A 242,825-nucleotide genomic window follows, 5' to 3' on the forward strand; every position below is an offset into this window, starting at 1 on the left:
CAGAAATCGCTGAAATGTCCGGGAAAATCCAGACGTACTGGCATCCCATGTTGGAAGTGTAGATTCTCCACAAAAGGCATTCAAAGCAATATACAATGGTGCCTGAAAGCAGAAAAACACTGTGGCGTAGGATGTTTTTGATTCAGTGCTATTCTGATGTCTCTTCAAATGTAACTGCTTTAGTTGTATCCTTTACAAATAAGGAAAACATAATGGAAAAGATACAGATTGATGTCTTGTTTTTAATATAATGCCACACAAAGAAAATAAAAAGTCAAAGTGCTGAAGTTCCACTGTTATCAAAAGAGGCTTTGGAACCAAAATGAGCACCGTTATATAAAATGCATCGCAGAACTGAATGTGTTTTCTTTTCACAGTTAGACTGAAAACCATATTTTCATTGCTAACCATCATGAATTCTAACAAGATTTATTAGCTTTACAAGCTTAGCAGTTTCCCACATCTTCATAATCCCATCAGCACTCTTTGGAAAAAGTCTGATGATTTCTAGAGCCGAGCTTTTCCTTGCCTAGTGGCTCTAAATGCATTGGATGGCAGCCCTATGGAAAAGGAGATTATGTATCTTTTAAAAAGAAAAATGCAACTCGTGTTTTTATTTTATTTATTTGAAATGCTTCTGGGCTGCCTTTACGAGTCAAAACAAGATGGCTTACAAATAAAGCATACTACTTCCACAAAACATTAATAAAAGCCAGCCATAAAAACAACAAATACATCCAGCACAACCAAGCACAACCAAAACCATCAGCAGAAGAATTAACTCTGCCATGACCTCGCCATGTGGCCCTCATCCAGCAACCATCTCTCAGCCTCAACCTGCCACCTGCAATAATATTGGCCTACCTGACTTTCCCAGGTGTCATAGGAAGTAGTGGGGAAGGCACTGGTGTCCACAGGTATCACATTGGTGACCCTTGACCTACTGTCGCATCTGGAGCTCAGCCTGAGGATGGGCCCTGTCCTGTTGTGCATTGCAGCTTCTTGGCCTGCATCAGAGCAGAAAGGGAGAGCTGGTTTAGCACAGTTGCTCAGAAGAGCATGAGCTTGCAACTGCAGCTTGCATCTTACAGCAGCCATGAGTTCCCTTGGCAGTCTTTAGTCAACTGCCATTCTCTGAGCCTTAGCCACTGTCAGTGGATTTATGTATAAGGATTTATGTATATATACATATGTATATATGTATAATGTATTTTTATTTATCCTATTTACTGATAGGAAGTGCCTACAGAGGGTGGCGAATACAGCACAAGATATTATGGGCTGTCCCGTGAATCCGCTGGATGAAATAGCGAAAGAACATTGCCTCAGGAGAGTGAGGAAAATTCCCAGGGATGATTCACACCCTGGTCGGCGCTTTCTTGATCTCCTGCCCTCGGGCAGAAGATATAGAAGCATGATTAGTCGCACCAACAGGGTAAAGAACAGCTTCTATCCGTGGGCTGTTAGGAGGCTGAATGAAAAGATAACAACAGGGCAACTGACTTTCAGGTTTGTGTGCGTGCGTCAGTAAACGAGGGGAATACGACTAAGAGAGCTGAGTGGGGGGTGCTGGTGTAATCTCACTGTATACAAGTTGTACAAGTGACAATAAAGTATTTCTATTTCAATTTCAAGCTAAACAAGCTATAGCTTAGGGCCCCACTCTCTTGGGGGGCCCCAAAAAATTAAAGGAAAAAAACACCTGGATGTACATTTCCAATATATAAGATAAAAAACAAACAAAATAAAATAAAAACCTACATACAGCAACAGTGTTTTGTGTTGTGTAGGCTCCTAGGATGTAAGTAATGGGCCCCGCCTGCTGGCCTGCTCCCTAAAATATCACTGTTTTTCTCATTTCTATATCAATTGCTTAGATAAAAGACGTATTTTGTTATGTGCAAATGGCTTTAGATACCTATTAGGTCCATAAATTACCATATAGCATATATTCAACACAAATATTAGTGACAATTTGTTGTTGACAAAGGACAGCTGGACATATAAAGGGCCCCATTACCTTCAGTAGCTGAGGGCCTCATCAAACCTAAATCTGGCCCTGGCCACTGTCCATACAACATGGCATAGTAATAGTGGCCTATTGCATTGGGTTTCTGAGATTGTTTCCATGAAGTGCCCTGAACTTGTCAAATGTACAATATAAGTGCTAAGTATCAAGGCAATGGGGAGGGGTGAATTATATTTGCAGTTAAAGCTCACTTTGCTGGAAGCAGAAGAATGGAGAATACGCAAAGAGACGAACTGTGACCATGTACAGGCCAGCAGTGGTGGTGATGAGAGGAGGAATGGAGGTAGGACTCGGAGTGAGCAAATCTTTCCTAAGCTCTTCACTTGCAAGCGCAAATGAAGTTCCTGAGGAAGGGAATAAAACCCTGAGCTCCTTCTTTCCCTTATCTGAGTCTGGGTTAAGGATAATGCTTGGCAATCTGCTTCCTTCTGTACAAGCAGCAAAAAGTGCACTGTTACGGAGTCTGGACATGTTCTAAATGCCACTGATGTGACCATTCGTGGTTATGCATTCCCTCGGAAAGGAAAGAATTTGCAACTTGCTGATGCCATCTTGTGGACAAGGAAAGAAGCCAACCAAGAAATTATGGGGGAAAGAGACCTAAAACCTCTGCTTTACATAGGAATAAAGTTCCAGGTGAACTTAATTTGGGACATTTCCAACCATGCTATTTTAAACACTGAAAAGCATTTTGGGAGAAGGATTTGCTCAAAAATATGCCCATATTCACCTAGGACAGAACTGCCCAGACTGGCTTAATCTGTCACCGGTGATTTCAGCATGATTAAGCCAAACCAGAAGGTAGATCATAGATCATAGAATCATAGAGTTGTGACCACAAGGCTCATCTAGTCCAGCCCCCTGTGATGCAGGAATCTCTCGTCCAATGTGGGGCTCAAATCCACAGCCCTGGCGGCAGATGGCTGAAGGTGATTGATTCAGGAAGCAGACCTTCCAAGCGTTCCTATTTTCCAAGGACGTCCCTGATTTAGAGAAGCCGCTCCAGTTTCTGATTTGATCCCGGAATTTCCCACTTTTCCTTAGGATGTCCCTATTTTCATTGGAGAAATGTTGGAGGGTATGGAGTTATCCAACTCCCGAACCATCTGGAGGCAATCTTGTACAGTGGTACCTCAGGTTACAAACGCTTCAGGTTACATACGCTTCAGGTTACAGACTCCACTAACCCAGAAATAGTACCTCGGGTTAAGAACTTTGCTTCAGGATGAGAACAGAAATCACACGTTGGTGGCAGCGGGAGGCCCCATTAGCTAAAGTGGTACCTCAGGTTAAGAACAGTTTCAGGTTAAGAACGGACCTCCAGAACAAATTAAGTTCTTAACCCGAGGTACAACTGTATAGAGTTTTCTTTAAAGTTTAGTGCCTTATTGTGTTTTTATATACATTCATACCTCGGTTTGGGAACAGCTTAGTTGTCCAACAAATCGGCTCCTGAACGCCAAAAACTGAAGTGCTCCGGTTTGCTAATGTTTTTCAGAAGCCGAACGTCCGACGCAGCTTCCGCTTGAGTGCAGGAAGCTCCTGCAGCCAATCGGAAGCCAAGCCTTGGTTATTTGAACATTTCGGGAGTCAAACAGACTCCCAGAACGAGCTAAGTTCAAGAACCAAGGTACCACTGTACAGTGGTACCTCGGGTTACATACGCTTCAGGTTACATATGCTTCAGGTTACACACTCCACTAAGCCAGAAATATCGCTTCAGGTTAAGAACTTTGCTTCAGGATAAGAACAGAAATCGGGCTCCGGCGGCGCAGCGGCAGCAGCAGGAGGCCCCATTAGCTAAAGTGGTGCTTCAGGTTAAGAACAGTTTCAGGTTAAGAACGGACCTCCGGAACGAATTAAGTACGTAACCAGAGGTACCACTGTATGTTGGAAGCTGCCCAGAGTGGTTGGGGCAACCCAGTAAATTGTGTGGGGTATAAATAGTAAAATCATCGTTATGGAATGGAATGTCCCTATTTTCATCAGAGGAACGTTGGAGGGTATGAGGAAGTGCCGTGGTAACTTCCAGTTGGCTTGGCTTTGCCCTTAGGGATGTTGTCATGCACCCCAATCTGGGGCTGGCTATGTGATATGGAGCCAAACTGTATGTTAGATTAAGCAAGTGATGAGTAAATACATCCTAGACTTTTGCTCCCCCCGCCCCATGGCTCAGATCCCCCCTCCTGTGGCTAATATATGCTCCAGCAGTGAAGCTTCTCCAAATTTGTCTTGCTTTTCTCTAATATTTTATACTCTTTTCTTTAAACAACAACAACAACAACATGGTGTAACAAGTGAAAGAAACAAGCAAACCTGCAATATTCAAACCAGAAGTAAAGCAGTCAATATATAATCCCACCCAAAGTATCAGGCCCTTACTGGCCCCACATCTGATGGCCGAACTGGCTAAGTGCAAAATGGAACAAGTGTTGCTCCTTTCATTCCTCCACCCCCTATGCTTTTTCTAGCTGCAGGTTTGATGGTCCTGAAGAAAAACTAGCTCTACCAAGATTTCTGACTAAATGCAATTCAATGCAGTGAAAGATACAAATTAAACCAAGATAAAACACCAGCTTGCAGCTTCGCTGAAGTTACAGCGTGGAGAAAAGATTCACAGGGAAGTTTCCCCCCCTCCCAGACCACCAGAGGTCACCCCAGAGGGGAGCCAAGTGCACTGTGGTGTTTTCCTTTTCTTTTTTCCTGATTAAAAATCCCACAAAAAACAATAAAGAGGGCAATTGTGTTTGCTGTGGCTACACACTACACATTTCATCTGAACATGCAAACACAAATTCCTAAACATGTATGCATGTACAGCAAGGCGTCGTGCTAGAGAATGGGCCCTCACCTCGCGCACACCAAACATTGTTGGGAATAATTGTCTGTCAGAAACCTCAGTGTGAAACAGTTGTGTGTCTTCGGAAGGCCTTGGGTGCTGTGACTAGGCCTCTCTATGTGGCCCACAAGACTTTCCCATCTCCTTCCCAAGCCATGTCTCACACTGGCCCTGATCCACACCATTTTGAGTATTTTTGTCTGGATGGAATATGTCATTGATGCGTGACAATGCCATTTTATTTGCCTGGGTGGATATGTACAGTGGTACCTTGGTACTCAAACGCCTTGGTTCCCAAATGCCAAAAACCCGGGAGTAAATGTTCCGGTTTCTGATTTCCGGAAGCCAAATGTCCGATGCGGTTGTCGGCTATCGTTTCTGGGGCGCCTGCACCAATCAGAAGCTGTGCCTTGGTTTTTGAACATTTTGGAAGTCAAACGGACTTCCAGAACAGATTAAGTTTGGCACTTTTGTTTTTGCTATTTATTTTGCATTTTTGTTTTTGAGGCTTTTTCGGTTAATTTGTTTTTTTGACTGTGTGAAACCCAGTTCAGCTACGGATTGATTGATTGTGTGACTGCGGAAATGGATAAAAGCCCCCCATCCAAACAATGACTAACATCAGTGCAGGTAAGAAAAATAATAATCATTTTAATTTTTATCATCTAAAATACTGTCTTATTTATTTTATAGTACACTACATTGATTATTGCTTTCATTTTATGGATCAATAGTCTCATTAGATAGTAAAATTCATGTTAAATTGCTGTTTTAGAGGTTGTTTTTAAAAGTCTGGAACGGATTAATCCGTTTTGCATTACTTTCTATGGGAAAGTGCGCCTTGGTTTTGGAACACTTTGGTTTTGGAACAGACTTCCTGAACGGATTAAGTTTGAGAACCAAGGTACCACTGTACGTATGCATATATCAATGTCTGGTTTTTGCATAGATGAAATATAGCCTACTATACATTAGGAAGTCACACCCGTTGTCCTCCTAATGCACAACCAACTACTGTATGTTTCTAATGGTGATGGGGCAGACTCTCCAAAGACAATCAGCACTAGCATTTTGTATGCCACCTTTCCATAGTTAAAACCATGCTCAAGGCAGCGTACAACATGAAAATATTAACATAATCGCAAACATAACAAAAGTAGCCATGAATGAATAAAACACATCAAAAAGTACACAACCAAACTCAATTTCTTACATAAATCTAAAAGATCTAAAAAATATAGATACAAAAATATTATATCAATAACAACAACACCTCCCAACAACAAAACCCCTAAACAATAGTTCAACTCAAGAGTCATAATAATAATAATACATTTTTATTTATACCCCGCCCTTCCCGGTTCAGAAAACCGGGCTCAGGGCGGCTAACAACAAATTTAAAACACTTAATTGATGCAACAAAAAAAGAGCATAAAATACAGTATAAAACATGAATAACAATAAATTCAGAATTCAAAAATCAATTTAGGGGGGAAATCCACCCAATAAACATTAGATGATCACCAGGGCTAGCTGGCTAAATTAGTCCTATTTGGACCAGCGAGGAGACCAGGGGAGAATTAGGGGAGAATCATAAGGCTCAGGCAAGTTTGTATGAGTGAAGGCAGTCTTTTCAGGCTGCCAGTCAGGCAACTAGCCAGCCAAGCCATTAAAAAACCTTTGCCCACCTGGTCCCCTACAGATGTTTGGGGCTGCATCTGCCAGCATGGCTTCAGGGTTAATACTAGCACTTTTTATCAGGCCCAGAAGCAAACAAGGAACCAGCACAGTTGAAATAGCAATGCCTCACTCTGCTCATAAACTCAAAGAGCGTTCAGCATTCTGACCACTGCATTCTGCACCAATTGCAGCCTCTGAAACCATCTTTAAAGGCTACTCCATGTATAGAGCGAATGGAGTACCCTATTGCTGTGCATGCGTTCCATATGCTGAGAAATTTGTTCCTCGTCCCATGCAGGCTACCTGGCCCAAGTATTCCCTCTAATTAAAAGAACCCTGGCATAATTGAGCATTTAGTTGAATGAGCAATTCACTTCTGAATAGCGCAAATATTTGGATACAAGTGTGTGGTCAGCAGACACTTCATTGATATCTCTGACAATGAAGGCCCCCGTGGGAACAAAATGGGTATAAAGGGGAGAGCAGCCATTTATGGGGAGGTGAGTCATTAAATAAAAAATGGCCACAAAGGGGATTTTTCTCCGCTCCTAATAAACAGATTATCTAGGCTGCCTTCTGAGCAAATGGGTCTGGCATGGAATCAGGATGGCCAATTTGGAATCCCAACTCATTAACCTCTTTTCCTGAAAGGTTAAATTGGAATAAGGATAAACTTGTTGCATTAGGAGAATAGAAGGATATTGTGGTGATCGCTGGTGGGGCTTATTCAGGTGGCTTTGATGCCAGGGGTTAGGAATGCTGCCCACACCTAGGGCATTATTTTGCCCATGTGGCTGACAGGGGCAAACATGCAAAACGGCTTAGGTTACATATGCCTGGCTTGCTGTACAGTATACAACCATTGTGTTATTTTTCTTGTGGGGAGAGACACCTTGGCCCAGAAAATGCCTGTGCTTCCAGTGTGGGATAATCTGCAGCCAAAATCACAAATGCATGATTGCTAGAGAGTCACAAGCAGGGGGATGTATGACGTCACATCCTGTAAACTTTTGTGGCAGGAGGGGGAACAATAGAAAACTTAATATTCTTTCTGTCACTGCACATGCTCTTTTTCTTTCCTACAATGGTATAGGTTGTCAGTGAGTTCTCCTCAAGGGAGTGTATACCACTATGAGCTGGAAAATGGACTTCTGTGATTTTTAAGGATTCTTGCCTGCCTGATTTTCATCACTGTAACTGTTGGATCCTGGCAAGTCTTTTCATGTGAGTAAACCTGTTTTAATCATGTATTTCTAGTGTTGCTATTGTATCCCACCTTAGATGGGGTCATGACCTAGTTATGTGTTCTGCCTTACTAGTTGAAGACCAGTGCCTTAGGGAGTGTGGCCGCCATTATTATTATTATTATTATTATTATTATTATTATTTGTAGTAGTAGTATTCTGAGCCGCTGTTTTGGCACAGTGCTTCCTGGCAGAATTTGGCTACGAAATACTACTGGTTTGGGGCATTTTCATACATGAGGTTTCAGTTGCTTTTGGTAACATCCCTTATGCCATGTTAAAGTCTAAGGTGGGTGTGGGGAGCTTTTGGCCCTCCAGATGTTGCTGAACTTCAAATCCCATCAGCCCCAGCAAGCATAGCCCTTGGGTAGGGATGGTGGGAGCTGTCGTTCAGCAACATCTGGAGGGTCAAAGGTTCTCCACGCTTCAGATAGATATTGCATTTCCTTGTAGATAAGCCTCGCACTTCATTTGCTACACATGTCTTTAATTTCCTCCACATTTTGATCAGCTCTTATGCTATCTGGGCTTCTACCTACGTGCTCCCCAAGGTCGTTTTACTTGCAAACTAATGGATGGGAAACGCCAGACTTTTTCATATCCTCTAGAAGGCTGTTTCTTTTCCTTTTGATATATATTGGCCAGCAGCAGGAGAGCAACGAATCATCCTAGATATTACTCACCTATTTTCTCACAGGTCTTTCCATGCCTGCTTTGCATTCCTTCCCAGGGTCACATTCCACTGCCGACAAATGTGCCATGTGATTCGGGTTAGAATCAGAAATGCAGTGTTTCCACCTTCACCCGCTGTTAAGGACTGCTGTGTGTGACGTTACCGTGGCACTCCTGAGATTCTTTTTGAAGGTTTTCTGTGACACGTGGAGGTGTCAATGTTGGCTGACCACAGGACTTTTCAAGGGGGAATTTTCTCTTGCAATCGACTCTTGAGTTCATCATTGGAGAGCCACAGGTGTAAATAATTTTGCCTTGAGTTTACGAAGTTAATGAACAGGATAAAGTTAGGTCCATTAATTTCAGCAGGTCTACTCTGAGTAAAACTTTCTGGAGCACTGCCCAAAATATTTATTTGTAATATTTCTAGTCTGCCTTTTTCATGAAAAATGTTTGAGACGGCTTATAATTACATATATCAGGGTTTTGTGTTTGAGCCCCACGTTGGGCAAAAACATTCCTGCATTGCAGGGGGTTGGAATAGATGATCCTTGAAGTCCCTTCCAACTCTACAATTCTTTGATTCTATGATATATAATAAAGCAACAATATGTTGCAGTATTGAGTGTTGTTGTTCAGTGTCCTCCAGAATATTCTGCCCCATTCGTCCTCTCACCCAGTTATTGCCCCCAGTCCTGTCAGTCAGTGTTCTGTAGCCACCAAGCATGCTCAGACCTCACAGGGGACTTAGGGACTTCGTCGAACTATTGTTGTTGTTTAGTCGTTTAGTCGTGTCCAACTCTTCGTGATCCCATGGACTAGAGCACGCCAGGCACTTCTGTCTTCCACTGCCTCTCACAGTTTGGTCAAACTCATGCTGGAAGCTTCGAGAACACTATCCAACCATCTCGTCCACTGTCTTCCCCTTCTTCTTGTGCCCTCCATCTTTCCCAACATCAGGGTCTTTTCCAGGGAGTCTTCTCTTCTCATGAGGTGGCCAAAGTATTGAAGTCTCAGCTTCAGGATGTGGCCTTCCAGTGAGCACTCAGGGCAGATTTCCTTAAGAAAACCATAGGGCTCCCCTAAGCCTGGTGAGTGGATTAGAACAAGGAGATATGGAGAACTGGTGCATTGGTGCCCTAGTATGAAGACCAGTCTCTTAGAGTAGCTGAGTAACTGTATGTATATAATGTTTTCAGGAACAATGGGAGTGTCTCCCCCTTCCCTATTTCCCATTGGTACTCCCTGTTCTTTAAATCTTATGAGAACCTGACCTGGTTGAGGGAGTTGGGTACATTTAACCTGGGAAAGAGGAGACTGAGAGGAGATATGATAGCCATCTTCAAATATCTAAAGGGCTGTCACATAGAAGATGGGGCAAGCTTGTTTTCTCCTGCTCCGGAGGGTAGGACCAGGACCAACAGATTCAAGTTACAAGAAAGGAGATTCCGACTAAACATCAGGAAGAACTTTCCGACAGTGTGAGCTGTTCAGCAGTGGAACAACTCCTTCAGAAGTTGGTGCATTGGGGTTTTAAGCAGAGGTTGGATAGCCGTGTGTCAAGAATGTTTTAGTTGAGATTCCTGCATCAGAGAAGGTTGGACGAGATGACTCTTGAAGTCCATTCTAACACTACAATTCTATGATTTGATGATACCATGATTCAAAGTTCTGATCCAGTACTCATAGCCTATGCTTCGTGTATGTTCCTTCCCCTGATGCTATATTTCAAAATTACTGCAATGTTTTGGTTTTCTTAAAATGCTACAACCCTCTGAACCCCAGCAAAAGTCTGGAAATCCAGTCCAAATGAACAATCAGATGACATAGTTAACTAACGCACTATCTATAAAGTCTAATGATTCAAATATAGGATACCAATCTAGCCAACTTTAAGCACTTTTAAAACCCCATTAATTCATCCAAAGCAATCAATGGGACTTAACAATGGCTGGATGCTGCCCAAACACAGTGCATCAGTCAAGCTGCTTGCTTTGTGCGCCAAAGGCTGAGCAAAGGCTGAAGTCGATAATGCGTTACACATTCAGTGCCGTAATTTGCTGGAAATAAATTTAATTGCAAATAATCTCTTAATACTGGGTGTACGTGTGTGATGGGATGGTACAATTTTTACTGTCGAGACGCAGAAGTCAGGCTATCAGTATATGTGTGAAAAAGGCTTAGGTAGCTCACCTCGTCCATCTTTCTTGCTGTTTATCTGGTTCTGATAGACAAATGCATTCCTGGCATCTTTGGCTGCTTTTTCTTTTTTAATCTGGATTTTAAGAATAACCTTCTGCCTGGGAGTCTTCCTTCCAGGAGTGGCATCAGTGACCAGACCCCGCTGGACCTGCCCTTCCTCTCCACCACTGAAAATTGCTTGCTTGTTAGTCCTCCTATGTCTTGGCATCCTAACTGGGACGGGGTGGGAGGTGGGGTTCCTTGTGAACAAACATTTTTGTGGACGTCACATGCCTGAAGATTTCCTTTTGTTGTGAGATGTTTCATATATATTTCTGTCAATACCCCTGAGGGACTTCCCAGTGTCATGGACATAACTTTTTTATAAGTAACAGCCTGGGTGTCAGGGTCTGTGCGGAGAAGGGCGACACTGAGGAGGAATGGTGGGAGCCTCCCCCCCCCCGATCCTGATCAGGATCCTGGATCTTTCCAGGAGCAGTGGGACGGTATAGATTTGGAACAGCGGTTCGCAGAGGGACATAGACAGAAGTTGGGAAGAACTGGGTGGTGAACAGCTAGGAGAAGAAGAACTGGGAGAGAGAGTGAACAGACTCAGTGTTGCTGGAAAGTATCCATCTGCTCAGCCCAAGGTCAAGGAGAGCAGATAAGGTGGCAGCACAGAAAGCATAGTGGTTGAGAGATCAGGTTGCAAGATGCGGAAGTGACGAGGGGGGACTAGGGAGGAAGTGGGTGGAACCCTTAATTGGGAGCCCCTTCATTCTGAGGAATGGATTATTTGTTCTCTCGCTGTGATCATTAAAATCTCTAACTGGTAAGAGACTCCTTTCTCTTTGTTCTGCGTATCTACTGCCAAGGGGGTGGGGTGGGGTGGGGAGAAAGCTGGGTCCCTGAAGCCTGACACTGGGGAAGGATTTTGTTTCAGAGCACCGCCTTGCATTCAGAAGGTCCTAGGTTAAGTCCCCAGCATCTCCAGGTAGGGATGGGGGAATTGGAAACCCAGGAGATCCAATTCTAGTCATTTTAGACAGTGCTGAACTGGATGGACCCAATGGTCTGACTAGGAATAAAGCAGTTTCCAACGACCCATCTCTTTTATCGACTCTATACTGCTCTGTTGGGACGCGGGTGGCGCTGTGGGTTAAACCACAGAGCCTAGGACTTGCTGATCAGAAGGTCGGCAGTTCGAATCCCCACGACGGGGTGAGCTCCCGTTGCTCGGTCCCTGCTCCTGCCAACCTAGCAGTTCGAAAGCACGTCAAAGTGCAAGTAGATAAATAGGTACCGCTCTGGCGGGAAGGTAAACGGCGTTTCCGTGCGCTGCTCTGGTTCGCCAGAAGCGGCTTAGTCATGCTGGCCACATGACCTGGAAGCTGTACGCCGGCTCCATCGGCCAATAAAGCGAGATGACCCCAGAGTCACGACTGGACCTAATGGTCAGGGGTCCCTTTACCTTTACTGCTCTGTTGCACTTGGAATGGTTTTACTCGTTTTAGAATTCCAATGGTTTTATCTGTTTTTATAATTTTCTACTATATGGTTGTAACCTGTCCTGGGATGGGACTGTGAAGGGTAGGCAAGAAACCTTATGAATGAGTGAAACCTTTGGAGGGCGTCAGGTAGTGGAAGTCTGGAGCCAAAGGCAAGAGCTGAACTAAAGGATGCCTCCTGGATTTTTGGGAGCCAAATATTTGGCAGTAACCTTGGGACAAAAAAGTCTCTGACAGTCTAAAAGCTAATCAGTTGCGGCAGAAATCTGCAAAGAGTTTTCACATGGCTTGGAAAGCAAAGGAGAAGAAGCCATTTTCTTTGTGAAATGCTTTCCATCTGTTGTTTGCTTTTTAAATAACCTAGATCTAATTCGCTGTGTGCAACATCAGCACTGCTTTCAAAAGGCAAATCACCAACACATGCTTCTCTCCATCACAACTTGGAACGCATACGGGTCGTGTCATGTGACACATGACAGTTTCAGTGCTTGGGAAAAGGTGGAACCTGTTTTCATCAGAGGGCAATGTAAGGTGACAGCACATGACCATTTGCCAAATTGTCCCTCATCATGGTAAGGATGGAACCTCTTGGTGAAACGATTATATTTGATACAAACAAACAAACAAACCCTTGAGGAAGCAAGAAAGTAGTAAATATTCCCTGCACCACTTGGTGGAACGTTATAACCAACTTACCAATACAGTGGTACCTCGGGTTAAGAACTTAATTCGTTCTGGAGGTCTGTTCTTAACCTGAAACTGTTCTTAACCTGAAGCACCACTTTAGCTAATGGGGCCTCCCGCTGCCACTGCGCCGCCGGAGCACGATTTCTGTTTCCTGAAGCAAAGTTCTTAACCCGAGGTACTATCTCTGGGTTAGCGGAGTCTGTAACCTGAAGCGTATGTAACCTGAAGCATATGTAATCCGAGGTACCACTGTAGTTTGACTATGTTGTCTACTAAATGTCTCTCTGAACAGGACAGGACAGGACAAACTCATTTCCCCTTCAAGGTTCACAAAACAAAAAGAAATTGGCTCAGTCCTGTGTATTGTTACTAAGTAAAAACATTGTTATTTTCAGTTGTGGGGGAGAATGACACGAGGCAGGTCCAGTTAACCAGATATACAACTCATAACAACAAAAGGAATTCTCGGAGTATCCCAGAACATCTGCTCTACAGGCCTTTGACTTACCACAATGAGCAATGCAATCTGCTGTATCGTCGACCACCATGCACTAAAACGAAACACTGCGTCTCCTGGGATTGTTGTTAGCAATGCTCATGCGCTGGGCTTTCCAAAATGAGGAGTCATTGGATTTGATGGAAGAGGTCTAGTAGCAGAATGGTCCACTCAGAACAAAAGGCTCTCAACGTGTAGAGCTGGTGGACAGAAACCAGCTACGCCGATAGACCCTTCTTATCAAAAGCAATTACTGAAGGAGGACAAAAACTGTGCCTGGGTGGTGGGCACAGGGACAAGTCAAACATTCTCAGTCCTGCAGTCACAACATTTCTAAGCACTGGCTGCTTCTCTTTGGATATCGCTAACCAAAATGTTTAAGGAGTCATGCGGCCCATCTTCCTCACTGGTAACTCTCCTGGTCTCCATTAGACAATGTTTTTTTAAAATAATGTCTTCATTAGAACCATGCTGTAGGAAGTCATCCAAGAGATCCTACAGTCCAGGATACAAGATAGCCAGATAAAGGTCCAGGTAAGACATTGTGCCCCCCCGCCCAGAGAGGCGGCAATCTACTTTAAGGTAAATCGTGCCTGTGGAGCTGCTAAGCTAAATACATTCCGATAGCTGTCCAATGGCAGGCCACCAGTATACATGTTTTGCTTTATGGGACTATATAAGCAGCAATGGTTATAGGAAGGCTTTTAATTTACGGCAGCTGGGGGGCACATTCAGCTTGCTGCGTCAGAAGCATGTCCTATGCTTTTCTTGAACTTTCTGGGACAGTGTTTTTCTTTGCAGTTCAGCTTAAAACTTGTAACATGCCCACCCTGTTATAGGCCTGATCCTATTTGATTAGTTTCCTTTACCTAGCTTTGTTTAAGTAAAGGCATAGTCTCCCTCCATCTCCATACCTGTGACTTGTCAACGGAAGGAATTCTCCTAGTCCCCATGTTCAACTCTGGGTTATATTTCAAAATAGCACCAAGTGACTTGCTTCACCGGCCCAAGGATTTCTGCACGTGTAATGGAACATTTCCCCCTCTCCTTCCTCGAAGCTTCCGCTTAAGCCATTGTAAAGGATCCCCAAATCTCTGAAGCAGATTTGGGGATGTCTTGGGGGACATGTGCGGGGAGGAAAGTTACATTGTGCAAGCAGAAATCCTGGTGATGTTACTACTATCTATGTCCTAACCTTTATGGCCAAAGTGAACACTTCCTGTCCCTCTTATGGCATCCTTTCAAATACAGTGGTAGCTCGGTTTTTGAACGTAATCCATTTCGGAAGACTGTTCGAGTTCCAAAACGTTTGAAAACCGAGGCGCAGAGGGCGGCCTGCAAATTTCATAGAGAAAATTGAGAAAAATAGCATATACACTCAGCAGAAGCCGTTCGACTTCTGAGGCGTATTCGAAAATGGAAGCCAGTGTGGTGTAGTGGTTAAGAGTGGTAGACTTGTAATCTGGTGAACCAAGTTCACGTCTCCGCTCCTCCACATGCAGCTGCTGGGTGACCTTGGGCCAGTCACATTTCTCTGAAGTCTCTCAGCCCCACTCACCTCACAGAGTGTTTGTTGTGGGGGAGGAAGGGAAAGGAGAATGTTAGCTGCTTTGATACTCCTTAGGGTAGTGATAAAGTGGGGTATCAAATCCAAACTCCTCCTCCTCCTCCTCCTCCTCCTCCTCCTCCTCCTCCTCCTCCTCTTCTTCTTCTGAGTTTATGGCATTCGAAAACCGAAACGTTTGTCAACGGAGACGTTCGAAAACCAAGGTACCATTGTATTACATAATTGCAACATGCCTGTCCTTATTTTTTCCTCTAGGCTTACAGACCCACTTCCCTTTGTTAACATAGCTGCTCTCCCATAAATCTTTCCTTATAGCTGTGGTTCCCAGAAGTGGAGAGGGGGAAGAGGAGAGAAATGCTCCATATTGGATTGATTTGCTTTAAAATATTTTTTATCCTGCTTTTCTTTCTGGAAGAATTAAATATGGTAAGAATCAGATTTGACATATACAAAGATCACTTTTCCTCTAAGACTACTATCCTTTAATGTAGCACTTCTAATGTGAGGAGGTCACTCTGGCCAACTGCTAAACGCATTACATTAGGTTCCCTCGACGGCGGGGGGCGGGGCGGGGGGAGCTCCATTTTAAGCTACACACACACAGAGCAAGCGCCTTTGAAGGAGAGCTCCCAGAGTCAACTGGCTTGCTCCTGAAGCAGAACTTTCTTCCAGAGAGGAAAATCAGTTTGGTTTCAAAATGGAGCAACCCCCCCCCCCCGCTTTGGCTTCACTTAGGTCTTGCCATTGGGAAACTCCCAAGTGCAGTTGATGCCAGTAGGGTTAACTTTTGCCCCACTTGCAAAATAATAATTGGGACTTCACTTTTAAGCTAATAATAATAATAATAATAATAATAATAATAATAATAATTATTATTATTATTATTTATTTATACCCTGCCCACCTGGCTGAGTTTCCCCAGCCACTCTGGGCGGCTCCCAATCGAGTGTTAAAAACAATACAGCATTAAATATTAAAAACTTCCCTAAACAGGGCTGCCTTCAGATGTCTTTTAAAAATAAGATAGCTGCTTATTTCCTTGACATCTGATGGGAGGGCATTCCACAGGGCGGGCGCCACTACCGAGAAGGCCCTCTGCCTGGTTCCCTGTAACCTCACTTCTCGCAATGAGGGAACTGCCAGAAGGCCCTCGGCGCTGGATCTCAGTGTCTGGGCAGAACGATGGGGGTGGTTTTTATGTGGCCATGTCTGCTTCTGCCCTACATGTATAAGTGCCCATGCAATGTAGTGGTTTAAGTGTTGGCCTAGGATCTGGGATACCATGCTTCAAATCCCCGCTCAGCCATGACGCTCATAGGGTGACCTCGGGCCAGTCACTGCCTCTCAGGGTCACTGTGAGCATGAGGATAAAATGGGATATAAATGTAATAATAAATAAATGCACACAAACATCTGGTGTGGAGCACGGAAGGGAACAGCCTCATCGGCCAAATTGGGAGCTGTGCCTGGACTAATTAGGCTGGAGGGCCCCCTCCCCCCACTCATTCAAACCAATGCTCCTCCCCTTGCAAATTTTCATCTTGGGTTTAGATCAACCCACCCTGAGCCCAGTCCTACTCATCCCAAGCCAAACTGGTGAATGATCATGCAATTGAGTGCAGATAGGTGTAAGCCATTGAGATTGCTATTACAGTGGTGCCCCGCAAGACGAATGCCTCGCAAGACGAAAAACTCGCTAGACGAAAGAGTTTTCTGTTTTTTGAGTCGTTCCGCAAGACGAATTTCCCTATGGGCTTGCTTCGCAAGACGAAACGTCTTGCGAGTTCTTGCGAGTTTGTTTCCTTTTTCTTAAAGCCGCTAAGCCGTTAAGCCGCTAAGCCGCTAATAGCCGTGCTTCGCAAGACGAAAAAACCGCAAGACGAAGAGGCTCGCGGAAGGGATTAATTTCGTCTTGCGAGGCACCACTGTATAGAGCTAATGCATCATTCAGCATTATGGAAGACAGGCGCGAGTGGAGAGAGAGCATCTGTTTTTCCAGGGACTTTTGATGGAGGTGCACCTCCCTGAGCTCTGCAAGCCGTAACACATTGTATTCTCCCCTGATGGAGCCTGAAACTTGCGGACCGGTCCACCCAGTTTGGGGCACTGGTGTGAACTTTGCATTTCCCCACAGAACCAACCGGTTATCTCCAAGAACCAAGACCACCCCTCGCTTTGTAAACCTGGCATTTCATCTATAGTATGGTTACCAGATTTTTTTCAATGAATCTGGGGACACATTATTATTATTATTATTATTATTATTATTATTATTATTAGCTGAGTAGCAACAGGGTGTCAGTAGTGGGGATGGTGAGGCAAAAGCCCCTGGGCCCAAGCACACATGCATATTGTATGAAGAAGAAGAAGAAGAGTTTGGATTTGATATCCCGCCTTTCACTCCCTTTAAGGAGTCTCAAAGTGGCTAACATTCTCCTTTCCCTTCCTCCCCCACAACAAACACTCTGTGAGGTGAGTGGGGCTGAGAGACTTCAAAGAAGTGTGATTAGCCCAAGGTCACCCAGCAGCTGCATGTGGAGGAGCGGAGACACGAACCCGGTTCCCCAGATTAGGAGACTACCGCTCTTAACCACTACACCACACTGGTATAAAGGTGCAAAGCCCTTCTTTTGCACCCTGTGAAACATAAATGTGCAGTTTTTTTTAAAAAACTGGGCAACAGCCCGCTGCCTGCCCATGACTCCCAAGCCTTCCCCAATCTCCTTCCCCCTTTGTTTTGATAGATCAGGGGAGGCTCGGGAGTCACGGGCGGGTGGCCGTTGCCCAGGAGGGGCCAGTCTGGTAGTGCAGTTGGCTCTGGCTGCCGTGGCGCCTGCCATTTTTCCTGCAACACAGCAGCAAGCAGTGAGCAGCTCCTGAAGCCAGCCAGAGCCAACTGCGCTAACAGGCTGGCTCTGGGCTGCTGAGGCTGCTGCTGCCACGTTTCCCAAGGACAGATTTGCAAATCTGGGGACATTCCAGGGACGGATTTTGTCCAGGGACAGATTTGCAAATCTGGGGACTGTCCCCGGGAACAGGGGATGCCTGGCAACCTTAAACTATAGAGCCCCACCTTGATCGAGGGAGCCTGGGTGCTGGCTTTCTGAAGCAGCCTTTCCTAAGCAGCTGTTCTCCAGATGTTGTTGGAGTCCAGCATGAGGGATGCTGGGTGCTGTGGTCTAGAAGGGCACCGACTTGGGGAGAGATGGTATGAGGTGCCCATCAACTGTGGTTTGTCACTGGCCACATCTACAAAAACGACATACTTTTGTATTTGCTTTACAGCCAAACTACACCTAACATAATTACGGCCTGAGGATTTCGTTCACACAGTTGAAGGATATCCCCCCTCTCCACTTTGTATAGTCAGCCAGTAAAAGCTGTAGCACCTGCTTGAGAAAAATAGCTTATATGTGTCAGCCTGTCACACTCACTGCCCTCCAGCAATGTGCAGTGTTTGTCTCTGCTGGCCTCTCTTCATAGACACCATTTCAAAAAGAAGTTGGAAAAGATACAAGGGAGTCAGTACCGAAATAAGAAAAAATATTCTTCTTTAATTGCAAATACATTGCATAATCACAGTCACTTTTTATACTCTCTAGTACTTCATATAATCATCATAAATAATTGTGTGTTGCATAGCTTTCTAAATGTGTACAAAGGGACAAAGCTCTGTGTCTTTTATTATTACAAAAAAGGGAGGAAAGTAATAAAATTATGGGTCACGTTGTTAACCTCCAGTTGCTTCCGCTCGTTTACTGTGAAATATGATCTCAAAGAGAGACCGGCCACAAATCTACTGAGAATGAGTTTGCCCCAGATCCACTCATTACTGTGAGGCATGCATGGGGAAAATTCCTGGTGAACTGTCTGCACAGTTACAGACAGTCTCGGACAGGGATTGCGTTGAGATCTCGAGGGATTACTCAAAGGTTATAGAATATTATTTCTTCCTTTCTTCTGTGTGTTTGTTCATGCCAGTTGGGAAATCTTTAGCAAAAACTTTTCAATGTCTGCATCTCGGCTAATTTTTGGTTACTGCTACCTACTGCAGAAGCATACACACCAAGGGGCTAAGCTGTCATATGTGCAGATCCTATGCACTTTTAGCTAAGAGCAAGTCCCCTTGAACTCAGTGGCTCTTGCTGCTATGTAAACATGCACAGGATCAAGCCGCCTTTCTACTGAAATCAATGGACCTACTTTTAATAATGATGCTTAATCAGCAATACATAGAATCTTTGGAATTGTGGCCATTTAAAAACACGTTCTAGGGAGCTGGTATTTTTTTTTCTGTAGACACATTAAGCCTTTAAAAAGCAAAAAGCAAAACTTAACCATCTTTTGACAACACAGAATATTCTCATTACACTAAGCGTTGTGAATGGTTTGATTATACTTTTCTTTTCGTAAAATAAGAGTGGGCGTGAGTCAGTCAAAGCCTGCACTTGGCTCACTCCCACTGAAAGCAATGGGACTTAAGGTCTGCTGGATCGTGCCCACACTGCCTCTTCTGGCTATTCTGCTTTCATACCTTAATTCTCCACTACCCCTTACTAAAAACCCAAGGAGCCAATCCAATTGGCCCATCGCACAGGCTTTTAAGAAAAAAAGCCATCAAGCGAACTGAACTAGATTCATGAGATTTTCTGAAGTACCACTACTGATGTGAAAGCCCTTGAGCATTGCAGCCCTCAAATCAGGACTTAGATTTAAGTAGGGGATATATTCAGTATATTCTTTTTCGACCATGGACCAGCCATAATCTCTTCCCCCGTCAGCACTAAATTGGCATTGCGTACAAGTTGCAGCCAGGGGAATATGGAACGAGAACTGACTACATGACTGTATTTTACCAAAGATACATGGATTAGAAGTCTGATTACAGGCAATTTTATATTGCACCTAAAATGGGGATCATTCAAGGTCATTGCCTCGTGGCTGGAAAGTACAATTTATGAACCATTGACACTTGGCCACTTTCCCGAACTTCACTGTTTTGCTAAGAAAAAGGAAACGTCATGCATTTGTAGCTACCTCTGACTGCAAATTATGCCACTGCACTTGGAATTACCAATGCGTTAGGATTTTTATTTTTTACTTTTTGCTCCAAAGCAGAATATATTATCTTGTCCATGTTTAGACAGTTCTGGGGCTAGTTCTTGGGCTAACAAATAATACAGCTGGATTGTGTTACTACCAGTAAACGTCTCTGTAAAAAAGGGAACTGAGAAACTTTGGACAATAAAACATATAAAACTTTATACATTATCAGTGCATTTTTAAAATATTGTACAACTCTTTTTAACAGTGCAGTCCACAAATCATTTAAGCCACAGAACTAGTACCTAAAGTAGCTTATAGGTCACTCGGCTGTAGAAAATTACCCTGGTGCACTTGAAGACCCTTGCCTACTTTTGAGCACTCATTGCAGATGTAAAATTTCCTCCTTTATGCTAATGTTAGGCCATTGCGTGAATGCAGAAAGTCCCATTCCTTGCCTTGCACACGCTGTATCCTTGGTGCAACGAGAGGAAGGGAGTGCCATGGTGAAGATGAGAAGGCAAACAATTATTTACAACTCCACGTTGTACATGTCCTCACCTTCAACTCCCACCAGCAGCATCAGGGAGTTGGGTGGCAAGGAAATGGAGGCCAACAGCACGGCATAATTATTTGGGAGTATCTCAACAGGTGGAGTACATCCAACTTGCTCCTTCAACTGAGCTCCTTTAAAACTGTCTACACTTTAAAGTCACAGATACAGCAGCTGCTCCCCTACTGGAAGACAAAGGAGAATGAAATGTGTTCTGAGATGTAGAAAAATTGAAGATATATAATCATGGTCAACCAGTATCCTGTCCAGCCTGCAAAAGAAAAAAGGAACAGGAGGAAGGCAGTGCAGGTGGATGTTCATAGCTATATCTGCACAATCTTTCCTCTAGATGTGAGCAGAGTATGATATGGGAATCCTGGGTGACAGCCAAATTCCTGATGCCCCTTGCTCTCGAGAGTCGAGTTACACTATAAGCAGACTCATGGGATGCATCTGTTATTAACAACCTAAGAGAGCAGCTGGATCAGAGCAAAGGTCTATTTAGAACAGCATTCCATTCCCAATAGTGGCTGACCAGATGCGTCTGGGATGCCCACAAGCAGGGCATGAATGTTATGGCGCTGTTCCACTTGTGTTCTGCACCAATAGCTATTCTGAAGCACACTCTTCCTCTGATATGGAAGGTAATATATAGCCATCATAAACCGCTGAGCTGTAGCACTTCAGGCAGAAACCAGAAGTTCAAACATTTGAACACTCCTTATCTTAGAAACAAACAACTCCATGCAGACAAAAGACAGCATGTTAAGGAAAAGAGTAGAAAGGATTGTTCCTTTCTAACACATACGTCTTCTACCTACAATCAGGTCTTGGTTTTTCGTATGCAGTTCTCCACCTGCACATTCCAACAATGGATAATTCTCACTGGGTGCTGATCACCTAGCTGGCTCTTAATTTGGTCCTGCCTGCAGTGCTATAGTAAGGGAAGACGGTAACTTCAGTGAATCGTGTACATGGGCCCATTTCCATGGGGCTAAACTGGAATATGTGTAAGTACGCTGGCTTAAATGACTTGTGGACCACTGCCCTGCAAAGTTTTACTATTTCCAGGTCACAAGCTCGTTTTAATGATTGCCTTCTCTATACGTTCGGGAGTCTTTTGACGCAGTCCTTTGTTTGTAATCTTCTCCGGATCCCAGATCCACTATGTCCTGATAGTTTGTAAATTCCTGAGGTAATGGAAACTCTTCAGTCGATGAATGAGTCCTGTGGCCAAACACCCGCTCTTGTAGCTCAGCGATGTCATTTCTGATGTCGGCCATCATTAGCAACAGGAAGTCAAAAGAACCCGGTGGCCCCTGGAAATATTACAGGGGTGACAATTAAGTTACTAGTCCCTCAGGTTCCTAATGACTTACAGTACATCACAGCACCAGTTTTGGATAGATTATCAAAACAGAGGCAAGGAAACTAATGAAAATTGAAGTCTGGAAAAACAATCTGTACTTGAATCTTTTCTGAATGCAAATTTCAAATAAGAAATGAGAAATGCTTCAGTGTGTAAGATTCTGTTACCCTCACTATTGTGGGCACAGAGTTGGCTTTGTATAGGAACTGAGAGTGTCTGATACGAGACGTTCATGTCTTCACCACTTATTTCATTAAAAGAAACGTCAACAATTGCTTAAAGGGAAGAGCACAGAAGGCACTTATTGGGACTGAAAAACAGACATGCTCACATCTTCATACTGCTAACCATTAAACAATGTCCTCAGTCTGGAGCCCCATGTGTGCTTCAGAGCAGTTCCAAAGCATAAATGAAGACTGTTCCAACTGATTGCAGTTGGAGGGACAAAGGGATACAGGTATGGGAGAGACTATTCCACCCATACAATTATCAGTAGCCCTGGAAGACAGGGGTCAGTTTTTCAGCGTTCCCATGCCCAGTGCATTTGTCTGGATGGGGCAATCTTGAGGTGCAGATTTTGGTCACTGTAGCTCTTAATATTAGTATATTTAACAGTGTTATAGGAAAAAGAAATGCATGAAGCAGCCCTTAATTTCATGCTGTTATGGGTGGTAACCAGCTAAACAGTTATGCTAGCACAAGCACTTTGGGATGTGCAATGGAACTTTGCCTTTCCTCTCCCTGTGAACCTCCTAAATTTGATCTGGGGGGGGGAGGGGGGTTGGGAGCAATCCCGCAACAGATTTAGAAACACATGGGGGGAGGGCTACACAGAGAGATGAGAGGGAGGGGAAGTTATGTTGTGTAGCTCAACGGCTTTATGCTAGTGCAACTGTTTAGTTGTTGTAACATAGAATTGTAGAGTTAGAGGGTCGTTTAGTCCAACCGGTAGTATGTAAATAAACATTTGGAATTGGATAAATAAATAACATTGCATTGCAACTGGATAGGATACTTACCGGTGCTCCTTTTTCTCCTGGTGCCCCTCTGTCACCCTGTAACAAACATCATTTTCATTGATTAAAATGGAACCATAACTTGGAGACCTATTCCATCCTTCAAAAGGAACCTGCATCAAAATGTCCCTTCGACTCTGTAGAGACCTCATCTCACTTTCACCATGCAAAATCACTTACTGTGTTATCCTATGCATGTCTACTCAAAAGCTGGTCTCATTGAATTCAGTGTGTATATATAGGCTAGTGTATAAAGGATGGTAGCATTAGAACAGATTGATTTAGGTGTCAATCAAGATGCATTTGTTTTCTCAAGCATATGAAACTGGTTGAGAAGTGGGTTGCTGCTAGATTGTAATGTAAAGGTAAAGGGACCCCTGACCATTAGGTCCAGTCGTGGCTGACTCTGGGGTTGTGGCGCTCATCTCGCTTTATTGGCCGAGGGAGCCGGCGTACAGCTTCCGGGTTATGTGGCTAGCATGACTAAGCCGCTTCTAGTGAACCAGAGCAGCGCACAGAAACGCCGTTTACCTTCCTGCCAGAGCGGTACCTATTTATCTACTTGCACTTTGACATGCTTTCAAACTGCTAGCTTGGCAGGAGCAGGGACCGAGCAACGGGAGCTCACCCCATCGCAGGGATTTGAACCGCCGACCTTCTGATCAGCAAGTCCTAGGCTCTGTGGTTTAACCCACAGCGCCACCCATGTCCCTGATTGTAATGTAGTTTTTTTCATATTTGATATTTCATTTATGATACTTATTTTAAATTGGTTTTCCCCCCAACCACCTCTACTATGGATTTGTATATTTTTAATATACTGTATTGCTATCTAACAACCTGCAAACCTTTGAGTTGAAGGCCAGAAAACAAATTCAATGAACAAAAGTCTAAATCATCGTTCAAACCACGCATTAAGTGATCTGAAAAGTTACACTTGAAGCAAAGGTTAAGCATTTGAACATCCTACTGAGTTAAATGGGACTTTCACTAGGTGTATTTCTGACTGAGTTCAGCAGGGCTCTCACACTACTAAGTGTGAAGCATTGATTTCATTTACCTTTTGTTACATATCAAAGTTAAGTATCATAGTTCTAATCACATTTTTTTTATCTGTTGTAAGTATTCAAATCAACAAACTGAACCAAGCTTTGATGATTATTCCAGAGCAGGGAAAAACTCTAAAACAACTTCACCCCAAAAGCCAAATCTATCTGTACTGGGAATAGTTCCAATCAAATTTACCATAAAGTAAATGAACAATAGATTCATTTATACCCTAGATGTAGGCTAAAAATGTTTCCAATTAATATAGCAGATGGACAATATTATGACAGCATAGAACCTTCAATTTCAAGACATATCTAAGGAGATATGGCCCTGATCTGTGATAAAAGATAAACTGCAATGCTCAATAGGATGGATTTGTGGCTCCATTACTGTATCAGGATTTGGGTCTGCAGATATCCTGAGCTTGGGAGATATCAGGGGTATCAGGTGGAGATTCAGTCTGTACATGACCATCACACTGGTTAGGCAGGAACAACAGGAAAACAATCTATATTAGCAGGCAGGCCATGTTGTATGCCCGATTCATACAGAAGCTCACTTGCAAGGCACTCTCACACTACTCAGCCACAAGGGGGCTCTGCTTGTTGTTTCTTGGGATAGGCCCAGCTTTACTGCTGCCTTCCTTCTGCCTTCCAATTAGTTGGGAACTGGGAGCAACATTTCATAAGACACATGCTAGAGGGGAAAGAATTGCTTGCTCACCTTTGCTCCATCTCTTCCTGGTGCTCCCGGAGGACCCTGAAAAACAAAACCGCAGTCCTTATGAACATGCAATAACCCAACCAATACGCTGCGTGCATTTATGGAACGGAGGTGCAATACTGACCACGGGGCCCCTTCTGCCCTGTTTAATATGGGACAGGTCTGGAGAGGGTCCCATAGGCCCCATTGCTCCTCTAGGGCCTGGCAGACCTGGAGGGCCAGGAGATCCAGGAAATCCAGGGCTCCCTTGCGGACCTGTGGCACCTGCAATAAAAGGGAGATAGTTAAGGCTGTCAGTGGGTTCATAGATGTGGCTGGTGAATGGGGGCTGAACAACAGGGAGAAGCAACACCCCTACTTTAGTTTGTGTCTCAATTGCTGGGAGACTAACCAGGAGCCCAGAGGTTTGCACCATCTGCCTTGTATCTTGGCCAAAATAAGATCAATTCAGCCCAAAGATTATGATACAATTACATAAATAAAACAAAACAACCACATGATTGATTGATTGATTGATTGATTGATTGCATTTTCTCCAAGGAGCTCAAGGAGGCTTATACGTTTCTCCCTGCTCCCCCATTTAATCCCCACAATAAGCCTGTGAGGTAGGCTAGGCTGGGAGAGAGTGACTGGCCCAAGGTCACGCACCAAGCTTCATGGCTGAGTGCGGATATGAACCCTGGCCTCCCAGATCCCAGTCTGACACTCTAACCACTCTACTACGCTGACTCTAATGATATTGCACTTTATTGCACGGTATTAATAGTAGTACTTTAATGCTGGTTCTGAATGTGTTTTTATTACTTTGTATTTCACAATGATGTTTTTAAAATGTCACAAGCTGCCTTGATTCCCAGCTTGCAAGGAAGGTGGGATAGAAATGCAATAAATGGAATAAATACTGTAGCTCTTTATGTCTCCTGCATATAAAGAGCACAAAGAGTGAGATCTGACAGGTTGAGCTTGGCAAGGAAAGTTGAGAAACCTTTCTCAATTCCCAGTCCAGAGATTCACTAATCACTAAACAAATATATAGCTTGGGAATGGAATATTTTCAGTTAGGAGAGGAGGTGTGGAAGAATCAAGCTTGCAGAACCTTGGACAGCTCCTGGGATGGGATAAACCAGATGGAACAAGGCATGCTTTGAGGCTCTAACTGTGTGTGTGTGTGTGTGTGTGTGTGTGTGTGTGTGTGTACGTATATACCGTGTGTGTGTGTGTGTGTGTTGATGGATGGTTGTTCCTACTCTAAGCTCCTTGTACGAATGGTAGTATACAAATATGATAAACATAAAAATTAGTTTAACTACTTTATTGCTTTACCTGGAGGACCCTGATCACCTGGCTGTCCAGGAGGACCTGGTATTAATGTATTGGATGCAAGTACTTTTTCTCCTGTGATTGGTTTGCTAAGGTCAGCAGCATTATTTGGCAACAAAGCAACCTGCAAGAAAGAAAGCACCACAAACCATTAGCTACACAGCATATTCAGTGACACCAAGTTGAGTTTTTGTTGCTTGGAAGACAGCACAAAATGAGATCCGCAGTTCATGACCCAGCTACTAATTCCATCAGTCTATCCTCTGAAAGAGCCATGGTGCTACACTTGGACTGGGAAGCCCACTGCTATTTGATGGATAACTCAAGGCACAATCCTAACCCCTGGCCATCAGGGGCTGGATGAAGTGGTGTTGCTGGCACTGCACCCACAGACTTGGAACTTGCACCTGTTGGAGAGGAAGGTCGAGGTCAGGAAAAATGCCCCTTTTCTGAGACAGTTCCTAGGCTGGAACAGAAAAGAGGCGCAGATCAGGTCCACTGGCATCATGTGATAGCAGCATGGTAGGCACAGGAGCCTCTCTGCCCCAAACCATTCTTCTTAAGAACTGTCTGTGGGCAGATACTGGTGTCAGCTCCTTCCTGCCACTTGGGAAGGTGTACTGGGCCACCTCTCTCTGACAGAGCTTCTCTGTTGGTGGTTGAGCTTCCTTCATGGCAGAGGTCAGTGGAGCCCAGCAGAGCTCTGGACATGGCGGATCAGGGGCTTAATTTGCACTGTCCCCTATTATCTCTCCACCACCTTATCTACCTCTCAGAGTTATTGTGAATGGGCAGCTTCAAGGAAGCAAAAAATACCCAAACATGAAGAAGTAGACAATAGTCTAGTTACAGGTTGGTCTGCCGTAGTCTAAACAAATACTTCATGCGTGTATCTGAAGAAGTGTGCTTGCACACGAAAGCTCATACCAATAACAAACTTAGTTGGTCTCTAAGGTGCTACTGGAAGGAATTTTTTTATTTTGTTTAGACAATAGTCTGGAATGAATAGCTTTACCTTTACCTACCCTGTGGCCAATGATCAAGGACGATGGGAATAACGAACAATATTTTGGATTAGACCAAACAGAGGTGCCAGAGACTGAACCTGGAATCTTCCGCATTCAAAGCACTGAGCTATGGTGTTTTCCCTTCCAAGGGCTCAGAATACTTACAGGATGAGAACATTTTCTCCCCCTGCTGAGTGTACACATATGCAATTTGAGTTTTATTGCCAACTCGTTTATTTATCTTGAACAGATAAGACAGGCACTTTCATAAAGGACACGTAGGGGCAACAGATGCCAACCTGCAAATTCAACGTGACCCTAAAGCTCATGCAATGTATGCTAAACCAGTCACTCACTCCTGTCTGCTCTCTCTTCACTATCTCAAGGTCAGAAGCATCTGCCCTGTGCTTTGATGATGAATATTATTATCTTAGCCAGACACGAGCATGCACTGATCTAATGTCTATTCCATTCCACTTTCTTGATTCAGGCTTGGAATCGCTCTTGAAAATGATCTCACTCCCAAGTCTCTCTTCATGCATGAATCTTTCTTCACAAGGAAACAGAATACCTCCCTACAATATTTTCAAAAGGGACAATAGTCACGGAAATGAGATCTAAGCCCCACCATGGCCTGTATTACATGTACTTTTGAAGAAGTTCCGTGTGGAAACCGTTGCTCAGTTGGCTTGGCGATGGATCGCCTGGGTCCAGGCTAACACTTATTTCTAATTAAATACATACTTACATGTATCTGCGCAAGCAACATGTGCAATGAGAGCTATTCCACACATGGGAATGCTTGCATGCCTGGATTGCTTGCTATTTATTTCTTTTGGCAAAGGGCTCTCCCTCTCTCTGACTAGTTTTGCAACTCTGTCGAGGGGGATGATAGGGAAGAAGGTTGTTTTCTGTTGTTTTTTTTAAAATGTATCTCTGAGGAATTATTTCCATTATATCTGCATAGAATCCCTGAGTGCTGCAGAGAATCCTGGGACACCATTTAGGGCAAGCATAGGCAAACTCGGCCCTCCAGATGTTTTGGGACTACAATTCCCATCATCCCTGACCACTGGTCCTGTTAGCTAGGGGTGATGGGAGTTGTAGTCCCAGAATATCTGGAGGGTCAAGTTTGCCTATGCCTGATTTAGGGCTTGCTTCACAGTGGCTATTCTCCAGGTGTATCGGGATTTCTTCCGATATAATGTGAGCTGAGAACAGGACCAAGCACTCCACACTGCAGGGAGAGATCAGTGATTACAGTGGTACCTCGCAAGACGAATGCCTCGCAAGACAAAAAACTCGCTAGACGAAAGGGTTTTTTGTTTTTTGAGCTGCTTCGCAAGACGATTTTCCCTATGGGCTTGCTTCGCAAGACGGAAACGTCTTGCAAGTTTGTTTCCTTTTTCTTAACACCGTTAATACAGTTGCGACTTGACTTCGAGGAGCAACTCATAGAACGCGGTGTGGTGGCCTTTTTTGAGGTTTTTAAAGACTTTGGTGATTTTTGAAGCTTTTCCAAAACTTTCCCGACACCGTGCTTCGCAAGACGAAAAAAATCGCAAGACGACAAAACTCGCGGAACGAATTAATTTCGTCTTGCGAGGCACCACTGTATAAGCAGGCTCTGTTCCAGGGAAATTTGCTTACCACTGCTGATATTCTATCCAACGAACTGCTAAAAAGGAGCTATTCTGGGCTCCTTTGGGAGGAAAGGTGGGATATAAATTTAGCAAATAAATGCATACATATACAGTAAGCTTCTGAGAACTCCAGGAGCGTCATGTCCATCAGGCAGCAGCTGAGCTCAAATATTTCACTATTATTTTGCAGCCCCATTTGCACTCCGCACACTCCATTCACTGCAAGCTCTTTCATATCTCCCCATACTGCTCCAAACCCAGTATTGTAGTGTCATTCTGGTGCATTTTATTGGGGGTAGGGAAATGGTGGTTTCTGGAACACCTAGAACACCCCAGAACATCTACTGCCACTCGAAAAGCCCCCAAAACCTATTAGGAATCCCACCCCGCTTGAAATCACTCCAAATTTCGGCTGCCTTTTGCCCCACCCTCCAAGATTCCAAGCCTAGAGTTGGAAGATTCACACTTCAAGCTTAGCCTCACATCATGCTATCAGATTCCTGATGATATTGGCCAGGGTGAGTTTCTCTTGCATAAGATAAAACACAATACGGTTCCCTTGCGGATTCTTCTTTTGAAGGTTTTACAGAATAAAATTGGCTTCATAGTCTTATATTAAAACAAAATAACAAAACCCTGGAAAAGGACTCTTTCTCTTCTGTCCTCTAGCTGAATAGCAAGATCCACGTCACCTGATATATTTTTCCAAACAATCCCATGCAAAACACACATGACAACCTTCACAAAACTCAAGTTTTCACATGTGTCTCAGTTATGTGTGATTTTTATTTTATTTTATAAAAAAGATAATTACCGTATTTTTTGCACCATAACACTCACTTTTTTCCTCCTAGAAAGTAAGGGGAAATGTCTGTGCGTGTTATGGAGGGAATGCCTACGGGTGGCATGCCTACGGATTTTCCTCCTCTAAAAACTATGTGCGTGTTATGGTCGGGTGCGTGTTATAGAGCGAAAAATACGGTACCTTGTGTTGGGAGAAAAATGATGGCGCGAAGCCAAGTGTAGATACCCCCCCCCCCAGCAATTTGACACATTATATAGCTTTGAAAGGAATAATTGCCCATAAAATAATCTAGCATCCATGCTCTTTCCTTTGAGGATTTAACCTCTCCTGCATCAGAAAATAGTGTGTGAAAAGTATTTACAGTTCAACTTCATTATGTGGGATTCTATTAATGTACCCCCAAAATATGGTGAATACAAAATGTGATTAAACCGACTCTTGTAAAACTGGCCACTCAACTGGAAGGGACCGAAAATCTGGTTCTAGGACTACTCATTGCCCTAAATTAAGATTATTCTTCTGAACTATCTTTTATGAAAACATCCCCATGTGACTGTGGTTTTTTTAAGCCTCCAAGGAACAAGATTGCACCGTTTCCCTAGAAGACAAATTCACTTGCTGAATTTCTATATCTGGGTTTATTGTTCTGCAGCAAGCCTATGAAATATCTTATTTAGAAACTTGATTCTGGCCAAGCCCATTATGTCTTTCTTCTCAACTCTTGTCAGTGGCGTAGCTTGCCGCTTGGGAGCCTGGTCCTATAGCCAGGGGCGGGGTGAGCCGGCTATGGGGGCAGGGGGCACTGTATGGATCCTATCCGCCGCCTCCCCCTCAGCTGTAGGGCGGCTGAGGGAGAGGCGGAGGGCAGCTGCAAGTCCCACGCTGCTGTTTTAGGCAGTGTGGAGCCTGCAAGCACCCAAGCCACCATGTCACTCCCAGGAGAGACGCATGGCTTGGGCACGCTGCAGACCCTGCGGTAAGTGCCGGCCCCCGTGGTGTGGCACCCAGTGCCAGCCACGTTTTATTACGTTTGTTGACTGAACTAAAAAATTCATAGAATCATAGAATCATAGAGCTGGAAGAGACCACAAGGGACATCGAGTCCAACCCCCTGCCAAGCAGGAAACACCATCAGAGCACTCCTGACATATGGTTGTCAAGCCTCTGCTTAAAGACCTCCAAAGAAGGAGACTCCACCACACTCCTTGGCAGCAAATTCCACTGTCGAACAGCTCTTACTGTCAGGAAGTTCTTCCTAATGTTTAGGTGGAATCTTCTTTCTTGTAGTTTGGATCCATTGCTCCGTGTCCGCTTCTCTGGAGCAGCAGAAAACAACCTTTCTCCCTCCTCTATGTGACATCCTTTTATATATTTGAACATGGCTATCATATCACCCCTTAACCTCCTCTTCTCCAGGCTAAACATGCCCAGCTCCCTTAGCCGTTCCTCATAAGGCATCGTTTCCAGGCCTTTGACCATTTTGGTCAAATTTCGTGAGTCCATTTAAAAAAATAAAAAATTAAACTCATATTTTTGTCATTTTGTCACACCCCCCCCGTGATGACACCCGGGCTGGACCACACACCCCGCCTCCGCCACTGACTCTTGTACCTTTTGTTTCAGTTGCAACACTGTCTGCTTGATTTGATAGAACTCTTTGCAAGAGGCACAGCAGGCCCCTGGTTTCACCACGTTATCAGCCTTCTCAGAAAACCCTGCAAAAAGGGGGAAAGAGTGAGAGAGAGAGCAAATATTCCAATGCATTTTTCCCCTCAAGAGGAAGAAAACAAAGCAGGGAAGAGAAATGCCAAAGAAAGCTGTGCTGGGGTGATGAGCTTTTGAAGTTTTCCTTCCTGGCCATTCCGTGAGAGGAAGAGGTGCCCTTGGTATTAACAACCTTTCCCAGTTGTGAATCACCATGAAAGGCTGCACAGATCCAGCCTAAGCTCGCTGCAAACAGTCTTAGCAGCAGCTGTTTCCAGTTAGCAGGTCTTAATGCCCTTTTGTAAAACTCTTTTTATATCTGGGGGGGGGGGAGTGTTTACCTCTCTACTTTTATCTGAGTCTTTACTGTACAGGACCCACAGTGATTTATAATCCCCCTTCAAGGGCCAATTTTTGTATGCTGTAAATTGTGCCAATATCTCATGCAGCGAGACCTTTTGCTTGCAATTTGCACAAAGCCGGCCTTTATCACCACTGATTATGTTTGCTGCGCAATGGGACGCTTAATGGCAGAAAGGGTCAGAGCCACAATCGCAGTAAAAAGTAACTCTGAAATATCTACTGGTACATTGCTGGAGCCATTGAAATGCAGAGAATAACAAGAGAACGCAAGAAGTATCAAAATAAGGTGCTCTTTACAGAGCTTTAAATCTTTAGGAAAGGTACAATATACTCAGTGCTTTTCTTCTTGAAAAAATGGTGCTGGTGCTGAGTACCCTTGAGTACCCCCAGAAAAAGCACTGAATGTACGTATTAATTCTTATTATCGGCACCAATCAGGTTGAGGCTAGAAGTAAATTGAGGCAAGGGTGGGAGGACTCCCTGCGTGACGGGCAGGAGTCAGATATAGTCGGGTCAGTTCCAATGCCTAAGCCAACACCACTTATATTCTGTAACCAATAAAGTTGTGGCCTAAGTTTGCCCAATAGCATTAACCTAATATCTGTCAAGGGACGCGGGTGGCGCTGTGGGTAAAACCTCAGCGCCTAGGACTTGCCGATCGTCAGGTCGGCGGTTCGAATCCCCGCGGTGGGGTGCGCTCCCGTTGCTCGGTCCCAGCGCCTGCCAACCTAGCAATTCGAAAGCACCCCCGGGTGCAAGTAGATAAATAGGGACCGCTTACTAGCGGGAAGGTAAACGGCATTTCCGTGTGCTGCGCTGGCTCGCCAGATGCAGCTTGTCACGCTGGCCATGTGACCCGGAAGTGTCTGCGGACAGCGCTGGCTCTCGGCCTATAGAGTGAGATGAGCGCACAACCCTAGAGTTGGACACGACTGGCCCGTACGGGCAGGGGTACCTTTACCTTTAATATCTGTCTCCTTGCGTCTTATTCATCAACGGGGTGGTGGTTTCGGGGTCTCGGACACGCAAGTATCAGCACCAATCAGGTTGAGGCTAGAGGTAAATTGGGGCAAGGGTGGGAGGGGCTCTCCTTTGTTGGAGGTATAGTCGTACCTTGGATCTCGGACACCTTGGCTCCCGAACGATCGAAACCTGGAAGTGAGTGTTCCGGTTTTCAAACATTCTTTTGGAAGCCGAATGTCCAAGTGGGCTTCTGCGGCTTCTGATCGGCTGCAGGAAGCCGTGCTTTGGTTTTGAAACGTTTTGGAAGTCAAACGGACTTACGGAATGGATTCTGTTCGATGTCCAAGGCACGACTGTATTTTAACAGAAGCGGGATAACCACCTGCCAGTGATGCTACATATTTGCATCCTGAACTGCTCAGCCTGGATAGCTCAGTTGGTTAAAGCATGGTGCTGATAACACCAAGGTTGCAGGTTTGATCCCCGTACGGGGCTGCTGCATATTCCTGCATTGCAGGGGGTTGGACTACATGATCCTCATGGTCCCTTCCAACTCTATGATTCTATGCAGGTCCTGCATTCAACAGGGATGATCTACAAGTTCTCCTCCCCACACCCACCTGATTCTATGAGGCTTTCTCAATAGTTCCCCCCCCCCAACAAGCCGCAAGTTCCACATCCACTGTGTGTTGTTTATAGAGGCTACATTTAAATCCCTTGCCAGGGTCTGAGGCCCAGAACTAACTTGCATCCCCCTGTGCTGCTTGCACAGAAGAAGTAATGACACGCAGGAGCTGCTGGAAATTTAAGGCACGGCAGCCTCTGACATTCACCAGAACCCTACAAAGGCATCAGTTAAGCCCCACAACTTGCACTGGCAGCAGCTGAGGTCATAACCCAAGGATGCGGTCTGCAAAAGGGTGAGAATCAGATAAAGGAGGGCAGAGGCCATCAAGCAGTTGTAGCTTCCTGGCCAGTAGCAAAATGTTTAGGGCTGTTTTCACTTGGTTCCCGGCAGCAAAGGCTAAAGCTTGCAATAGGTGACCTGGCGGATTGCAGGTATAGGGATCAGTTTATCTTCCACAACACATCCTTGGCAAAGGAGTTAAGAGTAAGGGAGAGGCACTTCATCTGCCAAGGGAGACTACTTGCAGCAACACCAGAGCAAGTCAAGTGGCAATTCCTTGAGGGAGAGGCCAGTGGCGTAGCGTGGGTTGTCAGCACCCGGGGCAAGGCAAGTAATTTGCGCCCCTTAACCCGTGGATTTGCGCCCCCTAACCCTAACCCCCAGATGTTGCGCCCGGTGCGGCCGGCCCCCCTGCACCCCCCACGCTACGCCACTGGGAGAGGCTTACTTCCTGTTCTTAGCAAGTAGGACACTGTAGCCAGCAAGAACATGGCCCAATGAATATTTGCTTCTTGTACTCATAGAAGTGTGGGAAGGATTCCTGCATTGCAAGGGGTTGGACTAGATGACCCTCAGGGTCCCTTCCAACTGGAAATTCTATGATTCTATGAAACCACTGAACCCAGTAAGAGTCACACAGTCACAGGAGAAGTGGAGCCTGACTCCCAGCCATGTAGGAAAGATGGGCAGGAACTAATGAGGGCCTAGTCATACAAAACCACATCTTTTTCACACCTGCTAAGCTCTTCCATCTCCTGCACGAGGACCGAACTTCAGCATACAACAGATATAATGCAAATGCAAACTCTGCTCCCCCAAAAAGTTGAATTGTTTTTCCAGGCAGAGGGGGGCTGAAATAAGTCAATGCTCCTATGCTTTCTTCCACAGTGTTGAGTACTGGAAGCTCTGTTTTAATAAAAACGAAAGCAGAGGTTCTCAAAGTTCTGTACCAAACTCTGCAGAAGAAGTGTGAAGGACTGAGAGGCTTCTGAATTATTTGCCACCTCAGTGACAGCGAAACCGGGCTCCCAGAATGCATTTCTCTTCCGCATATGAAGCTGATGTCACAGATAATATTCTTCCTTTGTGAAGAAGAAGAGTTTGGATTTGATATCCCACTTTATCACTACCTGAAGGAGTCTCAAAGTGGCTCCCTTCCTCCCCCACAACAAACACTCTGTGAGGTAAGTGGGGCTGAGAGACTTCAGAGAAGTGTGACTGGCCCAAGGTCACCCAGCAGCTGCATGTGGAGGAGCGGGGAAGCGAACCCGGTTCCCCAGATTACGAGACTACCGCTCTTAACCACTACACCACACTGGCTGAAGCTACCTAAGCGCCTGTGCGTGTGCTATCATTACTGAAAACGTGGTCCTTTCTTGTCTGAAGTTAGACAATAAGAAAATGAGCCCAGCAGCAGCAGCAGTTCCTAAGATAATACTGTTTGATGGGGCAGTACATTTGCTTGAAGTCCTCAGGTGGGATTCACCTAGCCAGCCCCATCAGCAGAACCCCTGCTCGAGGACATCCATTTTGTGCTCCCATACCCGCACAATGGGCCACTGAGGGGTCCTGAGAACCCCCAAAACAGCATGTGGTGGTGGGGGAGTGGGGAGACCTATTCAGCTGGCAAATGGAAACGCTTGAGCAGATGAAACAATGCAAAGAGCACAATGTTGAATTCTACCCATTGTTTCCATGTTGGGTGCCTGCATGTATTCCCCCCCACCCCACAAGGCTTATGTTATCATCTGTCTTGTATTATCTGCCATTGGTTTTCATTTGATTATGTGGCTACGCCATGCCCTCTCTACAATATGCAATAGGATCTTCATGTCACAAAGATGGTCCATGTCTTTGGTGCCCCTCCCCATATTCAAACCTGCAGCTCAAATTCACAGACGGCTAAGGGCAGCAGACAGCTTTCATCCCTCTGGCGCTGTAAAATAAACACACACTAATTCATTTTCTCCATCCTGTGTGTTATCTTTGGAGATTGGGTGAGATACTGGTGTTGTGTTGTTGTTTTTAATTTTAAAAAATCAGTATATTATTAACATTGTAAGAAAGGATTTATCAGATGATCTGCCTTGAAGACCTAAATTCCACTGCAATTTAAGCCAGCTATTTTGGAAAGGTTATTGCAATGCAAATGGTTTTTTGTAGGCTGGCAATGGTGCATGAACTTCTATCTGCCACAAGATGGCATTCCTAAGCAGATTGTTTCAAACAGTAGACTTAAGAGTCAGAGGGAGAAAATCCTGTTCTCATGTATGGTGGACTGGAATTATACCTGCTTAAAATATTTATTCTGCATAGCTGTTAAAGGCGCAGAAACTCTGTCACCTGGCCACTCGGTTTTGCAAAGCTGGATTAAAAAAGGAGGCTCAAGAAGAGTACTTTTGGGATCTTAGACATTCAAACATTATGGGAATCCTCTACCCCCAAAATGTCTGTAAAGAACTGATTGTCTGCTTTTTTGTGACTTGCTGGACAAGAACAAGGTTTAGCTAGTCTCGTTTTCTTACTGGGGAAGGGAAACCGAAGTCAGCCAAGAAAGGATCATGTTTTCAGTAATGATAGCTGACACACCAGGGGCATAAATAGCTTCAGCTGACTTCACAAGGCAGAATAGTTGAGCTTGTCTATGACTTCAGCTTCATATGCAGAAGAGCAATGCATTCTGGGAACTCAGCTTCACCAGGAATGGCTGAGAGCTATGTAGTCTGAGCTGGAACAACCAGCTCAGAACATAATAGCAAGAGCTCTGAATCAACTGATCTGGAGGCAAAAATATGCAATTTTAATAGCACCTCCTTCTGAGCACAGGTCTTTAGGCTTGGAGCTTTTCACTGATTTTATCAGTGCACAGTGGATCCCTTTGCGCCAGAATAATTTAAGAAACAGCAGTGTAATACCTTTCTCTCCTTTGGTGCATGTTTTCCCATCATCTTCACGTATGTATCCCTCGTTACATTCACACCGATAGCTGCCAAGGGTATTGACACAGATGTGGGGGCAGAGAGGCTCGCTGCTTGTGGCACACTCATCGATATCTGAAAGGGGATGGATGCCGCAGTGGGTTTTAAAAAAGGGAGGGAACTATCAGAAATAAAGGTTTCCTAAAACTGTTGCATTAAATGCACTCGATTAGTGAGGGACTACTGCTCAGTGGAACTATGTGTTGCATGCAACAGATTCCAAACTCTCAACCCCCATCATCTGCAGTTCAAAGGTTCAGACAGCAGGTGATGGGAAATACCTCTAAGTTGCTGGAGAGATAGTGACAGCCAGGTTAGACAAGAACCTGTGGCCCTCTAGATCAGGGATGGAGAACATATGGTCCTCCAGATCAATGCTGGACTCTGAACTTTCACCATCCCTCATCGTTGGCCATGGTGGTGGAGGCAGCATCTGAATTAATCTGAATTAACTATGTAAAGGTTTGGGAAGAAATAAAAAAAGACCTGCAAATTTGGAGTAGAATGCAATTGTCATTGCTGGGTAAAATTTCGGTCATAAAAATGAATATACTCCCAAAGATGCTATTCCTATTTCAGACTGTACCTATAGTTAATGACATCTGAAATTTTAAGGAATGGCAAAAAGATCTATCTAAGTTTATTTAGCATGGGAGAAAACCCAGGATAAAACATAAATTGTGATTTACACTAAAGAGAGAGGTGGTTTTGTCCTGCCTGACGTACAATTATATTTTGACGCATCATGTTTATGTTGGTTGAAAGAATGGATTTTACTAAAGAACAGATACCTATTGAACTTGGAAGGGCATGACTTAAAATTTGGGTGGCATGCGTCCCTGTGGTACGGGAAGGCCAAGATATATGAGAGTTTCTCAAACTACTTAATTAGGAAAAACCTGTATAGGGTATGAGAAAAATACAAAAACTTATTAGAAAGGAAAACACCAATGTGGCTGTCACCAACAGAAGCCCTTGCAAGGAAAAAATAATAATATACAGAAAAATTGGAGTACATATAGAGACTTGCTAACTGTCACTAGGGAGGAATATAAATTGAAATAGTATAGAGAGATAAAAGATCAAGTGACAGATCTTTACCATCACTTGAATGCAACATTTAAGTTAGTTTAAAAAATATGGATTTGCAGAACAAAATTCACAGTTTGAAAAGGAGTTATTGGGATCCAGGGTTAAAATAGACTCGCAAAAATGCCAAAATCAACAAAGGGCAATTGTTGAACATGCAAGGTAGCAGAGGGAACTCTTCATCACATGTGGTGGTCATGCAGCATAATTAAAAACTATTAGGAAATGACCAATAATGAACTTTTAAAAATGTTTTAAAAATCCTTTCCTAAAAATCCAGAAGATTTTTGTGGGGTTAATAAACAACAGAAATTACAAAAAAAAGGAGAGAATTTTGTTCCTATATGCGACAACTGCTGCATGTGTGTTATTAGCGCAAAAATGGAAAACAGATAAGGTATCAATAAAAGAAGAATGGTGCATTAAACTGTTAGCATATGAAGAGCTAACAGGAATGACCATTAGAATAAGGAATCAAAATGAGAAAAGATATAGGAGGACAGGATATTCTTTATTGAATATATGAAAAAGTGTGATAAGCAGACAATCAACCTAGCAGGATGGTAAGATTCTCAGCAGTGTAAGAAATAACTAGAGTTTATATAAGGAGTTGCGATAGACAGCATGAACCAAGAAAACGCGAGGAAAATAAGAGATAAAAGGAACAATGGAAGGAGAGGATGGGAAGTCGGTTAAGGAACGTTTTCTGGTTGTTGTTTTTGTTATTTCAAAATTGTTACTTTTTATTATTCCAGAGATTCTTTTCTTTTCACATTATTTTTGTTTACATTTTGAAATGTATCAGAAACACAAATGAAAAATGTATCAAAAAACAATAAACAATAATAATCTGAATTAACCAAATTTTGGAAGCACATTAATATCCATATGTTTGAATTTATGGCAAGTAGCCTTGAAGTAATTTCAGGTGCAGTCTTTTCCACCCACCTAAGCAATAGGGTTTCTCTCTGTTCTTGTGCCTTTCGCGGTCATACCGATAACCAGGGTAGCATGTGCATAAGACTCGCCCAAAGTTGTCTGTGCACTGTTGTTCACAAGGAGCTTCTGCGCAGACGTCATAATCTAACGAGAGAGAAATGTGCTTGTTATTAGCAGCTGTACAACACTGCAAAAGTAATTTGGGAAATTAGTGTTTGTCTTTCAGTTACCAATGTAGTTGTACTCCCGTTACTAATCAAGAAAACGTAGACCTCAAATTTTTATTTACACTGGATTGCTATGTGTGACAAAAGAACAGGCAAAGAAGCAGATACCTCTGGGGAAAAAATAAGATAAATGTAATTACACAATGTTGTTATTTTTCTTCCATCACCTTCAGGATATTTTTTTTTGGGGGGGGGGGGACTCTCAAGAAAATTCTCTGTGAATAAAAGTTGGTTAAAAGAAATATACTAAGCTAAGAACCATAGATGATTGTAACTGTTGGGCTGTGGAGAAGCTGCATACAGTTTAGTGAATGCACTGTACACCTCTACAATGCTATTTCCAGAACCAAATTTAGTGGATTACAGGATACAAGGACAACCACCTCCTGCCAAATAGAAGGGGAAGAAATGGAGGCAGTGAGAGATTTTACTTTCTTGGGCCCCATGATCACTGCAGTTGGTGACAGAAGTCACAAAATTAAAAGACGCCTGCTTCTTGGGAGAAAAGCAATGACAAACCTAGACGGCATCTTAAAAAGCAGAGAAATCACCTTGTCGACAAAGGTCTGTATAGTTAAAGCTATGGTTTCCCCAGTAGTGATGTATGGAAGTGAGAGCTGGACCATAAAGAAGGCTGATCGCCGAAGAATTGGTGGTTTTGAATTATGGTGCTGGAGGAGACTCTTGAGAGTCTCATGGACTGCAAGAAGATCAAACCTCTCCATTCTTAAGAAAATCAGCCCTGAGCGCTCATTGGAAGGACAGATCATGAAGCTGAGGCTCCGATACTTTGGCCACCTCATGAGAAGAGAAGACTCCCTGGAAAAGACCCCAATGTTGGGAAAGATTGAGGGCACAAGGAGAAGGAGACGACAGAGGACGAGATGGTTGGGCAGTGTTCTCGAAGCTACCAACATGACCAAGCTGCGGGAGGCAGTGGAAGACAGGAGTGCCTGGTGTGCTCTGGTCCATGGGGTCACGAAGAGTCGGACATGGCTAAACAACAACAAAGATGCAACTGGAGATAGGTAGGATCAGCTGAAAGAGGGGAGACACACTGTTGGAACAAAGGAAGGTGCTTTATAGCCTGCCAAACTAATGGTCCATCTGGCTCAATATTTTCTACATTGACTGGCAACAGCTCTTTGGGGTTTTGAGAGTAGATTTCAGGAGGCAGTGGCTCTCCAGGGTTCCATTGCCAGAGGCAGTCACAGATGAGCAGAGTGCTGTTGCATTCAGGTCCTGCTTTCGGTTGGCCACTGTGCGAACAGGATGCTGGACATGATGGGCCACCCCTTAACCATGCAGGGTTCCTGACTGAGGGCAGGATTCCAAGGCCATGGAAATTTGCTCTTCAGACCCACATGAAGGTCATGGGTGGAACTGATATGGGGGTGGTGTTGTGGGTGGTGCAGATACCAGTGAGGGGGTAGCCAGGTGGAGTGCATTCCCACTTGCCCCTTCAGGCATTCAAGAAGACCGCCTGAAGATGGTTAATGTTCTGCAAGTTTCCCTGCCTCAGCTCCAATTCACTGGCTGTTGCTAGTGGTGACAAGGAATCATAGGGCACAATCATGCTATGGTTTGTGTGATACCACAGGGCAGCTAGGAGGAGATATGGGGTTTCTGTGCTGCTTTCTATGGCCTCCACCATATATATTCAGCCATGGGGGGGTGTTTCTCCAAGGGAAGAGGGTCTTTGCATCCTCCTTTCATTGGGCTAGACTGGAAAAGTAATACACCAGCTTGCAGGCATTGGCAGCTGCATCCACCCATGACTGGCATTTCAAGTGTGACATTTCTCTCTCGCATGGAACTAATCTCCATTTAAGAGGGAGAGAACATGTAAACCATCACTCTGTGAACTACAGCACCAAATGTTTATTTTGCTTCATGCATTCAGAATCGACTTTGAGTCTTACAGTTCCAAGCTTACTGCAGTTGTGCTGACTGTGTATGATGCAACGGAGCTCCATCGCAGCTCAGGCTTCTCATTGCTAAATTGTTTAAGCACAACAACTTCTATCCCACCTATTTTTCAGAAGAAACTCAAGGTGATTTTTTAAAATAAAAAAAGGCAACAGTTATAAAATACAGAACAATTCAAAGTTTACATCGTAAATCAAAATATTAGCATAAAACCCAAGGCCACAGTAACAACGGCAAAACAGCTATCAGAATTAAAACTTCAGAATGTTAGAACAAAAGGAAATATTAAGCCTAAGGCCCCTTTAAGCAATGAACAGCCACGTCTCCACTAGCCGTCAAAAGCAGTGATGGGGTCTGATGCTGCATGTTTGCTAAAGTGTTGCATGCAGCAGGTGCCACTGTAGAAAAGGCCCTGCCCCTGGTGTGCCTTGTGGTGTTACGGAATCTGAAGAAGGAGTTTGGAGACAATCAGAGCATGCATACAGAAGAAGGTGGTCCTTGAGATAAACAGGTCCCAAGCCATTAAGGTTTCTAAAGGTTAACACCAGCACCATGAATTGAAGCTGGACACAATGTGCAGCCACGATGGACTCAAAATGCCTCTCAGTTGTCAGAATGCTCCTATGCCATTTGGAGCTCGATTTTGCAGAAAAAACGATTCCAAGTGTTTTCTCAGCATTGAGCCAAGATAGGTGAGTCACCAGTCACGTTTGCTCACCTGCTAAGATTTTTATTCATAGTTTGGTTTTGCCCCAGTGCATTATCAGCTCGGTGTCTGGCTGCCAAGATTTCTGGGACTCTGAGCTGCTAAAGCAGCACATCTGCCAATAATAAATCAACCTGATAAAACCAAGGTGAATCCCTTTTGTTGACTGCAAGAGGCAAAAGAGTGCGTTGAGTTGAGCACGTGCATCTGTCTTCGCAGCCTAATGTTCATAATGCTACAAGATCAGCCCTTGATTGCCAAAGCAGAGAGCACACAGCCCATAAAACACTACTGTTCCAAATAACACACAGTAAGTGTAAAACTTTAATAAATGATAAACCGCTGGCTGAGCTCATTTATGCAGTATTTTAAAAGGTGGTGCAAAATTAACACTCCTGTTCCTTTTAAAACCACATACTTGATTGTTTTAAAGCCCTGCCTTCTAAGGGCCTCCAAGGGGTGGGCCCAGGGGAGAGGTGAAGCACAGAGCCAGAGAAGAGAAGATGGCATTTGGGTGGCACATTATGTCTGCTGGAGGGGCTTATGTCTGCTGGAGCCAATTGTTGTGATGCACAAAAATATAAGGGTAAAACCCAGATACAAATCCATGCTTAGCCATCTTGGGCCAGTTACTAATTTGCCTCCCAGGGATGTTGTGAGAATAAAAAAGGGAGGTGAGATCCTTGGAGAGGATGGGCAGGGTAATATACAAACTGTCTTGCCAGAGTGGTGCATGCTCTGGTTATCTCTCGCTTGGACTACTGCAATGCGCTCTATGTGGGGCTACCTTTGAAGGTGACTCAGAAGCTGAAATTAATCCAGAATGCAGCAGCTAGACTGGGGACTGGGAGCGGCCGCTGAGACCATATAACACCAGTCCTGAAAGATCTTCATTGGCTCCCAGTATATTTCCGAGCACAATTCAAAGTGTTGGTGCTGACCTTTAAAGCCCTAAATGGCCATGGTCCTGTATACCTGAAGGAGCGTCTCCACCCCCATCGTTCTGCCCGGACACTGAGCCAAGTTACAGGGAACCAGGCAGAGGGCCTTCTTGGTAGTGGCGCCTGCCCTGTGGAACACCCTCCCAGCAGATGTCAAGGCAATAAACAACTATTTTACTTTTAAAAGACAACTGAAGGCGGCCCTCTTTAGGGAAGTTTTTAATGTCTGACGCTGTATTGTTTTTAATATTCAGTTGGAAGCACCCAGAGTGGCTGGGGAAACCCAGCCAGATGGGTGGGGTATAAATATGATGATGATGATGATGATGATGATGAAACAGTGAGGGTGTTTTTAAAAGCCAAGTTCTTTTTCGTCAAAGCAGTGCAGCTGCAAGGTACTGAACAACGGTTAGCAGAGACTGATCTGAGGCATGAGTAGGAAGCAGGTACTCAGACATGGCCATTGGGAGTGAGAGGGCACTGCCTCAGGCAGCAGAAGCCACCAAAAGTGACGTCCTACCTGCCTCACCACCTCCACCCCTGGCAGAGAAGCGGTGGTGGCAGTTTTGGGTAAGATCTTGTGCAGCATGCAATATCTCTCCCCAAACCAGAGAGGTCTGACCTGAAATCGGCTGTGATACTGGCAGGGAGGGCAGCACAGGCAATGGCAGGGCAAGGCGGCACTTCCTCTTGCACCTCAAGTGGCAAAAGGGGAAGCGCTGCCCCTGCCCTCAGGTGTCTGACCCCTCAGCCTCAGAGCAAAAAAAGGTGTGAAACAATCTTCTACTGGTTGGCCTACAGATTGCTGTTCTTCAGAGTGGACCCAGAGACTGCTGCCTTACTTCCACAAAGGCCTTTTATGCATCAGAATAATTGTCCGAGCTATCTAATGTCTGCAGTGTCACAATTTATATCTTCGTCAATGCCCTGCTTCTTATTGCTCCCAAATAAGCATTTCAGGAGCATAAATGCTACCTACCATCCATTCCCAGAAGAGATGGTTGAACTAAGAAACTGAAATGGTAAATTCGGGTTGGTTTATTCACATGACTTTGAAGGCCTATAATGTAGAGACTGTTATGAAGCAAAAGGAGACATCATGAAGCTCAGATACATCTAGTGCAGTGTTTCCCAACCTTGGGCCTCCAGCTGTTTTTGAACTACAATTCCCATCATCCCTGACCACTGGTCTTGCTAGCTGAGGATTATGGGAGTTGTAGTCCAAAAACAGCTGGAGGCCCAAGGTTGGGAAATGCTGATCTAGTGAATGTCTAAAATTATGGCGTTATAATGGTGACTGGGGACACGACAGCAGCCACTGGATGATTTTCCATAGCAGAGGTAGTCAGTGTGGTTGCCTTTGGATACTGTTGAACCCCAGCTCCCATCAGCCCCAGTCAACATGGTCAGTGGTGAGGGATGATGGGAGCTGTAGTCCCATCAAAGCCTGGAGGACACCTCATTGGTTATCCCTGGTCTATACTCATTAACCACCCAACCCAATGTATTGAGTTTGGTGAGACTTACTCCCAGGTAAGCATGTAGAGAAACAAATATTTGAGCCTATATTTATTAAAGTACAGAAAGACAGAACCACTGTAGTGATAAGTGTTGGAAAGTAATAATAATTTAAGAACGTACCTTCAGGAATGCATTGTCCAAGAACAAACTTATAACCCTTACAGCACTTTTTCCTAAAAAGACAAAAACAGACAAACTATCTATTAGATGGAATTAGTAAATTAAGATCCCAGTCCTATCCATGCTTATTTGAACCTAAGTTCTACTGAATTCAATGGCCTTTCCCCCAAGCAAGTAGGCATAGCTTATGACATTACCTGTATTACTTTCAGAAAGGCCAGTAATGCAAGCAACAGCTTCAGCTAAAGCTACTTCATTATTGTAATGTTGTGTTTTGTGTTGTGTTGTGTTGTCTTGTACTGTATAGTACAGTATTGCATTGTATTAAAACATTTATTCCCATTCCTCTGCATCAAGGCCTGAGGCAGCTTACGACAATATTATGTAAACTGTTTAGAGGTTTGGATGATTAAATCATATATTTGTTGTTATCGTTTAGTCGTTTAGTCATGTCTGACTCTTCGTGACTCCATGGACCAGAGCACGCCAGGCACTCCTGTCTTCCACTGCCTCCCACAGTTTGGTCAAACTCATGCTGGTAGCTTTGAGAACAACCATCTCGTCCTCTGTTGTCCCCTTCTCCTTGTGCCCTCCATCTTTCCCAACATCAGGATCTTTTCCAGGGATAAATCCTGTTAATTCCCCCCCAACAAAAAAAGCATAACCCTCAGAACAAAATACAAATGGGAGACATGGATGCAAACGCAGGTCTGAAACTACCACAGTAAAGTGAGAAAATGAGATGGTAGAATTCTGAAGTCATAAAATAGACTGTACTAGATTGACCGCAGAAGCAAATGAATGATTCCTGGAAGGGACAGGGCACTCCCATTCAAAACAACAACAGCAACAACCATCAGTGTGCCATAGGGAGAAATTATAGACCAGCCTGCTCACTGTTTATGCTACGTTTTCGCTAGTGCCAAATGTATTGCTCTGTTTTCCTTTGGACCCCATCAGCGAGGCTGAGAGGGGGGCATTGTTGTCTGGGTGGCCCAGGACCTCCATACACACAGCCCAGGCTTGCGCCCTGGGGAGGTCACTTTGCTGCTGGTAATGTGGCAGTTGGACCTCACCCCCAGAGGAACGCTCCATTGTCTCGTGAGACAGACAGATGCCAACAAAAAAAGTTTTGCAACTAAGATCCTTCTCCAGCTACTATTTGTACAGTCAGTGCTGGCTCCAGGGGTGAGGGGGCCATGGGCCAGGTGTCCTCTGTTCATGAAACCATCTTGTCTGTTAATGGGTCCTGGCAGGCTTACCATGCGGTGGGCAGGAGCAGTACTAGATGGCTGGGTTCTGCCACTATTTTAATTTCCCACAATGCCCCAGCTTGTTCACTCCTTTCTGGAAGTGAGAAACTAAAATGGTGGCCTCCAGAGGTACACCCTACGGCCCAGCACTGCTTGGAGTGGCATGTCAGAAATGAATAGGGAGCCCAAGGCAGCTGTCAGTTGTGAGTCCTAAGGCCATGGTATCTGCCGAAGCATGACGGCTGCTGAAGCCAACCTTGTGTACATGCATCTTTAGAAACAAGGTGCCTTAAACCTGCGCTCCACAGGAACGCCTGACTTGATAAAGGGTGTCTGAAAGCAGACTCGTGGGAAAACAAAAGTTCAGCTACTGAGACTTGCAAAAGTTAATGTTGTCGTAACGACGTTCATGATTTAAAGAGAGCAGAAAACAAGAGTTGACATTAATAACATATTTCAGTCTGCAGAGGGGTAGCATAACATGTGGTCCTGCTTATCTGGAAAGAGGTTCCTTTAGGTATGAGCAAGACTCAGAATTATCCTATGCTGCTTTGGTAGGGGAAGGGCTAAAGGTCAGCAGTAGGGCACATGATTAGCCAGCCAGTTCCCCATTCCATTTCCAACAGATATTCATCGTTCTGTGGCCAATGAGCATGTTCAGTCCTCTAATGGCTGTTGGTTTTTTTTGGGGGGGGGGGGAGCAGACACCCTGGTGCCTAATCCCAGCAGCATTAAAATTTTGCATTTCCCCATTGATTTCCATGGGAAGCTCTCACGTCTAGCTCTTGAGGACATTTTAAAATAACATCACAGCATGAACTATGAAATGACCAATCCGTACAATGAGATGGTTCTGTCTACCTGTTTTATACCCACATCTCTCTCTGTCCTTCTTCCTTTTCTGTTGACTCTTATTTCCCTTCCCTCCCAGTTTTCTGTTTCCCACCTCTTGACAGTTAGTCAGTATTCCATGGGCATGGAACACACTCACTTCTCATTAGAGTGTTTCTGTGGCCAACCCCTCCCCAGTTTTTGTTTTTGTTTTGTATTTCTGAAAAATCTGAAGTTGCCCCAAGTCTGCTGATACCTCCCACATATTTTAATTGTTGTCATTTTGGCTGCATGAGCAACAATGGGGGCAGAACCGACTATCCCAACAGATGCTTATGATTTTTTAAAATATATGTTTGTGTTCATTTATGAGAATGAGGGAAAAATAATAGGATGTACAAATCAATCAAAGGAAAAAAACATAATTGAAAATGGGACTGTGTGAAGCACAGAGATTTGAAGAAGGCAAAGTTAGAGATTTCTCTATGGGTGGTTACTTGAGTTTACAGGAGCTTTAAATAATAGGCAGCACAATCCTATGCAGGTCTGCTCAAAAGTAAGTCCCATTGAGTTTAATGGAGCATAATCCCAGATAAATTGGTAAATCTTAGGATGCAATGCTAGCCACACCTACTTTGGATTAAGCCCCATCAAGACCACTTTTGTTTGAACATGCATAGTATTTCACTGTTAATGCTTGATATTTCATAGCTCACTAACAGTTCTCTCATGGTGGCCCTTTAATGGATGCCTTAGTAGGTATAAATCTTGCTTTCCTATGCAAGAGGAGATTCTAAACGTAGTGGAAACCTTCATCTTGTATATGTAAACCAAAAGTAACCTTTTCAGTCCAGCTTCTTCTTAAATTACACTTTAAGCGAATGACCTAGCTTTCCCCCCCTTTCAAAGTGTGGTTTCCAGAACATCTTGCAGATGTGGTTAGAGAAATCAGATGTCAAACTAAGGACTGCGAGTTTACCTTCTGCCCCTTAAACCGCAAGTCTTAAGACAGAGAGCTATAAAATTATGCATGGTGTTGAGAAAGTGGATAGAGTGTTCCCCCCGCCCCAAACTCATAATACGAGAACTTGGAGCCATCTAGCAAAACTTATTGGCAGACGATTCAGGACAAGCCAAAAGAGAATCATTCTTCAGACTACAACATAGCTAATTTATGGGATTTTTCTGCTACGTGATGTGATGGCCACTAGCTTATAAAAAATTAAAACAGGATTAGAAAAATTCATAGAAGACAGACCTAAGAATCATTGGTCTGATCCAGCAGGGTGCATGACTCCCAACCTGAGTAGCAGCTTTGACTCTGACCTTGACAGTGGTGGACGTACATTTTGGGGGCCCTGAATCTGGAAATGCTATGGGGACCCCTTCAGAACCAGCAACAAGGTCTTGGTAACCACTGCTATCTTCTTCAATGGAGTTGTTCCATGACAGATCATCACACTTTTACAACATCTGTGCTACTGACTTTGGGACTGTTGAAATATATAGAACAAAAAAGTAATCAATCTGAGTCGTGCGACTCAAATTTGATCTACTAGACCCATTTTTTTTTTTAAAGCAACATGGACTAAAGTCAGTCAGTCTGGTTTATTGTGGTTTATTTAGCAAGCAGCCAAGCACACATAAAATAACAACAACAGGAATACTGCTACCAATAATGGTTAACATTTCTACTCCCCAACCCCTAGTGGACAAATCATTTCCTGTTCCCCTCTCAAGTTCTGTTACACAAATCTGTAAAACCTTCACAAGAAATTTAGATGTTTGAAAGGATATAGATCTCTCAACATCGGTCAGCAAAAAACAGGTCTTTGCAAGAGATGACCTTCCCTTCTGTGATCTTAGCAATGGGAGGATTTAAAGTCACTTCTGGGGCCCCTTCCTAGATTAGAGGCCCTGAAGCTTAAGCTCCATTAGTTTCATAGTAGACCTAGATGAAAAAGGGCTAAGCAGAGCAGAATAATCAGCAGGGAAAGAGGTGGACCAAGCAATGGTCCCTGGTGCTAAGCCTGAGGCAAAACATATCCAGCCCTCAATTCAGGTAGGTAGCTGTGTTGGTCTGATGCAGTCGAAATATATATATATATATATATATAGAGAGAGAGAGAGAGAGAGAGAGAGAGAGAGAGAGAGAGAGTGTCTAGTAGCACCTTAGAGACCAACTAAGTTTGTTCTTGGTCTAAGCTTTCGTGTGCATGCACACTTCTTCAGATACATTCACACAAAAGCTTATACCAAGAACAAACTTAGTTGGTCTCTAAGGTGCTACTGGACAGTTATATATATATATATATATATATATATATATATATATATATATATCCCTGCACAGGAATCCCCAGAGGCAACCACCACTGAGCACCTAAAGAGGCAACTGCTTCTTCATCTGGAGACCCCATGCTCCCCATTGCTGGATGACTGGTCCAGGCAATGAGCCAGGAAAGAGCGAAATGAGAGGAAGTAGAGCACGAGGCTTCAAGACAGAAGACTGGCCCTTGGAGCTCTCAAACGGAGATGAAAAGACCTGATTTCAGCTTGGTTGAAGCAAGCTGTCCATTTGGAGCTCACTCAGAGGTTCTGCAACTCCAGCCTGAATTGCCCCATCAGCTTCTATTCGAGGTCTGAGTAGATGACTTGGGTTCCTCATACATATCATCATGGCTTTTTAGAAATGTAAGTTCCCCTACTGAGCATTAAGGATGTGTTCATATAACCATTTTGGGTTGATTAGCAAAGGTAAGATTAGCAGATTAACTTCCCATAAATGCCATCCATTCCAGAAGGGGGCACACACACACACTTTTTTTTTGCTTGGTTTGAATGACGAGCCTTACAGGTAAGTACCTTCCGTAAAGATGCTTTTGCTTTCCCAGAATGCCCCTCTTCTGCTGTCTCTTCCACATTAACAGCAAGCCGAAGCCAACATAAATAGCACATGAGGCTTTAAGGCAATTTCCCACTAACTTCGTAAACCAACAATTCAGAGTTTCAGGCTTCCTCTAAAAGTCAGTGACGCAGGTGAACCTGCAAAGTGTCCAAAGGGCTACAAGCCTTGGCTGTAAGAACTGACCCTTTCAAATTAGCAACAGACTATCAAAACTATGTGAAAAGCAAAACTCTGGCCTACACGGTTTCAAAGATTAAGCTGAGCACAAATTCTTCTTAATGAATTTAGGATGTCTGGTGCTGTGGGGGATTGGAGGAAGTTTTGCCTTGTTTTGCAAACACTGGTCTTCATTAAACCTTCTTGTAAAATGCTGCTGTGAAGTTTTATCTTCAAGAAAAACAAAGGAAGGAGGAAGACCTTTCAAGGGTGCACCAAGAAGACTGTTTGCTTCCTCCATCCTGCCTACGGTAACATGTAGCAGGATATCTCTGAGGCGTTTTTCATTAGATTAGTATCTCACAAGCTAAACTAGGCTACTGCTATATGTGAACATCAGAAAGGTTCAGACAATAAGAAATATATATATATATCTCCCAGGATGTTGTTTGGGACTTGTGGAAGTCAGTTCTTAGTTCACCATGCTTCAACCAGTGTGATGTCTCAGCAGAGTATGTGGAGCCCCAGCAGACAAAACTGAGTTTAGCTGCTGGTGGCACTGTGGTCTAAACCACTGAGCCTCTTGGGCTTGCTGATCAGAAGGTTGGCGGTTCGAATCCCCATGACGGGGTGAGCTCCTGTTGCTCTGACCCAGCTCCTGCCAACCTAGCAATTCAAAAGCACACGAGTGCAAGTAGATAAATAGGTACTGCTGCAGTGGGAAAGTCAATGGCATTTCCGTGCGCTCTGGTTTCCATCACAGTGTTCCATTGCGCCACAAGCAGTTTAGTCATGCTAGCCACATGGATCGAGGCGGGTCGGGGCTGCTGATTCTTCTAGATCTGTCAGCAGCTTTCGACATGGTCAATCACGAACTCCTGGACCACCGCCTTGCCGACGTGGGGATCCAGGGCATAGTCCTTCAATGGCTGCGCTCGTTTCTCTCTGGTCGGGGACAGAGGGTGGCGCTTGGGGGGGAATTGTCTTTTTTTTTTTTTTAATGATATTTATTAAGAGTTTTAAAGTTACAGAAAAAACAGAGAAGAAAAAGAAAGAGAAAAAACAAAAGAAAAACAAACCACAATCCAGCAATACAAATTGATAAAAATCAAAATCAAAAAATAAGAACAAAGCACGTAACAGAACACAATCAAAAAACAAAAATAAGCCACAAAAATTTAAAAACAAATCCAATATTCTCATATCCTTGACTGTCATTACCTTCTTTCTTTGACCTCCTCACTCCTCCCTTTTTTTGTATCCTAGTTATTAATAGTCACAGCAAATCCTTTCCATTTTTCATAATATTCTGTCATTACATTACCTTAATCTATTTTAACCTTATCTTACTATAAAAGACCTTAAGACTTAAAACTTAGATCTTATTTATACCAATTTCTCATAACCATAACATATTCTTACATAATTCTTTTAACATTTTTGCTAAAGCCAAATAATTTCGTTCCAACATTTTTCTAACATTCATCAATTTTATAAAACAATCCTAATAAAAAACATTTTCTTCCAATCTTCATCCAGCGTCTCTTCCTTCTGGTCCCGGGTTTTGTCAGTCCTTTCTATCCCATCAATCTAGTTCATTAACCTGGTAATCCTATGTCCAAGGCCCTTAAATCTCTTCCATGTCCCTTCCGCAGCTCTTCTTCATATTTATACCTGTACTTTACTTTATCTCCTGCTCCTTTCACTCGTGGAAACTCCAACTTGGCAGTGTTTTTGACCCTTCTCGACAAATCAGCCCCCTTTCCATAGTCCACACTAGACTCCATGTGGTATTTAAAAACATGTTTCAAGATCCCTCCAGAATTAAGAGCCCCCACAACCCCAAACATCTCGCGGCCCACTGCCAGACTTGGAGAGTCAAAACATCCCTGCATAGGGGGGTCTATCCAACCCCCCATTTCCAAACCAAACAAAACTCTATCTCTCCAAGCCTGGCTTTTTCCAAGTTCATTTGTCAAATCCAACAACTCATGTTCCTGCTGGGCCACAGCTCCCTCCATCTCTGGCACCCGAGGTTCAACAACATCCTCTTCCCTCATCTGATCTGTCAGAGCACACTCCTGATTTAATTCCTGGGTGGACTCTATATAGTTACCCACTACCTGTCCGAAATTTCCAATCGCTGCAGTCATCAAGTCCGTCTTCTCATGTAGCTGTTCCAGTAGGGCACTGTGTAGAGTTTGGGTGTAATCTTCGATACCTCCCTCTCTATGGAGGCGCAGATTACAGCTATAACAAAGGCGGCATTTTTTCATCTCCGCCAAGCTAAGCAGTTGGCTCCTTATCTCTCTCGCCCTGACCTAGCCACTGTGATCCACGCGACGGTCACCTCCAGATTGGATTATTGTAACTCGCTCTACGTGGGGCTGCCCTTGAGACTGACCCAGAAACTCCAGCGGGTGCAGAATGCCGCGGCGAGACTCCTTATGGAGTCTTCGCTGCGAGATCATATTCATCCGGTACTATACCAGCTGCACTGGCTCCCGGTGGAGTACAGGATCAGGTTTAAGGTGCTGGTTTTAACCTTTAAAGCCCTATACGGCCTAGGACCCTTGTACCTACGGGACCGCCTCTCCTGGTATGTCCCACAGAGAAATTTACAGTCTGCAAATAAAAACATCCTGAAGATCCCAGGCCACAGAGAGGTTAGGCTGGCCTCAACTAGAGCCAGGGCTTTCTCGGCCGCGGCTCCAATCTGGTGGAATGCTCTGTCGCAAGAGACTAGGGCCCTGCGGGACCTGACATCTTTCCGCAGGGCCTGCAAGACAGAGCTGTTCCACCAGGCCTTTGGTCAGGGCGCAGCCTGACCCCCTCCTCTGGCAATCTGCACAGAATTTTGCTTAATGGTTGCCATCAATTTGATTTTAATTAATTTTATAATGAATGTTTTTAGAATGCTGGATTATTTTGATTGTTGTTAGCCGCCCTGAGCCCAGCTTCGGCTGGGGAGGGCGGGATATAAATAAAATTTATTATTATTATTATTATAACCCGGAAAGCTGTCTGTGGACAAACGCTGGTTCCATGGTCGCCTTTGACGGGATGGACTTAACTGTCCATGGGTCCTTTACCTTTACCTTAGCTGCACAACAGACATGATTTACACCATGGAAAATAATAATAATACTAAAATTTTATTTATATCCTGCCCTCCCCAGCTGAGCCCATATTTTGAACCTTTGAGGACTTTCTTGCCATTTCTAAATGCAGCAGGCACTACATCGTGCCTTGAATGTGTAAGAAGCTTGGATAGGTAATGTTTCCAATACACAGAAAACAGTGTGGCTAGCTTGAAATTAATCTGACATATGTGAAATTCTAAAATGCAAGGCCTGAAGTGACCCATGGCACTCTGCACGCCAGTTATGTTTCCCAGAAGCAATTTATCAAAATCGTTGACACCGAAGTGGATGATTAGCAGAGTTATTTTCCTGACAAAACCTATTGTCAGGCAAGAAGAACAAGGCTGACAGGCATTTTCTGAGCAAATTACACAACTATATTTTCATAACGGTTAGCAAACAGGCTGTCATTGATCTGACAAAACATCAAACACAATGCCTGTTATGTGGCTCTGAGCAACTGTGCCTTTTAAGTCCCTCAAAACCTCTTCATAAAGCTACAGTTTTTAGGTGTATTCCTAAGATGATGTTATAAATTGGGGGGCAGGCAAGGCCCCAAACCTCTAGATTCAGTAAAAGGTTAGAATTTGAGCAAAATCACAAATTCATGAGTTTAGCAGGGGCTGGAAATAACACCAGCTGGCTTCCTCATGAGACCATCTTGGTGATGGCTCACTTATGGGGTGGGCCGTTGAAGACACAAGAGACTGATAATGACCCACTTTGTTTGATAATGGTGAGGCAGTGGGCCCTGATAAAGGGAAAAAGCTGGTTGCTTTGCAATAGGCTTGGGAAACAAGAGGTTGTGATGCTGTAAGTGGAAGGGGCAGTTGCTGTTTTTCTGTAAGTGTTTCTGGCAAGAAGAAAGAAGAAGTGGAGAGGTGGTCATGCAGTTCAGAAGAAGCCAGTGGGGTGCTTTGTTTTGTTGTTGTTTTTTTTTGGGAGGGGGGAATGCCGGCACTCACAATGAAGTTGTTTCGGTAAGTGCCATACTTTGAGCATTTGAAAGGAAAAGGTGCCAGTACTGTGTACTCTTGAGTAACCCCAGAAAAAAGCACTGGAAGAAGTCATAGCACAGAGACACAGGCAGCATGGCTGGTTCCTCCACTTGTAAACCCAGGTCTACTGCTCCTAAGAGGGAAGCAAAGGACACTCTTGAGATGTAAGTGCTCTGAATTCTCTCTGTAGTGGATTCGGGTGTATATACCGGTATGTGTAAATTAAACCATATCTCTTAAAGACACTGCAGTCTCTGCTATGCCTAATTTCCAATGGAAACACAAACCCTGGGTGAGTGCCTGGAACCCCCTGGAATCTTGTCACTGCTTGGCAGAGATTGCGGGTGATGTGTAACATTATTTTAAATATGTACCCCAGAAATGTAAAATGTGAAAGTGATAGGTGCATGTCTGGAAACACATATATTGCACAGGTACACTTGTAAGGAAGTCCAGAACAGTCCCTAGTGGCCACTGGGCTGTGAGCCAACAAGTGAAAACATGCCTTGGCCATTTTGTTTGGATACCAGATTGCATCCAAAGCACTCTTCTTATATGGTTAAGTCAAAATATTGGAAGTGGAGAGAAGCCATTTGCAAATATAGCTAGTATTTCTTTTTCAGTGTTTTTTTGGGGGGTTGGGTATCGATAGCACAAATCTGTTTGACCGAAGGCATTATGACACCACCACATTTGCAATGTGAACCCTGATTGGGTGGATCAAGGAACAAGGAAGAACCTTAAGAAAAAGCAGAAGAGGTTGTGAATAGCACAAAAATGCAAAGATGGAAATTTTAGGCCACTCTTGAAAGCATAACTTTTGCCCCCAAAATTATGTTTAACTCTGCTTCTTATTTAATCATTTATGGGTCTACCCCTTAAAGAGCATATATCTATAACTGACAAGCAGTATAAATATATTTGTTCATATGGATTTTGAGATCTGGATGTAATACTTCTGATCTTGTATAATTTTAGGCATAGCACATTGAATTCAGAATAATCTCATAATTATTCAGTGAACTGCAGGTCACCGAAATGCTTATTTATCTGAACTCCACGCACAAAAATCCCACTGAGACATTTGCCTCCTTGCCAAAATCCTGTATGAACAAATAGTGACCATCTGTGTTTGCAAGTATGTCAAGTAACCAGTAGCTGGTGGGAGTTCAGCAATAATTCATACACTTATTTTTTAAAAAAACATTGCTGCTATTTGGTATGGCCTAATTGAATGCTGAGCCATTTTTTACTGGCTGTTTCTTGGGAGATATGTATCAAAGTTCTGAAATTAATGTCTGCTGTCAATCTATAGTCAACGGGCTGCATCCAGGTGTTCGTCCATTCATGGAAGGCACTTTGATCCAGTGGAGGCTTCCTTGAATGAAAGGAAGAGGTAGGTGACTTTTGCTTTTTCACCCATTTCCACTGCATCCCCGAAATTTCCTCCAGAAGGTTGAAGCGTGTGCCAGGACAGCAACAGAGACTGCAGGAGAAAGGGGGAATTTCTGAAAACCTCTTCTGTCCTCCTTCCATTCGCAAAAGCCTCTGATGGATGAAAAAACCTTCCATGGATGGAAGGACAGCATTAGAAAGAACTCAGTGTGTTATATTTCCACTATCATTCCCCACAGTGGTCTTCTGTTATATAGCCAGAGCTGAAACCGAAATACTTGGAGATTCACAATGCAGGGGGACAATGCAAATGTTCTTTCTACCACCATCCAATTCTCAATTAGTCTCCATGCCAGTTTTCTTTCCAAGCTCGTAAATCGACTGCCTGGCTGATGGCACATTGTCAGCTATTTGTCTAAACAAAGGTGAGCCAAAATCCAGTACTAATTACTGCACATCTGTCCAGACTCTCATGGAATTCTTAAACTTCCATGACTCTTCATTTGCGACTCCAGTTTCACAGAAAAAATGCATGCTAGATAGAAAGCCATAATTCCATTCCACTAATGAACAAAGTGCCAAAGGAGGAATTTGGAGCTCGTTAGTTGACTGCGGTTCTGTTGCTAGGTCAACCGAGTTAAACAGCAACAAGTCGCTGGTGGGTTTTTAGATTTATTAAATCTACTCTACTCCAGTTTAATGCAAAATCTTTCATCAGCAAGATCACAAACGTGCTGCACAAGCAACGGCTAATAAACTGCCTTTCAAACACTAATAAAAATCGAACCACACAACACGTAGACACACGTGAACACCTATTGTACACAGGAACACAGAAGAGAAGAGTGAGCCTGAGGAATGTATAAATGTACCAGGCAGAGTTGAAGCCTGGCAGTATCCCAAATAGATTCTAAACTTTTTGACAAAGTCAAACAGCATTATATAAATTATTGGGAAATTATTTAGTGTTTGCAATATTGAAAGATAGCATCACCCATGTACAAGGACAGCAACGAAGGGTCCCTGCCCCATTGGGGGACAACAGAGTCAGGGGAAATGAAGGAAGAGATCAAAAGGATAATAGTATGTTATTATTTCAGCTACATATATTTAGGCTTAGAGGTTGAAGCATTTTAGCAGCTTTTTAGAGGCTGAATCAACTGCAAGTTTGCCAGTAACATGCAGGAACAACCATGCACCCAAAGCAGGGAGGGCTTTGTGTGCACTCCATGCAGATCCTTAAGAGATTTTTTGAATAGTATGTACAGCATTTGCAGCCACTAGTCTAAATCATCTGAGCCTTGACAAATGCTGCTAAAATTTGGGTTGCCAACGACTTAATATCACACTCAGATACCTATGGGAAACCCAGAAGCAGGACCTGTGCACAACAGCAGCTGATTTTCAGAGGTGTACTACCTCTGATAAGTGGAGGTAGAACACAGCCTCTGTGACTAGCAGCCAATGAAAGCCCCACACCCTCTATGATCTTGCCTATTCCTCCTTTAAAGCAGTCCAAGATAGTAGGTACTGAAAACTTTCACAAAATACTGTGCTTTTGAGTGCTTGGAAAATGTGACATCCCACAGTAAAAGCAAAACTTTGATGGAATACATGAAATAGGTACAAAGCAAATCAAAAACAAATGTGAAATTATTATTTTTCTGCATGCGCACGCATCTCTGGGTTTTAATTTTTCTTTGCAAGAATTTCAGGGAATTCTCTTTTGCAACTGCTTCAACTCCAGGTGGCAATGGTGTAACCAAGATCCATGCTTATCTGAAACAAACGTTCAAATGACCCTGATCTAGTGTGGTTATGAATGAAGGAACTTGGCATTTCCCTGCAACGCGATGCTCTTTTTAAACCACAAGATGCCATTTAGAAACTACCTTCTCTCTCTCGAGACAGGCCAACAGACTCCCATGGACACTGTTTGCTTACTTACAGTCTGCTGAGGTTACGCTTCAGACCACAGTCTGAAAAATGTAAAAGAAAAAGGGGGGGTCATACTTTGCTTAATGTCTCCTTCAGTGACAGATGTCAGATTTATTATAGACTTTTGAACATTAACATCACTGGAGGGAGACGTTATTAAGACAGATCTGACAACTTAACTTTAGACACGCTAGTTATGACAATGAATTCAGAGTATAGTATCAAAAAAGGACAGACTAAAAAATGCATCGCTTTTCAAAAATTGTTTTAATTATTCAGATTGTTTCTAGAAATGCACTTGTTTTGTTGTTCTTGTTCACTTATGCCACACACATGCACCCTGCAAAATGTGAGAAACAAGAAAAAGGAAGGGGGAATAGAGTTGTACAGTGGTACCTCGGGTTAAGTACTTAATTCGTTCCGGAGGTCCGTACTTAACCTGAAACTGTTCTTAACCTGAAGCACCACTTTAGCTAATGGGGCCTCCTGCTGCTGCCGCGCTGCCGGAGCACAATTTCTGTTCTTATCCTGAAGCAAAGTTCTTAACCTGAAGCACTATTTCTGGGTTAGTGGAGTCTGTAACCTGAAGCATATGTAACCTGAGGTACCACTGTATAGTGTTTTTAACATGCCTCTCATTTACATTCCCTTGGTAACCCTTACAATAACCCTGTAAAGCTTGTCAGTCTGAAGGCACATGAGGCCACCAACTTGCTGAAGCTAAGGAAGTCTAGTGGCTTTGCTCAGTTCCTAGATGAGTGATCTCATGAGAACCACACTATTTCACCTTAGGTTCCACAATGGCTGTGGTCTGAACCACTGAGCCTCTTGGGCTTGCCAATCAGAAGTTCGGCAGTTTGAATCCCTGCGACGGGGTGAGCTCCCGTTGCTCTGTTCCAGCCCCAGCCAACCTAGCAGTTAGAAAGCACACCAGTGCAAGTAGATAAATAGGTACCATTGTGGCGAGACGGTAAACAGCCTTTCCATGCGCTCTGGTTTCCGTCACGGTGTTCTGTTGCACCAGAAGCGGTTTAGTCATACTGGCCACATGAACCAGAAAGCTGTCTGTGGACAAACGTCGGCTCCCTTGGCCTGAAAGCAAGTTGAGCACTGCGCCCCATCGTCGCCTTTGACTGAACTTGACCGCCCTTTCCTTTTTTTTTTTTTTTTTTTTTTTGCTGTCTGGGACTGATGGGAGTTGTCATCTAAAATGCTTTAGTGGAAGTTCCTCCATTGCAGGAGGTTGGACTAGATGACCCTCAGGATTCCTTCCAATTCTAAAATTCTACAAGTCTATGATGTCTGGAGGGCAAAGGCTAATATATGCCAATTACACAGGTCACTTTCTAGAGACCTCCTTTAAGTGGAACTGAAGGCTTTTTGCACAATCTCCAGGAGGAGTTAGAAGTGGAACTTGCAACAAAACTTTGCAGTAGGGAGGGCTCCTGTTCTGTGCTTTTAGGTATTCAACCATGCCTTTTTAGGTATTCCATTTCTCTTTCTCCCCACGTTTTCTGTCTTCCAGCAGTCAAAGTCAGCATTCCACGCTGACATTCTCTCCTCATTGGGATACTTCAGGAGGTTCCCCTCACCCACTTAGTGTTTTCTCTCTCTATTTTTTGTATCTTGAGGGCTCACCTGACCACACTGATACTTCTCTCGTGTGCGGATTGTATGCTAAGTGTCTGTACTCAGACAATTAACATTACCGCACAGTTTGGCTTTTTATTTCTTGGAACAACAGCTCATTGCGATACCGTAGAGCGAATTCTTGTGTGAAATGGTTGTGAGTTTTAAAAGCTGCTTGCTACGTGCTGCAGGAGACAGCCGTACTAAAAAGTAAATCAAAGTCTTACCGGGAGTGCAGATCACTTAAAAGTTCTCTGGATACTGACTATGCCACATCACCGCCATGCCAAAATAATTAAAGCACATCTGTTTGTTTTCATTTAATGATTTCCGTGTATAGTTTCACATAGGAATGACTATCAGTTAGTAAGCTGGTGGCAGGAAGGACAAGGAAGCAGCACTGCTGTCAGCTTCAGATTCTGCTAAGTATAAGGCAGGGCTTTCTAAAGTAAAAGCAGCAGCAGCAGAGCCTCCCTTGTTGTTTGGGTCAGTAAGCAAGCCTTACCTAGAAGCTATCACTTTCCCAATTGGTATTTCCTTGATAGTGTGGCTGGTTTTCCTCTCTTGAGTTTCTAGGTTCAGATCCCTGTGTTCCTTCAAAAATCTCACAGAAGACAGAAGATGTTATCTTTTCTCTTATCTGATCCTGCACCCATCTGATCCTGCACTCTTATCTCAGAGTGCAGGATCAGATGGGGATAAACTGCAGGACTGCAGATTCCAGCTGAACATTACGGACAGCAATGACCTTGAGCGCGAGGTGGTCTCCGTGTCCCTGGAGGTCTTCAAGCTGGGCAGCCTTCCACTGATGATGCTCTAGCTATGTATTTCCAGCATCAAGCAGGATGTTGGACCAGGTGAGCCGGAAGACATCTCCCAACTCCAAATCCTCCAAACAAGGCTTGCAGGCTGAGGTCTCTGTGTTATTTGTTGCTACTCACACCCATTTCCTCTGAAATGATTACAATAGAATTTATGTCTGCGCTAATATAATGACTAGGATTCTGCCATCTATTGTTGCTAGATTCTGCCTCTGCCCAGTATACCTGAAGGAGTGTCTCCACCCCCATTGTTCTGCCAAGACACTGAGGTCCAGCACTGAGGGCCTTCTGGCAGTTCCCTCACTGCAAGAAGCGAAATTACAGGGAACAAGGCTGAGGACCTTCTTGGTAGTGGTGCCCGCCCTGTGGAACGCCCTCCCATCAGATGTCAAGGAAATAAACAACTATATGACATTTAGAAGACATCTGAAGGCAGCCCTGTTTAGGGAAGTTTTTAATGACTGATGTTTTAATGTACCGTATTTTTCGCTCTATAAGACGCACCAGACCACAAGACGCACCTAGTTTTTGGAGGAGGAAAACAAGAAAAAAAATTCTGAATCTCAGAAGCCAGAACAGCAAGAGGGATTGCTGCGCAGTGAAAGCAGCAATCCCTCTTGCTGTTCTGGCTTCTGGGATAGCTGTGCAGCCTGCATTCGCTCCATAAGACGCACACACATTTCCCGTTACGCACCAGACCATAAGATGCACACACATTTCCCGTTACTGAGTCTTATAGAGCAAAAAATACGGTATTTTAAATTTTTTGTTGGAAGCCACCCAGAGTGGCTGGGGAAACCCGCCAGATGGGTGGGGTAGAAATAAATTATTATTATTATTATTATTATTATTATTATTATTATTGCTACCCTGGGTCTGGGACATGCAGAGTCTGGAGCACAGCAGGGGTTGCGATGTCATGATCTCTACTGATGTTCTGGTGCAGTCCAATGTGGAGAAACAAGCTATGAGACTATATGATTTTGAAAACCTAACTAGAACATACCAAACCAATGAGGTCTGGGTTAGAATAGTTTTCTTTTTTTTAAAAAAAGCAAAGAAACCAGAAACATTTGCTAACATCAACAGGAGTAATTTGGACTGACTTTTTAATGTGAGCTATTTAAGAGCTCCATAAAGGAAGTAAAGAAAACATTTCATGTGTGGCTACTAATATATAAGTGGAGAGATCCAGATGCTGTTCTCCCTTTATATGCCTGTTCCATTGTTTTAAGGAAGGGCATTATTAAAGCTGAACAATTCTGAAATTAAGTGCACCAGTTTAATAAGCTGGTTGAGAGGAGAAGGGAGAAAGGAAGGGGGGAAGAACAAGCAAGAGTGGTTTGAGTGAGCGAACGTTTCTTCTCCAGCCAAGCAAATGTTTATTACTCATGGGGATGATAGCAACATATGCTGCAGATAGAAAAGTCATTATGAACGTATTCCCCACCCCCCTATATCCCCCCCCTATGAACAGCTCCCAATACTGATAACATCTTAAAAATGATATTTTAGGAAGATAATATTAATGGAGAATTATGGAGTGTTACTACACTGCAATGACTGAGCCAAGGTTACATTTAGATGTGTTCAACCAGAGGTTGTTTGTTGCTAGGGATCCTGCTACACATGCTGGAAAGATGCTAAAGAGGAAAACATATTAATGGTTATCTTAAAAAAAAAAAAAAGTATAATATTTGAATTAAAAAGCAAACTCTTTTGATAATGCGATGAATGTTCCAACACATGCCTGAGATACTTGGGTGCCTTAGGTAGAAAATACAAACTGCAGCCTCTCTGACAATTAACGCAGGGCCCAATCCACCAGACGTTTTCTGGCACAAGGATCAATGGAATACATACAAGGTGTTCAAGACCCATAGAGACAAGAGAGGGAATGACTTGTAACTCCTTTCACTGCTATAAAAAGCTGTCTGTACTGAGCTTTTGAATCCTGTACAGTGATACCTCGGGTTACATACGCTTCAGGTTACAGACTCAGCTAACCCAGAAATAGTGCTTCAGGTTAAGAACTTTGCTTCAGGATGAGAACAAAAATCGTGCTCCGGCGGCACGGCAGCAGCAGGAGGCCCCATTAGCTAAAGTGGTGCTTCAGGTTAAGAACAGTTTCAGGTTAAGTACGGACCTCCGGAACGAATTAAGTACTTAACCCGAGGTACCACTGTACAGTCATACCTTGGGTTACAGCCGCTTCAGGTTGCGTTTTTTTCAGGTTACAGACGCGCTGAAACTCAGAAGTACCGGAATGGTTTACTTCTGGGTTTCGGCGGCTGCGCATGCGCGGAAGCGCCAAATCACAACCCATGCGTGCGCAGATGCGGCGCTGCGGGTTGCGAACGTGCATCCCACAAGGATCACGTTCGCTACTCGAGCGTCCACTGTACATGGAAGTTGAAAGCCTATGTACTGAACCACCTTTGCCACTTCATTGTAACAAGTGTTTTGTATGCATGCTGCCTTATCACAAGGCGGCTACTGTGGGATGTTTAAAGTCCAGCCAGAACAAAAAATTCATGTTTTGCTGGATAGGCACATGACAGGAGTTGAAGCCCACAGAGCTTTCCTGTAAACTTGCTAGAAAGAACTCAGTGAGGAACGCTCCCACCGTGCCCTGACTCATCTCAAAATAAAGCCATTCTGTGCCTATTGCTACCTGCAGCACAAACTGGCTTGTTGTGTGTGTTCGCCTCCATATGTTTACGTTTCCAGCAGTGTGGGTGAATCTGGCTGAAGACTGCGGTTGACTGGTGGTTAGGTATTTACCGTATTTTTTGGTGTATAAGACTAGTTCCCCCCCTAAAAAATAATGTCAAAATTTAGGGGGGTGTCTTATACTCTGGGCCATCTTCCCCCATTTTCTTAAATCTGAGTCCCCCAAAATAGGGGGTGTCTTATACATGGGGGCGTCTTACAGACGGAAAAATACGGTACATACAATTGTAGAGTTGGAAGGGACCCCCAGGGTCCAACCCTCTGCAATGCAATAATTGGAATAATAATTAAAGCCAGTGTGGTGTAGTGGTTAAGAGCGGTGGACTCGTAATCTGGTGAATCTAGTGAACCGGGTTCGCATCTCTGCTCCTCCACATGCAGCTGCTGGGTGACCTTGGGCTGGTCACACTTCTCTGAAGTCTCTCAGCCCCACTCACCTCACAGAGTGTTTGTTGTGGGAGAGGAAGGGAAAGGAGAACGTTAGCCGCTTTGAGACTCCTTAGGGTAGTGATAAAGCGGGATATCAAATCCAAACTCTTCTTAAATGCTAACAGGGTGTGGTTTTTTTGGATATGTTTCACCACCACCACCATCGAGAGTATCCAGTCTGTTGTTTACTGACCCTGTGGCTCCAGGACAAGGGAGTGGGAATCCATTCAAATAAAATAAATCCCAAGATTTGCTGTACTATTGGCATCTCTCGCTATAAAGGTTCCAGGAGTCAGGCAAGCAGAGCTGGGAGACCCATCACTTCCAGAAACCTTGGAAAGGATAGCCAGGCTGAGCAGACTGCGTTGGGCCAAGTGGACTCATAGGGTGATGTGACAAAAGGCTACTGAGCCTCTTTTGAAACAAGAAGAAGAAGAAGAAGAAGAGTTTGGATTTGATATCCTGCCTTTCACTCCCTTTAAGGAGTCTCAAAGCGGCTAACATTCCCTTTTCCCTTCCTCCCCCACAACAAACACTCTGTGAGGTGAGTGGGGCTGAGAGACTTCAGAGAAGTGTGACTGGCCCAAGGTCACCCAGCAGCTGCATGTGGAGGAGCGGGGAAGCGAACCCGGTTCCCCAGATTACGAGTCTACCGCTCTTAACCACTACACCACACTGGCTACACTTAAATGTGTAGCTTGCAATCATGCAGTCACAGAGCAGGATGATGTCCCGTTCAAGAACAAGCTTTTTAGGCTGTGTAGGGGGTCACACTGCGCTAGACAATAACTTCACTGTGTCTTACTTTAGTGGCTAAAATGTGCAATCTCACTCTCCACACACTGCGTCTCAAAAGAAATGCTAATGTCATTGCAAGGCTCAGGAGTCAAACTAATGTACTATAAAAGCACTGGGTGCCTATCTTCTGGCAGAGATGATTCAGCCAATTCCAAATACTCAGAAATCCTGAGTCAGTCCTCCTAAAAATATAACAAGACAACCACTTGGAAACAACAGGCCATTGTGTAATATATCAAGTATGTGTTAGATTCCTATAATTTCCTCCTCTGGCTTTGGGGCGGTCAAGGAAAGATTACACTGGGGCATTTTTGTTAAGCTTTATTTCACAACCAGAGACTCTTTTAAAAGGAAATTAAATAGGCATAATAGTTCCTGAGTGGCTAGAGCCAAACAGCTAAGACCGAAAGGTATTTACATTAGAGTGGCCACAAAACCATTGAGAGAATCTTACGCCAGGTTTGCCATTTGCCAAAACTGAAATTTCAACACCTGCTGTATTTTTGGTATCCTGCTCAAACTGTTCCAGAAAGCTAGCTGTTTATGTAACTGCATCAGCTAAGAAGTCACTGGCGTGTCAGGGCCCTATAAGGCTCAAACCAGTCACATGCTCTCAAAGACAGTAATCAGAAAAAAGTGCTTCTGAGCATATGCAAAAAGTTTATTCCATTCCCAGCAAGTAACACAGTTGTTCAAGTTACGACCACAACACATTTCTACTATTAACCTCAAACATGAATATATTACTAATTGTTTGCTCAAGCTGTTAACATGAACATGGTGCATATTAATTGATTTCAAACATTTCTGAGTCAGGCCATCGCTTCATCTGGTGTAGCACTGTCACACTGGCTTTAGTATCCCCATAATCTGCTACCTGATCTTTTTCACTGGATTGAGCCAGGACTGAACTGATGGCATTCTGCATACAAAACATGTACAGTGGTACCTTGGTTCTTGGTACTCAAACAACTTGGAACCCAAACACTGCAAACCCGGAAGTAAGTGTTCCGGTTGGCGAACTTTTTCGGAAGCCGAATGTGTTCGTTTTGAGTGTTACGCTTCCGTTTTGAGTGCCAAGCTTCCGTTTTGAATGTTGCACTGTCTGTTTTTGCTATTTATTTTGCGTGTTTGTGGCTTTTTTGTTTTGTTTTTGTGACTGTGTGGAACCCAGTTCAGCTACTGATTGATTGACTGTGTGACCGCAGTACAGTGGTACCTCGGGTTACATACGCTTCTGGTTACAGACTCCGCTAACCCAGAAATATTACCTCGGGTTAAGAACTTTGCTTCAGGATGAGAACAGAAATCGTGCTCTGGCGGCGTGGCGTCAGCGGGAGGCCCCCATTAGCTAAAGTGGTGCTTCAGGTTAAGAACGGACCTCCGGAACAAATTAAGTACCGTATTTTTCGCCCTATAGGACGCACCGGCCCATAGGACGCACCTAGTTTTTTTTGGGGGGGGGGGGAATAAAGAAAAAAAATTTATTCCCCCCCCCCAGCCGCGGCTTCAGCGCGCCCCGCGCTCCGGGCAGCAGGCTGCTATCCGCAGCCTAGGGAGCCCTGCGGGAACTCCCACGGGCTCCCCAGGCTTGCTGATAGCTTCCTGAAGCCTGGAGAGCGAGAGGGGTCAGTGCGCACCGACCCCTCTTGCTCTCCAAGCTTCAGCGAAAGCCTGCATTTGCCCCATAGGAAGCACACAGATTTCCCCTTCATTTTTGGAGGGGAAAAAGTGCGTCCTATAGGGCGAAAAATACGGTACTTAACCCGAGGTACCACTGTACATTGTTTATTGCTTTCATTTTATGGATCAATGGTCTCGTTAGATAGTAAAATTCATGTTAAATTACTGTTTTAGGGGTTGGTTTTAAAAGTCTGGAACGGATTAATCCATTTTGCATTACTTTCTATGGGAAAGTGCTCCTTGGTTTTGGAACGTTTTGGTTTTGGAACGGATTAAGTTTGAGGACCAAGGTACCACTGTATTCTACCTTGAAGCCAGATTGCAAGAAAATTAGCTCTTAACATGGGGAGGTTTAAGTGGCCCTTTAAAAAAACCCCTAAAACTTCTGATTCCACTCTTCTTTCTGGAAAGCTCATGAGCTGCTTCAATGGGGCTCTTGTGTGTGGTTTCTCTAGCCACCCACAATCCCAGACCAAGCCACAGCTTCTCTGTTGGCTGCACGACTTAACAAAAATCACGCATGTTTTAAAGGACGATTAATTCTCGGCTTGCAGATCCCTCTAAACACAAATCACAGTGACAGGATTTGGACCAGGGCTTATGCGCTTGCAGGGATGTGAAAGATATCTTGAACTTCAGCCGACACTAAAATTAGTGATTCTCAGTCACGAGTGTGGAAGGATTTGGACTCCCTGCATTTGGGAGGGATGCGTGTTTTGGTTTGGCTGGACAAGGCATTTTTGAAGGGTTTGACAATGTCAGAATTAAAACAACCAGACAATTTGTCCAAGAAAATAACTATATGAAGTGCTTGAGATTTTTTAGATATTATAGCCAGTGCACAATGTTCCTGAACATTCAAACAGATTAGATTTAAATTGAAAAGGAATGTTCCTGCAATTTTAAGAGACTCAAATTCAGTGGGTTGAAAGATATTTCAAATTGCAAGAAGGGAGTCTGAAGTATAATCTTGGTAATGGGCTACCAAGAGGCCTCAACGAAACCGCTTCAAAGCCTCAGTTAGCCTACTGTAAAATGGCAATAAAATATGCATTCTGAAGAAGCACAATTCCTAAAGTGCTGTATCACACTTTTCCCGCACCCCACCTCCCAAATGTACAGATCCAACTTATCTATACTGAAATCTTGTTTGCAAAGCTGCACTATTGCATTCTACTTACAAAGCGATGAAGAGGAAGAGTCAACACAATGAGTGTTGACTTGGGGATTTGTGAGAAACAACGTCCTGGGTCACTGCCATATTTGAGGCCAGAAAAGACCCCTCAGATTAGATTTACCGATTTCTCTCTTCCCTCAGGCTCTCTTTATTATTCTTTTTTTTTTACTTTTTACTTTTCCTGTAGTGTCTTGCATAGCTAACTTGGTTGTTCCTTCCTGGGCTGTTTGTTGAGCTGCAACAAATGGGTTATATTCAACATAGGATTTCTCATTGTGCAATAGAACTTTCTCCCCCTCTCATCCACCCGTGTGCCCTCTAAATTTGTTCAGGATTCTCCCCCCCCCCACCCCGGTGGAGCAGGTTTAGGAACCGTGCAGGTCACACATATGGGGGGGAGGCAGAAAGGGGAGACCACCCAGTTCCATGGGCAGAAATTACTGTGCCAGCACAATTATTTACTTGAATATCATCCAATATGTTTGCATGTGTGCTCATGCATGTGCCTATATGTATTTCAATCAAATCCTTCTGTGCCCTATTTGCTTATGCACCCTTTTCCCACAACAAATCTGAATATATATATATATATTCCTAATCATTACTTTTTCCTAAGTATTGGAAAAGTTGGATGTGGGGGTTTGAAGGTGAGGGGTAAAAATACTGGATTTAGTCAAGTTGATATAGTAGTACCTTGGGTTACAGGTGCCTCAGGTTACAGACACTTCAGGTTACAGACTCTGCTAACCCACAAATAGTACCTCGGGTTAAGAACTTTGCTTCAGGATGAGAACAGAAATTGTGCAGCAGTGGCGCGGTGGCAGCGGGAGGCCCCATTAGCTAAAGTGGTACCTCAGGTTAAGAACAGTTTCAGGTTAAGAACGGACCTCCAGAACGAATTAAGTTCTTAACCTGAGGTACCACTGTACTTACTGCCTTATAATGCAGCCACAACATTTCTGACAAGAATCTCTCAAAGCTAAATTTCAGAAATCTAAATTGGAAATATTTGGAACAAGTAAGACCCGCAATTGGAATGTTCCTGTTCTGGGTTCCAGTCCAGAATCTTTCATTCCATTTCCTCATCCCTCCTAATTTTCCACATACAGATCCCACAGCATTCTGCGGCCACTGACCATCCCCAGGTCTCACTGGAATGTTTTGGGGATTCCCCCCTCCCAAAAAGGCAATCCCTTCTGTCATTGGCATTTGCTTTTGGGGAAGGGAACCCCCCCCCCTTATGCAAATACTAGATTCAGTTGAAGGATCTTCCTCAGACCTGCAGCATGGAAGCGAAAGGAAGGGTTAAAATTCCTCTCCAATTGCCATTAATTATCAGCCATGGCTGATGCAGTTTGCATTTTAAAACAAAAAGCAAAAGGAAGTTCCTACATATTAGATGGAAAGATGTGTTTAGTGTCATGTCTAATCTGGCTTCAGCCTAAACTGTCTAAATAAAAGGGAGCTTCACAGAGGATGGGGATGGGATAAATAAAGATACCAGGCTGGATGGAGCTGGGGGGGGAAATTGGAGTGGCCTTCAACCTTCCACCCCACCCCCACCCAGCCCAAAATGAACCAAGAACAAGAATATGAAGCCCAAAAAAACAATGAGGGGCACATACATACTACAGTGGTACCTCGGGTTACAGACGCTTCAGGTTACAGGTGCTTCAGGTTACAGACTCCACTAACCCAGAAACAGTACCTCGGGTTAAGAACTTTGCTTCAGGATGAGAACAGAAATCATGTGGCGGCAGCAGGAGGCCCCATTAGCTACAGTGGTACCTCAGGTTAAGAACAGTTTCAGGTTAAGAACAGACCTCCAGAGCGAATTAAGTTCTTAACCCGAGGTACCGCTGTACTTGGAAGAGTAGCCAGATGATCTGTGACACAGATATACTTACTGTTGCTATTCCAGAGGTCACTGGGATCAAGATAGCATAAAGGACTTCCAACCTCTCGGAATGCATTTTATGAGATTCTGAAGGAGATCAAGTTTATGGAGCTGAACCCTTTTTCATTATATTTGGGCATATGGTCTCCTTTAAAGGAAGCTTTATGTAAGTCAGATTGCCCTTTCTTGTAAGACAGTGGGATATTATTCATTCAATGGTGTATTGTTCATTATTTGGCTTTGAGTGGATTGATCCATATGTTCAATGGTTTTTTTTAAGGGTTCCCACTGCCTACATATTATTAAGTAATTTCTGATGGCTGGTTTTATTTTTAAGCTTCAGCAAAGGAATGGTCTGACTGATACCTGCTGTATTTTTGTTTACCCATTTGAATTCTTCTCTCTGCTCACATCTAAACTACAAATGTGGTTTTGTATCAGTTTAATGGTCAGGGCTCCCCTGACTCAAGAATCCTGGGAACTACATTTTTGTGACAATTCTCCTTGCAAAATTGAACTTGCCGGGACTCTCTCTGGAGAATTAATGACCAGTTAAGCCAGTTGAAGCCTGACTCTTCCTCTTTCTGAGCTCTTGGTAGGGTGGCCATGTACCCTCCTTCTATTTGAAGGGCTGTCAGAAGATAAGCATATGTTTGACCAAGTCCTCAAAGGGCTGTCCTGTCTGTTTTAAAGATGAAGAATGATAAGAAGGAAGAGGGGGTGCCTTGAAATTGCTTGCTTAACCATAAATAAGGCAGGCATTCACTTATCTGTTTAAAATATTTATAAGCCACATTTCTATTAAAATACTCACAGTGGTAGACAACAATAAAAAAGCATCATGACATAATAATAACACAATTAAACCATTAGGTAGCTGTACCAGCATGAAGCAGTATAAAATATAAACGTGAGTAAAGCAGAAAACAGATCAATACAGCAGCTACCAATTACCCACAAAAGCCTTGAGGAGTAAAAAGCTCTTTATTTGTCATCTTATTTTTTTTCACGGGCGCTAATTGCTTGCAATCCTTTGCTTGCAAAGGAGCAAAAGCCCAGTTCTGTCTCTTGGAAGTGTTAGGCTTCATCAACAGGAAGCCCAGTGTCTAGTGATAACCTGGGTAAACTGGCATTTTCTTAAAGCACTGACACAGAACCCTACCTAATGTAGAAAATCCTCTGGCCCATTCTTACCACATTAGCGGCACTGTGCAGATTCTGACTGAAGAACAGAAGGGAAGCTGCAGCCCTCTAGAGATTGCTGGATTCCAGCTCCCATTAATCCCAGCCAGTCTTCGCAAATGGTCTGGGATGATGGGAGATGTAGTCCACATGCGACATGGGTAGGTCTAGGAGCAAAAAGTGGGTGCACAGTATGCTATAGTTCTACTGTGCAAAATTCAGAAGTTTCCATGCACACACATGCCTCCATTCTCCATTCAGGAAAGCAAGAGGCATTATTTGTAGACACATATGTGTGTTTTTGTATGCAATGTTTGGGAGGAAATAAGACGGTAAATAACAAATAACAAACTAAATATTGATGTATGTAATTTCTATTTCTTAATTATATTTAGTGGTAGTATGGCTGTATTGTTTTTTGTAACATAAAATCATTCAATAAAAATTATTTTTTTAAAAAGGAAAGAAGGCATTATTACAGATCAAATGCACATTCTAGCAAGAAGGCTAACAGACACACTGCACTGCTTCCTACCACTCTTGCACCTGCACGGACGTTATCAGCTTATGTTCACAGATTCAGGTGTGGATACTGGGACCCTGCAAATTTTTATTTCAAAACTCCTTTTCCAATGACCCACAAATAGGACCAAGCCAGAAGGGCACTGCTTCCTCTAGATATACAGTACTGAACCACAACTAGCCAGCTAGCATGGCCAATGGCCAAGGGTGGTGGGAGCTGAGGTCTGAAATATCTGGGCTGTAGTCCAAAATGTTTGGACAGGTTGGGAAAGGTTGCTCCAGGCAATCCTGTTTTATGGTGTAGCCCTATGCAATTTATTTGTGAAAGCCTCATCCATGAAATCAATGTCTGCATGCTTTCCACATTAAAATAGCCTGGGTCCTATTGCATGTTTTCCATCCATATGTTATACAAGTTTAAATTCGCTAAATTATGACATCTGAAATGTGCCAAACTTTCTTGCGTAACAAGGCAAGGAACTGCAAGGTATCGTCTAACGGGAGAATTTTGTTTACATGAATAGCTTACCATGTGTGTAAGTTATGGCAACCAAACTGTCTATTCTGGCCAAGACCATCAATATTTAGAATGGTGCTTTGTTTTTTTGGTTACTGCAGATCTCTTCTGAATTGCCTACCTATGTATAGAATGTAATTAGTAAACTTTAGCCAGGAAGGGACTGTTTTAATTGTTCAACATACTAAAGGAACTGTGGCAGTCACATTAATGATGGAAACCATCCCAATGTGGGTAAACAATGAAACCAGGTTATCAGTCAAATGCATTTTATGCCAATGCAGACAACAATATTCTGAACAAAATCAGTCTCTGATTATGCTCGAACAATTTCCATTATACCAGGAGGGTGGATAATAATGAAGAGTAAAGCACAAACATGCAGCCTAACAGGGGAGTCATTGTTTCAGATCCTTAAAGTACGGATTGTGTAGTCAACTGCTTCTGCAGCAAGAGGCAAATGAAGAAGGACAGCTAGTAATGGGCAATGTTGTATAAAATTAAACACTGTTTTTTAGTTAAGACCAACCCACTGAGTAGAAGGCATTTTAATAGGGCATGCAAGTGAAATTTTGCACCGTGAAAAAGTACATGAAGATAATTCTTCAATTAAAAGAAAATGCAGGGAGTATTCATTCCCTGTATATTCTTCGCTCCCAGCTAAACCCTAGGGAAATTCTAACCTTTTCATGCCAACTGTATCTCATAATCCCATGAAACTCTGTGCTAACAAATGCAATTTACTACGGCAAAATATCTATGAGCAAGAGCAGCAAAGCGTTTGAACAGTTTTAAGGCTACAAGGCCCATGGGTTGTTGCATCTGTAAACAAAAACAAATATACAGTGGTGCCTCGCAAGACGAAATTAATCCGTTCCGCGAGAGTCTTCGTCTAGCGGTTTTTTCGTCTTGCGAAGCAACCCTATTAGCGGCTTAACGGATTAGCGCTATTAGCGGTTTAGCGGCTATTAAAGGCTTAAAGGCTTAGCGGATTAGCTGCTAAAAGGCTATTAAAGGCTATTAAAGGCTTAGCGGATTAGATAAAGGGGGGGGGGGAAGCGAAAAAAAAATCTCAAGACTCGCAAGACATTTTCGTCTTGCGAAGCAAGCCCATAGGGAAATTCGTCCTGCAAAGCAACTCAAAAACGGAAAACCCTTTCGTCTAGCGGGTTTTCCGTCTTGCGAGGCATTCGTCTTGCGGGGCACCACTGTAATAAGCCAGGATGTACCATGGTTGGTCTGCATGTTGTACAAAAACTGACACAATTTGCTGGATTGCATTTTGAACAGATTCTAAAATATTCTTGGTTTTAACCTCCAAATACAGAAGTTGAATGTGATAAAGCCCTCAAAAAGACTTGGTATATATGGCTGTATAAATCTGAGCCAGTGAAATTTAAACACATTTTAAGACACATTTCAACCAGAAAGTTTCAGCAAGGAAGTGCTGGATTGTGTGCATAATTAATATGGTTTCTTTCTTTCTTTTTACTTGATTCCCCTCCCCCCCACCCCCACCTTTGCTGTATTTTTACCACCTTCACCCATTAAATCTCCTCCATACCCATAAGGGCTAGAAACTAATAAACAATAAAAGTTAAATTTCTCAGGAATCCAATCTGTGCTAATGAACTTTACAAAAAGCCCCAGGCAAGGAACTCCCCAGTATGGGATCATGCATACTCCCAGGTGGCCAAGTTTACAAAACTAGCAGTTGAAGGTGGCGAAGTGTTGTTTCTCAGTATGCTAGCCAAATATCACCTCCTTGATAGAATAATACAGTGTGTATATTTTCATTATTTGATCACACTCAAAGCCTTTACAAATCTTACAGATCACTCATTGCACTCAGCAAACACTGCATACCTCAAGTTAAATTTCCCAGAAAATGGCTGATTTTAGCTGTGTGTATATTGCAGCTAACTAGGAGGGAGGTATATATAAAAATATTTTTTTTATATTGGAGCTTTTTATCTTTTGATACACCACCTCTGTTTGGAATGCCGTTTTTGGAACATTTAAGTTACCTGCATGTTTCGTTAAATAAACATCACTGCCAAAATCCCTAGTACTGTATTCCTTACAACTAGATGCTGTGGTTAATTGCTTAGCGAACAGAATTATTGCTGCTGTTTATTTATATACCACTTTTGGGCTCAAAGGCCCCCAAAGCTATAAACAGCATATTAATTCAACAACAACAACAAATACTACACGATAGAACTACAAAAAAGATATAATAAAGCAAACATAAGAACAATACTTTGTAGTGGCCTACGTAACAAAGTTAACCATATTCCAGAAAGAGTTATACATAATAAACAAGAAATAATAAAAAATGTATTTGTTGCTGTTTGGGGGGGAAAAAGCATCAAAGCTATTTACAGCACCATAAAATACAAAACAGCTAAAATTAGTTAAAAACCAGATTAACAAGGAAAACGAAATGTGATCGCCGAATTCTAAAAAGTGGGCATACAATAATAGTATTAAAAGTACAAATGCTACCCCACACCAACATAAAATGAGCAGCACATCAAAGGCCAGAATCATAGCAAGGCATGAACCAAAAGGCATGAGATTAGCCATTTCAATACTGAAACATCTGCAGAAGGCAACATTTCAGAAAGCCAGCAGAGGTTTTTAACTAATGGCAAATTGTCATTTAAACAATCCCTTAGCTGGGGTTTCCCATCTCCACCACCTCCACTCTCTCTCTCCCCCCCCCCCACCTGACTACTGTCAACCTAACCATTCTCTAAAAAACTTGCTATACAATATTTCAGAATGGCTGACGTTCTATCGCCCTATGCTGGTCAGCACAGAATTTGATATGAGCATGGTACATGCTAGCAGCCAAAATGAACATTTTGGGGTTACCAGGGATTAGTCGCAAGCATCATCTTCAAGTCAGTGCAAGGATTTTAGCAATGCAGACCTCCACTGGTCTCTTGTCATTTCACACCAAGCTACATACTGAAATTCTGCACAGCAAAGAAACATTTGTTTTGTTTTTTAACCAAAAGACAAGATCCAATAAACAAAACAGCTGAAAACACTTTTTACAACCCTGCCTACAAAAAAAAATGTCCAGTGGCATAGATTTACAAACAGGTCTTTGTCATTGCATTCAGACAGCTACGGAAAAGGGCAGTAAAATGGTTGAGATCTCCCTCATTAAAACTGCGCAGTAAAATTTCATACTCAGCTCTTGTCCATGAAGAAATGTTTACAGTTTGCTGCCAAAAACCACAAAAGCCCCAAGATTCTCCCCCCACTTCATCTTAATTTTTATCCCCACAAGCCACTGATTAAGCTGTTAGCCCTCAAGACGTCTCCTTCTGAATAAACACTGAATAAACGAAACCTCAAATCACTGGCATTACGGATTCGAGAAAAGGGGCCAAAACGCTTATCAGAAAGTCATAATGATGGCAACCACACAAACTTGTAACTCCAAGTAAACTAATTTATTTTAACTCCGAGCACAGTAATTAAGAGTGCTGACAAGCAGCGTTGTACCATTTGCACTGCTACATTCCCCAGTGTTTATAGAGATACTCTGGGTAATCAGGCATTTTCTTAAAGCACTCACACAAAACCCTACCTAATGTAGAATCACCTCTGCGTCATGCTTACTCTGTTAGCTGCACTGGTGTGAAGAGCGGAAGGGAAGCTGTAGCCTTCCAGAGGTTGCTGGACTCCAGGTCCCATCAATCCCAGCCAGTATGGCAAATGGTCGGGGATGATGGGAGATGTAGTCCAGCATTGCAAGTGGCCACAGTCCGGGAACGGCTTTGACTGGCCGGCTAAACCAGGTGAGGGGATCTGATGGGTTTCAAGCTCTCAGTGAGTTAGGGACTTCCCCTGCATTCAAAGACAGGCTTCAATGGACTGAGCATTCACCACCCCGCAAAGCCCATTGCCCAGCCCTGCCTGGCTTGCTTTTATGAACCAGGATGGGCAAGGATCAAGGTGGCAGGTGGCTGCTTTCACTCGTCCAAGCAGCCTGTCCACATCCTCACCCTTGTTCTTACTGAATCGGATCATCTATCTAGCCCAGGGCTGCCTATTCTGCCTGGTAGCAGATCTTCAAGGGTTTAGGATGGGGCCTTTCCCAAACTCTCTTAACTAGAAATGTTGGTAATCGGACCTGGGGCCTCCTTCAAGAACAGCATGTGCCATAGCTATGCTTCTCAGATGTGTTAGGTAAGAGGGCGAAGTGAGGTACAGGAATCAATAATAATAATAATAATAATAATAATAATAAATTTTATTTATACCCCGCCCTTCCCAGCCAGAGCAGGGCAGCTAACACCAATAAAATCACAGTAAAAACATAATAGGGGGGAAAGGGGGGGGGGGAGAAGAAGGGGAAAAACCAATTTAAAATACAGGTTAAAATGCAATTTAAAATGGAGCCTCATTTTAAAGTAGCTGATAAATCAAGACCATAAGGGGAGGGAAACATAAGGGTCAGACCGAGTCCAAACCAAAGGCTAGGCGAACAGCTCTGTCTTGCAGGCCCTGTGGAAAGATGTCAAGTCCCGCAGGGCCCTAGTCTCTTGTGACAGAGCGTTCCACCATGTTGGGGCCAGTGCTGAAAAGGCCCTGGCCCTAGTTGAAACCAATCTAACCTCCTTGAGGCTCGGGACCTCCAAAGTGTTATTATTTGTGGACCTTATTAAGGTCCTCCGCGGGGCATACCAGGAGATTACAAGTAGGGGCAGACACAAGGGGAGATAGAGAAGTGGTCCTGAGACGCTGCATTCTGAGACAAGCTGCTCCGACTTAGGAAATGAAGTATGCTGCAGGAATTACATAAATGGTGTGTTTTGGCTTCCCAAGAATTACCAACCTCCAAGTTCTGATCAGAGATTCCTGTTGGCTGCCTCCAAGCATCCGACGTTCCTTCTTTTGATCATTATTCTAGAGGCATAGAAAGCAAGGAACTGGTTCCTAGCATCCAACAGTCCTGGCTCAACCCAAATTTTAGAGTCCAGCAAAAAGAATCCAGTAATAAATCCAGCAATAGGGTCCAGTAATAAAGAGATGGATGGATTGAAAGGGTCTAGCAAAACCATTTAGCCCAAGTCACACCACCGCACAGAGAAAAACGTGCAATTCAAGCCAATTTTTGTAATGCCCTCCATAAGCTCGCTTGCCAAAAGAAGGGAGTTCATGTTCAGTTACTCAAAAGCTCGAAATGCTGCTTTTAGAAGCAACATTAAGTAATAAAAACCCTCCCTGCTTTTCCTATCACATAGGAACAGCCATGGTGGAGGGCAATTATTGTTATGTACTGAAGTTCTCACCCTGGGCCAGCAGGGGGATACTGTAGATAGTTATGCAAATGCAGGATTGAAAGTGACATTCAGTGATTGGATAGTTTTAGAAAGTTGTTACAGTAACGTGGTACTGGAGCTCTATATAAGCAGGCTGACTGAGCACTTCAGTTCAGTTCTGTCGTGGCCTGTGAATAAACAAGAGCTGTTTGAAGAATTGCTGTGTCGTCTAATATGTTCACCCACAACCTAACAATTATATAACAAATTGGGGACCTCCCCTCCTTTGCCAAGAAAAATCATGGGGGAATGCAAACAAGAAGCATAACTGCATCAAACAATGTGAAACTAAACAAAGCAGCCTTGCTTGGGGATGGGGGATTTCCAATGTGTGGCACTTAAACCACAGAAACATTCATAACGAAACCCAACACCCGACAGGTAGTTGGAATCTCTTTCGCACAGCACTTTTCTAGTTTCAAGGTGGCATTTATTTTTTCTTTGGATTCTATTATTATTATTATTATTATTATTATTATTATTATTAATAATAATAATTGTTAGTCACTTTTCTCACTGAGTGACCCAAAGCAATTAAAAACAACCAAGAAACAACCTCCCCCTAAAAACACAGTTGTAAAATGCTGGTCTAACAGATCATAACTAAAGATTTTAGTATCTTTAGATCATTTAGATCTTTAGATCATTTAGGTGCACTTCAAAGTCCTCCAGAATTCCAGGCCCCAACTCACATACTAAGCTATGGCAAGGCAGGGCAAAAATGAGTAGCTTGTGTCATCAGCACAGCTGGATTGTGAAGAAGATGAGTTCCTGGGAATATGAGTAACCCTAGGTGTCCATTAATTCCAGTTGATGTTCATTGGGCGAGTGTGGTCCTTTCTCGGGTCAGAAATAACTAGATATAGGTATAGAAAGCCATATGTTGTTGTTGTTGTTTAGTCGTTTAGTCGTGTCCGACTCTTCGTGACCCCATGGACCAGAGCACGCCAGGCACTTCTGTCTTCCACTGTCTCCCGCAGTTTGGAAAGCCATATAATGAATGAAATGACTAAGGAATGAAAAGTTGGTCTGATGGACTAAGCCACCTGTAAATTCAGTTATGGTGCCATTTCCTGTAACTGCAGGTTAAGCAAAAGACGGTAGAACAGAGATACTTTTAGCTTTCACTCATTTAGTAATAAGGAGATGGAATAAAGAAACAAATAGCTGGTGTTTTCACTTGTTTATGAAAATCCTGGGGGAGGACACTGGCTTGTACGTATATAATTTGTTAGAAATAATCTGTTGTTTTCCTGTACATTTGTGCACCACCTGTTGGGAATGTAGTCCTGCAAGTTATAGAAGGTTTAGCTTGCCAGAGATGAGGCATAGTTTCAAAGGCAAGTATTATCTAGAATGGTCTGTGAATACTGGCACTCCTCCAGATCAGCTATTTTATGGAGCATCCATCCTTATTTGCAAACACAAAGTTTATGTGGACCTTAAGAGTATACCGAGCCTTTATTGAGCAATCTTTTTTTCAACTCATATAGTCTCAGAATATTGTTTTATGGTTTTTTGTGTGTGGTTTTATATTTGAGATACATGCCTTATTATAATTGCAACAATCAATAGTATTGTTGTTGTTGTTTTTAAAAAAACACTGAACATTCTTTCTGATTCGTCCGCAGTGCAGTTATACAACAATGAGTTTTCATTCTGAATTTACTCAAGATTTGCTTGCAGGGTGTTTGTACATCTTCCCATTAAATCATTCATTCATCTCACACATTTCAGTGCTTTTCCCAGTCGCTTTCCTAACCACAAATATCCATGCTTTAAAAAATAAAAAAGGGGATTGTTATGCTAGGGAGACAGATTGCTTTAATCCACTTCAATTGCGCAAACTTAATTTTCCAATATGTGCTCAAATCCCCGCCGCCTCGCAAAATAGTGACAGCATCCTGGAATGTATTTTGTCTCTCGTCTGTAATAAAAGACTGTGAAGAACCCTAGATACCAAGCCTAGTTTGATGCCCTGCCTTCAGTCATCATAGGAAACAGACTACTCACAGAAACTAATAAAGAAGTCTGCAGGAAGCTAAAGTGGTTAGGGCTGGGCAAGGGAGGGGGAAGAAGCTGTTTGTTCTCCATGAATTTACTTTGATCCCCATAAGAAATAAGTTGCATTTCCATTTTAACCCTTCTCCACTTTAGTTAGAATGAAAAAATAAATAAATGGGAAATTTTATTTTTCTGAATCTACGTGTTTGCTAAAAGATGAAAAGCGATTAAAGAATCATGGCTACAAAATGTTTCCTTGTTGAAGAGGAGCGAAATGTTTTACTGCCTAACCTTGCACCACTCTTGAGCTGCAAAGGGGGGGAAATCACATACTGAGTGTTCCACCATCCCGACAGTCCCCTGACTCTGGAAAGCTAGCATGCCAATGGCGAAAGTTCCAAGCCTAACCCAGGTCAGTTTTGGATGTGCAGAGCATTTTTATGTCGTGGTGGAGCCTTAAAGTTTGCGGATCCCCTTGTATTCAAGAACAACTGGACCATGTGACCAGGTTTGTTATGGCAGGGTAAGGAAGCACTTGGGCTTTTATCTCAAGTAGGGATGGGGAACCAGATGTTTCTGGGCTCCAAGTCCCATCAGCCTAGCAAGCATGATCAATGGCCAGGGATGATGGGAGCTGTAGTCTAGCAACTTTGGAAGGCATCACAATGGATACCCCAACTATAGCTTCTAGGGCGTGGCGTAGGATGGTAATGAAAGAGAGAGCGCTTCACTCCCTTCCCCTGAACTAGGAGGTAAAGGGACCCCTGACCATTAGGTCCAGTCGTGGCCAACTCTGGGGTTGCGGCGCTCATCTCGCTTTACTGGCTGAGGGAGCCGGCGTACAGCTTCTGGGTCATGTGGCCAGCATGACTAAGCTGCTTCTGGCGAACCAGACCAGCGCACGGAAACGCCGTTTATCTTCCCACCGGAGCAGTACCTATTTATCTACTTGCACTTTGACATGCTTTCGAACTGCTAGGTTGGCAGGAGCAGGGACCGAGCAACGGGAGCTCACCCCGTCACGGGGATTCGAACCGCCGACCTTCTGATCAGCAAGTCCTAGGCTCTATGGTTTAACCCACAGCGCCACCCTAGGAGGTAGGGAAAGGGGGCAAAAATTTAAGCCAGACACTTAGGTGCAAAGAAACAAGTTGACCAAACATCAGGACAAACTTTCTGACAGTAAGAGCTGTTCAAAAGTGAAATCGACTCCCACAGGAGGTGAGGGACTCACCTTCCTTGGAGGTTTTTACGCAGAGGTTGGGTGGCCATCTGTGATGGATACTTTAGCTGAGATGTCTGCATTGCAGGGGATTGGACGAGATGACCCTCAGGGTCCCTTCCTACCCTACAGTTCTCTGATTCTATGATACCCTGCGGGGAATGTTAACAGCAATGTTGTTCCTTCTCTGTAAGTGTGCAACTCCCTTTGCTAGTGCATCCTGCTGCAGAAACGAGAAGGGCTAGACAATGACTTGAGTGTTTTTGTTATTTTTAATATGGAATGAAAGCCAAAGCTAATAATGAAGCCTACAAGCATAGGTTTTTGTTTTGTAAATGGAAATCATGGTGTGTGAAGCTAAGAGCAAAGGAAGACCACAAGGCTATCTCCCTATCTGGACTTAAGATCATTATGGATAAATTGAGAAAGTCTGGAATTGGTTCAATTTCCAAATTAGCTTTTCACTATTTTTAGGGAGATGTGACTTACATCTTTCCACAGCAGCTTCGCAGCCACAGAGAGACAGAAGTCATCATAAAAGGCAGATGTCTGGGCATTAGACTACATAAAAATCTATTTTTATTAATCAGATCTATAGCACCTTTAATGGGCAATGTGCTTAAACTATATTTGTCCTACTAATGTCATAAAGGCCACTTATACAATCCGGGGGTGGGGGTGGCAGTTGGAGCCTGTCACGGCAACTCTACCACACATCAGAGCAATGCCATCTTGTTTGTGGCAGTTTGTTGCTCCCCCAGCTGCCACGGAGCGTTCGGGTTCCTGTCACACCCTTTTGAAATTTTGGCCAATTGACTGCAGCCTGGGAGGAGGGACTTCGAGAGTAGGCCTGAGTGCAGCAGTCTTCACTCAGGTCCACTCCCCACCCATATAAAGTGGCCAGTTGGGGGCTGAGAGGGATATACACCCAATGGGGATGCGGGTGGCGCTGTGGTCTGAACCACTGAGCCTCTTGGGCTTGCCGATCAGAAGGTTGGTGGTTCGAATCCTCATGACGGGCTGAGCTCCCATTGCTCTGTGCCAGGTCCTGCCAACCTAGCAGTTTGAAAGCACGCCAGTACAAGTAGATAAATAGGTACCAATGCAATGGGAAGGTAAACAGTGTTTCTGTGCGCTCTGGCTTCCGTCACGGTGTTCTGTTGCACCAGAAGTGGTTTAGTCATGCTGGCCACATGACCCGGAAAGCTGTCTGTGGACAAGCGCTGGCTCCCTCAGTCTGAAAGCAAGATGAGCGCCACAACCCCATAGTCGCCTTTGACTGGACGTAACTGTCCAGGGGTCCTTTACCTTTTTTTTTTACACCCAGTGCCTATGCCAAGGCTTCCTTTATCTGAAATTAATAAAGTTGTGGCCAATTGAATCCCAAAATTGTTGTGGTGTCCAGTTCTTCTTCCCTTAAAGACCTTGATCCCGGGGGTGAGAGCACTGTGACTGGGCATGCAAAAACCCCATTGGATGTTTCTCTTATTTCAGTTTACTTACTTATATCAGTTTATAATACTGTAAATAGTAATACCCACACATCAGTACTCTTGATCCCCATACATCAGTGATTCTCAAAGGAAGGATTTATTGCATCTAGCTTAGCCCTTGGTCGCTTTTTTCTAGAGGAGCCTTGAAAGTGACATATATATCAAATGGCCGTTGCAAATTTTGTGTGAAAATCCAAATGCAAAAGCCAACCACATCAATGGATACAAAAAATACACACAAAACAATAAAATCTTAAGAAATGTCTTGCCCTGTCTGGCACAAAGGGCTATTGTGAATTCTTTTGTCATTTCCTGTGGATTAACGCTGAAAATATCCCATCTGAATGATGTGAGTGTTACCATAAAGCACCAATGCTGCAGCAAGCAAAGGTTCTAGCAGCTCAGCCAGCTGCTTGTGGCTGGAAAGCCAGACAGGATGTTTGTGACTGTTGCCATGGGAACAAAGGGGCAGTCCATTCTGTACTGAGCACCGGATGTTAGCTCAGTGTGTGTGTGTCATATGACCCGTACTGGATGTACTTGGGAGGAGTTTTCTTCTTGCTGTTGTTGAGTGCAGACATGATTCTCTGTACTGATGTAAGAGGCAGAAATAAATGATGTAAGTAGTTTTCTGTCTGCTTCTTTCCCGTCCCTGGGGACACCAAAGGGGAGAGAGGAAGAACGGTGTGTTCCTCTCATACATCTGAGAAGAATCGCCGGACCTCGCCTGCTTATCAGCAGAGGTTGGGAGACGCGGGGAGGTCGACAGGAATATCTGCCGGTGCCTGCTTGTGGCACATTCCTCTGACCCAGGCAGAATTCCAACAGTGGCAGCCTTCGGATGGTTGCGATTCATCGGACATCTGCATGAGAGGCTGGTGGATTGTCCTCCTCTGCTCCAAGGGAGAAGAGAAAGCGTCTGAAAGCAGCCAGAGGCTCCACAGACAGCTGGTGGAAAGAAGAGGTGTTTTCCAGAGCAACAAAGTTCAAGGTATGCTGCATTTCGGGCTAAAAGTGTGAACGCAGGAAGATTAATTCCCTGGTTCACGGAGCTGCGTTTCAAAGAAAACAAAAGCTCCGGAGGAAGAGGCCTGCAGCTTGAAGGCTGAAGCCTGAAATTCCACAAATTTTTGTGGTAGATAAGATGTCCTACTGAAATGCATTGTTGCTAGGTAACGGAAAGTTGGAAAGTTACTGGCAAAGGGGCTGGACTCTGCGTGTAAGCCTGGGAAAGCGAAACAAAACCAGAGAATGTTTTGGCTACAAGGTTTACGAGCTCTTGGAAGGGACTTTTCGATAGCAGCCTGAGTTTAGCTGCCAGGTGCAAAGAGCGTAAACAATTTGCAGTTTCCTGCGTGAGAAAGAAAAAAACAACTGTTGGATTTTACAGTTTGTTTGACAGAGTGAGCTGGAGGCTTGGCTTCAAGATGGATGCCAAGAAAGGGGGAGGTTTGCCTTGCCCACCTCCCTTAACCGATGACAATTATTCATCTTGGTCTGTAAAGATGAAGGCCCTGCTGCAGAATCAGAGGCTTTTTGATGTAATTGAAAACCCCATCCCTGCAGCACCAACCAGAGGTTGGGAGTCACAGAATGTAAGGGCCAGGACTGCTATAATTCTGTGTGTCTCAGATGATCAGTTGGTGCATGTTCAGCATTTAGAAAATGCGAAAGAGGTATGGGACACGCTGCGTACAACGCATCAGAGAGATGCTGGTTCTTCAGCGTTGCTGTATTTTGAGAAATTGACCAATCTGAGACTTGCGCCTGATGGAGATGTTCAAGCGCACCTGACAGAAATGAAGTTTCTGCGTCAACAGATGGTGGAACGCAATTTCCGTCTTCAGGAGGAAGTGTTTTGCTTCATGATGATAAACAGCCTTAGCCGCACCTACAAGGTTGTTGCCAGTCAGCTTGGTTCCCTACCGGCCGCGCAGCTGACCGCGGAGAGAGTTTGTGCTGTGGTCCTGAATGAACACGACAGACTTGCTGCACTGGAAGAAAAAGACAGGGGGAGGGAAGAACAGAGTTCAAATCTCCCCACTGCTGATGCTACTGGAGAGCATGGAGTAGCATTGAGTGCTGTCCGATGCTACAATTGTGGACAGACTGGGCATCTACAGCGAAACTGTAAGAAGCTGCGCCAGTCAAGAGGAGCAAAGAGCAGCTCTACGAAGCCTCAGGCGTCAGGCAAAAGCCGTACCAAGTGCCAGGTGAAACCTGCAAAGGCTATGATGGCGAAAGGAACCACGCCAGATGTTGGGAACTCGTTCATAATTGACACGGGCGCCACGGTTCACATGTGCCCGCACAGAGGACTGTTTTCGACGTTGAAGAAGCAAAGCTTCACTGTGAAACAGGCCAACGGTCAGGAGTTGGAAGCGACTGGATTTGGGACTGTGTATCTTGAGAGTCTGATCTTGACTATAAGCGATGTTTACCTGGTTCCAGAACTGAGATTTAATCTGCTGAGCGTGTCGCAGATTGCAAAGAAAGGACTGAAACTGTCCTATGATGCTAAAAGCTGCAAGATCTACAAAGATGGAGAACTGTTTCTTACTGCCAAAGAGAAAGATGGACTGTATTTGTTGACTTTTGATCAAAGTGATTACATGAAATGTAATTCTTCTGTTTCTAACGAAATCTCTCTTGCAGGTGTGACCAGTGCGAGCACCAGGAAGCTCACCAAGAAGGTCGACAGAGCATTTCAGCGGGTGTATGCTGATGTGATTGGTCCTCTAGAACCATCTAGAGGCGGTGCACGATTTTACCTTTTGTGTGTGGATTGTTTCACTAATTATTCTTGGGTTTATATGATGGAGAAACCGCAAGAAACTTTAGAAAAGTTTCAGGAGTTTTGTGACAAGGTTAAAAATATGCATGATGCTAACATTGATTGTCTTTTCACAGATGAGAAGCAAATTTTTCTGTTACAGAAGTTTCAGAAGTTCCTGGATGGAAAAGGGATAGACCACAAAGTGGCTGTTTCGCAAGAAGCGTGGAACAGGGGGGTCTGTGTAAAAGTGAACAAAGAATTGCAAAAGGGAATGAATGCACAATTGCTGAGTTCACATTTGCCACATGAATATTGGGCCGAATCGCTAGCGTCCTATCTTCATGTGTGGTTGAGAAAGGTCTCAACAGAGTTGGGATGTTCTCCTTTTGAGAAGCTGTTCAATAGAAAACCTTCTGTTGCCTATTTTAAGGTTTTCGGGTCTCATGTGAGAACAGAAGCTCCAGGTGGTGTAAAGAATGCCAGAGGCATTTTTGTGGGTTATGAAAAGGGTCTCTACAGAGTAATTTTGTCTGAATCTGGTCAGGTGATTCTCACAAAGTTCCTAGAGAGTGCTCCAAAGCAAGAGCGGATAGTACAGACATTTCCCACAGGAAACGATTCTGATGATGATGATTTTTCTGATGTCACAGATTACAGTGGTACTGACGATGACAGTGATAGCTCAGAGAGTTCAGTTGTAACAGTCATTGAGAGGAAATCTCACACAATGGATAGACCTTCACAGGTGAAGGAAGAACCACTGATTGCTACTGGTTCTCAACAGAGTCCAAAGGTTGAACCAGTGAGCACAAAGGATCAGCAACTTTTACGTAGGTCTGAGAGAGTTACAAAGGGTGTACCACCAAAGAGGTACCCAAAAGAGTTTGCTAACTTAGCTGTTGCATGTGTTGCTATTGTTAACAACTCAAAGCAGGTTAAAGCAGTGTCTAAGTCAGAGACAAAGACACAACAGAGGGTAGCTAGCCAAGGTAATGCAGAAGCACTCATTCCTTGGAAGCCAGACAACCAGAGAGGTACATTGGTTAAACCAGTGGCGGGTAGTTCCAAGGGTGGAACTGAAACAACAGGGGAATGTTATAAATATAACAACTGTTTGTTTTCTTCTCTGGATGACGCTTTGCTCGCAGCACACATTGATACTTTAGGGGGAGTATGTTACCATAAAGCACCAATGCTGCAGCAAGCAAAGGTTCTAGCAGCTCAGCCAGCTGCTTGTGGCTGGAAAGCCAGACAGGATGTTTGTGACTGTTGCCATGGGAACAAAGGGGCAGTCCATTCTGTACTGAGCACCGGATGTTAGCTCAGTGTGTGTGTGTCATATGACCCGTACTGGATGTACTTGGGAGGAGTTTTCTTCTTGCTGTTGTTGAGTGCAGACATGATTCTCTGTACTGATGTAAGAGGCAGAAATAAATGATGTAAGTAGTTTTCTGTCTGCTTCTTTCCCGTCCCTGGGGACACCAAAGGGGAGAGAGGAAGAACGGTGTGTTCCTCTCATACATCTGAGAAGAATCGCCGGACCTCGCCTGCTTATCAGCAGAGGTTGGGAGACGCGGGGAGGTCGACAGGAATATCTGCCGGTGCCTGCTTGTGGCACATTCCTCTGACCCAGGCAGAATTCCAACAGTGAGGTGCTATCAACCACTGGGCTAGCCTCATCTGTTCTAAATAAAGAATTTTCTCTTGGCAGTAGAAACACTGTAAATGAAAGAAAAGAGCCATCCTCCTTTAAAATAAAAAAAATGAACCGATTGTGTTGGATAACGCTAACCACCGAGAGATCTCAGACCCCTAGGAGGCAAATCAGATGCCAAATGCACTCAGGAGCTTACAGGAGGTATTCAATAAGGAGGAAGGAAATGAAGAACAATTAAGATGGATGTTGGGAAGAACTTTCTAACTGCACGGTGCCTCACGGTGCCTTTTACCAGCTTTGGTTGGCTAAGGCAGCTATGGCCCTTCCTGGGTTGTGATAGCCTGGCCACAATCTGGTACCCTCCAAATTGGGTTTTTGCAGGGCACTCTGTGTGGGGATTCTCTTGAGGCAGACCCAGAAGCTGAAGCTGGTGCAAAAGGCAGTGGCTTAACTGCTTGAATAGTGGGAATCCCCCTAAACCCTAGGAATTAACAAATGCTAGGATCTGGGGTCCTTTGTGATATGAAGGGAGAATATAAGCCACAAGGGGTTGCCTTACCCAAACCAGTCTGGCTGGCTGAGGGAAGACCAGAGCTGTTAGCGTTATGGCAGACAGCCATCGAGGGTCGTCAACAACTCCTTGTCCCAGGTGTGACCAGAGACTGGAGATTTGGAAGGTTGCCAGGGTAACTGCTCTGGCAAGGGGCTTCTGGAAAGAAGAAAATGACAGATCCACTTTGGTGAGCATGAAGGAAGGACTGCCTGCAATGCTCTGGGCCATGTTGTAAAATCTGGACCCCCTCCATGTAATAATAATAATAATAATAATAATAATAATTATTATTATTATTATTATTATTATTATTATTATTATTTATACCTCGCCCTCCCCAGCCAAGGCCGGGCTCAGAGCGGCTTACAAGCAATAATAAAAACTAGTTAAATGATTACAACTTAAAAACAAAATTAAAAATACAACATTAAAATATTGAAACATTAAAATATTAAAATGTAGCCTCATTGCAGGAGGAGAAGGAAAAGAAAAAAGAAAGAGAGGGAGGGAATCAAATTGGCTCCAAGTCAAAGGCCAGGTGGAACAACTCTGTCTTACAGGCCCTGCGGAAAGAAATCAGATCCTGCAGGGCCCTGGTCTCATGAGGCAGAGCGTTCCACCAGACCGGAGCCAGAGTTGAAAAGGCCCTGGCTCTGGTTGAAGCTAATCTAACTTCCTTAGGGCCCGGGACCACTAGGGTGTTGCTATTTATGGACCTTGAGGCTCTCCGTGGGGCATACTGGGAGAGGCGGTCCCGTAGGTACGAGGGCTTTAAAGGTCAAAAGCAGCACCTTAAATCTGATCCTGTACTCCACTGGGAGCCAGTGCAGCTTGAAAAGCACTGGGTGAATATGCTCCCATGGCAGAGACCCCGTGAGGAGCCTCGCTGCAGCATTCTGCACCCGCTGGAGTTTCTGGGACAGTTTCAAGGACAGCCCCGCGTAGAGCGAATTACAGTAGTCAAGCCTGGAGATGACCGTCGCATGGATCACTGTGGCCAGGTCGGGGCGGGAAAGGTAAGGGACCAACTGCTTGATGCGGCGAAGGTGGAAAAATGTCGCCTTGGCTGTTGCTGTAACTTGCGCCTCCATGGAAAGGGAGGCGTCAAGGATTACACCCAAACTCTTAACGGAAGGCAATGGCACTAATTGGGCCCCCGCAAAAGAAGGGAGTTGGTCCCTCATCCCCATGCCATCCCGACCCTGCCATAGGACCTCTGTCTTCGAGGGATTTAGTTTCAATCGGCTCCCACGAAACCATCCAGCCACAGCTTCCAAGCATCTGGTCAGTGTGTTCGGGGCTGAGTCGGTGTGGCCATCCATCAGCAGATACAGCTGAGTGTCATCAGCATATTGGTGACAACCCAGCCCAAAGCTCCGGATAATCTGGGCAAGGGGGCGCATAAAGATGTTAAAAAGCATTGGGGAGAGGATTGCGCCCTGCGGCACTCCACACACCAAGGAGTGGCGCGATGACATTTCCCTCCCTAGTGCCACCCTCTGTCCCCGACCAGAGATAAAAGAGCACAGCCAGTTAGGGGCTATGCCCAGTATCCCCACGTCTGCGAGGCGGTGGTCCAGAAGATCATGATCGACCATGTCAAAGGCTGCTGACAAATCTAAAAGGATCACCAGTCTTGACCCGCCTCGATCCAGCTGTCTACGGAGATCATCTGTTAGGGCAACCAGAGCCGTCTCGGTCCCCAAACCAGGACGGAAACCGGACTGAAATGGATCTAAAGCCAATGTTTCCTCCAGAAACCTACCAAGCTGTTCAGCAACCGCTCTCTCAATTACCTTACCCAGATATGGAAGATTTGAAACTGGGCGGTAATTGCATAGGTCTAAGGGATCTAATGAAGTTTTCTTTAAGAGTGGACATACCACTGCTTCTTCCAGTTCCTCTGGGAATGTCCCCGTGTCAAGGGACAAATTGATAATTTCAACCAGGGGGGTCCGCGCAACATCTGGACACTCCCTAATCAGCCAAGACGGGCACGGATCAAGGAGGCAGGTGGTGGGCCTACCAACTTGGAGGAATCTATCCACATCAGCAGGGAGTATTCGATCGAAATGGTCCAACACTGGACCTCCAGTTCAGTCACTGTATCTAAATTGGCAGGGAGGTCACGGCGGAGCAACAGGACTTTCTCCACAAAAAAGCTCACGAATGCCTCACAGCTGTGGGTCGAATTTGTGCTTAAATTTGGTTGTCCTAAGGACGTTATTGATCTAATTATTCTAAAAAGTTGTGCCAGGTGAGAGCTAGCGGATGCAATGGAAGCTGCAAAGTAAGATTTCTTAGCAGCTTTCATAGCCATCTCATAGGCTTTCATAAGTGTCCTATAAGATGTAGGCGGAAGGTGTAAATAGGCGAATAAGCCCTATTTCTTAAAGCACGACAGCCTCCGTCATGTCTTCTGTTCTCCGAAGAGACACAGACCCTGTATAGTGGTACCTCAGGTTAAGTACTTAATTTGTTCTGGAGGTCCGTTCTTAACCTGAAACTGTTCTTAACCTGAAGCACCACTTCAGCTAATGGGGCCTCCTGCTGCTGCCGCACGGCCAGAGCATGATTTCTGTTCTCATCCTGAAGCAAAGTACTTAACCCGAGGTACTATTTCTGGGTTAGAGGAGTCTGTAACCTGAAGCGTATGTAACCTGAGGTACCACTGTACGTGTGCCTGTGAACCCATGCGCTCTGGCCACTGCTTGGCAGAGAGAGGGGGCAGGCGTCGGGCTTTTGTAACAATATTATGGCACTGCTTAAAAACTCGCACTGGTGGCCAATTAGCTACAAGGATATATTCAATGTGCTGGTGGTAGTACACCAAGACCTATTCAGTATGGGACCAGGATACCTTAAAAATGACCTCATCCTCTCTATATACCTGTTATTTTGCCTCTAAGCTCAGTGAAGCCCATGAAAAGCTTACAGAAGATCAGTAACAGCGCCACCCTCCATATCCCTTCACTTCCTCCAGGACAATAATTTCCTCCACCTCATTGTCCTGCTTCCACCCAAATTTCCTTCCTAGTTATTGGATTCATTCCAGTTTATCTTTACTCATATAATTATTCCATATTATTTATCTGCTCCAGCTGCTTAATTTCCTTCACCTAGTTTAGCTGTGGGAGGGAAGAGGAAGAAAGTCCTTTGTTAACTCACACACAATATAACAGATATCAAACATTTTCCCTATAGGGATCAGAGAAAGTTCTCAGGGGGCCCCTTCTTAGGCTTCTTTATTTTTAAGTCTAACCTGTGGTTCTTCAGATGCTGTTGGACTCCAACTCCCATCAGCCGAGCTGGCATGACTGAAGGTCAGGAATGATTGGTGCTGCAGACCCCACCAACATCTGGAGGGCACCAGGTTAGCCGTCTCTGCTGTAAACCAAACTTGAACTGAACAGAAGACACCTTCAGAAAAAGGATGGTCCTCTGACAGCCTTGAGAAGAAAGGAATGCTATCTATAGGATACATAGCTGCTTTATGGGAGCAGTGCCTTCCCACCAGCTTCCCACCTGCCCATATTTGTTCGGACTGAGGCTTCATATCTAGTTTTGCCCATCATTTCTGCCTTTAACAGCTTCCTGTATGCATGCGCCCATCTGCTGTCTTCATCTAGATCAGGGCTTCCCAAACTTGGGTCTCCAGCTGGTTTTGGACTACAATTCCCATCATTCCTTTACCACTGGTCCTGCTAGCTAGGGATGATGGGAGTTGCAGTTCAAAAACAGCTGGAGACCCAAGTTTGGGAAACTCTGATCTAGGCTTGCCACTCATCCGAAGTATCTCGAGACCAGTGTCCATTCCCTTCTGTGCTGTCTGGGACCTTGCTTCCTCTTACCTCCCCTGCCATGCGGTTGATTTCATCCCAGTCCTGCACCTTAGCGATGCCTTCTGTTTTGTGGGGGTGGCTCGTGATGGCTCTGCCACACTTTCCTTTGCTTTCACACTAGTTTTGATACCTGCTGTCACGAAGGTTAGAGGGCAACATCCCGAGCACCCATGACCCTTTCATCTGCAACAGCAGGCAGCATAGGAAATGTTCAAGTTGCTTGCGTGGCAGGAGCACAGCTGCATCGTGTCTTCAGGCAACGATAAAGCAGGAGTTGTGTTTTCATACCAGAATGTGTAAAGACCTCGTATCAGCAAGGACAAGAGAAAGTGAACTGCGAAAAAGCATATTCCTCCCCTGCATTCCTCTGAAATGCTGATTAATGAAATTTGCTGCCAGATATCTCCTCTTCACAACAACAACAACAACCTATCAGCAATGACAAATAATGTAAAGGCCAAACTGGAAATGTGTGAATGCTGTTCACATACATCAGCTCAGCAAAGAGTAAGATCAGGCCCGTAGACTGCAAGAGGAAGAGCAACAGAGGGTTTGTCCACGCTTCTGTTTCTTCCGAGCCTAGAAATCATGGGTCCCAGTGGTTTTCCACAATTCCCAGAGTGCCATGTGAAAAGGGAATGATTGCTAAACCATTCTGCAGAGCTACAATTGCTGAGTCTCTGCTGAGCTCTTAAAGGAAACTGGCAATTCTATTCTGCAGTTGAAAGATGCACGTGTAAATCCTCTCTCTGCTGAATGTACCGTATTTTTCGCTCTATAAGACACACTTTTTCCCTCCTAAAAAGTAAGGGGAAATGTGTGTGCGTCTTATGGAGTGAATGCAGGCTGCGCAGCTATCCCAGAAGCCAGAACAGCGAGAGGGATCGCTGCGAGCGCTCCCTCTTGCTGTTCTAGCTTCTGGCTTTGCCATGCGAAGCCTCTTCAGGGCATGGGGAGCCTTCATCCCGCTGCCCTGAAGAGGCTGCGCAGCTATCCCAGAAGCCAGAACAACGATCCTTCTCACTGTTCTGGCTTCTGGGATTCAGAATATTTTTTTTCTTGTTTTCCTCTTCCAAAAACTAGGTGCGCCTTATGGTCTGGTGCGTCTTATAGAGCGAAAAATACGGTAATAATAGTTCAGTGGTACAGCAGATGGTTTGCATACAGAAGGCTAATTCAAGGTTAATTCCTGGTCTGTCTTGCTAAAAAAAAAAGTAGAAGAGGTAACAGAATTTGGGGAGTCCTTTGCCTGAGGCCTCGGAAAACTGGGGCCAGTCAGAGCACATGGCCACACCATCCAAGGTGGATGTAAACTGCAGAACAAAAAAATCTGGAGGGCACTAGGTTGGGGAAGACTGGTACAGAATATCGGACCAATGGTCTGACTCAATCTAAGGCAGTTTCTATATTCATGTGACATGCTTCTTCAACATACAGCTACAGTTTAGCATATACCAAAATTCTGCACAAGTTCTATTAAAATAAATGATGACCAGACCAGAACTTTTTTTGAACTGCATTCTTGACCTCTGGAATCATTTAATATAATTTAACTTGCACGTGCTCATTGAATTGATGAGCTTTGTTTTATGGCAAGCCAATCAAGAAACAAAAAGAGAAGTTTCCCCCCAAATTCCCAAAGAGCATTAATCTAAACCTTAAAGCCCTACTACATTCCTCTCTATCTCTATTAAAAATAATTACCCAGTGGAATATACTCCAAATGAATGCATTCAGATTTTTTTCTGGAGGAAACCATGACCTTTTACACCCCCTAGGAAAACATTTTTATGCTTGCTTCCAAGAAGTAGGCAAGAAATCAGCACAGCCAATAGAAATACTGTTTGTTGTTTTTTCATTTCGCAACGCATGCTTTTGTAATGTGTCCATTCTAATTTCATGAAGGTCCATTCAGGTTAATCACCAGTCCTTGAGAGCAGATAGACTTAATTCATCATATATAAACTTACCTGCACATGTGTTAATGCTTATCTGACATTGTTAGCACAACTATTCCCGTAAGGACTACAGTACAGGATGCAGGCAAACCATTTAATACTTCATCTAGAGAGCCCATTCAGTAAACGGTACATCTTCCATTTTTCTCAATGGCCACAAATCATGCCTATATGCATCAGTAACAGACCTTTCCTACTGACAAGCATTTCCCTTGGGTAGGATAGCTCCATAAATGCAAAGTGGTATACTGTATTCACAATTCCAAGTGTTGGTGTTGACCTTTAAAGCCCTAAATGGCTTCAGCCCAGTATATCTGAAGGAGCGTCTCCACCCCCATCGTTCTGCCCGGACACTGAGGTCCAGCGCCGAGGGCCTTCTGGTGGTTCCCTCACTACAAGAAGCAAAGCTACAGGGAACCAGGCAGAGGACCTTTTCAGTAGTGGAGCCCGCCCTGTGGAATGCCCTCCCATCAGATGTCAAAGAGATAAACTACCTGACTTTTAGAAGACATCTGAAGGCAGCCCTGTTCAGAGAAGTTTTTAATGGGTGACATTTTAATGTATTTTTAATCTTTGTTGGAAGCTGCCCAGAGTGGCTGGGGAAGCCCAGCCAGATGGGCGGGGCACAAATATTATTATTATTATTATTATTATTATTATTATTATTATTAATCTCCTCCACCAAAGTCATTGAAGAAAACTCCTGATCCATGCATATATGTTTGCATCAACGCAAGAAACCACTGAATTAGTGTGTTTGCGGGAAAATCTGAACTTTCTCGTTCTTAACAATCTGTACAGTGGCAGTATTCATATAAGAATTGCAGTCTGCAAATACCACAATTATAAAACAGACATTGTAAATAATCTTTTACATGACGATTGTTGTTTGTTTCTACTAAGTGCTTTTCTTTTACAAAGAACATAGTAAATAAAAAGGACCCTGCCTTTCATTTATAACACATATTTTATTGTGTTGTTTCATGTATTTGCAAAATTTATATCCGCTAACTATAAACCCATGCACACATTAAATACTGTGAATCATTAAAAGGCATTTTAAAAGAGCTCAAAGCATTTACTTGCAAAACCAATGTGGAATATCTCTCTTTACCACATTTGAAGATATTTATCTTTACCACATTTGAAGAATTCCTAATGCAAAGTTTCTGCTTTGTGGAATGGTTTACTAACCCACATCCACCCTGCCAAATAATAACAGTTTTTTTAAAAAATAAATACATAAAAAAGTCTGCTTCCAAGGCAGATGTTCAAGGATAGACATATGTCTCAGTCATCATGAAATGGTTATTATAAGAAAAAATACTGCTCCAAAAGCTTTTCTCATAGGAAAGTATTGTTTTCAGTGGAATTACCTGAATAAAGAGTTGGCATTCAATAATAAATGCCAGATTTTTAGAAAAGCATTGGTACATAGTTATAGCAAATATGAAAGGCAAAAGAAGAAAAGAGTCGTGTCCACTTTGTTTAGAAAGCAGCTTTGTTTAGTAAGCAGTATTTACTTTAATAAATGTTTGTCTCTCACACTTCAAAAAAAATAATAATCTCGGTTTCCAGATTGCTTCACTTATTACTTAAAAATATGAAGCAAATGCAGCCGTTTCTCCAAGGCAGCAAAAAGAAAGTGCTTGGAACTATGTTGAACAGGCCTGGTTCACGTGACACTGTAAGACCAACTATGGCTTACCTGCCCCATGGAAACATAGAGGCTCCTGGAGACAAACTCTGGTCCTTTTTGTTCCCACTTCCCACTGAGGGAAGAGCTTAACCATACCCTCCAATGAGACACAGACCCAAACCAGGACACTGATCCGGGTCTGCACTCCCACATGAATCACGTGACCCTCATGGGGCCCCATGCGAGATTGCAGCCCTGAAAAAGCCCCTTTCCCCTTAGGTGTTTCCCCCCATACAGTTATTTGTACATGTGTGTACCCCAGGGCTCAGGGCCGGCCCACCCATGAGGCAAGGACCATGGAAGGTGACTGCCTTGGGTGGCAGTATCCAAAGGGGCAACAAATCCCAAGGTAGATCTTTATTTTCCCCTTTGTTCTTGATGTTCACTCACCCTTTCTTCCCTGGTGGGGAGTGAGGGGACGCCATTTCGTGGTTCGCCTCAGGTGCCAAAACGTATTGGGCCAGCCCTGTCAGGGTTATATCCAATATGCTGCTACTTGCCCCTTAGTGTACCAGTGGTGTAAGTTTGGCTATGTAAGCATAAGAACAGGACAACTCCAATACGTACTGGTATATAGATACTAAACCCTGTCAACCCTGCCCCTGAGTGTAATAAAACATAAGCTGCATGCCAGCAAGCCTATGGCATTTTTGTAAATGATCTACTGCTACATTAACATATCAGATTCATGACTCAATGCAGCCCAGCAACAGAAATATTACTATACCTGTCATAACTAGAATTGTTACTTGCAATGAAAGGGGTGACCTGAATATATATGGTTCACAATTTCCTGTTACTGCAAACCAACTTTGGCAATTCAGATCTCATTGCAATCTCACCGCTTCTTTTCTTGCAATTAATCACATACTGTCAGAGCTGCTTCCAGATCCTAGCTCACAGAGGATCACGCTAGCCAGCGATCATTAAATAAAAGTCTTTATTGAGTTACAGTTTCCATTCTCAAGCTGCTGCGTGCAACTCTACGTCTCATGGTTAGATCGGCGAAGCTCCATCTGAGTCTCCGCCCCTTGTACACCAACTTAATATCCTAGCCTTGCTCCACCTTTTCCGCCTGACTGTTCTTCTCTGGGTCCCTCTGCCCCCCGGGGTCTCTTCCTTCCGGGATTCCTCTGACGCTGACGCTGACCCCCCTGACTCTTCTCCCTCCTTTCGGCGGGCTTTAGGACCTGGCTCCCTTTCCGGGCTGCCTACTGCGCCACCTTCCTGTGCATTTGAACTTGGCACGCGCGCCCAACCTTCCACCTTCCGTCTGACCGTTTCTTCGCTCCCCGATGGAGGTGTGGCCACTCCTGACTCGTGCCCTCCCCCCTGTTGTGAGCTGCCAGCGCTTGATCCCTGGCGCCCTTCCTCTTCCCTGCTCTCTGGCGGTGACGCTGGTCCTGATTTCCAACTGCTCCCCTCTGAGTCCCCTCTGGCTCTATCTTCCTGGGGTGTCCCCCTAGGCTCCCCCCTTGCCCTGGCCACTGGTGCTCCTTTCTGTGAATCTTCTGATTCACTGGAAAGACTCGGAGATCTCGGGTCGTCGTCATCACTCATCTTTTCTTCTGCCTCCTCTCCCTCGCTCTCTGTTTCCTCCCTTGCCCTTGCCTCTGCTCCTGAACCCCTGACATCCATCCCCCCCTCGAAGCCCCCTCTTCCCCCCTCCCCTCCTTCCGGTGCGGGATCTGGGTGCTGCCGTGTCAGGGGGACGAATGTCGGATACAGTTCGCTTCCCGTGGCGGGCCGCCATCCGAAGTCTTCCGGTTCTTCCTCCCTGCTCTCGTTGACGACGGTCACCTCCGCTTCCATCTCTGTGCCGCCGTGCTCGAAACCCGGGTCGTCCCCGAAAACGTCCATGTCCGTCTCTCCTTCGTTGCCTTCAGGAGACGTTGCTCGTCCTGGACCCTCCAGCCACCTTCTGCGGAACTGCTCCTCTGGTCGATCATCCCACCAATACGAGGGTTCTGAAGCAGATCCCGAGGGTGACCCCTCTGGGGAACGGGCGTCTCGTGTCGGTTCCTCGTCCGAGTCGAACCCCCGGAACGTGCTGGCTGAAAGCGTGGGCGTGAAAAGCCAGTCGTCGAAAAAGTCTGCTGGCATTGGCCTATGTGGGAAGAGGGCATGAAACTCTTCTTTGAGCAGAGGTTCGTCTAAAGCGTAGCCCGGCACCCAGCTGTTGGCACTGGCCGGGGTGCCCTCCTTGGCGAGAAGGTATTCTACCCCCTCTTCCCCCCATCTGGAGTCCAAAATCTCCGTGACTTCGTTGATGCGCTCCTCCTGTGCCACTCCCCCTTGCCCGGTTCTCTCTCGGAGCGGACCCGGTGCCGTTCCTGGTTCCTGAAACCTGTGAGGTGCCTTGTAGGGAGTGAGCACCGATCTGTGGAACACCGGATGCATTCTGGAACCCTCCGGAAGAGCCAGCCTGAAAGCCACCGGGTTGACCTGTTCGTCGACTTGGTAGGGCCCCAGTTGTTTATGCCCTAGTTTCTTCTTCGCCAACGACCTGGCCGGCACTGCGTGGGCTGCTAACCAGACCCAGTCTCCCACATGGATCTCTTCGCCAACCCTTCTGTGTTTGTCCGCTTGTACCTTGTATGCGTGTTTAGCCAGCTCCAGGTGCCGCCGCAGCTGATCGTGGACCTCCTGCAACTCCGACGCGAACGCATCTGCTGTCTGCGGCTCCCCCTCCCCCATTCTTTCCAGTCCCGGGAAGGTTCTAGGGTGCCTCCCGTTGTTGGCGAAGAACGGCGTGACCCCCGTGGACACGTGCTTCGTGTTGTTGTAGGCGAACTCGGCGAGAGGCAGGTAATCCACCCACGTCGCAGGCTGTTGATTCGCATAACATCTCAGGTACTGCTGCATGATGGCATTGACCCGCTCCGCTTGCCCGTTGGTCTGCGGGTGTCTAGCCGACGCCAGGTTGATCTTGACGTTCAGGAAGCCCATCAGCCTCTGCCAGAAGTTTGAGATGAACTGTCGCCCTCGGTCGGACAGAATAGACCGCGGCAGACCGTGAACCTTGAACACGTGGTCTATGAACAGTTTGGCGGTTTGTTCCGCCGTGGCCACCTTCGCACACGGAATGAAATGTGCCATCTTGGAGAACAAATCCACCACCACCAGCACAGCCGTCTTGCCCCTCGAGCTGGGCAGATCCGTGACAAAGTCCAGGGCCACTCTCTCCCATGGCTCGAACGGAGTTTGCAGCGGTTCCAGCAGTCCGGCCGGCGGTCTGTGCACTGGTTTGGACCTCTGGCAGGTGTCACACCTCGCCACGTAGTCCGCGACTTCCCCTCTCATTCCGGGCCACCAGAAGTCTCTGGCTACTAATTCCACCGTCTTCTCCTTGCCAAAGTGCCCGGCAGTGGGCGCGTCGTGCAGCTGCTGCAGTACCTTGGCACGAAGTTCGTCTCCCGGCACGTAGATGGCCCCTTTACGGATGAGCAAACCATCTCGCAGCTGGAACTCGTCGGTCGCTGCCGTGCCCCTGTGCACCTCTGCCATCTTTGCTTGCGCGAAGGAGTCATCCTGCAACGCTCGTCGCACCGCATCCAGGTCAACTGTTGCCGCCGCGCACGCCCACACTGTCGGTGCGAAGATGTGCATGGCGGCCGCTGGCGTTGCCTCCTCCAGATACTGTGGCTTACGGGAGAGAGCATCCGCCATGATGTTGGTGTCCCCCGGGACATACTCTATTCGGAAGTCGAAATTCGCAAAGAACTCAGCCCAACGTATCTGCCTCTGGTTCAGGAACTGTGCCGTGCGCCAGTGCTCTAGATTCTTGTGGTCCGTGCAGACCTGCACCGTGTGCTTGGCACCGATCAGGAAGTGCCTCCACGCTTTGAACGCTGCATGAATGGCCAGCAACTCCCTGTCCCAGATGGTGTAGTTCTGTTCGGACTTGCTGAGCTTCCTTGAGTAAAACGCTCCCGGCCTCCAAACCCCCTGTGGGTCTTTCTGCAGCAGGACTGCTCCCACGGCTCTGTCCGAAGCGTCTGTCTCCACCCTCATCGGCCTGCTGGGGTTGACATGAAGCAGCTGCTCTTCCGACGCGAAGAGACGCTTGAGTGCCTGAAAGGACTGCTCCGCCTGCTCTGTCCAGATGAACTTCTTTTTCTTGGAGCTGAGCGTGTCCGTGATGGCCGCTGTCTGCATCGCAAAGCCTTTGATAAACTTGCGATAGAAGTTCGCGAAGCCGACAAACCGTTGGACCTCCTTCCGGTTGCGTGGGCTTTTCCAATCCAACACTGCTCGGACCTTGGCGCTGTCCATGGCGAGCCCTTTATCAGACAACTTGTAGCCCAGGAAATCCACCTCGGTCACGTCGAATTGGCACTTCTCCAGCTTGGCGTAAAGCCTATGTTGCTGTAGCCTGCTCAGCACTTCCTTGACGTGTCTGTCATGCTCCTGCTGCGATTCCGAAAAGATCAGGATGTCATCCAAGAAACAGACGCACGTCTTGTAGAGGAGCCCCGCCAACACGTGATGCATGAAAGCTTGAAAAACGTGGGAGCCATTTTGCAATCCAAAAGGCATAACTCTATATTCGTAGGTGCCCAGGGGCGTGAACATGGCTGTCTTCCACTCATCTCCCTCCCGCATGCGAATGAGGTTGTATGCCCCTCGCAGGTCCAACTTGGTGAACACTCTGCCCTTCCGTACCTTTGCGAGGAGGTCGTCGATTCGGGGCATGGGGAAGTCCGATGGCTTGGTCACACTGTTCAAGATGCGAAAGTCCACTACAAGTCTTTTTTGGGGCGTGTCCCGCTTCTTAACAAAGAATACCGGACTGCCCCCCGCTGCCTTGGACTCTCGGATGAAACCGCGCTCCAAATTATGATCTATGAACTCTTTGAGTTCCTGCAGTTCGTCCTCAGACATGGAATACAGCTTCCCTTTGGGTAGCGCCGCCCCCGGCAGCAGGTCAATTTTGCAGTCATATGGTCTGTGGGGGGGTAGCCTGTCTGCCTCCTTCTCGCAGAAAACCTCCAAAAATTCTGCGTACTTGTGGGGAACCGCTTGCAGCGTGCCTAGCTGCAGCTGTGACTCCTCTTCCCCTCCTTCCTGCCTGGGCACGATGCAGTGTTCAGCGCAAAAGGAAGAGCCGAAGGTCAGCTGCCTCTGGTACCAAGCCAGCGTCGGGCTGTGCTTGTCCAGCCAACTCATGCCCAATACAATGGGTGTGTCCGATAGTTGAGTGACATTGAAGCTGATGATTTCCCTGTGATTCCCAAGTCGCATCACCATTGGTGGCGTCTGCTTCACCACTTGCCCCCCTAGCAGCTCCCTGCCATCCACCGTGACAACCTGCAGGGGCAGCGTGGCAGGCAGCAACTGTATAGCGTGCCGGTCGACAAAGTCCTGCCCTATAAAGTCCGCATTGCTTCCGGAGTCAATGGTGATTGGCACGTCCATGGTGATTCCATTGGGCAGCTGGAGCGACGCGGTGAGCTTCACTACCGGTTTGGGCGGGAGGGGGTCCATGGGCTGTAAAATCTCTGGGGACTGCTTCACTGACACGTCTGGTTGGGCCCCAGTGCCTCTTCCTCCAACCAGACTCCTTCGTTTCCCTGCTGTGGTTGTCCTTGCTGCGTTGCTGCAGTTACCATTGCTGAGGCTGCAGTGTGCTTGTGGAGCCTCTGGGGACACTCTTTCGCCATATGCTGTGGATCATCGCAGATGTAACACTTCCTGTTCCCTCTAGGAGGCTTCGCTTTCACTGCTGCCGGTGCTAGGGCTCTGGCTGCTGACTGAGCCCTTGCACCTCCAACCTCCATAGGTTCCGCTCCTCCTCCTGGCGGAGGCGTGGATTGCGCACGCGCTGCTTCTCTGGGAAGGAAGGAGGAGCCCCTGGCTGGTTCGCGCCCTCCACGCCCTTCGTCCCTGCTCCACGGACGTCCTTCCAGCCGCACCCCCACCGCCAGCGCCCTCTGAACGATCTCCTGCGTGGTCCGGGGTCTCTCCCCCCTCGCAATTTCATCTTTAACCGAGCCGTGCAATCCCTCCCAAAACAGGTCTCTTACAGGAGCCGAATCTCTGTCCCATTCCAGGGCACTGACCAAAGCGAAAAAGCGGGCATGGTACTGCCTTACGCTGGCCCTCCCTTGCTTCAGTCCATGTATCTCCTGCCGAGCAAGATCCACGTCAATGCTTGATAAAAAGCACCCATCCATCGCTTTAATAAAGGCATCCGCATTTTGGAGCGCCGGATCATTATCTCTCCACAAATTGCGCAGCCATGCTTTAGCATCTCCATGCAAATGGGACATGATGAATCCCACCTTCTCTTGCTCATCTCTAAAGTCTTTGTTCAGCAGTTGCAGTGCACACATTACATCTGCTCTAAAGTTGGGGTACTGTTGCAAATTCGCATCGAAGTGAGAGACCAGACCGCCTGTTCGTCTCCCCAACCCAATCCCCTCCGGTTTGGGTGTCAGTTGCCCTTGCTTCGTAAGCACTTCCAACCTGACCTGGAGATCCCTGTAGGCGGCAGCTGCGTCCTCCTCTCTCTTCCTGGATGCAAGAGCCTCGGCATTCAGTCGTGTCACTGCTTCTCTGAGTTCCACTATCTGCTGTTCGGCCGTCATGTTGTCTGCCGTTCGTGAGCTCGCTAGTAGGCACCCGCTTTCTCTCCTCTCCGCGAGGACGTAGATGCCCACAATCTAGATGATGGAGCTTACTGTCAGAGCTGCTTCCAGATCCTAGCTCACAGAGGATCACGCTAGCCAGCGATCATTAAATAAAAGTCTTTATTGAGTTACAGTTTCCATTCTCAAGCTGCTGCGTGCAACTCTACGTCTCATGGTTAGATCGGCGAAGCTCCATCTGAGTCTCCGCCCCTTGTACACCAACTTAATATCCTAGCCTTGCTCCACCTTTTCCGCCTGACTGTTCTTCTCTGGGTCCCTCTGCCCCCCGGGGTCTCTTCCTTCCGGGATTCCTCTGACGCTGACCCCCCTGACTCTTCTCCCTCCTTTCGGCGGGCTTTAGGACCTGGCTCCCTTTCCGGGCTGCCTACTGCGCCACCTTCCTGTGCATTTGAACTTGGCACGCGCGCCCAACCTTCCACCTTCCGTCTGACCGTTTCTTCGCTCCCCGATGGAGGTGTGGCCACTCCTGACTCGTGCCCTCCCCCCTGTTGTGAGCTGCCAGCGCTTGATCCCTGGCGCCCTTCCTCTTCCCTGCTCTCTGGCGGTGACGCTGGTCCTGATTTCCAACTGCTCCCCTCTGAGTCCCCTCTGGCTCTATCTTCCTGGGGTGTCCCCCTAGGCTCCCCCCTTGCCCTGGCCACTGGTGCTCCTTTCTGTGAATCTTCTGATTCACTGGAAAGACTCGGAGATCTCGGGTCGTCGTCATCACTCATCTTTTCTTCTGCCTCCTCTCCCTCGCTCTCTGTTTCCTCCCTTGCCCTTGCCTCTGCTCCTGAACCCCTGACACATACGAACTGTGCATTCTTTCCAGTCCACGACAATGGCTTTCCCGAGGGCTGTTTGGACAATGGTTTCAAATGAGCCATTTCTCAAAAGGGCAATTAGTGCTAACAGGCACTATTCCCAAAGTCCTGGCCTCGAACGGTATCCAATGTGCTTTTCAAGAAATCTGAGAAATGTCAAAATATGTAACTTCCTGCATCATTTTTATCTTGCTTTGCTTCATCTGGTTAAAGACAACGTTGTTGCTGATTAATAGATTTAATGATAAATGAACCACTTCGTAGCAAAAGACCTAAGCATATTTAGCTGTGAAAGAGTGAGAGAGAGGAAGGAAAAAGAAAGTAAAGAAGATTCAGCTTAGGCTATGGTAAAATACACAGCAAAGAAACTTCTTAAGCCACCTGTGAAATCGTTGCCCTTGATAGGAACAATCAGCAACTTGAGCTTATGGCAGGAAACACGACCTTGATAGCAAAGAGGGTGTAAATGGAATAGTATTTAAAAATATTCAGCTATAGATGTTGAAGTGAAACCAAAGCTCCACCAATTAACAACATCTTATTCTTGAAATTTTGCTGCAGGTGGCTGCATAAGTCACCTGCAGCAAGCTCCACAACCCAACAGCTACATATGGTGGACCAGGTAGGACTCTCTAAAGCTCCAGGTTTTGCTGGCACAAGGACTGCCATGCACCATGATAGATGATTGGAAGCAAAAGGTTTGCACGCAAGTGATTGGCATGTACTCTTTCAGCACTCTTTCTGAGCCCCACCCCCACTTCCATTTAGACATCAGTGGCAGCAACAAGTATGGCAGCAAGTGCCCCAAGGATTCCAGTATTATTTCATGGTTTAGAGTATTTGATGAAAGACAAACAAAATGAATGAAGTAAAACAGGCTTCCCCAACCCCGGCCCTCCAGATGTTTTTGGCCTACAACTCCCATGATCCCTAGCTAGCAGGACCAGTGGTCAGGGATGATGGGAAGTGTAGTCACAAAAACATCTGGAGGGCCGAGGTTGAGGAAGCCTGAAGTAAAACAATTGATCAGGCTTCACCAAAATTAAAGGAAAACAGCCACATTTCTTATAGCTTTAAAAAACAGATGTTTTCAATGGCTGTCACTGGAAGTGACAGGTTGTCGCCATGGTAAGAAGCGAGAGAAGGGGAATTCCATATTATGGGGAAATGTATCGCATTTCTATGTCAATTATTGTTATTATTTCTAAATTTCCACTTATGTGGAAAATTAGCACGTGCAAATTTTGTGCGGACTGTATCGCCTTTTGGCTTCTGTTTTGGGGATGCATAGATCCCCATCAGCCGGAATTTAGATGCATCATGGACAAAGAAGAAAACGGAATGTGTGACACTGGGAATATAAGATGGCTGTAATATACCCAGGTTCAATGCATTTGCTCAAAAGTGCTAATGAAAATTGCACAGCTAAGTTACCTGCCACTTCAAAGAGCAATCTATTTCTTTGGACGCCTTCCCAAAATAAAATAGCTGTGCACCATAAAAAAGGCATTAGGCAACTGGGGCTTGAAGCCAGCTACTTTTGTGCTTTCTTTTTTGGTTTTATAGTAAAGCAGGAAAGCATATCTTTTATTACCTGCACTGGAGTGCATGCAGGTAAAAATGATTGACGAGTAATCACACAGTGGTTCAGTTTGCACCTTGGCTAAGCTGCCCCACCGCCACCCATCACCAACAGCCTTTGCTTCCTCCAGTGTTTCATGTTGTGCCTGAATGAATGAAAGCTCACTCAAGCTTCAAAGAACATCATCACTCTCTCTGTGTGTATGTGTTTTAAGGATGTGTCTGTTCAGCTCTGCCAGCGGTCTGCTGGGAATTTCTCACAAAAGCAGGCTTCCCCCTTGGAGGGGATTATGCACTGACTTTGAAGATGGTTTGCCAGCAATTATTCCCCTTAGGTCAAGACTTATTACAGTACTCTACAGCTGCTGACACAGTGTAGTATGTATATAAAGTAGAGGAGACTTCTTTTTGTTTTTTATCCAAAGGATCACAGGTAAACAACGCGGCTGACACCGCCTACTTTAATGCATGTTGCAAATATATGATTGTCATCCCAATGTTTTATGGGCAACGGTGGAGCCTCACCGACTTCAGCAAGCTGGACTGCCCAGAAGAACTGCACAATCTCATGCCAGTTTTCATGACCCCCCAAACCCGCCTTGCTTTCAGAGACTTAAAGTCTGTGCCAAGTCAGATTGCTTAGCAAAAAAGCTGGTTGCTGGGAACTGATTAGCAGGCTCCAGACTGAGGGCTGGGTCTGAGTAGAGTCAACAAGATAAAAAGCATAAACCTCTTGCTCTTACCCCTCCAGAAACTCTTCGTAGCCCTGCTTCTCCTTTACCTTTCTAGTCTAGTCTTAGCCAGCACAGACTAATTGCTCCCCTTTTTTTTTTACTTCTACCCATGATGGCTCCCTGACCTGATTGTGATTAAGGAATGCATCTGATGTGTTTGCCCAAGGGAAACTTGATATTTTTCATGCTCACACCACAACCCTTACAAAGCTGCCTTAGTTACAGGTATCTGAAGAAGTGTGCATGCACACGAAAGCTCATACCAATAACAAACTTAGTTGGTCTCTAAGGTGCTACTGGAAGGAATTTTTTTATTTTGTTTCGAAAGCTGCCTTAGGTCGTTCATCTCTAGCCCAGCACTGTCTGCCCTGATCAGCAGCACCTCTCAAGGGTCTATGGCAGAGGTCTTCCACATCACTTCTTGCCTAATGCTTTTAAGAGGAGCTGTGCCAGGGACAATCTTCAAGTAATGTATGTGTTCTACACCACTGGGCTATATATGGTCCCCTCCCTAAAAGTACAGTCTCCAGCCTCCTTGAATGGGCAGAATATCTGAGGAGCAGAGTCCTTACTCATCAGTTGTCTCTACGTGGGATGAACCCATCTATGCATGTACCTGATGAAGTAGACTGTAGTCCATAAAAGTTAAGTCATAATAAATTGGTTAGTCTTTAAGGTGCGACAAGACTGTTTATTGATTTTGTGCAAGATGACTCATCCTTTCCCTACACACACATACATACACACACACACACACACACACACACACACACAGCTGAAGTGAGCAGAGAAGCTCTGTTTGCTTGTGTGAGAACAATAAAAATGTTTTTGGGAACTGAATGAGCAGCAAAAACAGAACTCAGTTAAGAGCTGTTCCTGGAAGTTGGAAGCATTTTGGGAGCACAGGGATGTTTCTCTGGCTATATGAAGTGGAACAGCAAATTTGCTCCTTGCAAGAGTTCTGCTGCCTGTCTCCACTTATTCTCATTTAGTATATCCGTAAATATACCCAAAATATTACAAAACACCATACGTACCCAGCAATTTCTCCTTCCAGAGGAAACCAAACCTTGGTAACCACTGCCACTGGAATTTCTTGCTGCTTGTGGAAGTTGGGAATGTGAAAAAAGTATGCAAGTGATCTCTTATGTCTAATGCTTTTTAAAAATTACTGTATCAGCCAAAGAGTGGTTAAAGTGTTCCCAGAAGTAATTAAATCATATCAAGTGAACTTGTGAATATAACCATTGCTGTATTGGACAAATAATAACAGTGGGATTTGGCTGAAATGGTGCATTCCGTCCCTCTTAAATGCCAAAAATAGGAAGACGGTTCATTAAGGACCTCAGAGGAAAAGCACAATGGACCTAAACTGCTGTGAAAATTCAGCTAGCGTGGACATCATTCTCCCCCTTTCTAAGTCTTCTTAGCTATACTCTCTGCAACATGTACCTGGCTATTAGACAACAACTATTAAAACAGAAGTTATATGTTAGCTAAGGGACTAGGAAATAAACATTGGCTAGCCAATCATTTTCACATGAGCTCTGAAAAGCATAACATCCGTGGTCAAAAATAGTAACAGAAGACATATAAATCTTCCATGGGAAAGAGACTACTGGGGAGATTTTACCACCTGGAATATAAGCATTTGGTTTCCTAAAATACACACCGCCTGTCAATGGCAGCAGTGCCCATAGTGTGAAGGTGTCAAAACCAGCAGCAGCAGCTGCTAATCTCGTTTAGAGAGGAAGGGAATTCTGAATTTTCCCCAAAGCCTCTTTATGAAGCATATCAGGAAACAAGGCCCAGTGATTCAAGTCCCCCTCCTTCTGACATCTATGTGCCATTCATAATGCAGATTCTTTTGATGAGATGATAATGATCCTGCAGCCCAAAAGAAAGGATTTCCCTGAACATTTGTTTACTTTGTGATTTTTTTAAAAAATCCTGCCCTTCTGCAAATTTGCTCAGGGCAGCATACCATACCATAACACAAGACAACTCTTTAAGTATATAAAAGACAAGCAGCAGAATTAGATTTATTAGAACAGATAAAACCATAATCAAGACAACTTACATTCCACGCAAAAAGCAAAGAAAAATGATTTTGCTGCCATCGGAACAAAATTATTTTATTTTATCTGAGAGTCCTTCCTTAGGAGGGGATTCCACAGACAGGGGATGTACAGATGAAAACTTCCTGTCCCTAAGTCACCTTCTGCCTGTTTTCAGAGGGTGGAGCAGATTTCGTGTGAACAGTGCAGAGTTTGGGAGGCTCGTGTGTGTGTGTGTGTTGTGAACTGCCTTGTGATTTTCAGATGAAGGGCGGTATACAAATTTAACAAATAAAGATAAGTAATAAGCAATGGGTCCAACGGTTAAGAAGGCAGCAGAGGGGGCTCATCATCAACCTGGGAGGTAGCCCATCTAGAAGAAAAGAAAACAGTGATCCTAAATCTCTGCTGTTTTGAGGCTATACCCATTCATGAGAAAGGCTTCGGGAATAAACCCTGAGGAAAAATCTGTACCCGCTGCCTTGTGGGACATCTTTGGGAGAAGAAAAGGCTAAGGAGGAATGCCTACACAAATCTGGACTGGAGTCCCTAAGGCCGTTGGATGGGGTCTTGTAAAGGTACCATGGAGTGCAGACGACATAACTCTAGGGATCTAATCTACGGTACTAGCTATGTACTGGGGTACTTATACATTAGCAAAAAAGAGGAAGAAATAAGATACAGGTTTGCATAAAATGTGCATATACTCTACATATATGTATAGATGCATCTACAGTCATACGTCATGTTACGTTTGTTTCATGATACATTTTTTTAGGTTGCGTCCTGCAGTGACCCGGAAGTACCGGAAAGGGGTTCTCCCAGGTTTCGCCGCTCGTGCATGCGCAGAAGCGCTAAACTGCGCTTCGCGCATGCGCACACATGCCAAATCGCACCGTGCATCTGCGCAGATACGTGCTTCAGGCTGCGGGCTTTTCATGTTGCGAACGGGCCTCCAGAACAGATCCTGTTCACAACCAGAGGTACCACTGTATAAGTATAGATGCATATTTGGAAACAATTACTACAGTAAGAGTCAACTGTTACGCTAGGCAGCTCCTGTATGTGGAAAGGGGCGATATTGTCATTTGCCTCAGGTAGCAAAATATTTTGGGCCTGTCCTGATCCTCTGTAATGTACAGAACATGGCACATTAGGGTTAATTAATCTGTGGCCTGGTTGGAGTATGCATGCGGATTGCCTTCAGTTATGTTCAATATGCCTGCAAGGGTAAAAAAAAAAAAGCCCACAAGTGTCTAGCACTCTCTCTTCCAGGGGAAAGTTAAAAGGGGGGGGGGGCTCTAAAATATCACGTAGCTTAGGGAATTGGGGAGCTCAGAACAATATAAAGGACATTTTCCTAATTGGCTTCATTCGAGAATACCATGCATGCAGCTGACTGTGAGAAATCGCACTGGGGGTAGCTCCCCACAAAAAACACACACACCAGAAAAACCATGTATTATTGTAGTGCAAGTGCTGAACCAGAAGGATGGAAAGACGACAGAGTTGTTGTTAGTCTGTCATAAAACACAGAAGGAGAGAGACAGAGTCTTGAGGCACCTTAAAGACTAATAAATGCATTTGTGGTGTATGTTTGGGACACTCCTGAAAAATAATAAGAAAAAAGCTTATACAACAAATCAAACCTGTTAGAATTTATGGTGTCATAATTCTACCCACCGATGCAGAAGTGGGGAGGCTTTTTCAGAAATGCAAATCAGGCAAGGGGGGAGAGAAAGGGAACTGAGTGCCTTATACACAGCACCCAGGCACAGAGTTCCGAATTTAAGAAAAGAAAACATACTTACTCAAAGTAAGAGCTCCCACAGCTACCGCAACTCAAGACCCTTTTGTGCACATCTGACATTCTTTCATTATTGTGTATGGTGTTAATTTCACTGCCTTCGTCTGGTTGTGACGTGGCCAAGTTTCGGTTGTCATAACTCAAAATCTCTCCAAACTTTATTGTGGTTACCAGTCTCAACATTAACATAGTATTTGGCACGTACGCTTCTTGTGGCTTTTTTGGAATTGGTTTGTTTGCCTCAGAAAATGCTTGGTTGATAAAAGAAACGTCCTATAATATCTACTGTGACATGGGAGAGGGGGAAAGAATGAACAACAAGACCACTGTGGTGGCACTCTAGAGACCTCACCATCTAGGGAGGAGCCAGGGTATGTTAATCTCATCTGCAATGGATGGAACCTTAACAAGTTTGCATATAAAACTGCAATTGCTGATAGGAACATCCTATGATTCCATTCACCTTCACATGGATAGGGCAGGAGAGCCCAGGAGACATAAGAATTATAAGAAACCATGACAGCTAATAACTAACTAACTAACTAACTAACTAAATAAATAAATCATAGTAATGAAACATGATAAGGTGTTTGCAAACATGCTCTTTAATAAAGGTAAAAGACCCCTGGACAGTTAAGTCCAGTCAAAGGCGACTATGGGGTTGCAGCGCTCATCTCACTTTCAGGCCAAGGGAGCTGGTGTTTGTCCACAGACAGCTTTCCGGGTCATGTGGCCAGCATGACTAAACCGCTACTGGCGCAACAGAACACCGTGACAGAAACCAGAGCGCATGGAAACACCATTTACCTTCCTGCCCCAGCACTACCTATTTATCTACTTGCACCGGCGTGCTTTCGAACTACTAGGTTGGCAGGAGCTGGGACAGAGCAACCGGAGCTCACTCCGTTGCGGGGATTCGAACCGCCGACCTTCCAATTGGTTTAGACCACAGCGCCACCAGCATCTATTTAATACATGAAGGGTGACTAATGCAAATTGTTGATAATAAAGGTAAAGGTACATGACCCCTGGATGATTATAGATGCCAACGCCCTGGGGTCTTGGGTGCCTGGGCAGCCACGTAATTCCCCATGAAGGGGCCAGGCACCCACATATTTCAGTGCCAGGGCCATGCACGCTGCATGGCACCCATGGCCCCAGACACCCACGGTCGTGGGGCCACGTTGGCACTCCTGGTCCTGAATGTCAGTTTCACTGTAGATCTGTATTTGTTCCACCTCCAGGCTACACCCGCTCCCCAGTGTAGCCACATATTGAAAGTGGACTTCCTCTGCATTTTAAAGGGGCTCTATGCAGGCTTCATTATTGCGATGCCTCATGAAATCTGCCTTCTCATGAGATTTCAGCGCCTGAGTATCTTCTGAGACCAGCTGATCAGTTGCACACGTTTTATACCACATTCAACAAAGAGTCACCTTAAAGACTAACAGATTGATCACGAGATTAGCTTTTGGGGACCACAGTCGACTTCACCAAATGCATGAAGTGTTATTCCCAGTACACAGACTTGCAACTGATGATAAAACAAAAATGTATGCTATAATAAATTTGTTAGCCTTTATGATGCCACCAGACTCTGCTGTTTTGGCTGCAAAAGACTAACACTGCTACTCCTCTGGAAACTAAATCATAATGGTATTTGCCTGACTGCTGTCTTGACATTTGGCTGTTTACTAGGTTTAGCTGCCTTGCGTAGGTTAGATACTAACCGTACAATTCAAAGTACCTGAAGGCATAGTGCATTTATATGGCACTTTCCCCTAAGCCAGGCACCCCCAAACTCGGCCCTCCAGATGTTTTGGGACAACAACTCCCATCATCCCTAGCTAACAGGACCAATTGTAGTCCCAAAACATCTGGAGGGCCGAGTTTGGGGGTGCCTGTCCTAAGCACTCAATTTGCTTCGCTTCCATTATTTCAGTAGTTTTTACAAGTACCGTGTAAGTTAAAGAAAGGTAAAGGGACCCCTGACCATTAGGTCCAGTCGTGACTGACTCTGGGGTTGTGGCACTCATCTCACTTTATTGGCCGAGGGAGCTGGCATACAGCTTCCGGGTCATGTGGCCAGCATGACTAAGCTACTTCTGCCGAACCAGAGCAGTGCACGGAAATGCCGTTTACCTTCCCGCTGGAGCGGTTCCTATTTATCTACGGTACTTGCACTTTGATGTGCTTTCAAACTGCTAGGTTGGCAGGAGCAGGGACCGAGCAACGGGAGCTCACCCCGTCACGGGGATTCAAACCGCCGACCTTCTGATCGGCAAGCCCTAGGCTCTGTGGTTTAACCCACAGCGCTACCCGCGTCCCTACCCTGTAAGTTAGACCATTATTAATATTGTCAGCATATAAGATGAGGAGGAACAAGGCTGTCAAAGAGCTGCTTGCCTAAGACGACCCCATAAGTTCAAGGATCAGGTGAGGTTTGAACAAGGGGCACCCCAACTCATAGCTCTTTCTCTTAACCACGATACAGTTTCAGAACCTATGTTTTCAGAATCATGTTTTCCAGATGCGGCAATCAAATGCCAGAAGATGAGAAATGTGGTTTGCAAAGGTGTTTGTTTTTGATCTGAGTGCACAACCCCGATAGTGAGGCATAATGGCTGCTGAACATCTGAATGCTTTCCAGAACCTCAGGTTTCTTAGTATAGCATGAGAAGGCCAACTTCAGGCCCCTGGAGTTCTTCCTCCTGCTGCAAGAGGTCAGCACAAGAGGCCAATACAAACTTCATCACTCATCTGCTAGGTAAGCCCTAGTGACTGATCAGGGGAACCATATTGCTTCAAAGCAACATCGGTCAGTGAAGCTCACAAGTAGAGGAAGGAAATAAAAGCATTTGGCATCTTCAGAGAAGAATAAGATGATTTAAAGTAAGGTAACAATGCCCAGGAAAATAGGCAAGCTTGGGTGATCTAAGCAGAGGTGCACATAAATTTGAGGAGTCCCTCCAAGTTAATGACAGGTATAAGCCAATTGAAAGGGCCCAGTAGGTTTCAAATTGTTGCCATTGTCTGACAGCTTTTATCCTTTAGAGCCAAGCTAGAGAACAAAAGCCTATTTTTGGTAAATCAAAACCAGAAACAGCGGAGATTTTATGAGGGCTCTGACAAAATGTGGGATGGCAGGGTTCGGACATGGGGAAAGCTCCTGGTTTCTTGCCAAATTCTTACGCAAGCTGCATTTCCGAATGCTGTGCATATAAAACCCTGTTATGTTAAGAGGCATTTATTAATACGAGTTATTGCTTAGAAAGCCCATACACATACAAACAAGGCATAAGGCACATGCATTTAAAGTGCATCCAGCCCTTCCCAACTGCCGAATCCCAAAACTGAAAAGGTCAAAGATTCAGAAATGTACCAAATGGGGGCTGAAGGAGGGAGTACCCTTTTTTTGTGGCTTTCATACGGTGACAGCAAGGAAAATGCTTCTACAGCTTACTGCATGACCTGGCTTCAGAAAGCACGCACCTAAACTCCACATACTATTGATATCTAGAGCCTCTGCCACATGGTATTGCATTTGCCACGTTGTCTCTTACTAGGAAAATGGATACAGTGGTACCTCGGGTTACATACACTTCAGGTTACATACGCTTCAGGTTAGAGACTCCACTAACCCAGAAATATTACCTCAGGTTAAGAACTTTGCTTCAGGATGAGAACAGAAATTGTGCTCCAGCGGCGCGGCAGCAGCGGGAGGCCCCATTAGCTAAAGTGGTGCTTCAGGTTAAGAACAGTTTCAGGTTAAGAACGGACCTCCAGAACGAATTAAGTTCTTAACCCAAGGTACCACTGTAATTGACTTCCTGCCCAATGCAGGCATAGCATTGAACCTGCATTCAGCTTCATGTCTGAAAATCTAAACAAGGGTAAAGTGTCAACCAAAACCAAGAACATGGAGCCATGTTTGAAAGTGGGTATGCAGAATGCATCATGAATTAACTATACACCTATAACCAGCAAACCGCAGATAAGGTAATTACCCTGCTTCTGCAGCTGCAGGTAGGTTTCACAGGTTTCTTCCTTTACAAGAAGCCGGCTTTAAGCTTGACAAACTGAACCAGGGATGGGGAACCTATAGCTCTCCAAATGCACTGGACTTCCAGCTTTCATCATCTCTGGCCTTGGGCCATGCTAACTGGGGCTGATGGAAGCTGGAATCCAACAATATTTGGAGGTCCACAGATTCTCCATCCCTAAAGTACACCATGTATATTTGAGATACTAGGTAAAGGTAAAGGGACCTCTGACCATTAGGTCCATTCGTGACCGACTCTGGGGTTGCGACACTCATCTGGCTTTATTGGCTGAGGGAGCTGGCGTACAGTTTCCGGGTCATGTGGCCAGCATGACGAAACTGCTTCTGGTGAACCAGAGCAGTGCACGGAAACGCTGTTTACCTTCCCGCCGGAGCGGTACTTATTTATCTACTTGCACTTTGACATGCTTTCAAACTGCTAGGTGGGCAGGAGCTGGGACCGAGCAACGGGAGCTCACTCCGTCGTGGGGATTCAAACAGCCGACCTTCTGATCGGCAAGTCCTAGTCTCTGTGGTTTAACCCACAGCGCCACCCGCGTCCCATTTGAGATACTAATCAGGGTTAAAAACTTACCATGGTTAAGCATTGCTTCTGTATTGTTCTTGATCATAAAAGGAATGAATGATTGCTGACAGATTCGTTCTGACACATTTGTTAAAGGAGGTTAAGGAGAAGCATGAGACTAGCCCAAGGGCAGCCAGTGGGCTTCAGTATCCAAGTCCAAGAATCTATCAGCTGCAGCAGGATGGCTCCCCTGCAGTGCGACCTTGTTGTCATTCACTCGCTCAAGGAAAATTAAGAATTGGACAGTGGCCTAGTGATCAAGGTCCTTTAACAGTTGTGTATAAGTGGGAATTTTAGTAAATGTAGCTTATCTTACCCTTATGCTTTGAAGGTGCAAACATCTGCACAGTGCAGAAAGATTGTCAAATTTGGAGGAGAATTTGATAGTTTCGTACTTTGGTCTTTGGATAAGACTAAAGATACTAATTCAACGAAGGGATTTTTTTGGAAACTGCCATAATAGAGTCATAGTAATAGGAAGGGACCATGGGGCTTAAACCCATGACCCTGAAATTAAGAATTATTATTGTTGTTGTTGTTATTATTATTATTATTATTATTATTATTATTATTATTATTATTTCAGTCATAGACCAGTTCCAGCCCACATACAATATCAAGGAAGTCATAAAACACGATAGGGATACATTTGAATTTGCAATTAGGTATAACAGGGACAATACAGATATAGCAACAGTTAAAAATATATATAAATTAAAACTTAGTCACTAACATATAACCTAAAATTATCATTTAAGGCCTTAATCATTATGATAGCACAGCTTGTTCCCTAACCGCACAGAATTTGGCTACCTTTAACATGATCTCAGGATCCTTGTCCTCTACCGGGGATTTTAGACAATGAAGTCTGGATTCATTTGGAGATTTTTGCATAGCAGGGGTAATAAATACCGAGCGTATATCCCCGTAGAAACGGCAGCGTAACAAGGCATGAGAGACAGTTTCTACCTCCATCAAGCCACAGGGGCAGACTCATTCCGCGTATGGTTTACCCTCGAATCTGCCCTGCAATAAGGCAGATGGCAGCATGTTGAATCTAGCGAGGGTAAACGACTGTCTGAAATTAAGAGTCTCATGTTCCACCCACCAAGGAATGCAGACTAGTGCTTTAGCCTCCCAACAAGTATGGTAAGTGAGGCTGACTGATACTGATTTCCTCCAAATCCAGACTGTGAGCTTCATTCATAGTTGAGTGGGGATTTCAATATGGGTTTGCCACTTCCAAGCCTAGCACTCTAGCCATGAACATTATATTCACTCTCATTTGGTCAGCAGGATATATCTTTCTATTCTGCAACTCATTGGTGCTGTTTTGTATTCTTTAAACAACCTGGGCTTGTGTGTTTTTAAAGTGCGTATTCTAAATATGAATGAAAGCTGGCAATGCTTGCTAAAAAAATTGGGCTTCACTGTTTCTCCTGGCTGCTTGCTACCTGTCCACAACTATAGAAGTCAGCATAAGATTGCTGGGATTCCCACGCTTTACCTGAACCTATTAAGTTCAGCGGGGCTTATTTATAGTCAACACATACAGGATTGTACTATATATTACAGAAAAAAGATGCAGATTAAATTAAACAAAGTTAGAGAAGATATGCAAAGCTGTTTGATCAGCACATTTTATACAAGTTGCATGGTGCAGCTTTTTCGAAGCAAAATTTGGATCACTTGGACATGGAATTTTGTGTTTACAGTGGTACCTCTGGTTATGTACTTAATTCGTTCCGGAGGTCCGTTCTTAACCTGAAACTGTTCTTAACCTGAAGCACCACTTTAGCTAATGGGGCCTCCCGCTGCTGCCGCTGCACGATTCCTGTTCTCATCCTGAAGCAAAGTTCTTAACCCAAGGTACTATTTCTGGGTTAGCGGAGTCTGTAACCTGAAACGTATGTAACCAGAGGTACCACTGTATTTTGCAAACTGTCCTGGAAATGCAGTGAGCGGAACATAAAAGGGACAAAGCCTTGACTCCTATAAGCAGCAAGTTGGGATCATTATGTAGGCAAGGTTTTTTTTTCCTGTTTCCATTATTTCCCTTGCACAGTCAGATTCCATATAGACTTCTGGAATCTCTCTGTTCAGTAGTTTGCCAGCTGGTATTTTGACAGCTGTCACCTTGGCCAATAAAGCAAGGGCTGAAGCTAGGGTAATCACTGCAGGAGGTTTATACTGTAGAGATCTATTCTTCAACCTCAGTGTGGTAGAGACCACATGCGGTAGAACCACAAAAGTTATGGAGGAAAGAAGTTTAAAAGAAATGAAAGCTGATCCTAATTTTGAAGAGTTGCTTTGTACCTCCTCCCCCTACCAGCTTTTAATCCTCTGTGCCAGTATCCTATTGCCTAAGGTCTCCTGGGTGCAATCGTGCTGACTTTGTGAGGAGCTTCAGGAATGCAGTTCTTCAGAACACACTTCAGCATATGAATGCAAAGAGCGTTTCTTATTGCCTGGTGGCACCCTTGCTTTTCCAGTACCGAATGTCAGGTCTGGCCATTTATAAAGCAGGGAATTTGCTTGCTTATGACAGGTGCCAAGTCCTGTTATTCGGGCTTGCCGTGGAAGGCTATGGGTTTCTTCCTCTGGTATCAGATACTCCCCAACTCCAGAGTTATCCCTCATTTTGAATTATGGCGCTGGAGGAGACTCTTGAGAGTCCCATGGACTGCAAGAAGAACAAACCTATCCATTCTTAAGGAAATCAGCCCTGAGTTCTCACTGGAAGGACAGATCGTGAAGCTGAGGCTCCAATACTTTGGCCACCTCATGAGAAGAGAAGACTCCATGGAAAAGACCCTGATTTTGGGAAAGATGGAGGGCATAAGGAGAAGGGGACGACAGAGGATGAGATGGTTGGATAGGGTTCTAGAAGCTACCAGCATGAGTTTGACCAAAATGCGGGAGGCAGTGGAAGACCGGAGTGCCTGGTGTGCTCTGGTCCATGGGGTCACAAAGAGTCGGACACGACTAAACAACAACAACAAGTTCCTGATAGCTATATATACTTAGGAACATAAGGAAAACCCTGTTAAATCAGTCCTCTGATTAAAACCCCCGCTTAAAAACTTCCAAGGAAGGGGAGTCTATTCCACTGTTGAGCAGCTCTTACTGTCAGAAAGCGAGTCTCCCTGAACAATGCTTACAAACGTAATAAAAACTATTCCGAACTATGAATTAAAAAAACTATTTTCGTTGCAATTTCTGTCTGCCCTTAGTTTGACTTTTACTTGTTCAGAGCAAAATAAAACTTAATTCAAGAATAAATACTGGAAGATAAGGAGAAAATTGCACCATAAAATGACAGATTTATTTGTTTTTCCTGAAATGTGTAATCTATTGATATAGATCTTGGTCTAGATCTTGGACTGACTTTTTTTTTTAAAGTGAAGCCAAGCTTACTAGAATAACAAATAAAAGTGGGTGTAAAACAGATGACACAGTATACATTAGTTTATCCAATATTGTTAATCAACTCACAAAATGGTTTTCCACTGGGGAAGTCCATGTTTGAAATATGTTCTAATTTTTCAGAAGACCATTTCAAACATCTTTAAACAATTAAGACATGCAAACAGAACTTCCAAGATTTCCCTGTATCCCGAATGCTTAACCAGATTTTTCTTTTGCTTCTCGATACTGAGGTCGAAAGTAGAAGAACAAAACAATATATAACTTGAACTGCCCTTAATTTTTAATAAGCTGACTGATCCCTTTCTGCATAATCAATCAATCAATCAATCAATCTCTTCTAACTTAAAGTGCATACCATCAGATAATCAATATTTGTGCCTTTCTGAGGATAATGAAAGTAATATAATGTGCCACTTAATAACTTTAGGAAAAGGTAAGAAAAAGTGTGCCCTTCAATTTTACTTGTCAGTTTTACAAATCAATGTTGTGGCCTGCTAGGTGCTTAATAGTTTGCAGAGTTATCAAATCCCAAGCAAACACACACACAAGGTCATCAAGACCCAGGTATGCTACAATGTATGAGTAAATGTGGGATTTGGGAAGCCTATCCAGTATGTACCGTGTCAAACAACATACATTCTTACTACATATAGTGCTCTGAGTTCAAGCAAACGTACTCTAAATTTACATCAATATATCAATACTTTTTTTAAAAACAACCACCCCATACTCTACTTGAAGAGGTGCTTTCTTGAGGTGCTTTCTCACATGCTACAATTCCTTGCGTGCTTCACCCCCCCCAACTTTTAGAAAGTCGGACTATTGCTGTAATCTAATGTATGCTAGAAAAGACTGTTATGACATCCTATAACAAATTGCCTTCAAGTAAAGCAGTAAACATTCTTTACTCGTTTGTGATATGTACCATATGCTGGCCCAATCACACATTTTTTGTGGTCAGATAAGTATTTGCAAAAGTCATTCCCAACACCACGCAACAGAATAACAAGCAAAACTTTTACAGAGATAATGTATAGCATAGTGTCAGTGAACAGATAAATGTTAAGCTCTTATGGGCCAGTTTGATGGGCTGCTTCACTTGTTACTGAAATACTAGATACAAGGCTGTCTACCACATACATTCAGTGGTCCCCATAATAGGCAACAGGTCTTTTACTTAAGCTATGCACATGACATAGGGAGCCACAATTGGTCTGAGTCCTTGGGGTTTATATTCATAGCCATGGCTTAGCCAGGCTTGGGCAGAGGAAATTGAGACAGGGTTCGGTTCTTCCCTTCATTCTGCTGCTACACTACACTGAACTAAGCCATAGCATGGTTTAGAATGACATCTGAACCTGGGCAAATGGGCTTAGATCTCTTCATACTAGGCATGGGGTGTAATCAAGGTTTATGGCTTGTAGTTTGGTCCAAGAGAGCAAACCAATCAAGGAGGATCAAAATAGTTCTGATTTCTCTGTGAGTACCCATGCTCTCAAGTTTCTGTGTCTCCCCCTCCAAAAGGGGCACACTTTCTATTGCAAGCAACCTTCAAAAGCACATGAAGTTCGGATTCTAAATGTTTCAGAATTGGGGAAAAAATCATCAAAATAATTGGCATTAACAAAACAGTCAGCTGCAACAGTCAGCAAACTTGCAGCTAGCTTGCATTACGCATCAGCTTGCAGAAATGCTTTCTTTTTCCTCTAAAAGGTAATCAAAATAGAGGCAAGTGGCAGCTCTGGGACATTCCATTAAATGGGTGCTACAACAGAATAAGGGACACGGGTGGCACTGTGGGTTAAACCACAGAGCCTAGGACTTGCCGATCAGAAGGTCGGTGGTTCGAATCCCCGTGACGGGGTGAGCTCCCGTTGCTCGGTCCCTGCTCCTGCCAACCTAGCAGTTCGAAAGCACGTCAAAGTGCAAGTAGATAAATAGGTACCGCTCCGGCGGGAAGGTAAAGGGCGTTTCCGTGTGCTGTTCTGGTTCGCCAGAAACGGCTTAGTCATGCTGGCCACATGACCCGGAAGCTGTCTGCAGACAAACGCCGGCTCCCTTGGCCTATAGAGCGAGATGAGCGCGCAACCCCAGAGTCGGTCACGACTGGACCTAATGGTCAGGGGTCCCTTTACCTTTACAACAGAAAAAGCCATGAGTACCATAATATACATGTGAGTGCCTGGTAATTTCTTAAACATCTAATCTGCTGTCCCAGCTTAGATTTGCTTCATATAGGTGGACAGATCGACGAACCCTCCTTTGGGGCACTTTCATATTCACATTGCATTTTTAAGACATATCCAATGATGTGTGATGGGTGCACTTAAAAAAAAGTTATCTCTGCAAACACATGCATCATGCAGGTTCACTTTTGGGGCAGGGAAGGTTCAAGTTTGATATTTTTCAGTATATGAAATGCTAAATTCACGACAGTGTTTGATCCTACTGAGTAACAAGATAAAAATCAAGGATGGGGTGGTTGCAAAGGTCTTTTGTGACTGACACTGTATTTAAAAAAATACAGCATCATCCATAAATGTTTTACAGAGATGTTACTTGGATTATGAGAATAAGCATCATCTCAAAAAGTTTTGCTCTAGGCTTTCCTAACCAATGCACCCATCCCATCATTGGATTCGCCACAAACTCTACATCATCTGTTTAGATTTTATGCTCTGCTGGACATACTTGTTATGTTTTATCTCCCAGATAGCGGATCAGCAATAAAGGTTTGCTTTTGTGTCAGATTTTCTTCTTTAAAACTTTGAAGAGGTCTTATTGCAGCAGGAGTTTGGATTCTCACATGGCTTTAATTCTTCTTTTGAAGGAAAGGAGAGAATGCGAAGTGGAACGAGAAATATAGTAGGACGACTGCAAAGTGTGTGATGCCTAAGAACCTGGCCAGCACTTTAGAAGCTCTTAAGCAGGGTGCTGCTAAGGGAAACGTTTACTCTGGGCTCTGAAAACAGAAACCCAGGACCTCAAAAACAAATGCAACAATAATTAAAAGCATTAAATAAAACAACAACAACAACTCTATCAACAAAAAAAACTAATTAGGTTTGTAAAGGACAAATTAATGACCACATGACTTCCTGGAAAGCAAACTGTCACAAAGAAAAGGGATTTATTTAATCTTTTACAGTGAAATCCTTCATAACTCCAAGCCCTGGAATTAACGTTGTAAGCCTCCAAGCTCAAATTAAGCCTTCTAAGTGGACTTTAATTGCACTTTGAGAAGTGCCTATGATTACTTTTGCCACTATAAACAAGAGCCAAGAACTCCCTTTCAAATTGCCACTGAGGTGTGTTCCAAACTGAGGTTCCGCTCAATAAAAATCCCGCCTCGTGCTTCTTTTAATATCTTGTTCTCTTCAGAGCAGTAAAATGCAGGAGAGAATACAAAGGAGCCCAAATTTACAACTCAGGGGCAGCTTTGCAATTTGCATGAATTTGAATATCAAGTCATTGAAAATGAGTGATTTCCCCGCCCTTCATATTCATGGACTCCCCACCTTTTCCCCCCTTTAGTATTGATTGGGGAGGAAGTGTGTGTCTGAGTCTGAAGTGAGCTTAAAAGCTGAATCCTAACCATGTCCACTCAGAATCCAAGTCCTAGGGAATTCAACAGAGCTTACTATCACATAAGAGGAGTTAGCATTGCAGCCAAAGGAACACAGCTATGGAGGCCACACAAATGTACCAACTCCATCCCTCAACCAAAGGCCGTCTCAGTATATCTTTCCCCCTTGTGGTCTGTGACATCCTCCCCAAGTGGCTTAGAAATGCTTTCCAAATATCTAAACACAAAACTATGAATGGGTTGACCAGTTTGATTCTGGTCTCTCTCACTTTCACATATACTCACTCAGAAATTCATCCTGTTCCATTTCCACCTTACTCTGAGATTTGCTTTGAAAATGATGATAATAATAATAATCCACAGGGGAGGGTGTATTTATATTTATTCTGAGGTGCTTGTTTCTGAAGGAATTCTCTATTGAAAAGTGCATTTTAAATGTATTCCGGTTATTATTATTTTGTTATTATTTTTGGGAGCAACAGACCGCACTGAAATATTCAGGAAGCACGAAAGTCTGCGGAAAATTCAAGTTCTGATCTGCGCTTAAGTCAAGGAGGTGCAGATCAGGTGGCCTCAGAATTTGCAAAGATCGAACTAATCAAGGATGCCAACATACCACCCTCTAAAAATGGACATCCTAAGCGCCGCTATGTATCAGTGTGTAAATCAATTTAACTGAGAAAGATGCTACTTTAAAAAAAAAGTGACATGTCAAAGGGACAACAAATGGAGAAATTCCTTAAATATTCTGCAAAACTACTTTCAACTCACTTTTTTACCAGCTCTTTTGTCTTCTCTTCATTCTTTTCTTCTGCCCTGCCGCTTTTTAAAAGAAAATTGATACTGAAGATATTGTTTTTGTTTTATTGCTTGCCCTTCATCCTAAGGTCCTAGGGCGCATTACAATATTATATGAGAATATCTTGTAAGCTGTTTCTGTATATAGAAGGCTGGGAGGAAGGAAGAAATTAAATGCGGGTTGGACTTTCATCATGATTTTCCATTTCTTCTTCATCTTCTCTTAATCGTAATGCAAACTGTTCGAACCAAACAATAAAACTAAAACCAGGGGAAATGTTGATGCAAACAATGACTTTTCCAAGTTTTATAGAAAGCTAGCAGATTTTTTTGTTGCTGTTGTCAGCAGCAAAGATATCAAGGAGATGTCCATTAATAAAATAGGTGGGAGCATGAGACTCTTAACCTCAGGGTCATGGGTTTGAGTGTCACGTTGGGCACGATTCCTGGGGTTGGACTGGATGACCCTCATGGTCCCTCCCAACTCTACGCTTCCATGATTCCTTAAAAAAATAGCACCTTGGTCCAAGGTTGCTGTTCAGTTCATTCAAACAAGGACAATCTGGGTTACCCATTCTGCAGGAGTAGATTTTCAGACGGACACGTTAGGCTGTGGTGGGAAAGGGTGACAGAAAACGCCCATCACATGAGCATGAACAACTTCCAGAAGGGAAGTTAAGATCCAGGCCAATATGCTTTCATTTTTAGCGCAAATGGCAAAACATACGAACCATCTTGTTCCATTTTAGACTGAGCACAGCCTGCGCAGTACCAGACAGTTGGAATTTTTTTCCATAAAAGAAAACAAAAGATTAGATACAACCAATCACGCGGGTTTTGGGTTTTTTCCACACGTAATTAAATCTATCTTAGTTAATGTGCTCAGTTCTATAAAACACACAATTGAATGAAAACAAAAGCATACAATGGTTGGGAGAAGACCACATTTAATATTGTGTGTATATATATTTTGCTAGTCTCCTGAATGATATGCTGTCCTAAAGACTACCCAAGTAGACATTTGTGGTTTTCCTAGTTTGTGGGCAATTTTGTATAACACTTCAGATGCAAAGCCATAATGTGGGTATGGGGAATTATTTAACTACATGGGAGTCTAATTCTCTAAATTATTTTTAAGAGCCTGTCGAACCCTCGTCCCCAACCCAGCTCATACGCAAAATGCCAACCATGTGTTGTGGTCTACTGGCTGCAAAGGAATATTTTTCCTCTGCAGCCATGGCTTGAATTCAGGCCGTGACAGCAGCTGCAAAGGAAGAATTAGGAGCACACTCTAAGAGCACTCTCCTGATCCTTCCGTTCCAGATGTAGTGCCTGTTGAATTTAGCACCTTTTCCTGCTGTTACATGGGGACAGGAAAAAGTGCCAGATTCAAAAAATGCAGTATCCTTCCAGCGGTTGGAAAGTGATAATCAGAGTGTTCCTTTTCAGTTTGTCCGAATGGATTTACTAGTTTCACACCTTATGCCACATGACATCAAGTAATGGGCAGGTGGGCGTGGGTTGGACCAAACCATGCTGAGGGCCACATGGGGAGGCTCTGTTGAGTGGTCGATAATCCACCCTGTTTTAGCAGCCTGCCTAGGATTGCCAGAATGACTTCTGCTTTCTAAAACAGCATAAAATATTCAAGTATACTATTCCAATATCAGCACATTGTACAGGCTGCCTATACATTTCTGAGACCTGTTCAGGGTACTGGTTTTAACCTATTAAGCAGGTAGAGGAGACAACATTTTTCAGCAAGAAGGCCACTATGTCTCACAAACAACCTTCTGGGAGCCACATGGTCAGGGCTAGAGGCAACAGTGGATAGAGCAACAGATGTCACTCTTACCTTCACACAGTGATGATGATGATGATGATAATTTATTTATACCCCACCCATCTGGCCTGGATTCCCCAGCCACTCTGGGCGGCTCCCAACAGAATATTAAAAACATGATAAAACATCAAACATTAAAAACTTCCCTAAACAGGGCTGTCTTCAGATGTCTTCTAAAAGTCAAATAGTTGTTTATTTCCTTGACATTTGGTGGGAGGGTGTTCCACAAGGTGGGTGCCACTACTGAGATGGCCCACTGCCTGGTTCTCTATAACCTCACTTCTTGCAGTGAAGGAACTGCCAGAAGGCCCTCGGTGCTGGAATTCAGTGTTCGGACTGAACGGTGGGAGTGGAGTCACTCCTTTAGTTATATAGTAAGCCACATTCCAACCATGTGAAAGTCAGAGATTTCTACACACACCTCCATGCAGGCAAAATGCAACATCACAATTGAGGGATGTATTCCAGTTAGGTGTCATAGACTGGCTGGATGCAGAGGAGTTTGGGAGGCACCAGCTGGGGATCCCCCAAGGTTAGAAGACTGAGAACCAGGGAATTAGTGGTGGGACAACCATGAGTGGTCAGAAGGAGAAGAGGGAGACTGGGAGTTTGAGGTGTTGGAAGCTGAAGAGGTAAGAGGGTTGAGTGAGGAGGAAAAGGTCGGGGCAGAGAGCAATCCAGAACCAGAGGCAGAAGTGTAGGTTGGCGAGGAGGGGGCCAAGAGGAAGATGAGGCAGGCTGCTGAAGAAGTCGGGGGTCTCCTCCTGCTGCTGCGACCAGCTCCCCTCCTGCCTGGTCTCCCAGAACATGCAGAGAAATGAAGAGTGTGGAGCAAGGAGAGACAAGACAATGGAGCCTCAGGCTGCTGGGGAGAGAACCAGGGGAGGAGCCTTAGAGAGCCGTGGGAAGGTGGGAGCCTTCAGTCCTTGCAACTGCCTCAATGGGGCAAGACACTGTGATCACTAGGCTTGCGCTGTTTTGGTTTGTCCGAATAAAGAGTTAACTTCACTGACGCCAGTGTTCTTTGTTGCTGATCTACTCCTGACTCTGGCTCCTGACACTGCAGTACCAGGAGGAGACCACTTTTCTACTGAAGCTCTTCTTCTAAGCTGCCACCACCACCCATTTGCAGGGTTCAAGACTTAGGTTTCCCCATGCCAACATGTGTATGGAACCACATGAAGGAGAAAGCAGCTGTGTGAGGGTCTGCAGCAGAAAAAAGGTGATATGGAGGTTATATACCGCCTTCTCCTGCTGCTTCTCTGTTCCAAAATGCCCTCTCCTGAGCCAGCTTTTCCTTAACAGAAGTGGTCATCAGGCTCTGGAAGCAATGCCAGAGAAAACATTTTGAAGTACATAGCTCAAAACTCAGATTTCCCTACAGCACGACTGCATTCAGTGTCAAAAATTAGAGCATCTTCTGCCTCCCAAGAACAACAGAGAGAAGGCCAATGTTTCAGAATCTGAACATTCAGAGCGCTCCCTTGCAGGTGACAGGTCCACTTCCCAAAGAAAGGAGATGGTAATTTGCAAGCCAGGTTAGATACAAGTAAGACAAGATCAAAATACACCAGCAACCTGCTGTTGTCATTATCATGAGCAACAGTAACCAGGAACACCACTGTACAAAGTATTTAAGAATGCAATCCCCGCCATCTTCACAGTCGAAAGTAAATTATACAAACAGAATACAGAGAAGAAGAAAAAAACTGGAGGAGAAACCCAAAATCAAAAACTCGGTCAGGGAGGCTGGCTGAAATAAATGAGTCTTCCAAGAAACTATTTTTTAAATGAAGGAAGAGAACCAGTCCAATGATTACCAAGCTCTAATGAAATCCAAAGTTAATGAGCAACAGAGTAAAAGGCACAAAGAGAAGGAATAGTAGAGGAAATACAGAGTTCAAGAAGCAAAAAAGAATTGCGGAAATGTAAGAAGCAGAAGGATAGGCTGGTGGGTGGGCTTGAGAGAAAATGGGGAAATTAAAGGGGGGAAATAACACAGGAGCTAAAAAATTAACACACTTCCAAGTGAATAACATACACTTAAGCTGGATATGAAATGGAAGAGGTAACCATCATTTTTATATCTATATCTATATAGGGAAATCCCTATCCTCTACAATAAAATAAAACTTCAGGTCAAAAATTCAGAACTGGAAGATGCCTGAATCTCTGCTTTGGGGATTAGAGATGCGCTGTATAATAAAAAGGGTTTTAATGCTGCCTCTAGAGCTCAAGTGCCCACATAATAAAAACCACGACACACTACAGGTCAATGGCTGAAAAAATAATAAAGAATGAATTGCCTCGCTTCTGCTGCAAAAGACTAGGTTTCAGGAAGGAGGTAATTAACCAGGGATCTCAAGAAGATTGGCAAGTGCCTGGACCTTAACCAAATGAATTTTCAGGCTGCCTCCTTCTCCCATTGTGTCTGTGTGTGCGAAAAGAATTAAAAAGTCAAGGCAGTCTGGAGAGAAATAGAAAGGCTTTCACTGGAATAAATAGGCCTTGAGTCCAGCTACTAATGGAGCACCGAAGCATCCAAACAGAAAATATTTATTGCAATATGTATAATAATACTAGTATTATGTTGTAATATTGTTCATATGCACAGAGAACTGTCAGAAAGTACTAAGGACAGTTGTGAAACCCAGAAAGGAAACTTAAACAACTTAAAAAAGTGTGGTTCTTTTATTTTAGTAACTGCTTATGTTTGCAAAATGTAATTTTCCCAAAGGTCAAGCGAGGAAAACCAAGCGAACATTTTTTTTAAACAAAAAGTGGAGGAAGGTCCAAACTTCTCAACAACTTGTTTTTTCAACACAACTCTTATGCTTGTATGCATCCAGAAAGGACATTCGAGCCCCCTCATCTTTTAAAATCAGCTGGTGATATCATTCAATTACCCTCCTATCCAATTAGATAACAAGTTGATAGCGAAGATAATGTTTTCTGCCGTGACCCAGTTTACAAGGTACACTGCTTGCATGGTTTAAGAGCATGGATTAAGAGCACAATGCTGGATCAGACAAAATGTATATCTGCTAGTCCACCAACTGCCGGGAAGTTCTAGCCAAGCCCACAGAACATGAGGGCAATAATAGACCTCTCTTGCTATGGCTTCCAAGAAACTATTTGTCAAATTTCCCCCTTTAAAGCCACTTCAGTGACTTTTCATCTAGAACTGTTAAGACCCACATCCATTTGGTTTTCTGCTGGTAGAAACAGGCTCATCTGTGGTTTGGGATGATACTGAACTGCATTTAGGAAATCTTTTAATTTCAAGATTTCCCCAGTCCCAGCTAGAATTGGTGTAAAACACACACAGGTGAATATGCAGACACGGTGTCCACACACTTCTGTCCCTAGAAATCATGGTAATCAGCACAAAATGAATCTGAACCACTATTCAGGTGACTCAGATTTCTGATTTTTTGGAAATTCGGCCACTACCTAGGAAACAGACCCATTAATCTAGCACAGAATTGGCTACACTGAGTTGCAGTGGCTCTCCAGGTTTCAGACACGAGACCTTTGCAGCTCTGCCTGGAGGTGCCAGGGATTTTATTTCTTTGTGACCCAACCTTCACCCTAAGGTCCCACCCTAAGGATTGCACCCGATACCTTCTGAATGCAACACAGATGCTCTAACGATTGAGCTACAGCCCTTCCTCAACACAGAAGCTGCCATGTCAACGAAGATCATGGGAAATAGAGATGGTGCATGTACTTTTATAACCCCCCCCAAAAAAATCTTTTAAAAAAACAATAAAAAACACACACAACTAAGATCATTGGGTCCATCTGACTCAGTTTCAGATAGGGGGTTGCTCCCAGCCCTCCCTGGAGAGGTTCAGGATTGAACCTGGGACTTTTACATGCAAACCATGTGCTCTACCACAAAGTAAGACCTTCCTTCTGCTTAAGCCTCAGTTTCAGATGTGATTGTGATATACAGTGATCATGTCGTCTTCATACAGAAAAAACAGCTGCATGAAAATGGCCTCCACGTCACCTTTCCCTCCTAAAAATAAATCGAAACATGAGACATAGGCTTCTAAGAGAAGAACACGGGCTGCACAAAGTGCCCAGCGATGCGTGCCCACCTCCAATACAAATAAAATGTATTTATCCTGCCAAGATTTTCCTGGATAATTGTCTCAAGATTTGTCTGGCCTGTTACGTCCGAAGGAAAGTTTTATTTCAGGCCCAACACGTTTCAGAACAATATTTTCTCTGGGGCACATTTTGAAGAGCAATTATCATCAAGTGCTTAAACCACTATGGTAACTCCTGGAGCTAAAGTGGCTTATACACTCAATAAGAATCACTGTTCAAAGTGTGCCCTTGCGGAAGGCTTGCTCTGAAATGCACCAGAATGAAATAGATCTTCCTTCAAGCGCCTGGAGTTCCTTCATTAGGTATTGCTTCCCTGGTTGGTCAGTTTTTCTGTTGCGCCTGAGCCCACTTATATGTTCCTTTCTCCCTTCTGCTGTTGCTAGACCTTCAATCCTTGTTCTCCCTCACTCAAAGGAATGGCCGAAGCTATATTATTTAGCAGCTAGCTATCATTCTAGACTGGGAGTGGCGGCCAGGACCCAGTACATTTCTGAGCACAATTCAGAATGTTGGTGCTGACCTTTAAAGCCCTAAATGGCCTCGGTTCTGTATACCCGAAGGAGCTTCTCCACCCCCCATTGTTCAGCCTCGCCACTGAGGTCTACCTCTGAGGGCCTTCTGGTGGTTCCCTCACTACGAGAAGTGAAGTTACAGGGAACCAGGCAGAGGGCTTTCTCAGCAGTGGTGCCCTCCGTGTGGAACACCCTCCCATGTCAAGGAGATAAAGAACTACACAACAGTCAGAAGACATCTGAAGGCAGCCCTGTTTAGGGAAGTTTAAAATGTTTGACGTCTTATTATGTTGTTATATTTTGCTGGAAGCTACCCAGAATGGCTGGGGAAACCCAGCCAGATGGGCAGGGTATAAATAATTAAATATTATTATTATTATTTATTATTATTATTATTATTATTATCCGTGCTGGTTATCACTGGGTCCATATGTACTAGGCTTCTATAGGAACTGGGGGACACACTGGATCTTCCAGCCACTTGACAATTAAGTAAATGTAAAGGAATATGGGAGTGTGGCGCTGTGGTCTAAACCACAGAGCCTAGGGCTTGCCAATCAGAAGGTCAGCAGTTCAAATCCCCGCAACGGAGTGAGCTCCCGTTGCTCGGTCCCTGCTCCTGCCAACCTAGCAGTTCGAAAGCATGTCAAAGTGCAAGTAGATAAATAGGTACTGCTCTGGCAGGAAGGTAAACGGCGTTTCCGTGTGCTGCTCTGGTTTCACCAGAAGCAGCTTAGTCATGCTGGCCACATGACCTGGAAAAACTGTCTGCGGACAAACGTCGGCTCCCTCGGCCAGTAAAGTGAGATGAGCGCCACAATCCCAGAGTCATTCATGACTGGACTTAACTGTCAGGGGTCCTTTACCTTTACCTTTTTAAGCGAATATGGAGTTATTACAACCCAGAGCTATAGCAACTCTCAGATCCCTTTGTTATTAGGTAAAGCATCATTGTCAGCTGCTCTCAGGGCAGGAAATGTTAGGTAATAGTACAAAGGGACTGGCAAGGAAGACACTGGGATGTTAACTTTCATTTTCTTTCCTTACGTCTGCTGTTCTAATGGTGTGCCTTCTGAGAGCAGGGATTTGCCTTAGATAAAGATTCCTTTGCCTGGTTAGGCAAATTTGTCCCATTACTGCTTGGTATTATCTATACTGACCAGCAGTGGCTTTCCATGGTTAAGCTGAAGGCATCAAGGGTCAAGCCTGGAATTCTCTGCAAGCAAATCATAGGTTCTGTCACGGAGCTTTAGAAATACTGAGCTATCAATTGAATTGTCTGAAAGAGCACTATGCCCCTTCAACGCTCAAGTTAAGCAGGTCAACCGCCTGTCCATGCCTGGAAGGGAGACACCTGAGAATCCCACTTTAGGGATGGACAGATTGGTCCATTTCCAGTGCATGTCTATTCTCTCTTAAGTATGCTCTCCTGTTTCTGCATTAATCTGTATTATTGATTGACTGAATTTATAGCCCACCCTTCCTCTCATACTATGATACAAAAGTTTTTATCACAGTACATATTTTATCACAAAATAAGGTATATGAATACACAATTTAATGCAACACACACATTTCTAAATCTATTTTATCCTAAAATATGTTGCTTTATAAGTTTTGGTACAATTTTTTGATCCAAAAAAGGGTATTGCAAAAACCAAAGGATAACAATATTCCAATTAGTTTGAGAGGTGCAAATTAAATCAGCTTCCTTGAAAATATGGACCAATGAAGTTTTGCTCCATCTGCAGCTTGAATGCACTACTGTGATCTTTCAGGAGGAATGGAAGGATGTTTGTGGAGATGTGCACCTAAAACTGATCAAGTGAAGCTTCTCCCACAATTCAGATTAGTAGGGGGAGACTGCAGACATTACCCTAAGTTTTCCACCCATCATATGCTCAAAGGGAACTGCAGCCAATCAGAGCTCCCTAACAAGCATCTTGCAGCAAGCACATTTCCTGCATTCACACTTTCTATCTTTATATGTATACTTAAAGAACTCTACACGAAAATGCAATGCGTGAGATGACAGATCTAAAAGCACCCAAAACGAAAGCTTGTTGAAAAATAAGTCATTAACTGTTGAGTTACAAATTATTATCATTATCATTATTATGGCAGCTTACAAAATCAAAAATACAAAATAGAATAATTAAACCCAAGAAATCAGTAAAAACAAACCTTTTCCAGCAGACACATAATTAAACAATTTGTAATGATCCTCTTGCAAGTTACTTACATAAGCATAACTAAATGATGTTTAAAGTCCATCTTAATTTTGACATTTTTCAATACACACTTTGAAAGTGATGTTTAATCATGCACATTGTTTTAAAATCCCCTCCCACAACGATGTGCGTGACTTTCATACATTACCTATTAAAAAACCGGTCATCTGCTTTCCATTTGGCAATTGATTTTTTTTAATTTAAAGGGGATTTGATTTAATCATGCAAATGCTATTGTTAGGGTGTGGAACTATTGTATTTTTACATTAAGTGACTATCAAAAGCTTTTCTCATTATAAATATTACGATTACATCATAAACTCTTCCAGTCCCTGCATTCACTCAACAAAACTTTCCCCCTTGTCATAAAACGCAGGTGATTTAACCTCCACGGTACTGTTTATGTACTTATTTAACACAGCTATTCTAGTCTTCTTCTTTTTGTTCTCTATTGTATTATGAGGAGGCTGGAGGGCTACTCATGCTCAAAAAAGTGCACAAGGTTGCATAACTGGGACATGCAGTGGAACAGAACCATGCGTCTGTCCTTCTGACAATGGCCTTATTGTTGCTTACCTGGACAACTTGGGCAGGGCAGCAGTAGGGTCAGGGCTGCATGGATATACCAGCAGGAGAAACATTCTCTATCCACATTTAGGACCAGCATAGATCACCTCTATTGGATTTATTACCCAACTTTCTTTTGCAACACTGAGAATGTGATAACCTTGAACCTTTTGTCAAGTCACCAATCCCATGGTGTTCAAACTCAAGCTTCCTAGATGAAGGACAACACAGCACTCTCCATTATTATTTCATACCTCCTACTCTCAAGCATTCAAAGCAGGCTCAGAACTGAAGCCCTGGTGAAACTCATTCAAGTTAAGCACAAATCTGTGCCTTCATCAGGCCTAAGCAAGAGATTCCGCCACCTCTTCAGAGATTGCTTCTGCAAATAAGTTGGATTTTAGATACTGGATTTCTTGCCTGCCTTGACCCCAGTTGCTGCTGCATCATAAAGTCTATCCAGCAAAAGCTCTTGCCTACTCCTTATAGATAGGGATGTGGGTGGCACTGTGGGTTAAACCACAGAGCCTAGGACTTGCTGATCAGAAGGTCGGTGGTTCGAATCCCCGCAACAGGGTGAGCTCCCGTTGCTCAGCCCCTGCTCCTGCCAACCTAGCAGTTTGAAAGCACATCAAAAAAGTGCAAGTAGATAAATAAGTACCACTGCGGCAGGAAGGTAAACGGCATTTCCGTGCACTGCTCTGGTTCGCCAGAAGCGGCTTAGTCATGCTGGCCACATGACCTGGAAGCTGTACGCCGGCTCCCTCGGCCAATAAATGAGATGAGCGCCGCAACCCCAGAGTCGGTCGACTGGACCTAATGGTCAGGGGTCCCTTTACCTTTACCTTTTTACTCCTTATAGGAAGGTTCACACACTCTGCAGCAGAGTTCTTAAAAGCAAAAGGCTCTGTCTTGGAGACAGGGTGTGGCAGTCGAGTCAAATAAAAATCCACCAAAATTATTTCCATATCTTTTTTCTAATAACAATTAACCTTTATTTTAACCATACTTGAACGAACCAATTACCTAGAAGTAAGTTTCACTGCATTTAATGGGATTTAATACCAGGAAAGTGCGCATAGGGTTGCAACCTTTAAAAACGTTTGAAATATTGAAAAGTAATTTAGAAGGAAAAGGCACGTAATGATAAAACTCCACCCTACACATAGTGTTTTTTCTTCGACAGACCCATGGAACTAGAGCAAGCCTTACATCTGTATCATATTAAAGCACTTATTTATGGCTTATTTTAATCCATGCATTAGTTATGGGCATATGAGGTATTGCAACTGCACACACACACACACACACACACACACACAAACACACCCACCCCACCTCATAATGTGTTAGGTTTTGCATTTTGAACTCCGATGGGAGTTGATAGAGGCATGAAATGACTTGTTACTCTAGATTTACCTGATCTCAACACATCTAGGGGAGTCATATACTGTACTTATCTCCTAAGTTGCTTTATTTTAGATGTGCTTGCCTCAGAGGCTTCAAAGAGCAATATTTTTCCTGTTTGATATTTCCAGAAATGCTTGTTTTCGCTCAAATCAAAGCATAATTCTGTAGAATCAGCACCACACTGTAAAATATCCATACATTAAGATATTCTGCTGAGGCTCTTTAGATACCATTGTCAGAGCTACAGTATCTAACAATACGTCTCAGAAGAGGTACCCCAACTTTGGAATGCCTTCCCTACAGAGGATCATTTGCCACCCACATTGCAATCCTTTCTATGTCAGGCTATAATGTTTTGTCCACCTAACACTTTTAATTTATGTATTTTTTATCATTAAAGGTCTATCTTGGCTTTTTAAGTCAAGGGTGGCGCTGTGGGTAAAACCTCAGTGCCTAGGACTTGCTGATCGCATGGTCGGCGGTTCGAATCCCCGTGGCGGGGTGAGCTCCCATCGTTTGGTCCCAGCTCCTGCCCACCTAGCAGTTCGAAAGCACCCCTAAGTGCAAGTAGATAAATAGGTACCGCTTTATAGCGGGAAGGTAAACGGCGTTTCCGTGTGCTGCGCTGGTGCTGGCTCGCCAGCTGCAGCTTCGTCACGCTGGCCGCGTGACCCGGAAGTGTCTTCGGACGGCGCCGGCTCACGGCCTCTTGAGCGAGATGAGCACGCAGCCCTAGAGTCGGACACGACTGGCCCGTACGGGCAGGGGTACCTTTACCTATACCATACCAAGCCTTGCCCCCTATTTGCCCCATCCTCACACTTCTTCTGAAGACATGTGTATATCTCAACATGCGCATTTCTCAGTGTAATAAGCCATGTTATCTATGTCTAAGCTGGGCCAATAGCTTGAACCAATACAGAAACCTGCTTACAAAAGGTAGGGAAAGTTAGATGAGTGTGCATAGAGAATAATCTCTCTTTTCAGCCACTATTATTACACTTTCTAGCTCTTTAGCTTCACACATAATTTCAAAACTAGGAAACTCCATGGAACCATTAAAATATTAGCCTCCTATTTGTGGATTTGTTTTCCGGACATTTCACTAGCATTTCTAGCCTAAATCATTTGGTTGTGGTGGTAGAGAGATTTTTGCTTCGTGTCCATGCTGCCAGTTGGCAACCCAGGAGATCTGTTACAAGAACAAAGAAGATGAGAGCAGACTATGTTAATAGCATGAACATAATAACATTCCAAAGAATGCACAGGCCATCTGGATTTTAAATTTGCTTGAGTGCACAACCTCACAATGAACAAATGAGTTTAAAACATGAGTGAAGTGTAAAACAGACACTACCTTTCAAATGCAAGGGTGTGGAAATTTAGGACATTTATCAGGGGCAAGCGGATAACCAAAGGTAGGGAGAACACAACTATTTTGCCTTGGAGAGGGGTTCATTCATGGGTTCCTTGGAAGACAATCTCCAGTTTCTCTCTCTCTCTCTCTCTCTCTCTCTCTCTCTCTCTCTCTCTCTCACACACACACACACACACACACAGACTCTCTTTTTTGCTTTTGCTTTTTGAGGCTACTAGCTCCGCACACAAGTGCAATGGTCAAATCATGAAGAATTCTTGCAAGCTTGCTTTAGCGGAACACATTACGCAGTGCTGTAAAATGAAGCATGATCATTCCAGATTACTTCTGATGTGATGCAGAAAGATGATGGAGAAAATGCACTAGCTGAAAAATGCCTCTTCCTTCTTTCATACTTAGGATAACAGGGTTTCCATACTGTTAATAACTTCCAGAGGACTAGCTGGGCTAGCAAAAAAAAGAACAAAATCTTGTGCCACTTAAAGACTAGCAAATTAGCTGTTGTCATAAGCTTTCATTGACTCAGTTCCATGAAAGCTTATGTCATAATAAGTACAGTATGAGACGGTTGTCTTCAACTAATGTTTACACAGAGTAGACCCACTGAAATTAATGGCCCAGAGTTAGCCATTAATCTCAATGAGTCTGCCCCAGGTAAAACCTATCTTAGTCTTCAAGGTACTCCAATATGATGACAATGAAGATAAAGTGTTTTTGTATCTTTAACAGTTGTACAGAAGGGAGGGATTTTCAGCATATGACGTTTTTCTCACTTGCGCTTGCTACGTAATGATTAAAACTATAGGAACTATGCACTCCTTAACCCCTTTCAATAGTTTCTGGAAAGGGAAAACTCTTTTGCACAGCTCATCTGTGAAGAGGTACTTGAGCTACACCCATACTGGGAACATAAACATATCCCTTCAAACATGATGTGCAAATTCATCTTTTGCACACAATATCTGAAGTATAGGAAAGGACTAATTGCTCACATATGTAACCTTCTGCTGCCCCTCAACTACCACACAAGAGAGTTTCAGTCCTGTCTAAACACAATCTGGACAATCTAGATTGGATAATGTTTGGTTTGTTTGTTTGTTTATGCACTTTTACAACACACACACATATATGTATACACACACACACACACACACACACACACCATACAATATTCATCATTATCTCTTCTCCTCGGACTTCCCGGTCCATCTCTCCATGGCATTCTAGGCAGTCTTTTGTCAGCTGCATATTCTATTATTCCACCCATTTTCATCTCAAATCTTCCTTTATATAATGTTATCTGCTGCTCATATGTTCATTCCTACTTGTAGGTTAAACTGACTATTACATCCTCTGAGATGCTCTTCAAAATACTTCCACTCATCTCTTACTCGTGACTCATCCTCATTTCTTAGTTTCACGGTCATAGTTACTATTGTCTATTCTATGAGTTTATTCTGCCAAAATTCTTTTCATGGGTATCTCTTTTTCTTTCCATTTTTTTCACATACACCACTCCAGCTGCGGTGGTTGCATATAAAAAGAGATTGAGTGCCTTTTTGGGGATAGCATCACTTGTTAGCCCTAACAGAAATGCCTCAGATCTTTTGGAAAATGTGATCTTAAAGATCTTTTTTGTTAATTCTGTATGAACCATCTCCCAGAATTCCCTAGCATATTTACACGGCCACCACATATGGATCAGGGTTCCCTCTACCTTGTGGCACTTCCAGCATAGATTTGACCCCTTTCTGTACATTTTCGCCAGTTTGCTGGGTGTCAAGTACCACCGGTACATCATCTTTTGTACATCATCTTTTGTAAATTTTCCTTAATAAGGTAGCAGGCAGAGAAGTTCATAGTTATCCCCCATAGTTTTCCCCACGCTGACATTTCTATATTATGGATAATCTAAATAATATTCTACCTATCACCCCACTTTAGTTGTAAAGTGTAGAAGTTTATATGCATGTTTGCACACAAAACTATGATGTTTACTTATTTAAACATTCCATTGAATTCTCGGTTATATTTATATAGAAATATAGAAAGAAAAAGTAATAATACAGAAAACAAGCTAAATTAGAAATCGGTCACAGCTAGGAAGGGGAAATGGTGCAGTACTGCTCAGCAGTAATAACTGAAGTACACCCATTACAGAATATGTTCATCAGAGACTTATAAAGTAAGCATGAAAAAGAAAACATGCCACCTCCTATGTGTCTGTTAATCTATTAAGAGTTGAAAAGTAAATAACACATTGGGAAAGCCTCATAAAATACAAACATTGGCATATAATATTGGAATTGAATGTCTGTTTGCATCCACATTTGTGTATGAGATAAAGTCATACCATACTGCATATGGCCCCATAGATACCTTAGATTTGTGTGAACTATTTTAGAGAAGAGGAATTTGCCAGACATTCAGAGTACCAGTAATCTAAATCATTCAAGTTAAGCATTTCCCAAAATTTGGCAATTGAAGACTTGGCTGCTGTTAAGAAATGTGAAATACGTTCTTTATTTTGCAACTCTTGCTTTCAGCTTCCATTTATAAATTTTAAAGTGCTAAGTAAGGAGAAGAGGGAATACAGTATGCTTAGTTATTAAACAGATTTCAATAAACACTTTAGTCATCAAATCCCCAGCCTTTGGGACAATCCCACTACATGTGTTTATAGATGCCAACAAGGCACATACTCCACAAGTGTGTGGTTGATTAAAAAAATCAAAAACCTGCCGTGGAAGAAGGTACCAGCTATGAACAAAATTTCCTGAGTTTGAGCTGATGAAGATTTATACAGTGGTACCTCTGGTTACAGACGCTTCAGGTTACAGACTCCGCTAACCCAGAAATTGTACCTCGAGTTAAGAACTTTGCTTCAGGATGAGAACAGAAATCGCGTGGTGGCAGCGCAGCAGCAGCGGGAGGCCCCATTAGCTAAAGTGGTACCTCAGGTTAAGAACAGTTTCAGGTTATGAACAGATCTCCAGAACGAATTAAGTTCTTAACCTGAGGTACCACTGTAAAGGGATTTGCTTCATAGTCCATTCCATTGCTCTTCATTTAACAGGTATTCCAATGAAGTTCCCATCAATGACTTTGACTCTGAATCAAGCCAAAAGAGTGATTTAGTAACAGTTCATGTATTAAAGACAGGAATGCCCTCACAAATTTGTAATTCCTTCAATTGTTTGTTCAAAAAGGGTAAACTACCTAATGGCGAAAAACTATATTGCGGAAAGGGAGGGTTTGACTTGTAGCACTCCAAATTTTGGGATGGACTGGACACCCCTTTACACAAATAATATAAGAGTGTAGAAAATTAACAACCAATCATCAAATGCAATGGGGGATTTGGCCTTCTGAACCCTCACCCACAGTTTTTGTCTCCTTTCGTATTTTGAATAAAGCAAAATAGTCTGGATTTACTCAGACCGTTGTTTATTCTATTTATTTGGACTTGTGAGGAAAGAAAAAAGGAGATTTAATTTTCCATTAAGCAGCAAGATATTCCAAGATTACTCAATTCTGTTCACATTTTTCTGAGAGAGATAAAAACCAGATGTATCTATTGATTCAGCCTCAAATATTGTGCACTTACAAGCACAAAGGGCTCCCTCTCTTAAATTTCAGTTTCTTTGGTTTTAGGGCCCAGCCACAGAAGAAAATAAAACTTACAAAGCTATTTACAATGTATTAGTATTTCTGATTAGCATCCTGGGCTGAGACTGGCTGCGTACACACCACGCTTTGAAAAGCACATGTTTACACCACATGTCTCTGTGCAAAGGATTTCTGGGAGCTGCAGTTTACCCTCCCACAAGCACACCTACAGTTCTCAGCACGCTTAGGAAACTATGGCTCCAAGGATTCTTTGGAGGAAGTAATGTGTTTTATGTGTACAAAGCAGGGTCAGCACGCCCATGGGGTGGACTGGGGAACGCCGACTTGGGTAGCAGAACCCCAAGAGGCAGGGAGCTGGCGGAGGCAGTGGTGACCTCTAGCTAGATGTCACGAGATTTCAGCAAGAAACTGCAGCCGCTTCACAATGGCCACCATGCGACCCACATAAGGGAGGCTTCAGCAATGGGGCATCCCTGGAGTAGGGAGACCTGGGTTCATCTGTGGGGATAAAATGAGGGTAGCCATGAGCTCCTTGAAAGAAAATGCAAATAAACACTTACAGTGGTACCTCGGGTTAAGAACTTAATTTGTTCTGGAGGTCCGTTCTTAACCTGAAACTGTTCTTAACCTGAGGTACCACTTTAGCTAATGGGGCCTCCCGCTGCCGCCGCACCGCAGGAGCACGATTTCTGTTCTCATCCTGAAGCAAAGTTCTTAAGCCGAGGCACTATTTCTGGGTTAGCGGAGTTTGTAACCTGAAGCGACTGTAACCTGAGGTACCACTGTATTTTGTAAATTAGCTTTGCATTTTCTGGACAGGTAACTTGGGGATTGCAAAAGCACTGCATTCCTTGAAATACGGGGAGTTGTTAAAAGGCGCATGAATGGGGTCCTGCTGCCGAAGCTGCGACAGGCGTTATGCTCATAGAACCAAAGAGTTGGAAGGGACCATGAGGGTCATCTAGTCCAACCCCCTGCAACGCAGGAATCTTTTGCCCGACATGGGGCTCAAACCCATGATCCTGAGAATGAGTTCAACAGACTTGAGCTATCCACTAGCTGTCTGGATAGGAAGCTACTTGTGTAAGCTGCTCTGAACTTTTTGGAGAAAGTACAGGCTAAGCATGAAACAAACAATTGAAGCAGGCGTGTTATCTTCAAGCAGTCACGAACAACTCCAAAAGGTATGTATAATTCTTGCTTATTCAGCCATGATACGGAACAAATTGACCTCTGATTATAGAAGACAATGGGGGATTTGGCCCAATAGCTTTAATTAATTTACCTCCACAGAGCTTCTGTGTTAAAGGATATATATGTATTCTTTGCTGAGGGCAGCCAGAGGAATGCACTAGAGAATCCCCTCTTGCGAACTACCTCCTGCCAAATCCTTGCTGATATTTATTCTATCCCAGTCCCTGGGGTACGAGTTCTCAGATAAGACAAGGTTTCAATTTTTAAAAAAGTTAGAAAGGCAGAGCCAAGGCTATAATTGTGGGATGCTTCTATGGGAACGTACAGTTCTAACGTGCCCAAAAAACATGCATAAATTAAAAAGATCATTGTCTCATTAAGAGTATGAACGATGTTGATATATGGGAAATTTAAAAAAGATATGTATGTATGCTTTCAAACTGTGAAAGCACTGGAAATTCCTTTTAAAAGTAACGAAAAAGGAGGGATGTATTGGCGAGGAATGTTCAGTTTTAGACACATGCAAGATAGGAGAGATAAAAGTGCAATATTTCAGTGAAACATCTCTTCTTAAGGCATCACTCCCCCTGCAAAAGCAATTAAATATGCTGGAGTGCAATTCATGTTCACATTATTATTATTAATGACTAGCAGTATTAGAAATTGTAAATCACCCAAAAACCCAGACACTGCACAAAACGTAAGATGAGTCAAGCCTGATCAGCTTATAATGCAATGAAGGCAAACAAGTGCCATATATGAAATGGCTACTTCAGTTTAACTAGCCATTATTAACACACGGAAGGGGCTCATCATAGTGCCTTAAAAGCTTGCTGCATGGTGTCTGTAGCCATAAGCGGAGGCAGAGACATGTCACCTCGGATCACATGGTTAAGCCCAATCTTGCCCCTGCTCTGACTTCACAGCCAGTACAGAGGGGTGGAATGGATGGACTTGGAGCTATAGACAACTGCATAACCCCATAATTAGGAACTAGCCATTACAGCTTTAAGCTGCTATTGGGACACCATCAGTGATCTGAATCCACCTTGGAAGAACAATTGAAGTGAAGAGAAGAAAGGAATAGATACCACACATAAAAATCTACGCCAGGATTTTTTGTTGTTAAAATTGTTACCAAAATAAATATCCCCCTGGTGCCTCTTTGTCAACTGTATGGGCAGCTACTTCCTGTTTAGAAAGCAGACAAAAACGCGAATCATTGGATACCCTCACATGGTTTCAATAAACATGACAAACCTTGTTGTGAGGCACAAATGGGGAATGTAACAATACCCATGTGAATGATTTGTACACGGGTGCCTATGATGAATCTTCTTCAGGCGTTCAGTCTGGAAACTTGTGGGCTGGTGGATGGGGGTACACACGTTCACAGCATGAGACTCAATCTCAAGGTTGTTGCTTCAAGCCCCACGTTGTGTGAAGGATTCCTGCATTGAAGGGGGTTGGACTACATGACCCTTGTGGTCCTTTCCAATTCTACAAATCTGTGATACTGTGATTCTGCCAACTCTCATTGGGCATGCACCCTCCACTATCAGACTTTGTATGTTTTACATGAAGGGCTGAAGGGGGCTTTTGCCAGCAGCACTTACAGACTTCCTCACAATTTAGGAACTCAAGGGTTTCTAATCACCAGGACGCTTGTATCTATGGGACCGCCTCTCCTGGTATGCCCTGCAGAGGACCTTAAGGTCCATGAATAACCATAGTTTAGAGGTCCCGGGCCCTAAGGAAGTCTGGAAGACTATCCTCCACCAGGGCCAAGGCCTTCTCAGTGATGGCTCCGACCTGGTGGAATGCTCTGTCCCATGAGACTAGGGCCCCTCAGGATTTAACCTCCTTTCGCCAGGCCTGTAAGACAGAGCTATTCCGCCTGGCCTTTAATTTGAATTCAGCCTCATCTTTTATTTCCCTTCCCTCCCCCTCCCCTTTTATGAAGATCACCCGCTCTGAGACCCCACAGCTAATTCTCCCCTGGCCTCCTCGCTGGCCCAAGTAGGACCAATTCAGCCAGCTGGCCCTGGGGATTATCTAATGCTTGTTGTTGTTGTTTAGTCGTTTAGTCGTGTCCGACTCTTCGTGACCCCATGGACCAGAGCACGCCAGGCACTTCTGTCCTCCACTGCCTCCCGCAGTTTGATCAAACTCATGCTGGTAGCTTCAAGAACACTATCCAACCATCTCATTCTCTGCCGTCCCCTTCTCCTTGTGCCCTCCATCTTTCCCAACATCAGGGTCTTTTCCAGGGTGTCTTCTCTTCTCATGAGGTGGCCAAAGTATTGGAGCCTCAGCTTCACGATCTGTCCTTCCAGTGAGCACTCAGGGCTGATTTCCTGAAGAATGGAGAGGTTTGATCTTCTTGCAGTCCATGGGACTCTCAAGAGTCTCCTCCAGCACCATAATTCAAAAGCATCAATTCTTCGGCGATCAGCCTTCTTTATGGTCCAGCTCTCACTTCCATACATCACTACTGGGAAAACCATGGCTTTTACTATACGGACCTTTGTTGGCAAGGGGATGTCTCTGCTTTTTAAGATGTTGTCTAGGTTTGCCATCGCCTTTCTCCCAAGGAGCAGGCGTCTTTTAATTTCGTGACTGCTGTCACCATCTGCAGTGATCATGGAGCCCAAGAAAGTAAAATCTCTCACTGTCTCCATTTCTTCCCCTTCTATTTGCCAGGAGGTGATGGGCCCAGTGGCCATGATCTTGGTTTTTTTGATGTTGAGCTTCAGACCATATTTTGCGCTCTCCTCTTTCACCCTCATTAAAAGGTTCTTTAATTCCTCCTCACTTTCTGCCATCAAGGTTGTGTCATCTGCATATCTGAGGTTGTTGATATTTCTTCCGCCAATCTTAATTCCGGCTTGGGATTCATCCAGCCCAGCCGTTCGCATGATGAATTCTGCATATAAGTTAAATATGCAGGGAGACAATATACAGCCTTGCCGTACTCCTTTCCCAATTTTGAACCAATCAGTTGTTCCATATCCAGTTCTAACTGTAGCTTCTTGTCCCACATAGAGATTTCTCAGGAGACAGATGAGGTGATCAGGCACTCCCATTTCTTTAAGAACTTGCCATAGTTTGCTGTGGTCAACACAGTCAAAGGCTTTTGCATAGTCAATGAAGCAGAAGTAGATGTCTTTCTGGAACTCTCTAGCTTTCTCCATAATCCAGCGCATGTTTGCAATTTGGTCTCTGGTTCCTCTGCCTCTTCTAAATCCAGCTTGCACTTCTGGGAGTTCTCGGTCCACATACTGCTTGAGCCTTCCTTGTAGAATTTTAAGCATAACCTTGCTAGCATGTGAAATGAGTGCAATTGTGCGGTAGTTGGAGCATTCTTTGGCACTGCCTTTCTTTGGTATTGGGATGTAGACTGATCTTCTCCAATCCTCTGGCCACTGCTGAGTTTTCCAAACTTGCTGGCATATTGAGTGTAGCACCTTAACAGCATCATCTTTTAAAATTTTAAACAGTTCAGCTGGAATACCATCACTTCCACTGGCCTTGTTATTAGCAGTGCTTTCTAAGGCCCATTTGACTTCACTCTCCAGGATGTCTGGCTCAAGGTCAGCAACCACACTACCTGGGGTGTACGAGACATCCATATCTTTCTGGTATAATTCCTCTGTGTATTCTTGCCACCTCTTCTTGATGTCTTCTGCTTCTGTTAGGTCCTTACCACTTTTGTCCTTTATTATGGTAATCTTTGTACGAAATGTTCCTTTCATATTTCCGATTTTCTTGAACAGATCTCTGGTTCTTCCCATTCTGTTGTTTTCCTCTATTTCTTTGCATTGCTCGTTTAAGAAGGCCTTCTTGTCTCTCCTTGCTATTCTTTGGAAATCTGCATTCAATTTCCTGTATCTTTCACTATCTCCCTCGCATTTTGCTTGCCTTCTCTCCCCTGCTATTTGTAAGGCCTCGTTGGACAGCCACTTTGCTTTCTTGCATTTCTTTTTCATTGGGATGGTTTTAGTTGCTGCCTCCTGTATAATGTTGCGAGCCTCCAACCATAGTTCTTCAGGCACTCTGTCCAGCAAATCTAAATCCTTAAACCTGTTCCTCACTTCCACTGTGTATTCATAAGGGATTTGGTTTAGATTGTATCTTACCTGTCCAGTGGTTTTTCCTACTTTCTTCAGTTTAAGCTTGAATTTTGCTATAAGAAGCTGATGATCTGAACCACAGTCAGCTCCAGGTCTTGTTTTTGCTGACTGTATAGAGCTTCTCCATCTTTGGCTGCAGAGAATATAATCAATCTGATTTCGATGTTGCCCATCTGGTGATGTCCATGTGTAGAGTCGTCTCTTGTGTTGTTGGAAAAGCGTGTTTGTGATGACCAGCTTGTTCTCTTGACAGAACTCTATTAGCCTTTGCCCTGCTTCGTTTTGATCTCCAAGGCCAAACTTGCCAGTTGTTCCTTTTATCTCTTGATTCCCTACTTTAGCATTCCAATCCCCTATAATGAGAAGAACATCCTTCTTTGGTGTCACTTCTATAAGGTCTTGTAAGTCTTCATAGAATTGGTCAATTTCAGTTTCTTCAGCACCAGTAGTTGGTGCATAAACTTGGATTACTGTGATGTTAAAAGGTCTGCCTTGGATTCGTATCGAGATCATTCTATCATTTTTGAGATTGCATCCCAGTACAGCTTTCGCCACTCTTTTGTTGACTATGAGGGCCACTCCATTTCTTTTACGGGTTTCTTGCCCACAGTAGTAGATATGATAGTCATCCGAACTGAATTCGCCCATTCCCGTCCATTTTAGCTCACTGATGCCCAGGATGTCAATATTTATTCTTGCCATCTCATTTTTGACCACATCCAACTTACCCAGGTTCATGGTTCTTACATTCCAGGTTCCTATGCAATATTTTTCTTTACAGCATTGGACTTTCCTTTTGCTTCCATGCATATCCACAACTGAGCGTCCTTTCGGCTTTGGCCCAGCCGCTTCATCAGCTCTGGATCTACTTGTACTTGTCCTCCGCTCTTCCCCAGTAGCATGTTGGACACCTTCCGACCTGAGGGGCTCATCTTCCAGCGTCATAACTTTTATATGCCTGTTGTCTTTGTCCATGGAGTTTTCTTGGCAGGGATACTGGAGTGGCTTGCCGGTTCCTACTCCAGGTGGATCACGTTTGGTCAAAACTCTCCACTATGACCTGTTCATCTTGGGTGCCCTGCTTGGCATAGTTCATAGCTTCTCTGAGTTATTCAAGCCCCTTCGCCACGGCAAGGCAGTGATCCATGAAGGGGATCTAATGCTTATTTCCCCTAAATTGATTTTTGAATGTTATTGTTATTCATGTTTTTATACTGTATTTTATGCTGCTTTTATAATTAAGTGTTTTAAATTTGTTGTTAGCCGCCCTGAGCCTGGTTTTTGAACCGGAAAGGGCGGGGTATAAATAAATTTATTATTATTATTATTATTATTATTATTATTATTATTATTAACACATCCAGGCAAATGTGCTTATAAGCCCCCTTCAGATCATCATGCTAAAGAAATGAAGTCATAGACCTGCAGCGATTGAAGGCACCTTGAGGGTCATCTAGTCCAAACCCCTGCAATGTACCAAGACCCACAGCAATTCTCTCTCTCTTTTTTTAAAATGATGTTTATTGAGAATTTTAAAATTACCAAAAAAAAACAAAGAGAAAAAGAAGGAAAAAACAAGAAACAAATAGCAATTAAACAATACAAATCGATAAAAATCAAAACCAAAAAGCAAAAACAAAACACATAACACATCAAAATCAGAAAGCAAAAATAGGCCACAAAGATTTAAAAACAGATCCAATATTCCCAAATCCTTAACTGCCATTACCTTATTTCATTGACCTCCTCACACCTCCCTTTTTTTGTATTCTAGTTGTTGATTGTCACAGCAAATCCTTTCCATTTTTCATAATATTCTGTCATTAAATTACCTTAATCTATTTTAACTTTATCTTACCATAAAGAACCCTAAAACTTAAAACTTAAATCTTATTTATACCAATTTCTCATAACCATAGCATATTCTTACATAGTTCTTTTTAACATTTCTGCTAAAGCCAAATAATTTCGTTCCAACATTTTTCTAATACTCATTAATTTTAGAAAACATTCCTAAGTAGAATTTTTAAAAACTTTCTTCCAATCTTTATCCAACGTCTCTTCCTCCTGGTCTCGGGTTTTGTCAGTCCTTTCTATCTCATCCATCTAGTTCATTAACCTGGTAACCTTATGTCCGAGGCCCTTAAGTCTCTTCCATGTCCCTTCCGCAGATCTTCTTCATATTTATACCTGTACTTTACTTTGTCTTCTGCTCCTTTCACTCGTGGAGACTCCAGCTTGGCAATATTTTTGTCCCTTCTCGACAGATCAACCCCTTTTCCATAGTCCACACTGAACTCCATGTGGTATTTAAAAGCATGTTTCAAGGTCCCTCCAAAGTTGAGGACCCCCACAACTCCAAACTCCTCCCGGCCCAACGCCAGACTTGAAAAGTCAAAACATCCCTGCATAGGGGGGTCTATCCAGCCCCCCGCCTCCAAGCCAAACAAGACTCTATCTCTCCAAATCTGGCTTTTTCCAGGTTCATTCGTCAGGTCCAACAACTCATGTTCCTGCTGGGCCACAGTTCCCTCCATCTTTGCCTCCCGGGGTCCAGCCGCAACCTCCTCCCTCATCTGATCTGTCAGAGCACACTCCTGAATTGATTCCTGAGTGGGTTCTATATAGATACCCACTACCTGCCCAAAATTTCTGATCGCAACAGTCATCAAATCTGTCTTCTCATGTAACTGTTCCAATAAAGCACTTGTCTTGCAGAAAGCACGCACCAGAGCCTCCGAGTACATTGTTGTACAAGGTCAAAGTCTGATCCCACGATCTTAATCTGTTGCAGCTGCAAAGCTCCCCAGTTCAGATTTAATAACAGTTTCACAAGCTCCCTCTAGGGGAAGAACTTCTATTTGTATCCATCTCTCTCTTTTTTTTTTTAAACAGATCTAGCAACAAAGCAGATCTAACAACAAAGTTTCCTTTTTCAGATATTTTGTCAATATTTTTTTCCTTTTAACTGCGAAGGAGAACAATGGAATCACTATGTTTCTCTTCTTTTAACTGTCTGTCAAAAATGTTTGCTATAGTCAATGAACTCCGAAAACGTCTGTTCTGACACCCCGCTCCCAGGTTCAAGACGGTGGAAAATTGCTTTTCTTTACACACTCTTCTGCAGGTTTAAACAGTCCAGAAAAAATCTCCCCTCTTCTCCTGCTTCCAAAGGGGGTTAGTAGATTTAGATGATGAAAGTTGATCCTTTACAAACGATTTTCTAAACTCTAGCTTGCCATGTCTTTGCTTTAATCTTTCTACAAAAAGCGGAAGGCTGACTTCCTGTTTAGACCTTCCCGCTTCAGTGCCAAATTAAAGGGAATTTCTTAGTCCAATTTTCCGTTCTACTCATGGGTCGTTGTTTAGAGTCCAATTGTCCAAATTTATCCTACTCACGGATAGTTATTTTTGTAGCCAGATTGTCCCAGGAAAAAGGCAGCGCTCTCCGGCAACGGCTGTGCGGCTTCGCTCCACAGAAGAAGCAGTTGACTCTCAGCACCGCGCCGCTTGCCCCGCTTCGCTCCGGAGCCCGTAACTGGGTTCCTTTGCAAATTGGGGGGGCGCGAAAGGTGCCCACCGAGTCCCACGGTCACAGGCTTCACCCGCCTGTGATTTTTTAAAGGGTCCCCGCTTCGCCGTAGCGGAACAGACCCGATTTCCGTGGAGCCAGTCCCTCCGGATCAGAGGGAGTCTGCCATTACCGATGGCGCCACCCCGGAAGTCCGACCCACAGCAATTCTCAAGTGGTCCATGGAGAAAAAGGTTTGAGAACCACTGTTCTGGAGCTTAGATATGGAAACATCAACAGGACCAAACTGAAATAATATCAGGCATTCATCCCAAATCTTCATGAGAGTAAGGCAGGCTGAATGGTTCTGTTTACATTTAAAGAGGGATATCCAGAATACCATGCTTGAGAAGTCAATGAGTCATCAGAGAGGATAACCTCTATCCAGCCTGAGCAACTATTATTATTTGGAGACATAATACACGTCTGTCAAATATCCTAAATCTGACGGATCTTCCATCCTGAAGGTGCACCTATGCAAATTTATGAATTGTCCTGTTGACTTCAATGAGCTTTAGCTGTTCCATCTGGGCTGTGTGAGATTGCCTCACAACTGACTTGCAAACATATCTATGCATACCGCTTTTACCTGAAATACGCAGCTAGCAGCTGTAACTGAAATATTTTTGCAGATGCAAATGTGAAGGATTTCATAACCAGTGACCAAGAAAAAACAAAAATGGGAACATTGTTGTGCAATGCATGCTATTCAATCCCCCCCTCCCCTTTGCAACTTGCCTTTTCTTGTGTACGCTGCTATCTGTGAGTTTGAATAACAAGATAGCATCTAGCTCAGAAGTTAGACTGGGGAGGAAAACACTGTACCTGGTTTTCCAAGCAGTGGTTAAACACTGAACATTAACTCCACTATTTCAACAGCAGCCTGATCCAATGTAAGACTACTTTGAAGAAAGTCTCTCTGAATTCAGTGGGACTTGCTTCTGAATAAGTGTGCAGACAGTTGCAAACTAAGTCTGATAAAGTCCCCAGAATACAAATAATGGTTAACAAAGGGATTGTGTTTCCAGGTCCCCCCAGCCTGCTGCCAAGTGGAGATTCGAGGCGATACTGGGAGGGTTTTTGTAGATCGGAAAGACTTGGTGGGCTAGGTATAGACTGCAGCTGCCTATCCAGATGGAGAAGTCTGGATTTACTAAATGTGTGTCCTCTGAAAGGATGAATTAACCGGAGGTATAAAGGTTAATTCAATGAGGGAAAGTACCACTTAATAGTTCAGTCACTCTTTGGCTCAAGAAGAGCCAAAGAAAGTAAACCGCTAACTCCCAGTGGTTAGCAGAAAGAAACCTCAGTAAACTGAGCACTGATGACATGACTAAATCATTTTACTGATGACCACCAGAGATAATGCATTCAATGAAAAAAGATGAACCATAATATGCTGTTGGACCAGCCTCCCGATGGAATCAGCCTGAGATTATACATCTTCAAGAACCCACAGTAGATTGGATCAGTACATTGGTGACTGAGAATCTAGGCTTTCCAGAGCCAGCACTGATTAAAACAGTGCATTTGTCACAGATGTTTTGAGCTGTACATTGACATGCACAGTTGACTATAGACACAAGGACTCTTTTTCTTTGCTAAGAGCATTATGTTTTGAATCTTTGTGGCTACAGACACTTAGTTAGAGCCTTTGTTGTATTTTGTTACATACCGTTAATGTTGAACACCTCTCGTAATGCCAATATCTTACATAATTGTCCTTTCTTTGGCTCATATTGTTGGCTAATTTTTTTTTAAAACAGCAGTAACCTGAAGAAGAAGAAAGCAGTAATCTGAAGAAGTAGAGAATTTTGTGTTGTCAACAGGATCTTCTAGGGTCTCATGTGAGGGCCCCAGGTGCACCTGCTAGAATCTACGATGAATCCACATCTGTTTTCACTTACCTACCTGGCCCAAAATGCCTGACAATGACTGTATATAATATATCTTTTCTTCCTTTCCCAAGCAACTGACTGATAAATACAGCAGCTTTCAGCACATTACATGGGAAATCTGATTATACAGGTATCTGTATCTTCTCAGTTGGGGTATGCAATAGCTTCAGGGACCATTCTGATCAAGAATATGGCACTGGGGAATGGTTAAACGCTCTAAAGAAACTGGCTGCCCTCTGCAGCTGCATTTTGGTAAAAAGAAAAAGAAAAAGAAAAAGAAAAAGAAAAAGAAAAAGAAAAAGAAAAAGAAAAAGAAAGGATTCTGATTGTGCTCTTCCTGCACAAAATGCAGTTTGGCTCAAAAAGGAACTGATGAAGAAAAACCCTATCAACGAACCCTACTCCAGTCCCAACATTTAAAGTATCCCCTGATTGAAAATATGAAACTGTTGTTACGAAACGTCTTTTGAAATTATTAAGATAAGTCATTTGAATCTTCTGGATATGTCCACCACCTCATAAGGTCTTTATGGCATTATTTATAAACAGAGCAGAATTGCTGAGCATGCAACTACAGAGCTCAAGACATTCTGCAAAGCCAGAACGTTGGGTTGTTGTTTCCCCCCCTTTTCTTTACTCACAATCTGTCCAAAAGTAAAAATAGTTCAAAGACCTTAGCTATGATTTACTACATGATTTTTAAAAAATGCTAAAATAACTCTAAAGTCGTTGCTTGTGTTGATAGATTTGGACAAGACTGCTCCCTCTTAAGAGATCTGTGTCTCAGTAACAACAACAAAATAAAGCAGTCTTGAAAGATTAAATTCCAGCAGTCAACTTTTATATATCACTTTGTCTATATCACTTCATCCATACATCTCTATCCTCCTCATTGTGCTGCCCCCTCAAAAGATCTTGATTTGAGAGAAATATAGGGTATGAATGCATTAAATAAATAAATAAATCATCCCTCTCACACAAAGGCAAGGTTTCCACATCTATTCTGTCACCAATTACCTATTTGGCCTTCCCCACCCCCCAAAAAGAAAAAAATGACCATTCTCCTAACTCTTCACACTTGTGGTGCAATCCATAATTAGGGAAAAACAATTTCCCATTTGCCCACTGCTTGTCTCCACATCATACATCGTTAACATGTGGAGAGGAAGCATATGTCTGAAAACGTATAGTAAACACAAGCCCAACATCCTTAATGGTAATCGCTGCTCCCTGGCATGTGCTTATCACGCTTTCAGATACACATTCTTCCTCTCTCTGTTATGGTGGTTATTGCAGAGGCAATAAGTATAAATCTACAGTTTCTGTAACAAACAAGGTGGTCATCAGCCTCACCAGTTGATCTAGCACTGTCTATCATTAATAAGCAAATGATTCGTCAAAAGAGTGTTGTCTGGTTGGTTTCCTGGCATGCAGAACTTTAGGATAATTTATAAACACTCTGTATACAGTTTGTATTGCAAACTATCTTGCTGCTCTCTGTGTTTAGAATTTATGTAGTGCTAGAGACATAGAGCCAAAATTGATATGAAAGACATTTTAATTTTTTTTGCTTTGCTGTGTACATTAAGCTCACTACAGTGGTACCTCGGGTTATGAACTTAATTCGTTCTGGAGGTCCGTTCTTAACCTGAAACTGTTCTTAACCTGAGGTGCCACTTTAGCTAATGGGGCCTCCCGCTGCCACCGCACGATTTCTGTTCTCATCCTGAAGCAAAGTTCTTAACCCAAGGTACTATTTCTGGGTTAGCGGAGTCTGTAACCTGAAGCGTCTGTAACCCGAGGTACCACTGTATTGTCTCTGTTCACAGCTTTTTCAGAATCGCATTGCAATGAAAACTTGCAACACATGATTGACCAGATTTCACAGAGGTACAGAATAAATTAACATGCACATACCACAGAAACTAATAGTGCTACCATCCCCATTTACAACTGCAAACCCTGGTTAAGCGGGGAAGCCTTGAAGCAAACATTTGGATTTGATGAGCTTGATCTCTTCTCCTATATTATATTGTGGTAAGTGTCAACCTTCCATCAGCCCTTAGTGATTTGCCGGGAGATTTTATTTGACAGGTCAGGAGATAATGGTAGTCCTTTTTTGTTGTATAAGCATGCATATGTGTGTGTATAAATCTCAAACCTTCAGCTTGAAGAATAAGTTAGCTGTCTCTCAAATCTTCCTATCAATTCTGTAGTTGGCAGTTTTCAGATAACAATCCATTTTAAGGGCATTTAAGGGCATGGGTTCAAATGTGACCCTTGCCATGTTTCCCACCCTCAGAGAACCTCTGATAACATCTGCTTTGCATGACCCCAGCAGTCATCCAGCTTCTTATGTAAACTAGCAGGGACGAGGGCGGAATATTAAAATTATATAGCTATTTTCAGCCTTGTTATTCTATTTTGTGCAGCTTTGTCCAAGTTCATTAAGACAAGACTCAGAGACTGCACTGGGCCCTTCAGGTGTTTATTTTAATTAAATTCTTTTTGATACTGGATTTCCTCATACTGAACCTTGAAAAACACAAGGGTATTTACACTGCGGATCACTCGGTTCATTCCGTACGTGCTTCTAAGGGTCTATAAAGTGTCTAGAATGTGGGTGACTCATCGCTTTGTCCTTTCCATCTGATTCCAGGAAAACCGTTGATGTTCTCAATCGGTGCTTGGAGGTTACAAGGGATTTGATGAGCACTAATAAACTGAAGCTCAATCTAGACAACACTGAGATTGGGGCGTGGGGTCTGATCCAGAAACAGTACTGCAACTGGTTTGGCCTGGCATAGTCATATCGTTGATTTAAAAAATCAGCTTTGTTGCTTCTGAATACAGTGGTACCTCGAGTTACATACACTTCAGGTTACATACACTTCAGGTTACAGACTCCGCTAACCCAGAAATATTACCTCGGGTTAAGAACTTTGCTTCAGGATGAGAACAGAAATTGTGCTCCAACGGTGCAGCAGCAACAGGAGGCCCCATTAGCTAAAGTGGTGCTTCAGGTTAAGAACAGTTTCAGGTTAAGAACAGACCTCCGGAATGAATTAAGTACTTAACCCGAGGTACCACTGTACTCCTGAATCCGACATCTGGATGTCCACTGCTGCTTTTGCCCTGTTTCAGCTGATGTGTCAGCTATGTGCATTCCTCAAAAAGGCACAGTTGGCCATGATAATACATCCCTTAGTTGCATCCAGAATGGGTTACTTTAACATGTTCTACATGGCAATGACTTTGAGCAGTCTCTTAAGCTGGAAAGGATCCAACTTACATCTTTGCTATGGAATCTGCCATCCTTTTCTCTCTTGTTTCTTCCACTCCTGGACTCACCTGACACCTCCTTTCAATATCTGCAGCAAGAGTAACAAGGAGGAGGTGTCCCACAGTGGAAAACAAAGATTTTTGAATAGTCTGAGCTGCAACTAGTCTTTACAGATGATTACTTAAGTGTTGTTTTCTTGTGCAACAGAAGCCAAATGGCAAAGGCAAGACACCTTTTCCCCAATGCTTGTCCCTTCCAACTAGGTAGAAGTCTATAGTACAAGAAACTTATTCCCTCACTCCCACCCACTTCGGCTCAACCACAGATATTTTTTTTCTGGAAATTTTGCAGCAATGTACCATTTACATATTCCCACTGCGGAAATGGTTTGGACGGGTTTGCAATGTAAGAAAACATTTCAAAAATCTGACTTTGCGTCTCTGTGGATATGAAAAGTACACTCCAAAATCACAACAGCTATTTTTCTTTCCTACATGAGGAAGTAGTAGCTCAGTGATTTAGTACAACAGAGAATCAGTACAAACAAACAATGTTTGGTAACTCTTTAAGTGATCCGCTCAGAAGAAATTATGTGTGCATGCAAGTAATGGGATGTCTCCATTGCAAGCGAGAGAAGCTAAGACACTGCCAAATATTCTTGGGTGAAAAGTAGTATTTGGGGATCCCAAAATATTCTCAAAAGTCCATTCAAAGCTTACCTTTATATGCATGTTTGCTCAGTGTAAACATCCATTCCAGCAGATTCTTTTCAATACCATTGTTTTTCCTACTGGGCTTCTTCCCCAAAATGTAATAGTCACAAGCAGTTAGGCATCAAGTTGTGAGGAGAGCAAAAGAAGCCAAATCAGAGCAAGGGCAATGCACTACCCTCGCTCGGAGTGGACAGGTTGAAGACAGAACCTTGCCTGAACATGTGAGGATAGGGAAAAGAGTGAATCTACTGTATTAGAGCCATTAACACTGTTGCCTGCATGGTTGTCCACTACCCAGATAATTCAGGCACTTCTTTTCTTGTGACGCCACCTCCTCTGCCTAAAAGAGGGGGAAATGCTTTGCCTCTGATCACAGCCGTCTTCCATTTCCACCCTGAAGGAACTATAGATCTGTCCATTTAGTCATTAATGGGAATCTTTTGCAACCTGTGAAAAGGGCTCTGCAGTTAAGGAGTGTGTCGGTTTCTGGCTTAGTCCTTAACAGAAGCCATTACACTAAAACAGTCATTCCTTCATGGTTGGTTAGTACCCAGTCTTGGAGAGCAAGTTTTAAGCTTGCCATGCGCTGGTGCTATGGTTATGACACTGATCAACCATCTCCACCTAGAGATTGATATGAAAAATTGCACTCTATATTTTTCTACAACCTTCAATACAGTGGTACCTCGGGTTAAGTACTTAATTCGTTCCGGAGGTCCATTCTTAACCTGAAACTGTTCTTAACCTGAAGCACCACTTTAGCTAATGGGGCCTCCCGCTGCAGCCGCGCCGCCACTGCTTTTCTCATCCTGAAGCAAAGTTCTTAACCCGAGGTACTATTTCTGGGTGAGCAGAGTCCATAACCTGAAGCGTATGTAACCCGAAGAATATGCAACCCAAGGTACCACAGTACTTTAAGTTACAATGGTTAGTTGACACAACTGTTGGACATGACAATCACTTCACTCATTCTTGCAAGGAGGTCCCAGAGGATAACAAGAGGTAACTTAGATTTATGCAAGACACCATGATGCTCACTTTCCAGTTTAATTCATATCTGAGGCTACTCAAAGAGATCAAAGGTTGCAAAGATTCCTGCATTGCAGGGGTTGGGCTAGACGACCCTCGTGCTCCCTTCCAGCTCTACAATTCTTTGATTCTATGAATTCCAACTACCTGGAAGTCTGCAGCACAGGGAACATATCCTACCTCCCCTAAAGGCTTTCAGACTTGGTGATATTTCACTGTTTGGCCTTAGCTAAAACTTTGAATGTGAACTCAAATGAAGTCTAGAGAAAGCCCAAGCAGCCCTGGTCAGTAGGCCTCCAGATAATCTTATTCAAGGCAGTCCCAGCCCATTGGCGACCCCTCTGTTAATGGAAGTGAGAACGGAGGCTTTCGCCCATTTTTATTTCCTTTTAAAATGTTGATTTGGGTGGAAGAACAATGGAGCTCTTCTTATTTACTTAAGGAATTTTTAGCCTGAATTACAGAGATAGGTGTTGGAAAACCTGGAGAGAGAAAAAACTCTACTGGCAAGTTTACTGTTTGTGATGTACTTTTAAAAGGGGGGGGGGAGGAATCTGACAAACTGTTGATAACAAGAAGAGAGAATTGCCATAAACAGGTTGCAGGGATTTGAACCACCGAGCTTCCGATTGGCAAGCCCCAGGCTCAGTGGTTTAGACCACAGCGCTACCCACGTCCCAAACAGGTCAGCACCACTTCCCAAAATGATGTAGGATTTTCACGCACACACACACACACTTCAGCAAAATACTCCAACCTATTTGCTGCCTCCAGTGTGGTGTAACAGAGCTAGTGTGTGGTGTAGTGGTTAGAGCACTGGACTAAGGCCTGGGAGACCAGAATATGAATCCTCACATGGCCACTTGGCCATGACCAGGTGACCTTGGGCCAGTCTCTGCCTCACAGAGTGGGGATGAAGTGAGGAGGGGGCAGAACCATGTACGTTAACTTGAGCTCCTTGCGGGGGGGAAAGGCAGGATAGGAAGTAAATAAATGGGGTGGTGGATTCTGGATGTCAGCTTAAGCTCAGAACTATTTAAGTATGACATGTAAACAACAACCCTAGCTTCCTTGTTCATTAAAACCATTAAGGACAACATGAAAACCTCGTCCAACAACACAGCATTCAAAAGAGCCAATATTCATTATCGTGTCAGTTTTCATGTTTATATTAGATTTCTTCACCATATCTCTCACGTTGCCAAATTCATATCATCAGGGCAGAAAGCAAACGTATGCTTTCTCTGAGGGAAGATACGTGACCTATGGAGGTCAGGAAATATTATACACCAAAACAATCATGTTTATACATCTAACTAAAATTATACTGTATTTTCCAGTTGGTTGAGAAACAAAATAGACATGCACAGAATTACCACACGCAACAAACATCTGTTTGCGCTACAGTCAGACATATTGAGAGGATGGAGAACGGGAATTGGTCCAAGGACTAAGGCATTCAGTCTGGCTCCACTGAAGTCAAAATGAATTTGGGGTTTTTGTTCTGGAATGGAGGGGAGAATCTTTCATTTTGTCTTCAGACACCTGTTTAGGGCAACTTGTTCAGTATACATTTGATGGAGAGCACGTTATGCTTTGAACTCAAAGAAATGAGTGTCCTTTGGCATTTATCTTTAACCAGTGATTTAGTGGTTGGACCACCCAGTGATCCAAAATGCACTTTCAGATTATTCATGAGACCCCAATGAAAACAACAGAGAAAGATATGAATGTTTGTGTTGGTATTAGATAGTAGCAGTAGTGGTAGTGGTAGTAAATTTCTATCAAACCCTTCCTCCCAAAGTAGACCTGGGCAGCAAACAACAAAAACATTCAGGCAATACAATTAAAAACATCATATTTAAGAATATTTAAAATCAATTTGAAACATCTAAAAACTTCACATACCATCACAGCTAATAACTTCAATGTTGCCAGCAACAGAATGTTTGTGCCCCCAAATGCCTGGATAAACAAGAATGTTTCTAAAGTTAATAATGAAGGAAACAAGGGAGCATTCCATAAATGGGGAGCCACCACAGAGAAGGCCCTGACACAGGTCAATGCCAACAAGGCAGTAGCCAGATGCAGCAGCAGCACCACCACCAGGGTCTTCCCTGCTGATAGTTTGGCCTGAGGTGGTTGACACTGGGAGAGTAAATCATTAAGGTTCTTGGGTCTTAAGCCATTTGGGGCTTTGTATGTGAATGGCGCTGTGGGTTAAACCACAGAGCCTAGGACTTGCCGATCAGAAGGTCGGCGGTTTGAATCCCCGTGACGGGGTGAGCTCCCGTTGCTCGGTCCCTGCTCCTGCCAACCTAGCAGTTCGAAAGCACGTCAAAGTGCAAGTAGATAAATAGGTACCGCTCCAGCGGGAAGGTAAACAGCGTTTCCGTGTGCTGCTCTGGTTCGCCAGAAGCGGCTTAGTCATGCTGGCCACATGACCCGGAAGCTGTACGCCGGCTCCCTCGGCCAATAAAGTGAGATGAGTGCCGCAACCCCAGAGTCCGTCACGACTGAACCTAATGGTCAGGGGTCCCTTTACCTTTACCTTTTATGTGAATATTAACACACTGAATGGGCTTGGAGGCTTGCTGACAGCTAACACAGTGCTTTCAGGACCAGTGACACATGATCAGGCTGCCACAACCTAGGCAGCCACATTTGACATTAGCTGCAGACTCCCGGCCATCTACAAGGGTAGCCTCATGTACAGTGCATTATGGTAGTCCAGTCAGGATGTCACCAGATCAAAAACAACTGAGACTAGGCTACCTGAGTTTAGGAGCAGACATAGTTGGTGAACCAGCCTAAGCTGGACAGGCACAGAAGCCACTTGAGACGCCACCAACAGGGAAGAATCCAGTATTCCCAGACTACAAACCTGTTCCTTCAGGTGCAACCCTTCCCAAAACAGATCGTCCGCCTAGTTTCTGGACACAGAAACTGTCCACCCATAGCACCTCTGCCTTATCAGCTTTCATCCTCAGTTTTTTAGCCCCATCTTGCTATCCTGTCAAATTGTTTTAACTGATCTTAGTACTGTATTTTCACGTTGCTATAACCCACCCTAGGACTTTCACAACTGCAGGTAATACTATGCATATGGATTTGAATCCGCATTGCAAAACTCGCACACCCACCTTTGCAGATAAGTGTCCCAAACATGTTACGCAAACATATGGGAAGGTAGAAAGGAGTGAAAATAAAAGCGAAAGCTTTTCCCACATCCCTAAGCAAATTAATACCTTCTCCAAAGCAAACAGTGATAACTCTTCACTAAAACTCAAATCCTTCTGCGTTCTGGTGCAGCTTTACTCAATCAAGGGAATAGGGAAGAGCTGCCAAACCACAGCGTTGCTGGGTTTGGGCATGCTTCATATCTTTGGGATCTCTATATCAGTCAAGACATTGATATCAATGCTGTTTTTCAAGTGTTTGTTTGGGGACTTATAGCACAATCCAAACATGTGGTGTTCCACTGGATTATGGCTCCACATCAAATCCTCTCTGTCTTGATCTAATTGGTGTGGGGGGAGAGTTAGGCCACTGCCTAAATCCCCCTCCAACATGGAGCCAACCCTGAGAGTATCCATTGTGCCTAGAAACATAGCTGTCAATGTTTCCCCTTTTTAAAGGGAAATTCCCTTATTCCGAATAGGATTCCTCGCAAGAAAGGGGGAAAGTTGACAGCTATGGGCTATCAAACTCCTGGCTGCTGAACTCTGGCTCTTTTGCTCTGACCCAGTGTTAAGTTTCTTCTTTGTTGCTGGTGTGAACCTTGCTGCAACTGTGGCAAAGGCACTCTTTGCTCAGTGGCTCCATTATTTGACTTTCTCTCAGTCTATACCTTCAGCAGGGAGTGATTCGGTTCCCTTGTGTAGGTTCTGCATGTCATCTGTTTATTCACTTCTCCAGAATTTCTGTCTTGCATCTCTCGCTGCTTCTCTGACATCCCATCACAATTTGCCCTCAACTGAAGAGGCTCATAATCTCAAGCTAAACTCTACAGAGACCTTCCCCAAACTAGTGCTCTCCAGAAGCTTTGGACTGCATCACCCAGCACAATGGAGAAGGCTGCTCTGCAATATTCACTCCCTGCATGTTGTTTCTAAATAAGAGGGCTCCTCAGGCAGCAGTACTGATGGATAACAGATTGCTTTCTCCGCTCAGTAAATCTGCACAATTTTTAAGTCGTGTTACAAGCAGGCAACTACTTATTCCTCAGCAATTTGCTGTTTGATTTACAGTAAGTTGTTTTAATGCATTCTCCATCAAGGGCAATAATCTCTAAATTAAATGCTTCGTCAAATCACCGTGTAGGAAACAATGCTGCCATCTCTTCTCAAGCTACGGAAAGTAAACTTTATTTTCTTGCTAGGGAATTGTGGTGTCATCTGCTTAATGACTGGCCTAAATGGTGGAAATTACAGGGTCTTTAGTGGAATCTTAAAGCCATTAACATTCCACCGAGATATTAGTGGAGCCACAAGGCTCTGTTTTGAAAATTATTTCAGTGGGATGGAAAAGGCATGCATGCATGCTGTATCGCAAGAGAACTCCAAATCTATGCTGTAATTTGCAAATCTCCCCCCTTCTTGAGAGGTCAAGTATAGGTTTTTGTATCTTCCGTAGGACTGAATTTCTCTTCCAGCAGAAAATTCAAGGGAGAGTTTGAGTGGTATCTAGGATGAAAAATCAAGAGTTTGCTTCAAGAATTTCATTTATTTGGGGGCTGTTCACAACCATGAGGATCAAATAGCAATTTTGTTATTTCCTGCACTTTGCTGTCCAGCAGGAAGACATACTGGAAGAGTGGGAAGTTACCTGGTTGCGTAGGCAATGTGAGAATGCTTACCCGCCTTAACGCTGCAAGAAAGACAAGCTTCCCACACTGGTTAGGCAGCCAGAGTACTTCTTCTTGTCTCCCAACACTGTCCTGCAGAACACAGTGCTGGAAAGAACAAAATACACCTGAGTAGTGTTTTTATACTAGAATATATCATATATAATACAAGTGCTCATTTATTTATTTATTTATTTATTTATTTATTTATTTATTGTTTTCATTGATGGTAAAGGGGGGATGTGGAGTGGTGCAAGGAACAAAGTTCATTCCTCACCCCACTGCAAGCTGAGCCAAAAATTAAGGGTGTATGACTTCATGACCAGCAAAGTTAAAAAGTTTTGCTTTACCTCCACCCTAGATTTCCCCGTGCCAGGTTTGTCTCCTAGTTCCCTGAATGTATATTACCTACAAAGGCTAGGCTGCGTTATAAAGAACAGCTGTTGTTGCACTACCATAGGAAATCCTTGGAGTGGATCAGGCATCCATCTCCATTTCACTTGCTGCATCTGGAATTCCTCCTAGAACACCAGTTCATAGAATCATAGAATCATAGAGTTGGGACCCCTGAGAGTCATCTAGTCCAAGGTGCCACACCTCACCCCTCTCCTTTCAGAACATACCTGTTCTGTAAAGCCTTTGGCTCAACTCCTCATCCCTAATTAAAACAAAAAATCTAATTCTGTGCAGTTGTATTTGCTCCCTTGGGTTCCTTCTTACTCTTGTTTTGATGTGCACAAAAGGTTGCGGTGAAAGAAAAGATGTTACCATGAGGAGCACAGAAAGACATACAGTGGTACCTTGGGTTAAGTACTTAATTCGTTCCGGAGGTCCGTTCTTAACCTGAAACTGTTCTTAACCTGAAGCACCACTTTAGCTATTGGGGCTGCGATTTCTGTTCTCATCCTGAAGCAAAGTTCTTAACCTGAGGTAATATTTCTGGGTTAGCGGAGCCTGTAACCTGAAGTGTATGTAACCTGAAGTGTTTGTAACCCGAGGTACCACTGTACTGTAATTGGAGGGTTTCTGCATGCTACCAACAATGGTATTTGTATTTCTGGTACTTGTAAATCAAACCCTCTTCTGGATTCCAAGGTTTGCACATGTTCTATATCACTGAGACATAAAACAAAACAGAGTTTGTGCTTTATATGTGCAGTGTGGTAGCCGCTTATACATTGCCAAAAAGAGGGTGGTGGGAGACACAGAGATCACCCATCACCAAAAAAGAGGCCAAAGGGAGATAAGAGTAGTAGTTTCCAAGCACAATTCAAAGTATTGATGCTGACCTTTAAAGCCCTAAACGACCCCATCCCTGTATACCTGAAGTAGTATCTCCAATCCCATTGTCCAACCCAGACACTGAGGTCCACCTCTGAGGGCCTTCTAGTGATTCCCTCATTGCAAGAAGTGGAGTTACAGGGAACCAGGCAGAGGGCCTTCTCAGTAGTGGTGCCCACCCTGTGGAACACCCTTCCATCAGATGTCAAAGAGATAAACAACTATCTGACTTTTAGAATACATCTAAAGGCAACTCTGTTTCTGGAAGTTTTTAATGTTTAATGCTTTGCTGTGTTTTTATCATGATGGAAGCCACCAAGAGTAGTTGGAGCAACTCAGCTAGATGGGCAGGATATAAGTAATAAATGATGATGATTATGTTGATGCAAAACTGATACGAAGGTAGCTGTTGTTCTAGAATAATTTGTTGTAACCAAGACATTTATGTGATTAGTGCAAAATACAAAAATGTTGGTTATGTTTTAATGAAACATTGCTGGGTGGTGTTGTTGGGGGTTTTTTGAGAATGTTCTATGAAATCAAGAAAGAGAAGATGTTCTTGTGTTTTAGAATAATAAAGAGCTGCAACATTTCTGACTTTACTTCTGCCAAGATAGTGTCTTAGTGGCCTATAAACTAATGACTCTATCTTTGCATGCCAGTGACCTTTAAAATATATAAGGTCTGTGAACTTTGTAGATTGAAGATGATACTATATGTGCTTCTACGGTATCGCATGCACAATGGATGTTACTGGCAATGAACAACGGATATAATTTTGCCAATTTATTTGCAAGCTCAGCAGTTGGAATTCAACAGGGTAGCCCATCTGTCATACAGAATAGTGTACACAATACATCAATTTTTGGGGGGTTAATCCTCTCCCCCCCCACCACATGACACACACACACACACACACACACACACACCCCAACTGTACCAGTTTCTTAAATTATAAATTATCTGGGAAAGAACCACAGGTCAGGGAGTGCTGTTTACTACAGTCACTGGGGGAAGGACAAGGCATGACAGGTTCAAGTACTAGGAAAGCAGATTTAGATAGTACATGTTTCCTGATCGTCAAACAGTCAGAATGGTTGGCCATTGAATTGCTTCCCAGAAAAGCTGTGGAATCTCTTCCCTGGGAGACTTTTAGGCGAAATGTAAATAAATAATTTATAAATAATTTATTTTCCGTTTAAAGTTACTCCAAAGGGTTTTTTTTTAATATAAGATATTTTAATATGAGAGTGCTCCTTTTTTTCACAAGCAGCTGCACCATGTTTCTATCGTGACCTAATTCAGTCCTGGCTTTATTCTGTTATCCTGCAAATGAATTGCAAAGCTGACTAGGAGATGTGTTACTTGCATTATTATTTGACTGGCTTGTTTTTATTTTGCGTTCCATTTTCTGCTATGCTATCTGTATTGATGAAGGTAAAGGTAAAGGGACCCCTGACCATTAGGTCCAGTCATGGCCGACTCTGGGGTTGCGGCACTCATCTCGCTTTACTGGCTGAGGGAGCCGGCATACAGCTTCCGGGTCATGTGGCCAGCATGACTAAGCCGCTTCTGGAGAACCAGAGCAGCGCACAGAAACGCCGTTTACCTTCCCGCCCAAGCGGTACCTATTTATCTACTTGCACATTGACGTGCTTTCAAACTGCTAGGTTGGCAGGAGCTGGGACCAAACAACGGGAGCTCACCCTGTTGCGGGGATTCGAACCACTGACCTTCTGATCGGCAAGTCCTAGGCTCTGTGGTTTAACCCACAGCGCCACCTGCGTCCCCTGTATTGATGAAAGGCGGCTTATAAATATTAATTAACTGATAAGGGAAATTAGGGGATATTATTATTTAAGGGGAAATATACATTTTCATATAAGAAAGTAGGCTTTCTTTCCGCCTTCATTTCCAGAATGAGGTTTTTTTTAAAAATCTGGCATCTAGGCCGTAGGTTCCCCACTTAAGAGTTACATCTGTATAACTCACAGAACAAAATAAACTGGGGGAGCAGTTCAGCATATCCTTTAGGGGGGTTCCGGCAATTTGCAATGGTGTAGAAACTTCCGAGGACGAATGGCGACAAGAATGTTGCCCTTTGTGGTTCAGCAGCCCAGTTCCAGCTCTCTTGCAGCGACTTTCATCCTTTTGAAATGCATAGCACAGCAGTCTTTCAGTATATTGGACTTTGTGAGCAACTGCATTCCACAGAAGGTTTTTTTCCCCCCTTTTCCTTTTTTTACAGGAGACTTTACACAACTGTACTTTTCAGTTAGCGCCCCAATTAGCGCCTGACAAAAGCACAAGTGTATTTCTGCTGAATAAACGGTCTTACCTTGATGTTATCGGGCTGAATGTTTCCTTCTCATATTTGGAATCAAAGGTCTGAAATACTGTATCCCCCTACCGGCAAATGTTTTAATAATTAAGATAAGGACTCAGGCAATTTCCTGTATCTGAACAAATATTAAATCCTGTTTTCAAAGATGCTGCAGATATTGTGGATTTCAGTGGCAGGGCAGAGGCCTTGTATGGAAAAGGTCACAGGCTGGGAAAGGAATGAAACACAAGAGACTTTCCGCATACAGTACTGGACTTTGTAAGAAACTGCGTTCAACAGATGTATACATATACTGTACTTAACACAGCTCTGTTCTGGAAAGCAAGTGGAAGCAATTTCTTTCTGCCATTAGTGTGCTATGCGCAGATACACACAACAGAAGCCTACCCATTTACTTTCAAGTTGACGGAGGGAGTCTTTTCCCATATTACTGAACCAATGGAAAACTTTTTAAAAATCAATTTCTTTTCACCAGATAAAATACTGTAGAAGAAAACCAGTCTCCAGGCTTAGGCAATACTGTTGCTTCCAATTATTCTGAAACTGTAGAAACTTATGCCAAGTGCTTCACATAAGGTTTCTAAGTAATCTTACAACCACATCATGTAAGTATTACTATCAAGTAGGTCATTACTGCAGACAAGGGCTGAGATTGAAACCAGGGTAATCCCAATTCACATTCTTGGTTACTAAATTATGCCAACTCTCAACTCTAGCTCTTAATTATTCCATACCTCCTAACAAAAAGCTCAACTCTTCCTTTATATTACAGTGGTACCTTGATTTACGAACTTAATCCATTCAGAAGTCCGTTCTTAAACCAAAGCGTTCTTAAACCAAGGCGTGCTTTCCCATAGCAGCAGGGGACTCAATTGACAAATGGAACACACTCAACAGGAAGAAACATATTCTGATTCAAGGCAAAGTTCACAAACCAAAACACCTACTTCCAGGTTTGCAGCATTCTTAATCCAAGTTGTTCATAAACTAAGCTGTTTTTAAACCAAGGTACTACTGTACTTCCATCTAGGGCCCTTGATTTGGTGTGAGGAGGCTGGTCTGGATATTAAGAGGGGGTGTGAATTAGCCCTGATGTCATGATCAGGCCATTATCTGGTGAAGTTTGGTCTAGCAGAACCAGTCTCCCCCTTTAGGATGGAACACCCCCGGAGATTTATGGAATCAAAGGGATTCCTGATCATTTTGGAGTATGCTTTTATACTTAAGTAGACTTTCCAATGCAAATAAAGGTTCAGTCACTGCCACTGGAAGTTAGGTCTCCCAACTTTTGATAAATGATGCCACAGCATTCCTTGTTGTTGAGCGAATTAGTAAGGGAGGGAAAAGGAGTTATGTACTGAAATTCATATCTTAACAAATGAAGAATCTCAACCATCAGATCAGAAAGAGCTAAGCACAGCTATATCATCCGCTTTAACTAGAAACACACTGCTCCTGTTAAAGAACCGCAGTAGAACTAGCTGAAGGAACCTTGCTGTTGCACTTGGACCCATAACAAGATTGTATCATGTCTTGCTTTTGCTGTTGCCTTTGGAAAACAAAAAGGGATCTTTTATTTTCACATCAGTTGCCAAAATGTATTACTACAAAAGTTTTGCCTGTTATTACTATATCATATGTCAGCATATAACCACAGGGTTTGGCTGGAAAATACTTTCCTATTTAAAACAAAATTAATATTGAGTATTAATAAATGTTTTTCAATGAAGCAACACATCCATCATTAGCCATCTCTACATCATACTGCTGCCAGCATAGTGCAATATTTTATTCTGAACACTGAGAAACAGCATGCACGACATAACTACGTGAAAAGCCAGGCTCTGTTTGTTTGCCTCCTTTATTCTTAAATCAGTATTAAGTGCCGGCTCACCCATGAGGCAGGAGGAGGCACCTGCCGCAGGTGGCACCCCCGCAAAGGACTACACACCCATTCCACTGTCCAGCTTTGCCACGGGTCTCCATAGTCTCTAAGGGCAGAAAGGGAACAGCAACAAACCTCTGCAGAACACCAAGTCAACTAGAGGGGAGGTGGTCATCTCTCCACCCCTCCCAGCAGTGTGGCGGGGCTTTGTACCAGATTCTCCCTTCAGGAGAAACCCCATCACTGAGCAGGGGTGGAGGAGATGTGCAAAGGAAGGGAGAAGCTGGTGCAAAGCCCCACCACCAGGTAGAAGCAGGGATGCAGAAAGCATCTCACCCTGCCTACCGTCCCAGTGGAGAAGACTCCGAAAGGGTTTCCTTACGGAATTTGCTGTGGGATGTGATACATAAGTAGAAGTCAAGTACAACATTCCTTGTTTTCCTAGAGTGGACATGCAAGGGGATGTTTGGGCCAGCCAGTTGAAAACCTCCTGTTTCCTCCTGTGCTGGGACATACTTCCTCTTGCATGTGACTAGAGGTGGGTGTGACCTTACCTGTGCAGGTAACCAAAGCACAAGGCATGCAGCCATCTTTCTCTTTTTGACTTCCTCTCTTTGATGGACCAGCAGCTTTTTTAGCTAGAGATGATCAGCCTACAGAAGACAAAGGGACTATCTCCATATAGGATAGACTCACGTGTATATATATATCTGTAACTAAGTTTGCCTTCAGGGATCCAACTGTGAATTGATGATGTGAGTAAACTACTTTTATATATCTTAAATAAGATTGTGGTGTGTTTATGCTTTTAAGAGGGAAATAAAGGGATCTTACCAGGAATCTATATCGAGAAGCTTAATCAAGCTTGCAACCAGCTACCTGCTGTGCATTTAAAGGGGAGTGTTAAAACTCTGCTAAGTTATAGAACTTGCTAGCATAAGTTAGGAAGGATATTAATAAACAATATATCCTCTCCTGCCTCCCCGAACATTCCCACATTTGCCTCCCCCATTGTAGGGGTGGTAGCAAGGCATTTTGCCTGAAGTGCCCAAATGCCCCAGGCTATCCCTGAGAAAGGCAACTCTGCTCATATGCAATATGGCATTAAACTGCAGGTTCGAATTGCGTCTGCTTCCAAGTCCCATATTTACAGAGGGAATGGCCTTCTCATGGAAACGCAAATGAGCTGCTTTATGATAAAACTGGGGCTGACTGTCTCACATGTCTCTCCACCCCACCCCCAGCCGCCATGGGAACAAATAAGCAGGTCACAAGAAGTCAAAGCAATATATCCCACATCTTATCATTACCACAGGAGGGAAACACTTGCGTAAAAAGGAGCAGGGAATTATCAGCCAAAGGCTAAATATTTTATATTTAGAGGACTCTGTGCACATTTGCAACGAACAAGTTTAAGAACAAATCAAAACTTTGTAATACAAAACTGTAGAGATAAAATAAGTCTCCAACAATATCCAGCTTCTGTATTTAGGAAAGCTTGTTTGAACAAAATGTCCTGCCTGATTAAGTTTTAACCGAGTCTTCTTCTTACAAACTGCAAGACCCTGGATTCAGAAAGGATGACTCAGAACTTTTTTCAGAGAGTTTAGCATTTGAGAGAGAATGCCTTCTCTACCCCTCATATCATACATTCCACCTGTCCCCAGTATGAATTTTGGCAAAATTAATTCATTGTGGTTAAGCTTGGTGAAGTTTTGCGAATGATTTTGAAAAATTGTTCATTTATTACTTGTTTTTGTTCGCCAAGATTTGTTAGAGCTGTCACTTCTTCCCCTGACTCTGATGATCAAGACTACAATCCTATACCCACTTACCTGACAGTAAACCTCACTGAATTTCATGGAATAACTTCTGAATGTACATGTTTAAAGGTAAAGGTAAAGGGACCCCTGACCATTAGGTCCAGTCGTGACTGACTCTGGGGTTGCGGCGTTCATCTTGCTTTATTGGCCGAGGGAGCCAGCATACAGCTTCTGGGTCATGACTAAGCCGCTTCTGGCGAACCAGAGCAGCGCACGGAAACGCCATTTACCTTCCCGCTGGAGTGGTACCTATTTATCTACTTGCACTTTGACATGCTTTCGAACTGCTAGGTTGGCAGGAGCAGGGACCGAGCAACAGGAGCTCACCCCGTTGCAGGGATTTGAACCGCTGACCTTCTGATCAGCAAGTCCTAGGCTCTGTGGTTTAACCCACAGCGCCACCCACGTCCCTGCACATGCTTAGGATTGCATTATAAATATCTGATGGCGGGGGGGGGAGGGATTTCATCTTTCAACTGCAAATGCATATGTACAGTACATTAGCTTCATGTAATGCACTTTTATTGTTGGTGTTGCTTTTAAAAATGTGTTTATCACCTTGGGACTAATGTAGATTGCAATAGATACATGTCTTAATAAATACAGAGCAGCCTGTTATATCACACCCAGCAGCTCATACAAAGAACTGCTGCCCCCAAGGATTGCTACCATAAAGTTTCTGCCCAGCACTGTTACACATTCTTGTAGATGTTTGTAATTTGTATGTCAGGTTCATGCCTTGATGCAGACCAGAATTCCAGAATCCTCCAACCTAAGCCTAGATTGGTCCACCACAGGATTTAGAGACAATTCTGGAAGGGAAAACGCCAGTATGTCTGCAACTGAGAAGAAGGAAAATACCCTGAAATGAACATCTTCCTTTAATAACCATAGTCTCAGTCCAGCTTCTTATTTCTAGGAGTCTCAGGTCTCTGAACTCCACAGCAAAATCTGCTGTATTCATTTACTCTTTGCAATATAGCCAGACCTCTGCTGATTTAAAGGTCAGCGTTGCTTGTTGTCTGCATTACAAATATATTAGGGAAAAAATATAATTTTTGTCCTACAATAGGGATGTTACAACTGTATCCCTGGTTTTCATCTGTGATACAACTGGGGGATACACTGCCATATTTTGCTAGGCCAGAACTCATGGATAGATATACCAGGGTTGATCTTGCTATGGGATACTATGAATTGGTCGCTTAAAGTGCCATTCATCAGGGGGAATTGAATTGTTGTTTGTTTATTTACCAACCACTCAAAGGCAGCATTCACATGGTAAACTAGGGATTGGCAACATGACACCTGTGGATTTACATGGGATCCCTCCCCTTCTCATGTCTGATGAATTGTAGCCAAAAGAATAGGTTGCGGTCTCTACTTGGTTGTGGGCTGGGGGGTGCACAGGACAGTTTCGTTGGTTTGCAAATGTGCCCACGGACTCAAAGACTTCAATGACCCCAGCAGTAAACCAAAATTTATGGTTTACTATGAATATGGAGATTAGGATGATTTCAATTTAATTCCCATCCTTCACCATAAGGTCCCAATGATTTAAAAAAAACAAGCACACTAATATTAACAATTTCAAATCATTTGCGCATATATATATATTTGTGTGTGGGTGGGTGTGTATATATATATATATATATATATATATATATATATATATATATGGTATGTATGTATGTATGTATATCAGGTGTGAAAGAGGTATGTCTTCAGCATATGATGGAAACCGCATAATGAAAATGCCAGACACAACTCTGTGGGGAGGGAATTCCACAACTTAAGGGCTGCCGGAGAGAATTCCCTCTCCAATCCCCCATAATTGCTGAGAGAGATGGAAGTACCAAGAGGACCCCCCTCTGCTTATCTTAAAACCCGAGAGGGTCTGTAGAGAAGGAGGTGGTCTTTCAGATATTGAGGTCCAAGTCATTTAGGGCTTTGCACTTTAATATGAACGTCTTGAATTGGGTGTCCTGTTCCTGCTCATGAAGCACACATGCACTTTCTCATGCATAAAGAAGCCAACAAACAAAAGGTGCAAACTCAGCAACAAGACCAGAGTAGGAATTAATCCAGACAGCCTTAGACACCACAGACGCAGCAAGGAACAAACCTACTCAAGAGAGGCATTTCAAGGTTCCCTAACCGCGGCTCAGAAACAAGGTCAGGGGTGAGGATTCTGTGTTCAGGAGCAGAGACTGCACAAGATCATGAAGTTTTTCCCCAGCAACTGGCTCCACCTACCCACCATGTTTTTAAAGAGAGGTAGGGACAGTCCAGCTACTTGCATGTATACCTGTCTTGCTGAAAATTCCTGGCCTGGCCTGCTGCTGCCTCTTGATACGTACCTCAGAAAGGCAACCTTGGCTTTCCTCCACCCCTGACAGCTCAGTCCATGCTGTGGAGCTCCCCTGCCCCTCCATCTAGCAGAGAAGTGGCCTCCCTGGCTGTGATAGCCTGGGATTCAGACTCGGATGCTGAACCTGAGGGATCCCAGCCTGCACAGGATTCCCTGCCTCCAGAACCAGCTGAGCTGGGGCTGGGGCATGAGCCTGAAGGGTCCTCACCTGTGCTGGATCCTCAGGTGCAGGCATCAGCTGAGTCTGCTCTGGCTCCTGAGGTGATGGAGGACCCATTGCCTGCAGGTGCTCCACTCTCAGCCCTGTCAGAGGAAGAGGAGGCTGCCTCTGGGTCCGGTAACCCTCCAGCCTCTCCTGAGCTGCAGAGGCTCAGGGCAGAGAGGAGGAGGGAACTAAGTTCCCGCAGGAGGAGTGCTCACCTCCAGGCCAGGAGAGGCAAGTCACCAGAGGATCGGGGCTGCTCTATGCCTCGGGTCAGATAAAAGCCAGCCAGCCCCAGTCCCAGGTTGCGGGAGCAACATTGTTGTTTGCTAGTTCCTGCCTGAGCTCCTGACCCGCCCTGGCTCCCTGCTTGCAAGCCTGTTCCTGACATCACCCGATTCCCTGCCCTGCACCCAGCTTCAGCTACTACGGACTGCCTCCACGTTGCACCTTTGACCACGGACCGGACTTGGACTTCGCCTCTTGGGTAACCCATGGGACCAGCACACTGGCATTGGGTGGCCATGTCTCCTCACCCTGAGCCAATGAAGGCAAGGGGGCTACGAAACGTCCAAAGGGAGAGACTCAGCGGAAGGGCCTGGCTCCAAGTCAGAAGCTTGAGCAGAAGAGCTCTGGTGCACATGGCCTCTTCCTCCCACTGTACTGCTCATCAAAGTCCTCAGGGGAAGCTATGAGATGGTCCCAGAAACTGGCAACTCATTCCTCCCACACCACGAGCAACACAAACCACAATCCCTGATTTAGCTTTATGTCCAAACTGGGGTTCATGATTTGTTACTGCTGACACAGAAGATATTTGGGATGCCAAGAACAAACTTTGGCTTCATGTCACGGTTTGTATGGAGAGAAATAAAGCACAATCCTCAGTTCAGCAGTAACACTAAGCTGGGAATCATGGTTTGTTGCTCCTGCAGGGAGAGGAGTTAAAGTAGGAGCCCATCTGAACCATTCATTGTAAACATGGTAAGAATCCTTTACAACTAGCGAGGGGGATCAAGGAACAGCAAAGACACGTTTTTACTAATTTGGTAGCAACCTACCAAATTATTTTTCTGGTGGCGCTCTTTCGAGAACTTCAGCTATGAAAAGCTTAATGTTACCATGAAACTGTAATATTACATTCCCTACACACAATACAGAGCACAGACTAAAATGTCAAAAGTAGCAGTAGCCGCAGCAGCAGTAAAGATATATGTCTTACGCAGATACCCGTAGCAAAAGCTCATCTTGCATGCATGTGGCTAAAAGACTTGTTGTTTACACACTACTTTATTTACTTAAGAACAAGTAGACCGCTTAAATATGTAGCACGAGGTAGATATGTATTCCATAAAAAGGTACTGCCAAAAAGCTTAACTATAATTTAACAGATGTTCTTAGGTACTCTTGTGAAAATAAAAGGCAGCCTTTCAATAACAAAATGCAAACTAAAGCAAACCAGAACGCGAACTCAACTTACTTCAAGTTCTCTGGAAACATGCAGGGAGTCAGACTTCACCATTTACTCACAAATGTGCAAAGAGTCAACCACTAATTTTGACAGTTATTTTAATTTTTTTTAAAACCCTTCAAAAACTACCATAGCACATGTTGTCTTGATCAAATTCAGATCACAACACAAGCCAAGGATTTTGCTTCATGGCCTTGGAAGAGATACACTGCATCGTCCTTGGCTCTTTATCTGTAAAGCATTGACAGAAATGAATTATTTCACAGGGTCCCTGTGAGGTAGGTAGAATGCCACCCACCTCTATGGATAGGGATTGTGATGATGTGGAAAGGCCCCATGTCATATTGTACAATAAGCCAAAATGAGACAATACAGAGCAATACTTTCAGATGTAATCACTCTGAAATTTCCTTGCACATGGTGATTTTTGGCTGCTATCCACAAACCACTAGAGCCAACAGAATGACTTAGCCCCAGCGAAATGTAGGTAGCTCGAACACAGACATGCAGGATCAAAATGGTTTCTAAGTTGTGCTTTGGTGAATATCATCATGAACAGTTTACTATCCAGTTTGTCAGCAATGTAAGCCTATTCATACCTCATCCAAGGGTTTCTTCCACAGCTATAAAAAGTATGGGTGTCATACCCTAGATAGATAGATAGATAGATAGATAGATAGATAGATAGAGATAGATAGATAGATAGATAGATAGATAGATAGATAGATAGATAGACAGATGAAGGTCTTCTGGCCAAAGCAACGTGGGAGGCAGCAGTTGCAAGTTACCAGTCTCTGCAGCCACAGCAGGCACTGTGATTCTCCAGTGGTTTGACTTCACCCCCGAAAGCACACTCCATTGTCTCGCAAGACAGACGGATGCCAACAATAATAAGTAGCACTGTTGTGTACTAGTGTTGAGGCTCTTTGCACTAGCACTTGTGCGTTTTCACAGAACGGTCTTAAATCAGTCTATAGTCCAAATGTAATACTTCCTTCATTGATTTCTCTCCCACATTAATAACATGAATTCACACATAGTATATAAATAACGTGAGAGAGACTTTTAAATATGTTTTTGTGCCGTTGACTCAGAGCTAATCCCACTGGAGCGATCACTATGATTCAAAGTACCTCTCATGCATTAAAAGCTTTATCTTTAGGGAAAGTGGATCAGATTACGCAGAGGAGGTTAGTAATAAGATATCTTGCTTGGTTTTTATTTAGGAAAGCAGGTCCTCATCATCTGACCCTTTGCATTAATCTTTAGCACTTGAAAATCTAGTTCATTATCATTCTGGTCATCCTTTGCAAAACTTGTTACAAAAAAATCTTTCCCGCTTCCCTCGTTAACACAAGCTTTTCCAAATCTAGAGAAAATAAATCAAAATAAGATGTTCATTATTCTGCAAGCAGTTGCTAAAATTTGGCAAGTGCTATATATAATGCAGTACCAATGAAGAAAAGATCTGTCCTTACACTGCTAGGATGCTTCCCAGGAAAACATTGGCTACTTGTACACTACGGCCCTTAGGACTGTCAAGGCATTGCTTTTCCACAATCAGACATAAGGGAAATTAAAATGGTGATTTGATACATAATGCTTGCTATATGTTCTATTTCCCAGGAATGCCCTTCTCTAGGGTCAAGAATCCTTCTAAGTCTTATTCAGTAAAGGTCCCCGCAATGTTGTTTAGTGGTTTCCTCCTTGCAGCTTCTGTCCCTTTTATTACTTTAATAATTAATTGCTCTTTTCTTTACTTCCATGTTTTCTTTCATAGTGAAGTGGTGCTGTTTCACTATAACAGAAAGAAAAGGAAAAATAATGACAGGAAAACCATCATTAACACACACACCCCTGAGGTACTGAAGCCGACTAATTAAATTAAGGAACAACTTATCACTAACCCCACAGCAATAAATAGGAAGCAATAAAAAGGGCAGAATGTGTCAGAAGGACATTTTTTAATCAAAAGCACCATAGCACATAAAAGCCTTAATACTTTGCGCATCATATTGGATGGGAACTGCAACTGAATTTTACAAAAATGGTTGCCACTGACAGTTTGTGATGCACTCCCAGAGCCTAGGAGTGAAGATCTGCTTGCCTTCTGGGCAGAACACAAGAGACACAATTACCCATCCCAGTTAACTCTGTCGTTGTTGTTTTTAAAAATGTTTATCCAATGCCATTTTCACTGACCTCATTTATCCTTCAACACCCCACAGGGAACAAGAACTATTAGTACTTAGATAAACTGCTGCAAACCACTCTGAGCCTGTTGATAGCATTGACAAAATTTTGCCACTGGGTTTTAATGATTCTGAGTGAGATTTATTATCTGTTTTATTTTGATAGCTGGCTTTTGCTAATTAACCATGGTGGTGCTTTATGTAAGCCATTTTGAGATAATTTTACTAATGAAGTTCACTATAAAGTTTAATGGGGGCAGCCTGATGAGACAATATGCCCTGAAAACTCTGCATTGGCTGCCAGTGAACTACCAAGCCCAATTAAAGTTGATGGTACTTGCATAAAAAACCCTAATCACCTTGGGACCCAAGTAACTGGAACAATTCGCCCAATATCAATCATTTCAGGCCATATGATCAGCAGGATACGTTATGTTGGTGGTGCTACCTGTCACTGCTGCTCAGTTGGCATTGACCCATGACGGGGCCTTCTCTGTAGTGGCTCCATCCCTGGTCAGCTGTGTCTGCCCCCCACATTGTTGAACATAAGGAGCAATTGGGAGGGGGAAAGTTTCCTGGCTACTCAGGTATCTGATGGCTGAAAGACACTGCTGTCTGCAACCTTGAAATTAGGTATGAGGGTATGTGATTGTTTTTAAAGAGTTTTTACATGTTTGTAGATGTTTTTAAATACGCTTTTATTTTATCTGTAATTGTATTGTTTTAACATTTTGATGTTTGCTGCTCTGGGCTCCTTTGGGATGAAGGGCAGGGTAGAAATTTAAACAGAAATTTAATTCAGCTCTGAATATCATTTTTACATCAGTTTGTGGGTTTTTAAAAAGAAGTCTTTAGTATGCACATTTTTGCAAGGAATATCCCCTAATATATTGCTTTTTAGTGTGCATTTCTCCCTAATACATGCATTTATGTAGATACTATCTGGCTGGAGAACTGCAATGCAAAATTCAGAGAGGTGCTTGTTTTGAAAGATAGCTGTGTTTTGGCTCACATATTGTTTCAGCAAGTGCAAATTGGATAGGTTCACATTAAAATAGAAACTAAAGCAATTTCCCCCCACATAACTAACCCTACAGCAGAAGAACATATGGAGCTGTAATTTCATTTTGCCACACAGATCCAGCTTTCTCTAAACACTGAATATCAACAGAGGCCAAAGGACTTAGCTTGGGGAAAATGACAGACCCTTTCCAATGTTAATCACTGCTGTCTGCCTGGATTTAGTTAACAATTTTTATAAACAGCATGCAACCATTAAACCAGTCATACGTCTTCTCAGATGGCCTGCAGCAAATGTTTACATGTATAATGCAATCAGCTGCTCTTCAGGCACACGCTGCGTCTCAAAGAAACACATTATGCTCGAGCTTTAGCACCAAGAGTACACCACTTTTGACAGCCACATAACACGAGCCACAATCAGGATGTTTCTCACAATCCTTCTAGGGTCATTTCAGCATAAGAGACTCCACCAGACACACACGGCACTGCACTGTTGACAAGGCACCATCACCATCACAGCACAAATGTGGCAAAAGTTTCACGCGCAGCCAGTGCAGCAAACAAGGAATTGCAATTTTTTAAAAAGATGCTACAGGATCATGATTTCTGTTTATCTCCTATGTGGAAATCCTTTAAGCTTCTGACCACATCCCAATCAAATACAGATTCAGATATATACACTTTCTGACAATGATTCAACTGCATAACAAATACATCTAAACTCTCTCAACACTTACTGAACATTAACTTGTTTTACCTGGTCCCCAAAGCCCACCCATTATATAATAAATAAGTGATTTTCCTTTTCCATTCTTCTCTTAATTAGTGACCTTTCTTGGTTATGCAGAGCTTTTTCTTTTCATGGATTCCCCCCCCCCCCCCAATTTCATTGCAAAATAAAGTTTCATGTTAAGCAAAATTTGTCATCCTTATTTTACCATGTATAATTTTGTCAGTGGAAGCTTCTTCCAAATAAACACACATAGGATTGTGCTGCACAGATGCAAAAGTACTAAAACACGGAGTGGACTCCTCACTGTCATTTCATAAAGCATGTCATAAAGGCAGAGGTAGCTAACCTGTAGCTCTCCAAATTTTGCTTGTCACAGCGCTGTCAGGCAAGGGATATCCAGAGGGAGGAATTGACTCTTCATTGTCAAAAGTACACTTACACATTAGGAAAAGGCATGTGCATCAGTTCATCTACTCTCAGATACTCCTAGATGGGCACCTAATGAGGCAGTTGCCACAACAGAAAGGCCCCACCCCTGACCTTGGCTTAGGTATCTCCCCCACCTGAGCTGCCCATAAGCAGGTGAAGACTACACCTGTGTATAGCCTTCTGCTCCTCCGCTTCAGCCCTCTTTTGGACCAGGGAGACAGCGGAGCAGGAGAAGTGGGGGCAGGAGGAGGAGGTGTGCAAGCCCTTGAGTCTCCACCAACCTGACCTCTCTCTCCCTCCTCCCGCACCTGTTCTTCACCCTCCAATCCTGCAGCTTGTCATGCCTCTGACTCTCGTCTCCTGGCTGTTATAGGCTCCCCCAGTTCATTGACCCCTTCTTCCAAGTGGGTCTCCAACCCACCTTCTCCCAGTTCCCACTCATCAGTATCCAGCCACCACTCCTCAGTGTCCAGCCAGTCCCTGGCCTTGCTGGACTACAACTCCCATCTTCCCCAACCAACAGCGTCAATGTTACACAAATATGGATTTTGTAGTTCAGCAACATCTGGAGGGTCCACAGGCTCCACAACCCTGTAATAATGGGACTTGTGGATAAATCATTAGCCTGCATTGCTATGTGTTTTCACTCCTTAACGCTTTTGCTTTTTATTATTAAAATGTGTTATTAAAATTATTAAAATATATTTAGAATTATTAAAATGTGTCAATGTTCCAAGGCACTGGAAATCTAACAGCACCCCTGCCAAATAAATTGAAGTAGCCTTTCCCACAAGAAAGCAAGACGGCCCAACCAGAGAAGTCGCTTATAAACTATGCATTCATTGTCACGCAGTTCATTAAATCTTCTTGCATGTTGAACTTCAGATCTGCACAGTTCTCTACAAACCAGTATGGTCATGACGCCTCTAGTTTCTGAGTCAGGGAGGGCCACATGCATCAGCCAAACAAGTGCAGGTGGCAGGTAAGTTACAGAATTTTACATGCATATGCACTAAGCGCCATAAACTACTGCACCATATATGATATATATTTCTCCAATACTAAAAGGCAAGATCGTTTATCTTGCAGTCGCTCAGGGCACATTCAGTTTTTCCACACAGTGAATGTAATGCACTCCCAAATTATATTCAGCATTGTAACTGCTTCGCTTCTGTAACATTTGCCTAGGCATTGCTGTAGACAGTGTAGAGGTTTCTCTGTGTTTTGCGCCAAAGGCTGAGAAAGAAAGTACGGTAATGGTTAGCCCGTATCTCTTTGCACTGACTGAGTAGTGACAGAGCATTTGAAAAGGCTATTCTGCCAACCCATTTCTGCCCAGGAAGGAAGAAGTAATTCCTTTCTATCCCAGGGGAAAAAACCGTAAACTACTACAGCTGGTTTTTCAGTGTCAAATCACGGCAGGTCATCAGAGCAATAAACCAGCACTAACCTTTAATGATGAACATACTCTAAAACTGTTGTCCTCAGCACATCTACATCTATCTTGCACACTTAACAGGGTAAACCAAAATTTGCTGAGAGCTGCAGAAAATCTTGATTCCTTAGTTACGCATATTATACGCATTTGCAAACACATCGTTATTGCATTCAGAGTTTACATTTTAGGTGCGCACTAAAAAAAAATTAAAATGCGTGAAGAGCTTTCAGAGAAATAAGTTCATGGAAATCAGCAAGACTTGCAGCCAGATCCTAATCATGTCTAGACAGAAATAAATCACAATGATTTCAATGGGGCTTGCATCCTGGTGAATATTCTTAGGAGTGCAACCTTCCTTTCAAATAAGTTTGTTTAGGTCCGCAGTACAAGCCATCACTATTTCTTAGAGATACCAAAGGGTTCCTGTATCAGCAATGGCACTGGGGTTGTGTAAACACTCAGGGTGAAATCCCAGAGGCATTTTCTACTGCAAGAACACCATTTCAGTACCAGAGCACAGAAACTTCAATAGGGCAGCTAGCAAGATTCAACAAACTCCAAAGACCTAATCTTGCTTATATTTAAGGATAAAGGGTAAAAAAAAGAAAGAAGGGAGCGTACAGCAACATGCTTTGATTCTTTATATCAGCATTCTCAAAACAGGACAAACAGCCGCCCTCCTTATTTAATCTTAGAAAGGGGATGTATACCTTTAGTATGCATGCTTACTTCACAAACCCATTTAATTATTTACTTAATGTGTTACTCTGTAGCACCCGGATTTTTGGTGTTCCTGTTGTAACCAGAAATAATAAATAATGTGGTTTGAAAACCAGGGGAAGAGGAGAGCAGTCTCCCTGCCCATCTTTACAGAAACTTTCCCCCTATGCATGTGAAGGCATTACAAATTGTTGTCTATGGTTGCATGCTCAAATACATGTGGTCAGATGCTCACTGCACACCACTGAAGACCGGCCTTCCTGCCTATGCACACAAGCACCATTTAAAGTATTGCAAACAAGCTTGTTAGCATTGTATGCCTGCACTTGCAGAATCAAAAAAGGCACCACTGCAGCATCACAGTAAATGTATGCAGGAATTTAAGCCATAAATAACAACCCCCTTATATAAGATTGCCTGGTATATTGTTTGTTACTGAGCTTATACTAGGTCCAATTATTAATTTCTAAGCAGAGTAGTTCTGGGATATACTCCAGATTTGAAGCAGTAAACACTGGCTTAAAGTGTGGAAACTTGTGTATGTAAACACGCACCAGACAAATGCCAGGGATCCAGAGGCAATCAAGGTCTTCCTTGACACTCAACTCTTCCAAGTGTCCCCCCCCCCCAATGTAATTGCAAAGGCTCCCTTCACATTTTATAATACAGCTGGAAGTCTCAGGGTGCAAAGAGAGCCCTGCCCTGAGATGCTATCTCACATAGAGAGAGAAAGAGCGGCCAACCCACAAGGAAGGGAGATGTACAGAAGCATCAATAGCTGAGGAAACAGAACTTGCTGGCAGCTCAGGGGTAGGGAACTGGATCCACCTGGCAGGACAGATTCCTAAACACGCACACATACCCTGTGGCCCCACTTTGACAAGCCAGCAGAACAATGCACCTGTCAACCACATGATGTCCTTATGGTGTCAGGTGATAGACACCTGGCAAACAATGGGAGGGGGGGTCTCAGACCAGGGTACCAGACCAGGGTTTGGCACCCCAGGCGTCTGCCAAGGCCCACAGCCCAGAAGGGCCTCCTGTCAACACTTGAGTCCCATCAAGTTCTGCTGCTGCTGCTACTTCTTCCTGTTGCTATCTGTTCACCTGCGTGTTCTCTCTCCCTCTGTGTGTGTGTGTGTGTGTGTGCACCTTTCCCTTTCTCTGGGCAGTGGTGTAGGAAGGCAAATGACACTCTGCACATGCTCAGGGGTGTGCTTTTAAACACCATGGTCTCCCAGGTGCCTCTGTTCACAAGGCATCTTGTGAAGATCTATCTTTTTGCCCAGGCTTTCCCTAACCCAGAAGATCGAACGCTGCTATTTCTGATCCCCCATTCTTCTCTGTTTTACTGTTTTTATTTTACTGTTTTATTTATTTTTAGTGTTATCCTTGCATACCGCTTGACACTTCCCTTCTTTTGTTAATACTAAGTGATCATATTAATATATTGATTTCAGCAGGAATATATTAATTTCATGCCCGACCTCAGCAGGCATTTTAACTGAATTCTGGTTGTGTAGTTTAACCTTTAACCTCATTGTACTATTGATTTCCTTGCACAACACACACAGAGACGCCTGTGATTAAGTGGTCTACAAATAAAACAATAAAAATAAATGCTTTTTAATGAAGATATAAATAAAACAAGGGATAGTCCCAAGCCTCTGGTACTCAGACACGTGGTGGAAGAAGAAGCACGGTTCCTGTGTGATACATAGATTAGGGTTGCCAGATTTCAAAATGTGAAAACCCAGACACATAAGTTGAGCTTTTTCTTTGGCAATGTTGCTGAGTTTTTCGGGGGGGGGGGGAATTTGAAGTTTCTGAGCTACTTTTAAGGAAATTTGCCCCCCAAAATCAACACTTCCAACATGGGTTGCCATCTGCCTGGGTTTCCCCGGACATTTTTACCAATTTGCAGACATGTTTCCCAGTATTTCCGACGGACAAATCCCAGAAATGTCCAGGAATTCCCATTATATCTATATTAGGGATGCCATAAGTCCGGACATTACTGGGATTTCAAAGGCGGAATTGACATGGGGTGGGGATTTCTGAAAGGTGGTGCTTTGTCCTGGATCTTAGGCGAGTCAATCGAAAAAGTCTTTAGCATTTGTGTAAAAAAAACCACCTCAATAACTTTGGGGCGTTTCCTCAAAAAAGCTCAATAATTTCGGTGGTTTCCTTGAAAACCAGCGGTGTCCTGGTTTTTACTTTTTGAAATATGGCAACTCTAACAGATAGATATATTATATAGATAATATTATGCACACACACACACACAAATGAGAAGTATGGTGCCTGAAAAATCAGAACTATTAGATTAAACAAGTTCCGTTTTAAATACTGAAACACTAAATAAGATGGATAACAATGTGTAATAGAAAAAGCAGCAGACAATTGGGTTAAAGGTGTGTGAAAGAAAGTAATAGAAGTGGAAAGAAATTGCAATTGAGTAGATTGGAAGTCTAACACAAAGGTGGGGTGAGGGGTGGTGGATGGTGATGGGAAAACTATCTGTGGGATTGAGTGTGGGTATGTATGAACATTTTTAAGGATTGTATGAAATGTATGTTTGTATATTCGTAACATTGTGTGTATTAATGCTGAATTATTTTAATAATAAAAACTTAAATAAACAAAAAGAGAAGTATGGTGCCTGTGTGAGATATATATGTGTGTGAGAGAGAGGATATATTGGGGGGGGGGTCCTTCAACTAGCCTCTGCCCTCGAACCCCCCACTCCGCTTTTCTCCTCAGCGCCTCAGGAACCCCCCGCGCAAACGCGCGCGCAGCCCCCTCGCTCCGCCCTCGCGGCGTTGCGGCAGAAGGCGAGCGGGCGACCGGCGGCGCGGACTGACCTGAAGCAGGTGGCGAGCTCCCCGCTGGGCTTCAGGCACGGGTACTTGGTGGTGGCCACTTTGCTCTCGGAGCAGACCTCCCTGCGAGGGGGAGAAAGAGAGAGACCGTGCTTTAAACCGTCGCCTGAGAGACGTCCAAAGTCCAATTCCCTTCACGTCTCCTCCGGGGGCAGCTCCGGCTTGCTTGGCCGTCGCGGAGGCGCACGAGCCCCGGAGCCGCGGCGCGGGAAAAAAGGCAAGCTGAGGAGACGGGCCCTTCCCTCACACCCCGCGCCGCCGCCGCCCTGGCCCTCCAAGCCGCCGTCCCACCCACCTGTCGCTCTCCTCGGGCTCCTCGCGGTAGGTCCACGCATGCCCGAGCGCCGCCAGCAGCAGCAGCCCCAGCAGCAGCAGCCAGAGGCGCAGCACGCTGGGCGACGTCGGCGGCGGCCACAGCGCCAGCAGCAGAAGGCGCCGGGCACCTCCGCCGCCGCCGCCGCCCTGCAGCACCATCGGGCGGCCTCGCGGCTCCCCTGCGCAGCGCCCGACCTCTCCGGCTGCGTGGCGCGCTCGAGGGCGCGCGGAGAGAGAGAGAGAGAGGAGAGAGAGGGAGGGAGGGAGGGAGGCGGAGGCGAGCGGTGCCCCCTGCGGCGGGAGCGAGTCAGCGGGGCCGGCGGCGTGACCAGCGGGAGGAGGGAAGAGACAGGCAATGGACGGCGCTTGGCTAGGCGAGGAGGAGAGAAAAGAGGGATGGGGGGAGAGGGCGACCAGATGCTTCCGAGAGGCGATCTTGGGTTGCTTTGCCCGCCGAGGAAGCGGAGAAGGGGGGAAGCGGGAGAGCCAGATGTCGCCGAGGGTGGCGACCCCAGGAAGTGTTGGGGGAGATCGGCTTTTTCCCCGAAGCTCGTGGGGCAGGAGAGAGGAGGAGGAGGGGGTAGAGGACAGAGAAAAGGGTCGCCAGCTGGTGCACGGAGAAGCTGCCTGTCGGACGGGGGGCTGGGGTGTTGCCTTCCCAAAGCGACGCGAGAGGGAGGATTCCGGTGTTACGAGGTTCCCCTCCACACACACACACACAGTTCACCAGGAGATAAGAGGGATGGAGATCTGGAGGTGGAGGGGTGGCCCGCTGTTGCGCAGGGATCTGGGGAAGTTGGCTCTGGGGCAGCAGCAAGGGAGAAGCAGCTTCTCTGGCTGGGAGGGGGGCGGAGACAAGGAGCCAGGCTCCTCGAAGATTAAGGATGAAAAGGAAGGATAGTCAGAGGTACAGCAGAGGAGCAGATCCAAAAGTTGTGGGGCAGAGCTTGGTTTCTGTCTAGCCAAGAGATTTTGAGGGGGGGAGAGAGAGATGTAGGGAGAGCATGTGCGCAAAGGGAGGAGGAGTATCCAGCTATGGCAGGATGTGGGACAGGGGTTTTTGTGTGTTTTTTACAGCTACTACCCAACCTGCTGGTCAGGGATAGTCTGACATAACCATCTTTCCAGGAAGGAGCGGGAGGGGTTTTCCAAAGAAGGCCAGGCAGGAGGACTCAAAGAACCTGGAGGTGGATAGAAGAGAGAGCCAGCTATAACAGGAGGAGCATGTTCCAAGGCAGCCGGAAAATTTAAGCCAAGCATTTTGGAAAGGCGGGTGGGGTTGGGGGACTAAGGCTAGATCAGTAACTGTAGAGTCAGGAATGGCCAGGAGGCTTTGAATGGAGGAAGGTTGGGGGTGGGAGCCAGAGGTTGCAGATGGGCAAGTGAAAAGAACCATCCAGGGGTCAGGAGGATTGGGAGCGGGGGTGAACAGGAGAAATAGAAGTTGCGGAACTAACTTGCGTGAGTTAGCAATTGCAAATGGGAAGAGGCTTTGTGAGCAGATGGGGAGGTGCAAGAGGCCCGGTTGGTTGTGCAGTTAAATAATGTTACACCCCACCTCACAGTGTGAGGTTCCAGGTGCGCTTACACAAGGTCCGTGTTTCCTTTTGGAAATGAGGCACAGTGGGGACTGTGGTGTCTTTAGGATATATGGCTTATTTACACATATGTTATACAACCTGAGCCTACGATGGAGGCGTTCCCAACATTGCACTCCAAGAGCGTCTTGCTTCTCCCAAAGGTACAGCCTAGGATCCAAGCAGACATCAACATTGTCCTTGTCTCTCTCTCCAGCCTGCTGGTTTACTTCTACATTACATCACTCCTGCTGTAAACTCTTCTAAATCACATCGCCTCTGACTTTATCTGTGAAGTGAAAGGGGCTCTGCCTGTTTGCCAACTCTCACCGAGTTATGGCTCATTACCCCAGGCCATCACCTCATTGGAAGTTAGCCTTTCAGCTTGTTGATTCCAGGGGATTAGCATTGTCCAGCACACAGCACAAAAAGGGTCTAGCTTAATGCACATAAGCCTGGGACCCAGACTTAACACCTAGCCTTAATTAAATTCAGACTCCATCTAGATGCAGAAATCTAGGGTGTCTAGCACCCACAAACTTGTAAAAGCAAGTTTAGTCTCTAGACTTAATGGTCTGTACAGGGAACTCCCATCTTGAGAGTGTGTTTTATTTCACATACTTCAAGGATGTTGAGCCAGCTCTGCTCCATTTTGGGGCTGTTTAGTGGGACTCTGGACTTCTGCCCAAAAGCCCTGCCCCGGGGGCACTGCCAGACATGGATTCAATATCTGCCTGGTTCATGAAATCAAGGAGAAAACAGTTGTCGCATTCGAGTCTCCCAACTTATTTCCCTGCAAGGATCTTAATCCCCATGAAGTTGGGAGCTGGAAATATCTCTTCTTTCATGTTGTTTTTCATCCTCAAGGATTCCAAATATATTTTTTTAAAAAACACATTTCTCTTAATCTGTTTCTCTGATCACTGACTTTGCAATCCTGCTTATACAGGGAAAGATATTTAGCAGAGCCAGCCATTCCAAGAACTAATGCTGGTAGTTTGTATGATGGAGTCCAGAGTCAACCTTTTCTTTCCATTTCTGCCCAGTACTCATCAGAACTGAGTTAGACATCATAACACCTTAGCAGCTACAAAGTATATAGTGAAAAATTGAATGTTTGGAATTCTCATTTGATCATTAAATAAAGACTAGCTCAGAAATAGAGCATGTGCTTTTCATCCAAAAGGTCCCTGGTAAGAACCTTGGCATTTCCACTGCAAAAAAAAAAGATGCCAAACAGTAGAGGTGGATTAGGGAAAAGTTTCTGCCTAAGGATTTGGGCAGCTGCTGCCAGACAGAGTTTGTTGTACTGGGCAAGGTGGATCAATATTTTGTTGTACTGGGCAAGGTGGATCAATATTTTGCCTCAGTATAAAGTAGTTTTGCCTGTTTATACCTAACTAGGTTTTATTCTTTTTCTCCTCTGCAATGTACAGTGGTACCTCTGGTTAAGAACTTAATTCGTTCTGGAGGTCTGTTCTTAACCTGAAACTGTTCTTAACCTGAGGTACCACTTTAGCTAATGGGGCCTCCCGCTGCCACCACGCGATTTCTGTTCTCATCCTGAAGCAAAGTTCTTAAACTGAGGTACTATTTCTGGGTTAGCAGAGTCTGTAACCTGAAGCGTCTGTAACCCGAGGTACCACTGTATATTAAAAAAACCCTAATGGCAGCAGCTGCATTAGGTATACTTAGAAACAAGAGTTGGTATGGATTTTCTGCTACGTTCCACCTTCATTCCTTACTTTATGCATCTGTACAACCTCTGTGTTAAACACTAGCCTCTTTACCTCTCCCATCATGCTTCAAGTGGACTGCCTGACATGGGCATCACTAGGATATTTCTTAGGGTGGGGGGCAGAGCTTTTGTTGAGTGGGGAAGAACTGACGTGATTGGTCAGTTAGTTAAGTCTTTCTATTGTTTCACTTCATCTGGGGGAGGGCAGCTCCCCCCCACCCCTCCTTGGCTACCCCCATGCTGCCTGATTTATTTTTTTTACACTAAGAAGCTCCTAAAGGAGGTAGAGAGTCTTTTCCGTAGCAGAACTGAGCTCACCATCTTTTCACACAAAAATCCACTCCTGGTTTTTCCCCTGTGCTTTCTTAAACTCAGCAGCCTGAATTATAAGGGGTATTACTAAACAATTGGGAGACAAAATCCTTGTTGATCTACTGCAAATAAGTCAGAGATCTGCTTTCTACCCACCACTGGACTATGTATGGCACAAGCTTGCCTGAACATCTAACCAGTTGGTCCTCGAGGATCAATTCCAATATAACAAGGATGGGAGACCTGTGGTTTTCCAGATGTTGTCAGTCTGTAACTCCCATCATCCTTGACCACTGATGGGAGGGGGTCCAACAACATCTGGAGGGCCACAGTTTCTCCATCCCTGCCCTGTAGAAACCCTGTCCTTAAGCGTCTGTGGTCTTCAGCCTGAGCAGTGTGTTTCTGGTGTGGCGATTCTGCTAGTACTATTGCTGCCCTTTTCGAAGAGTCTGCCATTGTGTGGGAGGGGGAGTTTGCACAATGTTCCCTCCTGACTGGATGACCACAGGCAACCCTGCTGCATTTGGGGTTAAGGGGCAGAGCTTCTAGGTCAGAAGATGTTGCTCCCAGGCAGGCTTTTATCTCCAAACACCTTTTAACAAAGGGAATTAAAGCAGGATGTTGAACCTAGAAGTCTCTTGCTTCTCTGCCGTATACCCCCAGCACAATTTCTCAGGAAGGGCGTCTCAAGCCAGGAGTGATATTTCGGAGTGTATAAACATCCTATATTTAAAACGTTCTATTTATCTATCTGTTAACAGCATTTATATACCACCTTTCTGCCAGGACATTCAAGGCAAAGCTTAAAGAAATTAAAGACAGCAGTGTTGCCTGGCAACCTCTTCGACCGAGTTTGGTGGATATGATCATGCCTACTATCCATACCCTGGGACATGGGTGGTGCTGTGGTCTAAACCACTGAGCCTAGGGCTTGCCGATCAGAAGGTTGGCGGTTCGAATCCCTGCAACAGGGTGAGCTCCCGTTGCTCGGTCCCTGCTCCTGCCAACCTAGCAGTTTGAAAGCACGTCAAAGTGCAAGTAGATAAATAGGTATTTATCGTCCGCGACTGGACTTAACAGTCTGGGGTCCCTTTATCTTTACCATCCATGCCCTACAATGCAAACACACTGATTGGACACACGTTTGTGTTTATATAAGGGTGGGGTCCTATACAGTTGTAAGTGCACAGGACTCTTCCATGCAAACAGGAACCCTGATTGGTCAAGGTTTCCACCCAAATGTAGAAGCCCTGTATTGTCATAGTGCTGTCAGGCAAGGAATGTCCAGAGTGAAGAATGAACTTTTATTGTCAGAGGTACATTTACAAGTTAGGAAAATGCATGCCCGTGAGTCCTACATCTCTCAGGTACTCCTAGGTGTGCACCCAATGAGGAAGTGGCTGAAACAGAGAGACCCAAACCCCTTCACCTCTGCTTATGTATCTCCCCCACCTGAACTACATGCAAGCAAGCGAAGACTATGCCTGCATGTAACCACCTGCTCCTCTCTCTTCAGTCCTAGCCTGGTCCTGGGAGTCCATAGAGCAGGGAAGGTGGGGGCAGGAGGACGAGGTGTAGAAGCCCTGGACTCTACACCAGCCTGACCTATCTCTGTCTCCTCCTGCACCTGTTCTGCTGCACTCTCCAATCCTGCAGCTTCTGCCTCTGATTCTTGTCTACCAGCTGTTACAGGTTCTTCCAGTTCACTGATTTTTGGTTGCTTTTCATTTTTAAAATCTTGTATTAATTTCTGCAGCCGATAAGGGTGTTATCTTTTATGACTTGAATATTTGCTGATTAGAGGGAAAAGTGTGCAGGTTTCTTAACTACATGGAACTCTTTCTGACAGAAGAATAATTCAGTGCTAACTTGAAAGCAACAATAATATCAATAATCATTATCATAATAATACAGTGTAATTTCTCAGCCAGCCATTCTGTTTGCTTTTGTTTAATTAACAAAGGTCCTAATGTCTGCAAATGCTCTGTTTAATTAAACACTCAAGGAGTCACCTTGGCTCCAGATGGATTATTAGAAGTAATCCTCAGAGTTGCAATATTTTTGCCTTAATCATAATCCTTTCTTCAGCAACAACCCCAACCAAGTTTCATGATTTGATACAATGCAGTGGATTCCCCCCCCCCTTTTTTTGCCATTGGTAATCATATTACCAGCTAACGCAGAAAAGATGTGGCTCTGATCTTGTTTTATCTCCTTTGTAATGAACGAACAGCCAAATCCATTAAGAGAACAGGGGCTACATCCTAAAAAGAACCACGATGCAGTCAAGGAAATATTAGAAGTTATGTTGCCCCAGGCAGAAATAATCTGGCACAAGTTTTCCTTAAGTAAATTCAGAGTGTTTTCTGCTGTGAGGATGCTCTCCATTGAACTAAGGCAGCCTTAACTTTGACTTGAACAACCAAGCAGAAATAGAATGGGGGAAAGCTGAAAAAGAAATCTGGGAGCATTTTTAGATACGAGCCAAAGAATTCAGCAGGGCATGTCAGCAATTCTCCCCGGAATTGTTTAAACAGAAATTGAACACACTTCGGCTGGCTTGTGTGTTTTCCTTCGTAATGGGTGTGTTTGTGTGTGTTGTGCCGCATGCCACAATTGTAAACTATTCTGTATGCAGAAACATTTATTTATTTTAACTTGGCAGTGCAGGCTGTTCTTTGTGTTAATTTTAATACGCCAAATGGCTTTCGCAATCATCTTTGCTTACGTGCGCAAATGAATCGTCCACGTTACTAAGACGTATGACTGGCCCGGAACTCATCCTGTATGATAAGCGTGGCAAACGTTCATTCTCTGAGTGTGGATCGTTACACTGCCAAAACAGCATCACTCATTCACAAAAGGGAGGTAGCGGCAGATTCAGGGAAACTCCACAATTTACAGAAGTACTAAAAATATATATGTTTGGGGGGGTGGAAAAGGGGTATTTCTCAAACAGCGTAATGAGATACTCAATGGGTATGGAATGCTAACTGTTAAGAGGGAGGGAGGGAGAGGAAATGGAAAACCAGAGGTGGTGGATAGGATAATGGGATTGAGGATCCCAGCCAGCTGGCTGGCACCCTGAACAGGAGCACTTCATACTGCAACCTTTTGTTGCAAGACCCGCTTGTCTATGACTTCTAGCTGCAGTAACTGAACGGAATATCCGTCTTCAAAGACTCTGTACTTATAAGTGCCAGAACAAATAGTCAGGGATGACCGTCCTTGCTTCTGAGGAAGCTGACGGGCTGCTGCTGGGAACAAAATGCTGAACTAGATGCATCAAGGGAACTCATTTGTTCCTGTGACATTCATATATGAAGGAAAGTGCAGGATGTGTCCTAGTGGCTGGAATTCTGCATTGCACTATGACAAACGTTCTATTTGCACACACATTTCAGCTTGCCAGACAAAATCATAGACCCACAGAATTATAGAGTTGGAAGGGACCCTGAGGATCATCTAGTCAAACCCCCTGCAATGCGGGAATATGCAGCTGCCCCATATGGGGATTGAACCTGCAATCCTGGTACAGTGGTACCTTGGTTCTCAAACTTAATCCGTTCCGGAAGCCTGTTCCAAAACCAAAGCGTTCCAAAACCAAGGCGCGCTTTCCCATAGAAAGCCATGCAAAATGGATTAATCTGTTCCAGACTTTTAAAAACAACCCCTAAAACAGCAATTTAACATGAATTTTACTATCTAGCAAGACCATTGATCCATAAAATGAAAGCAATAATCAATGTACTGTACTATAAAATAAATAAAATAGTATTGTAGATCAGGCATGTCCAACTTCAAGTAGGCTGCTTTCCTGGAGGGGGCAGGGATGGGCGGCAGGGGTGAACTGTTTGTTTGCTCAGTCTGCTGTCAAGGTGCTAAATGTTGGTGGGTAGCATTAGAACTCTGCTCATTTTTTAAATTTAAAGATCAGGCAGCTTTCAGGCCACAAAATGACCCCCCCCCCTCCATTTTTGGTGTTTTCTCCTCAAGGGGAAAGGACAGGCTTAGGGTGTCTTCCTATATACATAAAGTTGCAAGGCTGCTGTTTCAAAAAAACAAACAAACCCCAAAACAAAACACTACTTTCTGGGCTAGGTGGTAAAAGTATTAACACTGGCTTTGTTGCCTGATATTTATATATCGCCTTTCAGTGCTATCTGTGTTCCTAAAGAGGTTCAGATTAAATACGTTCTGCCCTTAAACAGTGCCCAAATTACCCATGCCTGAGCCCGCCACTACTCTCTGCCTCATGTTACAACTGCCTTTGAATGGGGAGTACCTGGTGTGCTCTTCCATTCCCCCTTTTTTAAATTCAGAAGCACAGATACTCTCCTGAAAGGGCTTTAATTCTGAACTGCCTTTGTATAGTAAAGAACAGCATTCTTAATACCACCCTGCCTCTAAAGAGAGTCTCAGCTACTGAAAGGAAAGGCATGTGAGACAACTCTCCCCGTTTCACACATAATTACAGCTCGCATCTTGGATTACCACCAAAAACAAAGATCCGTTGATTAAAAATGCCCCTTTGAAAAAAGGGGAAAGCTGCTGACTAAGGAGAAAATGTCAAGGAGGATTTCTGTACAAAAGCAATCTAGAAGACATAAAGCATTATTTCCCCATGAGCATCTATGGTGGATGGTGGTTTGGAAGACCCAGTTCTTACCCAGTGCAAAACAACTGCAGATAGAGTGAACTGTATGGCACTAGATAAGACTTTTATTTACATAGGAATCCTGTTTCGTTACAAGAAGTTCTGAGCTGAAGAACATGAGAGCCTTCAAAGTGTCCTGCTGCCTATCAGTCACCCTGAAAGGATCAGAGCTGTTCGTGCTTCATCACTCTTGACCTCTTTGATGAGGCTCAGGTCATCCTTCTAAGCGTGGGAGAAGGAAGATAAACAGTCCCTGGGGGCTGTATAAACTTCTTATTCCTCCGTGCACACTTTCCAAGCACAACCCAGAAACAAATACCTGGGCTTTCCCCCTCCCTCCACCAACTGCACCTACAGTGCTTAGACTAGGGGTAGGCAAACTAAGGCCCGGGGGCCGGATCCAGCCCAATCACCTTCTAAATCCGCCCGCGGACGATCCGGGAATCAGCATGTTTTTATATGAGTAGAATGTGCCCTTTTATCTAAAATGCATCTCTGGGTTATTTGTGGGGCATAGGAATTTGTTCATTCCCCCCCCCCCAAAAAAATATAGTCCGGCCCCCCACAAGGTCTGAGGGACAGTGGACCGGCCCCCTGCTGAAAATGTTTGCTGACCCCTGGCTTAGACCCTAACCTAAAACATCAAATATCCCACATAATCCATCCCTTGCCAGACCTTCCTTCCCCTCTGGTCATTTAGGGTGTTTCCCTCCTGCTCTCCTGAGAGCAGTGGCGTAGCGTGGGGGTGCAGGGGGGGCCGGCCGCACCGGGCGCAACATCTGGGGGTTAGGGTTAGGGGACGCAAATCCACGGGTTAGGGGGCGCAAATTACTTGCCTTGCCCCGGGTGCTGACAACCCACGCTATGCCACTGCCTGAGAGCCGTTGTTCATTGAAAAAGCGGAGGGCCAGTACAGTTGTAGAGAGAAACACAAATGAAGACAGGCAGCTCCCCATTTACGCGGGGGTTACGTTCTGAGGCATCGCGAGTTTCAGTGAAATCGCATGTAATGGGAACACCATTGAAAAAAATGGTTGTTGTTGTTTAGTCGTTTAGTCGTGTCTGACTCTTTGTGACCCCATGGACCAGAGCACGCCAGGCACTCGTGTCTTCCACTGCCTCCTGCAGTTTGGTCAAACTCATGCTGGTAGCTTCGCGAACATTATCCAACCATCTCGTCCTCTGTCATCCCCTTCTCCTTGTGCCCTCCATCTTTCCCAACATCAGGGTCTTTTCCAGGGAGTCTTCTCTTCTCATGAGGTGGCCAAAGTATTGGGGCCTCAGCTTCATGATCCGTCCTTCCAGTGAGAACTCAGGGCTGAATTCCTTAAGAATGGAGAGGTTTGATCTTCTTGCAGTCCATGGGACTCTCAAGAGTCTCCTCCAGCACCATAATTCAAAAGCACCAAGTCTTCGGCGATCAGCCTTCTTGATGGTCCAGGTGTCACTTCCATACATCACTACTAGAAAAACCATCGCTTTGACTATACGGACCTTTGTTGGCAAGGTGATGTCTCTACTTTTTAAGATGCTGTCATTTTAAGATGGTAGACACCACAGACTTCCTTGCTCAAACTCCAGCTCTCCAAAGGTGCAAGGGCTCCTGGGATTGCAATTGCAAAGGCCCGGGGGGTTGCTAGGAGCTGTTTTCATGCCATTTTTGCACTTTTTAAGGGTCGTTTTTGCCCCTTTGCGTGCCAAATCCGGGTTCATGGTGATCCATGTGTGTGTGCATGTTTTGAACATGTGTACATGGGGAGTTGCCTGTATACAGTTGAGGAAAAGTTGCTTCGGCAAATTGATCTGACAAAGCAGTTAAACACTATAGCCTTGAAAGGAAGAAACTCATCTCTTTAAAAAAGAAAAGAAAACAGTCAAAAAAATCAGAAAAAGATGGAGGGTAGCAGCTACCTCTGGCATCAGATTCTGCCTGCCTTTAAGGGTGGCAGAGTGGAAAGAGGACAATCTACTCCATGGAGCAGAATCCACTGGAATGTTCTCCCGCTTCATTATGATTAATTTTAATTGCAAAAGGCTCAGTAATGTTTTTTTTCACCTTTCCTCCCTTCCAACAAGGCCTTGTGCAGGAGAACCTCCGGGTGGATTTATTCAGCTCTGCGTTAGCTGATGTGGAAAGACTGTCATTCTGATTTTTTGACCAAGGGACTAAAATATATTGAGCTAGTGCTGTTCTGATGTTGGTCTTTTTATCTGCTCACTGTGAGGTTAATCCTTCTGAAGCGAAGCGCAGCCTTAATGGTGTGCCTGTAGGACTGCAGTCTGTCAAAACAAACAGGAGCAAACCATTCTCTTCTTTTTCATACTTTGACTTGGTTACTGGCCTGGGTTCTCTGCAGTGAATTACTGAGGTTAAGAACACTTAAGAATAGTGGTTTGGATGATGATTGGGGGGCTTGGAAACTGAGTGAGACCAACTTTATTATTATTATTGTTTTTTTAAAAAAAGATTAAACATGTTCTGTTCCAAGAAGCACTGAAGACTTCAGAGTTTATTGAACTTAAGTCAGGAAACATTCAGAGATGGGAGAGATGATTTTCTAGATTAGACAATGAACCACATCTTTGAAAATCCATTTTTACCCCCTCTTTCTTTCTTTTTTATTTTAAAATGTATTATCTGATCTTTTGTAAAATACTATATAGCAGGGTGGCTTACAACACATAAAGTACAATAAAACCAGTCTATAAAGCACAATTTAAAACACCAGTAAAACATCAGTACATATTGGTTGGTTTAAAGGGGGGCGGGGACATATTGTGAAGGCTGGTCCAAATAGTGCGATTTTCGAAAGACAACAGAAGAGGGCCAGGAGGGTTGGGTTACTGCCAAATCACTACTGGCAGGGAGTTCCACAGGTTATGAGCTGCCACACTCAAGAATTAGTCCCTAGTAAAGGCCAACTGAACCTCAGGGAAGTGGGTTGCCACCAGAAGTGCCCCATCAAAGGATCTCAGGGATCAAGGTAGAACACAAGGGACTGAGTGGTCCTTATGTTACTTTGGCCGAAGTTCTTTGTGAATTAGGACAAAAACTTTGATCCTGACTCAATAGCAAATTGGAAAGCAGAACAGCTCTCCCAGCAACAGAGTAGCATGTAGCTAGTAATGCACTCCTGCGAGCAGTCTGGCCACAGCAGTAATTGCAGCAGCTTCTGGACCAGATGCGAGGGAAGCCCAACATAAACTGTGTTCCAGCAATCGGGTCTTGGGGTTGCCAATGCATGGACCACTGTCATTAGGCTCTCCCAGTCCAGAATGGTCATACCAGCCAGAGCTGGTGGAAAGCACTCCTGGCCGCAGAGATCCCTTGAGCATCAACCTCTGGCTAGTTCACCAGCCCCTTTCGGAGAGAAATGACTCTGCCCCTGTAATCCCTTGCTCTGCTAACCGAACCAACCCTCCCTGGCTTGATTTTACCAACCATGCAATGTGAATAAAGAACAGTCTTTCGTCCAAAAGCCTGTACATCATTAAAGCTTCAAACCCTCTTCAAACCTGCATTGAAAGTGCACCAGACTCGCGATACTCTTTTCAGTATCCCCAGAACTTTGGCAGAATCAGAAGGCAGATTGGTGGCTGCTGAGCAAGTACAATTCTCTTTATCTCAATTCAAGGTTATTTTTTATTTTTATTTTTATTTTGCTTAGGGTCACCAGCCAAGCTTAGCCCAGGGCATTGCCCTGTTGTTGTTGTTGAGTTGTTTAGTCATGTCCAACTCTTTGTGATCGCATGGACCAGAGCGTGCCAGGCACTCCTGTCTTCCACTGCCTCCCGCAGTTTGGTCAAACTCATGTTAGTAGCTTCGGGAACACTGTCCAACCATCTCGTCCTCTGTCGTCCCCTTCTCCTTGTGCCCTCCATCTTTCCCAACATCAGGGTCTTTTCCAGGGAGTCTTCTCTTCTCATGAGGTGGCCAAAGTATTGGAGCCTCAGCTTCAGGATCTGTCCTTCCAGGGAGCACTCGGGGCTGATTTCCTTAAGAATGGATAGCTTTGATCTTCTTGCAGTCCATGGGACTCTCAAGAGTCTCCTCCAGCACCAGAATGTATCAAATTGTATAGTAATCACAAGACTGAATGCCTGACCTACTGAAAGCGCTCGTTCCATACATAGCTAATCCTGCAGGATGGGAAAAGAGAACTGATACCAGTTTCATTTGGCAGCAGTGCAGAGAGGCAATGGGTGTGAAAGCTTCTTTGGAATTTGCACTGCCTGCCCACATGCTTGCCCCTTTTGCCCTTGCACTGCCTTCTTAACCCAGACATTTGTAATTAAACAGATATTTTCAAAAGCACCAAGATGCTCTCTCTTCCAAAGGAAAAGGATAGTGGAGCGGTGTGGAGGTCACCTTGACCTCCCTGTTCCTTGGGGAAAGGAGAGCATGCAACACAATGCAAGCACAATCTACCCAGAGTTTAATTCTTTAAAGGGGCTTTTCTCATTTAAATCAATGGGCATAAAAGTCCTTAATTTTGTCTGGCTCGTGCCCTGCATTAATGGTGCAAAAACCATTTGCGAAAACAGTCTCAACGGAGTAGGGTAGGAAAGCTGCCGAACATACACAGAGTGCCAATTATTCAGCAATAAATAAGCACAACCCACTCTCACGTAACTAACTTCATGGACACAAATATCTAGAGATTCGATCCTGTGCACACTTGGAAATTAACCACCCCAAACAAAATGGGATTTCTGTGTCAACTTACACGATGGTGTGCTCCACCTCAGTGAATATAGCTGCTATAGATCATCCTTATATAATATATCTCTTTGTACAATATACCACTTTGATGCCCTGGGCTCCTGCAGGAGGAAGGTTGGGGTATAAATTGAATAAATAGCTTTATTGCACTCTCCTATTTTCTCTCGTTCTCTTTTACCCTATTATACACATTTGAATAATGTGTTCCATATGCTTCCAATCTGGTTTTCTTAATGCTGGCCGTTACCTGCAATGAATTGATTTGAATAAATAATAATAAGTTCAACACTGCTCATTTGTCCATTATACATGCATACTGAAGTGCTACTCTTCTAAAAGCTTCTTAAAAACAAAAAACCGGAAAAATCCCTCCCTTTTACCATTCAATAATGCCTGTGGCTGTCCTGCATCTGCTCTGCCTTGTGATTTTACAGGAAACCACTTCATCTTTCCTCCCCCGCGTCCCTGGCCCCACTTGTGAATGCATTACACAGCTTAAGTAAGCTACAAAGCCAATAAATACTTTTGTGACACCCCGAGGACTAACAAGTTTATTACGGTGTAGGCTGTCGTGGACTGAGGTCCACAAAAGCTTGGGCCACAATCAATTTGTTAGTCTTTTTAAGTTGCTGCAAGACTCATGTTTTTCACTGCAAGAGACAGCTGGCTCTCTGGGCGCTGCTACAAGAGCAAGCAGCAAGTCATCACTCCTCAGTCCCTTCGGGTTGCCTGTCACTCTGGCAGGGCATCTTTGTCAGGTGTACAAGAGGCATTCAGCAGGTGCCACCATCCCTGGCAGGGAAGTACTGTACAGCTAAGCTTCAGCTGTTGCAGTTCTGCCAGTAGAATCTACAGGATCACCGCCAAGACAAACTAAGCAGAACAAACTGGCAACGCAGTTTGTCCCTTTTACCAGTCCTCTCTCCTCTTTGCATCTTAAATGGCAACGACCACAAAAGCCTGGGGGGCATTCTAATACCAAACGTGACCTTTCCCTCCCTGTTTTCCCAGGCTCACACAACTTGGACTTGAGCATTCACGCATTTCTGGGAAGAGTGCATCTGAGGCTGTTGGATACCTATTGAATAGCTATTTTGTACTATTAAGAAATCTGGCAAGTATTAACCACCAGCCTTGTTGTGGTTGCCAAACGCTGTTCCTTCCGCAGTGGTGCCACGCATAAGCTTGAGCTGTCCTCCCCACCCCCCAAAAAATTATGCTTGTAAACCAAAAGAAGCATAAATCACTTAATTCAAATCAATGAATGAAGATCTAAGAACAAAGGGAAATCCTCAAATCATTGGGCTTGGTACGGTCATTGATTCTCCCTAGTATTTCACAGCTGAGAACAGAATCATAAAGTTGTAGATCTGGAAGGGACCATCTATTTCAACCTCCTGCCCACAGCATGCAGGTGGGCTCGAACCATCAACCTTCTGGTTTACAGCCAGATGCACTGACCCATGGCACCAGCAGGGACACTTATTCGTGTTTAGTACTACTGTAATCTCATGAGCAAGACATAAAGGCATTGGTCAACCCTCTCTTATTTTTTCTTGGTATTGGTTACTCAGAACATGCAGGATTTATTTCACCATTTGCCCGGATAGACCTATCCTTTCTTTACAATGTTCTTGAAATGTCACCATCACCACCACTGTCTAGAACTTCATTCCACAGTTCCCATTTATCAGTCATCCAATAACAAAAGGTTTCTGGGCGACGTGCAAAACAAAACAATATCACAGTCCCAAGAAAACAAGAATCAGTGTAGCAGCAAATGAAACAACCGCAAAAGCAAAGCAACGGTTCCAAGGGAGAAAACTGGAAAGTAAAGTATCACAGAAACAATCAACAAATATGGAAAGCCAATGGAATCGATTCCAGAGAGCGAAAACAACCCTGTTTAAGCCACAGCATAATGAAACAATAAAATAAAAATTGATTAAGCCTGTGGAATTATTTATTGGGTTGGTTGGGTTTGTTTCTGTACATTTTTTTAATTTGACATTTAAATAGATTTTGTCTCAAAGTCACTTTAAGACATTGTATCAAGCGATGAAAAAATGTGCTGAATAATAATATACAGTATATATATTTTAAAATTACATTTATGTCCCATCTTTAATCCAAGGAGCTGAAACTGGCATACACACTTCTCCCTCTCTCTGCTTAATCTTAACAACAATACTGTGAGTTAAGTTAAACTAAGATGGCGAGTGGTCCAATGTCAATCCGTAGGCTTCATGACTGAAGGAGGATTTGAACCCTGGTCGCCCAGGTCCTAGTCCAACACTCTAACCACCACACCACACTGTGGCATGTAGTAAAGCAAACTGGGAGCATAGCAGAAGCAGACCTCATGCCCACCCTACGCATGCTTGCTTATTTATTTATTATTAAATTTAGTTCCTTCCCTTCCTCTCAAATGAGTCCACAACAGCAAGTTCTCCAGACTTCCTACATGCACACACACTGCGTACACCTGTGCTTTTCAGGTGCAATTAAAAACCCTGCAGAAGTTACTATTGGGCTTCATTTTTACCAAACAACAGAGGAAACCCTCAAATAAAACCTAATGGTGCATGTCTTGGCACAACTGTGCAGTTGGCCTCAACTGCCTTGACTTGCTCACTCCCATTTCAAAGCAACGTTTCCAAGTGTTTTCCTGGAAAACATTCATTGTCAGGGCAGAAGCTATTTATAATCTGACAAACCATGTTTCTGGACGAATGACATCAAAAGTGGCCGATTGCCATGGGAGCAAACAGGTTTCTGAACACACATCGCAAAGACCATACAAAAGGAACGTTGTGCTTGACAAATCGTCCATTTCCGTATGGAAAGGCCCAAGTAAACCCACACAATGGCTTGCAGGCAGGCTGATGGGAGGCACAAGAAACAGCTGCAGAGATATTTGCACGTAGACCCTCTGTGGGAGCCCTATGTTCTTGTCTGCCTCAGTGGCCTCAGAGGTCTGGCACTCCTCATCAACCCCAAGGTACTCAGCTCCTGTTTACCTGTTGCGTGACTCATCTCATCACACCACCTCATTGAACCAGCGTTGTATAATGATTTGTTGGCAGCTAAAAAAGCCAATGCAATTCTGGGCTGCATCAATAGGAGTATAGCATCTAGATCAAGGGAAGTAATAGTGCCACTGTATTCTGCTCTGGTCAGACCTCACCTGGAGTACTGTGTCCAGTTCTGGGCACCACAGTTCAAGAAGGACACTGACAAACTGGAACGTGTCCAGAGGAGGGCAACCAAAATGGTCAAAGGCCTGGAAACGATGCCTTATGAGGAACGGCTAAGGGAGCTGGGCATGTTTAGCCTGGAGAAGAGGAGGTTAAGGGGTGATATGATAGCCATGTTCAAATATATAAAAGGATGTCACATAGAGGAGGGAGAAAGGTTGTTTTCTGCTGCTCCAGAGAAGCAGACACGGAGCAATGGATCCAAACTACAAGAAAGAAGATTCCACCTAAACATTAGGAAGAACTTCCTGACAGTAAGAGCTGTTCGACAGTGGAATTTGCTGCCAAGGAGTGTGGTGGAGCCTCCTTCTTTGGAGGTCTTTAAGCAGAGGCTTGACAACCATATGTCAGGAGTGCTCTGATGGTGTTTCCTGCTTGGCAGGGGGTTGGACTCAATGGCCCTTGTGGTCTCTTCCAACTCTATGATTCTATGATTTGTCTCGAGAGACAATGGAGTGCACCTCCAGGAGCGAAGTCAAACCGCTGGAGAATCACAGCACCTGCTGTGGCTGCAGAGACCGGTAATTCATAACCTCTGCTTCCTGTATTGTTTCTGCTGCGTTAGTAGCGCCAAAGCGACCTTGCTGGGGTGCAAGCCTGGGCTGTGTGTATGTAGGACTTCCAGAACACGCAGAGAAATGAAGAGGGTGTAGCAGGAGGGTGAGATTCCCTGGTTTCTTCAGCAGCCTGCCTCCACTCTGCCTCTTTACCCTCTGCTGCTTCTGCCTTTGATTCTGGACTGCTCTCTGCCACATACTCTTCCTGCTCACAAAACCCTGCTATCTCTTCAGCTTCCAACACCTCCTCCTCCCACTCATTGTCGTCCTCCACCAATCCCTTGGCTCTGAGCCTTCTTCTTCTGGGGGTTCCTTTGTAGGTTCTCCAGCTGGTGCCTCCCACTCCTCCTGTGCATCCAGCCAGTCCATGATATTAGGAGTAAATTGGCTTTCTGAAATTAATGTGTAATCGTTACATTCCATTTGTCTGTTAATGGGGTGTGCATGTCAATGCAATGAGGTAGGTCAGGCTGCGATGACAGTAAGTTGCACAAAGCCACCCATGGAGCTTTGTGGCTGAGCCACTGAGTGACTGAATCTTGAGATAGACTCCAGGATCAGAGGTCTAAAATATTTGTCTGATAAATATATGATGGAGGGGGTCCTCCTCCAAGAACCAGTTGTACAGAACTGTTTTTTATTTCCTCTACTTCTGAGTTCACTCAGTGATGGATATTTCTATAGTAACAAACAGCTGTTGTCTTCTAAATAAAAAGGGGAAACCAATTAAGCTGATGTGCAGCTCCTGGCTTCAGTTCCCTTCTTACTACAGAGGCACAGTTGTCTTTTGTGGCACGCCTAAGCAATGAAGGGCAGAGGAAGGAAGCAGGTGACGCTGTGGTCTAAACCACTGAGCCTCTTGGGCTTGCCGATCAGAAGGTCGGCGGTTCGAATCCCTGTGATGGAGTGAATTCCCGTTGCTCTGTCCCAGGTCCTGCCAACCTAGCAGTTCAAAGGCACGCAAGTGCAAGTAGATAAATAGGTACTGCTGTGGCAGGAAGGTAAACGGCGTTTCCGTGTGCTCTGGCTTTGTCACAGTGTCCTGTTGTGCTAGAAGCGGTTTAGTCATGCTGGCCACATGACCCAGAAAGCTGTCTGTGAACAAACGCTGGCTCCCTTGGCCTGAAAGTGAGATGAGCGCCGCAACCAGTGCCAGATTTACGTATAAGCTAAACAAGCTATAGCTTAGGGCCCCCCCAAATATTAAAGGAAAAAAAACCTGGATGTACGGTACCTTTACAAAATATAAGATAAAAAACTAATAAAATAAAACCTACACACAGCAACAGTGTTTTGTGTTGTGTAGGCTCCTATTTGTTATGTGCAAATGGCTTTAGATACCTATTAGGTCCATAAATCACCATATAGCATATTTGTTGTTTAGTTTTATTCTTCTTCTTCTTCTTCTTCTTCTTCTTATTATTATTATTATTATTATTATTTCCACCTTAATCAATGGAATTACAGTGGTACCTTGGTTCTCAAATGCCTTTGTACTCAAATGCCTTGGTTCCCAAACACTGAAAACCCAGAAATAAGTGTTCTGGTTTTCAAACATTTTTCGGAAGCCGAACGTCCAATAGGCCTGCAACAAGCCGCACCTTGGTTTTCAAACATTTTGGAATGGATTAAGTTTGAGAACCAAGGTACCACTGTATTTGGCACTTTTGTTTTTGCTATCTATTTTGCGTTTTTGTTTTTGAGGCTTTTTCAGTTAATTTGTTTTTGTGACTACAAATACTGTCTTATTTATTTTATAGTACGGTACATTGATTACTGCTTTCATTCTATGGATCAATGGTTTCGTTAGATAGAAAAAAATCATGTTAAATTGCTGTTTTAGGGGTTGTTTTTAAAAGTCTGGAATGGATTAATCCGTTTTGCATTATTTTCTATGGGAAAGCGCATCTTGGTTTTGGAACGCTTTGGTTTTGGAACAGATTAAGTTTGAGAACCAAGGTGCCACTGTATGCCATATTGGCAAAACAGCCAGATCTGCTGCTCCTGTGGATCCTGCCGCCTGAAGCAGTCACTTCACCTTTCTTCATGGGTGGGCTGGCCCTGCTTAGATGAGCACTGAATTATATGACACTCACACCCCAGCAACACACATTCCCTGAAGGCTGTGCCTTACCTGAACAGCTCTAAGATGGATGGATTTGGGGGGACTTTTTTTTTCTAAAATATGTTTTGCAGTAGGAAGTGAGAGCTGTATGGAAGTGAGAGCTGGACCATAAAGAAGGCTGATCGCCGAAGAATTGATGCTTTTGAATTATGGTGCTGGAGGAGACTCTTGAGAGTCCCATGGACTGCAAGAAGATCAAACCTGTCAGGGAACTGCCATTGGAAGGAAGGGAGGTGAAAGGGCTCACACAGGTTGAGAGAGACTCAGCAGCTGAAGAGGGAACCAGTAGGGGGAGAGGAGCTGAGCTGAGGGAAAGTGAGCTGGAGGGATGGCTCAGAGACACTTCCAGCGAAAACAGTGGGGAGGCTTCAGGACCTCCTGTAGGGACACCCACTCCTCGCCGGAAACTGTCACGCAGAGAGTCCAGAAGACGTGTTTCCGTTAAGGAGCTTTTATGTTGGAAGCGATTCCGAAAGCAACCACTGTCGGAATCTGCTAGTGACTAGAGGAGCCATGTCTGAGGGGCTCCGTCACAGACAGAGGTTTGTGGACTTGAACAAACTCTGAGGGGATACGATTTTACGCACAAGCAGCTCATCATCCCATCACAGCATTCCGACAGTCTTTGAAAGCAGCTTGTGCAGGAGAAGGCATCATGAGCAACCCAGCCGGAACCGGAGAAGCAGGAGCTGGAGCGGGTCCAAGCCTGGAAGAAAGGTACCGGGTGTTGGAGGTCCAGCTAGCGCTGCAGACGGCGAGGCTTGAGGAGAGGAGGGCTCAGGATGCAGACAAAAAGGGGAAAGCCACCCAGCTCGCCAGAAAGGTACCAGGATTGGTGCAGAAGTTTGGGGGGGAGCCCAAAGACTATCATGGCTTTCGGACAGAGATGCAATATGCCCTCAATCTGCAGTTTGATGAATTCCCTGACGAGGAATCACGAGTGGCTTTCGTGATTGGGCATCTTGAAAAGGGGGCGAGAGACTGGGTTAGACCCCTGATGGCAGCGAATAGTGACGTCCTAAAGGACACGATGAAGTTCTTTCGCGCCATGGATCTGATGTTTTCCAGCGATATTGAACAGGGAGTGGTGCGCAGACAGTTAATGGCTTGCAAACAGGGGAGCCGATCTGTCCGTGAGTACTGGACTGAGTTCACCATGTTGATCCATAAATTGGGGTGGGATCTATCGGCGGAACCCATTCAAATGCTCTTTGAAGAAGGGCTTTCTTCGGCTGTGAAAGACGAACTTTCCCGGGCGCCCAGGGTGGAGTCTATGGACCAGCTGACCAAATCAGCGCTGACCATAGGAGCGCGCCAGGAGGCGAGAGCATTGGAGAGGCGGGAAGGGAAGGGGGAACGTTGGAAGGAGTTCCGCATTCCAGACATTCCAGAGCCAACTTTCCCGCCGGCAGAGCTGATGGAAATCGGAACAGCGCGCGCGCGCGCAGTTTCAAAGCCCAGTGAGGGGGGAAAGAAGGAGGGAAAAGGCGCCCGGAAATGCTATCTCTGCCAACAGCCAGGTCACTTTGCCAGAGTCTGCCCCCAGAGGAAGGAATGGCAAGGGATGGTAGGAGCTGTGGAGGGAAAAGAGGAAGAAATACCGGAGCAAGTAAAAGCCAACGCCTGGCTGCCACCGTCGGGGCACAGCAGCCAGGCCAAAGAGCAGTGAAAGTGCCCACGCCAGAACCTCCTAAACCCGCCCTAGTGATAGAAGTGGCGCTAGAGCTGCCAAACGGACACCCTCTAAAGATAAAGGCGCTGTTGGACTCAGGCAGCTCCTGCAATTTCATGAGCAAAGAGTTTGCAGCTGAACACCAGATACAGACGATCCCTTTAAGCAACCCCCTGCAGGTGACCACGATCGATGGCAGGGAGCTGTTGGGAGGAGAAGTCAGCTTGCAGACCGTCCCAATGATAATGAAGGTGGCAAGGCACACCGAACTGATAGCGTTTAATGTGGCCACCTTGGGAGGAGCTCCCATTATATTGGGGATGAGCTGGCTAGCGTTACATGATCCGCTGGTGGGCTGGCATCAGAGAGTGGTTTCTTTTGGTTCAGCACATTGCTTAGAACACTGCAAAGAGGGAAAGGGTTTGGCAGGGGCCCAAGCCACCCTAGCAGGGACTGAAGTAACGGAGAACGTGAAGGTACCACGACAATACGCAGATCTCCGCGACGTCTTCAGCGAAAGGGAAGCTGACCAACTACCCCCGCATAGACCCTTTGACTGTCAAATCAATTTACTCCCTGGGGCACAGCTCCCTGTAGGCAAGCTGTACGCCATGTCAGACAGAGAGATGCAGGAGCTAAGAGAGTTCATTGACAAGAACCTGAAGAGAGGGTTCATCAGAGAGTCCAGGGCGGTGGGGGGCAGCCCAGTGTTTTTTGTGGATAAAAAAAACACGAACAAGCCGAGGCTGGTGTGTGACTTCAGGGCCTTAAATGCAGTGTCAGAACCAGTGGCCTTCCCTATGCCCAGGATTGACGACATTTTGACAAGGGTGCGGAAGGGAAAGATTTTCACAAAGCTGGACCTAAGGGGGGTGTACAACCTGATACGAATAAGGAAGGGGGATGAATGGAAAACCACCATGTTCACCCCTTTAGGGGCATTTGAATATTTAGTTATGCCCTTCGGCCTACAAGCAGGCTCCGCATGCTTTCAATCGTTTATGAACCACGTCCTGGGGCCTTTGCTTTACAAGAATTGTGTGGCCTTCTTAGACGACGTGTTGGTGTATTCTGAGAATGAGGAGCAGCATGTGAGAGACGTCAGAGAAGTGTTGAGCAGGCTGCAAGCCAACCAGCTGTGGGTGAAACTGGAGAAGTGTCAGTTTCATACCAAGGAGGTGGAATTCCTGGGGTATCGCCTGTCAGACAAGGGATTGGCCATGGATCCCGGCAAGGTCCAGGCGGTGCTGGAATGGAAGACACCCAAAACAAGGAAGGATGTGCAGAGGTTCCTAGGATTTGGGAACTTCTATCGTAAGTTCATCCAAAACTTTGCCCACCTGACGGCGCCCATTACGGACTGTCTCAGCAGTAAGAAGAAGTTCGTTTGGACTGAGGAGGCGGAGCGAGCATTTGAGGAACTAAAAAGGGCCTTCGCCTCGGAACAACAACTCCTGCATGTGGATTTACAAAAACCGATGAGAGTGGAAACTGACGCATCAGACAGAGCGATTGGGGCGGTGCTTCTGCAGCCAGGGAAGGAGGAGTCAGAGTGGAGACCGTGTGCCTTTTTTTCGCGAAAACTGAACAAATCCGAGAGGAACTACACGGTGTATGACCGAGAACTACTAGCCATTCATGAGGCGTTCCGGAGATGGAGGCACCTGCTGATTGGCGCACAACATAAGGTGCAAGTGTGCACTGACCACAAGAACCTAGAGTATTGGAGGACGGCACGAGTGCTCAACCAACGGCAAGTGAGATGGGCCCAGGAGTTCTCCAAATTTAACTTTGAGATTTGTTACATGCCAGGCCCAGAGAACATTAGGGCGGACGCTCTCTCACGCAAACCTGAATATTTGGAGGGGAAGGGAGCACCCGAAGAGAGACATGTCATTCCAGAGGACCGCTGGGTGTGTGGGGCGGCATTGGTGGGACAAAGAGAACTGGTAGAGGAAACAGAGAATGATGAATACGCCCAGAATAAGCTCAGAGGTCTTAGGGGTGAGGGAGAGGAACCAGGGGGTTTTGAGGAAAGAAATGGAGCTTTGTATTACAAAGGGGCACTGTATATCCCTGAAGGAGACTTAAGGGGGAGGGTACTCAAGCAGTTGCACGACAGCCCCACGGCGGGGCATTTTGGACAACACAAAACCATGTGGTTGGTCACCAGGGAATTTTGGTGGCCTAAGGTGAGGGAAGATGTACGGGAGTATGTAAGAGGGTGCGAGCAATGCCAGCGAGCCAAAGGGGAGAGGCGGGCGCCGGCGGGGCTATTAGAACCCTTACCAACCCCAGAACGACCTTGGGAGGCAGTGTCGATAGATTTTATGACTGATCTGCCGAAGTCCAAGGGGAAAACAGCCATCATGGTGGTGGTAGACCTACTAACAAAGATGTGCCACTTTGTAGCCTGCTCGCATGCAGTCACGGCGGAAGAGACAGCGAAGTTATTGGTAGAACACATTTTTAGGTTGCACGGGGTGCCATTGAGGGTGGTCTCAGACCGAGGAAAACAATTTACTTCCAGGTTCTGGAGGAAGCTCATGAGCTTACTGCAGGTGGAGGTCAACTTTTCGACTGCCCGGCACCCTGAAACCAACGGGCAGGCGGAAAGAGCAAACGGGGTCCTCCAGCAATACCTGAGGTGTTATGTCAATGACAGAGAGAATGACTGGGTAGAAAAGTTGGCGCTGGCGGAATTTGCCTACAACAATGCCGAGAATGTGTCCACAGGGATGAGCCCCTTCTTGGCTAATTATGGGTGTCATCCCAGGGCTTTCCCAGGGGGAGAAGGGGAGAGATGGAGCGTCCCGGCAGCCGAGCATTTTGTAGAAGAAATGGAAGCAATCCATCGTCAGCTCCAACTCAACTTAGAAAGGGCGAAGGAAGAATACAAGAGGCAGGCAGACAAGAACCGAAGGGAAGGTGAAACCATAAGGGTGGGAGATAGGGTGTGGCTGTCAACCCAAGGGTTGCCGTTCAAAGGAGGTTGTAAGAAATTAAGACCCAGGAGATTGGGTCCCTTTGAGGTCATTCAACAGGTCAACCCAGTGGCTTTCAGGCTCCGGTTACCCAACCACATGAAACTGCACCCAGTATTTCACAGGTCGTTACTGTCACCGTATGAGGGGGGACGAGAAGGGATGGCCACTCGGGGACCGGTCATAGAAGAAAGAGAATGCAGCAGCCATGTGGCAGAAATCCTCGACGCCAGGTGGAAGGGGGATCAGGTGGAGTATTTGGTAGCGTGGGAAGGAGAACCGGAGTCAGAAAACACTTGGGTAATGGCAGAAGATATCAATGACGAGGTATTGATAGAAACGTTCCATCAAAGGTTCCCAAGGAAACCTCAGCCTGTGGAGAGGTTCCGGAGGGAATACTTTGGGACCACCGATGAGGAGGAGGAGTTGGAAGGATTCCCGGACTCGGAAGGGGAAGGGGAGATGGACTCTGAGGAGGAGGAGTACTTCGAGACCAGGAACCGCAACAGGTGGAGAGAAGTGTTCGAGACATCGGAAGATGAAGGAAGTTCATTCTGGGGTTTTGCCTACTCACCGCCCGTAGAGGAGGGGGCGAGAGGGGGTGAAGGGGGCCCTGGAGGGGAGGTGGATGTCAGGGAACTGCCATTGGAAGGAAGGGAGGTGAAAGGGCTCACACAGGTTGAGAGAGACTCAGCAGCTGAAGAGGGAACCAGTAGGGGGAGAGGAGCTGAGCTGAGGGAAAGTGAGCTGGAGGGATGGCTCAGAGACACTTCCAGCGAAAACAGTGGGGAGGCTTCAGGACCTCCTGTAGGGACACCCACTCCTCGCCGGAAACTGTCACGCAGAGAGTCCAGAAGACGTGTTTCCGTTAAGGAGCTTTTATGTTGGAAGCGATTCCGAAAGCAACCACTGTCGGAATCTGCTAGTGACTAGAGGAGCCATGTCTGAGGGGCTCCGTCACAGACAGAGGTTTGTGGACTTGAACAAACTCTGAGGGGATACGATTTTACGCACAAGCAGCTCATCATCCCATCACAAAACCTATCCATTCTGAAGGAAATCAGCCCTGAGTGCTCCCTGGAAGGACAGATCCTGAAGCTGAGACTCCAATACTTTGGCCACCTCATGAGAAGACTCCCTGGAAAAGACCCTGATGTTGGGAAAGATGGAGGGCACAAGGAGAAGGGGACGACAGAGGACGAGATGGTTGGATGGTGTTCTCGAAGCTACAAACATGAGTCTGACCAAACTGCGGGAGGCAGTGGAAGACAGGAGGGCCTGGCGTGCTCTGGTCCCTGGGGTCACGAAAAGTCGGACACGACTAAACAACAACAACCTGCTTTGAGCTTCTGCTCAATAACTAACAGTGAGATCTAAGTAGAAAAGAATGCTAAATAATAAAACATTTTTGACCATCAAGGGAATCCCAGCTTGGTGGTTCTATCAACAAAGGTGAAATTACAACAAAATCTCTTTCTGACAGGATTACTATAATCCCACCCATTCTATTTGCATCTTCCTTCACTTTATAGTGCATGTGCAGCTCTTGTGTAATAGTTTCAATAAGCTGAGTAGCTGGCAAGGTAATATGTCCAGTCTATTCTGCTGTGATCCCAGCTGACTGGGCAATTGACTGGAAGAGATTTCCAAAAAGTTGCCAAAGGGAAGCAACAACTTGCCTCTGATTAGGGAAGTCCATCAAAAATTTAGTGTGAATTTCTCTCCTAAAGTGTACATTTTCTAAATTCTTGTCTAATATACACACGTTTGCAATGCAATTGTGCCTGATATATGGCAGTTTTGCACATTACTTTCACCAGCACATCCATTGTAACGCACACTTTACACACATATATGTACATTTGTATATATTACTTGGCTGGAGAAAAATTCATGGATTGCGAATTTCGAAAGAGATCTATGGTTTGCTTTGATTTTGTTTTGTAAAGAATGAATGAGAGAAGTTCACATTTTATTGTGAACTAAATCAAATTTATCCCCCTTCTTTACTCCTGTTGAGCAAACCACTGGCAAAACTCCCACTTGGAATTTGACCAGAGTGAATTTACACTTTTGTTACTCTTTGCTTGACAGGTTGTCTGAAAACCAATGAGGTACTTCTAGATGTGTGGAAAGATAACGTGTTTCGGATGACCTGAGGGCTCTGCATTTGTTGCATAACTAAAGACTCTACTTTTATGAAACGCATTTATGTCAGTTGGTCACATTTCCTGTGATTTTTTTTTTTTTTAAAGTTAGGTGGCAAAATGCTCACATAGTCATGCTATGGTTATATAAAACTATTAACCCTCCTTATAAGGCATGGGACGCTTTTTCACCCTCTACAGTTGCTTGCACAGCTATTTGGATGGGAGAAACCTAAGTGGTTTTAAAAAAAAGCTTTTTGTGGGTCTTCTGGTTTAGGAGCATGAGAATCCATATACAATGTAAAATAAACTATTTTTGTTTGTTGCAAAGGTCAGATCAGCTCCAAATGTTATGCAATGTTGCGCATAGGGCTGTTCCAATATTTGTCCACAAATATTTCTAAGTTTTCTGGAAAGGTGCTTTCTCAGAAGAGCTAAAATGCTCACTGCATACTTTTACTTTTTAAAAAGCCTTGCACAGTTTGGACCTCCCCTGAGCTAGCACTTGTTTTACCTAGCCATCTCCCTTGCTTGAGTGATCTCAGCCAATCAGGGATCCTGTAACAAATGCAATATCTGGTTATGTCAAAAAACCAAATCTGCTTGCCTACAAGGAACATTTCTGGGTCAGATCAGGAAGCATCGCCCTTATTCTTCATGGGTGTCAAGGATCACGTCATCCACAACGTTTCTTAAAAATAACACAAACCAAGGATTATTGTTTTTAATGTTACAAATAATATTGCAAATCAGTGCATCCACTAGGATGGTGTTTCACACTGGCCCACAGAGCAAAACACATTAGACACTGCTGCAAGTAAGGATGTAATTCCATGATGATGTACTTGTGCAGCAGTGAAGGATTGCACCATTCAAATCCACAAAGCCTGCAAACACCAAAATTGCTCCCTCCGTGGCTTCTCGCTCAAACTCAAACTCTCCAACTCCTCCCTGCGTCATGCCAGCCGCGTTGTTGTTGCTGGGGATCTGCCCTTGTTGGACAGTCCCAGCCAATCAGAACTCCGTGTGGGTCTGGCCACGGGAGATTTAACTGTGGCATGGCTGGTCAGCACCCTCTCTTTCACCCCATCACCGGATCACCCACCCCACCTGCCCTCTTTTCATGCTTTGCTCTGATATGACCTTGCTATGGACAATTGTCAGCCACCATATTGTTGTGGCAGGGTAGGAATTTCCTCACTTGGCAAATTGGCACCGGCCATTTGGTTTTCGCCTACCTAGTAGCAATCGTCACAACTTTTGTGAGGTTAGGCATTGGGTAAGCCTTTGTTTGCATGGAGGGGAGGTTGAGGCCTTCGCTTGCCCCTCCTCAGTAAGGGTATCCTGTTAAAGGGATCAGGGGTGTGAATCCTGTCTGAAGCCTGGACGTGGGCTAGGGCCATGTCACAGCCCCTATGGAGACCCTTTGGGGTGCCCCTATTTGATGTAGGTCATAGGGTGCCCCTATTGGTGGTTTACCCTTCAGTGGACTCCCTGCAGGCAGGCAGGAGTCAAGATATAGCCTGGCTTTACCCAATGCCTAAGCCAAAGCACTCACATCTGTAACCAATAAAGTTGTGGCGTATTTGAACCATTGAACCAAAATACTTCACGTCCGTGTGCTTTATTGTTGTCCTGGGAACTTTGTGGCTCAGGTGCCTTGGCACGCAAGGGCTCCTGGGATTACACTTGCAAAAGCTCATGGGATTGCTAGGTGCTGTTTTTGTGCTGCTTTTCCCCTTTCTGCTCTCTTTCAGGGGTATCTGAAGAAGTGTTCATGCACACGAAAGCTTATACCCAGAACAAACTTAGTTGGTCTCTTAGGTGCTACTGGACAAAGTGTTTTGTGTTGTGTAGGCTCCTATGATGTAAGTAATGGGCCCTGCCTGCTGGCCTGCTCCCCAAAATATCACTGGTTTGCTCTTTTCTATATATAGTGTGCCTACATTCTGCATGTGTAAATGGCTTTAGATACCTATTAGGTCCATAAATTACCATATAGTATATCTTCAACAGAAAAAACAGCGACACAGGGATGCGGGTGGCACTGTGGTCTAAACCACAGAGCCTAGGTCTTGATGATCGGAAGGTTGGCGGTTCGAATCCCCGCGACGGGGTGAGCTCCCGTTGTTCGGTCCCAGCTCCTGCCAACCTAGCAGTTTGAAAGCATGTCAAATGCAAGTAGATAAATAGGTACCACTGTGGTGGGAAGGTAAATGGCGTTTCTGTGTGCTGCTCTGCTTCGCCAGAAGCAGCTTAGTCATGCTGGCCACATGACCCGGAAGCTGTCTGCGGACAAACGCCGGCTCCCTCAGCCAGTAAAGCGAGATGAGCGCCGCAATCACAGAGTCGTCCGTGACTGGACTTAACGGTCAGGGGTCCCTTTACATTCTGCATGTGTAAATGGCTTTAGATACCTATTAGGTCCATAAATTACCATATAGCATATCTTCAACAGAAAAAACAGGGACAATTTGTTGTTGACAAAGGACAGCTGGACATATAAAGGGCCCCATTACCTTCAGTAGCTTAGGCCTCATGAAACCCAAATCTGCCCTTACATGCATGGAATAGTCATTGCTGGTAAGCAACTCTCTTGAGAAGAAAACCAGGAAACCTCTTTCTACGGGGTTAGACCCTTTGGTCTACTGTATCTAACTCAGCATTGTCTCCAAAACTTCGCAGTGGGAGCACACTGAATGTGGACTAAGGTCTTCCTTCACGTGCCGCCCCCCCTCCCCGTGCCACCCTCAAAACTAGTAACAAATGAGTTGTCACGTAGCCAATCAGATCTTAACTTTTATGTTGAAATCAATCACATTTAAAAGAGCTCAACTTTGACTGGATTTGTGCCTATTGTGTTACCACAATAATAAGACATTTAATCTACACAGAGTATTATACTTCATTCGCAGTCATTATGCAACACAGTTTCCATTGGACCCACCAGAAGCGTTCAAGTTGACTTGAAGCCAAGTCCCTTTTCGAGACAAAAGCAGGCATTATGTACATTGTTTCAGTTCAAAGGCAACCTTCCCCGTTTAGGGAGCTAACGACTGCTTCAAAGGTTTTGAAGTTTAACTTAGCTCAAACATGCTAAGCTTAACTGACAGCTTCCTCTGCAAACAATCGGTTCAATTGCTTTCCCTGACCTGCATTTGGTGGTTCGTGTAGAAAATGGATCACAGAATCATCCATTTGTGCTGCTTCTTCACCAACTGTTCACCAAATTGGGATGTGTTAAGAGGTATGAGCACTTAAACAATATCTATTACACTGGTCAACAAGAAATTTGTTGTCTGTGTTTTTTCAGTTGATTTAGGACAAATCTGATGTGCTGAATCCAAAAATCACATTGGTTTTGCTCAATCAGGTCAAGTTTTTGAGCTATGACATGTCACATGTCATTTTTTTACGTTTTTGTTCACATGTATGCTTGTGTGGAGCATTTTAGAAGTTGGTGGGGGTAAAATGCCATGTCGAATAATTGTTTTGATTGGAAATGATTATTTTAATGACAAGAAGTATTCAGGTCCGATAGTTCTGGGTGATTATGTCGAAAAGGGATCAGTTTGAAGTCATAAAACCTCGAAATCTTCTATAAATTGGTGCGCTGTTGATGTGACTGGAATCAACAGAAAGAACTGGAGCAGCCTCAAGTATCCTGATCTTCAATCAGCATGTCGTCCTGTAGCTCATTGTGATGAAATTCCAGTGCCTATCTTCAGAGAACTTCCTGACATTAGTGACGAAGATGCCTCCAGTGTTGAAGGACATGAAGAAGAAGAAGTGGTTCTTGAAGATGATGTTCCACATCCATTTTCCCAAAAGGAGTTGAATGATCTACTTCGCGACCTCAGCTTGTCAAAGGACTCTGCTGAACTGTTGGCATCCAGATTGAAGAAAAAAAACCTCCTCTCTGACAGTGCTCGCATCAACTTCTTCCGCAACAGGCATCAAGAGTACCTCCGTTTTTTCTCAGAAGAGAAGGACTTGGTGTACTGTGCAGATATTGCGCAGCTTCTGCTCAAGCTTGGAGTGCCACAGGACGAACCCAAAGATTGGAGACTGTTCATTGACAGCAGCAAGCGATCACTGAAATGTGTTCTGCTACACAACGGCAACCAGTTTGCCTCTATACCCCTGGCTCACTTGACTACACTGAAGGAGAACTATGAAACAGTGGTATGTGCTGGAGAAAATTGGTTATGATCAGCATAAGTGGTTTATTTGTGTTGACCTGAAGATGGTGAACGTTTTGTTGGGACAACAGTCTGGCTTCACCAAGTACCCATGTTTTCTGTGCATGTGGGATAGTAGGGACCGTGCTTAGCATTACACGAAGAAGGACTGGCCTGTGCAGGAGGAATTGGTGCCTTGCAAAGAAAGGAACGTCATCAACGACCCTCTGGTGGACAGAGACAGAATACTCTTCCCACCGCTGCACATCAACGGCTTAATCAAGCAGTTCACCAAGGCTCTGGACAAGGATGATGACTGCTTCACTTACTTGTGCCAGGCTTTTCCAGGATTGACCATGGAGAAGTTGAAAGCTGGCATCTTTGACAGTCCTCAGATCCATCAGCTCATCAGAGATCCAGAGTTCGGAAACTCAATGAACGAAGTGGAACTGGAAGCGTGGAAGGCATTTGTTCTGGTAGTGAAGAACTTTCTTGGCAACAATAAGGCCAGAAACTACGCAGAACTTGTCAACAACATGCTGACTGCTTTCAGAAACCTGGGCTGCAACATGAGCGTCAAGATGCATTACCTATTTTCACATATGGACCGGTTTCCTGAGAACCTAGGTTCAATGAGTGACGAGCAGGGGGAGAGATTCCATCAGGACAAGAAAGAGATGAAGACCAGGTATCAGGGTCGCTGGGACGCAGTCATGATGGCTGACTACTGTTGGACTCTGAAGAGAGACCTCTGCTGCTGAGCATTCCAGGAGTTCCAAGAAACGGAAGTTCAAGCCCTGAAGTTTGAAAAATGGTGAAGCAACATGCAATTTACATGTACTTACCTTTATCAATGCCCACCATTCAGTTTACAGTAAACCTGACCTGATGGAGAGAAACAGATGCCATTTCCTGATTCAGCAGTGCAAAAATACCCTAAAACAGTTGTAGAAATCTAGACATTCAAAAAGTAAAAAATTGTTGCCCAGTGTTATTTATTTATTTAACAAAATATATATATTGCACATAAAACCACTAAGTGGTGATGCCAATCAATATTCCATTATTGCATCCATCAAAATTTATTTGCACTGTTGAATTTATCTTAAAGCTGCCATCATTTTTTTTATTATTATTATTATTATTATTATTATTATTATTATTATTTCTACCCTGCCCATCTGGCTGGGTTTCCCCAGCCACTCTGGGCAGCTTCCAACATAAGGTTAAAAATGCATTAAAACATCAGTCTTAATGAGGTCCAGCACCAAGGGCCTTGTGGCAGTTCCCTCGCTGTGAGAAGCCAAGTTATAGGGAACCAGGCAGAGGGCCTTCTTGGTAGTGGCACCCGCCCTGTGGAACGCCCTCCCACCAGATGTCAAAGAGAAAAATAACTACCAAACTTTTAGAAGACATCTGAAGGCAGCCCTGTTTAGGGAAGTTTTTAATGTTTAATAGGTTATTGTATTTTAGTGTTTTGTTGGAAGCCGCCCAGAGTGGCTGGGGAAACCCAGCCAGATGGGCGGGGTATAAATAATAAATTATATTATTATTATTAGTCATTAAAAACTTCCCTAAACAGGGCTGCCTTCAGACGTCTTCTAAATGTCAGATAGTTGTTTATTTCTTTGACATCTGATGGGAGGGCATTCCACAGGGCGGGTGCCACTACCAAGAAGCTCCTCTGCCTGGTTCCCTGTAACAGAAGGCCCTCAGAGCTGGACCTCAGTGTCCGGCTTGAACGATGGGGGTGGAGACGCTCCTTCAGGTATACTGGGCAGAGGCAAGGTTTGTAAAGATGGTGGTGGAGACATGAGATACACATATGCTACTAAAAAAGGTCATCAGCAAAACTGACCTCATTTCACACAATGCCCTGTTTTAGGGGAAACATCTTGCCATAGCAAACACAGAAGTACAGTGGTACCTCAGTTTAAGTACTTAATTCGTTCCGGAGGTCTGTTCTTAACCTGAAACTGTTCTTAACCTGAAGCACCACTTTAGCTAATGGAGCCTCCCGCTGCCGCCAAAGCACAATTTCTGTTCTCATCCTGAAGCAAAGTTCTTAACCTGAAGCACTATTTCTGGGTTAGTGGAGTCTGTAACCTGAAGCGTATGTAACCTGAAGCGTATGTAACCTGAGGTACCACTGTACAACTGGATGTTTTCATCACTCTCTGCATGTCCCTTGGAAAAAGCTCCAAAAGCAGGGCCATTTTCATTTTGCCTTGACCCAGCTGTTTGCACACAGTCCACAACAGCTGACTAAGTTACGTCCCAGCCCCACGTATGAGATTCCCATTCAAGCCCCAAAGTCCCTGACAAGTGCAGCTGTCTATGCTTGTAGAAAAACCTCTCCCTTGCCCATTATGGAGACTTGATACCATTGTATCATGCTACACTACACATCAGATCTAATTTTTTTTATTGCCAAGAAACTCTCTGCCGCAGCACGTGGTTCAATTATTTCCATGTCAAAGCATGACTTAATCGATTTTGTTTATGCTTATAGAAAATATGAGCCCTCTCTGTGCCCAGGGGAGCAAATCAAAACCTTAGAATGAAGCGACAGGGCCGTATTTCAACAGATATCATATTAAAGCAGAGTTATAAGGGCCTTCGGAGAGTGGAAGGGTCTTGCTATGATAAATGATCAGCCTTTTTAAACTGTCTGTTTCCAGGATCATTCCAGCACTCATGTGACTGCACTGTTCTTTCTCTCATTTAATTTTGACAGGAAATATTTTGGGTCAGCTATGTGTAGTTTATAAGGCCTCTTCAGACTTGGTCCTTTGGAGGGAAGCTGTTTATACAATGCTAGAGCATTATTATCACTGAGGATAGCAACTCAGTGGGGGGAAAAGAAGGCTAAAAGCAGTCCTTTTTTCCTAAAAATAATAATAAATGTTTAGGGGTACTCTCATTTTGACTCAAGAAAATCACCATTTTATAGTTCAAATTGGGAAAAAGAAATACAGTAAATGGACAAAAGTACAAAGATTCACAAAGTGTTTTGGGGTATGCGTACCCCTGTGTCCCCCAAGAAAAAAAGCACTGGCTAAAAGTATTCCCTCCCATAGTGTAGGGACACAAAGCTTGTGGCCCTCTAAATGGATAGCTCAGTTGGTACAGCCTGAGGCTCCTAATCTCAGGGTTGTGGGTTTGAGTCCCACCCAGGGCAAAATGTTCCTGGGTGGAATCTACACACATATTTTTAAAAGTTCTGGAAATGCTTTTTTTAAAAAAATACATTGAATTTTCCATAAGGTTCACCATCGCCATCTAGTGTCACATGGTATATTGCACTTAAAGCACACTTAAAACGTTTTATTTGCCTCTGTATACCTGAGCCCCTGCATTGTAGGGGGATGGACTAAATGACCAGATTACCCTCTACAATTCTATTGTTCTATGTTGTTCAGCTATGGTCACATCTGTGCCACTATAATGTCACTTTAAACAGACATGGCTTGTCCCAAAGAATTCTGGGAGCTACAGAATTTCAATTCTCTATGAAGAGGAATTGACTGTTAAACCATGCTGGAAATTGTAGCTCTGGGAGTGAAATAGGGGTCGCCTCATCATTCTCAGCACCCTTAGCAAACTACAGCTGCCATAATTCTTTGGAGGAAGCCATGATAGTGCTTTAAATGTATAATAATAATAATAATAATAATTTATTATTTATACCCCGCCCATCTGGCTGGGTTTCCCCAGCCACTCTGGGCGGCTTCCAAAAGAATATTAAAATACTATGATACATCAAACATTAAAAGCTTCCCTAAACAGGGCTGCCTGTTTATGGTGTGAATGTAGCCTACAGCTCCCATCCACCCTGATGACTGGCCTTGGACTGATGGGAGTTAACTGTTGATGTTCTCTGCCCTCTTGTGTGGTGTTTAACTTCAGATCATGTGAGAGAGGTTTGTTGTTGTTTAGTCATTTATTCGTGTCCGACTCTTCATGACTCCATGGACCAGAGCACGCCAGGCCCTCCTGTCTTCCACGGCCTCCTGCAGTTTGGTCAAACTCATGTTAGTAGCTTTGAGAACCATCTTGTCCTCTGTTGTCCCCATCTCCTTGTGCCCTCCATCTTTCCCAACATCAGGGTCTTTTCCAGGTAGTCTTCTCTTCTCATGAGGTGGCCAAAGTATTGGAGCCTCAGCTTCAGGATCTGTCCTTCCAGTGAGCACTCAGGGCTGATTTCCTTCAGAATGGATAGGTTTGATCTTCTTGCAGTCCATGGGACTCTCAAGAGTCTCCTCCAGCACCATAATTCAAAAGCATCAATTCTTTGGCGATCAGCCTTCTTTATGGTCCAGCTCTCACTTCCATACATCACTGCTGGGAAAACCATGGCTTCAACTACCATATACGGACCTTTGTCAGCAAGGTGATGTCTCTGCTTTTTAAGATGCTGTCTAGGTTTGTCATCACTTTTCTCCCAAGAGAGAGGTTATTCAGTTGCAAATCGCCATCTTGGGGAGATGGTCGTTGAGGCTTTCTCTGGAAGCCACAGAGCACAAAGGAGGTCATAATGAGGTCTCTCCTGAAGAGAAAACAGCTCCCAGCTAATGAAGGTTGTGGGGAGAGTGAGACGTTTGATTTAAGTCTGTTTGGAGTTATTTCAGATTAGTAAGAAGATGAACCTGTGCTCACACGATATTATACACACAATCCTTACAGCAACTCTGTGAAGAATGTTAGGCTGAGAGGCAGGGTCTGCCCCAAGGTCACCTGGTGAAATTCATGGCTGAGTGGGGATTTGAACCCTGGTCTGCGTGGTCCTAGTCCAACACAATATCCACTACACCACCCTGGCTCTCTTTAAATGCGTTTTCAGTGTATGGTGTGGATGTGACCTGAGGGAAAACGTGTCAGAGCAAAGCCAGGAGCAGAAAACCAGGAGCCAGGAGTTGTGCCGTTATATCAACAATGGGCAAGCAATGGGTCAAGCCAGGAACTAGAGCCAAGGAACAAAGCCATGAGTCAATGCAAGCCAAGATGCAAACTAGAGCTAGCTGTTGCCCTGGCAAGAACCCAGCCTGAAGAGGAAACCCTTTATATATCTAACACTCTCTCGAAGGACCCATTGACCAACCTGAATTGGAAAGGCCAACCCAAAGCCTGGAGAAGGTTCTACACCTTTGGAGAAAACTTTACTGGTTGCTTTCCACACAGAGCAAGGGTTCACCATCCTATCCTCATTGTCTCCTGGCAAGAGAGGAAAAAGAGAGGCAAGGAGAACAAGGATGTGGGGTTGGGGAATAAGAGGAGGTTGAAACAATGAATATATGAGGGAAATGTGGAAGCTAGTGTGACATAGTTGTTAAGAGAGTTGGACTAGGGTTCAAATCCCTATCAGCCACGGAGCTCATTGGGTGTCCTTGGGCCTGTCACTCACTCTCAGCCTAACCTACCTCACAGGGTTGTTGTGAAGGTAAAATGGAGAGGGAGGGAAAGCATGTATCCCACCTCGAGCTCCTTACCAACCAACCAACCAACCAACCAAACAAACAAAAAATATACAGTACACGGTAAAGAAATTGAAGGATGTTGGGGTCTTGCAGGTTGGGGTACAAATGTGTTTTGGGTTTGCATGTTGGTGAGGTCTCAGCTTTAAAAAAAAAGAGCTCCACAAGGCACATGAACACACCTAGGTGCTGGACTGAGCAGGGGAACCATTTGTGCGTGTGCTTCCTCATCTAAGTTATGGATGCACATGCAGAATCCTCCGTGAGGTGAACCTTTCTAGGGAAGACAGGGGAGCAGGCGTCTATGGTTCTATGATTCCACATGCATGTTGTCACTATGCATGAGGCACGAGATGGCAAAGTGGTATGAATGAGGTAAACTGAGAACCTATTATGCATGGTTTGATCGGCAGAAATGGATTGCAGATTTTGGCATCTGGTACACACACACACACACACACACACCATTTTCCTATTTCCACCCTTAGAAACTCAAGCCCAAGCAAAATTTATTGTTTGTCCTTTTCACCAGAATTAGCAAAATCCGCTAGATGGCAGCACACCCTAAAATACTCATTGCCAGCCTCTTCCCTGTCATATTGACTCAGCCCCATGCCCCCACCATAATTGTACTACTGTATGGAGCAGGGGTCAGCAAGCTTTTTCAGCCGTGGGCCAGTCCACCGTCCCTCAGACCATGTGGTGGGCCGGACTATATTCTGGGGGGAAAAAAGGGTCTGTTTTGTTCTGTAAAAACGCTCCACTCTTTAGGCATGCAATCTGCAGGGAAGTGGGTTGGTTGTACAAGAGTGTTTAACCTGCTTTAATTGCATGTTCAGACCCAGAAACCTCCCCCCTAAATAAAATTCACACTTGACTCAAATTTTTGGTTTGGTTTTTGGCAGAATTTAGGCCACAACTTTATTGATTACAGAAAGTGACTGGCTGCATAGGCTCTGGTTCGACTAGCTCCCTGCCATGCAGGTAGCGCTGACCCAGGGTTCCAGCATAGGTCAGCCAAGGGTGAACACCTGGATAAGTGGAAAGCCGGGAATGGGCTATCTCCGCCACCCAAATGTCCCCCTGGACTCAGGCACGGGCACAGCCCCCTCTCGGGTTGACCAAACCATCAAGTCCCTGGATTCCTTTAACGGAATACCCTTCACATAGGGATGGTGAGAGCGTTCTCCCATCCCTATCACCTGAGCCAGAGCCTATCCACAACCTTACAAGTTGTGACGATTTGCTATGCGGCAGGCGAAATCAACATGGCAACAGCCAATCAGCCAAGTGGGGAAAATTCCTGCCTTGCCCCTGTCCCAACGACAGATGACACATGACGGCATAGCAAGGTCAAGCGCAACAAGCCCTAAAAGCAGGGAGAGGTGGGCGGGTGTGCCAAAGGCACACGCCGAAAGAGGAAGCTCTGGGTCATGTGCATGGGCATAAATAGGTCCCTTGAACCGTTTGGACTGTGTCCCATTGGCCAGATTGTACCCAGCTTCGAGGGACCTACCAACTGGGTGTTGTGGCTTACCAAATGTACCCACCCACAACACAGGGTGTCGGTTGTCCAGGTCTCACCACAATACGTGCCCTCTTTAAGGGATGACCCAATCTGCACAACCTGAAACAGCTTTATGAGTCCTGCCAGAAATTAGGTATATAAATACCTTAAATGAAATGAAATGAAATGAATTTGCTGGTATGTGATTGAATACCATCTGAAAATAGCGGAAGTCTGAAAACATGCCCTCAGTGTACAGTATTTGAGTCTGCTTCGTTCTGTTGTGGCTGACTAAACTGCAAGCGACACAAAGCTATTCCTGGAATGAAATAACAGGTGAGAATTAGTCACTTCCATCCCACCACTGGCGATAAACAAGCGATGCTTATGAGCTCATGCTGTCCTAGGCAAGCTGAGTCATGAAGCCTAACTAGAAGATAAACTGGTAGCTCCCACTTCTGACCCAGAGTGTCCGGTTTCCTTCTTTGTTCTCATAACACCCCCTGAAATAAACTAGCCAAAACCAAGGCAGCTGGACTATTTTGAGCTTATGAAAGGGAGAGAGCATCCAGAAATAGTGTCAAATAGATATCACAGCTTCTTCTCCTTGCGTCTCGTTTTATAGGCATTGCTGGCAAGATTTCTAAAATGGCCGCCTTCGCATATGAGAAAGCTGGCTTATATCAACTTAGACCATTGGTCCGCCTAGCTCAGTGCTGTCTGCATTAACTGATAGTGGAACTCCATCCAGGGTTTCAAACAAGAGTCTTTCCCAACCTGGAAATGCTGGGGATTTTGCTCAAGACCTTCTGTGTGCAAAAGCACATGCTCTGTCAATCTTTCCGCAAGCCTGTATATATTTGCTGAGCCACCTTGACAGCCTTCTGGAGAACCTCATCTTTAAAAGTTAGCTTTTTTAAGAAACAGAGGCCAACATTTCAGCAGGACTTGAACATTCCATTATTTTTGTCTTGAGTTAAAACGAGGAACCACTTTTTTGTGCAGGAAAACGGTTTCCTTCGAGGAAATTAAAACAAAAGTAACTTGAAGGCCAGAAAACATAGCTTCTGTATTTATTCAGGGCTTCTGTATTTATTTAAGACAATTCTAAGACAATTTTCACCTTTTGGTCAACCCTTATAATGATTATTAAAAAACAACAACAACCTAAAAGCACAAGAACCAAAAGAGGACTGATAGTAGCCACATATGAACCAACATCAAGCATAAGGGATGATTCACTTTAGGATTTGTGTTAGTCAGGTGCTACTGTGCGTCTATTATATAAAGTGCATGATTTAGAATGAGCTTTCCCCACTCTGTACTCATGCACAGAGGCAAGGTCCCAATCCATTCTTGATTGCCAGTGGTAAAGGTAAAGGTAAAGGACCCCTGGACGGTTAAGTCCAGTCAAAGGCAACTATGGGGTTGTGGCACTCATCTCACTTTCAGGCCAAGGGAGCCAGTGTTTGTCCACAGACAGCTTTCTGGGTCATGTGGCCAGCATGACTAAACCACTTCTGGCCCAACAGGACACTGTGACGTAAACCAGAGTGCACAGAAATGCCATTTACCTTCCCGCTGGTGTGCTTTCGAACTGCTAGGTTGGCAGAAGCTAGGGCAGAGCAACGGGAGCTCACTCCGTCGCGGGGATTCAAACTGCTGACCTTCTGATCAACAAGCCCAAGGGGCTCGGTGGTTTAGACCACAGTGTCACTCGTGTCATTAATAATATATTATCAGTGGTACCTATATTATGGAGAAAGTCAATGTACACGTGTGACATTCAGAGCTGCTGCATCGTAAATTACAACTCACTGAGTAGATGATACTGACTCTAGTGGTGATGAATAAAATAAACAAAAATTGCGTAACTCCCAGTAGTGATGTATGGAAGTGAGAGCTGGACCATAAAGAAGGCTGATTGCCAAAGAATTGATGCTTTTGAATTATGGTGCTGGAGGAGTCTCTTGAGAGTCCCATGGACTGCAAGAAGATCAAACCTCTCCATTCTGAAGGAAATCAGCCCTGAGTGCTCACTGGAAGGACAGATCGTGAAGCTGAGGCTCCAATACTTCGGCCCCCTCATGAGAAGAGAAGACTCCCTGGAAAAGACCCTGATGTTGGGAAAGATTGAGGGCACAAGGAGAAGGGGACGACAGAGGACGAAATGGTTGGACAGTATTCTCAAAGCTACTAACATGAATTTGACCAACTGCAGGAGGCAGTGGAAGACAGGGGTGCCTGGCGTGCTTTGGTCCATGGGGTCACGAAGAGTCAGACACTACTAAACGACTAAACAACAACAACATGCTGGAAATGCCAGGACATGGAAGAAGTGTGTGTGTGTGTGTGTGTGTGTGTGTGTGTGTGTGTGGTAGGAATGCAAAGAAGCAAAACATAAGGGAGAAACAAATAATGCAAGAACAACACAAGAAGAGGTTGGTGGATCAGGCCAATGGCCCATCTAGTCTAGCATGCTGTTCTCACAGTGGCTGACTGGATGCCTGCAGAAAGCATGCAAGAAGGCAGGATACGACCACAACAGTCCTCTCCCCTCCTGCGGTTTCCTGCAACTGGTATTTGAAAGCATAATGTCTCTGGCAGTGGAGGCAGAACAAAAGAGACAAATAGAGAGGATTCTAGGGTATTATATTTTGCCGCAGCCCATGTTTTTCTTGTTGGATTACATGGCTGGCCTATTTAAGCAGAAACATGCAAAAATTGGCTGCGGATACAATAGCTAACCCTAGGATCATATAAGCAGAAAAATGAAGGTTGTCAATAATACCATCTCCTTACGATCAGTCAGAGAAAACATGGGGATTTCCCTAGATGGCCAAACCTGTTGGATTTAAAGGAAGAAGATGACAGCAATATGAATTCATAATATACCGGAGCTCTTTTACTGAATATTGCAAGAAAAAATGGAGTCCACTATAGTCAACTTATGCTTTGGAAATATTCCACTGCAGACTTTCTTAAGTTTGGATTCTGATATTAGTTTGTTGGTGGGGCGTGCATATATATATTCTTATGTTTGCTTGTTACTAAGGGCTTAATAGCACTTACATTTGCATAGTTATAGCTAAGCTTTGTGCTAAGGCTTGGAGTTTGGGGGTTTGTGGATTTTGGCTGTTTCTTCTCTGCATGTTCACTTTATAGTTCATAAATAAAATTTATGAGAAGGGGAAGATGGAAGAGGAGGAGGGTAATTCATATTTTTCCTGATTACACATTTTTGCAAGCAATTTCCTCTAATACAAAGCATTTATATATGCTCATTTCACTAATATGAATTTTTATGTGCTCCTTCCTCTGATGCATTTTTGTACGTATTAATGGGCTGGAAAATTGCATCGCAAAATTCAGAGAAGTGCAGATTTCAAAGGATGGCTGTGTTTTGGTTCATGTATTGTTTAGGAAAGTGTGAATTCGTTAAGGTCAACTTTAAATGAGAACCAAAGTGATTTTCTCCCCTTCTTTAATTCAAAGTGAACCCTATTGGTTTGGGGTGTATAAAGTTCCAGCTACACAATGCTTGGAGAATTCCTCTTGATTTATTTCGTAACATAACAGAGTGTCTCATACTTTATATCCCAACCAGTCCCTGGACTCTTATCAGCAGGTCTGTTCTATATGATGAAGAAATCAGGCCGTTACCATGGAGGGACACACCTTTTGAAAAAACCCTCCTCTTCTATATCAGAAAGGCACTATCCCTGTTCCAATTCTGGTGCCTTTCAAAGACCTTCCAGTGGAGACTTTTGTATCTGTAGTGGATCTGAAATTGTTTTCATTGCTGTTGTCGTTTTACTGTTAATCGCTTTGAGATGTTTCCGTGGGGAGCGATTCCCAAAAAACAACACAAATAAATAAATAAAACCATTTTATTTAACAGCCATGGATAAATGAATGGATGTAAATCACCCCATAATCTCCTACCTGTTAAAAAGTCAAAACTGGAACCTGGAGCTCCAGCTTTTTGTATGAAAAGGATCTGAGGGCATCCAACATTCTGACTTTCCAATAATAACATACTGTTGCGGTGAAGCTTTTCTCTGTTTTTTTGTTTTTGGACCTCATCTATATTGGCTTTTATCCTATAAGAGGATGTGGGGGAAACATTCAGAGAGGTTCCCACAGTCCTCTGAAAGCAGAAACATCTGTTGAAGTGATGAACAGCTTGTCTCCTGATCCCGGCAGCAAGAATGACTGCGGCCGACCAGGTTTGTACTTAACCACTAAAGAGGATCACTGATCAGTGAAAACGTTGGAAGCAATGACTGAACAGCTTTTCCCTGACTGCATATAAGCTCAGGTTTTTTTTCCTTAGTTGTACACAGCAAAAGCAGTGATGACAGGCAAGAGACAGTGGGCCAGTTCACATGTATGGAGGTCTGCATGCAAATATTTTGGGAGAGGAGAGACCACAAACAGGCTCACAGCCAAGCAACGTTCACATGGAGGCACTTTTTTCCTCTTCTGAAAACCAACAAAATCTGAATAACCTTAGAGTTTAAAGCAGATATGATGACTACGGGTCCTGTTTTCTCTGTCTACCTATGTGCTCCATCCATACTTAAAGGAAGGGATGGGGAGGTCTAATTTTAACACGCAAAGGAATGAATGGGTTAGCACCCCCTGAAAACTCACCCCACCTGCTGCTCTGTGGTTGGTTGCTCAATGTATTTTTCTTCCAGCCTGACTTGGTGGGGAAACTGTTAAGAGGAGAAAGGGGGAGGGTCTAGCTCCTGTCCCCCACATGCTCTTCCTGATATTGAAATTAGCCTCCCTATTGTCCAATGACAAACCTAGACAGCATCTTAAAAAGTAGAGACATCACCTTGCCAACAAAGGTCCGTATGGTAAAAGCTATGGTTTTCCTAGTAGTGATGTATGGAAGTGAGAGCTGGAGCATAAAGAAGGCTGATCGCCGAAGAATTGGTGATTTTGAATTATGGTGCTGGAGGAGACTCTTGAGAGTCCCGTGGACTGCAAGAAGATCAGACTTATCCATTCTGAAGGAAACCAGCCCTGAGTGCTCACTGGAAGGACAGATCGTGAAGCTGAGGCTCCAATACTTTGGCCACCTCATGAGAAGAGAAGACTCCCTGGAAAAGACCCTGATGTTGGGAAAGATGGAGGGCACAAGGAGAAGGGGACAACAGAGGACGAGATGGTTGGATAGTGTTCTCAAAGCTACCAGCATGAGTTTGACTAAACTGCGTGAGGCAGTGGAAGACAGGAGGGCCTGGCGTGCTCTGGTCCATGGGGTCACGAAGAGTCGGACACGACTAAACAACAATTGTCCATTTTATATGTTAACAGAGCAGGCACATGAGCGGCAAACATGACCTCTGTCACATCCCATTGCCTTCTCAGTAGTCAATAAGGGGTTCTGTCAATTGCAGAAATCACAATGGATATGTGCCCAGCTCATAGATGGAAATACATCTAGGGTCCTTCTTTTCAATGACTAAAAAATATGGTTAAGGAAAGACATGGGATAGGACAGTGGCCTGTAAAATCAAGCATGGCTTGGCAAAATGGAGAAAGCAACATTTCCCCCCTCTCCCATAATGTAGAACTTGTGGGACTAACTTCAGGGATTCAAGTCTCACACCATGAGGAACATAGAAAGCTGCCTTTACTGAGCCAAAGCATTGCTCCATCTCACTGAGTATTGTCCACACTGACTGGGTAGCATTCCCTGACCTGCCTGGAGCTGCCAGGACCTGAACCAGGGAAATTTGCACTTAAATGTTGGTGCATTTTCATGATGGCTTCCTATTTTAAAAAAATGAACTGATTTGGAAATGTGGAGAACTGAATACTGGAAAACCGTGTAAGGGAGAGAAACTGATGGATAGAATCCATTTCAGAAACTATCTGAAATGGATAGAATTACCCATCCCTGTTTTCAGTAGAGGGGAAGAGCTGGAGGGCTCAGGAGGAACAGCCAATGCTACTCTCAGCAGCTGACCCCTGAGATGGTCACTTCACTCTGCCTAATGGTAAAGGTAAAGGGAACCCTGACCATTAGGTCCAGTCGTGACCGACTCTGGGATTGTGGCGATCATCTCGCTTTATTGGCCGAGGGAGCCAGCGTACAGCTTCCGGGTCATGTGGCCAGCATGACTAAGCTGCTTCTGGCGAACCACAGCAGCGCACGGAAACGCCATCTACCTTCCCGCCGGAGCGGTACCTATTTATCTACTTGCACTTTGACTTGCTTTTGAACTGCTAGGTTGGCAGGAGCAGGGACCAAACAATGGGAGCTCACTCTATCACTGGGATTCGAACCGCCAACCTTCTGATCAGCAAGTCCTAGGCTCTGCCCTTGCCTAATGGTAGAGCTGGCCTTAAAGGTATAGTCTAAGGCAGTGTTTCCCAACCTTGTTTTTGGACTATGATTCCCATTGTCCCAGACCACTAGTCTTGCTAGTTGGGGATGATGGGAGTCGTAATCCGAAACAGCTGGAGACCCAAGGTTGGGAAACACTGCTCTAAGGCATAGCAAAGTAGAATATAAATATTTTAAATTTTAAAACTTATTACACCTTTTTTAAAAAACACAGCAAATTGAACTGTTCTGGGCTCCCCTTTACCCAGAGTTCTGACATTCTAGTTTAAAACATCTCCAAATTGAAGTGGCATATTTCTCTAGTTCATTCAGGCAGTGACCGGGTGTTGTGCTCATGAGGAGTTAAAAGGAGACCACCATATCTGCTTCACCTGTGACCTGAACTTAATCAATCATACATATCCAGAGAGGAAAGGCCAGTGCATTGACCCATTACGCTATCTAGGGCCCTTCAAGTATTTTACATGGGAAATCCTGCCGAAATGAACTCTTTAGGAAAAAGCGGGATATTTGTAGAGCAGATTCCCCTGCAAGCAGAGATCCCTAGCATTCATTTCCTCTTCTATCGTGGTTCTTCTATGAAAGGGCATCCCAAAATGAAATGGTAAGCAAAAGCAGCTGGAGAAGGACTCCTAAAAATGCACGAGAGGGGGAAAGAAATTGATCTTATTCTCCACTGGCATCAAACCACCCTGTAGGCAAGCTCCCATCTTCCACATGTGTAGATTTTGGCGGATTTCATTAAAAAATGCAAAAAGAAAAAAGCTCAAAAATGACAACAACAAAGCTCAACTTTTGTGTCCGAATTTTCACTTTTTGAAATATGGCAGCCCTACTTGTCAAATCATTTGTCAAACCATCGCAAGAGGTGTTGAAATTTTGGGAGGTTGGATAGTTACAATGGTCTTGGTGGTGGGGTGCACATTTTTATTATTATTTATTTATGATTATTACTTTTACTTCATAATAATAATAATAACAACAACAACAAATACAAAGAAAGAAGGATACTGAACACCAGAGACTGGGGGCTCATGTCTGAGGCAATGGATGGATGGCACTTCTTTGTCACACATAGCAAAGGGAAGGGCGTTCCACAGCACAGGGCAATGGTAGAAAATCCCGCTTTCTGATCATTGCCCTTTGATATTCTGTAGGATGCTGCACCGTGGGTTGGATTTCCCCTACAGAGCTATTATACAAGGCAGGTGGTCTTTCAGGTACAGTTTCACTCAAAATTAAGTGAGCCAATGTTTCTCAGAGGAGAAGTTCCTGAGGGGAAAAAACAACTATTGGAGAGTTTTGCCTCCTTCCCCTTGGAATATTGGGCAAATAACCCTCTCATTTTACCACCCACAAATAGCGTGGGCAATCTGGCGAGGCCACTTCTGCTCAGCTCTAATCTGAAACAAGACCTTCCTTTCCAGCAACTCATACTCTTAGAGAAGGGTAATAGCTCAGTGCTTTGCATGTACAAGATCCCAGGCATCTCCAGATAGGGCTGTGAGAGATCCCTGCCTAAAACTCTGGAGACCTGCTGCCAATCATTGTGGCCAATACTGAGGTAGATGGACCAAAGGGTCTGACTGAGGAGTAAGCAGCTTCCTATAACCCGATGTTCTCAATCTCAGCATATGGACTGAGGGAAACATGTGTTCATTCCAGCCCAGTAGTATCTGCTCTGACTGCCAGCAGTACGGTGCGTGCAAATTATGTTCCCCACCAGTGAATTCAGGTTCCCTCAACGCCAGTTGATCTCTCCCTCTTTCTCTAATAACACAACAAATGAACGACAACAGAAGTGTTCTGCACAGAGCCGCAAGTTTCCCTGGTACAGAGATCTCTTCCCATCTCTGTGTCACGATCCAAGTTTCCTATGCTTGATGAATACCAGAATCCTCTCCCCACCCACCCAAACATCTTGGGATCCATTTTGAAAAAGGGTGAGAAAAGGGACACATTTCTCATTTGACCTTGAATTCCTTCTTCGTCTGAGTCTTCCCCCTCCCCTCCCGCCCTTTCAGAAAACTGCACGTCCTGCTTTATTATTAACAGAACAAAGTTCAGAGCGAAAGGGGGGGGGGGAGAGAGACAAGGAAATTTGATAGATGACAGCAAGAGGATTGTGTCTAAACACATAATAACTTCAAGCAGAGATGTGGCCAGAAATCAGAAAGAGAAGGCAGGAAATGGAAAGATGCATATTCCATTCTCTTTCCACATGCCTTAGGTTTCCTATCAAACTTCAGAGAGTCGTTGGTTTTGTTCTCACGGTGCCGTTGTGGAGGCCTTACTGACAATGACTGTGAGAAATAATTGCACAGGTTGGATTCACAAAAGGCCCAATTCTGCAGCCAGGGCCACATGCAATCCCAGTAAGAGAAAGGATTGGTGCATAAAAGGCTATTTCCTGACGTAGTTTGGTTGCACAGGATTGGAGCATTGTTGTTTCCTACACTGAACAGGATTCATAATCAAGAATGTCAGGCATGGGGTAAGGATGAATTTGGACAATAAACCTTTGAATTTCTTCAAGCAGTTTGGAGAACTTCCTTGAGAATATGTAATCTTCCAATTAATTTCAGGCTTACCTCTGTAATGTGTGCATTATCAACCAAATATTTGGCACGTGAGCCCTTAAAGAGAAGCTGCTATGACCCCGGAGGCTGGTTCCTAGAGAGCTGACTCAGATGTGTGGCTTGGCTGGAGTAGGAGTTCTTATGCCATGCAAGCTCATAGGCCTCATCGGTAATAAAGTTTGTTCTACCGCTAACTCAACTCCTAGTGAGTTCCTACATGAAGGGCAGAACACAACACAAATTCCACTTATTCGCCAACCCTCATGCCTCTGAATCAAAAAGGAGATCCAAAGTTTAAAAATGCAGATTGCCATGCCTCTTAGATTGGCCATGGAATTCTGAAGCACACTTAAGTCCAGTTCATTGGACCAAGAATGAGAATTGTGCCTGTATGTTCCCTCCTCTCTTTTCTCACACACCCTAATATAATACTTGTGTTTGCTTAACCACAGTTTCCTGTTACATCCAAACCAGGAGACTGTGGTTTGTACTTCAAACTGTGTACTTCAAACCACAGCGGGTGACTATTTTTTGTTTGTTTGTTTGTTTTCTCTGCTGCTGTTAACTTCCTCTGTTTGGGGATTGGCGAATTTAACATTTGTTTTATAGGTTTGGGTGTTCCATAATTCATTTTGTTTTGTACTCAACCCCAGTATCAGTATCAATTAAGGGTAGGCTATAAATCATTTCCATAGCAAACCAACCACAGTTTGATCTTGGTTTGAACATTGGGATTGTAGTCAAAACAGAAATCAAAATTCCCCAGTATTGTCAACTCTGGCTGGCAACAACTCCCCAGTACCTCCATCTCTTGCTACGTGATCCTTTTAGCTAGAGTTGCCAGGGATTGGATCTGGGGATTTTCTGCATTCAACATGTATGCCCTCCTACTCAGTTGTGGCCTTTCACCTAGGTGTGGTGGTAAGGCGGCAGTAGTGGAGAGAGTGAAGGCGTTGGAATCTGCAGTCAAACAGGAGATTCCAGCACTTGTCTGCTCTCAAATCTTCTCAGTAATCCAACACTGAAAACAAATGCAATTAAATGGCAACTGCAGGTGTCAAATCTGCAGATGCAGATGCACATCATTTCGAGTTCCTCTGGAGCAATTTGTAAATACAGTGGTACCTCGGGTTACAGACGCTTCAGGTTACAGACTCTGCTAAACCAGAAATAGTACTTTGGGTTAAGAACTTTGCTTCAGGATGAGAACAGAAATTATGCGGTGGCAGCACGGGGCCCCATTAGCTAAAGTGGTACCTCAGCTTAAGAACTGTTTCAGGTTAAGAATGGACCTCCAGAACGAATTCAGTTCTTAACCCAAGGTACCACTGTACCATGAAGAAATAAAGACACACAAAAATATGGTTGAATATTGGGCAAATATTCAAAGCAGGGATCACCAACCTGATTTACAAACAGGAGAAATAGTTGTGGACACCCCATGTCCCACAACCAAGCAGACACCACAACTTATCCTCTTGGCTACAACAGAATGCTTCCTGCAAGAAGTTCAGCCTGGAAGGGCAAAGGACGGTGGCACACATTAAAAACCTCTGATCCAGAGAATATCTGGGTACCGTTCAATATAAAGCATCGCAGAGGATAACTTTGCGGAGCACATTTGCTTCAACGCTCATTCTGTGTTAACTCGAAAGCTCGCACTTTGGCTTTCAAAATACAGCTGGTCCAAACACAAAGGTCTCGTCTCGCTTGCTCAGCGTTTTTCTGTTGTTCAACTGTGTTCTCAGGCAAACAACAGCATTCTACGCATACAAACCATTCCCTATTATGCATGAAGGATATGCCAACTTTCCTGAACAACTTGGTTTTACTGAAGCAGCTGAAAGGGGAGGAAAACATGCTTTTGAGAAGTTAGGAATGCTAAGGTTTTTAAAAGCTTGATAATCTGCAGTCTTCTCTGGTTGGGTTCTTACTTATTCCAAAAAGGAGAGAGGAAAGAACGCAATAATTTTATTCAGTGCTGTCCAGCTCCGTACCAAATACTTTAAAAATGTTTTTAAATTGCCTTAGGTTCAGATTATGCAAAGTGTATAAAGTCGCGGCAGCATTTTGATGGGGTTCAATGCAAACATTTAACACCGATAAAATTTAAACGGTAACCACATGCTGAGGGAGCGATCCCTAAAACTTTCCAAACTGAAACCAAATGCTTCGTTCAAACAGTGCATATGCCCTCCAATATTTCAGATAAAAATAGGGGTGGGGGAGATTTGAAACTCCCCCCAACCTCCTCTGCACCCTGAAACACACTGTTGAATCTTCTGCTCCGTGGTCCAGTTCAGACAAAACAATCTTGGCCCCCCAAAACATGGCTTTGTCAGACCAAGAAGAAGCCTAACTTACCAAGACGAAGCCTAACTTATACACACTTTCACTGTGAGGATAAACTTTGGGAGGACGAGAACCACATATGCCTTACTGAGCTCCTTATGTACACTGCAGAGAAGATGCATCTACTCCCTGCTCAAAAATGCAACACTAGCAAGATTAACTAATCCCACAGGGCAATAATCGGACAAAAGAGGGATATTGATTGACTGATAAAACAGGAAAGATCCCTAACAGACAGAGACATTTGGAGCATATGCTACTACAGTAGTACCTTGGGTTACATACGCTTCAGGTTACAAACTCCACTAACCCAGAAATACTGCTTCAGGTTAAGAACTTTGCTTCAGGATGAGAACAGAAATCGCGCGGCGGCAGCGGGATGCCCCATTAGCTAAAGTGGTGCTTCAGGTTAAGAACAGTTTCAGGTTAAGTATGGACCTCCAGAACGAAATAAGTACTTAACCGAGGTACCACTGTATCTGGACCACACACACACACTATTTTGAGTGCAAGAACACGAAACAACAATGGACAGCATTAACACCTCAGAAGGTCTTGCTGCAGCTGCGTCCTTGGATTCAAGCAGAAATCAATCATGGCTCTCGCTCTCTGGCTTCTGCCTGCTTCCTGCTTCTAGTCCAGCTGTCTCTCACACACAATCTGGCCAGGTGAGGGAGGGGCCCACCCATTTGTTCTTTGGCAGAAAGCTATACTAACAATCCATATCTAGCAGCCATTATGAACTTTGCCTAGAGACGTGGGTGGCGCTGTGGGTTAAACCACGGAGCCTAGGGCTTGCCAATCAGAAGGTCGGTGGTTCGAATCCCCGCGACGGGGTGAGCTCCCGTTGCTCGGTCCCTGCTCCTGCCAACCTAGCAGTTCAAAAGCACGTCAAAGTGCAAGTAGATAAATAGGTACCGCTCCAGCGGGAAGGTAAACAGCATTTCCGTGTGCTGCTCTGGTTCGCCAGAAGCGGCTTTGTCATGCTGGCCACATGACCTGGAAGATGTACGCCGGCTCCCTCAGCCAATAAAGTGAGATGAGCGCCGCAACCCCAGAGTCAGCCACGACTGGACCTAACGGTCAGGGGTCCCTTTACCTTTACCTTTATGGACCTTGATTCAGGTAGGTAGCCGTGTTGGTCTGATGCAGTAGAAATATATTTTTAAAAATTGTCTAGTAGCACTTTAGAGACCAACTAAGTTTGTTCTTGGTATATGAGCTTTCATGTGCATGCACACGTCTTCAGATACCTTATGGATGTTGCCAGGCTAATTCAGAAGTTCTGGCGAGGAAAAATGGCAGGCGCCACAGCAGCAAGCAGCTCCTGAAGCCAGCCAGAGCCAACAGCGCTACCAGGCTGGCTCCAGGCTGCTGAGGCTGAGGCTGCCACTGCCACGTTTCCCGGGGACAGATTTGAAAATCTGGGGACGGAATTTGTCTGGGGACAGATTTGCAAATCCAGGGACGTCTGGTAACCCTATTTTAAACTTGTGGGATCCAGGAATTAAAAGGGGCCAGGCATCATGCACCCTAACCTGCCCCCAAACTCACAACAATAATCTGCAGAGTCAATAGACAGATGGGTAAATCAACAGGCTTGGAGCAGCAGCCTCAAGCCTTCCTCTGCTCCAGCATTCCCATGGATCTTGGGGTAGGTCCATAAATTACTAACTTTTAAGAAAGGGGTTGGCTCGTGGTCCCCAACGAGGGACTGTTTCTAAACTACGAATTATCACTGCACACCTCATCAATATGTCTGGATCAAACCTCATTTCACTGGCCTCCACCTAGCCCTGTTCAGGGAGTTGTGGGAAAATGAGAGATACAATGGAGAGTGATCAGCATCCCTGACCAACCAACCGAATCTCAAACCACAGATCTCAATGCGGAGGTTACAAACATAAAAAGTAAAACAGCCAACTCGTACTCCACCCCCTCTGGTTGCAGTTCTAAAGTATTCCAAGTATATTCTCCAATAACTTCATGTGCCTTTGAAATTTACCAGACTTCATCTCATATTCTGCATGTAACTTGAATTCCTCTCCTAGATGCTTCAACACAACGTATGGAGTATCTTTGGTCTAAACAACAGGATAAGATATGTGATCTCCCAGAAGAAAAGTTCACTTCTAGAACCAGCAGGCTTCTGTTTATTTACACAGAGAGCAGCTTTTCCTAGCCTGGTGCCCTTCAGGTGTTTTCGCTGGGGCTGATGGAAGTTGTAGTACAAACATGTGCACCAGGTTGCAGAAGGTCGGCCTAGGGGAAGGTGTGTTATGCTACCCTGCTGCAAGCCCATCCTAGCTAACTGATCCTAATCTACTGATGCTGGCAGGGAGACAGCGTCTGTACCTACCCCTAGGATGTCAGTGTGGCGATCACACAGGGTCCCCAGACGTTTCACCGTCTATTGATCCCTGTGCCACCACTTTATTTCTCGCTGCCACCACCCAGGCCCTACCTGGGACAATACTGAGTCCAGTCAGGGTTAAATTGGAACATAAACTTCTGTTTATTTATTGCAGTTTAACAAGCGTGTGGTTTCATAAACGGTATCGGTCAATTACAATCATGGGGTGCCTATACAGACCTATAACTTCTGCTACCTGCTCTCACTCACTAAACCACCTCTCAGATATTTACTTGTCTTCCTAGCCCCTAACTGTTCCTGACTCAGCTTATTTCGCTACACTAACTCAACCTACCCACAGACTCTATCCCAATTCACTCCCACTCCAACCAACCACCCAACTCCCAATGAACTTCTCCCTTAGCCCCTCCCAGAGCTGGTTTTATAGTCCCTCTGACTCCACCCCCCGGGTTCTGATTGGGTAACCTGTTTAACTATTTCACCTCCAGCACTCTCATATATTAACGTCACAGTTAGGTGACTGTGGCAGGTGAGCCTGTCTTGTGGGGAACAGCCTCATGGGCCAAACTAGGACCTGTGCTGAGCCCAAATAGATCCACAGGCCTGAGTTCCTCCGCCACTAAAATGTGTGAAGCAAAACTACCTTTTAAAATGCACACTTCTTCATATGTTGTGATGCACAACCCAAACACACACACAAGTTTAAATTAGGGGCCGGTTTGCGGGGGGGAGGGGAGATGTATTTATAAGTTAAAACAATGTACCAAAATGCATTATATCAGAAGAAATTGTTTGCAGCAATGTGTAGATTAGGCAAAATTGCACACAAGAATGTTGTACATTAAAATAAACCCATTTTTGGCTGCAGGTCACTAGGCATCTGAACTTGATCCAAGAACACTGATTCCCCCCTCTAATTATGTAATGAAATGATTACAGAATCCAGTGGCCTTTATGAGAAACATGCCATTCTCTTTTGCCCTGGTTTCAACAGCATTGTGTTGACAATGCGCATCAGTGGTTTTTCTGGTAAGGTAATTCTAAACAAATGTATAAACCACAGATCTCTCTCTCTCTGTCTCTCTGTCTCTCTGTCTCTCTGTCTCTCTCTCTCTCTCTCTCTCTCTCACACACACACTTAAGCAATCCAGTTGTGGGCACAAATAAACAGTAGCTTCTTCTTCTTTTTTTTGTATATATTTTTTATTAAATTTTCTGTTTTACAGTTTAAAATACTCATTTTGCATATCATAAATCCCTGCATATTTCATAAAAACTAAACCATTCAGTATTCCATTATTGCATCCATCAAAACTTATTTACACTGCTGAATTTATCTTAATGCTGCCAATGTTTTCAAGTGTACACAATTCCCCCCCAATAGTCAATAAACGTTTTCCAATCTTCTCCAAACGTATGTTCTTCTTGTTCTCTTATTCTATATGTTAAGCCTGCAAGCTGCACATATTCTGTCAGCTTAAGTTGCCATTTTTCTTTAGTTGGGACCTCGCTCACTGCTTCTACCCTTTTAGACAGGAACCTTATAAAAAAACCCAATAATATGATAATACTTACCTAAGAACTTGCCGTCCAGGTTGCCATGGAGGATAGTTTAAGAGCGGAGTAAGTTTAAGAGCGAAAGGAGACAGCATCTCACACCCAGCGTCCCACACCAAGGGTCTTATAATTACAGTGACAGGGTACGGTGACAGATCCCAGGGGTGGGGGTGAGGTTTGCCCCCCAGCCATTTCTCTTGAGCCAGTGCCCCAGACCCTCTAAATGTCCCTATTTTCCTGGGACACCCCTGATTTAGAGAAGCCGTCCTTAGGACATCCCTATTTTCATTGGAGAAATATTGGAGGGTATGGAGTTATTTGACCCCTGAGCTATCTGAAGGCAATCCTGTATAGGGAAGTTTTTCTTAATGTTTAGTGTGTGTGTGTGTGTGTGTGTGTATATATATATATATATATATATATGTTGGAATCTGCCCAGAGTGGCTGGGGCAACCCAGTAAGATGTGCGGGGTATAAATAGTAAAAATTATCATTATGGAATGGGACGTCCCTATTCTCATTGGATAAATGTTGGAGGGTATGGTGCCCCAACAGCAATGATGACATTTATGGTCCACTCTTTACCAAATGGTCCCCAAATGAACTACAAAACTGTCACAATCAAAGTAAGTGCAATGTACAATTAAAATAATGAGCTAAAAACCACCACACCCCAACCAAAATAACATTGCTGATTGCTCAGGCATCATACCGTATCTCAGTGGTTTTCAACCAGTGTGCCATGGCACCCTGGGGTGCCTTGAATGATGGCCAGGGGTGCCGCAGGCAACACTGGCCTCTATCCCTCTTTCCTCTCCCCCCCCCCCCCCAATGTTCTCTCGCATCTCTGCCTCCCAAAGGCTTGCACAACTTTTTGTTGCAGCAGCCCTGGCTATAAGCTCTACAGTATACCTGAAGGAGTGTCTCCATCCCCATCGTTCTGCCCGGACACTGAGGTCCAGGGCCGAGGGCCTTCTGGCGGTTCCCTCACTGCGAGAAGCCAAGTTACAGGGAACCAGGCAGAGGGCCTTCTCGGTAGTGGCGCCCTCCCTGTGGAACGCCCTCCCATCAGATGTCAAAGAAAAACAACAACTACCAGACTTTTAGAAGACATCTGAAGGCAGCCCTGTTCAGGGAAGCTTTTAATGTTTAATAGACTATTGTATTTTAATATTCTGTTGGAAGCCGCCCAAAGTGGCTGGGGAAACCCAGCCAGATGGGCGGGGTATAAATAATAAATTATTATTATTATTATTATTATTATTATTATTATTATTATTACTACAGGCAAATGGTGCCTTTGGGGCTGGCCTCGGGATGCTGGTTGCCAGGAGCTGAGGTGGCCTCGGAGTAAGGAAGCAAGCGGGTGAGGGAGTCCAGCCAGCCAGTCCACCAGTCAGCCCCTTGCTTTTGGGAACAGACAGACAAGTCCCAGGCCCCTGTGGGGCAGTGTGAGGAGGCACCTCTCTTTGGGGCGGGAGGGCAGCTCAGAGACCAGGGAGGCAGCAGTAGCTGCCCAGAAGACTCCCAAGGAAAGCGGAGAGGAGGCTGAGGGAACACTCCACAAGGGTGGGGGTTCAAAAACGGGCAAGAGGCTGCCAGCTCTGCAGGCAAGGGGTGACATAACTGGGCTCCTGAGCCCCACAGGGGTGCCACAGAAAGAATGTAGTTGGTCAAGGGAGCCGTTGACTCGAAAAGGTTGAAAACCTCTGCTGTATCTCATCCTCCCTTCAAATAGGCTGCAAGCCCTCCAAATATAGCTATGTTGTTATTAAGTTCCTTCAGTGAGGTTTTAGGACCTATAAGGGTTGAGACTAAGTTGGCAGCGCTTGCTTGTCGGTGGCCTGGACTTCCTGTCTGTCTGTCTCACCTAACTGCTTTCTCCTGCAGTGCCAGACACACTGTCACCGGGAACAGGGGCAGATTGAGGGCAGTGAGAGCGGTGGAGCTGCATGGGACATGCAGCCAAGAGGCTGCCTTCTCAAAGCCTGGTAAGCAGTTGCCCAGGAAGGAGTCGCGAAGGCTCTGACAGGGTCATCGTGTCCTCCTACCTCCTTCCCAAAGCCAGACAAGCACGTACTGGGCTTTGGGAAAGAGGTGGGAGGACCCTGCCAGTGTCAGGAGCACGTCCTACACTTGAGTAGGACCCTGGCAGAGACACATGCCCAGCTGGCATGTTCCCTCCCTCCTGGTCGATTGTTCAGGAGCTTAAAAGCTTTCTTCAGACCGAACATTACAGCGACCGATGCCAACAGACACACTTAGGGATCCGTAGAATTTGCGCATCTTGCATGACAGACCTTAGCAACTCAGCATTTTGGCTAATCTACTTTATTTGCATATAAGCACACACAGAGCACTGCAATATGGCTCCCTCTCTCTCTAGCATCAGACAGCAAAGAGAAAATGGGCAAAGGACAATAGTCCCACTTCACGGAACACAGTAACACAAACATCTGTCTCCATCACTTCCCACTCTGTGGAATGAAAACATACACCATCATGTGACAGACAACAATCCCATGACTGCAATCATGGGGCAGGAATTCTAACAGCCAGAACCTCGCACCTTTTCCTGAACCCTGGATTAAGCTGGCGCTGTGATGGCTGAGGGGAAGGGCGTCAAATGTTGGCCTTGCACAGAGTGGCTGCTGACCAAGCAAGCAGAGAAGAAGAACAGATGTTGTAGGTTGTGAACTTCAGTAGGTATCAGGTGTGTGCATGCTTAGCTGCACTCACCTGACGTTTACAGGAACCCGCATGCAAATAAGAAGCATGTGATTGGCACCAGCACTATAATGCAGGCAGACAGACAGACAGACAGACAGACAAGACAGACGGACAGACATCAGAAGGCCTGTCGCCCTCTGGCACTGTGGAACTCCATCTCGCTGTTCTTTCCATTCATGGCCCTCTGCGGTTTGCTTAAAAACGGCGTTGGCTTGAGCACTGGAATTCAATCTCTCATTGTGATTTTTTGCAAAAAAATATTTTCACAATGGGACCTTGTTTCCAGAATGGACAGACAGGACTTTGGGGCAGTTTAGTCAGTAGGACTGGCCGGCTCCCAAGGAAAGGAGCCAGACACATTCCAATATCCCCCATCCCAACACCGCACAAATACTGTCAAGCAAAAGATGGCCATTTCCTCTTGCAAAGTAAGGCGATTTTTCCAGAATAATAATTTTAAAATCACATTGGATTTGATACTCCAAGTAACCTCACTGCCATCGCCCTGCCACCACTCATCTGCCCTGGTGCGGGTGGCGGGTGGCTGTGGCGAAAGCAAGTTCTGGCTCCCTCCTCATGTGGTGGCCTAGCAGCATGGGAAATGGCATACTGTGGCTGAGCTTAGCCAATTGGAGTCTTTGCATATCTGTGTGGGTTGTGCAGTTCAAAACACTTCACATTAAAATGCTACTGCTGCTGAATTTTGCTTTCCAGTTTTCCTTTTTATAAAACACAACAGTAACTGGATTTTGCACAAAAAGATTACCTGAGTTCAAAACACAGGGTTATGCTGCCCCCAGCTCACAGTTGGTGGCAGATGTTGCTACTTAGTAAGGAAGGGAAACGCGACAGAATCCTGCGTAAAAAGAAGGAAAAAAACAACAACTTGCTGCAAACAGCTTAATCATTCCTTTGGCAATCCGGCAACTGACCCAAAATCAACCCCGTTAGGATGGAGTATATTGAATGCTCCCTGCTGTTGGGAATGGAAACATGCAGTGGAGAGTCATTAAACCTGAATAAACTGACCCAAAGTTCAACAAGCATGCAATCTGAAGGACAAGAGATAAGGAGCTGGAACAACTCAGAGGAAACAAGGACATCAGGCAGCAGAAAGAGCGCAGGCGGCAAGACACTTCAGGAAGGAAGATTCGACATACGCAGGAGCAAGTTTTGTTGAGCATAGTGGGTCGTATTCCTAGCTAAACATGCATAAGATCACACTGTTCGTTTCCCAGAAATAGAAATATCTGACACTTTCATTCATTGAGCATTAAGTCAATAGATTTGATTTGATTTATTATATTTCCACGCCTCTTTTAATTCAAAGGAATCCCAAAGCAGCTTACAAACAATAAATAATAATAACATCCTAAGTACAGCATAAATCATACGGAACAATTAACAAATCATCAGCGGAACAATTGCAGCCTATAAAACACTATTAACAAAGCAGCAACACTCAACAGCTTTGCCTCCCCCAACAATATTAACAACATTAACAAAATAGGAAACAAAAATTAATCTAAGCCCTGTTAAGTTCTCTGCAGCCCCATGACTCATTTACTTTCACTCTGTTCAGTTTATTAAATACACATGCACATAATGCCTGATTTGATTTGATTTATTATATTTCTAATTTCAATATTCAGTGTTCTTCAGTATTTCAGTAGTGATCACTGCTGGACAGAGAAGCATTAGGAGCATTCCAGTATTCAAACAGCACCATCTTTTGGTTCTCTCTGTAATATCATATATTTAATTTTGAGATAGGCAAGACAAGTATAGTATAAGAAAGAAAAGGTAATGAGCCGTTAAGGAAGCCAAGGAGAGAGGGCTCTGTGCCGGACTGCAAATGAGTGGGGGCCCTCCTCCAGCCGTGAGGAAGGGCCCCACTCATTTTGTCATGGACAAAAGCCAGAGTTTAGAGTTGGAAAAGGTGTTTAATGGGAGTTAGAAGATGATTTCAAAAGCTGCGGGCTGGAAAAGGCAGGGGAAAAGGCATGGCTGATTTCTGCTTGAATCCAAGGCTGTGGCTATGAGGCAAACAAGACCAACCTGGGGTGTTAATGCTTTGAAGCCCTCCATCATAGGCTGAGGTTGTAAGGTAAAGGTAAAGGGAACCCTGACCATTAGGTCCAGTTGTGACCGAATCTGGGGTTGCGGCGCTCATCTCGCTTTATTGGCCAAGGGAGCCGGCGTACAGCTTCCAGGTCATGTGGCCAGCATGACCAAGCCGCTTCTGGCGAACCAGAGCAGCGCACGGAAATGCCGTTTACCTTCCCACTGGAGCGGTACCTATTTATCTACTTGCACTTTGATGTGCTTTCGAACTGCTAGGTTGGCAGGAGCAGGGACTGAGCAACGGGAGCTCACCCTGTCACGGGGATTCGAACCGCCGACCCTCTGATCGACAAGCCCTAGGCTATGTGGTTTAACCCACAGGTGTAAATAAACTATATATCATAAAGACACCACAGTCTCCGCTGTGCCTTATTTTCAAAAGGAAAGATGGACCTAGGGTAAAGACCTAGAACACCTGGAATCTCACACTGCTTGGAGACTGGGGTGGCATGCAACTCCGGCCGTTTCAGCTCCTATTCTGGTTTTTATAAGAATTCTCTAGATTCTTTGTAGTACAGTAGTACCTTGGTGTAAGAACAGCTTAGTTTATGAACAACTTGGATTAAGAACGCTGCAAACCCGGAAGTAGGTGTTTTGGTTTGTGAACTTTGCCTTGGAAGCAGAACATGTTCCGCTTCCTGTTGAGTGTGTTCCATTTGTAAATTGCGTCCCCCACTGCTATGGGAAAGCACACCTTGGTTTAAGAATGCTTTGGTTTAAGAACGGACTTCCAGACGGATTAAGTTCATAAACCAAGCTATTACTGTATGTGCACACTGCAAAGGAATCCTTGCTACTGAATCTGTTTGTAGTGCTTAGCAGATAACTGAAGGGTTAACAGAGGGGGGGAAGGGAGAGAGAATGTGCCTTCTGCTGATTTTTTTTGGCAATCCCCTAATGTCCCTTGCTGTTCCTTAATTAGATTAGTTCAATTAAAAGAACGAGATCCTTTCCTGTTTACCTTTGCCTAAGAAATCCCCAGCTTTGGCTTGTGTCGCTGATTCCTTCTGAGAGAACAGAAGGGTTCAGATGCTCAGCAGGGGCAAGCCAGCAACTATTATTGGCGTCCAAAGGAGATTAAAATCAGACAAAAGGATGGCTCCAAACAAGCACCTACTACTGACTGATTTATTATTAGAAAGGAACTTTAAACAGATGAAAGTTCTTATATACATTGGCAGGGAATGTGTGAGTAGGAGAGAACAGAGCATGGGATGCACGATGGAGATGGCTTATTAAACTAGTCAGAGTTTGCTTTTAGTCAGAAGCCCTGGTTTGAGTAGAACGCTGAGCCACAATCCTTTAAAAATGAAAACTAAATTTGGCAGAATCCTCTTCATGGTTGTGTGGGAGGAAGACTGGAAGCTTGTTGAAGCTTGTTCACATATCACTAGACTGCTAATTCTGTTGCTGTTGAAGTGTTAGATAGTATTTATTGACAAGTTTTCTACTTTTCATTGCAACTGTTGTATTCTACATTTTATAACTTCAGTTATATGGATAATTGTTGCCTTACTTCTGACTATCGGCCTCTTTGAGTACCTCCGTAAGGAGGAAGAAAGTGGATGGAAGTTTTAAAAACCACGGTTTACTGTTACATGTGAACTAGGGGAATGTAAGGCTACTTCATAGGTTCTTCCTATGAGCCAAGGGGTTGCATTTTTAATACCACCCTTCCTCCAAGGAGCTCTGGTTTTGTACACATGCTTCCTCCCAATTTATCCATACGACAACCCACAGTTAAGGCTGTGTGGAAGGGTGAGTGTCCCCAAGTCATGCAGTGAGCTTCATGGTTAAATGGGAATTTGAAACCAGCCTTTCCACTAGCCTTGCCACTCTCAAGTTAAATACAGTGGTACCTCGGGTTACATACGCTTCAGGTTACATACGCTTCAGGTTGAAGACTCCGCTAACCCAGAAATAGTGCTTCAGGTTAAGAACTTTGCTTCAGGATGAGAACAGAAATCGGGCTCTGGCAGCAGCAGGAGGCCCCATTAGCTAAAGTGGTGCTTCAGGTTAAGAACAGTTTCAGGTTAAGTACGGACCTCCGGAACAAATTAAGTACTTAACCTGAGATACCACTGTATTTTACTCATGCCTTCATTCTGAGCTTCCTATAAGCATCTCATTGGCTCCCGGGGAAAACAAGATGCACCTTCATGGTTCTTCTTGCATTCTTAAATACACTCAAAAGTAGATTCTTTGAAGATTGTTCTGTCTGTCCAGAGCATAATAGACCATTGGTATCCTCTCTGACCTAGTGAAAACATACTGTTCTTAAAGAAAGAAGAGGCACATATGTGAACAGACGTTTTCTCTGTATGCATTTGCTTCAGACCTGCACAGATCTGGCTTGAAAGTGCCAGCACAAATCCAATATTTAACCACCTGTAGGATACACGTTTCCTGCTCCTGATTTGTGGGACATCCTTTGTCTGATGAGACATGGTTTGGGATAGGACACACAAGCAACCTAATTCATGCATTGAGACACTCCCCTCTCCCTATAATGTGACATTATTGAAATATGTGCAATGACATTGTCATATTACGTGTACACACACACACACACACACACACACACACCCGCATCCCCTTATCAGCTGCCACAGGGACAAAGGATGACAACACATCATGTATGTTCATTACAGGGTCAGAAGGGTGAACTCAACATGAGGTTGCCGTCTCAAGCAACGAGCCAACATTTGTCATCATGCCTAAGAGCCAAATTACTCATTACATTAAACTGCAGGCAAATGCTTGGAGGCTGTCATTCAAAGTGTGGTGAAAAGAGGGTGCTGCCTAACCCTCTCCCTTCCAGCAATTTGTCCACTCAAAATCACGCCCTGGTCAGAGGCAAATGGAATGCAAAAGAACCCTTAAGTTTTGATTGTGACATGTTCAAAGCTTAAAATATTACAGTAAAGGATACCAGCTTTGTTAAACTTAATATTGCCACTAAGGGTCACTGTTGTCCAACATTTGCAGATTGTCTTCTTGTGCCAATCAGGGCTGGGCAAGTTATTCGGTGGTGAGGTTCAGGATACAGCAACAATAATTATCAGGACATCATTTGCAGGCATTAAGGGCAGTTCTCAGTTGCATGTGATTAATATCATCTGCATATTAGTTTCAGGGGAAGGACTCAGTGAGGTCTAAGACAGATAGATCTTCTGTTGGCTAGAGAGCTTTTGCTAGTCGCACCAGAATACTCTGAGGCATAACTAGGCTGTGCCCCTAACCACCTATTGCTCCCACCTAGTAAACAGCATTTAATCTCACCCTTTAGCTCAAGAAGCAACATCCCTTATCTCCCAGGGTCTCCATTCTCTCAAGTGGAGGATCAAGGAATCTATCAACACTAGTCCTGTGAGGGTAAAATGGTGGAGGCGTCCAGAATGAAGGTTTGATTTCCCCCCAGAGAGCACCTCAAATCCTCTCGCAGTACATAGCTTCATAGTAGAGCATGTGCTTTGCATTTAGAAGGTCTCAGCTTCAATTCCTCAGTATCCTCAGTTGTGTGTGTGTGGTTTTTTTTAAGGGTCGGTGTGGCAATCACACAGGGTCCCCGGACGTTTGACGGTCTATTGATCCCTGTGCCACCACTGTGCTCACTTCCCTGCTGCCACCAACCCGTTACTCTCGGGTAAAACACTGAGTCCAGACAGTTATTAAAATTGAACCAAATAAACAAGTTTATTTTATAAGCGTTAACAAGTTTATGGTTTCTCAGATAATATTCTTGTCAGTTTCTTAACTTTAGTTTCTTTACCAGTCTATACCTTCCTAATACCTTCTGACTGATTATCTCAACTGTTTGACTGACTCCTCTTAACAGATTCTCTCACTCTCTCACACCAGACTAGCCCAACCTACAGACTTATCCTCTCTCTTCTCTAACTCCAGACTGACTTCTTAACAACTCCTCCCCTTGGGCTCCTATTGGTTAGTCATTTTACAATTAGTTAACCCTTTCCTTATGAACCCAGTATGATGTCACACACCTAGGAGGGCAAACGCCACAGTTGGTGTCAGGGCTGACATGGGCACAGGTCAGGAAGTTCAATATTTTTTGTTGTTGTTCAAGAAAACTGTAGACACAAAGTAGCCTCTTGGCAAGACCAGTTCCTTTCTCCTCCAGAGAAACCTCTTGGCAAGACCAGTTCCTCCTTCCCCCTCAGTTCCTTCCTCCTTCAGAGCTTGCCCATGTAGGCATAAGCTATGGCGGGAAGGAGCCCTTGCTCATTGTTCTGCCACTTGCACAATTCTTTTTGTGTGACCTTGGAGATAAGTGGGGAGGGGAGCCTAACACAGTAGGGCAGGCAAGCTCTTGGTGAGCTTCATGTGCTGAGTCAGAACTGCTTTCTGCCTTTGGCTCTCCCCTCTCACTCTTGCCTGTTGTTTCTTCAGAGGCCCACCACTCCTCCCCCTCTTCATCTGTCCTCAGTGTCCCACCTCCACTGCTCTGAACCTTCCTCTTCTGAGGCTCCCCTAGGGGGCTCACCACCTGGTGCTTCTCATCCCTCCTCATCATCCAGCCAGTCCCTAACCGCTGGGTAGCAGCTAGGAGTCACTTGGAAGCCACTACCATTCAACAATACTAGGTTAGATGGACAAATACTCTGGCCTGATACAAGGTGGCTTCCTTGCATGCTGGATAGAGATTTCAGAAGTTCAGGGTCCCATCACGATATTCTAATAGAGGCATTGCAGTAATCAATGCAGATCTCTGTGTGTTGCCTTTCAGCTAGTTCTACTGTTTTCTGTGCAGAAATATTACCGTATTTTTTGCTCTATAAGACTCACTTTTTCCCTCCTAAAAAGTAAGGGGAAATGTGTGTGCATCTTATGGAGCGAATGCAGGCTGCGCAGCTATCCCAGAAGCCAGAACAGCAAGAGGGATTGCTGCTTTCACTGCGCAGCGATCCCTCTTGCTGTTCTGGCTTCTGATATTCAGAATATTTTTTTTCTTGTTTTCCTCCTCCAAAAACTAGGTGCGTCTTGTGGTCTGGTGCATCTTATAGAGCGAAAAATATGGTAAATGGTCTTTGACCCACCTGCAACCCTGGGTCCCTACACCCCTGATTCTGGAGCACCCAGCTTGGAAATCACTAGCTAAGAGGAAATATTTCTAGTTCCATATCAGGGACCCTTTTGACATCTTACACTTGTTTTGCTAAGGAAGTCAGAGGTTTAATTTCATGCATCTCCCCAGAGGCACGAGCTGGCAGGTGGTGGTGGGGATTTACAATAACAAACAGCATCCTTGCTCACGCCCCCTTTGTTGGAGCTGCTGCTGACCTTGAAGCCCCCACTGCAGCCGCTGCTCCTTGACCCATCATCAAGCCCCAGATTCCAGCACAAGAGAAGGCAGATGTTGCAGAAGCCGGAATGATGCACAGTTAATGTCTATCATCGCCACACTTTTCCGAATCTCCTCGGCATGCAGGATATAAGGTTACGGTTGGCATCCTTTCTTACGGTCTTTGGAATCCGAGGGGCACAGTTCACAGAGATATTTGTCTATAATCTCTGCCATCACTCTCACACTCGAGATGCCAAACGGCATACTTCTCTTACCCCTCTTCCACACACCACACTTTTTTTTCCCAAAGAAAAAATTATTCCATAGCCCAGGATCATAAGACTGGAGTGTGAGCAGCTTTGGTGACATACAAACCGGCATGTTCCACATGTGTCAGTGGGCAGCAGGCTCTGTGGATCGGGTTTCCTCCACACCCTGAAGCAATTTCAAGTGCCAAGCATAGCTGCCCCAAAGTTCACCCCAACAGCCAGCATTGTTTTGTCTCGGCTGGAGAATGGACCAGCTGTGCTAAACACCTGTTAGCAGAAAGCTCGCTGGCCCATCTCACGAAGAGCTTGAGCATCCTTGTGGCATTGCAGCTCCCCCAGGGCCTTGCAGTGTCAGGATCTAACAGAGGCAATGCTGCTTCCTTGATCCGCAGCATAACCAGCATGTTTTAGGTCAGGGACAGGGAACCTGCAGTCCTCCAGATGTTGCTACAACTTTGTACAATGGACAACAACTTCCATTGACCATACTGGCTGGGGCTGATGGGAGCTCAACAACATCTGGAGGTCCACAGGACTCCAAGGTCATGGGAGTCCACAATACACCTGTTCACATCCCAGAGGCATCTGGCAAGCCACTCCAAGATACAGAGTGCTGAATGCAATGGACCTTCCAATTGGCAGAGAATAAGGCTCTCAGTAACGACTAGTCACAGAGGCTATGTTCTACCTCCACTGTTCATGGAATACCAGTTCTTGGGAATCACTAGTGGGGAAAAGTGCTGTAACACTCAGGTCCTGCTTGCAGAAATCCCATATGGCAACTGCAGGAATGTGATGCTGGAATAAATGAGTCTTTGGCCTGTTCCAGTAGTGTGTGTGTGTGTGTGTGTGTGTGTGTGTGTGTCTTTGTGTGTGTGTGGTTTTTATAAAAGTTTTTCATAATACAATAAGATATAGAAAATCATTGTAAATTAAAAAAACAGCTACAAAAAGGACAAATAGAATAAGTAGAATGTGGAGTCCTCTCTTGAAGGTAGTTCTTAACGCTGACCACCCACAGAAGGTAGTTAAGTAGCCTCTCACCTCCTCCTAGCTCTTACCTGGGATCCTTCTGTTCCCCTCGTAGCCTCTCACCTTGGGAGATCAACATTTCCCTGCCTCCCACCCAGAGTCCTCCACCAGCCACCTACCACCCCCATGAGTAAACAGTCCTTGGACCTGCTTAATGAAGACCCCAAGTAGAAGATGCCAAAGAAAAAAGAGAAGAAAATACAGAAGAGAGAGACAATAAAATGCAGAAAAAAAGGGGAGAAAGGGAGAGAAGGGGGAAAGGGAGAAGGGGATAATAATAATAATAATAATAATAATAATAATAATAATAATAATTTATTTATATCCCGCCCTCCCCAGCTGAAGCCGGGCTCAGGGCGGCTAACAACAATAAAACAGTACAAAAGTACAACACAACACAACACTCTAAAATCATTCATTATAAAATTAATTCAAGGGGAGAAAGGGAGAAAGGGAGAAAGGGAAAAGGAAAAAGGGGGGGGGAAGAATTTTTGATTTTCCATCCACTGGTTACATAAAGAAAGATCTGATCCTATAAATATATAGGATATATCGTGAGTGTGTGTGTGTGTGTGTGTGTGTGTGTGTGTGTACACAGTCAAACCTTGGATCCCAAAGGCTGCAAACCTGGAAGTGAGTGTACCAGTTTGTGAATGTTCTTTGGAACCCAAATGATAGACGTGGCTTCCATGGCTTCTGATTGGCTTCAGGAGCTTCCTGCAGCCAATCCGAAGCTGTGCCTTGGTTTCCAAACGTTCCATTCAACTTCCAAGGTATACTGTATTGTATAAATATATAGGATCAGATTGTAAATCTACTACTTTCGACTTTCACATGTTGGCAGAAATGGCTTGATGGTGTGTGAAGGATGCAAAATAGGGAGTTGGAAGGCCTGACCCTGGGGACAATTTGGTTTCCAAGGAGGAGTACCAAATATTTGTCATAAGAAAATTACAAGGGAATTGTGTGGGAAGGGACAGGAATTTATGACAGCATTTATAGTTAAGTACTGCATCCCTTCCCCTGCTACCCCTCCTCCCCAAATGACTGATCAGGCAGGCAACATTCTTCACATAAGAAGGGCCTGCTGGATCAGGCCAATGGCCCGTCTAGTCCAGTATCCTGTTATTATGGTGGCCAGCCAGATTCCTGTGGGAAACATAGAAGCAGGACCTGAGTACAAAAGTGCTCTCCCCTCCTGCAGTTTCCAGCAATTGGTATTCCGAAGTATTACTGCCTCTGGCCATGGCATATGGAGCAGAAGGGCAACGGGAGGGGGTCTCCTGCAACACAACTGCCCTCCCTCCAGTTTGTACTGGTATCACCAGTTGTTGAGATTCAAGGTGCAACTAGTGGAGTCTAGTCCATTAACGTCAATGGGGCACTGTCCCTGAGCCGGCCCACCTATGACATGGGTTGAAGCACCTGCCTCAGGCGGCAGAATTGCAAGAGGCGGCGCCTCACCCATCCTCCACTTCTGCTGCCTAGACGGAGGCGCTCCAGCATGCGGCATTGCCACTCACCTTCCCTATCCGCAGGCGGAAAAGCAGAGAGAGCGGCAACACTTTGAGGAGCTCCCCGGCTCCCGCCAATTCGGCACGAGTCGGAGCGTTCCAGTATGCCAGCTGGCACTCGGCTCTCCCCTGGGAAGAAGCCAGTTAGCAACACTCTGATCAGTGCCCAGGCTCCTGCTGAGTTTGGCAAGGACCAGGGCGTGGCGATGATGAGGCACTGCGGTGGGCCAGGTGGCAACAATTCCCAATTCACCTCAAGTGGTGAAAAGGAATGGGCTGCACTGCCCCATCAGCCTCAGTCTGCTGCCCTCAGGCAGCCCACTCCTGCCTGCCTTCTTATTTACAAACAGGGAGGAGAATGTAGATAAAGTGTTGGTGCTGATCTTTAAAGCCCTAAATGGCCTCGGCCCAGTATACCTGAAGGAGCGTCTCCACCCCCATCGTTTTGCCCAGACACTGAGGTCCAGCTCCAAGGGCCTTCTGGCAGTTCCCTTGCTGCTAGAAGCAAAGCTACAGGGAACCAGGCAGAGGGCCTTCTCAATAGTGGCGCCCGCCCTGTGGAACGCCCTCCCATCAGATGTCAAAGAGATAAACAACTACCTGACATTTAGAAGACATCTGAAGGTAGCCCTGTTTAGGGAAGTTTTTAATGTGTGACATTTTGATGTATTTTTAATCTTTGTTGGAAGCCGCCCAGAGTGGCTGGGGAAACCCAGCCAGATGGGCGGGGTACAAATAAATTATTATTATTATTATTATTATTATTATTATTATTATTATTATAAAACAAAACTTATCTAGCTCTCCCTGTCAATGGCTCCGACTCCACCTACTGGTTGAAAGCCTCTATGGGTGAAACTACTACTGGAAGGAAGTTAACTTGATGCCTGTTTGAACATTCATCAGGATGCATGATCTGCGGTACCTCAGCTATGCAAAGCAGTTGGGATCACTCATCTGAAAGTGCTACCTGGTCAAAATTTCCTTGTTCATGTAACACACCCCGGAAGGTACAGTGAGAAACCTTTCCCTCAGGCTAACTTGGCACATGATGGACTGTTTAGCAGCTGTGGAAGACAGAAAGCTGGGGTTTATAAGCCTTGTTCAGAAGTGTTGCTCACGTGTGAGGAAGGGGCTTCGTGGCAACTAGCCCATTGGGATGGGCAAATCTGCCAAATCTGCTTTCTCTCATCTCCCCATTTTTCCAATCTTGAGTTCAGTTCACCACATTTCCACACACAGAGATATATACAGTGCTTTTTTTTCTTAGGGGTACTCTCATTTTGACTCAAGAAAACCACCATTTTATAGTTCAAAGTGTGGGGAAATAAATACAGTAAATACAACAAAACTGACCAATCACCGTGCTAGATTCCAACTCCTACTTCACACATTAAATGCTCGCTTCCGTCTGAGACTCAGAAAACACCGCGACAGGAAATGAGGCCGCCATCAGGGGTAGCAATGAAAGTGATGATTCACTGTGCTAGAGAAGACACTAAAAACATTTAAATTTTTAGTTTCTTCTCCCATTAGATTCACAAAATGTTTAGGGGTGTGCGTACCCCGATGTAGCCCCAGAAAAAAAGCATTTGAGATAGATAGATAGATGATAGATAGATAGACAGATAGATGATAGATATATCTGTAGGGCTAGATTAACCATTAAGCAAAATAAGCATGCATTTAGGGCATCAAGAGAAGGGGAGACCACAGAAATTTTCCATTGCCAGATATACCATATATTTATACTACCACTACTACTACTACTACTAATAATAATAATAAAAT

The 242,825-nt window shown here is 44.4% G+C and overlaps 1 protein-coding gene and 1 long non-coding RNA gene across 3 annotated transcripts; one reads left to right on the plus strand and one right to left on the minus strand.

The window, feature by feature from the left end:
• Positions 1 to 6,191: 6,191 nt before the first annotated feature.
• LOC308458804 lies at positions 6,192 to 27,894 on the plus strand. The gene is made up of 2 exons (XR_013977681.1): positions 6,192 to 7,772; positions 27,475 to 27,894. It is a non-coding gene; the product is annotated as an uncharacterized lncRNA (long non-coding RNA).
• Positions 18,438 to 176,079, minus strand: CCBE1 (collagen and calcium binding EGF domains 1; the record flags this gene model as incomplete). 2 transcript variants are annotated; one of them, XM_080973592.1, is made up of 11 exons in its annotated part: positions 18,438 to 21,818; positions 22,888 to 22,923; positions 24,658 to 24,693; positions 24,782 to 24,921; positions 25,981 to 26,101; positions 31,044 to 31,147; positions 36,285 to 36,422; positions 38,385 to 38,519; positions 43,820 to 43,872; positions 175,588 to 175,668; positions 175,901 to 176,079. In XM_080973592.1, 11 exons carry the CDS (start codon positions 176,077 to 176,079, stop codon positions 21,585 to 21,587), a joined length of 1,257 nt encoding a protein of 418 aa, XP_080829718.1. In that variant the 3' UTR covers positions 18,438 to 21,584. The 2 variants fall into 2 exon arrangements, with proteins under 2 accessions (XP_080829718.1, XP_080829719.1); XM_080973593.1 differs by lacking the exons at positions 175,588 to 175,668; positions 175,901 to 176,079 and adding an exon at positions 106,018 to 106,091.
• Between the last annotated feature and the right edge of the window lie 66,746 nt (positions 176,080 to 242,825).

The sequence above is a fragment of the Podarcis pityusensis genome, assembly GCF_964106645.2.
Source record: "Podarcis pityusensis genome assembly, chromosome: 11".
NCBI lineage: Eukaryota > Metazoa > Chordata > Lepidosauria > Squamata > Lacertidae > Podarcis > Podarcis pityusensis.